A 288358-nucleotide genomic window follows, 5' to 3' on the forward strand; every position below is an offset into this window, starting at 1 on the left:
AGGAAAGGGAAACTGTGATTCCTCACTTTTACATGCCTGGTCCTTAAAGTATTGTGTTAAGTTTCCATGCCTAAATCACAAGGAAACTTAAGTGCTTCAGAATTAGATTCAAAAGAGACAAATTCTGAGCCACAAACAATGCACAGACTGTGGCATTGCCCAAAGGTAACTAACAGGGATGACAATAATGAAGGAAAATGAATTGAAATGCAAACTTTAATCACTTCAAGAACTGTTCTCACGAGTTTTTCTTTTTCTTTTTCTTTTTTTTTTTTTTTTTCCCCTGGAGCTAGAGTTGTTTCTGAATCAGAAGTCTCTGCTCAGCCTGAAACAGAATTGATCCAAATATATATTCTCAGCTACCCCTTCAGAAGAGGAACATAACTAAAAATCTGTAAAGTTCTATATTTAATAATGTCACCCCTAAAAACACTCTGGATGTAAATGGAAATTTCACGATTCTTCTTGGCTCTCTTGGAACATTAGTTTTCCATCCCTCATAAAAGGAATAATTAATCGCTACTTTGCCTTTCATTCCTTGCTCTTTCAGATTCTTAGGATTTACAAGGCAAGAAATTTGGGAAGAAGAATGAAGCAACTGTGTGAAAATGCAAGAAATCGTATGATGGAATACCAAGGAATTCCATAATGGGGGTAGAGATGAATCTTTTCTTCAGATTTTGAAAAGTTTGAAGGTTTTGCTTGACTAATTGTAAGTGGAAGGATCGATTTATTTTCTGTCCTATCAGATTTCTAATCCACTTAAAGCCTCTACTTTTTAAAAGGCATATATATAAATTGCTGGTAAAGTATTATTTAAATTTACACTATTATGTTTATTTAATTTTCTGACATTTAAAGTGATATCTGTAGTGCATATATGAAGTAAACTGAAAATACAGTTTTCCTTGTTTCTATAATATATTATGGCAGCTATGTAATAATTTCTCTAATCTCACTATATAACATTCAAGGAACACTTATGTCAGAAAATTAATTTGCAAAAACTTGTCCGATAGAAAAATAGACATAATGCTATATATTACTGAAAGTCTCTGGAACAAGAGAAATAGTCTTTATCAAAATATCTTAATCTTTCCCTAGTATTTTCTTTAAATGATTTAGTCTATCTACTAATTCTCATAATTTGCACTGATAATTAAGACCAGAATTATACTAAGAAGCAAAACACAAAAGCAAAATTTCTTTCTATTTTTATAACTGGGGTTTAAGTGAAGAAATAACCAGAGTTATTCAGCTGAGAAACTGAGCAACTTCATTCTGTATGAGGCTGATCAGTTTACTTTGAAAACTGAAGGCTGTTTTTCTTGTTTTAGAATGTCTCTATACTTCATTTTTATCCACTTATTAGATAAAAAAAAATGTTTCTCAGAATCATTTTAGTATCCATTAAAAGGAAGCTTATCTTCATTATCTAGTCATTGGTGTTAATTGCACCATTAGTTAAAATATATGTTAGTTGTTTCACTTTTTTACTTTTTCCTTTAAATAAATGATCAGAAGAGTAAGACATTAGAATTTCCATCTAATTCAGCACCTACATTGCATCTGTACCTATTCCAAATTACTTTTCCCTTACTTTAAATAATGTGAAAATGTTGCTCCTGGTTAAAAGAATGATGTTTTTTAAAAAATTATAATATAAAATAACATTCTCGTGTTTTATACGACACCAACAATATAATGAAAAATCTAAGAATATGACTGTAAAGCTTGTAGAATTAATTAAAGAAATTTATTAAATCACTATAGAAGTTGAATAAAAACAATGTAGTTAAAACAAGTAGATAAAATTAATTCAAATAAATAAGAATATAAGGGTTTTGACAAGTTCCTTAAGAATACCAGGCAAAATAGAATTTTTTCAATTATGTTTTAGTAGTCTTTCTGTATATAGGAAAATATCAATTTGTCTTTTTAATTTACTGGTATTTTTGTGTAACATAGAAGAATTCAAGAAATAAATTAACATTCTAAATATTTTCTTAAATAATGTAGTAGTTTCCAAAGTTATTTTGTTATATTCTCCTGTTAAAAGATTTAGAGTCTTTAAGAAATTTTACACATTCAAATCCTAGTCCTGGAACTACTTGCATGTGTACAGCTTTACATATTGTGTGCTTCAACCATAGGCTTTTGAAGCCTATAAAAAGAAGAGATTTGAAGTTATAAGCCCACACTATGCACAGATGACAATAGTTAATTTATTTCATGGTAAGCACATAAAAGACAGAAAAGAAGAATAAGCTTTCAGCTTCAGCTAGGTATTAAATTTTATATTTTAGTTCATTATTGTAGATAAGGAAGTGATGGGGTCACTAGAACTTTGATCTGAATATTAATTTACAAGATAGAAAGCAAACCTTTTATTTGTATTTTTAATATGAACATTACTCAACAACACTTCTGATGAATGATCTAGTCTGAAGTTATGCTTTTAGTAGTACGATTTCATTGAACTTTGAATAAGGTCTCACAGTTTTTGTAGCTAAGTGTTTAATAACACTTAAGAGGTGGCTATGTATCACACTAGGAGCAATAGTACTGGAACTAATAGAATAAATTGATGGAAATTCCATCCAGAAGATATCAGTTTTTAAACATTTTGTGAATCTGAATACTCCTCAGGAAGTATATTGGTCCCAGTGGAATCGGTAAAGATAGATAGAGCTGTGTGTCATCAAAATAATAGTGATGAATTAGCCTATTCCATTGGAAGACTGAAGTCAATGATAGATGGATGATAGGAATCAGTGTTGTGAGCAGACAATCTCTCATGGAAAGCAGATTTCTGAGACAGACTATAATTTTTAGGTAATTTCAGGCCTAAGACTCTCATATATTCATTGATAGGTGAACTAAGGAAGGCTTACATGAATAAACCTGAAGGAAAAAATAGTCTCTGGCCAAAAATACAGTTTTTTAAAGGTTGTGAATATAAGATTGCCTCGAAAATTCACAAAGAAATAATAACATTTACACATTTATAACCCACAATAAAGTATGAGCTATTCCTTATTGACGAATGAAACTCAACCCTTTTGGCTAAAGATGGTACACATATGTAAACCCTATCTTGCACATACAGTGTGCAAGATATCTACCTATGGGTAGATATTTACATGAGAGGAACCTTTCATCTCTTTCTTTTTACAACACGGCATACTGCTAAACATATTTCGATGCTGTCCTGCATATTATTCCAAAGGGTTGTTATTAAAATTCTCTGCAAGATATGATAAAACAAAAAGAAAAAATTGCCTCACACATTGCATGAAAGCACATCTGATTCTAATCATGCATGGAGTCTGTTTGCTATTAGCATTTCACATTCAGTATTATTGAGACATTTTCACCTTTTAAAAATAACTTACATGCTTAGAATATATCTTTATATTCATGATAAAGTAATTAAAACCACTAAAAAAATCGTTCCTAATGCAATTGCAGATTACTTAAGTGTAATGAGAAGATTTCTGTGTTTTATAGCAATATTTATTAAAGTGTATCTAAAGTTGTAAAAATAAGTTTATTCATGAATTGAATTCAACTGTCTATCAATACATAACAGTGATATATTTAACTATTTGCTCTATTATAATTACTGTCAACTATTAATACATGACTAGGGCAGGTCTACATGAATGGATAATGTAGGAACACTGATTTTTTATTTTTTTCCAGTGGTTTGTGATATGAACTAGGACTCAGCTTTTTGCTGCATGACAATACAAATTCAGACTAGATATACTAGCCTTTGGAATAATGACCCTATTTTTTTTTATACTCATTTAGGTATGGACAGGAAGTGAATATGTTGTTCTTATCACCTTTAATGGAAAGTATCTAAGGTACCCGTTGTCATCTACTGATAAGGATAATGGCCAAAACATTGTGGCAAAAACAGTTCATCCAGCCACAGGAGATGATACATTCAGTATAGGGTGAACTGCAATTTACATATCAACGACAAGCTAATGAGCCACAGCCCCTGCCGGCTGGCCGATACCAGAGGTGGGGGATGAGCCACAGGGCACATAGCTCCACCTTCTGATATGCCCAGCTTGGCACACAAGAGAAAAGCTGAGACCCTTCAACATGGCCTGAGACTTGTCGAGACTTGATCTTCTGCAATCACCGCTTCCCCCCAGACTCTCCTTTACAATAACACCTCCACAAAAGAAAACTTACGCAAGCAACTTGTAGAGCTATAAAAAAGCTCACCTAAAACAGCACTGGCTGGGAACTCACCACTCTGAGGACCCCTCCACCCACCAGCCTCGTCGCGGGAACCAGACCAGACACCAGAGGACGCTAACTACAAACCCCAACCTCCTTGCCACGAAACACTGTAGGCCACTCATCATCAGACAAGTCCTGTCATCCACGCTGCAGAGCCGTAAGAGTGGCTGGATCCCTCACCTTTTCTTTTTTCCTTTCTCTCTGCTCTTTCCTTCTCGTTTTTTTTTCTATATCCCTATTTCTTTGTCTCTTCTTCTGTGAGTGGTGATATCTTTCTCTCTCTCATACCTTAGTTTTCCTTCCCTCTCTCTTACTCCCTTTTTCTCTTGAACATATAAAAGTAACACCATTTTAAGTTCTGCTGCTAAGGTCTTGTTAAGTTTTGTATTGCAGTTACTAAGTGTTGCCAATCCACCGTTTGTAGGACTTTTGCTGTTATACTTTTGCCAAAACACTAATCACTTTAACTAGTATTCCACCATGTGCTTTTAGTAAACTCATAATTGAATTGGACCTCTCGAGTGATTGTCTGTCATTCACTTCACATAACCGTGCAGAATTACCCAGAGTTAACTCAAACCTGGTCTCATCTGTTGAGTCAAGGCACATGTTGCGTTCAGAGTTAATTCATCCCTCATCCCATCTGTGGGACGGGACACCCGTCTGGAAAACACTGATGATTAACTGATTCAAAAAGTCTCTATAACAAGAATCTGAAAGCTTTCAGCCATCATTTGAATGCTACAATATATAAAATATATAAAATATATAAGATATATTACATATTATATATCATAGCCCTCTATCTACCCCTTTACAGTTCTTTGTGAGTTTCTGCTAGGATGTTCTGCTAGGATTCTGATACAATGCAGGATTAATTACACTGAATGACCAAAATAATCAAGAAGTGAATCAAGAAATAGATTTCTTTTTAAAATAGTTTAGTGATCTGTTTTCTGCTGTGTGGAGGCTAGAAGAGACAGGTAACACGTTCGCTGCCTGGAGGATGAGCAAGTTTCTGGTGCCATTCACCTGTGACCTTTCTGGCTGAGGGATAATAGAAGATCTCCAGAATTAAAGAGCACCTTTCAGATTAAAAAAAGGTTGGATAATCTTCAGAGTTTAAAATGTTTTACCATTTCTTTTGTTTTATCTTTTCTCTTTACAAATAGCTTGAATAACAAATGGCAGAGTGTTACTGATACTAAAGCCATTTTCTTTGTGTAAAAAAGGGGAAATGAATCTCTAAAGGAATTGAGATGTAATTAAGATAAAACATATTCTTCCAAAATCTTTTCCCCTATAGCTATTGACTGTTCTTGATGTTCTCATGTTGTGCAGTGGCTAAGGATAATACCACTCATTACAGAATTAATGTTCAAGAAATCTATCCAAAAGCCATGCCATTTACTCTACTATGTCCAACATAAACATACACGAGAAATCGTGTCTTATACAAACTCCTATCAGATCATTCGTTTTAATAGTGTCCTGTCATGTGAAAAGGAAGAATTTTGCAGGAGTCATATCTATTTAACAGCTCATCAAAAGCTAGATTCTTTTAAATCCTATTGCTTCAAGATGTATTTTTTACTTCTATGTTTTATTTCACCTTATGGATTTGATATACAACTAGTGTGTATATTTCAGCCTCCCTTTTGTTTGGTTGGTTTTCTCCTTGTTTAGCTGGACTGTTTGACATAGAGGAGGAGTAAAATTCTAATGCAGAAATATATTCCCACTTCAAGATCAGAGGGAATTATATCAGAAAATATTCATAGCAATTTTAAATAACTCTATTTCAAGATGAAAGTATTTGTAAATCAAAATCACCTTAACTTGAAAGTGTAGTATTCTCCATATCTAGTTTTATTGTGAGTGGATATCATTTGGTTAAAATAAATGTGTACAATCTCAGGCTGATATTTGCATGAAGATAAACAGCTTTTTGACTTGTTTTATTTTGTAATTATATGAACTTTTTCTTTATATGTAAGTAACATATATACTTTCATTCAAATAAAGGAGTATACATACTTTAAATAAAACTCAGAATAAGTGTTCCTAATATTTCATTTGTGCTAGGTATTTATTTCAAAAATCCATTAAATCCTTTGTCACAAAGTTCCTTGGGGATGGGAGGGAGCCTGTTTGTATTCTGCATATAGTAGGTAAGACTAATGACTTAAGAGTGGCTTATATAATGGCCTAAAGTCGGAGTAGGGCTGTCACAGAGGCACCCAAAATGACTCCAAGAAAGTAATGAGCTTAAACCAGCTTTAATTTGGAACCAAAACCAAAAATAAAAAGACAGACTGAAACCAAATGACAGAAGACAACAAGAAGTGGGGCAGCAGAGAATCCAAAATCAATTAGCACTCTGAAAACATTTAACAAACTACATGTTCAATATACCAGGCGAGGACATGATTACTATACAACCACGCAAGAATGATGGTCCACAGCATGCAACATACTCATAGAAAGAGGAAGTCTCTCAAGGATATCCAGAAGAATTAATCACTTGCCCAGGGTAGGACAAGGGCTCATTCAAGGATGTAATCAGGAGAAATAATCACTCACCAAGAAGGAGGTGAGGGCCCCCAGTCCCTGGAGGTTTTCTTAAGTGGCGTCCCTTTTTAATGGGAGGGAGTGGATCACAAACCCACTGCTCCCAGAAAACCCCTGAAAAGTGGCCTTTGTCGGGGGACTCATTTTACAGCCTGGTCGGACCTGGCTGTGGTAATTTATGGTCACGATTCAAAAGCTCCTCTGCGCCTGGGGTGCCTGTTGGCAGCAACCAAGGTGAAGGCAGACACAGTGGGGCACAAAAGGTGCTAAAGAGCCGTCAACTGCCCTGTTGAAAACCTTGGACATTATCAGGGTGTGTGCAACTGCCACAGGGGTCTCTGACCAACCTGGCTTTAAGATGTACAGCAGATATACACGATCTTGATGTTACAGACCGGTAGAGTGAAATCACTGCATCTTGTTTGCATGTTCCTTGTTTCCTTTTCAGATTAATCTAGTGAGAAGAATCAGGATTTGTTGATCAGGATAACTAAGCTAGCACTGGACATCCTACACGAAAAAAAGGAAATTACTGGGCATGAGAAGGTAGGACAGGAGTTCTGATTTTCAAAATTATCCTAGCCCTTGAGCTAGGAAAGACCCTGAAAGACCCTTTCATAGTGGTCTTAGGTCAGTGTGAAAACTAAAGTTAAGGTCTAACCAAAATGCTGAATATATCAGGTTATCTAAGTATTAATACAAATGGAAATATTCTAAGAAATCAACTGTGATATGGAAAATAATATTATATTGAGGGAAAAAAGTCAGATCTAGAATAAAATAATACATAAATAATTTTCTTTCCTTGAGCCGAGTAATTTTTAACTGCATACCATCACCATACCTGTTCATATTTGCCTAATTAACTTTTAGTTCATCCGTCAAACACTATTTTGAGAATCATGCAGAATTAAAGAGCTGATACTCATCTTTGTTCAGGTCATTGTGATTTCAGTTAAAAATTTAGTAATTGGAAAATAAACAAAAATGCCACATACATGACCTAATAATCAACAGTTCTTAAGCTAAAATAAATCAGTAATGTGGAAAGAAAGTGCCTTTTAGGTTAATTGCAATGAAATCACTAAGCTCTTGTATTTTCTTATATTTTTCCATTTTGTATGGCTGAGAGAAAAGATTAAAATTAAATTAACATTGTTTCATTATTATTTTATAAAATTAATAATATGTTGCCTCTTAGAATGTGCAATAATTATCAGACTTCATTAACTGTTGTATATAGCTTTGTCTTTTGAGAGGACTTGAGTTCTTGCCATAATGGTCACTATTGCAAGCACCCACATGGACAGAAGGACAAATAGGCATTTGCATCCTAACCAACACTATTTTAAGAGAGACTGGGCAGGGGCTAGGGGTAGGAGTGGTGTGTCTAAATGGAAATTATATGTTTCCAAAGGTATATGGAAGATGTTTAACACTTCCCAGTGAAGACACAGAAATAATATGGTGAGATGTTTTAATATAATGGAACACTGAAACTTTTCCTGGTGTCCTGTCCACAGTATTTTCATGAAGCTTGTGTGAATTATTAGAAGTTTACGAAAACTTATCACTTTGTCTCATCTTTTGCAAGGGTCCAATGCAGCAATGGTCTCTTTTTGTACAGCTTCCTCTGTGTGAACCAGAAGGAAAATCAGGCATGAGATGTTGGTTCTGTAGGTTAATTTCCACCTATGATCTGGGTTTGGCCCTTTGAAGGCAACCACAAGGCTGATGTGGCCCCCAGAGAAAATGAGTTTGACTCCTCTGATCTAGAGCGTCCATTCACAATTCAAACTTCAAGAAGTTCTAATGCTTGGAAAGATTCTCATATCAGTGTTGTGGTCACAATGTTGAAGCCTAGGCTGAATGCCCTCAACAAAGGATCGTGGGACAATCTGTGATGGGCAAAAACCTCATCTGCATCTCTAGTGTAACTTATTTTCATCCTGGCCTAAAACCACGAAAACTTAGAAAGCATTAAAAAACTGCTGGTCAGATCAGAAGGCTGATTCCCCAATAGTTGAAATCAATAATGTGTCTCAAAGAAACAATGGTGTTGAATTTTAACAAAAACTAACTTGACAAAAAGTCTGGGTTTATTTGTTTATTTTTTTGTCGGTAAGAATATATTTTCCAGGTTCATTTTATTGGTAAAACTTTTTGCACAGCCTTAGCATCTTTCCACATACCACAATTTGCTGGAACTAATATTGCATGAGATAATTCATTAGGGACAGATGATGCAAATTCACTAGCTCAGCACATCCCCAGTGAAGATGTTGCACTATTAGATATATACAATTCTTTTGTTCTTCTTTCTCAGCAGTTATCCTTACTGATACAGTCAGTGTTTCATCTCAGCATGAAACAACATTAGATAACATTGCATTCTGAGGAAGTGGAAAAAACAAGGGCTCCACAAATGAGAATGAATTAGAAATGCTCTTGCAGTAGAGGCCCTGGAGTTACAAACGAGAAACTGATGAATGTAGTTAGTAAGAGACTTTACATACAATCTTTCTCCTGCTGTAAATTTCTTATTCTTTTGTATATTCTGCTTCTGATAGGCATTTTTTGACAAGTACTAAAGCAGAATTTCCATACATTATCTGGGCTTTCCTAATCAGTTTATTATTTTGCTTTTATTTTTTTTAGTAAGTGTCTGGCCAGAAGACATTTAATTACTATTGATATTCTGAAAATGGACATGATTTTCTTTGCAGTGTAAGTTTCTCCTGTAGAAATAGGTAAAATGACAAAGTAAATAATGTGATTAAGACTTAAAACAAAACAGACCTAACTAGTAAAGTAACAGCTAGCTAATGAGGAACCTTTTATAATTAATAAAAGTTTCTGGGTTGTGATTCTTTTAACCTATTTTGGATACATACAATACAGTATGCTAATCTGCATCATGACCATAGCCATAGTGCTTTATTATCTTTAAAAGCAACTTGCATAATCAGTTTCTGTCAACCTACATGCCAGGTCAGATGAATTTAACCCATACATTCTGTTAATGCCTGCTGCAAAACTCTAAGGTATTTCTTCAAAACAAGTTTTTTCCAGACACATGTGGTTTCTGACTTCATTTCGTTCGGTCTATGGCCATAGATGTGCTCTGGAATATTTTTTTCCACCTAGGTAAAAATCTTAGTCTTATTAATAATGCACCAAGAGGGACTATAAAGACATCACATATACACACACTTTGTATCTGTGACTAAGCACAGATTAATAGGTACTGGTATCACTTCATCAGTGCCAAGTCAGAATAGTTTTTGTTCTTTTCATCGGGTAATGCTGTTCTGTATAAATATATGTAGCTGTCCCAAGGTTTTGAAATATATGATTTTCTATCTTGGATTTAATTCAAACAGGAACAGAAAATTATTTGAATAATTTTATGAAAGAAGTCCTAAGAGTTTTTTTATAGTGAATATCATTGCAATATTGAAGTTTATTCCTGTAAAAAAAAAAAATAAGTTGCCTTTAACCACTTAGAATTTGTTAAAGATAGTTACAAATTCCTCATGCATAAAAAGAATCGGAAAATCTTGCCAAAATTTTGGACCCCACTGGAGAATACATTAATGAAACTTTTTTTGACATGCAGCCCATTTGTAAGTAATATAGGTCTTAATTTCAAATAAAATCTTTCAAGATTTTTCTAACTGTGCTTTACTTAATTGAACTCCATAGTCATTCATAGGAAGAAAACTAGTTACAATTTTTTAACTTGTAATTTCCTTTACAGCTAAGATTAGATGCATTTGCTAAGGCATATGCTTAATAGACTGCATATCTTTCTCATTTGAATGTTGTTAAAATGATTTAAAACAAATCTATATCTAACTTACACTTGTGCATACATATCTTATGCAATTCCTTGTGAAAATCAGTTTTAAAAAGTACTATTTTATTTCTGTCAGGGAACTTATATTTCTCTTTTGTAGTATTAATAGGTCTCCACTAGAATTATCGCAGACACTCAAACCTGAGCAGCTTTACCTAGCCATTCTACTAACATAAAGAATTTAAAAGAGAAAATAACTTAAGGACTTTTTTTTTTTTTTCTATAAGTATACCGTACTCCTAGGAAAACAAAACAAAAAAACTGCATGCAACAGGAAACAGTTCTGTAGCAATCATAAATAAGCATCATGCCCTAAATGGTATAGAATCGTAGAATATCTTCAGTTGAAAGGGGCACATAAGGATCATTGATTCCAACAACCCGCTCCTTGCAAACCTACCTTAAACTAAACCATATGACTAAAAGCATTGCAGTCTGACACAGTTGGTGCTATGACCACTTCCCTGGGGAGCCTGTTCCAGTGACCAGCCACCCTCCCAATCTCAACTTTCCCTGATGCAGCTTCATTCCATTTCCTTGTGTCCTCTCTGGGTCACCAGAGAGAGATCGGCACTTCTCCCTCCTCTGCTCCCATTGAGGAAGTCGTAAACTGTGATGAGGTCACTGCAGTAGCTCTATATCATTTGTTTGCAAGCATTTATTCCTTCTTAAACTTCCTAGATATCAAATTTTAAATTAATGGCACTTTTCATGCAATTTCAATAAATACAGAAGTAGTCTGTAGCTTGTTTTCAGAGGTTATCTAATAGCCAATTTGTCTTTCACTTTTTGTGAAAAGCAAATGCGAGTCACGCTAATGTTAGTTACTCAGTATTACAGAACTGAATAAAAATTAGTTACTGTATAACTTAATCTACATATATATGCACACATTAATAGATAACATATTGTACACTAAAAAAAAATCACAGAAGAAAAAAACCTGTATAAAATTCTTCTGTCTCACTTGATACACTACTTGTAACTTATAAATTAGTCCTAAGGATTTGATTAATTCTCCATTTGCATGCATGTAATATGCATGTATACACACATGCACATATTCATACAGGATGCATCTTTTTATAAACAGAGTTTATTATATATACTAAAAGACAACATGAATTCTTCAGAGTTATTTGGGCTTACTTTGGGAATCACATTATCTGCTATTCTGTGAACACCTATGAAAAATTTCTCCCACAGTCTTCCCCCATTATTCCTATATAAGCACTCCTCATCCCCTCTAATAATCAGGTAGTGAGACTTTTCTTTTTCCCCTCAACAGTTTCATAAATAAATACATTTACTTCTCCTGTCTTCAACTTGCATAACATTAACATAAGAGTGACAATACATGTATTAACATATTTCTTTACTTTTCAGGAAACACAACAGTTGAAATCCTTACTTTAGTGAAATTCTTACCCTAGTGAATTTTGGCACTGACTTCATCAGAGTAAGGGTTCTGTTACCCAGTATTTTGTTACTGCAGTTTATGGAATATATGCCTGCAGAACACAATGTTCTATTTAGCAACAGTTCATCCTCACTTTTGCTTCCTGATGCTGAATGGGTTGGAGCAAAAGCAAGGAACAAGGCATTTTGCTTTTGCAACAGGTGTATGTGATGAAGCAGCGAGTTGCAATCAGGTTCATAACTACTTTTGAATTGGCAAATCCTTCCCATTAGAACTCCCAAGGATGATTTCAGGGATTGCTGAAGCTTTAAATTGCTACTGAATGACCTGAATATTCTTATTTTTTTCTCCCAGAACAAACAAGAATGTGATTCTTTTGTACAAAGTTGGTATGGTCCCACAATTTTAGTGACATTTTGAAAAGAGGTCTATCTGATGATGGTTTGCAGTTTCAGGATATCTTTTACTAAGTGTCACGTATTTTTACAGTCATCATGGTAATACAAGTTTCAGATTACAGTTAAGCCTTTTATAATTTGAGTTTTTGAACATTGAACTAACTTTTTATAATGCTAAGGATGATATTATATTACGTAATTTGAATTGTTGAACTACCAGATTCAAGCACCAGTATTATTAAAATAACACAGAAGAAACTGCATTAACTGATTCCTTTGTCTCAACATTTGCTCCTAACACAACAAATCTGTTTCAAGAATTTGATTAATTCCTCATGTATATGACTTTTTGTTGCTTAAATACTTCTGTGTTGTTCATAACAGTTTGATGTTGTTCCTGGAGGATAATTAATTGTCCCAAATTATGCTTTTAGCTAATGAGAATGTGACAAAACTTTGAAGAGTGTAATATAGAATAATTACCTTTTTAAGACACTTAATGCTATATAAAAGTGAGATGACTCATTGAGCTTAACCCACATCCTTCACTTATGATAAGGCGGTTTTTTTCAGCAGAAGCTTGCATGAATGCTAGTGTCTGCGATTCAATGACTCTAAGCTTTGGTGAGGCACATTATGAAAGCAAATAAAGATGCTGTAGCTAGAGGACTTTGCGAGGCATTTTCTGCTGGCTCCTTCATGTAAAAGAAATTTCCTCAGCACTGTTTCCAAGAGATGTCTGACTTCTAACTCTATTTTATGGTTTTTAAGATAAGGAGAGCTATGTAGATTGGACATACTTAAACAATGAGTTTCTTCTGCATGCTGACAAAAATCTGCCTGAAATTATTGCAGATCAAGCTTGCCTTGGAATAGCATTAAGTTTGAAACAATGAGTTGTTTTTTTCTGTAGATTTCTGTGACTTTTCACATACACAAAACATTACAGGAACAATAATATCTGGAATTTTGTTCTGCACAGTTTGTCTTGGGTTGATATTTTCCCCCATAAAATTTAACACGCAGCCACTCCTGTGCTCCATATTTCTCTATACATTTATTCATTGGTATAAATAGAAATGAAACTCCCTGAATTCCTCTTCTTTTTGGTTTCTAGAAAAGTCCTAAGCATCTCGAGTATAAGAATATAAATTAATACAGCTTTCTAGCTACCTCCATTCTGTCATTTCAACTTTTAAACTCAGAAAGTTCTTTAATTTTTCACTTGTTCTGCTTACTACAGCACACACACATTCCAGTATTGGAGGTATAATTCCTGATTTCACGATTTTCTCAGAAGTTTGGGCATTTAATCATGATGAGATTTCTTAGGGTTTGACAGGGTTTTTCAGACCTTGGATTAATATTTAGGAGCTGCCTTGGAGACCATTGTGATTAGTGTTAATTCTTAACTAATCTGTGTTTGTCATCTAAATGTATTTCTACAATATAAACACTTACGTGTTACGAAGACTTTTGTGAAGTTTTCTATAAAATAATATGTCTCTGTGTTGAATAGTTATGTTACGCAGTAAGTTTTGGAATTTCACTTGTTTAAATAATCAGTCTATATATTAGGAAAATTATTCAGTTTTTAAACAGAATGGAATGTTTAGCAGAAAGGAGAATTTCCATCCTTGTCAATGGAAGTAACAGCCAAGAAAACAGTATCACAGTATCACAGTATGTTTGGGATTGGAAGGGACCTTAAAAGATAATCTAGTCCAATCTCCCTGCTGGAGCAGGAATGCCAAGGTGAGATCACACAGGGACATGTCCAGGCGGGTCTTGAATGTCTCCAGAGAAGGAGACTCCACAACCTCCCTGGGCAGCCTGTTCCAGTGCTCTGTCACCCTCACTGAGAAGAAGTTTTTTCTCAAATTTAAGTGGAACCTCTTGTGTTCCAGCTTGATCCCATTACCCCTTGTCCTATAATTGTTTGCCACCGAGAAGAGCCTGGCTCCATCCTTGTGGCACTCACCCTTTATATATTTATTAACATTCATGAGGTCACCCCTCAGTCTCCTCTTCTCCAAACTAAAGAGACCCAGCTCCCTCAGCCTTTCTTCATCAGGGAGGTGCTCCACTCCCTTAATCATCTTTGTTGCCCTACACTGGACCCTCTCCAGCAGTTCCCTGTCCTTCTTGAACTGAGGGGCCCAGAACTGGACACAATATTCCAGATGTGGTCTCACCAAGGCAGAGTAGAGGGGAAGGAGGGAAGGAGGACCTCTCTTGATCTACTAACCACCCCCCTTGTAATATACCCCAGGATGCCATTGGCCTTCCTGGCCACAAGGGCACAGTGCTGGCTCATGGTCATCCTGTTGTCCACCAGGACCCCCAGGTCCCTTTCCCCTACACCGCTCTCTAATATGTAATTTTCCAACCTATACTGGAACCTGGGTTTTTTTTCTGATTAAAACAGTCTTGCCAAAGAATTAAGTTCCAGCTACAGAAGCTGTTGAAGTATTCTGACAGCATTTTAGTTGAATGAGAGAGAAAACTTCTTGGGAGTTGAACTTAAGTATCAATAGTAATGAGTGTGTTTTTCATTTAACTCTGTAGAGTTTCTAGACCTCATAATAATATTTGGATTGTGCCACATAAATTAATCTTAGAGTTGTTACATAATTCTCATAGTTACTACAGGATTAAAAAAAAAAAAAAGAAAAAGAAAAATTGTGGGAACACTAGACTCCTCTCAGATTGTGTAAGAGCGCAATTCAGAATTTAATGATGACAGATACTGGAGCATTCATCAACAAACTGGGTTAGTAATTCAGCATAGTGATTTGGGAGAAACAGATTCTACTGATATAACCAGACAAAAGTATACCTGAACCTTGCAGATCTTCAATTCGTAAACTTCCTGATCTGGGTCTTTCACAAAGCAGTTAAACTTTTTGAAAATAAAATGTTCTGTTCAATAAAAAATAAATGTATGTTTCTCCAAGAATACATTTGTGTATGTGAGGTACATTTCCTAATCTAGTCCACTCTGAGAATGTGGGTGATTGCTGCAAATCTTCCAAACAGTTCCAACAATGTGGTACTGGTATTCTGAGCAAATGCCATATGTCTATTCGTGAGGCAGAAAGAAGACCTTCAAGTAGAAAAAGCTTGACCATATGGAGAAAAACATCTAGAATATGCCATTAATGATGAAGGTAGATTTCTGATTCCTTAATCACTCCACAGCTTATTTTTTTAAGTGAAATTATAGAAATTAATACACTACTAATAATCTAGTAGGCTAGACACTTTTCAAGGATTTTTTGAATGAGTTTTGCTGCCTAGAAAACTGAAAAATAACTATCACAACTGGAGTGACTGGGGAATAATTTAGAAATTTAGAAGTCACATTGTATCAAGCCTGGATTTAACATCATAATTGTCTTATTTAGTATTATGGTATCTGTGTGTTGTCATTTTAGTTGTATTAATATTAATTTTTTGCCATAAAGGAAACCAATAGATTTATAACTTATCAATCCAGTTTAAGTGCAGAGATGCTGAAGCTATCAAAAATATGTCTACTAACTCTTATGTTGATTTTTTATCTTTCTGTTCTAATTTCCATGGGACTCAGTTAACTAAATGGTTTTCAAGGTTTGGACCACACATGCTGGTGTGAGAAGGTACAAAGTGAGATTTTCTGTAATGGAGAAGTGCATAAGATCAATATTGTAGCAGGGTCAGGAGGGTATAGGTTATTGGAAGAAGACTGTTTAATGTAGTGTACCAAAATCAATTGACAAAAAAGAAATTAGTACAAGTCGATTTCTTACTCCCTGACTTTTGAGTCTTAAAGGAATTGGATTGTGAAAGTACCATAAATGAAAAGGAAAATAAGAAGCTCTTTGATATAATGCAGAGTAAAACATGTAAGAATCATTTATTGGGAGTTATTTGCAATTTGTTAGGAGTAATTTGCATCAGCTTATTGATCAAACAAGCTGTGGAGAACAGGGGAATTCAGCTTCTATCTAGTGAGTAATATTTGGAATATTTGTTGAAATAGCTTTGAAAATATTAAGGTAGGTTAAAAACTTGAGGAAGGAAGTCACGCATTGGCAACAAACTGGCTTCTTTCATACCTGGGGTATCAAGTCAATTTACCAGTTGACGGACTGATAAAAAACTATGACACTAGATTTTACCTCTACAAATGACATCAGAAAATTATTCACATTTTTTTGACATATTATATTCAGCAATTTAACAAAGCAAGACTTTGTGGAACAACATAGTAACGCAACTGCTTTCCTCCTTTGAAAGCAAATGTTCAAACATTCTGTCAATTCAAGCAAATCATGTGGCTTTATCCTAATTTTTGGTGGACATTTGTCCTTATTACATAATTAATCACAATCTGGCATGATTAGCAGGCTTTGCTTTTAAAAAACTTGGGACCAGAAGAACAGAGGTGTTGAAAGCCAAGCCTGCAGAACACAGAGTGGGAAGCATAGGGAAGCTTGCTGTAGAACACATGTAAGTCAGCTTTATTAAAGCAGAGTACCTCATTTAGAATCCAGACTGGCATATAACCAAAACAAGTCTGAAAATACGTGCCATATGCTTTCTGAGGTCTGGCTTTAGGCAATGGCTGGAACTCCTACTAGCGCTCACATCATTCTATCACCAGAAATGAAATCTGATAGCTGTACTGACCAAAAAAAAAAAAAAAAAAGAAAGAAAAAAAAGGTCTTTTTCATGTAGTTTGAAAAATGCTTTTTCAATATAAAGCCAAAATATAGAGAAACTGCTATTGGCATAAAGAACTCAACTCTGACATAGTTTTTTTTCTAAGCATCAATTAAAAATGAAGATACTGTTCCTGAGTGATAACATACATGTGTTATGCCAAAGAGATGTCAGTAAAGTTTCCACAGTGCATCACACATTACTCTGTTTAGAAACATTAGCTCCACATTATTCCTGATAAATAGCCTTGGTAAAGCTTTAGATTGATTCATGGAGGTGTTAATTAGAATTAGTGTTTTAATTCCTCCCTTGGAAAGTCAGATATAAAGGTTTCTTCAGGATAGTTCAGCTTCTATAGTCATACTTTGCTATATTTTAAAAAGCTTAAGTGGACCATTTTAAAAAAGTTATTTTCTACTGATAAAAATATTTTTGTTGTTCTCACAATGGATTTGTCTCTTACTTTGAAATAAGAACAGAATACTTCTAATAATAAAAACTCAGTCATAAGAACTTTGCAAAAACCTTTTACCTAGATAAGAAAATTGATGTGAAACCACTCAGCAAAGTGTTTCATGGTTAGTGGTTGCTCAGTGAATCTTATAAAAAAATTTCAATGTATTTTTGAATAAAATTTCATTTTAATCCCATCTGGAAAAGATACACAGAGTGATAGTAACAAAGGCTAGTCTAATCTGAAAACTCATAAGAGCAACATGAATACACCATTAATTCAATTACTATTAAAGGTTACTAAGTACTACACAGCAGCTTGTTAACCAGATTTTTAGATGTGGAACTTAATGCTAAGGTGTGAACTGCAATTCAGATTTCAAAATCAGCATTTGATGAACTGTTGCTCATACTGGCACATATTTCCCCTCTCCAGAAAAGTATAAAACATATAGGAAGCCATGGCCAAGTCTGCTTCTTAAATCAGTAATCCTGAACTTTTCAAAAACAAAAATGGAATTTCACAACCTGTTTTGACACTGAGTTATACTTTTAAAATATTTTAGAATGTCTTAATGTTTTACTGAAATACCAGGTAAGGAGGTTAAGGAAAATGCTCATGTCCTAAGCATATGTCTACTAACTAAAATGCCAATAATGGTTAGACATGTTTTTAACTGGAAGCAATGGTCGACATAAAAGTACTTGGTCACATTGCATGGTTCTTGTACATCTGTCTCCCATGGACAGAAGAGGTGAGCATGCCTGCTTCGTCATCTGCCCATGACATTTCAAACTTACACTGAGACATTTCTGAAATTACTTGCATGTTTCAGCAAAGCGTAGCTATTTAAACATTGCTGATCAAGAAAAAAATAAAGGTGTAAAATAAGTGTTTAGAAATTCTTTAGGACGCCTTTTGTATTTATAACATTTAAAGTCCTTTCACTGATACAGGTTATTTGGATAAACAAAGGATAGGTGATGCAGAAATATCAAAAATTGCAATATGACTTCCTCTTAAAAAAGCTACTTTTAAACATGACACATGCAAATGCAATTGTCAATGCAAATCCAATGAAAAACAATTTCATCGTCTCAGTTCCTCACACTTGTTATCTTTTCATTATTTGAGTTTTTACAAATGTGATGTGTATATATGAGCTTAGTGTCACTATATGTTCTCAGAGTAAAACCTTTAAGTAGTTTATTTGCAACTTGATTCAGCTTTCATATCAGGCAGGTACCCAGTGGCCAGAAACAAAAAAAGTAACACACCCTTGGCTGCTCCTTTCTTTGCCCCCCTCCCTCTCCTCTCCCTTTTTTTTTTTTTTTTTTTTTTGTATACTAAGGCACAAGTTCTATGAGTTATAGTTTTGGTGGCTTTTTGTCTTTTTTTTTTTTTCTTCATTAGCACAGAAAAACTCTTGCCCATTCCTGTTACAGTAATTAAAATTACACTTTATTGTGCTGCTATCAGAATCTCTTACACAGTTGCGAATATTTCTGCTCTCTCTCACGAGAAGAGCACCTTGTATATTGTATGTCCCCATTCTGTCACTTAAAAGGATTAAAAGATTCAGATTACAGCTAAATAAGAATATAATACTAATTCACTTCTTATAGTATTTGCTTTGGTATTAGAGTCAGAGTACATTACAAAGACCACTAAAATGAACTGTTTCACATATTACAGTGAAATATTCAGTCTGTAACAGTGGAAGGGGCCACTAAACAGAACTTATGGCCTTGGAGACTTCCTAGATGTCCAGATTTTAAACCCATGATACAAAAGAAAGTCTCTATTTCATTTCCCTTTAATGTTTAGCAGGATTTTTTTTTTTCCCACTTTATGTGGATGTCTGTATTATAAACACACATTTGAAATAATTTTTACATACTTGAAAAGTCTATTTCCATTTTTAGAAAATAGTTCACTTTTTCTTTAATAGGATTAAAGTAGGTAAACCAGAGATATGTTTGAAAGATTTGTATTAGCATAGTTCAAAGTACCATATACTTTCTGCACATGCATATAGTCTCTGGACTGTGAACTAGCCCCACTGAGGGCAATATTTCCCAGTTTCGTTATTTACACAGTGTGTTACAAATTATTGATAAAATAAACATGTGGTGTCAAAATGACTCTATGAAAATCTAACTTGTTAAATATTATGTAAAGCAGTGTGTTTTCTTCACAATGAAACTTGCTTGATGGGAGGCAAAAAAAAAGCAAGTTGATTAGCTACAGCCAGTCTGATCAGTGTAGAATACAGTTCAAGCACTGCATGTTTGACATCTTGCACACTCAGAATCACCTTCTGTACTCAAAAGGTGGTTAAATAAATCATTATGACTTTCTAGGCACCTACAGAAAGCTGAAAATTCTCTGAAACACCTCTTGCTATGCTACCCAAGGGAAGAACACAGCTTTCTGAAACAAACAAACAAATAAACAAAACCCCAAACCATGTTCTTTGCGTTCTAAATAATGAAAATAATCACTTTTACTGATAAAAATGCTACATAAAGATTATTTGTCAAGTAGGATATTGTCAGTACTGTATGTCATCCCATAGCGTTGCTATAGCCACTTCCAAGACTATGATTTTTTCTGCCTAGTAAACCTAGACTCTGTCAATATCACTGAGAACCCATGCATTTAAAATGAAAATGCATTCAGAAATGAATACTTATGTTGAGATTTAATTTTGAAGTTGTTTTTGTAAGATGAGAATATGAGAAATGTGTCAGATCAATGGTCCATCTAACCTATGACTGTACCTCCAGCACCATCAGGAGATATTGTGAAAGGAGAGCATACAAGCTTTGCCAGTCCCCTTCAGGACATTCCCCTTGTTTATTCCCAGTGTCTTCAGCCTCTGGCCTTAGGAATGGTAGGTACCTACTCCCCTTTTTATGTATTCGTGGACTTATTGTCCATGAATCTGTGTAATCAGTTTTTTAAATCCACTGATATCGTCTACCTCGACAACCTTATGGATCCGCAAGATCCAAAAGTTCTAGTACCGAGGGATTTGATTAATAACAGTCTTATTTTCTCCATATGGAAGAACTTACGATGTTTACAGAAATGGAGAAGTAGATGGTTACATACAAAAACCTCCCCATTGTGTCTTACGTTTTTTACTTTTGTGGTGTTATTGAAGATTTCACTGATGATTTCAGAGGAATGTAAAAAGTGCTTTCAGGATCTCTTTCCTGAGATATAAATACCAGTGACATGCACAGCATTGTGTAAGCATGGCTTAGGTTCTATTTTCCTTAATGTATTATTTTACACTTATCCATGCTGAAGCTTATCTGCCAGGTTTTTTTTCACCCAGTTTTGTGAAATCGTTCCTGAATTCTTCATCATCCATATGATATAGAAATGCTCAAAATAATTCAATATTAGCTTAAAAACTTCCAATCTATTTTCTGAAGACCTCCTCCCCCAAAGAAACAAAAACAAAACAAGCAAAACAAACAAAAACGAACAAAAACAAAGAAAACCCCAAAACAAATTACCAAAATGAAACAAAACCAATCAACCAAAAAAAAAAACCCCACACCATCACTTGTTTATTTTAATTACAGAATAACTCCAAACTGCAGATTCAAATCTGCAACCTCTGGGGAAAAAAAATAATAATAAAAAAAAAATAATAATAATTAAAAAAATATATATATATATGTATATATATATATAATTCCTTTAAGGAGAGAGTCACAAAGGAACAAAACTGCACAGCAAGGAATGCACAGAAACAGAATATTAGGAATAAAACTATTGCAGTCCTTACTAGATTAAACAAGACAAAACTGTATTTGCAGACAAGCTATTTTTGTTTATTAAAAAAAACCCAAAACCAACTCTAATGGCATACTTTAAAATCTAATGTTCTCAGGAAGAAAGAAGTATATGATTTGCCCTTTTTCCCAGAAGTGTTTGACTGGTACATTGAAACATTATGGTTAATCCCTTCTAGAAACCTTTAAAATATAGTCTTTGTACATAACTTCTATACTATTTGATTATCGAACTGTCAATCCTTATCTGTGAAGTCTAGAACATCATTATGTGAATGTAGAAACTCAGTCATGACACCGAAGTTTGAAAATCTTGCTGATAATCTAAGTAGGATGAAATATAAGAATTGCAGGTATACCTCTCTTTCAGCTACTGATTTATTTTCCTATTCACCTCTAAAATGGTCCTAAGGATATACTCCTCTTCTGACAGTCATTGTCACACCCATTATACCTACTTTTGAGGCCCTAAACCAGCTTTTAACATGTACCTCTGACAGTTCTTCACCTCTACTGGCACTTCCCCAGTCAAAAGCAAAGTCATATCATCCTCATCCTTTTCTCCTGTCTCCCCTATCTGTTACTGCTATACTGAAATATATAAGTGATGAGGTGAGAAACAGGAATGAAAGAAGGCCTGTCAGTGTGAAACACCATTCTTTTCTTGCCCAACTCTACATAATATAATAATCTGCAAAACAGATATCACTCTCTCAAGGTCTACCATAGTGGGCAGTTGTTCTGTACTACAATTCGATGAAACTCACTGCTCTTCTGTTTCTTTCTGTTTATCTCTATGTCAAAGCTGCAACACACAATTCTCTCTTTTTCTTTTAGAGTGAAAAAAAATGTTTGAAGATTATCCTTTAGTTCATAAAGGCAAACACACCAAAGTGTAGACATACCAGAATCCAAGACTGTATGTATCTGTTTTTGTGAATGCCACACTACATTTTTTAGGTATATAACATGAGGATATACTTTTCTATCCTCCAAATCCCTGCCTTATTCAGTTTAGAGACAGATAGTTCTTATTAATTAGCAGTTTTCCCATTTTTTTGTGTGTTCATCTTGTTTAATAATCTGTATCCAGACTTATTCACTGAAGATTATTCAAATCCTGCCTTGAAGACAGAATTATTTTTTTCTTCATAGATTTTTTTATAGTGATCATTCATATAGTACTGAGTGCTTGACAAACATTACAAAACATGATGATGAAAGTTATGGAATGTGTTCTATTGAGAATGGTCAATAAGCTGGGATTGATGAGCTGTGAAGAGTAAAACCAGGGGAATATGCTAAAAATTTATGAATCATGAGTGGCTTGGGAAACTCAAGGGAGAGACAGTTTACTGTTTCTTCAGGTACATGAACTGAAGGATAGCAAATGAAATGGATAAAAATCAGGTTCAAAAAAACACCCACTTTCTTTGCAATAAAACAAGAGTTTGTATCTGAGGGATATTGCAAATGAGCTATTATATAAATCCATGGAGGAGAAACCCATTGTCAGTTACTAAATCTGTAGTGACCTTGGACAAATTAGGATATTCCTGAGCTGAAACTAGTAAGACTCTAGGAAAATATTAACAAAGTGGGTCATGGGTACTTTCCAAGTTCTTATTTTTTCCTTAAGTATGTGTTTATCGGTTCTGATTTAATTAGGATTTGGGGCTAAATGTACCTCCAGTCTAACCAATTCTAGCCATTCTTATAGCCTTATAAATTAACAATCAGATAAGTGGCTATTGTCATTATTATTTTCTTTTTTAAAATAAGGAAATGAGATACAAAAGAATATAAAACTTTTGTCAAGGAAAGTATATAAAAAAATGATGCTAATTACTTCAGGGTGTTGAACTACATGATCACTTGAGGACCTTTCCAAACTTAAGTTTTATGACTGAGGTATTAAAGTTACAGAGGTTCATTTATTTTTTAAAAGATCCTATGATGCACTGAAGTTGAAGGAAACTGTTCCAACCATACTAACTAGGTCTTAACTGCCTTGCATATTTAAATAAGAAGAGATACTTTAACTATTTAGAATGTGGTATCACTTTATTCAAAAAGTGAATCTGTGTATTATGATTCCTTCTTTTGACCACCTATTTCTCTTCTCCAGTTTCAAAAAGACAAGCTATCTCATTTATGTAATCCTTTGGATTCCAGTCTGAGGTCCAAACTGGTGTACCTTCAAGCCTGTTTTCAAGCAAGAGGAAAATCTTCCCTATTAGAACCAGATTTTTGGTAAATTCTAAATCCACCAGTCTCAACTCACATGTTGTATGCAAGACACAAGCTGAAGGTATGAGGAAGACACTGATATTCCTTCTCTATAAGAAAGAGTCTTTTTTAGAAATCAGGTATTTTTACAAGTAGATTTTCAAGTTCTTTTCTTTATAAATCCAGCATTTGCTAAGCCTCCTAAATCAGACTTCTGTCAATCAGTTCCTAGTACAAAGGGATACACTCCTTACAGAATTTATGAGATTTAATTTTGTATGTTAACTATTAATACCACCTCTCCTTTACTTTCTGGACATTGATTCAGTTCTTTAATTCTCTTATATAGTGTCCTGGTTTTGTTAAAAACAAGTTTCTCTTTCAGTGAATTTGCCTGTCAGCTAAAGCCTTCATATTAGCTGCATTTTCCTGGAGAACCAGATACATGTTTTGGTAAACATAACAATGGAATGCGAAGTTATTGATAAGCATGGATGGACATCTCGCGAGAGGGGCAACGAGAAAACTGGTGACCAAGAAACTGACCAACTGAGTATAACATCCCATTCACGTGAATACTTCATATAAAAGTGGGAGATCACGAGAATCTCGGCCCTTTTTCCTTATGGCCGACATTAGGAGAGGACCTTGCTAGTCGTCCCTGCGAACTGAGGCCTAGTGAGAGACTGAATCCAGCTCTGGTTGGATGCAGAGTCCAATCCAGGACTTCGGGTGCTGGCTCTGCAATTGCTGGGACTTTCAAGATTGGTTTTGTATATTTTGTATTATTTTCTCTATTCTTATTACTAACATTAGTAAAACATTTTTAGTTTTTCCAACTCTCTTCTCTCTGTCCTTCTTTCCCTCCCAATCACCTGTCCTTAGTGGGAAGCGGGGAGAGGGAGGCGCCAAAGGAGGAAGCGTGGGGAGACGAGGTTAACAATACATCTGCCACGATTTTATTGTCACCCCGCAATCAAAACCCTCGACATATAGTCACACATTTCCTCACTCCCTGAGATGCACATACATACAGTGTTGAGCTGTGTGGCAGATGTTAGACCATCAGCTTTTAGAATAAGTTTTTAGAAATAAGACCTTTCTTTTTCAGCCACCTGCAAAAGGTGGAAAAGACCTTGTAATTACCTGATGTTTCATCAGTCACAGAGTAACATGGGTTTGCCATGGTCAAAATCATTGACCTCATTGAACAATACAAGTCAGAGGCCTAAGGGAGTAAAACCAGGATTAATATATTACTTTATGGAGAGGATAAATGGATTAATGTGAGAAAATTTGTGTGTGTCCATTGAAGTTTTCAATGTACCCTTGTGTGAAAAGATTTACAGATCTGCATTTATAATATTAATACAATTCTTTTTTAGACTATAAGACAGAGGGAGATCATCCCTCTACCAGTAGTCTGTTTAGTATTTTGTTCAGTATTTATATCAGTCTTTCATTGTTCAAATTCTGAACATTTCCATTTTATATGCAAAAATGACTAAACCAAGAAACTCAGCAATGTTGCAGTGTAAAAGAAGAAGTCATTTGAAAGAAATATGGATTTTTATTTAGAGCACTGATAAATTTAATTTTCTACAACCGGTGCATAACTATGCATTGTCTGTAAGTTTCTGAGAGGCTTTTTACAACTCATCTTTATTTGTACCCTTTTAATATGACTTGGGCTTTTACAAGTCTATTTCATGAGTAGTAATTTTGTACTTTCTGTTTCACAGATTGTTTAGATTTAACCTTAATTATTTTCCTTTTGTTAGGTGACATTTAGATATTATTTTTCATTTGACAAATATTTTAACAGTTTTTTTCTTCCAGAACTATTATATTTCCAATTGTTTTGTAGAAATAGATCTCAAAGATATAAATATTGTGAGGCTGCAAAATTTGGTCTTACATTTGCCAAGGTTTAAGGCAAGGCGGCAATAAACCATGGCAGGCACTCCCTGTTATCCCCTTTACCTCCCGCCACCCCTTCCTTTAGATCAGAAAGATGATAAGAAAAACAAGGGGAAAGGAAGAGAGACTTAGACTTCAGATTGGAGAGTTTTAAAGGGTTTTACTAATACTACTAATGAATAGAGAATATATACAAAATATACAAAACAAATCTTGAGTGCTCAATGTGGAGTTGGCGTCACTCCAGCAGCAGAGCTGGGTGTGTGGAGCTGGCGGCTCCAGCAGGTGCAGCCCAGGCCCCCGGAAGCCATGGGGAGGACTTCACAGCAAACCAGAACCTGGTTGCAGGATGCAGGGCCTGAAAGCTGTAGAACACAGGCAGACAGACAGGGTCCTCTCTAGATGCCAGCCATGGTAGAAGAGAGAGTGACCCTCGTGATCACCCTCTTATATAGGGGGTATGATGATTATGGGATGGAATACTTGCGTTGGTCAGTTCTAGTCACCTGTTCCATACACCCCTCCTCAAACATGCCCCTCTCACAACAGAAAGTGGGAAAACTTATCAGTCTTTCTTAGCTACCATAGTAATAAATCTAAACACGAGCTTCTTCAGCATTCCGTTGGTCTCTTATCAGCACCGAGTACAGCATCCTAGGAAAAATATGCAGGTTAAAACTCAGAAAAGTACAGCCACCTAGAAGAACTTAGCTGAAAGAAAAATCACTAAAAGAGAACTGGTCTTGTTTTTAACAAAACCAGGACAACATTTTAAATCAAAATGAAACAAAACCAGCCAACCAACCAACCAAAAAAAAAAATCACAAAAAATCCCCACAAACAAACAAACAAGTCCCCAGCCAAACAAAAATATAGAGAGGGAAAAAAAAAAAGAAAAAAAAAAAAAGTCTTTTAAAACAGGATATGCAAAATAATTTAGACAGACCTTATTTAACTTGAAATTTGATAATTCTGGTATCTGTACCAGTCTAGATGGAAAAATAACAAACCCCATTTCTGGTGTGGTTTTGTTTTTTCTACTTTTTACTCCTATATTATTAGATAAGACCCCAGTAAAATAGATGGATTCACAGCATGTTGTGAATACCGTATGACAAATAGCCATGCTTTGACTGCCTTCTCTTCTAGTGTCAGATGCTGGAAATCTAAGCTTGTTTGTGTTTTCCTTCCCTTGAGAGAGGTATCAGAGATGTGTTTGAAACAGTAGATACCTGTATTGGGCTTCTACCAAAACCATTGTATATTGCTACAGTGAATTCCAGCTGTTGGTGCTCTTCTTCCTAAGAATCCCTTCAGTGTCTCTTCCCTGCTTCTTCCTTCTCTCATGCCTTTTGTATGCTCTTGAAGTTTCATCTGCTTCCTCTCTTATGAGATCCTATATTAATTAATATATAATCCAGGAACAGAAATCAATGTATACCTAATTTGCTGATACAAGGAAGATAAACTCATTTCTACACAAAGTAGTGCCCTACCTAACCTCACAGAGTTGCCTTTTACTGGCTGTCCGTTTACATATGGGCTTTACAGGGAAGGTCAGTCCTTGGGGATGAGTTTTCAAATTACAATCCTTTGCACATCTGACAATGAGAGAGATGCTCTATTTTGGCTGCTGATACTTTCAAAGTAAAAGAAGTCCTGAATCAAGATTATTTAGGTGTTATTACACAGAGGAGAGCTATAAAATATGGAGTTGTGGGGATGAGATCCTTCTTCTCACAGTAATCAAATTGCAGACTATAACTTATTCTACAGATAATATATCTTTTATCTCTCATAAATGGTTCTTGTCGTGTGTACATGGTACTCTGTATGCTCAGTTTGGTTTTAGTAAATGTAAGAACAATCTGTGTATACAGAAGGACAAAATATAAAACTGGCTGACAGAAGCATTATGTCAGAGCATCACTGTTTATTAAATAGTAAGATGGTGAGAAACATGTATGAGAAATTGCACTACACAAACAGCACTGATCTATCCATTATAGTTGCTATGGACAGTGACATAAACAGAGAAAAAAATGAAATCAGGTTCCAGAGAAACCAATGACACTAAATCTTAACAGGTGTATTTAGCCATGAACAAGCCTGTGATTGTTTTTGAGCTGTTAAGCACTGTGAAGCAGATATGTTTACTGAAACAGGTCTGTAACAGAGGTGCCAGAATTTGTATCTGCAGCTAGTTGTACACACAGCAAAATATTTTTTAGAATCAGAAATGTGAAAATTAAGTGCATATTCTGTGAGGAAACAAGAAGAGTCCTCTGAGCCGGTGGGTGGGCTCAGCTGTGCCTACAAATACTACAAAACACAATTGCAAAATGTTGTATTGTTATCAATCTTAGTGGAAGTAGAAAATTAATTCAATTGGTTACATCAAAGAAAATTCTTATAACAGTATGATGTGTTTGTTTTATTTCTCTCTTCATCTCTTAACAAAATTTGGCTAATAATCAGTCCACAAATGCAAGCTGGTCTTGCTGTTCTTCAGTCTAAAACTTGTCATCACTTCTTTCAGTTTTCTCATGTGGACAAAAAAAAAAAAACAAAACAAGTAAATATGAAAACTCTTCCTCATAATAAACTAATAGAATGTTATTGTTTCTGCTCTTCCATTTTTTTTTTCTTGTTGGCTTCTTCTGTTTTGTGGTGGCTTGCTTCTTTTTTTTGTACTGAAGTCCACTAGTATTCTGTATGTAAATTAAGATGTGCTTAAAAATTAACTTGAGAAACAGTGCTGTCCTAGACTGCAAAAACAAATTAAGTAAACTTATTACGTTTCATAATGAAAAGGTGCACAACTGGAAAACAAAGTTGATATGTTGACTATGATAAGGAGCCTGGGGAATACTAAAACTAGGTGAGTGGAGGAAAAGGAAGAGAAATCCAGAGAAAAGGAAATAAAGATTTTGTGGTGTTACATGTCTTCCTTCTGAACCCAGACCAGACAAGAGCTGGGAGCCAAGTGGATATCTGTTTATGCAACAGACATAATAAATACTTCTGTTAGTCACATGATTCACTATTACTTCAGGGTTCCCTGGATATTCATACGCAAATGATCTACACATGCCATTTTATGCTAGCATGGGGCACTGCTAATACTATTATAGCTTTAGGAGAACAAATACAATGGACAAAAAAGAATTATCGTACTTTATCACAGTTAGGTTTTGTCACAGAGGCACCCTGAGGTTAGTTAAGGGACAACAGGGTCCAAAACAACTTTTATCAAAACGGTGAGAAACAGGGTTTTAGCAAACCAAAAGTGACTTGAATACAGGTTCAGATATCAGTTGAGGAAAATTATTAAGGGGCAGCAACAGATAATTCAGGAGGTCCACAGTGTCCATACACATGGCTTCACCTAGAACAATACCAGAACCTGGACACATTCCTGTGTAGCCTCATCTAAGTGTTCCTGCTCCAGCAGGTGGATTGGACTAGATGATCTCTTGAGATCCCTTCCAATCCCTGACGTTCTGTGATTCTGTGATTCTGCTATATTAGATGTGTTTAAGAGAAGAACCACGTAAACTAAAAATCTTTTGGAAATAAAGGCTGGATTCTGGACCATGGTTCTGGCAGGAAAAGACCAATGGGAAATTATCTACAGAGTTCCAACACTGGTATGCAGAATATCTTTTTTGCATCTGTGGATTTGTTCATAGATATGACATGAGTATCTATCTAAGGTCAGTTTTATGAATTTTCTGTTTACAAGAAATGTTGAGATTTCTGTTTGCTTTGGCATATTTTGCCACTTTATGGTCCACGGAACATTTCAAATGGGACGAATAAAATACAAATATATCATGCTACTATTCAAACACACCTTTTTGGGTGGTTTTTGTTTGTTTGTTTGTTTTTTTGTACAAAACCATGCTATGTTACTTACTGACAAGTATTCTCTAATCCTCCTCTTATCCGCTACTTCTCATCCAGTTTTGGCTCCCTTCACTCTTTCTGCACAATCTGGTGCAAAAGCCTTCTCTTCTGCTGCTCTTGGCATCTGAAACAACATACCTCTACTTCTCCATTTAATTTCCTTTTAAATCTCAGCTGAAATCTTATATTTCTTCCTATGTTTATGCCTTTCACTCCCCTGCTGCTATAGTTTGATTTGCAGTTTTACAACATACAAACCATAATTGCATACTTCATACTGAAAAAGCTAGAAAGAACAATTTTGAATTTTATTTTTAGAAGAGATTTCCTTTTTTTGATAGTACTCTCTTTTTACAGGGCACCCCACTACCTCATACTGTTGGTTTACTGAAAGTATATGGCACTAAAATTGCAATTATATTTCTTGCAGGCATATAGTAATTATGGTTGAATTAGAGTACTAGAAAATTGACTTATTCTCATGAAAAAAAAAGTTTGCTTTTGTGATTTTATTTTTCAGTCATAATTTTCCTAATTTGTGTTGATTCAAATTGCAGCTATGAATGTGAAAGAGCACAGTGGGTAACATGAGGAGGTGTTCTTTGTCTGAATTCTTTGCTTTTATCTGGAGATTTAAAAGGATAAAGTAATCTCAACCTCATTTTTTCTCATGTCTTTGATGCCTGTGACAGAACTGTAGAGAATGGGAGACAACTGCTTCTGTATGGCATTTAGACCACCAATCTGCTGTAATAAAGTGATGAAATTTATGGATGAGTTCCATCTAAGTGACTGAGGGCTAAATATATGATTTTTTTTTCTTAATGGAAGCTCATAATTGAGTAATAGTATGTGAAACCCACGTGGCACAGTGGGAAGCACAAAAAAAAAATAGAATCTGAAGGACTGTAGTGACTGCAGAACCTGCATGTATTTGAAATCAGGAAGATGTAAGAAAAATTTAAGTCTTGTCAGTCACATAGCATGAAGTAATGAAATTATGCAAAAAATGTGGTTAATAATGGAAATATGCCACAACACAGTGTGAAACATGCTCTAAACTATGATATATTATTATTTAAAATAATCAATAGTAATCTACTTGCAGAACAAAATCACAATATATAGAGTACGTGTTTTACATTACCAAGATGTTGCTTACATTATTTTTCTGATTTTGCTGTATTTGTTCTACTGCAAATAGTTCTGTTTTTCTATAATTAGTAACTAAAATTGTTTCAGAGCTAAAAGCTCTGAAAAGCTATAACAATAATGCCCAAGTGGTGTGTGTTTGTGCATACAAGTATGTACACATGGGAGAAAAGTTACAAGGATATCTCTAGTGCTTCATGCATCCTGGTGTTAAGAGGTAAGCAGATCTACACTTTTCCTGTCTGTTTAGAGAAAGTAGGGATGAATTGGATTATTTTCCTGAGATTACATCACTATATGGTCTATCAAGCAAAGTATGTTCCCTTTGCTTGATCTTGGACTTCTTGTGTGATAATCAGCTTATATTTTTCTATAATACGCTATCAGTTTGATTTAACTGCCTGTTTTCCTTCAGAGTCTCATTCTGCAAATTGCCCACAAGTGTTAATTTGCTCCCAGGCTCGGGTTCAAGAAAGCTGGAAGGGGAGATAGAGTTTTTGCCAGCGCACATAGCCTGCAGACTTTTTGGATATGGGTTTAATCTATTTCTTTTTTTAACTTAAATTCTCTACTTGGAAACTATGACTAGTACTCCACAGGTATAATTTTGAGTTTCCCAGATCCTACAGTTCTGAATACTGTGTGTACAATAATGAATGGCGAGAGTGAAGACTTCCTGTGAAGACTATCCTATCAAGTCATTATTTTATTTTAGATCACTAGCTGCCTTGAAGAACTCACTTAAGCATGCTGTCTTGCAGGTCTATTTCTAAACAAAGATTATTAATGCATGAATCATTTCAGTAGCTGATGGCATATGTAATTTCACCGGATATACACTTTATTAGTTGCTTTTTTCTTAGCTTATTTGTTATATCTACACTTACGCAAACTGAAATTAATTTAAAGGCTAGTCACCATAGACACAGTGGCTCAGCAAAGATAAGAGGAAGAGTGTCAAGCCAAGGACCCTAGGTAACTTAATCAGTGAAAAGGGAGCTCACTGAATTGGTTGCATCTAAGCCATAATTTCGAAATTATTCTCCCAATAAAACAATTTTTCAGTTGCTGCTGGTGTGAAACCCACTGAGCTGAGCCAATCAAAGAAGCTCTTCCAGGAAGATCTTTTAGACTGAGGAGGGGCTAATCTTGTGTCTTGGTTTCAGCTGGCATAGAGTTAATTTTCTTCCTAGCCACTGGTATAGTGCTGTGTTTTGGATTTAGAATGAGAATAATGTTGATAACACGCTGATGTTTTATTTAGAATCATAGAATCATTTCAGTTAGAAGAGACCCTCAGGTCATCGAGTCCAACCATAACCTAACCTAACTCTAGCACTAAACCATGTCCCTAAGAACCTCGTCTAAATGCCTTTTAAGCACTTCAAGGGATGGCTGACTCTACCACTTCCCTGGGCACTCTGTTGCAATGCCTGACAACCCTTTCTGTGAAGAATTTGTTCCTAATATCCAATCTAAACTTCCCTTGGCACAATTTGAGGCCATTTCCTCTTGTCCTATCACTTGATACTTGGGAGAAGAGACCAACACCCTCCACACTACAACCTCCTTTCAGGTAGTTGTAGACAGCAATAAGGTCTCCCCTCAGCCTCCTTTTCTCCAGGCTAAACAGCCTCAGTTCCCTCAACCACTCCTCATAAGACTTGTTCTCCAGGACCCTCACCAGCTTTGTCACCCTCTAGGATTTCAATGTCCTTCTTATGATGAGGGGCCCAAAACTGAACAGACGATTCAAGGTGGGACCTCACCAGCACCGAGTACAGTGATACAATCACTTCTCCCGTTCTGCTGGCCACACTACTCCTGATACAAGCCAGGATGCTGTTGGCCTTTTTGGCCACCTGGGCACGCTGCTGGTTCATATTCAGTCGGCTGTTAATCCACACCCCCAGATCTCTCTTTGCCAGGCAGCTTTCCAGCCACTCTTCCTCAAGCCTTTAGCACTGCCTAGGGTTGTTATGACTCAAGCGCAGGACCTGGCACTTGGCCTTGTTAAACCTCATACAACTGGCCTTGGTCCAATGATCCAGCCAGTCCAGATCCCTCTGTATGGCCTTCCTACTCTCCAGCAGATCAACACTCCCACCCAATTTGGTGTCATCTGCAGACTAAGTAAGGATACACTCAATCCCCTCATCCAGATCATTGATGAAGAGATTAAACAGAACTGGAATACTGAGCCCTGGGGAACACCACTTGTGACCGGCCGCCAGCTGGATTTGGCTCTGTTCACCACAACTCTTTGGGCCCAGACCTCCAGACAGTTCTTTATTCATTGCAGAGTACACCCATCTAGGCCATGAGCTGCTAGCTTCTCCAGGAGAATGCTGTGGGATACGGTGTTAAAGGCCTTACTGAAGTCTAAGTACACAGCATCCACACCCTTTCCCTCATCTACTAGTTGGGTCACCTTGCCGTAGAAGGAGATCAGGTTGGTCAAACAGGACCTGCCTTTCATAAATCCATGTTCACTGGGCCTGATCATATGGATCTCTTGTAAGTGCTGTGTGATGTTACACAAGATCATCTGCTCCATGACCTTGCCCAGCACTGAGGTTAGACTGAGAGGTTAGACTGAGAGGTCAGTAGTTCCCCAGATCATCCTTCCAACCCTTCTTGTAGATGGGCATCACGTTAGCCAATTTCCAGTCAACTGGGACCTTCCCAGATAGCCAAGATTGCTGGTAGATACTGGAAAGTGGCTCAGTGATCACGTTCGCCAGCTCCCTCAGCACCCTTGGGTATATCCCACCTGACCCCATAGACTTTTGGGTGTCCAAGTGGTGTAGCAGGTCGATAACCATTTGCCCTTGGATTATTGGGGCTTCATACTGCTCCCCATCCCTGTCTTCTGGCTCAGAGGGCTGGGTACCTGGAACACAACTGTTCTGACTGTTAAAGACTGAGGCAAATAAGGCATTTAGTACCTCAGCCTTTACCTCCCTTAGTTGTTGGTGAAGTAGTCAAGGTTCCAGGTACAGAAGAAGCTGGAGGTGGGGACAGCCAGGACAGCTGACCCAAACTGGCCAAAGGGATATTTGATACTATTTGATACTATTTGCCATCATGCTAAGTACATATTTTGTGGGAAGATGGTCAGGGGAACTGCTGTTCAGGGATGGGCTAAGCATCGGCCACTGGGTGGTGAGCAATTAATTGCATTGTGAGTAATTTGATATATATATTATTTTTATTATTCTAATAATTATTAATATTGTTTCCCTTTCTGTCCTATTAAACTGTCTTTGTCCTTACCCACAAGGTTTGCCTTTATTTCTCTGATTCTTTCCCACATCTCGCTGCAAGGTGGAGAGGGAGTGAACAATGGTGTGTGTGGTGTTTAGCTGCCTGTCAGGTTAAACCACAACACCCCTACAGGGGTATAGAATTCATTATGAGATGCAAGGGAGGAATTATTTTGGGACCATGTAAAACTTACTACGGGATTTTTAAGGAGTATGTGGCATGTGAGAAATCCATTGTGAGCTGTTTAGAAGAAGGATCAAAGGCAGAGAAAGGAGGAAGTCGGATTAGGAAGAAACTGCAGAGGAAAGAATAAGAAAAAGGGAATGAAGAGCTTGTCAGAAGTAAACAGGTTGCCTGTCTGGCCAACTCCCACTCCTCAACTCCACAGTCTCTCCTGTCTTCATATTAAACTCCATTCCTATCTACTTTTCTTGGTGAGGTTGCTCCTATTCTGCTTGTCTGTGGTACTAGTAAACTTCAAGAGGGAGTCATAGTCAGCAATTAGAACAAGAGGTCTAGGAGCCAGGTACCAGAGAAATTTGAGATCTGAGAGCTGGATCCTGGAAAGAGCAAAGGTCTGAGAATTTGCTGCTGAAGGGTCCAATTGTCCAAAACTGCTACTGAAAAGATGGGGGGGTTCTGGGAAGATCATATGTCTGGACTAGCTACTGGAGTATCTATTTGTATCCATTAGTGGTCTTCAGCCCTGATCAGCTGTAGTGAAGGAACAGGATTAGGCTATCTATGGCCTTCATATTTGTGTAACTGCTGTGTGTTTTCTGTCTATACTGATCAGCATGGCTGGTCATATATGAGTAGTGTGTACATGTGCTTCTATTGGGAATGTCTGTTGGATGAAGACATGGTGCTGCACCAGCTTCATCTACTGGGCTATTGAATTCAGAAACCTCTATGTTATAAATATATCTAAATTATATAAAATTATATATGCAATATATAAATATATAAAGCTTATTTTAATAGAAAGCTAATATTTTGAAAAATATGGAAACAAGACTGGAGGAAAAATGGGGGAGGATGGCACTGAAGCAGTTCTTGAGAAGCACATGCTTCTAAGAGGATCAGTTTATACAGAAAAATGAAGAGGCTAAGGTTATGTAGTTCACAAGATAAGCCACTCAGGTTGAGAAAAGGATAAAAGCTGACATGAAAGCAGAATTCTAAGAAAGTAAAAAGGGATGCTATAACATAGACCGCATTGCAGAAATCTCTGATTTGGCAGTCAAGTCTTGATATAGAGAAAAGGGTGATATAACAAACTGGTACACATTATAGAAGATAAATTTTAACTGGAACATAGCATCTATATATTATCTGGGAAAGTAGTTTAAGTTCTCAGCTTGCTCCTGTCTCTATTAGATTATATTGGTATGGCAGTAGAAATGATTAAACAGGGATAATTTGAAGATATCCTCAACAGAATTATTACATTATTTGTAAACCATTTGGTTGTATTAGAAAACAGATAGAAAGGAAAGGCATTTGTCTCCAAATGTTGATCCTTTCAGTGAACAAACGTTGGGATATTCCATAATTATAGCAGTGCCAGACAACAGGACAGTCAGAGGATGATAAGAAGTAATTTAATCCAGCATAAACTCTCTTTGGTAGTGCTAGACATGGGGGACTAAATGACTTGAAAAAGCCAGAGTCTAAACAGAGATAAATGACCTGTATGTTTTACTGTCTTACTTGCCTATGAAGATACGTTATGTGTGAGATTGTACTCAAGTACAAGAGGAGAAAAAATAAAGAGAGTTTGCTAAAAGTTTTAATTGGTTTTGTAAATCTTTTAGATGAGCTTGGCCTAGCTTCAAATATGGTAATTCAGCAATGTAGTCCCATGTTTACAATGAACTAGAGCTAACTGCAAATTCGGGGCAGTAAGTTTAAGTCTCTAGAAAATACACTTAAAAGTGCAGAAGTATATAATACATAGAAAACAAAACAAAACAAAACAAAAACAAAAACAAAAAACCCTCAAGTTTTAATCAATAGATGCAGAATTTAAGATAATGCAACCAACTACAAAAACTGGTATGAAGTTTTTACACTTATAATTTAATGAAGAGTAAAAATTAGGTTTTTTTTCCTCACAAGTCTCTTCTAAGTTTTCTTGTCCTTGTAATATTTAATTCATATGTTTGTGCTGAAATTTCAGTGGCTTCACCTTCAATTGTTTGTCCTCCTTCTGCCCTTCAGATGAATGCGGTACTTGCAGTTATGAGCTTTCTCCTGAGGCTTATAATAAAAAGACTCCCAAAATGAAAAAGGCATTTCTTGTTTGGTAATTTTATCTGAAAAGTTGTGTAATTGCAAAAATAAAACTTTTCAACAGGGTTAGGCAAACAAATAGGAAGTAAATTTTGCACTGAATGACACCCACTGAAGTTTAAGCCTATTCTCACTTAAAAAATTAGCTGTTATACCAGCTGAATTTTCTGAACTAGAGTCAGGTCACAAAGGAACTATTATTTTTAATATTTTTATTATAAAAATAAAAATTGAAACTTAAGTTTCATTGTGACATTACTTCAAAGGTAAACAGAATCCCCCTCCCAAAAAAAAAAACCCCAAAAAAAACCCCAACAAACAAAACAAACAAAAAAACCCCACAAAAGTTATATTCTGAATCAAAAAAGAGATGGGGGAAAAAAAAACCCTTGATTTACTCATTTTATTAGCAGGAAATTGAGATAAAATTAGGCTAAGTGCATTATGTGGTCCTACAAAACCTTGCTTCAGAACCAGGAGTTAAATTGTGTCAGATCACCAACACTGGGCCTTTGCCTTACACACACACACACACACACACACAAAAGTAAAGTACTGTAAAATAAGATCCGTCTCTTGAAATGATGAAAGATACAGACAACATTAGAAATACAGACACAAAACCTTTCAGTTTCTGTATAAAAAAGAGAGACTGAAACACCTCAGACACAATAAAGATCTTTCAGGTTCTTCAGAATTTATGAGAAACTAAAGTTGCCTCTAGATAGTTTACTTGACTGACTACCTCTAAAATGCTCAATGATTGCTGAAAAAACAGACTATTTACACTGTACACCCACACAGCTGACCAAAGGCTTTCTACAATTCTTTTTGTCTTTTTTGCTTTGTGCTGCACTAAGGTTACATCTCCCCACAAAACATCATTTCTGTTATGTGTATCATTGTCTGTATTTCCCAGGCATGGATATTTCACTTCAAGGAACCATAACAAATGGAGCATTTACATTTATCCTTATTTTATAAATACAATAACACAGTACTCTGTTTCTGATTGTCATGGTGTCGAGGGTTAAGATTGCGGGGTGACAATAAAATCCTGGCAGATTGTCAGGCGCCACTCGAAGAAGCTAGCTCTGGTTTCATCATCACTGTCTTGATCTGAAAGACACTTATTAAACACTGTTAGTACGGCAATTCACATCCTGCAGTTCAGTATTGAATATTTTCACCTAAACTCACACCAAACTTCTCCATCCTTAAGCATTACCCACCAGGTGCTGCCAGGTCCCTGGGCAAAAACAATCCCTCGAATGGGCTTGCCTTTGCCTGAGGCAGGAGTAACCCAGACTGCCTTTCCTAACATATTTTTCATGTGTACTACAGGGACTTTATCTCCTTCTACAGTTCATAGAATTTCTGATTAGGCAGGCCCGGCTCGATTGGTTGATCCCCTGGTGTTGACCAACCAAGTGGCTTTTGTTAAATGTGAATCCCAGTTTTTAAATGTTCCACCACCAAGTGCCTTTAGTGTAGTGTCATGGAGACACACTGAGGTTAATTTAAGGGACAACAGGGTCCAAAAACAACTTTTATTAAACTGGTGAGAAACAGGGTTTTAGCACTCCAAAAGTGACTTAAATAAAGGTTTGGATATCAGTTGAGGAAAATTGTTAAGGGGCAGCAACTAACACAACAGGCGGTCCACAGAGTGCATACACATGGCTTCACCCAAAACAATGCTGGAGCCGGCCCTGAGTCCAAGATGAATATACACTTCCCTAAACACGGTGCAAGATTATTTTTAAAGAGATACACGTACTCGTAGTGAGTACGGGAAGTGTACACTCGCGATTTCACGAGGGTAAATTTATAATACACTCGCAATCCTGCGAGGGTTAATTTACTTACATGTGCAAATGTGCATGGAATATTACACGTGCTTACGTGGAAGCACGGGAGGGAAATACACTCGCGATTGTGCGAGGAAATAATTTATACACATGCTCGTATTAAGCACGGAAAGTTACTCGTGCTTGTATTAAGCACGGAAAGTACGCGTGCCAATGTGCACGGAAAGTTACGCGTGCATATGTGCACAGGAGGAAAATACATCCGCGATTCTGCAAGGATTAATTTTACACACGCTCATATGGAGCACGGAAAGTTATACGTGCATAAGTGCACGAAAAGTATAAATATACTCGCAATCCTGCAAGAAATTTTACTCACATCCGTGGCGGCGAGGCAAGCGAAGTCTCCATCCCGGGGAGTGGGGCTCTTGGAGGCAGTGGCTAAGCTCGTGCTCCAAGAGACCCACACAATGGGCGGAGTCTCGACGAGAGTCCCGTTTTTATAGCTTCTGATCAGATCTGACTGTAGGCATTCTAGAAGCTTCTCTGCACCCCCACACTGGCTGTGGGTGCCCCTGAAGCCTCCAAAAAACATCCCCCACACTGGCCGCAGGCACCTGGCGGCTCCCTGGTGCCTCGGCACTCCATAATGGACCTGGTCAGAGTGCTCTGGGGCCAAACAAAAGAAGCTATTAGCCTTAAGTAGCAGGGAGAGAGGGAGATGTGCCCACTCCTCCATACTGAAGGAGGGAGGGGGAGAGAGGGGGCAGAGAGGGGGAGAGAGGGAGGGTTGCATTCTACCACATGTAGTTTTTAGCAAACCATTGTACCTTTCAATTTTACCAGAGACTGGTGCATGATATGGAGTATGATATACCCACTCAATACCATGTTCTTTGGCCCAATTGTCTGTAAGACTGTTTCTGAAATGAGTATCATTGTCTGATTCAATTCTTTCTGGCGTACCGTGTCGCCAAAGGACTTGCTTTTCAAGACTTAAGATAATATTTCGGACTGTAGCATGAGGTACGGCATATGTTTCCAACCATCCAGTGGTTGCTTCCACCATTGTAAGTACATAACTCTTACCTTCACGTGTTTGTAGAAGTGTAATATAATCAATATGCCAAGCTTCTCCATACCTATGCTTTAACCATCGCCTCCCATACCATACAGGCTTTAATCGTTTCGCTTGTTTGATTTCGGCGCAAGTTTCACATTCATGAATAACCTGTGAAATAGTGTCCATAGTTAAATCCACTCCCTTGATTGCAAGCCCATTTATATGTTGCATCTCTACCTTGATGCCCTGAAGCATCATGGGCCCACTGGGCTAGGAAAAGTTCACCTTTATGCTGCCAGTCCAAGTCCACCTCATCTACTTTAATCTTAGCATCTTGATCTGCTTGTTGGTTGTTTAGATGTTCCTCGGTGGCTTGACTTTTAGGCACATGAACATCTACATGACGAACTTTCACAGGCAGGCTCTCTAGCCGAGCAGCAGTGTCTTGCCACAGTGTGGCAGCCCAAATGGGTTTACCTCTGCGCTGCCAGTTGCTTTTCTTCCATTGCTGTAGCCACCCCCACAAGGCATTTGCTACCATCCATGAGTCAGTATAGAAATAAAGTATTGGCCACTTCTCTCATTCAGCAATGTCCAAAGCCAGTTGGATGGCTTTCACTTCTGCAAATTGACTAGTTTCACCTTGTCCTTCAGTGGCTTCTGTAACTTGTCGTGTGGGATTCCACACAGCAGCTTTCCACCTTCGATGTTTTCCTACAAGACGACAGGATCCATCTGTGAACAGTGCATACTGCTTATCAGTCTCTGAAAGCGTATTATACGGTGGTGCTTCTTCAGCATGTTTTACTTCCTCCTCATCTGGAGACATCCCAAAGTCTTTGCTTTCTGGCCAGTCTGTAATCACTTCTAAGATTCCTGGGCGATTGGGACTTCCAATTTGAGCTCGTTGCGTGATCAGTGCAATCCATTTACTCCATGTAACCTCGGTTGCATGATGTGGAGAGGGAACCGTCCCTTTGAACATCCAGCTCAGCACCAGCGGTCGAGGTGCTAGGAGGAGCTGTGCTTCGGTACCGATCACTTCTGAAGCAGCTCGAACTCCTTCATATGCTGCTAGTATCTCTTTTTCAGTTGGAGTATAGTTGGCCTCAGATCCTTTGTATCCTCGACTCCAAAAACTTAAGGGTCGACCTCGGGTTTCTCCTGGTGCTTTATGCCAGAGGCTCCAGGTAAGTCCATTATCTCCGGCTGCGGTGTAGAGCACATTTTTAACATCTAGTCCAATCCAAACTGGTCCAAGGGCCACCGCATGAGTTATCTCACGCTTAATTTGTTCAAAGGCTTGTCGTTGTTCAGGGCCCACCTATACCCTTTTGGGTCCTCAAAATACCCTCTCCTGATGTAGTCTATGCCAAGGATGCACGGAGCATCTGGGGCAGTCACAGTGGGATGCTTTTGCCAGTTTTTGCCAGTTAGGCTCATTTCAGCCTCTACAACAGTCAGTTCCTGGGATCCCCCAATCACTCCAACAATATTGATGGATTGTATTCCTTTATAATTAGAAGGAATTACTGTGCACTGAGCACCAGTGTCCACAACAGCTTTGTACTCCCAGGGGTGTGTTGTACCAGGCCATCGCATTTGTACAGTCCAATAAACTCTGTTATCCCTTTCCTCCACCTGGTTGGAGGCAGGGCACCTCTAATTTATGTTTTGCACAGTCTCTGGATGTGAACTGGAGGTTTCTTCAAGAGCATCAGAATCTCTTCTGCTCCTTTCGTAAACTGGAGCAGCCACCTTCCTAGGAGTTTTTCCTTTTACTTCACGTACTCATTCCTGAAGTTCTGAGGTAGGTCTTCCATGCCACTTATTCATGTTTTCTCCCTGCTCATGTAGGAAGAACAACAGTGAATCTCTTTTTGTGGGCTGCCTCTGTCCTCTCTCTCGAGATTGGAAATGCCTTTTCCTAATAGCTGAAACATAGGTTCGTGCAGGTTGTGAATGGTATGTGTCTTCTCTGAGTTCTTTGATTTCTTGCAACAGCTTTTCAAAATGGTCATCAGATTTTTCACACAGTTTCTCCACAGCAGAGACACAAGCCCATAGAGAACCAGCAAGGCTGTCCTCAAAGTTCTGGAGCTGCTCAACCATTTCAGTAATATCTTGTACACCTCTAGCTGACCAGACCATTCCTGCCAATGACTTAGCATATGCAGGTGGTGCACTTTGTACAAATCTGTGCCACAGAGGTCGTATACAATTGATTCTATCAAGGTCTGTCCCCTCTTGGCTGTTTGGTCCAAAATAGATGATCTCTCGCACAGCTAATTCTCTCAGGAACTGGATACCTCTCTCCATAGTATTCCATTTCCCTAGCTTGATTATACAATCTTCCTTGTAGGGAAATCTTACTTTCATAGCTGCCGGGAGTCGGGTCCAGAGAGTAGTGGCATTAGACTCTCTTGAAATTGCCCTATCAATGGTGGAATCTTTTGACAGAGATCCCAGCTGCCTGGCTTCACCACCTTCCAATTCAATTGTTTCTGCCCCATTGTCCCAGCATCGGAGCAGCCAGGTTAAAATATTCTCGCCTTCACCATGACTAAAGTCTTTTCACAGATCTCTCAGTTCACCTGGAGAAAAGGACCAAGTGGTGGTCACTTCATCTCCTCCCTGCCCTGATGATGCCCCTTGGGTTGATGTTGGCCCTGTGCCATCATCTGCTGCAAGGGTAGCCTTTCTAGTGACTTTCTTACAACCGGCAACTGATGCTGATATGGGTTCACCATCATTTCATTCATTTCCAGAGTCTGAATGACTGTCACAGTGATTGCTGTGGTTACAGCAGCAACAGTGACCAGTGTGTGAAGAAGGGCGGGCTGCCTTGTTAGCCTTTGAGGCTGGAGAAGTAATGTTATCTGCAGCGACCTTGGCAGTGGAACTCTGCGGAGGAGCTGTAGCTTCAGCCTGCGAAGCCGCGGCTGGGGGGGCAGTGGCTGCAGTGGCAGCTTTTGCTGTTTTGCTCTTTCTTGAGCAGCTCGGAGTGCTTTTTGATAAAGCTTCTGAAGACACACCGCAAATCTCAGGACAAAAAAGAGATGCAAACCTTCTATTGAACCCCATTTCTCTTAACAGAAGCACAAATTGACACACATTCAGCAAAACAGATAACACCATCACTGTTCTATCAAAGCTCCAAGGATATTCAAAGTTCTCTAAAACATTTGCGAACTGTCCTAGCAAAAAAACGAAAGTATCGTTAGTCAGCCTTTCTAAAGATTCACTCGACCAATTAGCAAACACAGAGCCGTACTGCTCCTTAATCTCTCCTGGAGGCTTTTCAAGGTAAAGCAGAAGTGAGTAGAAATTCATTAGCGACTGCAATATAATTAAATAAACCAGTGACAAACCACACAATATCATCATGATCATTGTCCAGTTCCTTGTTGTTATATAATGAATACTTCGATTTAAAAAGAAGGCCCAACACAGATATGGAATCAGTGAGGACAATGTAGAAAATAACTGATACAACTTATGCCATAAGATCTTTAAATCGATGTAATTCACTTTGCCTTAATACCACTAAATAATATCTGAAGCAAACAGACGCACGAGTATCACAACTCTATGAGTTGGCACTGTGCCAAGAAAATTGAAAGATACGTCAGAGCAGTAGAAAAGCCAAAAATCTTCAACTTTACCCCTTTCTCTTGCCCCATGTTGGGCACCAATTATCTGTTGAGGGTTAAGATTGCGGGGTGACAATAAAACCCTGGCAGATGTATTGTTAACCACCTCTTCCCCCCCACTTCCCCCTTTTGCCCCTCCCTCTCCCCCCTTCCCACTAAGGACAGGCGATCGGGAGGGAAAGAAGGACAGAGAGAAGAGAGTTGGAAAAATTAACAATGTTTTACTAATGCTACTAATAAGAATAGAGAAAATAATACAAAATATACAAAACCAATCTTGAAAAGTCTCAGCAACTGCAGAGCCGGCAATCAAAGTCCTGGATTAGACTCTGCAGCCAACCGGATCTGGATTCAGTCTCTCACTAGGCCTCAGTTCGAAGGGACGACTAGCAAGGTCCTCTCCTAATGTCGGCCATAAGCAGAATGGAAAAGCAAAGGCAAAAGGGCAAAAGGGACGAGATCCTCGTGATCTCCCACTTTTATATGAAGTGTTCACGTGAATGGAATGTTATACACAGTTGGTCAGTTTCTTGGTCACCGGTTTCTCGTTGCCCCTCTCGCGAGATGTCCATCCATGCTTATCAATAAGTTTGCATTGCATTGCTAGGTTTACCAAAACATGTATCTGGTTCTCCAGGAAAATGCAGTTAATATGAAGGCTTTAGCTGACAGGCAAATTCACTGAAAGAGAAACTTGTTTTTAACAAAACCAGGACACATGGATAAAATACCATCTTCTGACTTTCAAGGTTTCTAAATCCTTCATCCCATTAAGGGATTATCTGGGAGCGCTACCATTTTTTGGCAATTTTTTAATATATTAGGGAAATAAAAGAGGGGCTCCCTATCTCAGACTCTTCCTATTTCTTACTACTTCCCTCTCCTGTGGGTCCCTTAAATGAAGAAGCGTTGCTGAGTCCACAATACTCTTCCTCTCTCTCCTGTGTACATTTCCATCTGAATAGACTGAGGAGAATCACTATTTTTGAATCTTCTTTGAGTACTGACATAAATGAAAAAGATGACAAAGACAGAGGCAGGAAAAAATGACAAAAAGAGAGAGTGAAAAAGAGACTGGCACATGTAATCAGAATGGAGACACAAAGATACTGAAGGGCACACTGAGAAGAGTGACAGGGCTGGTTATGGTTAAAATTGTTGAGTGGCAACAACAACTTGTAAAAGCAGACATCTCAGACATAACCCCTGAGAAATACACTCTTTATTTCATCCTTCCCACAAGTTTTCTCTTTCATCCTTATGATTCTTTCATGTAGACTATATCCTGTAATGTAGATGTCTGAGTGGATTAGGTTTTTTTAGAGAATATTGAACTCTGAAGAATTCTGTTACTGTAGAGGGTTCTGTCTCACAATTTATGATGACTGTGATTGACAGCTAGTAAAAGATAGTTTCTGAGACTTCTTCCTAATGTGTTTATCCTCCCTTTTCATTCTGCGCTTATTGGTATTCTTCAAGGCTCTCCACAGAAAGTATTTTATGTATCTATATATAGGTGCTGAATATGAAGCATTTCAGTTTTAACGTGTTGATTGACAGCCTAGTTCTACATAGAAATGTTAAACCCACTGTATAAGATCCACCTTTATACTTTGCTTCTTTTCAGACCCTCTTCCTTGATGAGTATCTGTAATTTTCATGTTTAAAGTACAGGAATCACAGTCCCAGCCTTCCAACTAACATAAATAAACCAATGGACACAGGGAGGAATAGGATGGGCCTTAGCAGGCGCTTAGGTCCATTAAAGGGTCCTAAGGATCTCTTCTTTAAATCCATAGTGCCTTCCTTTTGTGTTCAAAGAGAGGTTATTTCCAGATAGAACACATGAGCACAAACTGTTTCTCAGTATTAAATATGTAAGTGGTTTTACTCATGAAACATAGCCACCATACTACAAACTGTTTTGTCTTAATGCCATAGTGTTTATCTGTGATGTGGAATACCAAAATGCAATTGTCTTTGCCTGAACAAATCCACATATTAGATCTCGCCTAACAAAGTAGCTTATTTGATGTCATAAGAGAAATCTTGAATACTGTCAGGCTTGGAGCCATGACTACCTCCCTGGGGAACTCGCTCCACTTCTCCACCATCCTCTGGATGTAAAACCTTTTCCTAACATCTAACCTAAACCTTCCCTGGCATATCAGGAACAGAATAGCAAGTAGAATTGCAACCGTGGACTTTAGCAGGGCTAACTTTGGCCTTTTCAAGCAATTGCTGGGGGAAATCCCATGGGCAAGACTGCTTGAAGGAAAAGGGGCCCAAGAGAGCTGAATTGCATTCAGAGATTGCTTCTTCCACGCTCAGGATCAGAGCATCTCCACACATTGGAAGTCAAGGAAGGGAGCCAGGAGGCCTGCGTGGTTGAATAGGGATCTGATGGGTATGCTTAAGCAGAAGAGGAGAGTTTACAGGTCATGGAAGCAGGGGCTGGCCACTTGGGAGGAATATAAGGCTGCTGTTAGAGGATATAGGGAGGCAGCTAGGATAACCAAGGCCTCCTTAGAATTACAGCTGGCGAGAGGGGTCAAGGACAGCAAAAAGAACTTTTTCAAATACATAGCAGATAAAACTAATACCAGAGGCAATGTAGGCCCACTGATGAATGGGGTGGGTGCCCTGGTGGCAGAAGATACAGAGAAGGTAGAATTACTGAATGCCTTCTTCATCTCTGTCTACTCTGCCAGAGGCTGTCGTGGGGAGCCCTGTACCCCTGAGACCCCGGATGAAGCCAGGTCAATGGAGGAGTTTGCTTTAGTTGATGAGGACTGGGTTAGGGAGCAATTAAATAGTCTGGACATCCATAAATCCATGGGTCCAGATGGGATGCATCCGCGGGTGCTGAGGGAGCTGACTGAAGTCATTGCTGGACCGCTCTCCATCATCTTTGCCAAGTCTTGGGAAACAGGAGAGGTGCCCAAGGATTGGAGGAAAGCAAATGTCACTCCAGTCTTCAAAAAGGGCAAGAAGGAGGACCCGGGTAATTATTGACCGGTCAGCCTCTGTCCCTGGGAAAGTAATGGAACAGCTTGTCCTTGGTGCCATCTTAAGGCATATCAAGGATAAGAGGGTCATTATGGGCAGTCAGCATGGCTTTACCAAGGGTAGGTCATGCTTGACCAACCTCATCGCCTTTTATGAGAATGTAACAAGGTGGATGGATGATGGCAGAGCCGTGGATGTGGTCTACCTTGACTTCAGTAAAGCTTTTGACACAGTCTCCCACAGCATCCTCACAGCTAAGGTGAAGAGGTGTGGTCTAGGCAATAGAGTAGTGAGGTGGGTTGCAAACTGGCTTAAGGAGAGAAGCCAGAGAGTGGTAGTCAATGGTGCGGAGTCTAGTTGGAGGCCTGTATCTAGTGGAGTGCCTCAGGGGTCAGTACTGGGGCCAATATTATTCAATATATTCATTAACGATTTAGACGAGGGAATAGAGTGTACTATCAGCAAGTTTGCTGATGACACTAAGCTGGGAGGAGTGGCTGACATGCCAGAAGGCTGTGCTGCCATCCAGCGAGACCTCGACAGGCTGGAGAGTTGGGAGGGGAACAACCTAATGAAATTTAACAAGGGAAAGTGTAGAGTCCTGCAACTGGGCAGGAACAACCCCAGGTTCCAGTATAGGTTGGGAAATTACATATAGAGAGCAGTGTAGGGGAAAGGGACCTGTGGGTCCTGGTGGACAACAGGATGACCATGAGCCAGCACTGTGCCCTTGTGGCCAGGAAGGCCAATGGCATCCTGGGGTGTATTACAAGGGGGGTGGTTAGTAGATCGAGAGAGGTCCTCCTTCCCCTCTACTCCACCCTGGTGAGACCACATCTGGAATATTGTGTCCAGTTCTGGGCCCCTCAGTTCAAGAAGGACAGGGAACTGCTGGAGAGGGTCCAGCGTAAGGCAATGAAGATGATTAAGGGAGTGGAGCACCTCTCTCATGAAGAAAGGCTGAGGGAGCTGGGTCTCTTTAGTTTGGAGAAGAGGAGACTGAGGGGTGACCTTATTAATGTTTATAAATATGTAAAGGGTGAGTGCCATGAGGATGAAGGCAGGCTCTTCTCGGTGGCAAACAGTGATAGGACAAGGGGTAATGGGATCAAGCTGGAACACAAGAGGTTCCACTTAAATTTGAGAAAAAACAACTTCTCAGTAAGGGTGACAGAGCACTGAAACAGGCTGCCCAGAGAGGTTGTGGAGTCTCCTTCTCTGGAGACATTCAAAACCCACCTGGATATGCCTCTGTGCGACCTCACCTAGGCATTCCTGCTCCAGCAGGGGGATTGGACTAGATGATCTTTTGAAGTCCCATACATACTGTGATACTGTGATACTGTCATCTTCCTACCATTCCCTTGCAATCTATCATTGATTGCTAGGGAAAAGGGTTAGGCGCCTGCCCCTCCTCCTCCCCTTTTGAGGAATCTGTAGATCACGATGAGGTCTCCCTTTAGTCTCCTCCTCTCCAGGCTGAACAAATCAAGTGACTTTAGCCTCTTCTCATACAGCTTTTCCCTCCAAACCCTTCACCAACTTCGTTGCCCTATTCTGGACAGCTCCCCACAACTTTGTGTCGTCAGAGAACTTACTAAGCAATCCCTCAAGTCCAGAGTCACCTATACAGACATTAAAGAGCACTGGCCCTAAGATGGATCCATGTGGAACCCTGCTAGTGACTGATTGCCAGCCTGCCATATTCCCATTTACTAGAACCCTTTGAGCCTGGCCTGTCAGCCAATTGCTCACCCACTGCACTGTGTGTTTACCCAGCCGTATCCTGGCCATCTTGTCCAGGAGGATACTGTGAGAGACAGCATCAAAGGCTTTACTGAAATCCAAAAAAATCACATTGGCAGGCTTCCCTTGGTCAACTAGGTGGGTAACCTTGTCATAGAATGAAATTAATTTGATCAGGCAAGACTTTCCCCTCACGAACCCGTGCTGGCTGGGACCAATGACTGCGTTGTCATTCAGATGTTTTTCAATAACTCCCAGAATAATCTTCTTCATGACTTTTCCAGGAACAGAAGTGAGGCTGACAGGCCTGTAGTTGCTGGGGTCATCCCTGTTGCCCTTCTTGTTGATTGGGACAGTGTTTGCCATCTTCCAGTCTTCCAGGACCTCTCCAGATTCCCAAGAGCATTGAAAAATCATGGAGAGAGGTCTCGCTATGATGTCAGCCAGCTCTTTAAGCACCTTTGGATAAATTCCATCAGGTCCCATCAACTTGTATGGATCTTGCTGGAGTAACAGATCCTGTACAAGCTCCGGATTGATTGGGAGTTTATCATTCTCACAGCCGTGGTTTTCCAGCCCAAGGTTATTGGGGTCCCCCAAGTCCATGTTGTTATGTCCAGAAATTTTTCATTTCATGTTCAGTAATTTCTTATGTTCTGTTCCATCATCTAACCTTCAGGACATGGGCATAACCTGTCTGCATACTTTAACAACACCAAAGCCTCCTCACACAATCTTTCTTCTCTCATATATCTATAATTCCAGACACAATCTGCCTTATAATTTACACAGAATACCATGAGAATAACTGCACTCTCTTTTAAACTTTGAAATTTTTGAAGTGCTCTGTTTCTAACATTTTCTAAGGAAAAAAAAAAAAAAGAAAAAAGACCTCTGTTTCTTACAATTACTGTCATTTTTTAAAAAAAGGTACTTTTCTGCTGTTAAAAAAATAGATCAATAGTTGTCAATCAACTATATCTACCACTAAATCACTATCATCATAAATAATTAACAAAATCTTTGTCAGGTTTTTAAGACTGATGTCTGTCACAGCCAGGCTTCAAGTAGCAGATAAAATTATACTTAATTCTCTAATGTTTTTCTTATTCCATGTCTCATCTTATTACCTCTAATAACAATGTCCTTTTCCCTTGCTGGTGTATGAAACATATCTTATGAGAATGCAGCCAGCTACCCTAGTTGTTTTCTGCATATGCATGGCATATATTAGCATTTCAGTTTTGTGAGTTATGCTGTAACTGTCTTAGAGTGCTGAAAGGAATCTTGTTGGAATTTGAAAATGCAAGACCTACAGGTCCAGATTTGGAGAGTATAACGCAGGTTGTCCAACTGTCACATGGAAAAACTGAGAAGTAAGAACCTTTTAAACTATTACTTTAATGAGGTTAAACTAAGAAACAGCTGAAGTCAATGAAGATTGATGTTCTGACCATATTTTTGCTATTTTCAATGAAGACATGCAAAAGAAAGCTCTAGGCAAAAAGAAGCTGTGGGCAAATGGGACCTGTAGTGAACATCTGTGCTTACTTTTTTTCTGTTACTAAATGAATGTTAAGCTGGTGATTCTAAATGATTTAAGGTTGACAGTGTTAGGTCTAATAATAGCAAACTAAACAACATCTGGTGTGGTGGAAATAAAATGATTTGGTATAACACTTAAAAACCCCCATGAACAAGTAGGCAGCTTTTTTTGATCCTTCTAAAGGACATATTAAGCAATCACTTTTAATGAATAATATGAAAAGATGGAATGTAGATTCTTCATTAACTTTATTGCATAACTGTGTGGGTTTTTTTCATTAGGAACCTTACCAGTAAGACAGTTATTAGTCCTTCCTCGATATTCTTACTCTTTTAAGGAGTTTGCTTGTTTGTTTGTTTGTTTGCTTTATAATGTTATGGTTATTTCTGTTTTACTCCCTTTCCGGCTGCTTTCCTGAATGTTCAATGATATATTCAATGGTATATTAAAAAATGAAGATTATATACCTGGGAGTATCAGAAAAATGGAGTTTTGACTGAAAGTCACAAGTACGCCTTTGGGAAATGCAAAAAAAAAAAATCTAACTGTGTGGGTGAAGTGCTGAAATTAATTGGTAATTATAAGGGCATGTGTCACTGAAATTTGTTTAATATTATCTATCACAGTTTCTTGCTCCAAGACCTGTTTACTACCTCAAATTTTCTACACTAAGTATAATCTGTACATAAAATATTCCTAATATTTTTTTTCTGTATAGAATTTATCATGATAATCGGTCCACATTCTATATATGGTCATGGAATCTCAATAAATCTACAGAAAAGCAAGAGTGGAACAAATATGCATGAACATATAATATTCCAAGCCTCTTCATGTAAAATTATTATCATGCTGAAACTTCCCTACATATTTTATTTTTATCCATAAGTAGCAGCACAATTAATAAAATGGCATTTAAAAGTTACTTTTTTATGATATTTAAACCAGGGCACAAAAAAATGTTTAGGAAATTCACTCATAAATGGGCACTTTATTAATTGCTCAGACAGCTTCTTAAAACAAAGTGCTTTGCAAAAGACAGTTTGGATTTCTTTTCCTAACTCCTCCATTTAATTATATTGAGATGACATTTTTGTTTGTTTGACTCTGGATGTGTGTGTGCGCATTTATGTTTATATTTGCTTTAATTGAGATTGTAAAGACACTAGAGGTGAATACAGAATCTGAGCTTGAAATAACATAGAAATACATTATTGTTTTCATTAAATAAAACATTTTTTTGGTTCATAATATCTCTGACAAATCTTAAAATTTGCTTGAAATAATTTTTGTGTTTTGTACATATTATTTATTACACTTAGCAAGCATGGCTAATTGGCATAACTGAAGTACATGAATAACAATATGGCTCAAAACTACAAAAGAAAAGGAAATTATGTTTATTTCTTATAAATAAATTATCAGCCACTATGCATTATTTATATTACACAAATTTAAACAATGTATAATACATGAAGATAAATTTACTATATATGGAGCAAAATTAACTGGGCTGTCTCTTAGGACCTTCATTAATATTGCAAAACCAGTATTATACTACTGTATAATTAATTTTTGAAGACTACTTTGCATATGTTTTCCTAAATCACATCACTTAAGGTAGAAAATGTTACATATCATGTGCTAGGCTGATAATACCATGACAAAGGTGTGTTGTGAAGCATGAGACAAAGTCCTTTAAAATTCTGGGAAACCATGTTAACTTTGAACAAAATACGAAAATCATTACAAGTAACTTACATTTTCTTAAGACAAAGTATTGTCCCAGCTATCTGTCTTCAAGCTGTAATATGTTCATATGAGCTATGCATTTTATGCTAATTATATTAATAAAATGTCAGGGAAATTATTATACAGCTAAATGAAATCCTTATACTGGAAAAAACCCACAAATTTCCACATATATTTGTCTTATAATAGTCAAAATGGAATTAAAGATCTGTCTGGTTTCTTTAAAGCACCTAATAAAGCTATTCAGAACTCTGAACTGCTTTTTGTCCCAGATTGGGGGTTCACTTCTATTTTAAATATATATTTTCTTGGAAGCATATTTTATGTTTATATTCCCTCAGGACACGTCAGTAGAAATATCATTATATATTGAAAATAGGAGTGTAACTTTGTTTTCTATGCTGTTTTGTAGTAAACAGAATTATATAATACACACACATAATAGAATCAATTTTTATCAAAGCCATGTTTCCTAAAGGAAAAATATTTTGTTCAAAAAGTTCATTACTGCTCCAGCCCAGCTCTCTTGCTTACCTAGAATGTGTAAAATTCAAATTAAGATTATCTTAGATATATAAAACTCTCATCTCCAAAACAGCCTATAAGATGTCCCACACTTGATACCAGCAATAAGGTTCTTAAAGTCACTGCTAACATTTACACTATAAATATTTTAATAGAAAATGGTCATAATGGAAATTGCCTTGTAGATGGCTCAATTTGAAAAGTGAGTTTTAACTAAACTAAGCTACAGCTGAATTTCACTACATACTATGAACTATATACTTCTAAAGTTTTACCATCCTAATTAAATAAATAAAAGAGGTGTGGAAAATACTATGAATGATTTTTTAGTTAGTTAGTCTGTTTTTTTCTTCTGGCATTTTCAGTGCTGTTGTGGTCAGCATACTGTGAAATAAAATTTGACGAACTCAAACATATCTTTAGTAAAAATGTGGATAGTATAGGTGGGTTTATTTACTTTAAAACATTACATGTTTATAACAGTGACAGAAGGATTTGTAATAATCTCTGGACATAAAGTTTTACTTTGGTGCATTTGGTGACATGAATGTTGCTATAAAATTGTCTAGAAGTTATTTGCCATATTAATTTTTTTTTGGGGGGGTCAGTGCATTCAAGATTAATATGACTTAGTAGAATAAAAATTATATATTGTAGGCCTACCTAAGTATTTTTTCCAGTTTTGTTATCATTCTTCAGATTACTGGTTCCTGAATATAATTTTAAATATCAGAGCCTGAAGCAAAGCATCTGAATTTTCAAAGCCTTAAGAGCAGTAGGTGCCAAAAAAATCAGTGTTCATAAACAGTATTTTAGATTTTTGAAAATGCACAAAAAACAGTCTCAAAAACCTCTCTCATAAAATTTTAATCTAAGACATTAAAAAAAAACCTATACAAAATCTATAAAAACAAAACAAAAATATTTCTCTGGAACATTTTCACAAAAATGTGTATTTACTGGAGATCTCTAACTTGAATGAGGATAACTTCTCTATTTCTCCCCAAAGATTTTGTGACAGAAGCTGTGATGAGGTTTAGGCTGCTAGGACAATATTTTCTTAGAAAAGTAATGGTAGATGTTTATATTATGTCTCAGAGAGATTATGAGATCTAAGTGGTTGCATGGGTGCTTCTGTAAAACTAAGGAAGGATGTGAACAGCTTTCTCAGAAAAATTTCTGTAGCAGATGACAATAACCCGTCTTTCTTTTACCCTTCACTTAATATTTAAAAATGAGAAGGATTATTAAAAGTGAGATAATAAGGAAGCTTCCCTCTCGGTATGTGAGGCAAAATACTTTTTATCAGTGTTGAAAACTGCTGATCATTTAAAAAAGCATCCTTCTTCAGTCTAAATACACATCTAAATCTATATAAATAAAGGTTAAGAATACATTTTGGTACCTTTCAATACATTCCAGTTTGAATACCCACTTTTAGATTTACATATGGCCTCCCAGTGTATGAATGGATATTTCAGCTCAGTGAGAGGAATTTGATAGCTCCTGAGTAGTTTTCATGTGAAATATACTTTCACTCTGAGAAAAACAGTTACTTGGGTTTATGTTAGTTTAGACCTAGAGTAACATTTTGAGCAAAGCGTGTCTTCTTTATCACATCAGACCATCCCCTGGAGGTAGTTCAGCCAGGAACTGAGGAAGAACTTCTAATCATCTAATGATGAGAAAAAATGGTACTTTTATTTTCCTCTAATATTCTAGTTCTAATTAAAGACAACTGCATACAACTTCTCATGGCCATTTAGAGGTCTGAACTTAATGAAAAATGAACAGAAAAGATTTCTAGACTATAGTCTCAACCCTTGCATTTTACCTCCCTATATCCCTTTCAATAAGTACTATCAAATGACACATTTTATGTCACAGTTGCTGTTGCAATATTTAGACACCAGAATACGACAGTTATAGAATGTGTAGTCTTAGAGGTTCTCAGCTACCAAAGAGTTAAAGCCTAGTGCCTTTTCTTTAAAAGTAAACTATTAGGGCTTTTTATGGTCAGTATTTTAACCAGCTGAAGATCTTTGGTGAGAGGACATATTAAAACCTCTGCTGGCCACTGGGAAATTATTAAAGCCCTGTGATTTCTGCACTTCCTCTAGTTATCTCAAATGTCACAGTGATTGATGGCCAAACATCTTTTCTTCTGTAATGTTTTGGACTTTGTTGCTTGCCTTGAAGCAGATAATGTAGCCACAGCAAAATGTGAAATGGTAGATAAATAATTTGCCTTGTTTCCTCTGCTAATTTGCACCTAGAATAGACAGGATACACTTGTTCACCTACCTCAAGATTGTTACTTGATAACATCGTGGTGGCTGAAAGTAGACATGTGCAACATACAGTAGGAAAATTGTAGGAAAAGGCTTTATTCCTCCTGGAAATGCAAGGTGTTTTGTGTCTGGATAGTATAGCAGTTACTCAGTTTTCTGTAAACTTCATGAAAAAATAAGTTAAACAAACAAACCAACCAACCAACCAACCAAACCAAACCAACATATCAACAAAAACCCAAACAAACATACTAAAAACCAACCAAATCTTCTCATTCAAGAACACTGATTTATCTGAAACATTCTAGTCTACCAATAATGTGGTGAGGTTCTTTTTTTTTTTTCTTTTTTAGTGTTTTGGGACTTTGTTGGTTTGTTTGTTTGTTTTTAATATGTATATATTTTATGTTTTGTTTTATTTTTTCCATATCTGAGGTAACATTATGAAACTACCTTGCATTATGACAGAGGTGACCAGGTGTCAGCTGTTAAATCTCCAAGTTTGGTATAAACAGACAATTAACAGACCGACAGATACTATGAACTTCTTTATTTTCTCAGTATCTTTGTCAGTTCAGTTCTGATCCCTTAATCTCAGACGGGGAACAGTAAGAACTAGAGAAAATCGTGAGAAGGGTAACAGGTAAGATCAAAGCTTTGATTGACTTCTGTACAGGGAATAATTAAACAGGCAAGAATCTTTTAGATTGAAAAAGACATGACTGTGAAGTCATATATTTAAGTCTATAAAAACATGTGTTGCATGAATAAAGGTGAACACAGAACAATTTTTCATTGTTTCTTCAAATTAAGGAATAAAGTGACAAATATATTCTAGCAGCTGTCATGTTCAAAACATATAAAGAAAGACATGCATTGAACTTTGTAATATGATAGAAAGACTATGAGTTCAAACAAAATAGTCAAAATAGTGCAAAAAGTCCACCAAGCCCTGTTAAAGATATCAGTACAAATTCAGACTCCTACATTTGAATTAGTCAGAATAACTTCACAATCAGAAAGAAGAAACAGATATTTTCAGGATATAAAAGATAGAATTCTAAAATAGTGTCAGGACACTTGAGTGCAACTACCTGCTTCACTGGCCTCAGCCAGCTTCACCTGAAGATAACACCCTCCTACACACAAGCATGCACTCTCTGACCCTCTGCCCAGGAGCATCCAGTCCTTGCGTGGCTTAGCCTTGCATTCTGCCCTGCCCTTTTTACATCCTGACTTGTCTGGATTTTTCTGAACTAATCTCAAACCTGACCTATTACTTCGTATTTTTGTGATGATCACTGAATTGCCAATAGTACCAATGGTTATTGCCGTTCCTGCTCCGCTTAATCTACACAGAGGCTACAGGACTGTGCTCCGCTGGGGAGGTCACTGCCCTGCCTGTGCTGGGTTCACCCTTGATTCCGTTTGTGAACAGCCCTGCTCTTGCTTCTCTGCAACAAAACGCTGTAAGAGATCAGAGGAGTAACTCCTTAAGTGTCTGTTTTTCTAGATTTAGATGATGATAGTGTACATCGGGAAAATACAACTTTTCGTTTAACCTTTTCCTACACCTTTCTCTGGAAATCCAGCCAAATTCCTTGCCAGAAGCAGGCAAGGTATCAGTCTAAACGGACTCTTGGTCTGAACTGGTACATTCTTGTGCTCTAAAGTAACCAGAAACTCCCTGATGGGATTCTTTTGGATGCCTTCTTCAACAGTGCCTATCTGTGGCATCATTTTGTTTTTATTAATAAGAGAACTGACATAAGAGTGTGAAAACTACTTCGAGATAGACACAATTCATTGTCTGTGCATGCTCAACAATAATAGGTTTTGTACACCTGTAAAACCTTTTTGAATCCTGCAATTCCACTGCAAAAAGTACAAGTATACAGTGGTCCCCATTGCATTTGCTCTGTTTTCTACTATGATGAAATAGTAGAGCCCCTGGGTTTTTTTTAAATAACACTGTAGGCTACCAAACAGCCTGTTCACTAAAATTTCTCCTCCTTTTCCTGACCTATCCAGTAACTGTACTTTCTGTATCAATCAACGACATGAGGTTAACTAGCAGGAAAAATTGTCCTTGTACAGATACAACTCTCTGAAACAAAATACTAAGTGATAAGATGCAGGCAACTTCCAGCTGAGTGGAAGAATAAGAAGTGTAGATAGGGTGTCAGTCTTTGTAAAGAAAAGAATAAAAATCCATGTCTTAGATGGATGGCATAAAAGACCTTGTATAACAGTGAAACAAAGTTCTCTGTGTAATACTGAAAGTTACTTATAGACTGTGTGTCAATCAGACCATTTTTCATAGCTGACAGTTCCTAAAGGAATTAGAGAGAGAGAAAAAAAAAATCTAGTGTCACAGACTGAGACTCTAAGAGCAAAGTTTTTCCCTTCAGATTTGTCTATCTCTGCAGACTTCTGATGGGCTTGACTGATCCCTCTGAACACAAGTTTGACTTTGTCACCTAGTAACATGGAAAAATCTTTGATTCATATTATACATGTTTGCTTGCAAAACTCACACTATTGAACAAACACATCTATAGATTCACTATAAGCAATGGCCTGAAGAAAGTACTAACGACATGAATAAAAAAAAAAAAAAAAAGGTTGAAAAAAAAATCCTTGTATGGTTAAGGGACAAAAATGCATTTTGGATAAACTTCTGCTGGTTAGAGAAAAGATGAAATTAGAGCTGAAATCCAGAATTCTGTGGACAGAAAGCTCAAATTCCCAGATTTTTTTTTGTTTTGTTTTTTTAACAGGATTTTATTTACAACTTTTTGAGTATGAAAAGAATGTATCAGGTCCTGAATGAGACACTGAGGTAGCTCAGCAGTTTAGGAAATATCATTGTTTCCTGGATGTTGCTAAAATTATTCCCTGGATTACCCAGGAATGTGGAAAAAATTACATAACTCTAACTAGTTATTTCATTATTGATAGTCTCGGTACGTTTTAAAATAGTATTCAGGTTCCCTTTTCATTAATCACAAGACATTGATATAGTGTAACTCTTCACTGAACAGAAATAATCTTTTATTAATAAATGTGTCCCCATAGCCTAAGAAAGTGTATGGCTGATGTATTTCTCAAATATGTGGGTATTTGCTAGTAGAAAAAAATTAGTTAGCTATTAAGATGAGTACCATAATGGAAATACAATTAACAATGTGTTTGTTTTTTAGGTTTTTGTTTGTTTGTTTGTTTGTTTGTTTTCCTTTAAAATGCATGTATTCTTGGTTTCTATGGGATTTTTTGCATATTTCATTTTGACATCGCCTTCCACATAACAACTCTTCAGGGACAGAAATCCTTTGATTTGTGCCCTTTAAAAGGCAACTTTAAATGGGGGAATGCTCAAAATATCCTGTATCTGTCTTTACACTCGTTAGAGGTCAAAGGGTTTTGCTTTCTCTGGAGAAGCTTTGCAACTTCAGAGCAGCTGAAATTATTTCAGTTGACCCCAGGCTTCTACCACATCAAAAGAACAGATTTTGAAAAGACACAAAATTGTAAGAAAAACAAGTAAACAAATAAAAAAAAAATGAAACACATGACACACAGAATATGTCTCAGTCTTTATTTCTCGTAAGTATTTTGTGCTTATTTAGCTTATTGAATCTGTTCTCTGATGTTATTGTGCAACATTTTTCTTGAAGTGTGTTGTTTTTTTTTTTTAAATATTGTTAACTTTCGTCTTTTGACATAGTAGGATGCCTAAATATAAAATTTAAATAACATCTGAACATTTAAATTTTCACTTAGTTACAATGGAAACCTTTCTTGCTCAGCCCTTCCAGAAAGATAATGTGAAGGCAAATATTCCTTGAAAATATTTTCACTGAAACATTCTGACTGTTGCTAGTTTAGATTGTATGTTATTGAAGCTGAAGTAAACACTTTGCTGAAATAAAATGCCAACCATTTTCTTCTATTCTGAGATCATTCCTCTGTTACACAAAGGTTCCTAAATTTTGTTTCTGTATGTAAAATTATCTCAGAGATAATTAGTTTTCTTTCCCATCCATCCTGAGGTGCAACTAGACTCTGAGGGTCTTGATCATAATTTTTGAAACTGAGGTATGCAAGCCACAATTAATATTAATAGTTTACAGATACCAAGCCCATTGTCACAGAATTAACAACTTTTCAATTCAAAATATTTCTCCCCTTACACCTCCTATACATTCTTGTAGAAATTCTTCAGAAGATTTTCTGCATATCTTCTGTGCCATATAATAGATACGAATTTTGTCATTTGTTTCAACAGAGATAAATGTTCATCCATGTTATTTGCTAATAAGTTCAGGCTTACCAAGAGTTACCAAATACACAGAAAGTCTTCAAGTCTCTGCCTTTCTTCTGTCAGCTGATGTGCTTATTGCAGAACTAAACTGGTTACTCTGCAAGCCATGATTCATAAATGCTTCCTGTAGAATTGTTTAAAATGTCCAAAAGACCAGCTGACCTAGATAAGGTTTGCTGGGGAAATTTTCATGCACAGGAAGAAAGAGTACTTAGAAAAGCAGATAAGAATATTACCTGCAATCCTGTAAGTCATATCTAAATGGTATTTCATCAGTCGGAAAGGGACAGGAAGTAGGCTGGTGATCTGGTTTCTTTATTTTGCATTAGACAAGCAATTGGCATCAACTCTGACTTAGCAGAAGCATTGAATACTTGCTACTTGTGTTTAGAAATAATTACACTCCTATTATTAGTAACTTGATTTTCTGTCCCTGTAAAATAAAACAAAACAAAACAAAACAACAAAATAATTATAAAGTTATTTGCATGGGACAGAATTTTTGTTTTGTGACTAACATTTCATTTTGTCTGTGAGTAAAGAATCAACAGGGAAATAAGCGTGGAGTCACATAATAAACTCTTACACAACACAAATAAACTCTTACAAATAATAAATGTAAAACAATGGCAGAAGAATCACAAAAAAAAAAAAAAAAAAGCAAATTTGAAGATGTCCAAGATGCAGAAAATAATTCTTCTTCAAAAAAAAGTATGGGCCATTTAAAAATATACAGTTGAAATCAGCTCAAGAGAAAACAATAAATACATAAATAAATTGTTAGTAAAATTGATTTCAAATTTTGATACAGATATGTAAATAACTCAGAACCAGTTTTGGAAAGATAAGAGATTATGAACTCCTTCTACAATAAAGAGCTAGGCCCAGCTATCAACAGCATTTCTAAATTCATTCATTTGAGCTAACACTGTGCAAACATTTACCCTTGTCTTGAGCATCTAAGTGAAGAAGACAGAATCCTGAAATTCAGCCAATGGAAAATAGACGTAATCCTGTGGAGGTGTCCATTCCATATTTCTGATCAAGAAAAATACATTAAATTGTCATACGATCCAAAATGTGGGCTCTTGAAAAATCCTGCATAACATTTACTAAAAATAAAACTATCTAATAAAGCTCATTTTATACCAGATTCTGAATCATACTATTTTGATTTGAGAGGTTATACATAAAATAAATTAAATTTATGACAGGTCTTGGAAACTACTATATATTGATAGGGTCAGATTATAGACTATCTAGTCTGTTTGTGAAGATAAATAACAATAGACCAGAAGAAACAGGTATTATAATAACAGAGGTGCTTACTTATCTATAGTGAAAATCTCCACTTTTATTAATCAATATTTACTTCAGTCTGTGTTTTAGTTTCATTGTACCTAACACAAGCTAACATAATCTTGATATAATGGAAATTTCTAATGGAAGAACTGAGCATTTTTGCTTACCTCCAAGTTGTTCTCCAAAAGAAACCCATATACTTTATGTTAACATTGATGCAGAATATTTTTTTGATACAAATCAGGTAAAATCTAGCTAAATAATACACATTGAACCTATATCAAAATAGTGGAAATTTGCACCGAACTTTCTAAATTCATGGATTATGTCAAACAAATGTACTAATGATGTAGTACTGGAACTGTTTGACCTGAAGCTCAGACTGTTTTGTAGTTCAAGGAAATTTATGCTTTCCAAATGAAAGAAAAACAATGAAATATGTTATGGAGAAAATATATTTAAAAATAGACCCCCCCATTTTATTAATAAAACTTAATTTTCCTCAGCAGTAAGTATTTCATAAACCTTTTTCATCCATATGATATAATAAAGACAGAAATAATGACAGATGTGTGGGATGACAATGAAGTATGTCTCAGATGAGAAACCAGTACTAAGACACATTTGAAGAAAGGAACTCTAAACTCAAATACTGGTTAAAGTGACTACATAACAAATTATTCCTTTATCACTCAAGGTTACAGAGTGTACTTGTGTTTGCACAGCAGAAGTCTAATGAGCAGTGAAAATGATAGCATATTGTGAACCCACAGCACTGAAGCATTGATTTATAAAGGCAATAAAGCACACATGAAAAACTATTGTTTACTAATTTTCTTTTTTATCATTACCAACACATTCAGAACTTGGAGCAAGTGAACATGTTATTTCTTCCATTAGAAGAGTAAAGTTCAGCTGGTGCCTCACAGGACTTCCTGATATGAGGGAAGAAGTTGTTATCTCAATTAATTGAATTCTTTGGTGGGAATCCAACTAATTAGTCTTCTATTTCCTCAGCAAAAGGAAAACAGCTCTGCTATCAGTGGGTGAGAAATAGGGGGCAATGGAAGTGAAAGGACAGGGCACATTAAGCAGTAGGACAATCTGGAATTCTTCAACTTTCTCTCTCTCAAAAAAAAAAAACAACAAAAAAAACCAAAAAAACCCCACAACCAAACAAACAAAAAAACAAACAAAACCAACCCTAAACCAATGAACCAACCAAAAAAAAATCACTAAAAAAAACAACCTCCTGAGTAATCTGATTATTCCAAGTTTATTGAACATTGCAGGTTGGTTTAATGATCAAATACAGGTCTGCAAATGATACTATATACAAAACTATAACTTTGTTTCAGATGTCTAATAGAATTGATAACCTAGCAAGGATGTTGCACACAACTGTCAAGTCAGACTCCTGCCTAGGTAATTGGAGAGGCTCTTTGTGCTATCATTTGGTTATACATGAAATGCCATCAATAGAACTGTTTCAAATGAAGATTGATTGTCTTGGAATAGAGTACATTCAAAGAAAGAGGATCCTCTGCAGAAGGATCTGACTATCTGTCCACTTAACAGAAGCTTAGCATGCTGAAGAACATCTTGTATTGTTTGGATTCAATCCATCATTAAACATAAATGAGAGGACGACTGAGATACACAAATGTGCAAATGCCACATGGATAGATATATTAAGGAATCTGTAACCATCTGGACTCAATATGGAACCTAAAATACCCCCATTTATCAAATTATAATTCCTATGCAACATAGCGCATCAGTATTTCAGTGCTGATTAAAAGTAAATTATTTGGAATTCATCAAACTGAGTTCATAAGTAATCATTTATACTTACATACCATATATGCTTCAGATATTAAGTTATTCTTCTCCAGTAGAAATATGCAGCAATGATAGCCCCGTTCCTGCAAAGACTTATACATGTGCTTTAATGGCTTAAGAAATTAGTCTTATTAACTCTAACACAACCATTCAATCAATGAAATTGAACATATGCATGAATCTTTGCAACAAAAAAATTTGAGAAAGAATCATTTTAACACTGAACTCTGTGTGAGAGAGTAACACTCAAGGCCAGTCCAAAAGTTGTCTGTGACTGTCTTAGAATATTAAGAGATGTGACATAATGAGACAGACATTGCCTAACTTCTGAATTGAAGAGACAGGAACTTACTTTACCTATTCCTCTTGTCTGCACCTCCTCATTCTGATTGACTTTACAGCTTTTAATCATTTTAATTTAAACAAATTAAATTAGTTAATTACCTAATTAATTAAATTAAAGTCATAGAACAAAATTCTGTCTATGAAAATAATGTGTACCAAGTAAGACCTGAATAACGGTTTTAGCCTCGTCTATATAAAAGAGTACTAGCAACTCAACATTATATACTCTGTAATGGAAATGCAGGAATCACACTTGCGTATATATGAGTTTTGCTGGACAACTTGAAACTATCAGACAAATTTCTAAATATATACTTTAGATCCTAGAAGGACATATAATGACCACAAAAACTTCTTTATAAGTCATGGCTCATCAAAACCATAACAAAACCATTCCAGAGAATGTGTTAGTGGCAGGGAGTGGTGGAGAACTGTTATTCTGAAGCAAGCTTTTATTCATATGAAAACATAGATATTGCCTTCACTACAGGACTGCAGAGAATGAGAGACACATTAGCTAGATTTTCTTCTGTGGAGATTAATCCTGAAGGAGATTTTCACCACAGTTTTGGATAAGGCTAGATTTTTTATCTAGTAATGGAAATCTTCAGTGTCAATCAAGTACTGTACTTAAAGAGTATCTTCTACTGACTGACAGCTTTTAAACCAATACTAAATTGCCCATGGAACTACTGAGACATCAAACCTCATTGGGAGGCATCAAATCTCATCGTTAAGAATGCCATTTAAGAATTCCAGGGGCTTACTTTGTTCCTAGCAAACAAGAAAGCATTTGCCATAGTACTATCAGAGTACTATCAGACAAAATAATTTTAATTTAATTCACTTTCCTCTTTAGCTTCTTGGCTTCACTGGTTACTTCTCCTTTAAATTGTTTTCCATGCCTTTATTCTCCATAAGCTGTAATAAGAGCTATCATGACAGACGGAGTAGCTGGGCAAGTGATTTGGACTGATGAATATTTTCTCTGCATAATCAAATAGCTGGCAGTAAATAGACTTCATTTTACTCCCAATTACAACAATATAAACAAAAGATAAGTCCTTGGACTTCAATTGCCATTGATCTTCATTGGGGACTGCATCAATGTGTCAATGACTTCACATGAGTATTATAGTATTTGACCCACGGTTTGGCAAAGGGTTATTACATTTCTCAAAGTGCATTGTTGATCTTGACCTTTATTTTGACGTTTAACATTTTCATTGATTTTTCTCCATTTGGCTACTGGCTACTAAGTAGCCATCTGCCTACTTCAATTTTATTTGAAACTTGATTCACTTGCTCTCACTAACTGATATACAGCTTGTTTTGTCAAATAGTGTGGATTTTTTGTCTTGCCTTATTGTGATTGGCTTCCATTCTGTTTTTGCTGTTTTACAGCCAAAAGAAATTAGGCTGATTTTTCAATTTTTTGTGTCTCTTCCTTTATTTTTGTTATCCATGGCAAATTAGTATCAGTATACTAGTTTGGCAGCTCAAATAACTATTAATTTTATTGAAGTCACTATGACAATCACGAAATGAACTAGTAAATAACCCTTCCACACCAACATATCAGATCCAACTGATTAGTCAATAATTATTTTTTCTATAACTGCATGTCTGTACATCTATTTACTATATAAACATTGTTTCAGACCATTCTATAGTATCCAATATCTAGGTTTACTGATCAACATATGTGTTCATGCCTGTGTGTATGATATGCTTAAGAAAAAAGTTAATGTTTTCTTTAATCTCTCTTTGGTCTGTGAAAACCCCCCTTTTTAAAACTCTGCAAAACATCAAACCATATTAAGGCAATAGGAGTGCCCTAAGCCCTGATTTGTGAAGCACACCCGTTATAAGGTATTGTATTACTTCGTGCTCCTGACATAGAATAAATATATCGTAATGTTTTGATATTCACTTGAGAAAGTTCAAGGCCAAAAATTCTGGTGTGAGATTCCATCATGTTATTCAATATTGCTTGATTATTTATTTCATCATGGAAATGACTGCCACATTCTAGCTTGAACATAGTTATAATTACATTTCATATCAAGTTTTGATTTTTCCAAAACCTGTGAATCACAGTAAAAACATTTCTCTTTAATTCTCATTAAATAAAGCATTACATTTATGAAAAAATGAAAACTAAGATGGAGATACTTGACCCACTAGCATTAGTGGAGCATCATATTAAATGGTGCGGTGTGCCATATTGGATTGTGCCTCACTAATCTAAGTATGCAAAATATAAGTGACAGAAAATTCTCCACAGAAAACATCTATGGTTCTACTTCAAAATAAATATCAGAACTGAAACATTTTGAAAACGAAAAAAGACAGTAACAAATAATTCTGATGACGGTACCGTTATTTATATTAAATTAATTGTTATTACTTTTCACTTTTTCAATAGAAACGTAAAAATAATAATTAATACATCAACATATATGTGAGTTTATAAAATATTTTAATGAGATGGTAACACAACATAAATTGAATACAGTGCTTGCACATGAATATTCTTTTCAGCTCTCATAATTACAGCACATATTATATATGTATATGCAAACCATATTGTTTGCTTTAACAAAATACTATGCTTTTGATTTTAAAACCTAGCACAGTTACAAAATTAGTGAAACTGATTGATGAAACTTATTCAAAATTCACTTAAATAGGCAGGACTGCTTGGATCAGGTTCTGCATGGTTAAATTACATTGTAACCAATTAGAAACAGTTAAATACCTTCTTTCACTACCGTAGAAGACAAATACAGTGATTGAATTTGCAATCCAGAGACTACTTCTCTGGGAATACATTAGATATTTAACACAATTCATATTGAAAACAGAATTCACTAGAACACACATTGTAACACATACTCCTGAAAGCAATCAAACAAATAAACAAAACAAAAACAAAAACTAAACAAAACACAAAAAACCTCACCCACACCAAACCAACCAACCAACTAAATGCAACAACAAAAAACAACAACAAAACACATAGGTATTTGAGAAGATCATAGCTGTGATAATGAAAAGTAAATAGTCCATCTATCCTTGAAATTTTACTATTTTTAAGTTCTTGTTTGAGATTATGATGAAAGAAAAACAATATTTTCATAAAATCAGTTGTCAATATTTTTAAAAAAGTTTTTTAAAAAAGGGCTCTCTCTTTTCAGGGGTGAGACTTATTCTGTTAGTCATTATTAGTTGTTGTTATTATTATTATTATTATTATTAGTAGTAGTAGTAGTAGTAGTAGTAGTAGTTAGTTAGTTATTCTGACTTATTCTGTTAGTTACCATAACTGGCATGTTGGCATTCTGCAGGGCAAACAGACTGAAGATCATAAAGCCTTATGTACGATATTCTGAGCTGAACTGTAAAGTCAGATTTATCAGGCTACAAGCAGCAAATAACATATTTTGAGTATTTATTTTATTGAGTCTATCACTAGTAATTCACATTTGTAATGAAAATCAAATTATTCATTTAGGTTCCCTGTAGAGGCACAAAGAAACATACTCAGGTAGGAGTGAGACCCAGTATACTGAGAAAGGAACTGATGGATCTGTTCCTGAGGAAGCACTGAAAACAGTCAGTGTCGGGGAGTGGAATTGGTAATGTACCTCTGAGCTTTAGCTTTTTTATCACTTCAAGACACATGACTTTTTTTCCAGATTTGAGTTAAGTAACATTCTTCTTTCAAATTTATGGTCATAGTCTATATATTCAGTCCAACAGAGGAGGGACCATAAATAATTTCCTTCCTTATCCGCTCATACCTTCTTTCATCAGTTCTTTTATATCTCGGTGGTTACACAGATTGTCTAAAGAGAAAGGTTGAATTACCCTCTTTATCTCAGATGATCTGTATCTGTCTCCTCCGTTATCGTGCTGTGACCATTAAGTTATGGGTATTTTGGAAACCCTTTGAATTTTTTTTTTTTTTTTTAAATCACTTCATTTTTCATGGAATACCTAAATATTAATTGGCCCTCAAAGAAAAAGAGGAAAGAAGATGCCATACCTCAGAGAGGTGCACCCACCAGTGGTCAGAGGTTTGTGTTTGCCCTCATTCCCTTTAGTTCACTGATACATAGTGTTTAATAATCAGTATTAACTCTATTGTCTGCAGTAAATTCAGTTTGTGGGCTCAACCACAAGAACTTCCAAATGTGTGAATAGTGTTCCGCTGACAACAGCACTACTGAGAGTGGTCTCACTCATATCCAGGCCTTATATCCAAACATGTTCAAAAAGATTCAGTCCTCTGCATGCACTTGTGATTAAAATGTGTTTCTTCCCTTTTTTTTTTTCCACTGTAAATATTTTGGGATACAAGTCTAATGACCAAATTACCATATCAAAGAAAACCACAGTGACAAAAGGCACTGATAGGTTATCTTTTTCAACCATCTAGGGAGAAGTCAGACTTTAAAGAATATCCTCATCCTAGATTTTTTTTTCCCTCAGGGCTTAGAAAATTCACATTAAAGGACAATGTAGAAGTTTGCTACAGTTTTTTAAGAAAGAAAAAAAAAATTAATGACCAAACTGTTCTCATATAACACATTTTTTTCTGTTCTTTGTAAACCACTTTTCAAATACTGACATTCTCTGGAACAGAAGTATATCTCAAATTAATTTGGCAAGACTATCTCTTGACATGGAGAAACCAATGGCAGAGGTGCTCTCAAATCCTTGACAAAGAAAGGATAATGATTAAATACTTATGGAGGTATCTATCTGCTCAATGGCTACTTAAAATCTATTTCACTTCTTTGGCTATCACAAATGAGACTGATGTTTTTCTTCTTTCATTATGGCAAAGGATGTGACCTATTCATCAAGTGTTTGAGGCCACTGGGTAATTTTGAGGAATATATTAAACACTCTAAGGGGGTATCATGGCATCTTCCTTTGATTGCTCAGTTTCTTTCTATTCCCTAGTAAGACCTCTTCAAATTTCAGGCATTTTTATATCCTCTTTGCTACCATGTAGACCTGTTACATGCTATTGCCATTGCTAGAAACAGGCCAGAGACATTGAACTGAATTTAAAAGGCCTCAGGACTAAGGCTTGTTTGGCTTGTTTTCTCTTAACTTTTGACCTACCTTGGTCACTTAGTTTAGATGTAACAGCAACTTTTCTAACTGGCTAGATGTTTTTGGCTAATTTGTTTATCTATGTGTGGTACTAGCAAGGCTTTACAAGTTTACAGGGAAAAACAGGCCTGGTGTGACAGCACAGGCCTTGAGAAGTGGAGACAGAGGATGCAGCATAGAGGAGCACAACCCTGGGGTGACAGGGGATGGAGCACAGGCCACAGAACCAGAGACGTCACAGCTATCAGCAACTCACCAGGAGTCAGATAAAGAAATGCAAACCTAGAGCCATACAAAACTGGTTTTAGGCTAAACACAAGTAAAAGCCATCATATAACGTAAAACTGGGTGTAATGTGAAGCTCTAGACCAACAAAGATAACACAAGGTGTCAAAGCACACCAGCAGACTTGCAAAAATGACCCTGAGTAGATTTTAGAGAAAGAAGGAAGAAATTTTCTATACCAGCATAATGTTTTTTTCTAGTGAAGGATGTCAGAGTTTGAGATCTCACCATAACACCATGGGAATGAAACCACCAGTCTAAAGATCCAGAGACACAGGTGAAGAGTGAGAACAACACCAGGAAAAGGAGTAGAAACTAAGAAGTCCTCATATAAAAGTTCTAACTCTGTTATTAGTACTGAAACTTTTTCTACATAAAAATTTTCTTTCTTTTTCTACATTACTTAGATCCAGAATAATGTTGATGAGACTGCTCGGATTTCAATTATACCATCAATAAATTTCTAGCTTTAAATACAAGTTTTGTTTTCTCTTTGCCCATAAACGAGATTGTGAGCATTACATCCTGACAAAGAGAGCAGAGTAGTATCTTTCAATAACACATATGCATGAAAATTATCCTTTGAACTTTGTTCCTTGAAACTGAGTTTAGATGGTTTTGATCTAGACATGAAAATTTATGATGGCCATTGCCACACATGTAGAATGAGTTTGACTCCCTTGCACTGGACGAAGATTTGCAAGAAGAGGCTGCATTGACTTAGACCTGCAGTGAATTTGTCCCACAGGATATATTTAAATTAATTCTGCTGGAATTTGTTTTAATGAACTATTCATAAAATGTTATTAACAGCTTTCATAATTGCCTAGAATTTCTGCTGAAAAAATGTACAACAGTAGATTCAAAGCACTACATGGACTTTCCCAGTCTGTCAATATCTGTCAAAATGATTGCCTAGAGGGATACCTAAAAGGAAGAGGAGTTAGATGGAGAATGTAAAAACCTGTCTACCAGGTGAGGAAGAATTTATATTATTATTCTGTCTTTCTCTTTGTTCTTTTCCTTTCTATATATATTTATCTGCCTATGTTTTTGCAATAATTGCCATAGGAATAAAAAACTGATTATATACATTATGTACATTCTAATGATACTTTGAAGAGATTGTATTCTTGTGCTATTCATTTCTGTTTCCTACTATAAGAAACAAGGTATTAATGTCAAAATAAATGCTATTCCAATTAATAGACTAAAAGTCAAAACACATTCCTACTTTTCAGCAGCTCAGAATACAGTCTGTTAGTACAATATATTAATACAAAAGTAATCAGAATAATTATCAAAATCTTCATCATGTTCCCTGAGGCACTAGTACCCATTAAGTTTTATGTTGCTAAAGTTTCACCCACCTTACTTACCTACCTACTCTATGGCAATGACATACAAATTAGAGCTTGATTGAAACAGCACTGAAACAGTTATTTTAGAAAAAAGTTTCAATCTTTTCAGCATACGGTCTGTTAAAAACTGCACGTGTTTATATCTGCAATAAGACATAAATCATAAATACTGATATTCCTTTCAGACTCCAAAGACAAATAGAATTCCATTATGGATACTTGGAGAAAGAAAGCAGTCACTCCTCTCTGCTCTCTAAACTGATTTATTGATTTGTATTCTTTGGTACCTCCTAGATACTGCAGTACAAGAAAACAGAAGTGTAATACTGCGTAACAAGCTAGCTGATGGTTAATCAGCTGGATTTTCTTTCCATCTGAATATAGATTTTCCAGTAAGTGTTTCTATACTTTATTAAGGACCAAACCTTTGCATCTGAATATTAACATTCATATTTGGAGGTGGAAGATAAATGTGTTTTTTACCAGCAGACTAAGAGGTCCTTAAATGCTATCCTATTGTAATGTCAACTTAAAACTGACCACACAGAACATTAAGTTAAGTTAAACATTGTGGTTGGATAGGCTTAGCCCCATTTGTCATCAGATGAAGAAAACAAATACAAAAGGACTCTTAACCCAAAGAAGTAGAAACTGCATTATCTTTTTTGATTTTGGTGGTTAAAAATAAATCTGATTGCAGTTATTCTCATATCTAACATCAGTCACCAATCTCTGGTTCATACAGCCATGAAAGTCATTGTGGAATTATATTTGAATGGGATGTTAGTAACAAGCTTAAAAAATGTGGTTACATGGGTTTTTCAGTGCTATCAAAAATTTTTAAGAGATTTTTTTTCCATCTAATTCCATTATTCATATTGTAAAAATAATATATTACTGAATAATCTTTGTAGAAGAAATATGCATATTGTTGGCTAAAAAACCAAACCAACCATTTTCACTTAAATATATGTTTCCAAAATAGGTTTCCAAATGCATACTCTCTCATGGGACGTGAACAGTAGTACAGATGATTCTAAAAGGGAACTCTGATGCTCTCCACAGCTTTATCTTTTACTATAAAAAGGAAAGCAAACCCAAAGGATGCTGTGCTTGCAAGGGAAGCCTTCAAAATGCAAGTGATAAAATATTACCTAGAGAGACATTTGCCCAAGGAACTAAGAGCGCCAGATGCCATTAATTCTGAGCTGTGAAATGTCCTGTTTATTTCACATGATGCAGAAACTGAGAAACAGATTTTACAGTTTAGCATTACTAACTACTTCACTCATTCTCAAAGCATGTAATAAAGGAAAAATTCATACTAAAATTATTTCTCACAGTGTTTGTGTTGGGAAGGAGGCATGAAGTAGACAAGGTATGCATGAAAATGTATAAATCAAGATGTATAAGCATTCAACACAGCATGATGGGATTGCAGTGAGGTCTTCATTGGCTCCCCCAACTGTAAAGCAGAGATAACAACACTTCCTTTTCGAAAAACTTTAGGATATGAAGATGGATTTCAATAAGGGTGAGGTATGACATAATAAGAAAAAAGATTACTAAATATCCTTCTATCCCAAAAATGATGGAAAAAAATTTGAAAAAAACTTTTGAAACTCTCTAAATTCAAACAAGAGCAATAAAAAACCCGGTCCTTTCAATTAAAAATATTAACACATTAATGAGCCATTTAAATAACAGCTGAGCGATGTCTTCCAGTGCCAGCATGTCAGCTGTGGGTCATCTGTAAAAAGAGAACTTTCACTGCTGTTGCTATTAAAACCATATACTGAGAAACAGCTGTGTTACTCTGCATCAGTGTAATGTATTACAAAGTGAGAGAACTGAGCTGCCATACGAAAAGCCAAGATTTTTTCATCTACTTACAAATTTTTCATTTACTTACGAATTACATTCAAATGTAATTTAATGTAATCATTTGGTTACTTATATTTATGAACATTATGTCTTCATCCATTGTTATCAAATATTTTGGACCTCAAAAGTGATCATTTTGCCATTTCTGTAGCACTTTTCATCTAGTTAGCTGGATTTCCCTCTGTTTCCTTCAGTCCCACTATTTTCTACTTTATGCCCTGAGAATAAATACTAGGTTGGCAACAAAAAGAATATTGATTCATTGTTTCAAAGAAAACAGAGGGAACTATTTCCAAAGAACTTTATCAAATTTTGCAGACAGGAAACAGTCATTGCCAAATAGACATTGCACCGAAAAAATCTTATTTGTATATAACATTGAAATAAATACAGGTAGAATTTGTATTATTTAGATATCTGTCACATAGTTGCATATATTAAAATCAGTTATAATCTCTGGAGATCTTATCTATAGAGTTTTTGATGCAATATATTTGACTAAATGCAGGTATTTATGATAAAGTGACATGAATGATTTGTATTTTCCACTTATCTTATTGACTAGATTTCCATTGACAGTAGGACAGGAACAGGGTCTAAGGCTCGTGGTATTTGTCTAAAGTCAGACAAAGTTAAGTTCTTCCTGTGTATGTATAGACACATACAATTATGGATGTATGTACAAAAGAAAGTTCAAGAATAGTGTGAGCTGGCATAGCCATCTTAGGCTGGCTTACTCTGAGAAGTAGATATTAAAGACATCATCGTACGCATTTCAGTATAGTGTAGTAAACAGAACACATTCCTAGAATTACCAGCTTGTAGTACAGTGTAAAATTATTAAAGACTATTTACTTTCTTTGATCAGTATGTGAAGGACATCTATCCAAATTACATGTCTTCATCCACTGTTCATTCTCATTTTACCAACCTGTTAGTGATTTGTTTCATGCCTTACTAAGCTATGGAGATATCTATAGAAGCAACAGCCTCACAGATTCAGGGGTCTAGCTTCTTGTCCACAATTTTGGCATGGTGTTTAGTTGCTAAAATGATAGCACAAAAATCAGTGGACCATTAATAGATAAATGTGAGATTTCAGTTGTTTAATTTGACTGGTTTAGTTTTCTCATATGAAAACAGACACAGGCTCTAACCCTGAGTCTTACAGAAACCTATACTGTGCCATGCTAAGCATTTCAGAGAGTAATTTGGTGGTCTCTTCCTGGGACTCACATTCACAATGTTGGACTCTGTAGGCATCTGATGAAGAAAATTTCAAACAAGATAATTGTTCAGAATATTGCCAGGTTCTTTTGGAACAAGACAGTGGAAGTTTTCATATTTAATGTGTATGGTTTAATTTTTAATAACAAATCTAATTATTTCAGGTAATTTGACATTACACAGGATTTTGATTTAGCAGAGTGATATGGCAATGTACTTAAATCACAATACAGCTAAAAATTACACTTAGCCGAGCATACTAGTTGCAATACGAATGCAATTCTCCGTACTGATCTCTATAATATGCTCACTGTCATGATGCCAGGTGTCCCATCTCTGTGGAGGAATATATGGCTTGAAGCCATCTCAAGTCTATTGCTGTCTTCAAGTTACTTTTGTTGATTGTTTGGTTTTTTGTACTTCATGATAAGTTGAGCCACACATACCCTCCACATCCAATCCCAGGCTTGCTAACTCAGGAAGACATTTGCACTCTTTTGACTGACTCAGATTCAAACATCTACACAACTAAATGTTACTATCGACTGATAAAGCTATTTACCTATAATAAAGGACAGCCCCTAGTTCGCTTTCTGCTGAGTCTGTTTTTCATTGCAGTAGGAGTGATCAGTCACTCCACCCATTCTTCCCTGAACTTCATAAGCACACTGCTCTTGCCCATCATATCTGAATTTTCTTCTCTTGTAGGACTGTAATTGATCTGTCACAAATAGCCATAGAATGCAATAGATAACAGAAGAAATTCAGGTCTTCCTCTTTTATGGATAGTGGCACCAGTCTGCACTCTTATATAATGTTATCCTAAACTAGCAACTAATTGTAGTGGTGCTCTAAACACCATTTAATATATTTGGTGAAAGTTATGAGACTTGCAAAAGAGGAGGTGCTTAAGCAGCTAAGTGGTGTTTTTTGGGTGGTTTTTTGTTTTGTTTTGTTTTGGTGGGTGGGTTGTTGGTTTGGTTTGGTTTGGTTTGGTTTGGTTTGGTTTGGTTTGGTTTATCAAGCCATTCTGAGTACAATACTTATGGTCTGTCTAAAGAATGCTTATGTATTATAATTACTTTGTGAATGTCAGTCTTACTGACTTTTCTGAGAGTGTCACAACTTAACAGGGTTCTAAGTCAGCCAGACACATAAAATGAAACGTGTGAGTCTGCAAGTCTTGTACAGTTCTGGAAATGCTGGCGAGCTCTAACAACAGCCTTTCTGGCACACTAGCTTCAAGAAGATAAAGTTTGAAATAGAGTAAACTCAGATTTTCTGAGTAAGGCATATTAATAAAAAACTGTTTGAAAACACTCTTCCCTTTCCCCACTGTTTTATTTCAGGATGAGTAATTTTCTTTGATCCTTCTGTTTTACTCCAGCAAACTTCAGTGATTAGCAATGGGTAGGAATACCAGTTTAGTTCAGAAACTTACTGTATTAAGTGCTGTAAGAAGAACATGAGGATGCCTGGCCTCAGATTTTTCCATCTGTCTCTGAAGTGAAATGAGGAGTTATATTTGTTGAATAGAGAAATTTAATAATATAGGTGATTTGAATGGTAAAATATGGATTATAAATGAATTCAATATCTATGTGTACTTACCATACTTGATGAACTTCTAAGTATGTTGTCATAAAAAAAATCAGAGTTTTTAAAAATATTATATGTAACTGTCATATAAAACACATCTCTGTGAAAGAGGGAGTTACTACTATTCCACTAGAGATCAAAATAGGTTTACCAATTGACTTTTCCACATATGTGTCTACTGGTTTCCACCCCCACCTTGTCTGAGAAATGTCATAGTTTCTCTCCTTATATATGTGTTTAGGAATCATACAATTATACTACTCTGACTAAAAGCTTTATTTCAAACTGACTATCTTAAGTAACTTCATGAATAATAGTCAGTATTCATTTAGTAGGTGTGGAAATACTACTACTACAATATTTTAATGTAAAAATTAGTACTTGTTAAAATAAACCATAAAAAATATACAGGACAGGAAAAAAATAAGTTGCAGATCCTCTTCCTCTTCCTCTCCTCCTCCCCTTCCATGTCTACAGTTTGTTTCTATGTATTGCATAAAAATTTGAAAGCTTAAAATGGGATTCTCTACTCAAGCAGGTACTAAACGAAGTGGACAGTACTGAAAGGAAGTGGAGCAAATGGCCAGCTGACATAAAGACAGGCACTAGTACGTGGCCAGCTGCACCTGTTTATTCATTTGAGATTCCCAGTGTGCTAATTTTCTAATAATTTGCTCAAGATTCAAGAAACTTAGTTCAAAATTATTACTCTGATGCTCTGCAGGATTTGACTTCAGAGCAAGTGCTCTATTTTCTATGCAGAAGACTATCCCTCCCAGAGTATTTTTTTCAGTGTGTCTTTTCTTAACATAAATAATTTAAAAGTTACAGAATGAGAAAAAAAAATGGCTCATCATCTTGCCCTTCAGGGAACCTTAGGAAATGAGAGTTAAAGTCTCTCCTCCAATGTTTTGTAATGTCACAATATCCTAAGTCTAGGCAGTCTTCAGGCACCTTATTTTTAGCATTCATTTTAGTAATATTTTAGGTTCAGGAATAATTTTTCTCTCCCTTTCAGATTAACCTTGTGGAGGAAAGGTATTTTATTTTTTGTTCAGCAGTGGAGTCCAGGATATGGGTTTAAAAAAACCAATATAACAGTTACCCAGTGCAGGTAATAATTTGATAGTATTACTTCTTCTGTGGCAAGGACTAGCTCTGTCACGGTTGTAGTGGGATTCTTGATGTCTGGTGTATAGCGGTGATGTCTGTAGTTTAGGACATGTTAGCTCCTCTTGCAGTTCTGGCCACTTGGCCACTGTTCATGGGGCAGGATGAAATCAGTAACTGCAGAGCAAACATGCTAGCCACAAAGCTGGAGGCATCCCATCTTCCCACAGTACAGGTACTTTACAGAAAATGAGAGAAAACCTGAGGGCAACAGTAGTTGGAGTGGAAAAGGATTGTGGTTTTCCTGTACTTGGGCAAAAATGAAGAGCAAGGAGTTGGTATACTGTATCAAATTGCATTATTAAAAGGCACATATTCTGTTCTGAATAAATCACCACCTGATAAAATGAGAATTTAGTTAACTTATCAGCTATCACTACTATCTTATGTTTCATTTTGTGGTGTTCACAATGATTATGTTGGTAATGCACAAGGAGAAATGGAATCCAACCATACCAGCTTTAGACCTTCTGACTCTGCAGTTCTGACGGAATTAAAGTGGTAAGAGGTTATTTTATAGACAATGAAGCCAGCAGATTTTCTTCATGGTACACTTAAGAGAGAGTTCTGTCAAGTGAGCTGTCATTAAGACACATTTACTCTGAAAGAAACAACCCAATTCATTTTTTATTTCCCTTAATATGCATAGAAAATTGTATGGAGAATCATGAACAACCATACTGAACTATTTCTTACGATCTGTACAAAAATGATTATGTAGAAAATGAAAAATAATAAACTCCATATTTTGCTGTGAAAATGTCTGTAGTTAAAAGCCTTATGCCAAGTTATTTCTTAACAAAGCAGTAAGCTCATACACCTGTAATCTTCACTCCTGAAAACTCTTTATCCAACCAACAGTATAACCGGGAAACAGAATCACAGTATCATTTAATTTAGAAAAGACCTCTAGGATCACCGAGTCCAACCGTTAACTTAACACTGCAAAGTCTACCACTAAATGATGTCTCTAAGTGCCTCATCTAGATGTCTTTTAAATATGTCTAGTGATGGTGACTAAACCACTTCTCTGGGCAGCCTGTTCTAATGTTTGACAACCCTTTCAGTGAAGAAATTTTTCCTTATATCAAATTTGAACCTAGCACAACCGAGGCCATTTCCTCTTGTCCTAGATGCCTTATGCCTCACTGGATCTAACATTCACATTCGTAAACTAGAAGGTGCTGTAAGGCACTTTTTCCCATAAATTTTTGTCACTAATACAATTATCTTGATTTTCAGTTGTGAAAGAAAAAACCTGAAAATTATCAGAGAAAATAAAAAATTAGGAAAAATAAAGTACGCACAGGAGAATGAGATATGACCCCAAAATAATAATCAGCTTTGCACCCAAGAGAAGAAGCTGACTTATTACAGGAAAAACTTAGAGTTGTGAGACTACAATTGTCAGCAGACACATCTTTAGAGGCACCTTTTCAAAGGGCAACCATCTAATAGTATGAATTTTCTGTTCACTTTGATGGGGTCATTAATACACAGACTCAAGTCATTTAACACTAAGTAAAAGAGAGTAGATCATAAAATCTTTAGTAACAAAATCAAAACAATTCAGTGAGAACAAATTTTCCACACATTACAGTGAAATAAAGGCTGAGGAAGAAAAATTTAGAGGCAGAACGAGAACAAAAAGAGATATAAAGCAATCTGAGATTTACAATAGCTCTGTTTCAAGCATGATGTTCTCATGAGAACAGAGATGTTGTTCAACAGTATTGGAAATGAAGAAGCACATTAATGTTGGATGCACTAAAAATCGAAAGTACATTACAAGTTGCATTTCATCTGCACTGCATGAGCAGTGATGTAGAAGACGTGGTTCGCTGACTAACAATAAGAAGTGGCAGAGATGAAGATGTCCTTGAAAATGCCCTTAGTGTTCCAGCTGACCTTTTCTCTCTAGAAAATAACATGATTTATGAAACATTTGTTTTTAGGCAAGGCAGACAAAAGGAGGTGAAACAGTGACCAGCTTTCCTGCCAGGTTGTGCCAATCAGCATGCACATGGGAGTGTATTGAGCTGGATCCTTCAATCAAAATGCAAATCTTGTGTCATTACTTATTATCCAGGCTCTGAGCAGGCTCTCTGCAAGAGAGCTCATGGCTGACAGATTTTTGAACACTAAATCAGTAGTGGTAACAGCAGAGACACAGAGCCAAACCAGGAAAAATGCTGTGCAATTTATTAGCATATCAAAGGGAAACAATACCATATTCCCAGAAACCCAAGCCTCAGGAAATACTATTGATTGTAAGATACTTAGAGAAGCTGAAGCAGATATCCTACCTTGGAAAAGGTATTCCTTTTATACAGCTTTGCTAACAGGTAATACATCAACAAAAAAATACTTTGCTGAGTTCATCCTGTCTCAAATCAAAATCACAGAGGAATATAGAGGAGATACTATGGTGAATATGAAAAAATTCAAGTAATTTAATAAAGGAGTAAGGTAGTAAATGATACAGATTCAGAGGAAACAAAATATATTATGCAAATCTCTCTGAAATTGAAGGGCATTAACTAGTTAAAGATAAAAATAAGGAGAAATACTGAAGAAATACCCATGCTATTTGGAATATGATTTTGCAAGAGAAGAATCCACAAAAATTAACTGGGGAAAAAAAAAAAAAGAAAAAAAAAAAGAAAAAAACTGCAAAAGCTGGAATATGTTTACATGAAAGCAAATCTAAAATTTTGGGAAAGTTGAGACTGAAAATATACAGAATGCACAGAAGGAAATGGAAGAATTTATAAAAAACACAACATAAACCTCTGGCAGGTCAGAGTGTAGAAAAAGATGTATTGTCAAAAATAGATCAGAAAATAAAACAGACCACATAGGACGGGTAGAAATCTGAATGTACATTGATAGTACAAACAAGGAGTTAAATAGAGCCTAGCTTTCTATTCTGAACATTTCAAGGATACCAGAGAAGACAAGGTGATTTGTAAGGAAGAGGGAAAATAGCAAAAGTTTGACAGAATTCAGGAAGGTTCACAAAGAAAAATTAGTTTAACTTTTAGCACTTTACTAGAATTATTAAAATCAAACTGCAGTCTTATTTCAGAGAACAAAGCAAGCTAGATATCTGGGAGAGGATATGGTTCCTTTCTCTGAATAACAACTCAGTGCAGAGTAACAAATATGTCCACGTAATGAGAACATCAAGAGTGACTAGTATAATTTATTTTAATTAATATTCACAGATTTATGACAAAGAACAAGATATGATAACATAATAATACTGTTTGATAAGTCGAGCATTCACATCAGCAAAAAGAAGCTTGTATGTCACCTGTGTCATCTTACTTTCCATTCCAGAGCCCTGAAGGCACCACCAGTTCTGTGATGTAAACTGTGGGGTTGTCTTATGCAGGGACAGAAGTTGGACTCGATGATCCTTGTGAGTCCTTTCTAACTCAGGATATTCTATGACTCTATGAAACCTAACAGAACCCACTCAGCCTCTCTGGAGCCTCCCCCCACCCTGCCCAGGGCTCAGGACACCATTTCAGCCACCCAGGACTGTGAATCTTTACCCCAAAGGTGCTGCAGCAGGGTGAGAGTCCATCTTCCCACAGCCTTCATGGGCTATGGACCCTGCCAAGCCATGCCTACCTGCAGGCCTGCATCCCAGCTCAGTCTCAGCCTGTCCTTAGCCCCAGACAGGTGCCCAATACTGGGGCTGGGGTTGCCATGGCTGCCACTGGCTGGGGCAGTGGGATAGGCTGGCTGCAAAGCCCAGCCTTGCTGGCCCTGGAGAGCCTCTTCTGGTCCTGGTTCCTAGCCTGCAGGTAGCTGCCAGCTGTCAGTGGCCACTGCTGTGGGAGTTAGTTCTTCAGTACAAATTCAATGTGGTACAGTCTGTCATCATGAGCCCTTGCTGATTTTTCCTGAATTACCACCTTATCCCTGAATCACTGAGTCAACAAAATTGATGGTGCAGACTTAAAATGAAACTATTTGTTTTCTGGTCATATGATGCAGGTTTCTTTATTTGCTTACATAAACTATTTCTACTCTGCTGTGAATACCATTTTTTTCTCAATATCTATCACTAGAACAACTTCATTTTTACATTCTTTTTCAAAATAAAATATTCCCATTTTACAGCTTAGGTGTGAGATGCAGCAAAATTATGGTGAAAAGCACACAGTAATTTTGTATGCCTGTGAATTCCTTTCCTAGTCTGCTGCCACTAACTATATGTTTCAAACCTCCCACTGACTCCAATTAGAGGCTGGAAAACTAGAAATTTTGATTGTCAGATCTCAGTGTCTCAAATTCAGCAGTGGAAAATTCACCATTAACATGTTATAAAACTAAGAAAAGTTTCAAGTGATAACATCATATAAGAAAACGGAAGGTAAGAAACCATCATACAAGAAACTAGAATATCAAATCCAAGTCCTCAGACAGATTTCAGCTGCTGAAACCATGACTCAGTCTTGTTGTTATGTATTTAGCTGTCTTATTCTGCATATGACTTCCCACGTCTACAAAAATATGAGATACTCTTCCAAGGAATAATTTCCACCCATAGGCAATGCCATCTTATATTTCTGTAGCTTATAAGTTTCCACGCAGCAAATTCACATGCCAAATAGATCCCTGTATGTCTTCATGAAAAAACAAAAAGTGAAAAGCAACTTTTCTATAAAGAATAAATATCTAGATGTGTATATATTTTTTAAGCTGTGTAATTTTATTGATGAAATAAATTTATGTGAAAATGCTGAGACATTATTTCCAAATGTGAAAAAAGTGGTTTGAAAATATGTAAATCTTACTTTTTACATTTTTAACAGCTTTTACTGGGATAGAAATCTTGCCTTCCTTAGACAAAAAAAATTACATTGCTTCTTTTGTAGTATCCTCCTAGACTAAACTCCTCAAAGTTTATTGCACCTTTCTTTAGAATAATAAAAATCACTATGAAATTCCTTTAGAGTTCCACTGATGACCAAACAGACAAGCTAGACAAAGGTGACATTGTATTTACAGTCTTGCTATGAGTAGAAGGTGCACTATATATATATGGAGCCAAGAATTTGTTGCTGGACTGGTTAAAAACTTAGCAATCTCATCAAAATGCAACAGTTATTCTAGTTACAATAATACTTGTGGTCCAAATCAATACATAAATATTTTATCAATAATACCCTTAAAATGTTTATACAAAGTAATTTACTTTTTTCTTTCCCTCTTCTTTGCTAACCAGGAAACTAATGGTTTTCCTGACTTCCTGAAATGTCCCTGAAGAGTGACTCCAAACATTTGCATCAGATCAACCAAGATGAGACTGTCAGCCAACATGGTAGTTCTACAAAGAGTAGAACTCTTAGCCCACAGAGGTAGTTTTGTGCAAAACCAAAAGACCAGTTTTGTGGTCTTAGACTTGGAGAGGAAGGGATTGCGGCTGGGTATTCCATAAGACCAGTTTACTTTGAAGTGAAAAGCAAGGAGCAGTTAGCCATAGCTGCTTAGCTTTTGAGACAAGGCATTTGCATTCAAATTAAAAAATATGACTATAGCATTATTCTATCTTAAAGGAAACTGGAAGTAGCTGAACAGAATCCACATTGAAAACAGTGACAGAATTTCATCTCCAGACAGAGAAAAAAGCCTTAAAAAAAGATCATTAATGGAATGTGAGTACAGAGAAACACCTGAGCAAGGAACATACATTTTTTTCTTTAATCTTTCTAAAATGCTCTGTGCTTCAACTTTGTCAGTTATGTGACTTGATGTTATGGCTGATTTTTTTTTCATAATTATGTTAGTTCATGTTCAAAAGACTTGTTCTATTTGTGTAGATAATCAAAATGTCTTTTGCTCTAAAAAGGTTATTTGGCTAGACTTAAATCAATAGAAATTAGGCACTTAGTACATTTAAGTAGTTTAGAAAACCCCACTTGTGGTTTCTTCATAGCTTTAGAGACCATCTCCAATAATATGTCTTCTGTTGTGTTATCCTGTTCATCAGAAATATGTCTTAGTATAGCATCCTTAAAAAAGAAATTTGTTGAGTTTTATGAAATTAGTGTGATTTTTGGTTTGAAATAAATGTTCAGACTTGTAGCAAGGATGAATGCCTCTGTGATGTGATGAATAGGAGTAAAACTACCTAATGCTGCTTCGGGCAGGAAATTTTAATACATAATCTCCTCAGGTGTCTTCCAACCTGAATTATACTGTGATCCTGTGACATACAATAAGATATTGGGGCAGAGATTTATGGTGACAGTGAAATGCTGGAGATGAAAAGGATGAAGGCAAGTGTGGCTCAGCCTTCTAAATGTCTTGCCTGAGCTCAGAATCTCCTAACTCATTTAGCAAGGGAAGAGGTATGGGGAACATGCAAAAACTCTTATACTCTGGCTTGTGCGTGTGTGTAATTTTGGGATGCAGCAAACCCTAAGAATAGCATTCAAAACTGACAAGTGTCTGTATGGCTACTTACTATCTTCTTTAAAGTGAGCTGCATAGCATTTTTTTTTTTTTTTTTAATTTCCTATTTAAAGAGGCAGATTCTGAACACTGAAAGTTAGTCTCCAGGCAACCATCCAACTTTTTGGTAGCTGGCTAGACACCACTTGAATCATCCTTATATGTGTAGCAGTTAACAAATGACTGTCTGATGCAAGATTCAGATTGAAATTACAGCAATGAAAGAGGCAGATTTCCTGCTTGAAACTAAGTAGTTCCATCTTGAACTGTGTTAACATTCTCCAGTGCAACATGTGCAGAAGAAAAAAAATTTTGGAAGCCAACTTACATGGTTTTCTATTTACAAATTCACATACAAAAACTTACTGAGTTATAAAAAACAGATACTCTTTAGAATCACACACCTGTACACGTATCTAATCTGCATAGGAGACAAATATACACATATGTGTAAACCTATATGCAAAATTACAGAGATAGTTCTGTAGTTATCTATATCAGAAGAATAGAATATAACCTATGGTAGAAAAATTCCATTGTATAACTTTGGCATTTATTTGTCATAGGATGCATCATAAAGAACGTAAAACTAGTCTAGCAGACAATCAAATCATATTATTCCTTTAAAAAACTACCTGTTATAGACCTTTCAAAACATGCCGTATTTAATGCCCATAATTGCTGCTTATTTGTCTGGTGTTTTCTGTTTTCATGTACAATCTAATACTGATCCACAAGTGTGGAAATACTAATAGAGCAATCCAAGGTTTAAGTCAAAATCTGTCTACACAAGAATGTCTAGGTTTAATTTTGTATATGTCAAAGCTTTATTTTTCAGAGCCTGGGGGAGACTGCCATCTTTGTTCTATTTCAATCTGTTTACTTTTATTAATTTAATCACTTTTATGTAAACAATGTAACTGAGCTTTTTTTAATCTGAATTTAGGGCAAGAATGGTATAAAAACGTCATATTCCCAATATGTGACTTATTTACTGACAAAACAATGAAGTCACACAAAATAATTGTGTTTGATTTCTTAAAAACTGTTTGATTTTCTCTTTCACTTTGACATTTTGTTTCACGTGAAGTAACCTAAGAAAAAAATATAGTTTCCCTTAGTATTATCAGTTTATATCCAGTATGCTACTATTAAGATATCTAAGAATCCTTTTAGACTGTTTCCTATAATGAACAGTAAACATTATAATAGGAATAAATATCTGCAGAATTAGTTATGAGAATAATAATCTACCATTCTACTTGAGAAAAACACATCTGGGAGAACTGATTTACTTGGTCTTTTGCTGTCTGTCCTAAAATATAGTATAGGCGCTTCAATTTTGCTTTCACATCAGAGTTCAGAACAAATGCGTGTTGATGTTATTGAACTACAATTTTGTCAGCTTCTAATGCAAGAGATGGCCTTGGTTCATCCAAATTAATCTATTTATGCTCAACAATAAAAAAGCTAATATTGTTGCTTGATGTATTTTTCTCTGGTGTTTTTCATATAATAATATGCAACATTTTATGTCAGTTCTGACTCCCTGCACAATTATTTCTTTTTTTTTTTTTTTTCCTATGTCTGTAAAATGTACAGGAAAAGTTAGTAATACCTTAAAAATGGCTAAGGATTCAAGAAAAGTTCCAAAAGAAAACAACAAGATTACAGTAATTCTGATGTTCAGACTATCAGCATAACAAGAAACAGGAATGATCTTACTCAAGTATTAAACACTGTGCAACTGACTAAGTCATGGAGAAAAGGTATAATGTGAGATTTTGGATTGCTAGTTAATTTTTTCCTAGTATCTATTATGAAGGAAAAAATCTCCATACAGTTCATTGACAAACTATATCTATCCTGTGAAGACTTTTGCTACATAAAAAATGTTCCAAGCCCTATATCCACTTTATTTTCTGATCTATCAGGATTTGATGTCATGAGGAAGTAGTCTCCCTCCAAAACTATGACTACATGTGTTCCTCTACATTGGAGTAACTTGGCATTAGACTGTAGTTTATGCTGTCAAAACTTGTGTGTGTGAGCAGATGCCAGATTTCCAGAGTTGATGCACAAAGGGAAAGTGCTAGAGCTCAAACTGTCAACACCTCTATTTGTGAGCAGATGCCAGGTCTCGGCAGAGTTACAACACAATGGAAAAATGCTTCAACTGTCAACACTCTATATGGGAGCAGATGCTGTGTTTTGGCAGAGTTAAAAGTAAGAGAGGAACATAGTATTTACACCCAGCTTGCAAAGAAAGTCTGGGCTTTGGCAGAATTTATATCAAGGAGTGATATAGCGTAGGATCTCTCTACTGACCATTGCTTCAGCTCATACGTTGAGAGTAGGTGCTAGGAGTGAATAAGTATTTGGCATCCTGCTCTAAAAAATTAGATCAATATAAATTGGGAGAAAAACAAAACCAAAACAAAACAAAGAGCAAATCTGTTGTCTATTTTCCCACAGTTGAATCTAATTTGCAGTAGCAAGGGGTTGTTGAACAATCAATATTTATCTTTGTGGCTTGTAATGGTAAGAGAGAGAATGTGCTTAAGTAAATGGAGTAAAGGACAAAACCTCTACAGTCACGAATGAGAGTGTCAGGAATAGAGGATATAGACTGCTTGGAGAATCATCACCAAAAGTATCAGCAAAAATAGTTAAATTGAAATATGATTTTATAAAAGTGTGTTTTAACAAAGTTTGATGGCAAAGCTCACTCTATTACTTACTTCACAAAGAATAGAACAAAGATTCAGAACTATCAAGACAGAATCAAAGTTACCACGACAAAATAAAAGTTACCAATATAGAATCTTAGTGCACTAATATGAAATATGATGTAAAATACCAGTCACTTACCAAAGATCTCCAGTTTGTAAAAGGTGTCTCTACCTTCATGAGCAACCTCGAGAGATGTTTCAGCTCAAGGGGAGATCACCACCAAGCAGCCAGCCAATTAACAAGGAGAGCTTAAGTAAAGCCCACTTAAGCTGTCGTATTTATGGAATGAAGTGGTTAGCTTGTAGTTAAGTTAAGGGAAAAGGTATGCATGAGACTCTTTGTACTCACAACTTTTTTCCTACATAAATGAGTCTTGAAAAAGCTACCTTCTGTTCACATGATTAGTGTTCCAAGCTCGTATGCATAAATGCTCACTGTCTCACTCTGTTCCTTTCTGGGTTTTCGGAGAACAGCTTAGAAGCTGATAAGTTCTTGATCCAGGTACAGCTTAGGCCTTTGCCTTCTTTAGAGCCAGTACTGAACTACCACTAGTTTGGTTAAGGAGTTGCGTACAACCATCACAGAGGGACTATGTTTTGTCCTTCAATGATTACTTCTCCAACTACATCTTGTGTGTAGCTGCAACCACATATTTTGGGAATATCAATGCTGTTAAACACTAAAAGGATTTTTGGGAACTTTGATTCAGAAGGAAATAGAAGAGTAATATTTTGAAGAAGTACATTCCAAGTAATAAACTGAAGAGAATTTTGATGTGTTGTTTGAGACCTCCATGTAACTATATCTATACAAAGACTTGCAATAAATCAAAATTGTTAATATTACTTGGTTTTATATATGCCTACAGATTTAAGTTTACTTTTCTAAAACAATGTTATACTTTTGTTTTTTTTTTTTTTTCTTTTTCATCTTGAGAGGTGAAAAGCAGTGCTCAGAGATTCAGACGTGCTGGCATTTAACATCTGATACATGTTTTCCTGTAGGACTGAATTCAGTGCTGTATTAGGAATTTCAGCTACTGGTTAGATCTTTCATTATAATTCATCCTTTTCTGTTATCAAGGTAGGTAAGAAGTTGACTAAGCAATGAAGAATACCGCTTCTATAGATGAATACCCAGGACTGATTCAGGAGAACCACATGCTTCCATTTTTGCCACACAGTAAGTACTGATAGAAATAAGGGTAACTCCTGATGGTGTCTCTGGGACACATTTTGCTGAGTACCTTCCAGTCACTATTATAATGAAGAGTAGCCAATGACTTAGGAAATCGAAGAATGAGTAAACTCTTCTTGTTTACTGTATACAGGAAGCAGGTAAACATGGTGTTACCTAAATGAAAAGTGGGTAAACCTGTGTTTATTCTCAAGTACAGCAGTTATGTCAATATGTCTCATGCCAGGGTCAAGTCAGAGCATAATCAGGAAATTTTAAATGAATACATACTGTATAATTTCTGCTTATTATTTGCTGACCTTAGGCAACTGAAGCCAGCATAGTCTAACTATTCAGTCACTCATAACTTTTTGAAAATGTCACCTGTCAGTCTGAAAACGTCAAAATATATCTCCATTCCTGAGTAAACGAGGAGCTATGTTTCTTATTTTATCGAAGAATAATGAAAAATGAAATGCTTTCTTCTAAAGTAGCAGCTAATTAATATAATCAGGCAATTCAGGATGAGAATGCCAAAGCTAATAGATAAAAAAAATATGTTATAAAAAGATAGAAAACTGTTAGAGCTGTAATAATAGACAAAATATATACATATATATATATTACTTTATTTCTTATATTGTATAATATTCAACCTAGAAGTCTCAAGGACCACCTAGAAAAACTTTAGTGCAATGTATAATCCAAACTTGAACAGAATTATACACTTATTTAAAATAGATAAAACATTTCTAAAGCTTGTCTTTTAGCTAAGAAAAAGTATTTTTCCATAAAGTTATTTACTAATAGAACACCTTGGCCTGGAAAACACAACCATAAGACACAACCATACTCGCTATTCAGAAAAAAAAGATTAAAATACATACTGATAATGATGAGCTTTCCTTCATTCTCAATCTATATTAGAGGGCAATAGTTTCCTTAAGCATGATCTTTCTGTATTGCTAAAAGTGCTATACTTCTTAGTTTCTGATATTCAGTGGTGGACTGAATATCATCAGATGGAGCAGATGGACTCTTCAGTGTTCACTGGCCAAAGTGAATATGTTTTTATTTCAGATACCCAGAGCCAATTACTATGAAGGTGTGCTTCTTGTAAAACACATTGTACAATACAACAAAAAGGACACAATTACAACTTGCTGTAATGGCCAGCTCTTCGAAAAACAGAGACAATATATCAAACAAAACATGGTAAATCATTATATAATTTAAGGCCCAAGGCCTCAGAGCAATGAAATTGTGTATGCTTCTCTTGATGCTAATGCTTTTGGATAGGCTATCAAAAATTATAATTTAATTCATCTCTTCACTAATGATAGATTTCTTATCAAAAATAATTCTGTATATTTTCCTGTGTACTAAGTTTTTAGTAGACCAAACTTTCAGTACAATCCTTCCTTAAATGCAATAAATGGTTTCAAAATAAGTTACATGTGTTTGTGGTTTGGGTAGGACAGTGGAGGGAAGGGAAACAGACCTTATATTTAGATCATAATGCACTTCTTAATAATCTGATACAGATCACAGGAATTTACTTTCTGAAACAATGTATATATCCAGAGAGTCAAAACGTATATTTTATAAATGAAACACCACCACCACTCACCTCCACTGTGTGAGACACAGCAACCTTGAATCTTCCGTACCTAGCTAGAGATTTCCTGAACATTTTGGAACAGCATTGTGGATTTAAAACAGAGAAATGAACTTGTTCCAATCATATGCTACTACAGTACATTATCATACCAGATTGAGTGCTATGAAATGTCATTATCATTCATGTAGAAGAATCAATACGATTTTTCTCTGCAAACTATATAAGAAAAATGGTGGGAATGTCTGTAGCTCACATGTATTAGCTTGCAATCTGTAGATCTACTTGATGAGACATATTAGGTGACAGCATACACGTGTGACAACATTTAGGTTTGGTGGACCAGATGCTCGGCTGTGAATAGGAGTAAGTGGAACTGTTTTGTCTGTTGAACTATTTTATCTCTCCAACTGATGTAAATAAATGCTGTTACCACTAAAGGCCAAGTGTTCTCACTTCTGAAAAAAAATAGGTCCTAAATGCAGAATCTGGTCAGAGATATTCAGCAAATGAATAAACACCTGTTAAAAATTCTGTTACATAGTTTAGCCATGCTATCACAAAAGTGGGGGAACTTGAGCACTTTGTACCTGCTCAGGGCACTGGATGTACTCCAATTAAATGATATACTTTTAGCTGTTCTTTTGTTAAGTTGTCCCCTGCTTCAAATAGATCTTCGCTGGGTGCAGTTCTACTATAAAAAATTAGGATATACCTAAACTATTCCAGGTGTTAAGCCAGTCATACAGAAAAATATTCAGATACTTAACAATGCTTCCCAGTATAATAATTTTCTGTTGCATACAGCAAAGTGTTTGTCCAAACACTCAGCATAATTTGGTAATTAATCATAGCATAAACATCTGAACTTTTCTTATCCCACTCACAAAATTCTGTGAATTAGTCTGTATTGAATCACCTACATGAAATTTCTAAATGTTTAACAGATTACATGCAAAGAGTATCAAGGTACAACATAGCCATGAGGTCAATATCTAATCTAATTGAAAGGTAAAGTTATGCAAAAATACAAGGTTAGCATTAGAAATTGCCTTACTTTACAGTATTTGAGGGAAAGAGAAAAGAAAAAAGGAATTTAAAAAAAACCTATGGAACGTTGTCTACAAAGTTTCAGATCAGATGTTTGCCAGTCACACTTTTGCAGATAATTAAGTCTGTGTTAGAGAAAAAAAAGTATTTCTGTGCTGTATGTAGATGATACTTGGCACTTCAGAAGTACTTGCTTTCTGAGGAATCTAATTAATCTTCACAGCATTCCTGTGAAATAAATCAGCACTATTATCACCATATTATAGATAAAGAAATAGATAGATAACAGGCCAGGTGTCACCAGATGACAGGTGATTTAGCTGACATCATAGAGGAATTTTGCAGTGAACATGTACCTAAAACCACAGGACTGAATTCTGGGCTTTTGAATTCCAAGCTATTGTCTGTGACAAAACTAACTTATTTTCAAAACTGTGGTGGAGACTATTGCTGTTGTATTTCTCAGAATCATATTGTCATCTTTTTTTTTTTTTTTAGTTCTATTTCAAATTACTTCTTTCCTCTCTATTGAATTATACAGGTAAAGTTTAAAAAAAAAAAAAAAAAAAAAAAATTCACCCTGAAAAAAAAAATCACGATGCACACGATGCAGACGGGAAACATATTAAGACAACAGGTATAGTTTCAGCACAACTGTTTTAATGATCCTGACTATTAAGCAGCCAAGTCTGCTGTTCACCTTCAAGATTCTTTACAATTCATTTTTCTAGGATATGTTGATATATGATGCTTCTAAAACCATATACATCTTGAATTTGTAAAGTTAAATTAGTTCAGAGATGGATGTAAGAAGTCCTACTAAAAATACATTTATATAACCAAATCAGACAGGATATGAATTCTTTTTTAAGCTATAGAAGTTAACTTGTTAAAGAAAAAGAACAAAATACAATAGACCCTCTCATTTCCTTTTGATTGGTTCTGTGGTTTATAGCAAAATCTCACCGAGATGAGCACCTTTGCTTCAGTTGCATGTTATGTTACTTCAGAACTTGAGTAGGCTATTTGAAAAGCTGCAGTAATACACTTCCAGTTTTCTCTTTCTTGGCCACACAGACATGTAAAAGACTGCATAAATCAGCCCTAATAGTCAAAGGGGTACACATATGAACCACTGCATGGGGTTTATGTTAAAACTTCTGTATTTCTGTAGTGGTTTTTCTTAGTTTTGTTCCACTGTGCTTCAGATGGTCCCAGACAGAAAACAGCATACACCTAATGAATTTACTTGCTTATTTTTTATTTCCTATCATGACTTTTTAACAGCTAAATAGTGAGACCTGACTCTGGAGTTCTATGTTCTTGAAACACACTGCAAGTGTAAGATAAAAAATTTGCACCAGATTGTACCCTACTAACTTGTGATAGTACTTGTGAAGATCATTCTCCATTTTCTTGCAGTAAATTGCAAAAAAAGTGAATGAAATATTCTGGCCCTAAATCAGTGAAAAAAGTTTGAGACCATATTAAAATGTAAACTTTTTAGTATTGCATGATACTTCCAGCTTTAAAATATTTTCAACTGTTTATCATAATCTATGCTTATGCCACACATCTATCTGTGTCCAGTCAAGCCTTGTAGCATTGCTTGCCCATCAGGAGTGCAGATGATCAGGTTTTAGTCTCAGCTGTAAATAGCTGTCAACACTTTCTCCTTGCTAAAGTTAGAGTCAGATTTAAAAAGACCATTTTTTTTTTCTCCTGTTAGTTCTTAACTGGTATCAAGTTGGAAGTTATTAGTGGCATCTATATTCCTGCAACAGAATGAAGTGACTAGCATTTCTTCCATGAAATGGACTGTCTATTGTTTATATCTGGCTAATTAAGTGCTTTCTTCTGACAAGGACAAGAGTGTTCCTGGCTAAATTACCATACAGAACACTAAAAACAAACATAAGGAGGGTGTCTCTCTTGTTGGTGCTGATGTGTGGTGTGGTTTTTTTTGTTGTTTAGTTGGTTAGGTTTGGGGTTATTTGTGTTTTTGTTTTTGTTTTTTTCCCCAAAATATTGAATTAAGTTTTGGAAATCTTAAGCACAAAGGTATTTCAAAAGCTTTTCAAGAAATTCAGGAAATATAGATCCATCCCTGACTGAAACATCAAAGCCTGAATGCAATTTATGGATCAAGAGGATCTAAAATTAATATTTGCGAGGACATAGTAGAAATGGCTTAGTCTGGAAGACTTATTCTTATACTTTTCCCTCTATGTTCTCTACTAACATGTCTCAGAAAAGGAATATTTGGTTAGATATTCACACTTTGGTGTGACTCAAAAGTTTGAATCTTGCTTCCATTTCACATTCTTAAAGACACTCAAATACTGATGTAATGTTCCCTGCATAGGCCTATAAAGAGAGAATGAGTGGGAGAAGTTGTTGAAGACCTCTTGTTGTATATTAGTGTAGACAAGATATGAACAACATAGTAATGAAATGATAAAATGGATTTGTGCTCAGTTCTTGTATAAGTTGTAGACAAAATCTGCATTCATGCATGTGTCTATGGGATTGTGGAAACAGAGCAAATGCAGCATCCAAAAAATACATCACTTTAATTTCCAAGTTTCTGTATTGGGTATAAAAGGTTGGGTTCGGTAACAGAGACTGCAGAACGTCTGTGTGGAAGGAGGCCATGAACCGCCCTGTGCCAGTTACAGCTGGTTCCAGATGGCTCTGAAAAGGATGGCAACACCCCATTGTGCCTCAAATGTTCAACCAGCCAGAGGAGCATGAGGTGCCTCTGCTCAGGTGTGCTTGAGAAAGGGTGGCAGCTGCTGGGGGCAGGAGACACAAGAATAAGAAATGTGAGAGGAGACACAGGAAGACACTCAAAAAATGAGCCATGAGGAGGTAAATAAAGAGGCAGGTTTGGAGAAAAAGGAGGAGGAATGTGGAAGGGGATATTGTTGGGGACATGACTGAAGATGGTCTCTTGGAAGGAAGGAGGCACTCCTGATGAAGGAGGGATGTTCTAAGGGGCTGCAGGTCATGGAGGACCCATCCAGGAGCAAAGACACCCGCAAAGTCACTTTGGCCTGTGAAGGACCCATGCTGGGTCAAGAGAAGAGGAAGAAGCAAGGAACAACAGAAATAAACTGCTGTGTGTTGACCATTGCATTTCTGAGGGGTAGGAAGGGTCTGAGTGGAATGTGTGGTGAAATCAAGGGGAGTTAAAATGAGTAAGGGGGAACAGAAGTGCTGGATTCAAGCTGAGCCTGAAGACTGGGTAGAAAAGTAATTTTGCTAAGTGTTTAATTAACTCATTTCCCCCATATTAATACCTGAATCAATAATTAAAAGTTCATGTTGATTAAAAATAAAGTTCCGCAAGTCAAGACAGCTTTGATAATGATAGTTTCATATGTGTATATTTCCATTTTCAACGTACCTAATATACAAATAAACAAACACACACTTAACAACTAATGTACACATAGCATAAATGTCCTGCGTCCCCTGTTAATGCATGCTAATTACCTGAGTATTTTCCCTATCACACTCTTTTATCAAAACTCAGAAACAAGCCTCTTGATCCTCCCTTCGCAACATTTTCTGGATGGGCAGAAGGAACACTTAGTCCCTTTACATTTCCAGTTTCACATGTAAGCACTTTCTGGCTGGATGCCTTACTTGTTCCAAATTTTTTTTAAGTTTAAGTTGCAATTAAATAGAAATAACACCCCAAAATGTTTAAATTTTGCAGACTCAGAGTTAGCTGAAAAAAACAGAGAAAAAACAAATCTGAACAGCAGATGTTTCCTACATAAGGCCACCTCATTCCACTCATATGTGAAATAAAAGGTAAAACAATTATCGCACACATAGAATTTACTGTCTCCTCTACTTACATACATTATTCTAAAACAATTATTTTAATGTCATCCTATATAACTTTTAAAAAACTATAATTTAGAAGTAAAAAACTGATTAAGTGTTTTAGGCTTTCTTTTCAGTTGATAGAGATAAATAAGTCTCACTCTTTATTTAGCTTACGCTGAGACAGACTTCTAAAACAACTTAGATGACTGATTTGGGAAGAGTCTGTTTCTTCTCTTTGTGGCTGCAGAGGAAATCTAGACAACTAGTATGAAGAAAATTCATGCATAGCAGCTTGCTTTGCAATATTTGCTTAATAATGATTTCTTTAGAAAACTCAGAAATAGATTTGCTTTCCAGATTTTCTACCAGTTTAGATACCTCCAAATACAGAACATTCAGTAACAAAATTAATTTGAAAATAAGTATTTTCTTGTTCTGCTGACACATCATCCAAGGGCATAAAGTTTTTTTCTTTTATATATATACCAGTTCAAAGGCTGATGAATATAAAGAACCTTCCCATAAATCTTTTATGTTTCAAAGAAAGCTTAATGACAATGTTTTATTACATTTCAGTAAAAAAAAATTTATACCTCTCTTTTTTTCTCATTAATAGGATAGCATTAAGACTATCTTGCAGAATAGTAATGCAAGAATGGGAAACTGACACATCTTCTGAGATGTTGGTCATGCTGAATTACTGTTTACCAGTCTCTTCAAGCCATAAACAGGTGGAAATTATTTCACATGCACATTGAATTTTTTGCTGATTAAAAACTAGTTGTTGGTGTTTTGGAGTACAGTATCAATATTCAACACAGGAATTCCCATCAACAAACAGCCCCAAATAGGCAGCAAACAGTGCAGAACCATGTAACAGAGTCAGCAAGGAGATCCTCATTTCTGCTGTGGGAACGTTATCACCACAAGCCCTCTGCCAACTTTCTCCTGCCTCTATTATATGTACTCATTGGTGGATGTCATAGTAGAGTCTGGAGCCAAAACATCCTTCATTCTTCACCTACTGGTGCATGAAGTAATCTGTGACAGATGCTGCGACATCATGCAGTATTCAAAGACCAATGTATTAATTTAATAACTGTTTTTGCAACCTTATGGCCTTACCAATGATTGCATTCCTGGTTAAATGCAAAGATAAAGATAGCCTTCTACAGGAACTAAAGATGATGTTCAATAGAGTGTTGTCAGATTATTTATAGACGTATATCCAATGAAACAACAAAAAAGAAACAACATAGGTAAGAAATTTACAAGTTTCATGAGACTACTGGTATCAAAGAAAATCATAACAATAATTCTACACAATACCGTAAAAACAGTAGAATAAAAGCTTTCAGGCTCACAGAATGGCATAATTTGATCTATAAGGTGAAATATCATCTGAAACCTGAAACTTTTGAATCAATGACCAACTGAAACTTGTTATGTCACATGAAAATGAGTTATCATTTTGTAAGGCAGAAATAGATATCTGTTGTTAGTAAATTTAAATGTATCTTTTCTGATTTACCTTTGTTCCAAATAAATAACTGTGTTTGGTCAGATTTGATTTACTGGAATTTAATGCCATGATTATTTGGCCAAGATTTGGGTACTCAGACTTGTAGAGATGATCCTTGTGACTGAATGGATAATCATAGCAAAGGAGCAAGGTCTAGAAGAGGAGATGTGGTAGATGTCACTCCTGCACAGAGAGGCAGATAAGCATGTGAGATCCTGAGGCAGGTTAATGAAGAGTACCTTTGAAAAATGTAGCAGTGTACACAAAAACAGGAGGATATTTTCCTAACAACTTAAGTGACTAGAATCTAGTGACAGGAGTTGTGTTTCAGAAACACAAGTAAGAAAATACAATTTCATCAACTATTTTAAGCAACAGTGAAGCTAGATACTTGGGATCCTTTAACATGTGGAATTATTTAAATGCAAATATATGCTAAATACAGTGCTTGGTCAGCTGGGGTCATTTATTAAAAAAGAAAACAAGTTACAAATATGAATCCGCTAACTTGTTCCGAAGAACTCAGAGAACAAGAACTTATTTTTTTAGTCAGAATTGTGGAATTGTACTGAATGCGCTTCAAATTTGGTCTAATGAAGCGATCTTTGCAAATGAAATAATACAGACTGCAAGGACAATATTAAGTTTATGGATAAGTAATCTGAAATTTGGAAATTAAAATTTGTGTATATTTTTTAAAGATTTTAGAAAGTCACAGTATTTAATCTTGAATTAGTTTGTTTATTCAAGTAAAACAAACATTGGTGACCTTATTTATTTTATTTGTGTGCCCTTAGCAAATTGAAGTGATGATAATTCTGAGTTTCCCAAGTGACAAAATTGCATCAGTAATAAATATTTATAAGCTACTGCATAGATGCTATGGATGTTATTCTGCAAATCAAAAATTGAAAAAAAAAAATACTATAACCAAAATGCATTTAAGATTTTTTCCTGATCTACTTATAAATATGTGGGGAAAATCTTCAATAAGAGAATAAGAACAACAATCGGTTCATCTCAGGTCTAAATTATACAGATTAAAATAAGATCTATCCTATTTATGTAAGCTGTCATAAATACAAAATCGAGTGTACTTCTCATCTAGCACAATAAAATTTTTATCCTAATGAATGTAAATTTCTCAGGATATTTCTTTTATTAAATACCTTTTCTAGAAGGTATGCAACAAAATTTTGTAAATTTTTCATGATTTATGTAATGTTCCATCCTTGAAAAATTAACTATAGAGGCCACTTTCCCATTCAATGGTGGGAAAAAATAAAAAAAAGAAAGTATGTAAGGAATCAAATCAACAGTATGAAAACCAAACAAAACCAAGATTCTACACTGGAGTTTTAGATCAAGTACTTATAGAACTCAATCTTCCACTTCATACTGAGTTGCTACCAAAATACAGCACTAACATAACACAACTATGTCCTCTGTACCTACCTGACTTTATTTAGAAGCAGACTGGCTCCATTAACATTTAGTACAGGTTTTGTAACCCTGTACAATCTTTTGTACTTATTCTAGAATTTATGGATGCAGACACCCAAAACAAACAACACTCTAAGACCCCACCTAAATTCATGATAAAGTCAAGAACACAGTAGAGACTCCTGAATTCTTTACCATTGGTCTAATCAATAAACAGATTTTTTTTTTTTGGTCCTACTTTGTAGCTTCTATCAAGTTATATTTTCTGCCTTTTCTTTGAAAGTCTGCATGGAGAAAAAAAAAATAAATAAAGAGGGAGACATGCTCCAATATCCAAACTGTGACTTATTCTTTATGTATCACCAAAAGTAAATACTAGAGTTTTTCTTTTCTTAGGCATACATATTTCCTACTTGAACATTTAACTCTGCTACAAGCAATACTCCATTTAAGAAGAAACACTCAAACCAGTTTATATCAGAATAAATTGTCTGCATTTATATACTTGGTGTCAGTTCAATAACTAATTGTGAATTTAACAGGCTGCAGATATCAGTATCATCTTAATATTCAAGCATCCTTTCTCTACATCTGATTAGTCCATGCCAGGGGGCAAGGAGCAGTCAGTAGGAAAAAATACTGCTCCATTAAACAGTATCTCTGGGCTTCCAAAGACTATTTTTTTTCAACAGGCAATCTTTTTCTCATAATCTGAATAATTTCATTTTTGAGAAAATATGTTTTGATTATTGTAAATGACCAGGTGTTCTCTTCATTTTTTCCCTTCTCACATCAAGGTTTAATGTAGTCCTAAGGCACACTTCTGATACATTGAGTTGGACAACAAAAGGCTGTTTAAAATGGGGAGTATTCAGTACTGAATCACTGCATAAATTGTGTTTCAAATCTGTAAGCCTGATAGTCATACTTTTATGTCTGTTGTTTTCTCTGTCTAACCTCCTAGAAGATGAGATTTTAGAGACTTGAATAGTAATATCAGAAACAGTCTTTGTAAACTGGTGAGATAAAGAGATATTTTAATTATGTTCTTTTTAGATTTTTACTGTATATACTTGACTTGAATGTTTTTTGCTGTTTGTTTGCTTGTTTGTTTGTTTAATTTTTAAAAATGGCTAACACCAAGATTTTATTCATAGTTCAACAACTCTTAACTGTGAAAAGATAAATGGACTTAAGGGGAATCCCTGCTCCTGCACTTGGAGCACCTCCTCCCCTCCTTCTTCACTAGCTTGGGTGTCTACAGAGTTGTTTCCCTCACATATTCTCACTCCTCTGTCTGCTGCTGTTGTTGTGCAGTAGATTTTTTTCCCCTTTCTTAATTATGTGATCGCAGAGGTGCTACCACTGTCACTGAGGGGCTTGGCCTTGGCCAGCAGTGGGTCCATCTTGGAGCCGGCTGGCGCTGGCTCTATCAGACATGAGAGAAGCTTCTAGCAGTTTCTCACAGAAGCTACCCCTGTAGCCCCCCTGCTACTAAAACCTTCCCATGCAAACACAGTACAAATACTTAGTGAAATCTGAATTTATTTCCCTAAATTTGTTGGTAAGCGCTATTAAGAAAACTCAATATGTTGCTAAACCTTAGTAGCATTCCAAAGATTTGATCTTTTTTCCCCATGCCCTCCATTTTATTTATTTATTTTAAAAAATTATTCCTATTTCTTTATTATAACTTCTTTTGCTGGTAGGTGGTGGTGTTTTTTGGGGGTTTTGGTTGTTTGTGGGTTTTTTTTCTTTTTTTTTTTTTTCAGGGAGCATTGTAAATGCTAAATACGTACATTATTTAATAATAATAATAATAATAAAAATAACATCAAAAATAAAAATCATTATCACAATGATTTTATTCGTTTGTTCTTCAAACATTTTTGTTGCTTCTTTTACTGCAGTGGAACATGAGTGATCCCAGGAATATATTGTAAATGACAGAACACATTATATTTTATAGGACCTTCTTTAGCACTTGCTTTTCTTCATGCTTCTTCAACGTTAGGTTTTATTATACTTTCTGACGTTCTGTAAAAATGAATTGGTTTTGTGCATTTGGGTGTGATTTGGTTTATATGATATAAGTCATCAGATATTGAAGGCAGTGGGCAGATAGTGTGATATTATGTGGGCAGTTTAAAAGCTTTTTATCAGTTTGGTTTTTTTTAAGACGTCAATCTTCTCCCTTTGATGACTATCAGGCCTCAAAAATATTATCTCCTTATCTCATGTAATCTATTCATTACTTATTACTGGCTTTTTTTAATGTATAACCGGAGAGTGTTCATAGCTATTCAGGCTGGGAAAATCCAGGTCTTAGATTAAACTATCCACATAGATCAATTTATATGTTTATAATTACTTGGGTAGTGAAGTTTTATTAATTGTGAAGCTTTTTGTGACAGAGACGTTCTGTTGCCTTGTATACGTGTACACCATTTTGTGTAACAGAATCTTCTACTCAGCTTTCAGAGAAAAACATTTTGTACTGTACTTTTAATATATGTCATGTCTAAGTTATATCACCAGTGTGATCTTCTCCTACTTAATCTAAACAAAAGTAATTTTAAAGTGATTGGGTGGGAATGTCAAACAATGTATGAGTTATTATATAAGAAACTATCATAGGAGTCTGTTTATATAAGAATATACATTACTCGTTTTTATTCTGGCTAGTAATAACCAAGATAGAAATATGATATAAAATCATATAATTCTGTTGCTTAGAAGAGGCTGTATAAGAGAGAGACAGATGCAAGAACCGTTCCAAAAATCTTGCTGACAGTTGATGAGTGTATGACAGCCTGCAGACACAAACAAACAAACAAAAATCACTTTCCGGAGGCAGGAATTAGTTAGGTTGATAAAGACTTAAAAATTGTTGTAAAGAAATATGAACATAGAGGTCTGAGGACTCTGCACATATGAGAGCACAATATTTGAATTCTGCTCTTCTTGTAATATATCTTCAAATGAAAGAATAAATACTGCATAGTTATGAAGAAGTCGATCTAGGAGGAAAAGGACAGGTGAAAACAGAATATTATGCCCTTTTTGATATACATCTGAAGGGTTAAAAAGAGGACCTATGTGTTGCCATGTAACTGAAGTATCATAATAACTGATATAATAATAGCAATAATAATATCAATACTAACATTCATTCCTTAAGTTCATCATTAATTAGATAAGGCATTAAAATTTTGGTACTTTTGTTATGTACTTATGTTACTTAAGGACTATTGCCTCTCTTACCCTGACAAAATACTGAACAGCAAAATTATTTGGAATTATATTCCTTATTTTATATAAGGAGTGTGGACTAAAGAGATAAAATTAGCACTTATTTAGTATTTTTTAATAATATTGACTCAGCAAGGGATGCAGTGTGGCAGTAGTAAGTTCCGCGGCTGTGCACAAGATTGAGGTGGACGAGAGGGTTCCTGGAGAGAGGGAAAACCAAAGAAGTGAAGAGAGTCCTGCCAGGAGCCAGCAGCTGATGCACCTTAGGCATTGCCAGGGGTGACCATGGGAGATTTAAACACCCCTGGTGAGTGCGGGCAACCAGGGTGGATAACCAGGGTGTGGCCCATCAGCCAGTGTTTGGCACAGCAGCAGTTCATGCTGCAGTTCATGCTGGAAGGGCATTGCAACCTGTGTGTGGGTCCACAGCCCAAGGAAGTGCTATAGGTCTCTGCCATAATGACAGGCACTTGCTTCAGAGTTAAATCCATCATTCCTGCAGACCAGGAATGGGTACTGGACCAGTACAGGTTATGGATTGACCTGCTGGAAAGCAGCTCCACAGAGAACCTGGGAGTCCTGGTGAACAAGTTAACCACGGGCCAGCAACAAGCCATTGTGGCCAAGAAGGCCAGTGGTATCTTGGGCTGCAGTAGGAGGAGTGTGGCCAGCACATTGCCGGAGGTTATCCTCCCCCTCTACTCTGCCCTGGTGGGGCTGCATCTGGAATATTGTGTCCAGTTCTCTGTACCACAGTTCAGGAAAGGCAAGGAACTACTATAGAGATTCCAGTGGAAGGCTATAAATATTATTAGGGGACAGGAACATCTTTCTTACGAGGAAAGGCTGAGACAGCTGGGTCTGTTTAGCCTGGAGAAGAGAAGTGGGTCTTATCAATGGTTATAAATATCTTAAGGTCAGGTATCAAGAGGATGGGGCCAGACTCGTCAGTGGTTCCCACTAGACAGGATAAGGGGCAATGGGAATAAACTGAAACAGAGGAAGCTCCATCTTCATATGATGGAGTATAAGGAGAAACCTCTCTACTTTGAGGGTGACAGAGCACTGGAACAGCCTGTCCAGAGAGGTTGTGGAGTCTCCTTCTCTGAATATATTAAAAAAACTTCCTGGATGCAATCCTGTGCAACCTGTTCTGGGTATAACTGATTTAGCAGGTGGGTTGGACTAGATGATCTCCAGACATCCCTTCCAACCCCAACCATCCTGTGATTCTGTAATTCTGTGATGTTGTGATTCTGTGATGTTGTATTTCTGTGATTTTCAGGATTCTTTCTGTAAATAATTTCTAAATACTTAAAAGTACATTAATATATTTGGCTTTTGAAATTAAGCTTAAGTAAGAAAAAAATATTCAAACTATCAACTGAACTTAAGAAATGTTTATGTTCTTTAAATACTTAATCTTATTTTGCAGCTTTTTTTTTTAATTTTACATTGTGACAGGAAAAAAATGTAAGTCTATTGCAAAACAATCTTACAGGTCATAAAAATTTTTATAAACCTTAAGACAAATGTGTGTTGTTGTAACTGCAACACAGGATTGCAATTTCTCATCTTGTGCAAATATAAGGATTTCAGAAGAGTTTAGCAACTTAACAGTATATTTAGTGCACTAATCTTGCTTTGAAATATATTGTTTACTTTTGCTTTTTGTTTTCTGATATCTGTACTTCATAACTGTACTCAAAAGGTCAACCTATACCTATCTTCATTGTAAAATAATGATTTCTTTTGTCAGAACTCATGTTTAGTTGCCTGCAATAATTGTTGCTTTTATTTAAAAGATTAAGCTAATTGAAAACTTTCATCTGTGTGTATTTAATACACTTATAAAATATATTAAAATGCATTACTTTTTCATACTGTTTAAACACATGTTTTTGAATACTAGAATACTATTAGTAATTTTTAGCTGGTCAAATCACCTTTTTTTTTTTTTTTCCTCAGTGTTTCCAAACCTGTCATTTCTTTCCTTTCTCTGTTTTCCTTTAAGGGGAGAAACTGCTAGAGCTATTGACTGTGTCTTGGAGGATGATAAATACATAAAAACAATTAAATCCTAGTAAATAACAAAACCAGAAAAAGTCTGTTCTGCAACAAAAAAAAAAAAAAAAAAATTTCACATTTTTCACATTTAAAGAAGATATTTCACATTTTTCACATTTAAAGACCCAACAAAACAAAGCATCAACAAAGATACTAAACCAAAACAGAAAGCACCACCACCACCACCAGAAGAAAATCCATGAATACTCACTCCAACTATTGATGCAATCTACATCGCTTCACCACTCTGCCAGCTACTGAAAGCCAAGGCTACATCTCAGCCTCACTATGAACAATGAAGATAGTTTTCCACTATATATTTTACTTCAGCTATACAAATCCTAGACTACACTTCACTATTTCCTTCTCTTCTGAATTATGAACCCATAACTTCATAACCATATTTTATGCTTCTATTTTCTGGATTTTTAGTGCAATATTTTGTGTTTAAAAACAAAGAGGCGAAAAGAGAAAAAATAATCCCATCATATGAAGCAGGTGTGGTTCAGTGCAGATCTATGCAACTCTAAATGTTGACCTACTGCAAAGGCAGAAAATGAGAAACTTTCTGAAGAGAAAATAAGTCTGACAAAACAACTGTCCTTGGAAAAGGAAAGAAAATAGTAACAAAAATATATTTTGTTCCTCCAAAATTTAGATGGAGACTTTTTTCTTTCCCTCTCACCTCAGTTAACCGTAAAGAAGTAAGATTTTTCAGTCTATTCATCCAAGGGATTACTGAAGTGTATGAAATCTCAAATTATGTTTCTGCCTTTTACAGCTGGATATTTTAACTTCCTATTAAAACTACTGCAAACATTTTTATGACTTGAGAGTCTTCACTGAATTTATCTCTTTGTGCTTTCACTGGTATGTAGAGCAGATGGGAAGAATAGAAATAGATGGACTGTATAATTGACACATAACAACTATTTGAAGGTTATATTCTCATCAGGATGCAATTTACATTGTTGGCCAAAATTGCAAATTCCAAGTTCAAGATGTGGTAGAGAACAAAAATATTTCGGGCACCTAGATTAATTATGTTTCAAATGTGGTAACAACTTGTCTACAATAGAGAGCTTTGTATGGTTAGTCATAAAATGCATCTTAGAGACTCTGACAAATCTCAAACTCTGCATGGGTTATTTTGTTTCCCAGCCATAACTGTCAAGCATTTACAATGTCTTTGATTCTACACATGAAAAGTTTTACAAATGATCCAAGGCTAGCATTCTAGGCTTCTCCTTTGTAAATTTATTTCTACCTTTTGACACTCCTGCCCGCCCCCCCCCCGCCCCCCCAATTTGCTAGAATATTCAGTATCCTCTCACGATTGTTTCAGTGGCATGATTTTGTCTCTCTTAAAGTACACCAAAATATATTTTGTTTGTAGCACAAGCATCAGAATAATCAGATAAAGTTCCACTAAGACATATGAAAGTACAATGCTTAAATAATTTGTCAGATATTAAACACTGATATATGTTTTTAATGTCAAATCAATAAATTATAAGACTGTGAATTTGCTGACAGTTTTTAATTTTAAACCCAGAGAAGAAGAAATATATTTTCCTATGAAATATTAAAAGAAAACAAAGATTATTCTTAATTAAATGCCCTACCAAACAAATTTCACACTCTTTTCCAGGCAAACAAAGATAAACGGTAGTGAAATTACTTGTTACCTCTCTTCCACCTCTGCTTCCCATTTGTGCTTCAAAATATGAACAGATTGCAAATAGATGTCATAAATAAGATCTTTCTTTCATGTTTCAATTACTGATTAAATAAAAAAAACAGTGAAAGTGAAACTTATGCAAACTCCAACCAAGCTGAACTCCTTTTCAGTTGCCTATGCTTCATGGAATCCTTTACCTTAAACTCCTTTGGCCAGTCTCTTGCTGCCTTTGTAAATGTGCAGGCACTAAGGTACATGAACTTGAGACCAATGAGAATCTATTAACCAAATTTCTAGTGCAAGCCATCCAGGTTACTTATGAACGAGCTGATAGGTGTGCACAGAAGAATCAAATGCCATACAGGGACATCAGCTCAATCACAGAAGAGCATGAGATGTCCAACAGCATTGCACTTTGTTTATGCTGTTACAAACCTTCTAGAGATATCTGTAGAAACAATTTTGAGAAGTCTTTGAGGATACTGGTATTGCATTATTAGTGTCTTATGAACTATTTGATTTGAAAAGAGCTTAATTGCCATTGGTTTGTCATCCTACATTCCCTGTTCTGTCCAGGGGTCAAGCTAGGGGCTTGGGCTGGATATGACAGCGAGGAGGAGAAAATGTAGAATCAGAGAATGAGAGAAAATTGGGATTGGAAGGGAATTTTAATTATCATCTAGTCCACCCCCCCTGCAATAAGCAGGGACATCTTCAGTTAGATCAGGTTGCTCAGAGCTCCATCCAACCTGACCTTGAATGTTTCCAGGAATGGGACATCTACAACCTATCTGGAAAACCTGTTCCAGCAATTCACCACCCTCACTGTAAAAATTTCTTCCTTATATCTAGCCTGAATCTCCCCTCTTTTAGTTTAAAACCATTACCCCTTGTCCTATTGCAACAGGCCCTTTTTAAAATGTCTGTCCCCATCTCTCTTATGAGCCCACGTTAAGTACTGAAAAACTGCAATAAGGTCTCCCCAGAGCCTTCCCTACTCCAGGCTGAACAACGCTCTCAGCCTGTCCTTATAAAAGAAGTGTTCCAGCCCTCACAATCGTTCTTGATCATTTTTGTGGCCCTTCTCGGTATACACCCCAACAGGTCCATGTTTTTGCTGGATGCAATACTACAGGTGGGGTATCACCAGAGTGGAGTAGAGGAGCAGAATCACCTCCCTCGAACTGCCAGCCACACTTCTTTTGATGCAGCCCAGGATGTGATTGGCTTTCTCGGCTGTGAGCACACATTGCTGGCTCATGTCCTGTTTTTCATCTAACAATTTAGGTAAGCCAGAACTGTATTTCCTTCTGTCTTCCTCCCCTTTTCCTCCTGAGTCCTTGCAACAGCTATGTTTATCAGACTGAAGCTTCACGTCATTTTCTGTAAACAAAATACAGTAATAAGAGGGAAACAGAGAGAATGCCTGAAATCACAGATGAAATGTCTATTTTAATTTTAAAATCTCATAGGGAGACTCTGATGTTAGGAAGGTATCCAAGTTACAAGACTGGATGTTTTGCTTCCAGGCTCATCATCATAATCAAGATATAAACATGGTATAGAGCAAGATAATAAAAGGAAAATCTTTGTCATTAATATCTCTGTGAATAGTAAAAAGTGTTGCTTCTTGGTTGATAATAACAGACAAAGTTATTTTTCTCCAAAGTTTTTTTTTCTGCAGCTCATTGTCTCACCAGTTTTAAATTAATATTGAATTTATTAATCAAAACCAAACCAAACCCAGACCAACCAACCAACCAAAAAAATCTAACAACCCAATCACAAACCCCCCTAAAACCAATGTAATCATTTGCCCTTAGAGTTAAATAAAATGTAAAATTTGTTCTGAGGCAAAAAAAAAGAAAATAGTTTGAAAACTTTGTCTTTTTTTTTCTTTTTTTTAAAGAAAACATCAACATTTTATATGTATTTGTATTACAAGATATAATTTGGAAAAAAATATTCAAACTAAGATATTTTAGACTTTTTTATATTAAAAAAGTCTATGAAGAATTCTTATTTTTGAAACAAAACAATTTCTTCAGTAAAATATGAAAAAGGTAAATGTTGATCAGGTCTACGTATAATACTAAAAAAGAGTAAAAATTAAACCCATGCTGATAGAAATTGAGCCTGTTGAATTCTTCTATTCATGTCAATATACACCTGACCAGCTGAAATCTGCTTTCTGATCCTGCTAACACAAACAGGAAATATTTTGAAATGAGCTGACAATATGTTGAAAGTCAAAGTTATGTGTGCAGATGGGAAAGGCAAGTTCAAAATTTCTAAGGCAAAATGCAATTGTATTGTGATGATTTAATTTGTTTTATTTTTTCTGTTGTCCCTTTTAACACTTGGTAACCCTAGAAGTTGAATGACTGAGGATTCAGAAATCCATTTCTCCATAAAATTCTCACAGTATAAGATTTTTTTAAAAAAATAATTTAAAACAACTGATTTTTCTTTTTTTTAACTTGGAAATAAAATGCCTACTGGAGATCCGAAGTATCAACTTCCCAACTACTATTGCAAAGCTGAATAAATCTCTGCCCAAAAGGTCTTACTCAAGCAGATGCTGCCAGAACATGAGAAATGTAAAGCTTCTTTCCATCTCAACTGTAGGATTTAGTTGCCCTTAATATCCTGATAAGAAACCTTCTCTCCATGGAGTATCCTGGCTAAAGATTAACCTCCTAGGTGATGAGGTATCCAGTTTTATGGCAGATAGCCGACAATTTCAGATTGCCAAGGACACGCTTGCTGGCAGTAAACCTTATCCTGGGAAATTTACCTGGCTTCTGTCAGAAGATTCAAGAAAATCAACACCTTCCTACAAAATTTAACAATTTTGTCAAGTTGGCACTTTCTGATTAAAAAAAAAAAAAAAAGAAAAAAAAAGGAAAAAAAAAATCATGTTTATTTTAGTCATAAGTGTTCAAAATTTAAAGAGATCTTAAAAAAACCCACAAAGATCTGTTCTTTTAGAAAGCTGCCTGACTCAATGGCAAGGCTGACACTCTGAACCCTGTCCTTAACATTGACTTAATTACATAACTTTGATGATGTTATCTTACTTCATAAGTATATACCCAATTTTGCATTTTCAATATCATTTAACCAACAATGGGGTCTGTGATAATCAGTTATAATATTTGATTTTCAGGAGAGGTTAGCAGTTCAGTTTTTTAGGGTTTTTCCTATTATTTCTTTGGAAGATTATATGGAACTGCTCCAGTATTACAAGTATATAATAAAATCATCAACTTAATAAAACATACTTCTTAAATAAATAAAATTTCCCAGTGCTTTACCCATTGTACTTTCTAGCTGCCATTAATGGCTTTCCTAAGGTGTATCTCAGTCCTTGTAGAAATACATACAGTTCAAATGGATTAATTTGAGCAACATGAATTAGGGAAGCAGGACAAAATAGAATCAAGAGAAAATTCATAGTTGATCTGGAATTATAGAATAACTTTTATTAAAACAATTTAGGCATCACGCTTCTCTCAGGTAAATTAATTCAGTCAAAATAATTCTGCAACACTCTCTAGATTCTTCACATGTGATCAAAATCAAAGCCTAAGTGACCTATTAAATCATTTTATCAGTTCCCATGTTAACAAAACAATGCTTCATGGTTTTATGGCCAATATATTTATATTATATAGAAATGGGTGAACTTTTGACATTAGAGAAGTCTCAAACCAAGAAATGTATAGGTAGACTTCTAAATATGTAAAAAATAGCTTTATTGATAATGGTTATTTCCTCCTCATGTCTGATTTTGTGAGGCTTTAAGACTTGTTCCATTTCCCAGTGCTAGGTGAATTTAATATTATTTTTAAAAGATGTACTGGCCTTTGCGTGTTTCAGGTGTTCCTAGACCATCAGATGTAATGTTTTTCTCATTATTTTATTACCCCAATCCAACCTTTAAGATCAGAGACTGTAAAAAACCTATATAAGCCATATAGCTTGGTCAAAAGAGAAAATAATATGTGGGTCTGTGTCAGATCAGAGGCACCAGATTCTAGATGATTTATGTGTTTCTTATGTTGCAGAAATTGGTTCTAAGGTATGACTTTAGTCTTCATGCTGCATATATGATACAGGAAAGCCCAGTAGAGTGTGGAGTTTTTGTAGTGTGGAAATTCTATGAATTTCATTGAGATCTTTAAATGTATTTATGCATTTATTTTATCTAAAGTTTCATTTTTCTTAGCCATTTATTGAGCATGGACTATACTTTATTGTAAAGTTATAGAGTGAATTTTTCATCTGATGGTCTATCTCCTTTGAAACTCTATGGCCAATTCAGTTTTCAAAATAAGTTGCTGAAATACACTCCACAGTGACTTGTAATGTTACTGCTTGTTCTCTTGACTCCAGCCTTCAGCTTCACAATGCAATCGTTCATATCTATTTTGAACTACTACAGCAGACATATCTAATATTTTTTCTATGAACAATAATATTAATTTGACCTGTTATTCATTGCTTTCTACACAAGTCTTATTTTCTACTTTCCCACTAAAGACTGATTGCCTAAGATACCTGTTGCTAGTAAAACTACATTCAATCCTGTGTTTCACAAGCTAAAGTGTGTGTTCAGACATAGACATAGATCTTTGCTTTTTGAAGAAAGATTTCAAGGACAAGAGTCCTTTGGTATGAGATTGTGTTCATTAAAACTTGAATCTGCTGCAGTTTTCTTCAGAAAACTCAACAAAAACTAACCAACCAACCAAACAAAAAAAAACCCCAAACAAAACAAAACAAAGAAGAATAATACTTCAGATTCAGACCACCTACTAACTACAAAGGTAAAAAGACAAAAATGTAATTTCAAAGTGCTTTCCTTTCTTCAAAGCCTCTAGACAGTTTTAATAAGGCCTAGAAAACTTTTAAAAGTTATTATTTCACTTAGAAAATTTTTCTTTAGTCTTTTCTAAATTCAGTTGTTTCTTCTTGAGAGATAGTAAATTACACAGAAATTCTTTTTTTGACGCCTTTTCTACCTGAACTCTTGGTTACTATATTTTTCCTTGGGGTGTAATGTAAACTTCATTTAAAGTGACTAGCATAATAAAATGATAACAAAGCTTTTCAAAAAGGAAGATTATAATTCTGTGTTTTCACACAGTCAAAAATTTCAGAGAACATAAACATTGCATACTTCTGCATGTATAAAAAAATGACTTCTGATTTTTAAATTGTTGTGGTTTGGAAGGTGATACTTACCAGCTTAAAAAAAAATGAAACAGAAAAGGAAAAGCAAAATAAAGAGTAAGAGGAAAAAGCGAAATCAATGGGTTTGTGTTTGTTATCTATAAGAAACTGAATTCCTTTGGGTATATTAAATTTTATTAGAAACTATTTGCAATTTTGGACAATTCTCATGTAATAACTATCTGGAGCTATAACAATTTAGATTCTGATTTTAAATTTTGAATTCTGAATTTATTCAGAGGTACATTTGGAATTTAAAAGGACTCTGCTGGACCAGAGTGAAGGAAACAGACATCATAGTTAAAAATATTTACTGTCTTTCCTTCCTCAGTTGCACTGGATATGGATTCTGTTATGCTTAGAACCAAGTTTCTGGTTATGGTAACCAAACTAGCTAATGCTATTTTAATATACTGTGAAAATAATCAATTTTTTGGTATCACAGCAGTACCACAGGGATAAGCCACCATTTTCCACATAGGAATTTGTCATGATCAAAAAATGAAGTGCTATCGTTTTATTGTGTTTTAAGATCTTAATCCATTTTTGTAACTGATTATTTTTATAATATGCTGGTGAGACAGGTAGAAAATTTTATTTTATATCTTTAATGATACAAGGTCTCATAATTTTTCTGTGAGTGTCCAAGTACAGGCTGACAGGATTATTTAACAGAAAAACAATTTCTTTAAGGACATATTTGGTCTTGGTAAATTTAACTAGCTTATCAAAAGACTTATTTTAATCAATGTTGATATATCAATTGATATAATTCTGGTGTTGATCTAGGGTCTAATTAAGCAAATAGAAAGCCTTGACTGAAACACTGTAGTGAGCTTGCTTAATATTAAGAATTGTCAGTATGAAGTCTGTGTTGTGTTATTATGTTTCTGCCATTGTGTCCTGGTTGTGTTCTGTGATTTATCTGTGTGAACGGAAATGTGATTTGAAGCTGTTTCTTAAAAATAATTAAAGTTATTAAAATTGATATATATATGTAAACACTTCGATGCATAGAGAATCTATTTTCCTTTAAAGCACCATTTGTTAAAGGAGGAAAAAAAACAAACAAGACTGAACATATTCTTTCTGTCCATCTTCTCAAGAAAATGTAATATTATCTATGTCTCTACACTGCTTCTGCTGGTACCTTTCAGTCCATTTTTTTTAGCTCTCCAGAGTTTTTATCTTCTTTTTTTGAATTTATAAAAAATAAATGCAGCCACTCTCTAAGCCTTCATTTTGTTCAGTCATACAAACCAAGCCAGTCAATCTCCTCTTCATTCTCCTGGTAATCTTCATAACCCTTTTCTGCACTAATTCCTGTAGGGCTCAATATGAATTTCAGTGAATCTTTCAGAAATATGAGTGTCTATATAGTAGATTGTATTTTGGAGGATGTGTTAAGGATATACCTTCATAGTAATGCTCCAGAATACCTCTCCTAATATATTTCAGGGTTTATGTTTGTAGATTTTACAGTTTGTACCTCTACAACATCGCAGTGCAGAGTCATACAATAAGTCGAAACCTGTCCAATGCATCATGCTTATGGCTGGTTTTCCAATCTGCATGACAAAGTACTTGTTAACATTTGAAAAGTCACTGTAAAAGGAGAATGCTGTGAATTTAAAGCTCAGTAGATCTTTGAACATGCTAGTAAAATTCTGAAACTCTCAGAACTGATTTTAAACAGTATTTTCCTCCTAGTAAATAATAATTAAAGACATAGAAAACTTCAAAATACTTACAGAATGAATAAAATACTTTTTAAATTTTAATAGTGAATGGTTACAAAGCAAATGAGATATATGTTAATTTAGCATAATGTAGAAAGATGTTTTAGGGCATCTGACTTGTCAAGAGCTGAGAATAGAGGAGTTGAGAAAGTCAAAATATATAAAAATTGAAGTCAACATACACAAAAACAAAACAAAACAAAACAACAGAGATACAGAGAATGGGCAGTAGATCATTGGCTTCTTTTATACTGTACCTATGTATGCAGCACAGTAATTTGTCTAGATGCGCTTTATAATGCGAGACTAGTTTTTTAAGCAATATGCATTGCAATGAAAAAAAGTTTGAACATGCACGTTAATACCATTTTTACTGCATCATAATAGCACTTAATTATTTGTAATAATGTCAGAAATAGTGCAGAGTTCTTGAAATGGTGTAGGGAGTGTGTGTGTGTGTGTGTGTGTGCCTGTATGTGTGACAACGGGTCCAACTCAATGTTGCCCTAAGTGCAACTGGTCATTCAGTGATTCATAAACTGTGAGAATTTAGGGGCAATTCAAATACATAAGAGACTGTGGACCTTCTTGCGCTACTTACTGTTTCAAAGTTGCAACCGCTCTGATAATGTTTTAAAGAAATATTTCAAGGAAACTTAGAATAGTTGAGAAAATTTTCAAATTTGTCATTACCAAAAAGAAATAAGAAAATTCATTTGTCTAAAAGTTCATATTTAAAAAGTCTCACTTTTTTTAGTAAGTGATTTTTTGAAAACTTAGTTAATTTATTTTCCAAATTTTAAGTTTAATAATCATGCCTAACCGTTAAGTGGAATAGAAAGTTAAAAAGACTCCTTTAGTGGATTTGCATGGATGATTGCAGGTAGTGAGGAAAATAACACAGTGTATTTCTTGTTCTCTATTCTAGAAAAATTTACTCTCCCTTAAGAGCATTCAATGAGCTTCACGTGTGAAATTGTAACAAGCTATTTGGCAGGTCCTTCAAAGTCATCTGTCTAAAAAGCACCTCTCAGTTTTCTGACTGCATTAGATGTTATTCTCACATTTTAAAAAACTAAACCTTTTCATTCTTTGTCATATTATTTTTTTTCTGTTAGTGGTGGCTTTTTGTTTGGCTTTTTTTTTTTTTTAACCAGGAAACTTTATTTTTTTTCACATCTTTGATCACTTTCCAATCCTTACATTATCTTTAATTTATGGTAACTCTGTATACTTTAAGAAGCTGTTCTTTGAAGATGTTAAACAGCTGCAGTTCTCAGTGATTTCTGCTCAAGAAAGAATATTATAGAAGTATATCTAATATATTCTTCCTGTCCTTGTTTTCAGAGGCAGACATACTGTGAAGACAGTTAAATTACTCTTCATATCTAAAAGCTTGATTATAAACGTAATACTAAATGCTTTTAAGGCTTTGTAGTATGGCAGTGAATATGACGACCATGTTTTATGGGTATTTATGATAGTTTTAAATTTCCAAGTCTCATCTATTTTGGAGAAGTGTGCTTGTATACCTAAAGTTTTTAGATTTGAGGTTTCCTGCTCTGTTTTTGACATCTCTTCATTATGGCAAAAAGCAGGCAAGTAGGTGAGCCTTGTCACTGTGATCTGAGCACTTCACACAGTGACTTCTCTCCAGGATTTAACCTTGTAAGAGTTAAATATCTACTCTAAGCCATTCTGATATGCTTCCTCCCTGAAGCTTTTGTCTTCCTAACACTTCTCACATATTGTATGTCTTTAATTCACGCAGATTCAGAGACCTCCAGGTCAAACAGAAACTCGATCTTTGCATGCTCATTTTATTGTCAATCTGTGTCCCAAGCATCTGCAAGGATTATCAAGTTTTACAGTCCTACAAATGAATTGCCTCAATTATTTTTTCCAAATTGTGAATAAAGAAAAAGATTGACATGTAAAACTATTGTTTTGAGTGTGAAAGTATATCGCACTCATCAATGTGTCATCATTTTAGGAGAGGAATACACTGAACGTCATTTCCTTATTATATTAAAACAGTTAGTAACTCAGTTTCTAGACTCTGTATCGTATATTATTTTGTTTTGTCCACATGTACCGAGGCTGCTTATATATGACATTTATACTAAATGTCACAACTAGGTTTTGGGGCTCTTGGTACTAACATATGTCGACACCGAATGAGTAGTTCTGTAAATCCTAGAACATGTGAAACCTAATTCCCTGCAGCTGTTCTCCCCTTCCTTTGTAGTAAGATGTTAAAAATATGACTGACCTCATCTATGATTCTATGATTCTGACCATTTTATGATTCTATGATCTGTGAGTTCATATTGAGGGGGAAAGGAGTGGCAGAGAGGAGAAACAGAGTAGTCTGAGGTTTCTTTCCTGTTCCTAAAACATGCAATGAGATAAAGTATGAAACATTTAGAGATATCTTAGTAGAGAAATGATTGCAGACTATTTAGGAAAACTGGTATAAATGGTAATTCTTCCCCAAGGGCTTACCATATGGGATACAGCACTTAACAGACGAGACAAACAGGTTAGAGTGAGGCAATGTACAGTGTGAGTAGATAATTTTTGTCCAGCAGTAAAAGTCACAATATATTTTTCTTACCATTGTCAGTTTGTAGTTCATTGATAATGTTTCGATTTTTACTTTCTTAAATATTGAATTTCACAGCAATGCACATTTTACAACTTCATTAAACTGGTAGGTGAAGAAACTATAGAAAACATGGAATTTAGTGTAGAAAGACCTATTAAGTAAGGCCACTCTAAATATATTTAAATTATCATGGTCACAAGCTACCCATAGCTCAGGAAAGGCAGTTAAACCATAGAAAATGAATGCCTGAAGCAAACAAAGTTCAGATAAGTTTTTGAAGCAGAAGTGTAAAATAGACTTCAAATTGGGTAACACTATAAATAATTATCTCTAGGAGTATACTTTTTTTTTTTTTTTTCCTAAAATAGTCCTTCACAGATCAAAATTTCTCCCCCCACCATCTCCACCTCCTTTCAAGGGGAAGGTACAAATACTTATCGAGCCCTTAGGGTTCAATTCACCTGAAAAGTAGCTGTGACCTTCTCTGCTGTGCATGTCTATAAAAAAGCGGCAGGTGGTGTCTCTGTGGCAGTTTGACCTCTCCAGCTGCAAGGTTACTTGGCATGCAAAGTACACTTTGTTATACAGTGTGTTTTAAAAAGATGGACACAATTTCAAAGTAATGTGATTTCAAACTGGGTCCAACTTTTTGAAACACCTTGTACTGATAAAGGACAAGGGAGGGGAAAGGGAAAATAGGACTGTTTTGTAGGAACTGGAAGAAAAACAGGTTTCACAGATGCTGTCTAAGGAAGCTTCATTAAATTATTTAACGGAATAAATGGGACCTAGAGCATGTCTTACATCCACAGCAAAAATATATCATCCTGGTTTTTAAAAAGTGATATGTAAATTCATAGGTCTAGACAAATAGCTACTATTATACTAACAGTAAACCACAGAAGGAACAGAGACACAACATCACTTACAACTATGACCTTGATGGGCCTGGGTCAGAGACTGAAAAGGATAATGACTCAAACATTGTGGCAAAAACAGTTCATCCAGCTGCAGGAGATGGGACATTCCAAGAAGCAGGCGATGGGACATTCAGCACAAGGTGAATTGCATTTTACGTATCAATGACAAACTAACCAGCTACAGACAAAAGCCAGCTGGCTGATACGGGAGTGGGTGGATGTGTTGGAGAGCATGTAGTTCTGTCTTCTGACAGGCCCAGCATGGCACTAAGGGAAAAGCCGAGACCCTTCAGGATTTTTCTGTCACCCTCTCAGTGATGCCTGCACAAAAGACCGAAGATCACACAAGTAGGCAATCCAGAGGACTATAAAGGCCCACCTTGGGCAAGTGGTGGCGCCCACCCACCATCCTGGGGACCACTCTGTCCAGCAGTCTCACCGCAGTAACTGAACAAAGCACTGGAGGACTGGATCTGAGACTACAAACCCAATCGTACACAAAGCGGAACCATAAGCATGGTGAAATCTTTCTCTCCCTTGTCTTTCTTTCTTCCTTTCTACCTTTCTTCCTTTCTTCCTTTCTTTCCCTCTTTCCCTCTTTCCCTCTTTCTTTCCTCCTTTCTTTCCCTCTTTCCTTCTTTCCTTCTTTCTTTCCTTTCTTTCCTATACTTTATTCTTTTGCTTTCCTTTTTATAACTAATATAGTAACATACAAACACAGATTTAGAGCCCTGCATGTGCTGCAGCCTTTTTTATGTTTACCAGTTGAACCTAAAATAACATAAATCCTTCTGCCATCAAATCATTTGCCAATTAGGCCAAGCTCCAAGTTAAAAGCCTTTTGTTTAGGGACCTTAAGTATTGTGCATACTGTTTTTCAACCAAGGAGACCCACGAACCTGAGTCACCTGTCCCCCCAGCCATACCACTGGGTAGAACGTGACAGTCTGTTCTAAAATATACCAAAATAATTAGGAATCTCTTTGCTCATATAATGGTCTTTTGCCCTAGTAAACTTGCCTTTTTGAAGTGCAGTGGCAGTGTCAGAATATAACATTAGAGAATTTGGTCCAAAACAACTCTTCTTCACCTGTCTTTGTGGTAGTGTTTTAGCTGTCAAGCAAACAATTAAAAAACCAAAAGGGTCCTGCAGGAATGAAGGTACCAAAGTAATGTTAACTAAATATCTAAATATTCAAATTCTGTTGCTCCATTTAGGTGATTGTTGAACTTTTAGCAAGGAAAGAATTTGTAAATAACACAAAGCAATTTCTTACAGTTACATTTTTTTTTAATTATTTTTTAAATTTTTTTTTTGGTAATACGCAGATTTCTGAAGTCTAGTTCCATTATGAGAAAATGCTTCCTATATAGGGAAGTATTTCAGTGAAAGAAAGTTTCATTACTCAGCAATTCAATATTTCTAGCCATAGATTGGAACTAGTATATAAAGTATATTTAAAAACAATGAAAAAAACCCAAACAAACAAAACAGAAACTTTCAGTTTCTTGCCAGAGGCTGTCCTGAGGAGCCCTGTACCCCTGAGGTTCCAGAGGAAGTCAGGACAATGGAGGAGTCAGCCTTAGTTGATGAGGACTGGGTTAGGGAGCAATTAGGCAATCTGGACATCCATAAATCCATGGGTCCAGATGGGATGCACCCGTGTGTGCTGAGGGACCTGGCTGAGGTCATTGCTAGACCACTCTCCATCATCTTTTGTCAAGTCTTGGGAAATGTGAGAGTTGCCTGAGGACTGGAGGAAAGCAAATGTCACTCTAGTCTTCAAAAAGGGCAAGAAGGAGGACCCAGGTAACTATAGACCGGTCAGCCTCACCTCCATCCCTGGGAAAGTGATGGAACAACTTATCCTTGGTGCCATCTCAAAGCATATCAAGGATAAGAGGGTCATTAAGGGCAGTCAGCATGGCTTCACCAAGGGGAAGTTGTGCTTGACCAACCTCATAGCCTTTTATGAAGACATAACAAGGTGGATAGATGATGGCAAAGTGGTGGATGTGGTCTACCTTGACTTCAGTAAACCATTTGACACAGTCTCCCACAGCATCCTTATAGCTAAACTGAAGAAATGTGGTTTGGATGATCGGGTAGTGAGGTGGACTGTGAACTGGCTGAAGGAAAGAAGCCAGAGAGTCGTGATCAATGGGGCAGAGTCCAGTTGGAGGCCTGGATCTAGTGGAGTGCCTCAAGGGTCAGTACTGGGGCCAGTATTATTCAATATATGCATCAGTGACTTGGATGAGGGAATAGAGTGCACTGCCAGCAAGTTTGCTGATGACACCGAGCTGGAAGGAATGGCTGACACGCCAGAAGGCTGTGCTGTCAAGCAAAGAGACCTGGACAGACTAGAGAGTTGGGCAGGGAAAAAAATTGTGAAACAAAACAAGGGCAAGTGTAGAGTCTTACATGTGGGCAGGAACAACCCCAGGTTCCAGTATGAGCTGGGGAAGGACCTGTTAGAGAGTAGTGTAGGGGAAGGGGACCTATGGGTCCTGGTGGACAGCAGAATGACCATGAGCCAGCACTGTGCCTTTGTGGTGAAGAAGGCCAATGACATCCTGGGGTGTATTAGAAGGGGGGTGGTTAGTAGTTCGAGAGAGGTTCTCCTTCCCCTCTACTCTGCCATGGTGAGACCACATTTGGAATATTGTGTCCAGTTCTGGGCCCCCCAGTTCAAGAATGACAGGGAACTGCTGGAGAGAGTCCAGCACAGGGCAACGAAGATGATTAAGGGAATGAAACATCTCCCTTATGAGGAAAGGCTGAGGGAGCTGGGTCTCTTTAGCTTGGAGGAGACTGAGGGGTGACCTTATTAATGTTTACAAATATATAAAGGGTGAGTGTCACAAGGATGGAGCCAGGCTTTTCTCAATGACAGCCAGTGGTAGGACAAGAGGTCCTACCTTGAAACTGGAACACAAGAGCTTCCACTTAAGTTTGAGAAGAAACAACTTCTCAGTGAGGGTGACAGAACACTGGAAAAGGCTGCCAAGGGGTGTTGTGGAGTCTCCTACTCCGAAGGCATTCTAAACCTTCTAGGACACATTCCTGTGTAGCCTCATCTAGGTGTACCTGCTCCAGCAGGTGAATTGGTCTAGTTGATCTTTTGAGCTCCCTTCCAATCCCTAACATTCTGTGATTCTGTGATTCTTATGGCTGTAAGCTCTGGAACTTCTAAGAAAAACTTTCAGCACCAAGATCACTGCCAAAGCTGATGGGTTCTACATTCCTCTTTGCTAAGATGAGAAGGATCAATACACTCCCAGGTCAGTTCTCCTTCAGTAAAAGGAGAACTGAGAAAGAAGTGAGATGAGAGAGTGGCAGAAGGCATTAATTTTCTGGTCAAATACATAGAAAGCAGGGTTCATTTTTTTTCTTGAAAATGCACGTACTTTTCTTAGTTGAAATTGCATATTTCTAAATATGGCATTTGGTAAAACTTTCTGAGTAAAATATTTAGGATTGTGGCATGCAGTAAGATAAGACTTTCTAATAAAGGATCAAGCTTTCACATTATTTTATTAAATGTTAAGACATTTTAACTAAGAAATACCACTTAAGGTCCTTCAAAAAAAAACAACAGTGAGGTTCCTCTCTCCCAGTAATTAACACCCCAGTGTCAAATGCTTCTCAAACTGGATATTATACTGCCAAAACTTTGACATAGGTCTATTTATGTTAAACCAGACCTGTGCCTTATTGTGAACTAATACATAGACTTCCTTGTCACTCACTCTTATGCAGTGTAAAATCTTAAAACTCATGTTTCCTGAGAGCTTTTTTCTGCTGTTAGATGGGATGTTTAGGGAGGTATTATTAGCTTGTTGAAATGAAATACCATTGCTATGCAAAACTTTTGTACAGACCTAGCACAAGGTAGCTGGTATTAGAGTGGCTTCATTGCCTTGCCAAAGACATGTTTTGATAAGGTTTATTATATTTTGGCCATGTGCACACAGTGACTATTGAATATTAATACTTGGCACAGTGTTAATGTTATAAAAGGTAATCCCCATTTAAGAAGAGAGAATTATATCACTTGAATACTTCTTTAACTCTATTTAAGTGTAAAATATGTTAAATTGCATGTATGTTTGGTAAAAAGGAGGGACAATTAGATAATCTTTTGTCAGCAATAAATGATCTTATAAGCTTTTTAGCTCCAACAGAGATATCAACATCTTTTAGTTTAGTTATCATTTCCTTTAACTTCCTGGGCTTGAAGCCAAAGTTCCCAAAACTGGAAGTTCCTGATGGATGTATCTTGATACACAGACTTGGACACTTTCAGGAGCTTTATAGAGACTGCTTCTCCTTCTGAGTTGGTAGTCTGGTAGACTTTTTTGAAGTCTGTCCAGTAGTTTTGTTTCATGAAAACTGTGCACTTCTGTTTTGATTGTTGATTTGGTTGAGCCATCATCTTCAGAAAGAGAAGGGAAGGCAAACAAAACTTTGCCTCCAGTCTAAGCACACGAGAGAGGTCTGATTCATGGGGGAGGGTATGGTAGAAAAATTCTAGTAGAAGAGGAGGAGGAGGACATCACAGAAAGGAGAATATATTCCATGATTAGGGAGAGAATTCTTAAAGGAGCTTGAGAATAAACTAGTGTTTGGCCTTTGTAGACTGTGGCCATTGCCCTTGTCCTGCCAAAGAAGCAACAGACCTGTGGAAATTTTGGTGTGTGTTTTCATGTTGCAGCTGAAGAGATAATAAAGTTTATAAAACCAAACAAGAACACCTACTGAATCTTTGTGAAAGCTAAGTTATGTATATCCTCTCTCATTTTTTTTTTTTTTTTAATTTATTGGTGAAATAATAAGGAAGCAAAGAAGTCTACATTTTTTCTATTTCCATCACTTATAATTGTTTTGATTGACCATAATAAAGCTTTCCAATTCAATGACCGGCAGTTGTGTGAAGTATAAAGGGTTATTGATCATGGTTCAAGTCAAGATAATTCTAAGAACCCCTTAACAAACAATATATTTCAATATAATCTCTCGGTTGCTCCAGTTCAAAACAAATAATGCTGTTCTTCGATTTAGGCTAAATTTATTTATGACTTTTCTTTTTTTTTTTTTTTTTTTTTTTTTAAACAAGGATTGTGTATTTTATATAATTAAAGAGCTTTACTTACTTTAGAACAAAATATTTCATATACTTCAGAAATTATTTATCCCATTTTTTTAATTACTGGGTATTATTTATTTGGTTTTTTTATGTTCATTCCTGTGAAGAATAAAATAAAAGTATAAAAATATTCCTTTTCACAATGTGAAAATAAAACATACTGGCATTTTCAAATGGAGTAATTTTATTGAGAAAATAGAATAATTTGATATTTTGAAAATATTACCCGTGATCTTTGTAGTGGGTCAGCTGAAACTATTCACTGATTTTAGCTTATTTCTTAGACAAGTCCAATTAACTTATGGCTTAGTAGATTTACTTCTTATAAAACAATATAATTTCAAAGCTACAAATAAGAAATGTAAGTATACATTTATTTAATTGTTAAAGCATAATGACATTTTCATGTTCTTATGTTTACTGCTTCAATAGTATTTGCCAGCTTAACTCGGAAATAAATCTTCTCACTGTTTTGTGCACGCTGAATGTATCATATACATTAATCTCAGTACACAAAAGATTGATATATTATTCTCAATCCTAAATTAACTAAATATTCAAATATCTCATAACCCTAAATTTAGATCACTTTTATGGTACTGTAATTCACCATTAAAATAGTTGCAGGCTCTTAGAAAATATTTTTTTTTCAGGAAAGGAATGGAGAGAATTTTTTAAGAAATGCCATGAACTGTAAAAGAAATTATTAATCTCCTTCTCTGTGTCTGTTCTATAGTCAGTACTGTCTGTGAAACCTCATTGGATTGTACAGAAGGTATTGATTTTGCATCTTTAATGGCATCTTTAATTATTTTAACTAAATCAAGAGCATTAGCCAGATTTAAATCTTTCTCTCTTAACATTTTTCCTCTTTCTCTCTCTAGACTTGAAGTTATTTGTCTTTTCAGCTATTTAAACATGAATCATTCTATGAGCTAGTGCACTAAATGTCTAAATAAAGATAAATTCCTGCAAAGCATTTTTCCCCTTATCATTTGGTTCTCAGGGCTTCTGCTTTCCAAAGGTAATAACAGTTTCTGCCAAAATGTTTGTCCCCAGTCCAAGTTATTTATCAAGTGCGGCAAATGTTTTATCCGAAGCTGTAAAATTAAGAATAACATTTGATATGGCAGGTAAGTTATAAAATATCCTTCCTTAATCCAGCCTCCCAAAGGTGCAGCAGAACTAAAAGTGACAAAAATACCACAGAAAAGATTTTGATTAAGTGAAAAATCAATTAAGACAGTGTGAGGGGCTGTATCACTCATTCATCTGTTGAGTAAGGAAGTTCATAACAATTTAGTGGCACTTTCTTTGTTTATACCTTTCTGTGGTACTACTGCTGCTGCACGTGATCAGGTCAAAGAGACCCTAAAAGGGTAAGATTAAAAAAGCAGAATAACAAATACCATCCCTACTAAGAAATTATATATATATATATATATATATTTATATATATATATATATATTTAAAATCTTATATTCCTATATAATTAAATGAAGATGAAAGTATGACAGCAGCTCTTATTAATACATGTATTTGCACTGTGAGTTGGCTAGACTCAATAAGTGTCAAAGCCCAAACATCTCACGAAATTATGGTCCTGATCCTGAGATATTGTAGACTTCACGGTGCTCTTTGGTTTAAATCAATGGAAGTTACAAGAAAAGGTCTTCTTGAATTGTTGAAAGTGTGATTTTAAGAGAGAGAGCAAAAAGAGCTTTTCATAAAAGATGCAGGGGTTGCCTGATGGAGCCTATAGCACAGTGAAAACAAGTGTGATGTACTTCTACCATTAACAGATAATTAAAACAATTTAATTATTAATGTCATGTGACAATAATGTCTCCCGGATTTATATTTTACAGCTGATTTTATCTTGTTTCAAAATTTCAGAGTTAACAGTGTTTTATTCCCAGATACTATTAATATTCAGCTCAAATAGTAGAGAAAAATTAATGGGAATATTATTAGGATGGCCAACTTATTATTGTTATATACCTCTGAAATATATTTTAATATAATGCTTAATTTTTCAACAAGACTTTAACAAGACTTATTTAATGTAACCTGAATCTTTACCTTACCAGTAAAATCTAGAGTAGGTGCATCATTATGGACCAAAACGTGGAGTATTAGGCTCATCATAAAGCAGTGGAGTAGTAAACACCGCACAGCTCAGGTTGAGCTTGACATGTGAAATGCAAGCTCCTTTTGTAACTTGACATTGTTTCTATTTTAAGTAAACAAGATTTTATCACCTGCTTTGTTTCTTCATAATTTCAACATCTGTGGAAGGATTCTTGTGCTTTTTCATTCAGTAAAAGGTGCTACCAACAGCCTCTGACTGCTTCATTTATCACTGTAATACTTGATACTGCATTTTGAATTGTTTCAAAGATGCAGACTACTCTTAGTTCAGTAGGTAATTTTATGCTTTGTCTGAAGTGTCTTGCTTCATGGTAATAATAATTTTTTTTTTTTCTCAGATCTTTATCAAGGTCTAAGTAATAAAACAGTTTGCAGTAGACTTCAGCCTCTAAATTAAGAAACGTTCTTTTTTTCCACAGAGACTGAAAACTCTGTACAGTGTTCTTCTAAGGAGCATCTCAATTGTTTGAACTGTAGTGTTCAGTTTGTAACAGAAGTCAGGATTTCTAAATTGGAAAGGAGAAACATGCGCTATAGCACTGGCTAATTATAAAATTCCTAATATATTCCCTTTCCATAAAAATAAAGGATTTCTTATAACTTAATTAACTTTGTCATCTTTTTAAGCTTCTCTAGAGGCTGTTTTTTAAACCCTGAAAGTTTGCCTGCAGGCTGCTGCAGAGGACACTGTTCTTTGCATGTTACATACCAGAGAAAAAATATGTTTGGTTTATTTATTTATTTTTTTTAAAATGTATAATGCATATTGTGCTGAGGTGAACATTTAGAAATATCATACCAATCATGTTCCAAAGTGGGAGTATTTTGCTGCCAGGAAGGTTCTGGATATGGGAATTTAAATTCATTAACCTTGAAGAAATCTATTTTAAAGTCTGTCATTAGTTTCATAAGCCAGTCATTATAATTTTCAATGCTATGCAGAGCCTTTTCAGTTGGGAATTAGAAAGGTTTTGTGTGGTTTAGAAAAAGATGTATCCTTCTTATCCACTGCCTTTCCTTGAGTCTTTGTATTGTAAAAACTTGCTTGTTTATGAAGCACTGGGTGTTTGTATGGTCTGAAAGTTAGTTTGCCAGTTTGAACCACAAATATTTTCATTTCTTTGTCTTTATGTTAGCCTAATAATATTTACTATGGAAATGTCGAAGTTGTGTTGATTTTTTTTTCTTTTTTGAATAAGCTTTCTTTCATTAGTAGCTCATTATCATGCTATGGTTGAGATAGTCTTTCTGTGTGCCTTGTGATTCCTAAGAAATTAAAGAAAGAAGTTCCAGTAGCAAGTAACAATAAATTTTCTTCTTAAGTCAGGAAGAGGAAGAGCAGCAGGTTTGAATATATCTTTCCATATACTGTCTTTTTCCTGATGCCAGGGTGGTTAGAATATGGATGAACTAGGTAAAGTTAATTCTGGGATTCACCAGTACACGAACTTCAGAACCAGCCATGTTAGTGGACAAGAGTGAGTTCAAATGAACGGAATTGCTCAGTTTGACATGTAGAAAAGCATTTTACTTCAGAATAAAGGTCAAATTGTAGAAGAACTGTAGTTTTCTTTTATTAATCTTTAATCAAAGCATGAGACATAGTGTTCTGGAAGTAAGAGAAATAGTAAAGTAGCTTTTATATTGGCTGAATGAGGTGTTAAAAATAAAATATTTAAGTACTTTTAGAGAAGTCTGTAGTGTCCTATGAACACTGGAAAAGGATGAATTAAAGTTAAACTAGTGATTTTCTTTTTCTTTTGTTAATGTCTTCGTCCAGACCCTCAGTATGGGACATGACATGGTGTAGTGCACCACTTCCTGCAAAATAATACATAAACCCAGTAATTTTAAAGGAGCTCTACTGAAAAATTTCTTTTGAACATTGCTATTGCAAGAATGAGACTAGCCCCAAATAACAAAAATGTTTTCTGCCTTTGATAACTCTAATTTACCTGGGATATCTGCAAAGAAACATAGCACTTCATTTTCTGGCTATAAGTGAGTTTGAAACCATCTGTGTTGGAGAGCCCAAGATTAGAAAAAAAAATCATCCAGAAAAGAAATCAAAATCAGCTAGTTTTTTCCATCAAAATCTATATATACCTGCACAAAGTTTAATATGCTCCTCCCCCAAAAGCTTTCCTCTGTCAAGAAAAGTATGTTTTCCCTGCCAGCACAAAATTCTCAAGTATAAACTCTGAAGTAATGTGAAAGAAACACCTAAGCTTCCACCCATAATAAATACTTAATATTCAAAAACAAACCTGAAAAAGCAAAACTTGGAAAATAGAATAGTGAAACAAAAATCTCAGTAATTTTGAAATGGGGTTGCTTGAATCATGTTATAATATTTGCAGAAAAATCTCTGAATCCTTTGAATTTCTGCTGTACAGAACACACAGATTTTTGTCTTATTCTGCCTCTAAATTTGTACCATAAACACTTTCATACCTTCTATTTCAGAATTATGACTGAAAATATATATTCCTTCTCTTTTTTTCAGATCTTTTCTCTGGTGTTTTTTCATTCTTTTTGTGTTCAAAGTTTTATTTAGATACATGAATTATCTTTCCTTTTCTTGTTCTTTTCTAGTATCTTGGTTGTCTATGTGAAATCTCTACTGTATACAGATTATTGTAACAATGTACCATCTGATTAGTGTTGTTTATTACAGCACAAACTTCCTAGAGCTTTGTCTTGTTCTGTAAATTTATGTACAACACATGCAGTTCATATACTTGGGTTTTTTTGTTGTCTCTTTTCTGGAAGCTCTGATCAAACAATTTTTTCAATTATAGGTTTATTTGTTCTAATAGTTTTCTTTGCATTTACTGTGGATTTAACAAATGTCTAGAGGAAAAGTATGGTGGGAAACTTAGATGTAAACCACTGTTAAAATTCCCTGATCCTCCCCATATACAAATGCATGCACATTCAGAAAGGCAAATTTGAGAATATGCTATCTCTCTCTATGGAATCCAAGCAGTAACTGTGACATTCTTAAACACGTGGAAACCAAAACAATGTGCTCTCATTTGAGTGTATTACTGTAATAGTCAACAATCTTGTTTTACCCTGTCCTAAATTTCTTATAAGAGAGAAAATCGCAGGCTTGTGAGAGAGCAGTTAGCCTTAACACTATGAGTTAAAACAATTTATCAACCCTTATTTTATATTTCAAAAATAGGTGCAGTCTTCATATATATACACTTCTAAATTTCTTTGTATTTTTTCTATTTTCTGTCATAATGTCATTTCTATTCATTAACATTTCTGGTGGAAAGCTTTAACCTTTTTCTTCTTTTCAGTTGAACTTCGGGTGCTCATCTATTTTACATTTCATTCTAAGGAGGAAAAAGCTAGTCACTTGCCAGCTCTGTAAACTCACCACTCCTTCAGAATGATTCCATATTTTAGCTTGCTCAGTTTAAAGGTAAAATACCCCCAAAACCTACAAGACCTACAAAGCCAGTCAGACAGGTACACTGAAGGAAGAATCACCTACAGTCCCATGAATCGACTGATTTTTCTCAAGAAATCTAGATAAGAAGCATTTTGCAGAATCTTTTTTTTTTTTTTCCCTTCCTGTGCCAAAACAAGCAGAAATGGACAAGGAGGGAATGGATGACACCTCTGTCCTTGAGAAAGAGTGAGAGGAAGGCAGAGATCTGCAGCTTGCCAAAGGCTCAGATACCAGATGATATAGAGAGAATGCTGAGGCTTGTCCAGCCGTTGGATTGTTGTGTGCTGCTGTTCATCCACATGGGCTCAAGTGGTACTATGAGAGGAGATGTCAACCATATCAAGAGTGGCTTCACATCTCTGGATGTGAGGGTGAAGGGCATGAGAGACTACATAGCTTCTCCCTAATTTTGATGGTAAAAGGGAAAGGCTTGGTTAGGAGCAGGTAGGTACTGCAGGTTGATAACTGGTTGCACAGCTGGTGTCAGACAGAGATTTGGCTTTAATATCACATGGCCCTTTTTGAGGACTGAGGATTGCTGGACAGGCCTAGTTTTTAGGGTCTAAAAGTGGAAGGAAGTAGGAGTGGAGGAAAAAGGAAAGAAATTAGTACCTTCATTCATATACTCTGTCATTTAAAAATGAAATGTATTGATAATTTCAAAAATAGCAAATGATTTCTTGTTTCTGCAAAAAAAGTATTTTCCACGACTGTTACACCTTTTGTATACCATTCAATGTACGTCTTTTCTCTTTTCCTCTGTCCCCTTTTTCACATATCTGATATGGAGACCTAGTCTTCCAAAAAATACTTCAACATAAAGTGTGTATTATGTGTCTTATAAAGATTCAAGGGTAGCATCACAGTTTACCCTTGATGAACAATAAGAAAGTCATATGTATTGGTAATTAGTCAAGATTCTTCTTTTATGTTATATGGTAATTATGCCTGCCTAAGGCTGGATGGTGTGTTGATAATGACAGGAATACACTTTATACAAGAAGAGAAGAAAAGCAACACAGAGATGAGAAAGAATGCAGACTTAGAGAACTGTAATGACACGAAAGAAGGTGCATGTATTTATCATTCGACAAGAGAATATATTCTTTTTTTAACCTCATCTAACTCACTTTGCCTGCTAATTTGTCAGGAGAGCTTGCACTCTACTCAAGGCTGCATGGTTCAATTTGTGAGTTTTACTCAGGATATCATTACATTGTCTATTTCATACATATTTAAAACGTAAAGGGCACAGGCCATTTAAAAGGTGATAGATCTCTCCTCCTATTTGCACATATGCTACCCCTCTCAAAGAAAAATCTCTCCACCAGACTTCTTGACATTGAAACCCCTTGTGGGATTTCAATTGCAGAGGCACTAGCAGTGGTGTTTCAACAGAATATTGGTGCCTAGAAGTAACTGAGGACAAGAAAGCAATGGGTGTCAGGAGTTATCACAGAATTGATTTGCTTTAACCCTAAGATCTACATAAGCTTTAATACATATTCATAAAATGAGAGAAATTCATTTAAAAAGTAAAGATAAATGATCATGTAAAAATTGACTGTGCCACCAGAATCAAAGGGTAGTGATCAAATGGCTTGACATCAGCAGTGACCTGTAACAAACAGAATATCTGAAGGGTCATCCTGAGATCAATAATGTTCAATATCTTAATCAATGATCTAGAAGATAACATAGAATTTACCCACAGCAAAGATATTACTATACATATAATTTGAGAGGCTGATATGCCAACTGTCAAAGCTACAGTTCAGAGAGACCTCAGGAAAGCTGACAACTGACCCAATGGAAATCTATTGGATTTCAGCAAGTAGAATGTCAGACTTCTGTACTTTGGACATTTTTGGCAGAGTCTGTTATGACAACAAAAGGGCTAATGATTTTAATCTAAGGGAGGGGAGATTCAGGCTAGACATGAGGAAGAAATTTTTTACAATGAGGGTGGTAAAACACTGGAACAGGTTGCCCAGAGAGGTGGTAGATGTCCCATCTGTGGAGACATTCAAATCCAGACTGGACGGGGCTCTGAGCAACCTGATCTAGTTGTAGATGCCCCTGCTCATTGCAGGGTGGTTGGACTAAATGACCTTTAATGGTCTCTTGTGAGGGAGACATCTCCACGACATCCCTTCCAATGCAAACTTTTCTAAATAATATGCACAAGTTAGAATACCAACTAGCTAAATAACCATATACCATGCATATAGGTATGATTCCTTCTTATCATCTCCCTGTCTTCAGTTCCTTGAAGTTTGGAGAATATGTCAATCAACAATGTAATCTTTGTGTAATCCTTCTGGAAATAGTTGTAGGGAACTTCCAGGAGCAGAACTAGCTCTGGCCAAAATAAGTCAGCAATATCCCGAAGTTTTGTTACTTTCTTTTGTTGTACAGTATTGGAAATATATATGATATCACAACCGATGTGGCACTGGTGTTCAGTTTTGGGCCTCTCACTATTGGAAAGACATTGAGGTGCTGGAAAGAGTTCAGAGAAGGGCAACGAAGCTGATGAGGGTTCTGGAGCACAAGTCTTATGAGGAGAGGCTGAGGGAACTGGGGTTGTTTAGCCTGGAGAAGAGGAGGTTAAGAGGAGACCTTATCGTTCTCTACAACTACCTGAAAGGGGATTGTAATGAGGTGGGTGTCAGTCTCTTCTCCCACGTAACAAGTGATAGAGGAGATTTATACTGGATATTAGGAAAAATTCCTTCACTGAAATGGCTGTCAAGCATCAGAACAGACTGCCCAGAGAAGTGGTTGAGTCACCATCCCTGGAGATATTTAAGATACATGTATATGAGGTGCTTAGGGACTGGTTTAGTGGTGGACTTAGCAGTGCTAGCTTAACGGTTGGACTGAATGATCTTAAAGGTCTTTTCCATTTAAAATGATTCTATGATTCTAAGAAAACCATGACTCATTTTAGCAAATACTTTGACACAAAAGCAGTCTATTGGTAGATTAAAGTTGATGCTGGGGTTCATTTTATTTCAATCATATGCTGTTTGGAAGATTTCTTTTCAGATTAGGCTTAATTTGGTCTCCTGGGTGTAAAGTCCCCACTATAGATGTAGCTCAAAGCTTTCTGAAGAACTACCATCTCACAAACCTTTGCTTCCTTGAGTGTGGACTCTTGGGAACCTCCGTGGATGTATCATACTGTTTTCTCACCTGTCTTATGACAATCATGAAAGCAGATCAACAGACATGTCAGGTGCCCCCCCTACCATTGCCTATATAAACATAAATGTATAGAAACTTTAATTCTGGTCCTGTGCAATTTTCAAGTGACGCCATGTGCCTGCTCCCTCCTCCACCTTCCCACCGAGTTTGACACTGTTCATCATGAGACATCCTAAAGAGGACATGGGAGATTCAATCCTGAATCTCCAGTTAATATATTCACCTGGAAAGTAACAGGCGAAGTGCTGACTCCAAAGTCTCATGATATTGTCTTTCCCAGAACAGAGCACATGGATGATATAAATAAAGCCACTCAGGACTTTGCTTTCCATGGGTTTCTCTGCTGTGGGGATAGGATGGTAGAAAGCTTTAAAGGAATCAGCATTCCCATAAGGTGTTGAAACCAACATATATGTGAATACACAATGTGCATGGGCTATTATTCAATTGTTTTGCAGATCCCTGTGTATGGCCAGTATATCTAAGAAAACATGACAGGTTTCAAAGGAACGACTAATACCTTCCTGAACTAAGACTCAATGGAGAAGCTGGTGCTTTCCTGCTGGGCAGGAGCAACAGTATCTGTGACACTGTGGTGCTGTTTTGCATTGTGGTAGATGCTGCACGCCCCTTTGCCACTGAGTCATGAGACTGTCATCTGACATGGATAAATATATGAATAGTAGAGGAAAAGGCATAACATGGCATAGAAGTACTAAAATCAAGAACAGAGACAGAAAACTGGAAGAAAGTTGTGGCCTTTACATTGCCAAAATATACTTCATCCTAACATTAAAACACCTGGCCAATATGGTCTAAACTAAAGGGATAAACTCAACACTTGCAGCGGTGGCAAGAATGAAAGAATCCCCAGCGACTGCCACATTTTCCAGATCTAGCAGCCTCCCATTTCCTTCCAGGAGATCTGGACATATAAATCACTTGGATATAGCAGCTCTGTAGCTTGGGAATGCATATTAGCTGATCAAGTTGGTTTCTCTTCATCCCATAGCAGGCCCAGTATTGTCACCCACAAGCAGGAAGACCTCCTTCTGGAGCAGCCATAATTGGCACCTATCTGGTGCATCCTGCTCCTGAGTTTCTGACTGGTCTCTCAGTGGACCCAAAAGATTAGATCCTGCTGAATATCCTGGATGGCATTTGTGATGACAGAATCAATGTTCTCTCTCATCTGTTCAAATCACCACCTAGGCACTGGAGCACTGCAACATGTTATTTGGGATGGCTTTTCTGGTGCAAACTGCCTCCTTTCTCCAGTAACATGGGGTCAAATCAGCAGGGAGAACATGGCTGCTGCAAAACCTCTTCCTCAAAGGAGAGCAGAAGAACTAGCCTGTCAGTCCTTAAGTATCTGTGAAGATATAACACATTAGCTTTCTGCCTAATGCCATCCCTCCCACAGATCACAGCTTCTGAAGAACATAGTTTCTGCAGATCCTTGTCCTGGTTTTGTCCTGATCAACTCGTGTGAGGGACGGCTGAAAATAAGCTCTGAACAGAATAGGGAGATAAGAAAGGATTACTGGAACCTCAAAGAGTTGAGGGCTTGCAGTTGACAGCAAATATGAAGGCATTTGGTCTCTATATGTCAAGAAAAGCACTCTGTGGTGTCTCAGAAATTTTTGAAGATTCAAGGTCACTTGCATGATAGGTGTGAAGTCCTTTGACAATTATTGAGTGGAGGCATCTATTGGTTTATTGGTCTGTCGGGATTCCAGAGTGTCTGTTCTGAAGCTGCTTTGTGAACTATCCCAACATGTAATGGGTGGAGGCAATCAAGGGATTTTCTTCAAAACCTTGTTACTGCTCCCACTCAGATTGCAAGTGCAGACAAAACCTTAGACAACTAATTTAATTCTGGAACTCTTAATACTAATCTCCTAGTTCCCAAGTCTCTAGACTGCCTTTGTCTTTCTTTCCCTAGCTTTTCTATCAGCTGTTGTAAAGTCTATGAATGATGTTTAATTTTGTGGGTTTGGTTCCTTGCTTGTTTATTTTAAAGGTTGTTAGACTTCATGCAATCATATTCTAAGATCAGGGCTTTTGGAAATATCTAAAACCTGTGATATTGGCTACCTTTGTAGTGAATAAATAAGTACTTTAGTTCTCTTGGAGAAACATCATACGCTTTGAACTACCTCATACTTCTTGTGTTCTGCTGATTGATAGCTTTATTGATTTACAATAAATATAATTAAGCAACCTGTAGGTATTTGGTTAAGATTTAAAATTATTTCTGAAGACAAAATAAACCACCACCAACAAAATAACAACAACAACACAGAAAAATAAAAAAAAACCCTACATCAACCCATTTTGTTAACTTAAACTCTTTCAGGGGGTTGTTAATTTGCTTGTTTTAATGCTAAGGGTAAGTAAGCTTTTGCTGCAGTGCAGGTATTGCTAGCATATGTACTTGTACTAAATGAAGATGAGGTAAATGAAGTAATCAGAAATTTTCAGGATGTAAGAACACCTCTGGGCATATTTAGATATGCAAATTAAACAATAGAATCTTACAAGGGTTTTTGTTAAGTGTTTTAGAAAATAAAACTTGTTGATCATTTTGTAGAGGTAAGTTCTGAATGAGACATTTGAGCACAGAAGTTTCCAAAATGTTTCCAAAATTCAATGACTCCTTTTTTTTTTTTTTTTTTTCCCCACATTTCCTTCAAAAGAACACATTTCATGACATGCACATACATAAAAATACCTGGAAAGGTTGCACATGTATTGAAAGAGCAAACATGTTTGAAAGAGTGCAGTTTTAACAGTATTTTGGTCCTTCATTTATTTTGCATTTTAGATAGAGTGCTTTAAAGAAAAAAAATCTTGTTTTCTCCCTGCTCCTTACAGTTTGCTATGTACTTACTCCTTACAATCAAATTCATCACACTTTGAGGGGAAGGGGTAAATATGAAAATAAAACAAGACAGTGCAGTATATTGACCAAATGTGAAGAATCACCTCAATTGAAAAAAAAAAAAAAATTAAAAGCTTTAGAGCTTTACAGTGACAGATCTCACAGGCCACACAGCCTGTGTGAAATTGGATTCAGTGTGATTATTTCTGGGCAATAATTCAGAGCAAATAACATCAAGAAAGGCTTGCATAAATCCTGACAGAAAATATGGATTTAAATAAACCCAATAGGTTGCAAAACATATGAAATATGCTTTGTCCTGTGCCTTGGAGACACATGGCCAAATCCATATTCAAAAAGTAAAAACAAACCAGACTGATTTGAAGAATAAATTACTTGTCATCGTGATCTTTAAAAATGCCAGAATTTAATGTAAAAATATAATCCTAACATTTATTGCAGTAAAAATAAATGTCAACATGTTAGACTTAACTGGCTAAGCCTTGTGGTAGCATTTCTACAAAGTGAAAGGAACATGACAAGTTGTATTTCACATTTATTAGAATGAGATTTGGTCTTCTTTATCATAAGCAGTAGATTTAAACACTTTATTTTAATTTACTTCACAGTATTGAGAAAAACATTGACTCAGATAAGAAGTGGAATATCATATACACTTTTCTCTGAAGCAATCAATCAATTTTAGAAGCTAAATATGTAATATGACAACACTAGTGCTTTGCAGTAGAATACAAAATGTAGCATAAAATATTTGTGACATATCACAGACACTATTTAGAATCGTATCTGCTATAACATTGTAGAAGTTATGGTCTGCTATTGGTTATAATAGACATACCTTCATAAACATGTAAGTGCATGTTAATATCCAGAAGGACTATATCTGAGACCATCTTTTGGCTGTCTCTGGTGCATATCTAGAGACAGTCATTGTTCTAATTCCTTCTTAAACTTTGATATTGTGTAACATTTGTGCACTTCCTCACCTTGCATTACTTATGACGTTGTTTATGCCTTGCAAAGTATGTTCTTACATATTATCTTTCCATTACTAACATAATCACACATATGAAACCAGTCATAGAGATCATTTTTCTAAGGCTTGTCTTCACAAGAAGCAATCCAAATCCCTTGGAAATTTGTACAGTTCTTCCTGGTTTAACAGTTAAAGTATAACCTTTAAAGGCTTTTAATTTATCAGTTTTTGCCTTACCAGGTTACAATGTTTAGATGATTTTATTTCAAACAGCAAATAATATTTAAATATCTTTTATCTAGAATAATAAAATAACATAGAAATTAAAACATCCATATCATAACTGCAGTAAATACATATTTGAAATAAAAGTGTTTAAAATAATTTTAATTGATATTTTTAAAAAACACATTAAAAGAATACACTTAATTTTGCAAAATTAAGCACTTTGAAATTAAGAGATGACAGATTTCTACTTCTTCATGCAATATTACTGCAGCCTCTCAGTGTTTTTTACCTGACAATGACAGGGGTACCTATCTATTTAAGACAAAAAGCAAACAAAGAATGGAATATATGGTTATGTAATAGAAGAACAGAAACATTTGGGTTGTCAGAATACAGTGCAGTGATACATGAATTCCTATCTAGCACAAACTGCTCATTTTACCACCTTAAAAGTTATTTATGCAGTGATCACAGAATCACAGAATGTTAGGGGTTGGAAGAGACCTCAAAAGATCATGTAGTCTAATCCCCCAGCCAGAGCAGGAACACTTAGATGAGGTTACACAGGAATGTGTCCAGTCTGGTTTTGAATGTCTCCAGAGTAAGAGACTCCACAAGCCCCCTAAGCAGCGTGTTCTTGTTCCAGACACATAACAGTATTTTGAGATAGTATTTCCAGTTTTGCTTTATGTTTTCTTTTAATGTTAAAATTTCTAATTGTTTTTGAATAGACAATGACAAAACCAAATATTACATCTGATAATCTCCCCATAGTTCAGGGAAGATTATATATATATTACATAAAAGAACCTACTGCAGTTTCCCATCTTTCTTGCTCCAGGAGCAGCAGCAAAACCATTCTGCATGTGCCAGAGCTGCCAGGAGTTGCTGGTATGTCTGACTGATGTTGATGGCTGTGGTCTTGTTGGAGCTCCCTGTGAAACCTAGCCCAAGAATTGGGAAACCTAACTGATTTACCAGAGCAGATGAAAGAGGAAATGCTGAGGAGAGAAATAGGACCAGTTATCATTCTGGACTCCCCTAACTGGCTCATTTACTAAAGCTAATAGGCACAGGTAATAGAAATCAACAAAGGGTCAGTTTTCCAGAGAGTAGGTTAAAAAGATTCTACCTCAGAAAAGAGCAGGATCACAAGAGAAGGTCAGGAAGGATCCAAGATTAATTAGAAATATTTTCCTTTTTTTTCCTCCCTTTTATTAATATCACCCATAAACATCTGCTTCAATCTTTTCTTTGAAATAAGTTAAATATTTTAAATTTTCACTTCGTTTTTTGACATGCACAGGCTTGGCTAGTAAGACGTAGGAGCAGGCTAACTTGAAGGAGTTTTTCAGAGAACTGGATATTTTCATTATTCTGTGCAGGGGCTGAAGCAAGCTGTCTCCTTTCTGGTACTTACAGGCAGAAAAGTCTGGTACAAATCAAGTGAAAGGTCTAGCGGAAAGCTTTACAACCTCTGAAAGTGTTTATTTTTGAGGAAGTTCTCATACAGATCATGTCATAACTCTGCCTTAGCATTTGGCATAGGTCAGCTTTGGCTCTCAGGTGTTTTAATGGATTTCACTCCTAACAAATCTTTCCCTTGGAATGTAACTCCTAAAATGGGCACTATGGCTGACACGTTACAATTTCTTTTTTCTTTGTGGGGGTTTTAACACTCTTATATGTAAATACCTTCCTTCCTCCTCCTATACATTTTTTCATCATTCATACTTCTGACAGATGGTATGTGTGTACCACCACTAAAAGTATGACTCTTAAAGGCCTTACATTACAAACCTAGGAATTTCTGGCACACATTATTTGCGTAATTGACTATATGACAGAAAAGTGTATGCTATATACTCAATATATTAGTAAGCTAAAGAGAGGAGTAATCTTTCCTTTGAAAGACAAAATGTACAATTACACATTTAAATCTGAAATATGTGCTGTGAAAATGAGTTGCAGCATATATGGATAATTGCATTTGAATTTGAAACTGGTTAGCACTTTTGATAATAAATAAGGTTCCCAAATATCTAAGTATTATACTGTTTTGTATAAATACTAAGAATAACAGAAAATGCAACTACATACACTAAACATATGCTGCAATGAAAGAGTGATAAGTTATTATAACGTGTTTTTTCAGAGGAAACCAAACTCCTGTTTTCAGTGGAATCCTTTTTCCATATAGCTTTTATATCATTCAACTTATAGATATATAAGGTTGACTACAGACCTGACACTGATAGACAAAAATGTTTAAAAATTTCTACGTATAAAAACATTTAAAAACGTTTAAAAAGCTTCTGATATACCACAAACTGCATATACCCCTGGTCATATAATTTTGTAGGTTACATGAAAAGTTCTCCTTTCTTTTCCTCTCCAAAAAACCCTCATTATATTTTTATCTGCTCATAAAACATTCACTAAAGCAAACAGCATGTTCAGGGAGTAATATTCTATTTTATGTTTCCTCTGCTTTGTAAAGAAGCTTTTTTATTTTGATTTATGTTTCATTGCCCCCTGCTGTTTGATAAAGTGCTTTTTTTTTTTTTCCTCTCCTTTAAAGAGTCAACATCTCAGTCTGCTTTCTTTATTAGCAAAAAAAGAGTTGGACTTGAAATCATCTCCTCTTGTTATGGTATAAGATTTAATATACCTTTTCTTCACCTGAAAGACCGAAGTTTTCAAATAATGCAGTCAATGCAATTAAACTATTATGGTAACACAGCAAAATGAAAAATGCTTTCAAGTACCGTTTCCTGTCTTACAGATAATATTGAGAAAATTTAATATTATATTCATATGCAATATCTCTTCTATTTTTAGTTACTGTCTTGGGATACAGAATGCCTCATAGCCCATGTGAAAAGACATCATTCCTTACATACGCAGCTCTATTAGTATCTACTCCATGAGGAGGATTCTCAGTTGCTTGATGTTACTGTTCACTTAGTTCTCCTCATCACCTACCTCAACTCAGTCCTTCTGTGTTTTTCAAAATCTTTAACTAAAAAAGCTGAATAAGTTAGTGGTGGTCATTTTTGACTCTGTAACTTATGCAGAAATTTTGCCCAAGCCGTACTTGTTTAGATAGAGGAGAATTCCTACAAGACTTCTCCAGTAGCATAATGATGTTACAAACCTGGATATGGCAGATATTGACTGTATATACCAGCAGAAAATCTGTCTACCCTATGAATTGTTCCATTCTTTAATGAGTTTCTTTCTTGCTAGAGAAGTTTCTGCTGTAACAGAACGAGATATTTTTTTAATGAATGAGGCACATGGGTAATGACAGCCAAAACTGGTGTAAAACCTTCCAGAAGTCACAAAATAACATCAGTGTAATCAGAATTGTGAGATTATATTGAAAGTTGTGGGATTACTTTAAAAAGTGATTTTGGAAATGTTGTTTGACCTTACTTTTTGTGGTTTGGTTTGGTTTGGTTTTTTTTGTTTTGGTTTGGTTTGGTTTGGTTTTCTGTTTTGTTTTGGTTTGGTTTTTTTGGACTTCTGTACTTCAGCTTTTCTCTGCAACAATAATTTCTAGCATCTTAAAAGAAACAAAGGTATTAAAATTATAGTTTTTAGTCTAAATCTACAAACATTTCTTAAGACTACTGGAGCCCATGCAGTGGCATTTGTACCATTGTCACTGCACCCAACAGGTAGGTCTACCTACATGAAGAGTAGCCTGAAGAGTCACGTTAATATCTGGTTTACCTAGGATGCTGATCTAGTCTAAATTGAAAAATCTGGTGACTGGCTGTACCAAACTGAGATAACATGTCTTAACTTTCTTTCATTAAGATGTCATTTCACTTCATGTTTGTCAGAGGCGAACTAAGAACGTAGCCAATTAATTTGTTCAGATGATTTGGATGACATGATAATTTGTCTAAGCCCTCAGGCTGTTTAGTAACAATCCACAGTTTGTAGTGCAGTACAGAGATGGTATACTCAGGCCAGATCAGAAGCTGTGTAGCTGTGATACGTCAGTATAGATGCACAGCTCTATACAAGCTGATTTAGAGTATTCTCTGTTTTAGGAAAGAAGCAGCTATAGATAGAGCCACAAATGAATTTTTCTGCTATTCAGTTAACCAGACTCACAAGTGGGTTTTTTTTGGAACAGATTAACTGGCTCTATCTGCCTACATCACAGAAGAGTGACAAATTAAGATGATAGCACAAATAATTACTTCAAAATTACCAAATGGCATGAAGATTTACTTCAAAAAGTAGGTTTTTTGTGGATTTTAGTAAGTCTTTTGATACTGTTCCTCACAGCATCCTTCTGGACAAGTTGTCCCACTGTAAGATGAACAGGCACATGGTCTGCTGGGTGAAGAACTGGCTGAATGGCAGTGCTCAAAGTGTTGTAATGAATAGGGCTACATCTGGCTAATGACCAGTCACTAGCAGTGTTCCTCTGATCTCAATCCTAGGGCTAGTTTTGTTCAACACTTTTATCAATAATCTGGGTGCAGGACTTGAATGCACCATTAGCAAGTTTGCTGATGATACCAAATTGGGAGGTACTGTTGGCTCTTTCAAGGAACAAGAAGTCTTGCAGTGAGATCTAGATAAATTGGAGCATTGGACAGTCATTAATGGCATGAAATTTAACAAGCCCAAAGGCCATATTCTTTACCTGGGATGGAGTAATGCTGGGCAGAAGTTATAAACTGGGAGAGCAGTGGCTGGAGAGCAGCCCTGCAGAAAGGTATAGGGGATTGCTGGTTGGCAGTAGGCTCGATAAGAGTAAGCGGTGTGCCATGGCAGCCAAGAGGGCAACCTGCATCCTGAGGTACATCAACTGAAGTATGACCTACTGGTCAAAAGAGGTGAATATGCCACTGTGTTTAGCATTGGCTTGGCTTCACCTTGAGTACTGTGTACAGTTCTGAGTTACTCAATTTACGAAGGATGTGAAGGTACTTGAATGTGTCCAGAGGAGGGCGACAAAGCTGGTGAAGGGCTGGAACGTATGTCCTGTGAGGAGCAGCTAAGGACTTTGGGTTTGTCTAGTTTGGAGAAAGAGGCTGAGGGGTGACTTCATTGCCCTCTACAGCTTCCTGAGAAGGGAAAGTGGAGAAGGAGGTGTTGAGCTCTTCTTCCTGGTATCCAGTGATAGGACGCATGGGAATGGCTCAAAGCTGCACCAGTAGAGGTTTGGGTTGGACATTAGGAAGCATTTGCTTACCAAAAGGGTGGTCAAACACTGGAAGAGGTTTCTTAGAGAGGTGGTTGATGCCCTAAGCCTGTCAATGTTTAAGAGGCGTTTGGACAATGCCCTTATTAATTTACTTTAACTTTTGATCAGCCCTGAAGTGGTCAGGCATTTGGACTACATGATCGTTGTAGGTCACTTCCAACTGAACTATCCTATCCTATCCTATCCTATCCTATCCTATCCTATCCTATCCTATCCTATCCTATCCTATCCTATCCTATCCTATCCATTAGTTATCACTGACCAGCACAGCATCTATGTCTGGTCTGCAGGAAATTAAAATGGAGCTCAAGGCAAACAACAGAACACAGAAAGCATCTTGAATGAGACTGAGAGGATGAAATAAGTTTTAAGGAGAAAAATTAGTATTTAGCCTGATGGAAGACTGTAGGAACATGCTTTTAGTGGAGGAAGGTACAAGGAAAATAATAATTGGAGAAGTAGGAAGGAGACAATGAAAATTTGAGAGAGAAAGGAAAAAGATAAATGTGTACAGAACAGAGGCATTTACATCCTTAGAAGCACAGAAATAAATTGTAGCCCAAAGTCTAAAGCTGGAACTCTTGATAATAGTGTGATTATGAAGACATGAGTCCATATCCTGTTCCTTCTGTAACACCCCAATACACACAGTCCTATCTACATGTTTAAGCTTTGTTTGCAAACATGCCCCACTGGATCCAAACTTCATATCCATAAAATAAGAAAATATGTACTTCCTTTCCCAGAAATTCCTCCCATGTTTTTTGGTCCAGTTTAGTGTTGCTTTGATTTTACTGCATAAAACACAATGTGTTATCATTTTGTAATAATGTTTGTTTATCTTGATATTATTACCAACTGAGAGTTTGTTTGCAATCTTGTCAGAAGCTGGAGATTGTTACTTGCAAAGTTTGAAAGGACAAATTATCTTTGTTATTATATAGAAAGCTTTAGCATGTTATTACAAATCAATGGTGTTACTTTTTTCCCTTAACATTCTGGCTGCAGCACTAATTGTTTTGATACTTCTTGACTCATAATTTAGAGTTCTGGAATTCATTTATTCAAGTATTCAGTGGCATAGCTATTGGCACTGGAAACCTAACTCACTTGCATAAAGACTTTCTTTTGGCTCATTCATAATTTTAAAATGAGCATCATGCTACACAGCCTATGCTGGATCCTAAGTGGATATTTCTACATTTGGGATCACTTTGCAGTCAGCTTTGCTCCTCAGAAAATCCATAACACATTAATTTTCCACCCTAATCATTGCCTCTTTCCAAATCAACCTTAACTGAATTGTATTTTTTTTTTTTATTTTTTATTTTGGTCGTAGAAAGATTTAAAACGGCCTCACTTTCTCTGTTGAATATAAAACACAAATTACATAATAGAAAAGAAAAATAAATGTACAATATAAGAAAACATTCTGTCTGTTAATGGAAATTCCTCTTCTGTTTTCAAAAGTGCAATGAACACAGAATTCACTTCTGGGATGCAAAAAAATGGAAATGATAAGAGATTTCTAAGGCATAAACAAAGTTAAAAACCAACATATTCAAGCCTATTTACAAAAAAGCCCCCAAAAAATAGTGAAAAACTCTTGAATCTTGCTTTTCAATTAAACTAAGGAATTGCACATAAAGACTTTGTTTAGAACTTAGAATTTTAGACTACTTCCTTGTGAATAATTCTGATTTGAAACATTCTAATCTGAACCAGGTCCAATTGTTTATGCAGCCTAGATCTTCTCAAGCTTTGTCATGTTATGTTACCACATCTGCTGAAATACAATCTAGCAGTCTAATACAACCCTTGGTAAACTTATCTAGGAATATGAAATTAGTTAAATTTAAGGAAGACCAGGACCACTTGTGTGTTTATTTGTTTGTTTGTGTTTGTTTTTGTTTTGTTTACATGAGGCTTCTGGTAAAAAACAGCAAGAAGTTTGTTTTTTTAAATCTTTCATAAAATTTTAGAAATGTGTGTTCTATCTGGTTTTCTTCCTAGTTATTTGACAGCTTTCCTGAAAAAATGTTTTTTTTTAGGAAATGCCTATTTGTGCTACTTTAAGATCCCAGTCTTTCTCTTCTGTTTCTCTAAAGGCTCTATGACTCTCAAGTGAGTTGTTTATTCATTATATTTCCAAACTAACTTGCTGCTATTGTTTTTACTCATTCTAGCTGATAGTACAAGTGTCAGAGATCGTTCCCTTTGGCTATTACATAGAAATTAAATATTAGATTAAATATGTGTTAAATCTGAGGCTAAACTCTGTGGAGGCTTGATGTCAGCTCTGGATGGATTACAATATCATGAAGGTTATTGTTTAGTTGTGTAAATCTATAGAATTCCAAACAACAGCCTTTTTGTAGTCATAGTTGCAAATCTTCCTGTTCTATAACAAAGCCAGTTGAATGAAATAGAAAAGTTTCCTAGTTTCTATAGAAATAGAAGTAGTAATCAGCATAACTGCTTCTCTATAGGTTCCATTTCTTTCAAGCCACACTCCGCTCTCTTGCAATACACATGAGGTCTGGTAATCTTCTCTGACAATGTCAATTGTTCCAGTTTATTTGGTTGCTTGTAGAAACAAAAACAAAATCTGTTTCTAGGATGTAATTTGGCAGAATATTTAATTATCAAAATAATTGTGCAAGAATGCTCATTATGTACTTATGAGACATAAGGCCATATCTGGAATATTTCTTAGCTTGGATATCTTATTCTTCCCAAAGTAAAAAGTACACACAAACATTTGTATTATATAAATGTGTCAAAAATATTGGTGACATTTAATGATAATATACCAGTCTAGACGTGGTATATCTGTTGTTGCAGGGTGCACTTTAGAGAATTTTTTTTTATTTGTTCCTATTATTTGTAATGGAAAAATCCATCTTTTGAATTAAAACAAACAAAAAAGTTACAATAGAATAGCTCACCATAGTGATAGGTTTGACATGTGTCAAGGCAACAATAAACCACGGCAGATGCTCTCTGTTAATCCCCCCTCCACCCTCTCCTTAGATAGGAAAAAGTAATAACAAGCATAAAGAAGAGAGGATTTGCAAGTTGGAAAAAAGTTTAAAATACTTGACTAATGCTACTAATCACTAAAGAAAATATGCAAAAAGGTACAAAACAAATCTTGACTATCACAGAGTAGCAGCTCTGCCTGATGCAGAGTTGGCATCACTCCAGCTGCTGCAGAGCAGGCACCTGAAAATTCTGGGCAGGATTTCACAGCAAAACCGGAACTGGATTCAGGGATGCAAGGTCTCAGGCCTTGGATTTGCAGTCAGACTGGCAGGGTCCTCTTCAGATGCTGGCCATGGTCAAAAAGAGTGAGACCCTCATGATCTCCCTCTTTTATGAGGTGCATGATGTAGATGAGATGAAATATTCAGTTGGTCAGTTTTAGTCACCTGTTCTGTCTGCCCCTCTTTGGAAATACACCTCTCTCAATTATGGGATTTTATCAGAATTCTTAGTTGTCATAGCAATAAATCTAAACATGAGCCTCTCTTGCATCTTATCAGTCTGAAGCGAACAGCATCTCAAAAAATATGTAGCTAAATTCAGAAAAGTGCAGTTACTTAGAAGAACTTGGCTGAAAGGAAAATTCACTAAAAGAGAACTGACCTTGTTTTTAACAAAACCAGGACAACATACTAGGTTAAGAATACACTTGAGACAGATTGAACTGGTCTGTGTTAATGTCTGTAATCTAGATCTTTATTTGAAAAGTAGATCCTTAATATAATTAGAAATGTGTGAGTGCAAAACTGTTTTCAGATTAAAATTTCGCAATTATTGTTTTCTAAAAGTTCTGATCTAGACCATAACCCTACTATTCTAAGTGAAGTTCAAACAAACATTAAAAAATAGCCTTTGTTTCAACAGGTCATAATGTAATCAACAATATGGGGAAAAAAAAAAAAAACAAACAAACCAAAAAAATAGAGAAAAAGCATTGTTACTCATGAGGTTAAAGAGAATTAATGATTCACATCCCTCAGAAGTCCCACAGAAAGTTAATAGAAATAACATTTTCTTCCTGAAAGGGATTAAAGCTTGTAATCAGCTATAAATTATACCCATGTGGAAGGGGAAAGTAAGAAGCATTCTGTACACACTAAGAGAAAAAATATTGCATGGCATTTTTTTTTTTCCACTCTATTCTCAAAATATTTTAGGTCTCAAACCAAACCTAGTTCCTTTTTTAGAAGTTAAAAAGTATTATTCCAAAACCAATGTTGACTTCCTCATTTATTTCATCTGCATGACAACTGTACGGTTATGAGAAGTAACAAGCTAAAATAAGCCAGGATAGGTAAGCAGTCCTGAGTCACAAGATAAAATATTGACAGAGAGCAGGTTCGCTACTCAAGGAGAGATTCCATCAGATGGCTATAGGTAGATAATCCAGATGTTCAGATATAAATCAGAGAGCTTAATTTTAAAGCATTCAGGCTTAAAGATTAAAAGCCCATTTTACTTGGATTGTTATTTAGAGTAATGCTAGCCACTCTTTGTAATACTTGAAGGACTGGAGAGGACTGCTAGTAAAACTTGGACCAGGATGCTCAGGCAAGTCCAGGTACGAAGTCAAAAGAAGAAAGTCTGCTCAGAAATCTCTGCTTTTCTAAGATTTATGTAAATTTTTCAACAGTTTCAGGCTTTTTGTTTGCTTGTTTATTTGAGATTAGACCTTGGTAGATATTTTCTTATTTTTTTGTTTAGAATTTGAGTTAAAAAGATAATAGATTTTTTTTCTCTGTAAGATATGGTAAAATTGCTGCCATGTTATGTGTGCCAAAGAAAAAGGGAACATTAGTGGACATGTATATATGCTTATATTTATACACATGTACATACACATACATATATATCTGTGTGCATATATATATATAAGATCTGTAGACACTTGTACAGATATTTGTACAGGTATTTGCCAGTGTGTATAGATGCATGTAAAGTGATGGAAATATACTTTCAATGTGAATGTATTAAAGAATGCAATAAATATTAAGAAAACGAGACAGCTGTATATTATTTTTCATTATCTTCACCATTCAGTGTATAATTCTAACATGCATTTCTGCATAGTGTCAAACGTCTACCTTGAATGCAGAATTACATGAGGTTCTCCTTTAGTGTGGTACTATATGAGTCTTCGTCATATTCTCCCTGTGAGATAAAACGGTTCCTGCAGATACAGAAACTGCACAAGCCTTTTGCAAATTCACTATCACAGTGAAGATTAGTCTTCATGATGGTCTCATTCCCATGTCTTTATTTATTCTCCAAACTGCCAGTTGCACAAATCATTGGCTCTACACATCAGATTTGTTTGTGGGAAAATCTCTCAGGTGGGATAAACTATCCATCCAGAAAAAAGATAACACAGTCACAAATCTCAAAAGTTCTATTTTAGGTGACTTGACTAATCAGAATCCTATAACAGATCTTTATCTTTCTATGTGATTTTAACTGGTCTTTTTTGTTCATTGGTTGGGTTTTATATGCTTTCTACATTTTCTATGCAATGTTCTTAGTTCCAAAGCAAAACCTTCAGTACATACAAAGCCATAATGCCCTGTGTACTGAAGTTTCATTGTACTTTCCTCTTGAATTTTCTTAGTGTTATGTCCTGATGCAATTCCAGAGAACAAATTCTGTGATACTTGCATCCTTTCTTTTATAAACATGATGTCTTGATCCTGGCCAGCAACTTGAAGTGGGTTGATCTTGGCTGGCTGACAGGTGCCCACCAACCTGCTTTATCAATCCATTTCTTCAACAGGATAGGAGGAGAAAATACGACTAAAAGCTTGTGGGTTGAGATAACAACAGGGAGATCACTCAGCAATTACCATCATGGGTGAAACAGATTCTGTTTTGGGAAAAATAATTTAATTTATTATCAGTTAATAAGAGAGAAGGATAATGAGAAGTAAGAACAAATCTAAATCCACTTTCCCCTTACCCTTCCCATCTTCCCAGCCTCAGCTTTGGTCTCGACTTCTCTGCCATCTTTCCTCAAGTGATTCGGGGGACAGGGGATGGAAGTTGTGATCTGTTCACAATGCTTTTTATCTACCATTCCTTCCTCCTCATGGTCTTCCCTCCATGGCAGATAGTCCTTCCAGGACTTCTCAAACATGGATCCTTCTCAAATTCTTCAAGAACTGCTCCAGCATGGGTCCTTTCCACAAGATTCAGTCCTTCAGGAACAGATTGCTTCAGCGTGTCCGCCAAGCAGAGTCAAAGTTCTTGGCAGGAGCCTGTTCTAGCATGGGCTTTCCATGGGGTCACAACTACTTTTGCAGCACATCCACCTGCTCCAACATGGGATCCTCTGTTAGCTTCAATGTGGCTATCTGCTCCACTGTTGATCCCCATGAACTGCAGGAGGACAACCGGTGTCACCATGGTATTCAACATGGGCTGCAGGGGAATCTCTGCTCTGGTACCTGGAACACCTCCTTCCTCTCCTTCTTCACTGACATTGGTATCTGCAGGGCTGCTTCTGTCACATATTCTCACTCCTCTCTCCCAGCTGCTGTTGTGCAGCAATTTTACCCTTTCTGAAATATGTTATCTCAGAGGCATTAGCAATGCTGCTGATGGGCTCAGCCTTGGCCAGAAGTGGGTCCGTCTTGGAGCTGTCTGGAAATGGCTCTATCTGACATGGGGGAAGCTTATGGTGTTTTCTAACAGAAGCCAGTCCTGTAGCCCCACCTCTACTAAAACTTTGCCCTATGTAAACCCAGTATACAACCAAACACCTACCTTTGTTTGACCTTGTTGTAAGTGCTTTACTTTTTTTGAGTAATTTAGAATATATGGGAGCATTAACACCTTCAAAAGCCTATGTATGAGTACTGTGCAAGCAATTCCAAGTATTGAGTCAAACTCTGTTGAATATATATGTGTAAACATTTGCAATCTAGTAGTCCTTAAACAGTAATTCTGTAGGTGTTAGGTGTTAAAGAAAATAAAGCTAAGGAATCTCTCTGAACTTGATTTGTAATGATAAGTTAAAGTCAAGTCTTCAATCAATTTGCTTGACCTTACCTTTATTGGTGAGAATAGTAACAGAAGCTGATTTCTCAAATATTCTTTATAAGGTTAGTAATAAAAATCCAAGACACAGTGAGGACAGCATAAAAAAAAATCTGTGGGTTTCCCCTTTTTGTGTTTTTTTATTTTTTTCAACCATGTACATACTCTTCCTTTTATAACATTTCTTTTAGCACTTTTTCATTAGCACATTAGTAAAACTTTATGTCTAAATTAAGTCTGAATTGAATTTTGTCTATCTTCTAAATTCATTAAATGAATTTCCAAATTTTCAAAAATTGTTTTCACAGTTTACAGGAATAAAATGTTGGCTTAAAGTTGTTTGGCTTTTTTTGTTTGTTTGTTTGGGGTTTTTTTGGTTGGTTTGGCTTGGGTTTATTTGTTTTGTTTTGTTTTGTTTTGTTTTGTTTTTTATGAAATGAATTTCCAAAAAGTATTAAGTTTTTTTTCTTCACTACTTTTGAGTGGGTAAAAAAAAAAAATCAAAATTATTTCTGTATTCATGAGAAGAAAGCAACTGTCCCATACAGAAAATTGTATTTACAGTGATATTCCTGTGCTTTACTTGAGGGATACTCCAGATTGCACTGAAGAAGCGATTCTCGAGAGGCTGTTACTAGCTGAATCTAAAGAGAAATCTTCTTATAAGAACTAACTTACAGTTTAAACTAACCTAAAAACCAAACAAACAAAACCAAAACAAACGAATAAACAACAAATAAAAACTCAGACTTTCCATTTTCTTTGTGTAACTCTTTGTTGGGGAAAATTAGTGATGACTCTCATGACTCTCATGAAAATGCATAATTCCATTAAGGTATTGCAGAACCAAGCCACATCTGTTGTTTGTTTTTTTCAGAAAAAGGACAACTCTTGGATTGCTACGATGAGTTACACATTATATAATATATATATAATATATGTAAAATAGATATAATATCTAGAATATATGTATAATGTAATATAGTATAATATAATATAAATTATATATAATATATATATTATTTGAAGACTTTAGATCAGGATATACTGTAGCTGAGACAGATATCAGAAGAGTTTGAGGAAAAAATTACAAGACATTTGTAATATTTCTATTTTTTTTAATGTGATTCTGTATCTGATTTTACACAGCACTACATGGAAAACAGTCAAGAAGTTTTCACCGTTTTTCTTCTTTTTGCAACACCACTCTGTCGTGAAAGCTCAACTAACATTAAAGTATATAATCATAATTCTGTGATAAATCACACCATCCTCAAAGACAGTAGTGAAGAAGGAACTAACAAAGGAACCGAGTATCAAACTCATCTGTCACCCATCAGTCAAATAGAAACAACTCTTGTCCAGGAAGAATGTGATTAAAATAAAGGGGGAAAAAAAGCAAGATTATTTCTATATGAAGGCTAATAGAAACTACAGGAAATTCTTGTGAGAGCAACTTGCAGATGTGAGGGTTGGTTTGGTTTTTCTTTAAAAAAAAAGGAATATAGGGGTTGTATATTCAGGTACAGAGAAGTTCAGGCTCCACTCACTTCCAAAGTGAAAAGCAGGTAAATTAAGTTCTATAATAGTCTCAGAACAGGGAGCTTTGTAGAAGCAGATAGCAAGTCCTCTAGAATTCGTGGCATGCATATGAGCTTCCTACTGTCTGAGAAAGCTTGTCTACATAGATACCTTCAAACAATTGTTTTTCTCCCTGGTATGCTCTTAGGTAGTTATACAAGCCATCTCTCTTCTGGAAGACACCGAGAATGTTTTAATGAAACAGGTAGGTGAGCTGATGTTCAGTTAGGTATTATTTCAAGCTGTTTTTCAGAGTGGTCCTGATTCAGAGCACAGCTGTTTTGGATGTATAATAGTCTATATATCTTTATTATGTTGCTTAGCTAGAGAACTAGTAATATAAAACTGGTTCTTATTTCCCTGAGGTTATTCTATGGTGGCTTTCAGTGTGACAACTAGGAAAAAATTGACCTGTTGTAATAAGCAACTATGGAATTTCAAATTTTAAATAAATTTGTTGTTGCTGGATCTCTCTGACATCCACATCAAAGTAGTGCTTTAGAAATGTCAAGTGGTGTTTTTATTTTCATATGGAAATGCTAAGACTAATTAACAATACTTAAACCACTTAATATGAATGTGTTTTATGGTTAAAGAAAACTTATGTAATTGCTAGATTATCTTTCATCCTGTGTCCCCAGAAATGTCGGCACAGTAATGACCTTCTGGAAAGCATTTATACTGCTAAATCTAGTTAATTAAAAAAAAAAGTGTCTCACACTTTACTGCTATATGACAATGTGGAGAACAATTACAATTTATTCATGGCATTAACAAACACTGTGCTTTTCTATATGGTATTGACAGTCTCTTTTAGACTTTTGCTACAATTATCTTGGCACTTAAGAGAACAATCAGTTTGAGAAACACTTAAGAATCTCATGTCCAGCTTCTTAGCAGATATGTATGTACTTCTGCTTCTAAAAAAAAAAAAAAAAAAAGTTTATGTTCAGGAAATTTATTTTCAGAATTAAATGTTGTCATACACTTTATAAGTAATATACTCTAAGTCTCAAAACATATTAATTTTTGAAATGCTTATAAAATGTGGATTATAATGTACTCCCTGGGAACAAGGAAACAATAATTTATAAAATAGAGATTTTTCTTTTTTTTCTAGAAGTCCATAATTGTGTTAAATACAGTGTGACATCTTACAGGTGGAAGTAGGCGGGGGGAGCACAATGTTGCTCCACCTCTGTTATTGAAATGAAAAATGTGTTAAATCCAGAGTTTTTCTTCAATTGCTGGACTAGAACCTACCCCACGCCTTTTATGAACTCAGAATAAATCTGTGACTTTTTTTTTGCATAGTTTTAACATTTCTTTCTTTGAGCATGGATTAAGGTTGGTCTGATTTGCACTTAAGTCCAAATCTTTTGTTCATTCATGCTGTATGAATATAGAATCATTTGCAAGCAGGTATGTGAGGTTTGTCTTAAGAGCTACCCCAAAGATTTTGCACCCAAAATCTATAGAAAGGTCTAAAAAATTATGGAAAGATCCACTATCCTGTGCCAGTCCACATCTTACCAGGGATCCCATCCTGTCTTTTCAGGAAATTATGTTAATTGGTATAAAAGAGATGAATGGTCTGGGCTTCTCTCTGGAAGTTTCTAAACTTTGTGTGGTGTGAACAAAGTAGAAATTATATGTTAATGTGGATGCATAAGCCAAGGGCAAGAAGTGTGAAGGACTGTAGCTTACTTTCTCATTAAAGAGGTAACATATGGCATAGTTATTGTCTTAGACTTAATGGAGTTTTATGTAGCCTGACTTCCCTTGTGATTCATTGCTCAGCTTACCATCCAGTGATTTACCATGTAAATGCAGAAGACACCTGTAAAGCTGATTTTTGGGGTGTGCAGAGAAAACCTAGTGATTTCCATTGCACATATGAAAGTGAGATTGCAGGACTGAAGGTAAGAAAGCAGAAGTTTAAAGGACACTGAAATATTTAACTTTCAAACAAAATGTGAATTCATACAGTTTATAGGTGTTGCAGCCTTTCAGGTGCACAGTTATAGAATGGCTGAATTATTACAGGATGGCTCTGGATGACTGATTTAGAACCTCTCTTGAGATGGAACTCAGAGTGACCATGATATATAGTTGTTTGGGCTTGAGAGAGGAAGGTGATTTGGAATATGGTACTGTTCATAAAATTGGCATCTATGTCTTAGCTGCATGCCACTTTGATAGTTTAATTATAAATATATCACTTAAATCTCTCTGGAAGACAGGTTGTTTTTCAAGCATATTTCGACTTAATCGAGCAACTCAAGATGAAGTTCTATGGCTTATAAAGACAAAAATACTGGATTGTTACAATGTGTCAAAGATCCTTTACTTTTCCTAGATTAGAAATTTTGATCTCCGATATTCAAGACTATTTAGAATGTTATCCAGCTTAAGAAAAACACCTGTGCTATAGATCAGACTGCTTTCTAAAGTGCAAGTTAAACAATTTTTATATAATTTTTTAAATCCACATTTCCTCAGACTCCCTTCAATATGGCTATGTCTCACAGGCCTTCGAATTCAGGCATAAGTCTAGACCTCATGATCTGGCATAATTTCAGCAAGAATTCTTGAGATTCCATTTTGATAAAATAATTTATTTGGAATCAAGTATTCTAAAGTTTTGCACAACTGGGACTCAGACTGTCTATAACCCTTTCAAAAGAAACTCATCTTCTTAAGGATCTATTTAATCACAAGTAGCTCATACTCTCCTTTAATGGAGTCATTATTTCTTAAGTTGATGAAGTTAAATTAGAACTTCGAAGTGGCCTGAATTAATACAGCAAAATAATGCATGTTGACCTGGATTTGGCTCAAACCTGGTGGGTTTGCAAGTAGTGTGTTGTAAGAACTGAGTTACTGGAGAGGACTTGCTTGGATGATGCATGCTGTGCAGTATATGTGGCAAGTGTCTTCAAGGTTTTGTCTTAAAAGTTGTAAGTCTGGTCAAGGTGACTCAAACAAAAAAAGTACTAGAGAAGTATTTACTGTAACAAGAATATCCTTGTAATGTTATATATGTCTATAAACAATATCTTATATATTTATCTTTATATATATATAATTATATACATATGTATACACATACGTGCACATGCAGTGAATTCTCATTTCGATCCATTTTCTGAAACAAGTCTTCCATAAAACAATATGTTAGAGGTTTGCTAATGGGCAGCTCTGCTACTGTCAGACAGCTAATATAGAGCTCTGCTGTCTAGTCTTACATGTGCCACACATATTTTCTTTGTGCTTGGGAAATGGTGTAATTGCCAGAATTCAGTTGATTGAGAATGTTGATGCAAGCTTTTTGTCAAAACCACTCAGTTTTCCCAGATGTTTTCAAGGCTACAGCTCCAAGTCTTCTAGTATGCTCTGCATTTGTTGGATTTAACAGACAAGCAGGTATATGCACATTGTACTAGGTCTTAAATCCATCCCAAACTGGAACTCCTTAAGGTATTGGATTGTTCTGAGGAACTAGGAGACCAGTTTTAGAATGTCTGAAGTGCCTGTGGCCCAATACCATGTTTTCAGAAACAATCAACAACTCAACAGAAATAGTCTACAACAGATCTTAACACTGATGTCTTCCCATGATTCTTTCCTGGTTTCTAACCACTCAGGCTTTTGGACCAGAATTAACTTCTTTTTTTTTTTTTTTTTTTTTTTTTTTTTGAGGAAGGCCTGGGGTTATTCAGTATTTATTCAGTAGTAGTTAATATTATGAGTTCAATAGCAAAAGGAACGATAAATTTCAGCTTAGGAAAGTTAGAATTCCCAGGACAAACATTGTTTCTGTTAATGCCCATTCATGTGAGATTCTTTTTCTACTAGTAGAAAGGATAAAAATGTTCACTCTGTTTGTTTCATCTATGAAAGCAAAACTAAATAACGAATAATTAATTTGCAATACTTTCTGTGCAGTATTCTTAACACAGATCTTATTTTTCAGCATGGTGATACCTTGGATGAGGATGACATTCTTCATAAAAATAAAAACCTAACTACATTATTTTAAAGAAATGCTGCTAGTATATCATTATTAGCGAGAACGCATTATAAATGTCTATTTTTAATATTTTAAATTGAAAAATTTACTATTTTTCTGACCATGGAGTACAAAAGAACAACTAAAGAATGGCTAAACAAGCGAAAGACTAAAAGACTTCAATTCTGTCTTTTTTACCCTTCCCCTTCTCTTCACAAAGGAAAAAGTGTATTGATCATTGACATTCTTCTCTCAAGAGATGCCTGAAATGACTGTGTCCTTGATAATGGTTGTCCTAATTTGGTGTCTGATTAAAAGCCAGATATCTGTTCTTTACTTGCTCTCCTTTACAAGACTTCTGGTGGTCGAGGCTCAGGATGTTTAAGTTTTCCATGACTTAAAAATATTATATAAAAACAAACAAACAAACAAACAAAACAATGAAACTTTAAAAAAACCAAAACAAAACAAAAAAAAAAACAACACTTGACTTCATAGAAATCACATCAAGAAAACAGGAATGGAAATGTCTGCAAACAGCAGTACTTCAAACTAAATTAATGTGGTTAAATTGCTGTATAGCATGATACTGTCCTCATGATGCTGCATTAACAGAAACTACAAACAAGCACTGCTATTGGAAAGCTGGCTTTTCAGAGTTTTTTTCACATCAAGTATTAGTACATATGGCCATATCCCTTATATTGGTTTTAAGTGACAAAATTTTGATACCAGGCAGGGGGGATGCAGGGGTGGCTTCTGTATGAACAGACCAGGAGCTGTCACTGTCTTGTGCAGAGCCAGTTCTCCAAAATGGACCTACCGCCAGTCAAAGCCAAGCCAATCAGCAAAGCTCATGGTGCATCTGTAAAAATATATTTCAGAAAGGGTAAAACTGCTGCACAACAGCAGCTGGGAGAGAGGAGTGAGAATATGTGACAAACAACCCTGCAGATACCAAGGTCACCGAAGAAGGAGAGGGAGGAGATGTTACAGGTACCAGAGCAGAAATTCCCCTGCAGCACAAGTTGAAGATCAAGGTGACTCAGGTTGTCCTCTTGCAGTCCATGGAGGTTCACAGTGGAGCAGGTAGCCACACTGAAGCCAAAAGAGAACCCTATGCTGGAGCACATGGATATGCACAAGGAAGCTGTGACCTTACGGAGAGCCCTTGCTAGAGCAGGCTCCTGGCAGGACTTGTGACCCCATCAGGGACCCATGATGGAGTAGTCTGTTCCTGAAGAACTGAATCTTGTGAAAAGGATGCACACTGGAGCAGTTCTTGAAGAAATGCACCCCATGAGAAGGACCCATATTTGAAAAGTCCTTGAAGGACAGTCTCCTGTAAGAGAGATTCCATGCTGAATCAGGGGAAGAGTGTGATCAGAGGAGTGGTTTTTATTTTATGAAATATACTGAGTGTAAATGTATGTTCTTAGTATTCCTTCAGAGTCTCAGGATTTGGTATGAAAAAGAGAAAATGGTTGATCTCTGATTTTTTTTCCCCACTTTGATTATACTTTCAGAATTGATATGCAATAGAACAGAAACTGCAATACTAGGCATTTTCAAAATATTAATAAGCACCTACACATTTCTAAATACTTTTTCATAACTAATCCCCCTAATTATATCTGCACACACAGTTCTATGTGTGTACATGTGCATACACACTCTGGCATAAACACACCCTTTCTTGAGACATGTGGGTTATAAGCACACACACCCTCGCGTGATACTGATCAGCCCTCTTCTAAAGAAGATGTAGTGGAATATAAAAGGTTGAAAAATACATGGCAAAAACTACAAAATGGCTGCTACATTAAGACCAAGTAGATGACTGAAAAGATCTGTAGTAATATAAAACAAAATGGTTCGTATACTGTAAGAAGACATGAGTAACATTCTCGTACCACTACTCAGTACAAGAATCATGTGCCATCAGACCAGTGAGTGGGAGAGTCACTGTTGTTAATATCCAAAAGCATGCTATCATAGATAAGCATGTAATCATAGACTGTGCTGTATTACCATTTTTTCACTAAATAGTTATAAGTAGTATATGGGTTGAGAAATAGAGCTGAAAATTCTGGGAGTGCCTCAGTGCTTAATAGCTATAATGACCTCTGTGAGACTTGAAATTTGGGGAATCACTGAATTGCTAAACCACTGACAGTGTAGATTATCCTAACTTCTGACAATCCTTGCCTTCTTTCTTATTTTCTTTCTGTCTGTTGTTAAAAGATGGCAAGTATACTGGTTGGAGGCAGTGGAAAGCAGATGTCTGAGAAGTATTTTGAAAGCTTGCAGGATTCAACAAAAGAACTTCAGGTAAGAGAGGACTCCACAGTTCAATGTGGGACTCGCTTCTTGGAACACGTTCATTTAAATGGGTGATTGAGCTGTGAACTGAGATAGTGTCATGGGATCCATTTTATATCACTAACAATGACGCAGGAGGTTTTCCTGTCGTGTTGACACATATTGATCACATTTTCCAGCACAACAGCAGAAAATTCTGGCTCTTGTGTGCAGAAAGATGGCTGGAGTGTCTTTTCAAGTAAGGATGGGCAAGGTGGAGGGTGGTGTTCCATGCAGCTGTGGTCCCTCAAGTTCCTTGGCTGCTGCTGATCAAAGTAGCAGAGTTATCTAGGCTTGTAGTGGTGGTAGAAATCGTGATTTTGAGTAGCCTCCTCCTGGAGTGATGTGAGAGTCAAAGTGAGAGAAGGGCCATTAAAACAACTCCAAAAGCTGTTTCATCTTACTGGTCAAAGGGAAGTGGACAAAGCCATAATGTCTCCTTTCTTGTTGGAGATGAGGATTGTCCATATGACACAGAGCAGGTCTTATGGTCTTTGATTATCACAGTCATGTCCAGTGATCAACAAAAGTATACAGCTGGATTCATCTCAATTATGTCCAGCAGTAGGACTGATTCTGCAGGTGCTAAAACCAAATGTCTGCACTGGGTATAATTCAGAGGATTTCACTGCAGGATAGTTTAAGTAGCTGAATACCTGTGAACATTAGATGTGCTTCTGGAGCATATCTATCAGCTTAGTTGCATCTGGAAGGTATCTAGTTTGCTTATTCTAAAAATGTAAGCCAAACTTAGTAAGTAGGAATGATGAGAAAACTTGGTTTAAAAAAAACCCAGTAAAATAACCAAACAAAAAAAAAAAACAACCCACATTTCTGGTCTGAATTTAGAAAACTTGTGTATATATGCCTTGACTATGAATCTCAGTATATAGGTTGTTTTCCAACATGTTTTGTATCTCATGTTTCCATGATATGAAGTAAGGTAGTGTTTGTCTTTCCAAGCATACCATAGATTAGCCAGTGATATGATATCAAAACACAACACACTCTAAGAAACATCACAGGGTTTATATGATATTTTCTCAGCTTCATATGAACAATTTTACAAGGAGTTTACCGCTAGAAACTAAGAGCCATATACATGGCATATCTACTTCACAATGTCATGATATTCTTCTGACTTTATCATGTTATACTTACCATTTATTCTGTCTTCAGTCTGATTGCTTTGATTCAAGGAGATTATGTCATCTGTTTGAAGAGATTAATCTTTATAGATGTAAAATGCCAATTACAGAAATAGAAACTCATGACATAGTATAATCATATCACTTTGATAGAACACATAAAGGCCTTCTTTCCTTGATAACACAGAAGTTCAGCTTAGACCAGAAAGACAATTCTGTCTGCATTAGACTTTTCTTGTATTAGTTCTATTTGATTTTAAAGTTGTATAATTTCTTCCTTTTCTTCTCCTAAAAGGACTTCTCAAACACCCAGACTAAAGCTTTATTTTTTTTTTCTTTTTATTTTTTTTCCAACTCCTTCCTTAAAATTTCACTTGCAAGTAAAAATACAGAAACTTAAAATTTGAACTGATGCAGAGGTAACTAACCATCATTCCACACTAAAATCTCACTTTTTTAACCCTTGTATTCCAGCATTTTAAGGAAATCCTTGTATTTTGTAAGCTTTATTGACTAGTATCTTTAATATTAAACAAAACTAATATAACATTTTTGTGCAGCATCTAGCAGTCTGAAGCCAATGACTTCATTCTATTAATGACAGTCAATATATATAACTATGTAACTTTATGTGTTGATCATGAATAGAAGACACTAGGTGAGAAGGATCAAAACATTAAAACATACATAAATACACAGGAACACTTTCTTAATAATGTCTCCATATAATTGCTTCAGTGTTCTTACCTTATAGTTTTGTATAGAAATGTTTTACCCTACTTCTCCTGTCCCATGAGTACCTTTTTCTTATTTCAATTGCATCTGAATGGAGGGATTTACATATTGTTAATTTGTTACTTGACATTTTTTTTTTTCTAAGCTTCTTGGTTCTCCCTGAACAATACTTCTCAAAGTAAAGAATGGCAAGAATACAAATTGGCAGAGGTTTGGGAATCTTCTTCCAAAAATTGGACAATTTTCAAGAAGAGAACATAATCGAATATCACCCTCAGGGCACAATGTTCAAAACTTCATTTACTAGTATTATAAATGAATTCACTCCTTAATTAGCAACTTGGAATGTGAAAAGGAAATTACATGATTGGTAACATATGATGGAAATGAAGTATGAATTTTTTTTTTTTCTGGACCAATACTGCTGATATATGAAAATCTGCTCTCGTAAACTGTTACTTACCCTGGATTCTGCAGCTGCAGGCTGATTAAAACTCAGCAGGAAGAGCTATAATAAACAAATACCACCTGCTGCAAGAACAGGTGCTTGTGTCTTCATTTAGAAACCAAACTAAAACAGAAGATGCCAATGGGCTGAAGTAGATCAGTATTTGGATTGACATAATTTGTTACTACTTGTCCTCAAACTTAAAAGCATATTATTCTGCTTTCAAGACTCCTTGATACGGATTAAAAAATCTTTTCTAGTAATTGAACAGCTCTCTGCCTTCTCTGTGCAGCTGTCCATTCTCCATACTATGAGCATTCACTGAGAGTATTTGTTTCTCCATTCACTGGTGTATAACGTAGTGTTTTTGACTGAGAACACTGTATGCACCAAAAAAAAAAGTAAAAGTAGCATTTGATATTTTATATAATTTCACAAATCTCATTGGTGATTTGTTTAACATTTGTAGTCCAAACAAATAAATATAGTCATGGGAATCTATTGTGTCTTATCTGTTCTTTGAAGGTTTGTATTCATGTTTGCAAAAGAACATATATGTTTTTTTAAAAAAAAGTATAAATCATTCTGCTTCTGATATTTTTCTCAGTGGCACTTCTGATGCAAATGAAGCAAATTAATATCTGTCACAATGAAAGTGAAGGTCAGTTCACTGTGTGTCTTTCATGTTTGCAACTTCTTGATGGTAATTTCCAGTTGCAGAATTCTTTCTTCATAATAGCAGAACTTAAGCAATAGCCATCAGAGTAGCTAATTGTCTAGATAAATGCATAAATGCACAAGTTATATATCCGTTTGTGTAAATAAAAAATGCAGTAGAACGCATATTAATGATTGTAATATGCTTTTAACTAAATCCAGAATCAATTAGTCTAAATAGGTGCAGTCTGTACCAAAGAAACTACCGCAAAGTTACTTTTGTGTTATGACATGTCTCAAGCTACTTGGCAAAAAGATTTCACTCTTTTCAAACTGTAGGTTACAGTGGATGTCTTTAAGATAGTTCATGGTAGCAGATAAAACTTAAAACCAACGGGGGAAGAACTCCAAGGTAACAAAGTTTCTGAGAAGTCTATTATTTTTCTCTTTTGCAAGAGATGTCACATATAAATAAACGCTGAAATCCCATAATACTTAAAGCAGATGTGAAAAGTTATTACTAGGAATACAGACAATATACAAAGTCATTTAAAATCTACACACTGCCAGAAGTATGGATTATGCAAAGGAAAAATTGAGAACTAGAAAGCTTTTGGAAAGATTTAGCATATTTAAGATGTAAAAATTGCTTTCCCATCTTATTTAATGAGCCTGCATGGAATCAACAGGAGATGGACCAGCATCCTGCCAAAGGTAGGATTACCTGGGGATTTTGCTTTTGAATTTCTGGAAGTCTAGATATGTAATAATCTTGGAGGTAAATGATGTTTAAATCATTCTTAGATTGATATACTAAAGGAGACAGTAGAAATCCTGTTGTTTGCTAAAATGGCCATAGAGCATTTTGACAATGAGGTAGCTGGATCTCTTTCATTTTACTTGAGTATTGGAAGTAAAATGTCCCTCTCTCAGAATGAGGAAAAAGGCAGATCTCATTACATCCACTTGTACTAAAGAAGCCTGGAACTTATTAAAAATTACATTTTCAACATTAAATATAATGAGGTATTAAAATGAGATTTAATATAGGTGAAAATGCATTTTATAAGATAAAAAAATATCACTTCTAATTATGCTCATAAAAACATACACTTTGTAATGTTGCATACTTATCATGTTAAGGTAGCAAAAGAGTCCAAAATGAGGGTATATCACAAAGGGTGAATAGACATGAAGTGATGTGGTGAAGGCTTCAACCACAAATGAAAGCACTGATCACAACAAACAAAGGCTATCTTGACCTACTTTGATTTTGATTACACATGTAATTTCTTATTTTACTTCAGAGCTGACAGTTTTGGGTCAAAACAGGGTGAACGCTTCTGCCTGACTTTTTCTCTAATGGTTTAATTGGACTAGGATGTGAAGGTTTCTTATGAAATCAGTTGTGTTAAAATCTTAAACTACCTGCATGTAAAGTGTCCTGATCGTGCAAAAGTACCAATATCTTATTTTATTATGCTTAGTTTTAGAGGATATCAGGAAAGTTGTTCTAATAGTTAGCTGGCTTATTTTCAATTAAATAGGTTGTAGCAAATTTCATTTTAAACATTGTCATAGTGTGAAGCCTACCATAAAGCACTGCACAAATAAATTAGACTTTGGTTAAATTTACCAAGTCTGACTAGATTAGATCAGGATGAGCAAAAAAAAAAGACTCAATAGACAAACTTTGTAAATTTGTGTGACATTTGCTGATTTCACACTTTTTTAACATATTTGAGGCTGGAAACTAGTCTCTGCGAGAAAGCCTGATGAAAACGGTGACAACTGCTAATTGTCATTGAATAAAAAGCAAGTCAAAGATACTAGCCTCAGGCTACCTGATTAGGAGAGCCATTAGCAGCTTGTGTTGATGTTCTAGTTTATAATGCAATAAATAGATGAGACAGTTACCCAGTAGGAGGTGAGATTAGCACATCACATTGACCTCGGACACTATGTCAAAAGCTGAGCCCAAGGTGGAAGGAACTGTTTTGCACAGGAGACAAGCCACCAGCCAGGACTAGGGCACATGCAGTATGAGTGTCCTGTGCCCCTGGGTCTTTGCTGTCAGTCTAATATGGATTTAGAAGGGCAGTAACTGTGATGGTTGTAGTTTGTATTATGTAGGATAAAGCACTTGACTAGGTATTGTTATCCATGACTGCATTCAATATGCTTAGTAAAAAACTAAATTATGTCCAAAAGATGATGCAGTTTTGTTCTTGCAGACACTGTTACAGTTACCTCATCACAAGAATCAGCTGCTTTTTAAATATTGAATGTCATGACAAAGGGGTTTTCTTTTCAAACTCTCTATACCTCATGATTCTCTTCCTGAAGAATAAGTGGACCACGAGAGTTTGGAAATAAAAAAATAAAACCGAACCAAAAAAAAAATCCCTGTTTCTGTAGCAAAAAAGATAAAACTGAAAGTACTGAAAGGTGGGCAAATGAAACAGCAGTTTTCTTCTAGAAAGAAATATGTTTCCTTATTCTTACGACACAGTTTAACTCATCAGCCCACATAAAAAAAAAATAAAAAAATCCTACAATATCTAATCAGTTCTTATTTTCCACAGGACTGTGAAAAACAGGTGTACATGAATATCCAAGATGTTACAAGTCTAGGATTTTATTATTTTTTTCTTTTTAAATTATTTTTATTAAATCATACAAAAGATGGAGGGTGGTACAGGAAATAGTTCTCAGTTTCTTAACCTTGGGGTTTGCTTTGTTTTGTTTCTTGTTTTGTCTTGTTTGTTTGTTTGTGTTTTTGTTTTGTTTTTATATTTTGTAAGCCAAGAGGCTTTCATGCATTATATTTACTTAAAACACTTCTTCACTGCTTTTGAAAGTGTACAATGATATCTGATTATTAGGTAAAGGTTTTCTGAAAGAGTTGTTCGGGTTCTTCAAATGCTCTGTAAAGTATTTCTTCCATTCTTCTTTAACCAAGATTATTAAATTGCTTTCAGCCTCAAGTTGTCACCCATGACTAAGATGTCAGATGCATTGTTTATTCTGGTAGTGCCTGAGGTGCTGCTGGTGTCTCAGTGCTAGTATTTGGTATACATCCACTTGCATGGATAGAAAGGTTAATCATGGTATAGTGATTGTTTCCCCCACCAACAATTTCTGTGTTGAGACAGAGTCAAAAATAGACTATTATTGAAGTGCATGTTATTAGAAATAGAAATTCAAGATGATGAGTGGTTATTTATCTGAATTCTGTTTTCCAGTCTGGTTCTGGGAAAGGTGACATTGCCTGCTCTTATTTTACTGGACTTGGAAGAAGAAAATCAGCGAAGCCGCTAAATATCTGCAGTAACTATGTAGTGAGTACATGGTTCAAATGAAGAAGGCAGGTCAAGGGAAAGGGATCAGTGGAAGAAAGTCCACACTCAGGACGGCAGGAAAACAAACATGACACACCTGTCTCAAAAGGGGAAAAAGATCCTGGGGCAGCAGTTAGCAGGGCTCATTGAGAGGGCTTTAAACTAGACTTGAAGGGGGAAGGGGAGAAAAATAGGTGTGGCAGAGGCAAACCCAAGGGTGAGATGCCAGTATTTGAGGGGAGTGCTAGGGAGGCCCTTTTGTCTACCCTCCCAGGAGAGATAGGGAATGGAGAGCCATGTGGTAGGAGAAACACAAGGGTTATTGATGTGTTAGAAACCGTTGAAGCACTTGAGAATGGACATAAAGGAATTAGAGCTTCTCACCAGAAAAAGGTGGCAGAAATCAACAGCCCAGCTGAAGAGCATCTGTACAAATGCATGCAGCATGGACAACAAACGAGGAGGAGCTGGAAGCCCATGTGAGGCAGAAAAACTATGATATAGTAGCCATCACAGAAACATGGTGGGACAACTCCCATAACTGGAGTGCTGCACTAGGTGGCTATAAGCTCTTCAGAAGGGGCAGGCAAGGAAGAAGAGGAGGTGGGGTAGTCATGTATATTAGGGAGTGTTATGATTGTCTGGAGCTTGATGAGGTTGATGATAGGGTTGAGTGTCTATAGGTGAGAATCAAGGGGAAGGGCAACAAGGCAGACATCCTGGTGGGGGGTCTGTTACAGATCACCCAATCAGGATGAAGAGGCAGATGAAATATTTTGCAGGCAGCCGGGACAAGTCCCTCGATTGCTAGCCCTTGTTCTTATTGGGGACTTAAACCTACCAGATGTCTGCTGGAAGTACAACACAGCTGAGAGGAAAGAGTCTAGGAGGCTCCTGGAGTGCATGGAAGACAACTTCCTGACACAGCTGGTTAGCGAACCTACCAGGGAAGGTGCCCCACTGGACCTGTTGTTTGTAAATAGAGAAGGACTCATGGGCAACATGTTGGTTGGAGGTTACCTTGGGAACACCAAATCAGGTGGGAGTGTTGATCTGCTGGAGGGTATGACGGCCATACAGAGGGACCTGGACTGGCTGGATCATTGGGCTGAGGCCAATTGCATGAGGTTCAACAAGACCAAGTGCCGGGTCCAGCACTTGGATCACAACAACCCCAGGCAGTGCTACAGGCTCGGGGAAGAGTGGCTGGAAAGCTGTCTGGCAGAAAAGGATCTGGGGGTGTTGATTGACAGCCAGCTGAATATGAACCAGTAGTGTGCCTAGGTGGCCAAAAAGGCCAACAGCACCCTGGCTTATATGAGGAATAGTGTTCCCAGCAGAACCAGGGAAGTGATTGTATCACTGTACTCAGCACTGGTGAGGTCCCACCTTGAATTCTGTGTTCAGTTTTGGGCCCTGCATGGTAAGAAAGACATTGAGGTACTAGAGAGAGTGCAGTGGAGGGCGATGAAGCTGGTGAGGGGTCTGGAGAACAATTCTGATGCGAAACAGCTGAGGGAACAGGCGCTGTGTCACGGAGGCACCCCAAGGCTAGTTTAAGGGACAACAGGGTCCAAAACAACTTTTATTAAACAGGTGAGAAACAGGGTATTTAGCACTTCAAAAGTGACTTAAATACAGTTTCGGATATCAGTTGAGGAAAATTATTAAGGGGCAGCAACTAATACAACAGGCGGTCCACAGAGTGCATGCACATGGCTTCACCAAAACAATGCTGGAACCGTCTCTGAGTCCGGGAAGAGTACACAGTTGCCTGAACACGGTGTGGGATTATTTTTAAAGAGATGCACGTACTCGTAGTGAGTACAGAAAGTTAGTACACTTGCGATTCTGCGAGGGTAAATTTATAATACACTCACAATCCTGCGAGGGCTAATTTACTTACACGTGAAAATGTGCACAGAATATTACACGTGCTTATGTGGAGGCACGGGAGGAAAATACACTCACAATTGTGCGAGGAAATAATTTATACACGTGCTCATATTGAGCACAGGAAGTTACACGTGCAAATGTGCATGGAAAGTACACGTGCTTGTATTAACCATGGAAAGTATGCGTGCAAATGTGCACAGAAAGTTACACGTGCTTATGTGGAAGCACGGGAGGAAAATACATCCGTGATTATGCGAGGATTAATTTTACATGTGCTCATATTGAGCACAGAAAGTTATACGTGCACATGTGCACGGAAAGTATAAATACACTCGCAATCCTGCAAGAAGTTTTACTCACACCCGTGGCGGCGAGGCAAGCGGAGTCTCCATCCCACGGACGGGGGCTCTCGGCGGCAGAATCTTGCTGGTGCTCCGAGAGACTCGCAACAATGGGCGGAGTCTCGACGAGAGTCCCGCTTTTAATAGGCTGATCAGATCTGACTGTAGGCATTCCAGAAGCTTCTCTGCACCCCCACACTGGCTGTGGGTGCCCCTGAAGCCTCCAAACATCCCCCACACTGGCCGCAGGTGCCCAGCGGCTCACTGGCCTCGGCACTCCCTTCTCCTAATGGCGCTGATCAGGGTGCTCTGGGGCCAAACAAAAGAAGCTGTTAGCCTCAAACAGCAGAGAGGGAGATGTGCCTACGTCTTCCATACTGAAGGAGGGAGGGGGAGAGAGGGGGGGTTTGCCTCCTGCCACAGGCTGTTTAACCTGGAGAAAAGGAAGCTGTCTACAACTACCTGAATGGAGGTTGTAGCATGGAGGGTATTGGTTTCTTTTCCCAAGTAGCAAGTGATAGGTCAAGAGGAAATGTCCTCAAGTTACTCCAGCAGATGTTCAGACTCGATGTTAGGAAAAAATTCTTCACAGAAAGAGTTTTCAGGCATTGGGACAGGCTGCCCAGGGAAGTGGTGGAGGCACCATCCCTGGAGATATTTAAAAAGTGTTTAGATGAAGTTCGTAGGGACATTGTTTAGTGCTAGAGTTAGGTTAGGTTAAGGCTGGACTCAGTGATTCTGAGGGTCTCTTCCAACAGAAATGATTCTGTGATTCTAAGTCTAGAACCTATTTCTGAATTTTTAATATTTTGTATTTTAGAGCTTGTGTTCCTGTGGATTTTACTCTGTGATCCTTCTTCCTAGAAAGAGTTGCATTTGATTTTAAGTACTCTAAAACAAGTATTCTCATTTTTGCTAATAGGGTGGAAGTCTCAGGAAATATTCCAAATTTTCTGGCATTCCATCAAATATTCTGTGGTATTTGGAATTCTGGCAGGATGTCCAAAACAAGAGAATATTGGACTTATAAGGTCTTTGTAAAAATAATTTCTCTAAGAGATAACTACAGTTGGATGATCTGGTGGACAGTATCATTACAATATCCCATTGCCTTTATTTTACTTTCTTCTAAGAGATTCTATGTGTGTAGACTTTACCATCCCAGACTATTCTCTTTATCAAAAAATATATTTTTTTATTTGCTGGTATTAGTGTAGCATATTTAACTTTTGTCCTTCTTTTCCTTATTTGCCTCAATTATGATGATTTCCCAAGTATTACACCTTTCTATTTAATCTCCAAGTGCTCCAGGTTATAGCATTACATAAATTTTTATTATTACTGTTAAGAATAACAATAAAAGATAGTAAACGTTTCACTAGATTTTTTATAGTGTAAATAAAATGTCACAATGTTAAGTAAAAATATATTTGGTAAGATTAATGAGATTATTGTCCTGGGTTTGTGTTTTCCAAATTTCATGTTGAAGATCTGGTTTAAACTTACAATAACACGCAATACAATCCAATCAAATTACACATGCAGTGTTTTAATTTGGCATGATAATGTAAAGATTATCACTCGCATAAGGATAATAACTTTTGTAGAAGAATACGCTGTAGAGCTAATGCTACTACATAGCTTATCTTGTGCTGTGATGAGAGCTGTTGCAGAAGTTATTGCCCTGTTTGTCTCATGAAAATCATAAGGTTCAGATTTCATAATTCCTTTTCTGATGTGTGTTTTCTAGCTTTTGTCTTCAGACTCTTCAGCCTTAAGCCTAGCCGAGTCATAAGTCCATACAAAGTGTACCTATACTCAAACACATCTCCTTTAAAACCAATGAAGAAATTCTGGATACTTGTACTTATTATTTTGTTTCTAAAGTTTAAACAAATACACACTTTTGCAGCCTACATCTTATGGGTCTCTGAGGCCTTCAACTTCAATTCTAAGCATTCATTTATTAAGAGAAATGTCCACCAAGTTTTCCTCATGATGGAACAAAGTGAATTGATAAACAAACATAAACCCTCAAATCTGTGCTAGGAGATTCTATTGTTTTGGAATATTAGATCAGTAATGTCCACCATGTCCTTATATATGCAGTCTGCCTAGGTCAGTGTTTATTTTCTTCTGATTACTTGCTATGAAGCTGTGCTTTGGATTTGTGTCTCTGTGTAGTATAGCTTTTTAAACCTTCAGAGAGTTGATCCTTTTTCACAAGGGAAATGTAAGAAGTTCTTGGAATTAAAGGGGTTGGGGAAACCACCCCTAAAAAAGGAAATACATAAAAAAGCTAATCTTTTATTGTCTCATTTCTTATGATCAGCTTAGTGCTGATCTCTCACTGGAGGTAGTGATCCTAAAAATATGCTATTTCGTATTCTATATTCACTCATTTCTCATTGTTTACACAAGAGTTTTGCCAGTTCCTTGAGATGCAATTACTCAAATAATTGTTGTATGATACATAATTGTGATGAAACATTCAGTAGAAAACCCATTTCCTCTGTTCTCTGAGACTAAAAGGAAAGCATAAGGTTCTAAAAGCATAACATGACTGACTAGGTCAAACCCTTTACCTGTATATCTGTCTTCTATAACATTTTATAAATGTCAGTTATGGTACTATATGAATGGTAATAGCTTTCAAAGGCTTCATACAAAGCTATGGAATATGATTTTGGATAAATGAATATGCATATATTTTTATTCCAGCTTATTGGATTTCTGAAGCAAAAAGTCATGATCAATCATCCAGAAATACTGCAAATTGCTTATCATATTTAGAGTTCTGCAATCTTTCAGGGGAAAAAAAAAAACATCTTGGATATTACTGGAGTTAGTATTCAAGGTAATGAAGCTGTATCATATTCCCTACTTGTACACTTGTTTTTGAAAGAAATGAGTGAATGTTTCTCAAAGGAAGTTTTTAAGATGAAAAAAGCAGAACTGCAAGATTTATAAGTGGTCATTTGCAACAAAATGGAAAACTATGAGCAGTGTATTAAACTAGCCAAAAATATTAACTTGTTGTTCCCTACTGATTAGGCCTTTGGCCTAATTACTCCCATAAAGTAGAATGGAAGCTCTCAGAGTTTTCTATAAACTTGTCTGTCTGCACACATGTATGCCACTTCATTCAGCTGGCAGGCAGGCTGATCAATACTTGAGTCACAGAGTTTCAGAGATCTGAGCCTTTTCATTGTCCCCTTTCTGTGGCAGTGACAACCCTAGTATAAATGTGTAAAGAAAGACAGGCGGGGGGAAGTGTGGCTCAGGTAGACTTATTACTCCCCATTAACCTTTTCCAAGAGAATTTCAGATCACAGCAAGAGAGCTGGTTCCAGTTTAATGTTGGCCTAGAATACCTGTGGTAATAACACTGAGATGAGGCAGTGGATTGAAAACTACAGGCTGTTTCAAAAAAATGGACGCATTTGGCAGGGCATAGAGTTTCAAATTCCATTCATCTTTTTGAAACACCCTGTATTTCCTACCGATCGTGATACTATTTATAACTGTTAAATGCCTAGTAGTATGTATTTATTTATACAAAGGGATGGATCAAACTCTCATTAAAATCCTCAGAAAGTCTCTTAAACCTTTTAGTGGAAGTTAGTTCAAACCAGTAGTATAAACATCAAACTCCACCAAAAGTAGTCTTCAGTATAGTCGTGGAGTACTAGATCTTTAACAAAAGGAAAATATTGGCACTTAAAAGTAAATGGTTTCTCATCAGAGGGATTCACTTATTAAAAGCAGACGTATACTGTCTTCAGCTTAATGACTGTTCTTATTCTTCTGATATTTAAAAATGTAAATGTTTTGAATGGCACAAAACTTAATACAGCTCCAGATATAGGAAAGTAGAGAAACAATACACAAATCCTGTCCTGTAAATTGATTCTTACCTCTTCATAGGGCTGCTAAATATGAATGTTTGTAAAGAACTCTAAAATAAATATCTCTAACATAAATATATCTAATATAAATAACTCAAATAATTTCAATGCGTAGATAACATGTATCTTAACTGGCATGTGAAATTCTTATCTGAAAAGTCATATCTGACCTGGTGAATATTCACATCATCTTACTTGTTTGCAAACTAGGCATCTAATTTAAATTAATCCTAATTTAAGCTTTGTCAGTAATTAAATTGCAGAGAGATTTTCAGGGGTAGTTCAGCCCACTTTCAAGAGAAAAATAAGAAAGTAGGATGCTCTCTAGAGTTGAGTGACTGACTCTTCTTATCCCTGCATTGATTGTTGAGGGAGAAGGACAACCATCTTTTCTAACATCTTCAGTTTTAGAAACTGGTAAGAAAATTCCAAATTTCCTGTATTCTGGAATACTTGGATATGAAAAATTACTTGGCCCTATATATTTTATGTTGAACAATCAAACCAAAATCTTTATCCCATCAGTAAGTATTATTTTGCCTTATTAATAGATTCCAAGTTGGGCTACTGTGAAGGAGGGGATGAAAACGTAATCTGAGGACAAACTTTGAACTCTAAGTGTTCAAACAAAAGTGCTGGATTCATAATCCAGCCAAATAAGAGAAGAGATTCATAAAAACACAAATTTTGAAGCAGGAAGTACTAACTATAATCTAGAACTTGTAAAAGTATTACTGGGACAGAATTATCAACAAGACAAAATTAATCCTCCAATGAGATGGAACCTAATTCAAAACCACAGGGCCACAGGCTTAGAGATTTGTTTCAGAAAAAGTTTGATTTACATTGGGAATCATCAGCTGGAAATAGAAGAGTCAAAATGCCTAGAAAATTGCATCAAGAGTATGCGGTAGACATGTGATACAGTGAAAGAAAAAAAAAAAAGCTGTTTATTTTATATCAGAATATTTCCAGTAGTCAAAGTAAATCTCTCTTCCTATATGATAAATCTATAAAAGCTTTCAGAGGTTATTTTCAGAAAAGGTTTGCCAATAGTAACTTTTGTTGCAACTACATCTAGATTTTATTTAGTTTAAAAGAACTGACGGGTTTCACCAAGATGAACATTGAGCCAACAATGTGCCCTTGCCTCAAATAAGGCAAACAGTTTCCCAGGCTGTATTAGGAGGATTGTTGCCAGCAAGTCAAGAAAAGTGATCCTTTCCCTCTATGCAGCACTGGTGAGATATGTCTGCAGTGCTGGCTCCAGGTATGGGCTCTCCAGTACAAGAAAGACATGCAGATAGAGTCTAGCACAGGGCCACCAAGATGATGAAAGGACTGGAGCATCTCTCATCTGAGGAAAGGCTGAGAGAGGCAGGACTGTTTAGCCTAGAGAAGACCTGGAGGGATCTCATCTAAGTATATCAATATCTGAAAGGAGGGTGTAAAGAAGTCAGAGCCAGGCTTTTTTCAGGGATGGACCTTGACAAGGCAAGAGGCCATGGACACAAACTGAGGCACAGGAGGTTCTGTCTGAATATGAGAAAACACTTTCATTGTGGGAATGACTGAGTCCTGGCACAGGTTGCTCAGGGAGGTTGTGGAGTCTCCATCCTTGGAGATATTCAAAAGCCATCTGGACATGTTCCTGGGCAACTGGCTCTAAGGCATTCTGCCTAAGTAGAGAGGCAGGGCCACATAATCTCCAGAGATCCCTCCAATGTGACTTCTGCGATCTTAAACTTAGATCCTTGGGCTGGAACCTTCCCTACTCACTTTTGAACAAGTTTTTCTGCCTAGTTTATTCTAAAGTAGGTGTATTTATAGCCTCAGTTTCTTAATTGTTGACTGCATAGCTTGAAAGTAAAACTGTTCCTAAAAGTGTTTGCCATGTTTCAAACTTTCAGCTTCACTGTAGAGCATTGTCCTTCTAATGCACAAAACTTTTTATAAATCTAGTTTCAATAATTCAGCTGCAGGCAGTTTTCTTAATTTTATATTTCTCTGACAAGTATCACCTGATTAAGCAAAACCCATATTTACATTGACTGAAATTCTCAAAATGTTGTACTTGCAACAAGCTTTTTCAGAAACATCTCTTCAGATGGCACTTGCCTTTCTGGTCTGCTATTTTTTGCTTTGCTCTTTAGGGTTGATATGTTATTCATGAGACCTACAAATACACTTTAAAGCAACTTAGCATTTTATTTTGGGCTCTGGTTGTTTAAACTATTATCTCTACCTCTCTCTAGCATTCTTTATTATGCTATCTGAACAGAACTAAAATAATATTAAATCATTCTTTTGTCTGAAATGGACTTCTAGCTTATTTCCTCATGTTTTATTATGAAACAGTGAAAGAAAGATACTCTATAATAGCATATTCTATATTTTCAAGACTTATAGAAACTGTAAATGCTACTTTACACCTAACAATTACCCAATATCTTACATTTTTCCTTATAATGTGTGGCTTGGTTATTCCTTTTGGGAGGCAAATAAAGTCAGTCTAACAACTCATTCACAATATTGAAAAAAAAATGCAACCTCATATGGATAAGTACTTTGAAAACAAGTATGTAAAAAAGATGTTTGTACTAGTTAGTGTTTGATAAAAGAAAGGATGAAGGTGTTTGAGGGTTTAGTTGTAGGGATTTTTGGTGGCTTTATTTTTTTTTTTGTTGTTTTTGTTTTAAAGGTTTCACATTTAGAGAGTTTCCAGGGTATCTGGTAACACTTTCAGCTTCTATTATAATGCCACTGTCAGTGTCTTTTTTTCCTTAAACCTTTGATATAGAGGAAACGCTTGTTCTCTGATACTTTGCAGAGCAAAGCATAGGGGTAGTATGGGAGGGAAGTACTGCGATGTGTAAGTAATAGAGTTTTGAGTAGTTTATCTGTTTAGTCTTCCTTTCATATGATGAAGTTGACATTTCTAGTATGTTGATTACTTTATATTTCAGTTCTAGAAAAATAGAATTTTCTGTAAGTTGTTCCATTAACCTAACTTATTGCTTATTTTTCCCCTTAGAAATAAGATTAATTTTCCAGAGATTCGGGGAAACAGCACCATATGACATAACATTTAGTGATTTTTTCATGGTGGTGAAAATTTGCATTCTATTTACGGAAATGGCAGTGTCCTATTCATTCCTATTGTATCCTAATACTGTCTGTGCATTATATAATACATTATTTCAGTAAGTAAGCATCATAGCCAGAGTAACAGTTAAACACTTTCATTCTCTCTTTTGTTCTATGAATTTGAATTCTTTTCCTTATATAACATTGCAAAGCTTTACAGGAAGAAAATGGCAAATGTTCTTCTCTTACGCTATCTAAAAAATATATATATATATGTTTCTGGCTGTTATTCAGAAAGGTAGAAGTTGTGTGTTGCAATACTCTTCGGAAAATACAAAAGCCTTAATCTACACTTTGTATACTGCAATTATACAAAAAACTGTCACAATGACAGTGTTTTAGAAGTACTCCTGTGCAGAAATGCATCTCCTTAAGATCCGTATTTGGGTCTCTGTTTTCTGCTGTCTTAAACGTCTTATGTTTCTTTTTAGAGAGCTAGGGTGTATATAATGTCTTGGGCTCTACTTCACTCAATTCCAGACTGATTTAGATTTCCTTATTTTTCTCTTCTTTTGAAGATATCAAGACATTTTTTTCTATAGTACTTCCAGCAGTAGTAGCTTTACTAGCACAAGCAATATAAGAACAAAATGATCAGCCTTACAAAACCAGTCCCTATATGCATTAGCAATATTACCTTAATAATGATGTCAAAGTAGTGGTAGTCTCACTTAATTGATGTAGTTTTCACATAGCACTAATTGTAATTTGTTTGTAATCTCAATTAAAGATTGAATACAGACAAGAGTCTTTGAACCCTTCCAGAACAGATATTTAAAACTAAACTTGTTCCTGCATATTTGGGCCTGAACATATAGTTCCTTCCCGTGCTAGATATGTTTGACTGCAGGTTCTTTTGGATGGTTAATCTACCATTCCTGTTTTCAGGGAAGATGTGCATTTACTTTTCTGTAGCACCACTGATATAGGTTACTGCTAAATAAGACTGTAACACTAACATAAAACAGAAGTTGAAATTGTGTGATACATGAAAAAGCCAGGAGCTCAGTCACTGAATTTATGCGATTGTACTAGAAACACATACAAGATTTGAAGGAATTCTTATTATTTGTTTCCTTTAGATTTTATAGAACAAGCATGACCCATGGAACTTTCCTCCAGTAACTGCTCTTAAAATCACTTCATGAAATCACTGTTCTGTTCAACAGTTGTGGGTCAGGATCTAGTTATTTCTACAAGTCTGATAGGCTTTGAAGTTCTGTTCATAGTACGTGAATCCAGCATGAAACGGGAGTGAATTACAAAGTTCTTCCATATCTGAAAGTATTAAGTAAAATCCCTTTTGTGAACATTGCACAATAATTACTCACCTCTAACTACTGAAGTCCTTACTACTGCTTCAGCCTATGAGGAATGCACAATAGTTCTGAGACACAAGGGATGAACCTTCATTTGGAAAACTACTAAGTAACCAACCTGTCCACAAGCCAATGTGGAAAGTGTGTTCTGCAGTCTTGTGGACTAGCAAGAACTCTGTAGTCTACCTTCAAATATTAAGAATAAAATTTTGAACTGGATTCTTGTAGCCTAGCAAATACAAAGTTGCCACTGTTAGCAACAGCTGACAGGCTTTGTATAGCTTTTCAAGGCTTTAGGACTTTTCATGTTTTGACTGGTTTCATCTTGGCCTGTCTGAATAAAATTAACTTGTTTAACCACATGATCACTTTTCTAACGACCAGGTAATTATTACCCTATTTCTTATTTTTAATTTATCTTTATATAGTCATGTGGTATAAATTTTGTCTAGCAGTAGAAAGTAATTATTCTGTATAGAAGGAAATATTTATCACACTAGCAGTAGTAATAGTAAAAAGTAATATAGGTATCATAAAACAGCAAAACCCTTGAAAGGGACACAGTAAAGTGCAGAAGAGCACAGGCATATGACAAGCAAGAGCAAGCAGAGGGTGATATGGGAGATCCCATAGCTATATATAATTCACCAGTGGTAATTTAAGAAAATGTGGACTTGATTGCTTAGCAAAACCAGTCTTAAGGTCAATAAAATAAAATAAGAATAGTTAACCAATGTTATCCAAAGCAATGTGTGAAGCCTTTAATGTTATTATTTATTTTCTTGTTATTCTTTAATAATTCAATCTGGTCCAATAATCACTGTAGTAAAGAAGTAATTTGACTTTGCATATAAAAGCGTGTTTCCTGTGTTCTGTAATAAGGTTTTGGTGTAATGTCCTCAGTCCCTGCCAAACATTTCACTTAAATGAGAGCTGTGTTGATTTGTAGCAATTAGGAGACTGGTTTATGTTGTTAAAACTCTCCCAGAGTTTCCGTGACTTCTACTGTCAACAATTTAAGTGCAGTCTATCTGGATACCAATTAGGCAACTTGGGATCTTCTCTCTGAAAACAGAAAGAACAATTCCCCTCTAATTTTGGTCTATGCTTAAATGAGAAATAGAGATCTTTATCATTGCATGTTCAATTGCACCTTCAATTGCATGTAAAATTAATTGAATGAGTTGCATGTAAAATACATGTTCACTGAATGTTCAATTACAATGTGAAAATATTTTACTCCAGTACATGGTAAGTATCTTATTGTTCTAGTAACAGTCCACAACTTTGAATTAACTCTGCAAAGACTCAGAATTTGAACTGATCAGGCTTACATTGTCTGAAATTGGCCTAACCGAAGTAATTTTGGCAGTCCCTGTTACTGCTAAAAAGCTAACAGTATATTACTTTATTTTGGGTTTAGCATAGCATAATTTTGTAGTCTAACGCTTACTGTTATAGTCACGAATGATCACCAATCAACTACATGAATTTCAACAAGGGCAAGTGCCAGATTTTGCACCAGGGACACAGCAACTCTGGCTGTACAGACAGACTGGGGGACGAGATGCTGAAAAGCAGCTCAAGGGAGAAGGGTTTGGGGTTTCTTATCAATGACAAATTGAACATGGCCCCCCAAGAGGGCCATCCGTATCCTGGGGTATATCAGGCACAGCGTTGCCAGCCAGGTGAGGGAGGTGATTGTCCCACTTTGCTCTGCACTGATGCAGCCTTACCTGGAGCACTATGTGCAGTTCTGGGTGCCACAGTATAAAAAAGATATAAAGCTACTGGAGAGTGTCCAGAAGAGGGCTATAAAGTTGGTGAAGGGTTTGGAGAGGAAGCCATATGTGGAGCAACGAAAGTCACTTGGTTATTTCAGCCTAGAGAAGTTGGGACTGAGGGGAGATCTCATCATGGTCTACAGCTTCCTCACAAGGTGAGTAGGAAGGGCAGGTGCCGATCTCTTCTCTTTGGTGACCAATGACAGAACCCAGGGGAATGACAGGAAGATGTCCCGGGGGAGGTTTAGGTTGGACATTAGGAAAATGTTCTTCACCCAGAGGATGATGGAGCACTGGAACAAGCTCCCCAAGGAGGTAGTTATGGTCCCAAGCCTGACAGTGTTCAAGAAGAGACTGGACAACACCCTCAGACACATGGCGTGAACTGTGGAGTTGTCATATGCAGGGACAGGAGTTGGACTTCATCCTTGTGGGTCCCTTCCAACACAGGACATTCTATGATTCTATTACAATAATTTTAATATGTTCTGTAACTAATGGATGCTCATTTTATTCTACTAATGCTACTGCTAATAGCTAGTAATAACCAGCACTTATTCTATGGAAAGTGGATTATCTATGAGTAATAATTTACAGGATAGCTACCCTAAAAGTCTGGGCAAAGGATAAGAGCAGAGTCCTCAGGGATATAACGAAATCATCAGTGGCATTAAATAAATGCTACCTGAGAAGTCATGTAGAAACAGCTTTAGAGATAACAAAAAGAACAAAGAGCAAATGTCCAATGCACATATAGCATGCAGCATTTACATTAAAATTGTAGATTGTGGACTAATTAAGAAGAAACTGTAGAGTATATATGACCCTAAACAGACAACAGAGTGAGTATGATGTCATTCCCCTCCAGTGAAAAACTTGGGAAAACTAATTACTTGTCATTAGTGTGTGTGTTGCCCTTTTTTGTGTTGGTTTTGTTTGTTTGTTTTGTTGTTGTTTGTTTGTGTTGTTTGGTTTGGTTTGGTTTTGGTTTCTGTTTTTTCTTTTCCTTGTTTTGTTTCATAAAAATTGAAAGGTGAGAATAATACTAAAGAAACAGGCAAAGAGTAGATAGTTTTGACTGTGTCATGAAAGGGAATTAACAATAATTGAATACTCTGGTCTATAATTAATACCATCACTGTAACTGGACTAATAATAATTATTTGATTATATTATTAATACTTTATTTACACAATCAATAAATGCTTGGGTTTGTATACATTTCTCTAGCCCACATAACTGTTATGATGTGGTTGATTTGGTACCAACCCTTCAGATTTGGCTGTGGTTTAGAAACAGCTATATGTGTCACTACCTGCTGATGTTGTCTAAAAACTGAACTGAAGAATGATACGAAGGGGAAAATACAGGTGACAGAACTATTTAGGGGATTTGGGTTATTTCAGACTTCTCTCCTGTAACCAATTCCAGATTTGGTTCTGCTGACACTTGTAACCTTTCCATTATTATCCTGTTTTCATCATAAAGTCTGTACAACATATTGCTATGGTGGAGTGGTAAGTGATTTCTCTGATAGTGATATCTTTAGAGACTCTGCTTTTGATTAACATGGGATATTGGAGATTAAAAAATATCGTAGACAATATGTATTTGCAACTGTAATAGCTGTTTAAAAGGCACACAAATTTAAGCAAATGTTACCATATAGTAGTAACTCCAAGTTACTGTAAGGTGAAGATGGTGCAAGATAAAGCTTTCAACATCTAACATGTTTTTTTTTTTTCTTTTTTTTCCCCAGAGCTATTATTTTTTGAAAACAAAACAAAACAAAACAAAAAGAAGGAAAAAAAAAAAAAAAAGAAGAAATCAATTTCAGGTAAGACCGTTAGCCAGTTAGCACACAAATATATTGTGACAAATTACCATCTATCTTCAAGTCTTTATTTTCGAAAGAAAGGGAAAGCTGTGGAAGAAAAAGTGTATTAACATAGCCAAATGAGTGGTTTCTGAATAATATTCACTCCACAGTAGATTTACATTAAATGCTACGCCTCTGCATTGTATGTCAAAATCTTGGCTTTGTTCAGATTTTTAGATATTTTGAAAAGTTTAGAGGCTTTGTCTAAGCTTTGCCTGACAACTGAGATGAAATAGAAGAGATGAACAGTGTTCATATACAACTGGCAGAACTGCTGAATACTGTTTTCTTTCTGAGCAGAGTGGGTTGAGAGCAGAATGAGAAAGCAATTAGAAGGATCTACACAATAGAGGGAAAGGACTCATAGCTAATGAAAATATAAAGTATCTTTTTTAGGCCTTAAAAAGCATTGCACATATCAAAACACTTTGTAAGTTACAGTATCAGTTTTCTAATCTTTATTCAGAATATTGCTTAATAAATGAATTTGCTTTCTTAAATGGTATGACATCTACTCTCTGCTAAAATCTGTAGATGTAACACCACCTCCTAGAAGCCCTATAGCCATATTACTGAATTGTGCGGTTCAGACTAATTACTGGGAGACACAGTAAATTAATCTAACAAAATGCCTACTCTCTGATTCTTCTATTTTAATATAAACTGTTTTCCCAGAATGGTGCTCCATTGCACAGATGCAGCAGCTCACAAATGTCTAGAAGCACCAGCACTTCTTACTGAATGAGTGTTGAAGTCACACCTTTGTGTTTCTTTTAAATTCTGCATAGTAATTCAGCAACATCCAGCCACCAGAAATACTGAGCTCAAGATAAATATTGACTTAATACTGTATTACAGGAGAAAGAATGTGGGTAGAGGGAGAATAAATTAGTTATTTTCCTACTGAAATGTAAGTTTCTGGACAGCTTCATCCTGTGACTTCTGTAGATGATGTTTCATTAGCATTGTAACTTCACAGTTTTGATTTTTGAAATACACTTCCTCTAAATATCATCTTAGAGCAGAGAATTGTATTGCATTCTCCCTCCAAGACTTTGTCATATATGTATTATATGATGTATAATCAACTGATCTAACAGGCAGATACTGCTCAGAAGGGTGGTCGAGTTCCATCAGCTTCCATTTCACTGGGCTCAGTGATCATATAATGTGGTGAGTCACTTCAAATCTAGAAAGAAACTAACCTAGTTGGAAGGAGATCTTTAGTAATCCAGCCTTATAACTGGTAGCATGAATTGAATATCTATTTTATTAAAGGATATTGTACAAATAAATGTTGATTTATTGATCTGTGAAAGATTTAATTCTTTATCATTTCTTTCTTTCAGATACAGCTTAAGTCTTTAGTAGCCTTGTCAAGTTTGGTAATTTTTGTTCTGCAAAGAAAATATGTGTAAGAACAGTGCTCATCAAATACTGAAATTGACAACGTGTGTTGCAATGCAGTCTCTCACCTGAATGGCTAATAAGCACATCCTAAAAATGTCAAAATCTTACACTGAAGACTGGAATAGCTTCAGGCAATTTGCAGTATTTTGGGTAAAGCCATAGAGAGTTAAATGGAAATAGTTGCATATAATTACAAGTGAAAACAGCTAAATAACAACTTAGTTAAATAATAAATTTAGTTAAGTCTATTATGTATCAAGTGTCACTATTAAAATTTATTTATGTGTTTTATTTGCTATATTTACATAATATAATAAAATTTCTGGAAATCTTCTTCACAGATTTTAAAAAAAGAAAAACACACAACACATAGTTATGTATTTGGTTGTTGATAAAACATACTTACTGAAACCAGACTTTTCAAAGTGTTGTTCTTCCTTTTTTTTTTTTTTTTTTGTCATGAAGATGTGCAAAGGTAGGCTAATTTGTTTTACTTCCTTGTATCTTGCCTTTTCATCTTCCAAAAATATTGAAATAAAAGATCTGTATCTGAGGTATTGAATTAAAAAATAATTGGGGCCTTATAAACTTGTGATAATGACCTAACAGGTATAAAAAAAAGATCAAAAGATGTGAAAATCACTATCAAGCAACAAAAATATCTTTGCACGTTTAGTATTTAACATCAGCAAGCATGTTAATGAGATTATAAATAATTAAATTATCTACTTGTTGGAGAAAATAAAAAACCTGTAACAGAAAAATCCTGGTCTTACCAATAATACTAATACTAATACTACTAATAGGAATAAAGTCATAATGGTGGTGTTAGAGTTCACACATTTTTTTTTTTGTAGTACATACAGGATGAATAGATATTAATTGGAGAAGAAAGCTGAAAGCAAACTGGAGTACACATACTTATTCACATTTAAATTTTGTTTAATTAAAATTACTGTATGGTTGATCAAAAAGAGAATAGTTGACAAAATCATATATTGTTCTTATTTGATAGATAAAAGGTTTTAGTGTTTGATAGCCAGAAATAAAGCAACTATTGGTGTTAAAGATACAAAACAATAACATGTAGTAGTTCTGGGTGGCAGTGATATATTTTCAAATATTTGTTGAATTTTAAGAAAGGCAGTAACTTATAAGTTGGAGATTTTTTGACTACCTAACAATTTAAGAATTAGTCAATTATCTACACATTGCTATCTAAAATTGTAGTTTCAGGTAAGGACATAATGTGGATCCTTTCCCCCCTGAAAGCAGTCTGAAACAAAAAAAAAACCAACTAGTAAACTGTGAATTTAAGAGGCTAATTCAAGAGTACTGAAAATTAACCTGAAATGCTTTCTGGATCAAGGAGAGATTCACACATATGAATGACTATACTTATACACTGACAAAATGCTCTCCTATACAAAGGTATTTTTAAATGACAGTTTGTTAAAGGCACAGATCAGTTAAGACTGAGTTTTGAGAGTAAAATATGCTTTTGTTGTCACTGGGTTTACAATTTTTTTTCAATCTCATTACTTCAAAATGAGTTTTTTGTCAATCCATTAGGAATTTTTGCAAATGTAAATCAAATCAAAACTCACATTTTCACAATATATTTTTTTGTGAAACATCTTTGTAAACAAGCTGCTTAACAGGGAAACTGCAAGTAGGTTCCTTAACAAAGAAACAAAACAAACCCACCTAGTTCTTGTAGCTATGATGTGCTGCCGTTTAGGCTCCCATTTCAACATTGAGCAAGGAAACAGTATTAGAAAAAACTGCTCTCATACTTTTTTCTTTCAAATTTTCAAGATTTCTCAGTTTTTCTTTTTTCCTTTTTTTTTTTTATTTTTTTTTTCCCTTTGGCTTATGCACATTGTCTGTCCTTTGTCCCACTAGGTACAAATAACATGTTTTGAGGTAAAAGCCATTAAGGAGACTGATCCAGATGGCAATGTGAATTGGTTGTGATTTCAGGCTGATTGTAGTGTCAATGGGATACTTCAGAACAGGAAGCCTAGCAATTTAGAAAGAAAAGTCTTTTAATTTTTTTTTTCATTCCCAAGTGTTCTCTAATTTGTTTATTAATATGCATAATCATTAGGAAAAAAACCAAAACAAATAATGAAACAAACAAAAAAAAAAAGCGTTGTTGTTTGTCTGTTGACATATTCAAGTACTTCATAGATTCTCTTTAATCTAGATTAGTTTTAAGACTTTGAAATCAGTCTGTGAATTACTGGAATACATCAAACTCTGGCATGCAACCAGCCCTCTCTAAAACAAGTCTCATTTATACAAAAACAGCTGCAACTGTAATTGTTTCCATGTGGCCAAGTAAGACAGAACAGTTAAAATGTAATGAAGAAGTGATAGAAATTATCTCCATTATAAAATAATCACCAAAGAGGAGGAGTAGTCTTCTACTCCTTCAGTGGCATTCACTGCAAGATCTGTATCTGAAAGCAATAGAATTTCAGAATGAAATTCAGGTTATGTGATGTCTTCACGACTGTTTGATGTTTTCTAAGGACAAAATGAAGAGACAGTAGCCCCAACTTCAAAAGCTTTGGTATTTTTGGGCATCATCAGATCTTTCTCTGGTCAAACATGAGGCAACTCTTTCGAGCTACACAAATATTTAACACAAATATAGTAATGAATCCTCAAAAAACTGAAGTTACAGTTTTAAAAGTAGTTAATTACTTGCAGTGACCTATGTCAAATAACTTTGCCTGTTCCCAGCAGTCTGCAATGATGTTATTCAAAATTGGAATTTTTCTATGACCTTATTATGTTATCATAAATTCTGCCAAACAATATTTTTTTGCTACAACTTCAGTATGTTGGGCATATATATTCAGCAAACCAAAATGTTAGAATAGCTGAATATCATACACTCCAGATGGATCCTCCTACATAGATACTGTGGAAATTCCAAAACATACACTGTAGATGAGTCACAATGAAGGATTTCAGTGAAAGACTCTTAGTCATTGTATCAAGTTGCAATTAGTAGGACCTCTTTTAAAGTTTTCCTGTTTTCTCTGCTTGTTTACGGTCACTTAAATGGTCAAAGCATAAATATATAAAGATTTAGAGGAAACTATATAACATATATATGAGTGAGAAGATTTGTATGCAAAGTGGATAAACTGAAAATATAGGTCTTTTTTGAAGCATTTTTTTCAAAGATGTCTTTTTTCATTATGTTAAGGAATCTGTGAAAGTTTTTGAAAAGTATTTCCTAGTATGCTTGCTTATTACTTTTTCCTCTGTTTTTAATAATAATGTTAGCTCACATATGGTATGGTTTCTTTTGAACATAAGTACAGAATTCCAGCAATGAAATTTTCATAATTATTCATAGGAGGTACCTAATAGTAGAATCATTTTACTTTCAACATATATCAATTCAGTATAATTAGTAAGAAAGGACTTCTGCTTTCATTAGGGGAAATCCTATATAAGCAAGCTGTAAACATCTGATGTGTGCATCACTGTGAGATGACAATTCCATTCCATCTCTTCATACAGTCCTTGTATATATTTCCATGTGAGCTGTTACTGGTTGTAGAAATCCTTCATGAAAAAATAAAGAAGTTTAGTTTGTCATTTTGACCTTGACATTCAACTAAAAGCACAGAACTTCTTTTTTATTTCATTCAACACATCTATGAAATACCTGTTTGTCTCATTATTAATGACAGATTAATTGGTCATTGTAATTCTTTGGCCTCTACCTTTTCTCTCAAAGATAAAGGAGCAAAAATCAATGGTATAGTATAGGCAATATCAATTCTACTTCATATTCAAAATACATTAATGAAACATCTACTAAAAGTTGCCTTCATGTATTATTACAGAATCAGAGAATGGCTGGGATTGGAAAGGACACCTACAGGTCTTGTTCAACTCCCCTGTTCAGGCAGGGCTACCTAGAGCAGATTTGCCAGGAACATGTCTAAATAGCTTGAATCTCTCCAAGAATATCTATATGGACAACCTGGTTTTTTTGCTTAGTTGCCCTCATATTAAAAAAGTATTTACTTATGTTCAGATGGAACCTCTGGTGTTTCATTTTTTGTCCATTGCCTCTTGTCCTGTGACTGGATACCAGTGAAAACAACCTGTTTCTGTCTTCTTATGGTAGATCTGGTGGGGATAGAGTCAACTTTCTTCATAGAAGCCCCTATGGTGCTGTCCTTGCATTTGTGACTAAAACAGTGTTGATACGCCAACGTTTTGTCTGTTGCTGAACACTGTTTGCACACCATCAAGACTTTCTCTCCAGCTCCTCCCTCACCTCTCCTTTCCCCAAAGGCTAGTAGACTGGGTGAGAGACTGGGAGTGAACACAGTTGGGGCATCTGACCTAAGCTGACCAAAGGGATCTTCCACACCATATGACAGAGCACTTAACCATAAATGCTGAGGGAAAGGAGGAGGATGCAGAGACTTTAATGGTTATTGTGTTTGTCTTCCCAAGAAACCATAACCCATGCTGACTCCTTGCTTTCCTAGGAAGTGGCTGGACATCTGTGTGCAAATGGGAAATAATGAATAAATTCCTTTTTTTTTTTTCTTCAATTCAATATGCAGCTTTTGTTTTTCTTTTTAAACTTTCTTTATTTCAATCAATGAGCTTTTTAATCATATTTCTTCCCTCTGTCGTGTTAAAGAGAGGGAGTGAGAGAGCAGCTGTTTGAGGGCCTGGTAGCCAGCCACTCACCACACTTCTTTACATCCTATCTTCAGACATTTGTATACACTGGTTAGATCCCCTGACCCTTCTCTTCTCCAGGCTGAAAAATCCCAGAACTCTCACCGTTTTTTGATTGGCCTGTATTTCTCTGGTCCTACTTCATGCTCTTCTTGAAGATAGGAGTGGCATTTACATCCCTGCAGTTCTCAGGCAGTTCTCCCTGTTGCCATGATTGTACATCTATTGAAAGTGGTATCATAATGAGATGCTGCTGAAGACCTAATTATAGACATTATATTGGTAGATTATTCATTACAAACAGCAATATGACTTTAAAAATGTGATAATGATAGAAGACATACCAGTTTGTTGGGTTTTTTTTTTATCTTCATAAACACTGAATATTCTTATTTATTACTTTCTATCCTTTCATTAGCTCTCCTCCAAGGTAGTGTTTCCAATTAAGGGTTTTTCAAAATTTGCTTCATTAGTATTTTTTAAAAATTCTGAGTGTAATTTATCCAGATACATGACACAAGAATATATATCACAGATAGGAAGTACAATGCCTCAATCATAGTACATTTATTATGAGCTTAAAACATATATTAAGATCAAGCATACTAATCTTGCTGAAGAGAACACGTACAAATTCTTAAGAGGGAAAGTATAAAGGAAATACATTAAGACAAGAAGGGATGGGAGGAAAAAGGCACTGTCTAAAACTGCTGACTAAAAGTACTTCTTGAGGGAAAGGGCCAGAAATATGTTCCAAAACAAACAAAGAGAAAATACAGCAGAACAGTTCAAAGAAAAATGCTCTGAAAGAATTTACTGCCTTGTGGCTAGAGATGACATTGAAAGTAGCACAGACACAAGTTGATTAAGCTGCTGTCAACATATTTGGCCCCAGGAATCAGTTACTATTGATTTACAGCTTACAGTAAAGAAAAAAAAGCAGCAACTTATGAAAAGAGCTGTATTCAGTAAATTCTATTAGCATACTCTCTGCAAAGAATGAAAAAAACAAGGTGGAATTAATCTAAGGAAAAATTCACATCAAAAGACTGTGTTAGAACCAAAAGTGCCCTTTGTGTTGCAAACCCATGAGAAAAATGAAAACATAACTGATTTTTTTTTTTTTTAACTTTCTTCATCCCTAAAATAGTGGCATATTATAGGTAAGCTTTTAAAAAATAGTATTTACTATATAAAATGAGTTGCTAAAAATAAAACATGATTGCTTCATTCATAGGACATTCACATGTTTATTTAGACATTTTGAAACATAAAACACAAGTCCTCTTCTCTGAATGACTGGCTTTTCAAAGGTTTAGACCCAAATGCGAATATGTCAATCAGACCTTCAGAACATGTCCCTGTCATATAGGGAGCTATAGCTGCCAAAAGTCTTGTCAAAGACTATCACAAAGTATCTTGCAGAAAAAGATATAGAAAGTGTGACTGTAGAAATACAAATAGAAATACCGGAGCTGTCAGCAGCTATAGATCAAATAAATAGGGTATCAGCTAAAATGAAATTTAAGTATCGACAGCAAAATTTATAATACCAAGACTTGGTCAATTGATGCTTTAGTAAAATTTAATTAGGTACATTCTGTACACAACTCTAAAATAGTATCATAAAACCAGTTGCTCCTTTATTAGATGATAATATGTGGGAAAACATACTTTTATTCTTTAAGTATGTGTATAAAGGTAGCATTTACCTACCTAAGCCCACTCTTTCATAGAGATGCACCCCTACCTGTAGTTCACATTTGTCCATTTTATTCTTTTAACAGCTACAGAGGCATAGATAGCACTGCATTTTATTGTTTTCTTACAATTTTTGCTGGTTGGATGTTTGTCCTGCAAACTACATATTTTATTGCCAGCCCAGGACATGCAGGAGAAAGAAGGAAAACATGCAGTTCACTCTTCTTGCTTTGAAAACCAACAAATACTTGAAGCAGCTGGAACTGCTCAGATGAGAAGTTATAATGAGCAGGGGTTTGGAACATTGGACAGAAGTCTGCTTTTACATGTTTAAGACAGATAAACTCAAACTAGATACAGTGTGCAGCAAAAAGTAATGAGGTGATCAGGAGAACAGAGAGTCTATCATGCAAAAGAAGAACAAAAATACTCATTTTGTGAATCAAATAATTTGTGAAAGAGGATATGGTACCAGCTCTGGGATAAGAGAGCAATAAGGATTTATAAAGCTTCAGCATAGTACCATGGCAGTGCTGTCTTATAAGATAAATAGTCCTTCCTAAAGTTTATCAGTCCACCCTTCACCCAGTATGGCATGTTGGATAAGAACAAGCCAGTATCTCTGAGGAGAGGTAGTGGGTGTATGAGATAGTAAGGTGGTTCCAAATATCAGGATTATAGTGACACTATCATAGACAACACTGCTTTCTCAGTTAATAGAGCTGAACAACTTTGACAAATACAGAATCAAAAAGGAGTGAAAGTGCTAGATGACTCAATCATATTATTATATTCAGAAGCAGATTTTAGGTAGTGTGAATCATATGTAATCCCATCATCGTATGCAACCTTACTCCACACAACCAGCTGTCTGAAGTAACAAGTTACTTTAACAGGTTTAATAAATGACATGTTTACCAGTTTAGGAGCTTGGCTGTTTGTTCCTGCAGGCTTGTTTCTGTATATTTACTGGGAAATTTCTACTTCAGAAAGTTGTTTCTGCCGGAATGTTTTCTCTCTTTCTGCAAACTCAGGGAATAGTTTCTGCTGAGCTTTGTAGTTCTACAGAAACTTAACAGACCTTTCATCCAACATACAAGTTTCCTTTTTATGTGCAGTAACTTTATTTTGGGGAATGCTAAAGTAACTAGATCTTGTTTGTGTTAGCTGAAAATAATTAACTGAATAAAACACAACCATATAAGCAATTGTAGTCTCTGGCAAGGACATCTCTCATTTTTCAAATACCTTGTAGGTAGTAATATAATCTAGAATAATCTTGTATTAATAATATTATTGCAGAATCCATAGTTTCAATTGCAATGCAAGCTAAAGTTCAAATTCATATTTCAGGAAAAAAATTTATACTTGCACATGGTATTTTTTGCACCCCAGTCATGATGCAAATAACCTCTACTATCATAATCCTCCTCTGCAAGTGGCAACAGGACATGAAAAAGTAACATTTTGTTAATTCACATGATAATTTGTTTTTTCATGGATAAGATATGTGGGTGAATATATCATAGAAAATGGAAATATTGCTGCTTTATGACAAGTGATTTATTAAGCTTCGAAAGCAGTGTGGAAGTAGTAATACTATAGACAGAAAAAAAGAAGCGAAGCCATTTAAACAGGATTAGAATGGTACCTCCATGTGTTAAAATTACTATGCAGTTTTTCTAAAGGTTTGGGGATTTCCAAAGATTTGTAGTATTTTAGGCTTTAGTTATGCTAAGCGAAACAGAATTTAATTTTTATGATCCAAAAAGAGTATTTATGATCACAAGAACAAAACTAGCAAATACCTGTTTCAGAAAGTAAAAAGAGATGCTAATAATTTTTTTACAATCTTATGGAGTTTCTAAGAAAGTATTATCATACTATGCCACTGTGAAGAAAGATACTTGTGACTCCAGTAGTTTTCCAAACAATCATTGCCACAAGCAAAACAGTCTCAACTTGGGGAATTTTCCTCAATTTGTACCAATTGTCAAACTTTCAATTACAAACTCAAGTATTGAGGAAAAGGTTTATAAGCAATTAAATACTTCAGAAAAACAATTTCTCCCCCTTCCACAGGGTCAGCTTCCCATTTCATTGCCTCGATTTCCCCTTGTTTTCTGTACACATTTCATTTGAGACAACAGAAGACGCAGGAGGTAAGAGTCAGTGTGCGGTGATTTCTTACTGCTGTCCCTTGCTTCTTACTGCTTCCCTGCTCCATCATGGGTTGTCTGTGGGATGAAGTCCCTCTGGGAGTGTCCTTGCTCCAGTGTGGGTCCTCCATGGCCCACAGAACCTCAGCAGCATCCCTGCTATATCAGAATTGCCTCCTTTCATGATAACATCTCCAGCCATGTCTTCAACAATGTCCTCTTCCACGTTTCCCTTTACTGTTTTTCTTTTTCCAAAGAAACCTTTTCACATACTTGCTCAGAGATCACTTTTTGTGTGTCCTACTGTGTTTTCTCTCACTATCTCCCTTTTGCACCTCCTGCCCCCAGCTACTGCCACTCTTCCTCAGACACGCCTGGTCAGAGGCATGGTCTGCTCCTCTGGCTGACTTGAAGGTTTGAGGCAGATTTGTAACAGAACTTATTACAATAAGGAAGAGGTTTCGGTTGTTTTATTTGGTTTCAGTGAAAAAAAAAAAAAACCAAATCCGAAAAAGGAAAGGGAGACATTTTTTTAATTAAATAACAAAGGCTAATTTTTGATGCTTCATCTTAAAGTAAAAACAAACAAACAAACAAACCAACCAACCAAACAAACCTCTCAAAAACCCAGACATGGAAACCTCCTGTGCTCCAAAAGAAATATGATCTGAGTTCTTCAAAAGAGTGAAAAATTCTTATTGAAGAGTGTGCATGTATTATGGCTTACTCAGTCCTGTCTTCAAAATCTGTTAATTAGATCGTAGAAGTGCAAATGAGGTTTAACACATCGTTATCTTGGAAAAAAGTTGAAGGGGTTTTCAATTTCATTGCCTTACCTGTATCCTTTTATTGCTTTATAAAAACAGAAATAAAAACTGTGAATGAGTTAAAAGGCCATTCTTGTTAAGATTTTAGAAAAAATTAAGATTATAGGACAGAGTTTTGTTCACATAAAAACATTTTATTAAATTAGAAATATTCACCAAAGCTTGACTTTTTTTTTTTTTTTTAATGAGTGCTGTTTATAGATGATATAGACAAAATACTGTATTTTAGGATAAAAAGCTTTTAATGGCAGCATTTAATTAATATATATAATATAATTTGTGTCACACATTGTTAGAGAATTCGCATGTCAAAAAATGCAAGTGTTTTCTGCATACATGGGAGGAGATTTATAACTAAAGAGAATATTATGGAAAGCATATATGTATTTGCATCTTGACTAAATCAGAGTTAAAAGAATACAGAAAGGATCAACATGCCATGTGGCTGCATATTATATATGAATTTCATTTAGTTATTGATGTCTAGATACCTATCTCATTTGTAGTTCATGTACATTTTCAAGAAAAGTTTGCAGTTTTAATTAGCTGAAAATTGAGCACAATATCAAACTATCTGACACCTTTAACATAGAAAATTTTTTCTGACTTTTTGTTTCATCTGGCTTCCACCTCATGTGGTTCCTTATTATGTCTAGATTAGAGCCTTCTAGTATTCCCTTCCGATTAAGAACTTGATTTTGTACTTATATACAACAGATGACTTGTTCACTGTGAAACAAAAGAAAACAAATTGACACAGAATCTTCAAGAAGATTGAAATGCAGTCTTTACTTTCCTTAAATATGTAATGCCAGCCCACATCTATTTAAATCTGGACTTCTGTGTTCTTCAGCCATGTGATCCTGTTCTTCCCTCAGCTAGTACCTGCTGCAAGGAGCCAGATCAAGGAGGTGATCTGAAAAATAACCCAGCATAAGAAAGTGATTGCTTTCAATCTGAGCAGTTCACTGAGTCACAATAGTGCACACTCACATGAATGTTGCTGCTGGCAGAAAATGAAGGGTAGTAATAGGAGCAGAAGCAAATGGAAATGCAGAACTGCAGCAACTCAGATTGGCAGAAAGTGTACTAGAACTATACCCTACATCTTCACTGCATGACACTTTATTTGGTCTTCTGTTATTTCTCTCATTCTTTCCTGTTCAAATTTTTCTCACCTCTTGAAAATGTCAGCATTAGAACTCTGTCTACTCAGTCTCACGGGGCCATACACAAAGCTGTATCCCCTCATTGAATTTGCCGTTTTCCTATCTATGTATCGAATCATCCTTTCTTTTCATTGAGCAGTGCAAAAGGGAGTTATATATTAGTTTTTCTATTATCATCCCCAGATTGTTTGTAGGCATCCATTCTGAAAATACAGCCTGTCTTCTTTGCTTTTGGACATACAACTACATTTGCTTTAGCAGACCTAGCTTATCAAAGAAACAGTCTTGTTTCATCTGACTATTGTAGCTATCGTTTTCTCAAAGTTACCAATGTGTTTCGCTGTAGATAAGTTTTTGCTTATCCAGGCTGCTGCTGAAAATTTTGAAACGTGTAAAGCTTAGTGTCTCTCCTTTTAAAATGCTACTAGAAACATCTTTTGCCTCAGTCGTCACCAGCAAATGCTCTAACCACACTACTCAAGTTGCAGAAGGCAAAGGCAGGGACTGGGAGAATGAGGAATTGCCCACTGAAAGAGGTCATGTTTGAGACCGTCTGAGGAACATAAAGGTGAACAGGTTCATGGAGTCTGATGAGATGCATCTGCAGATCCTGAAAGAACTGACAGATGAAGTCGCTAAGCCACTACCCATCATATTTGAGAAGTCATGGCATTTTGGAAGTTCCTACTGACTGGAAAAGGGGAAGGATAACTTTCACAGTTGAAAAGGAAAAAAAAGGAAGACCCAGGGAACTACAGGTCAGCCAGTCTCGCCTCTGTGTCTGGCAAGATGGTGGAGCAGATCGTCCTGGAAACTCTGCTAAGGTACATGGAAAAAAGGAGGTGATTGGTGACAGCCAGCATGGCTTCATTAAGGGAAAATCATACCTGGCAAATCTGGTGGCCTTCTACAATAGATTCACAGTATTGCTAGATAAATGAAGAGCAACTGATCTCATCTACCTGGACTTGCGCAAAGCATTTGCCGCTGCCACACACAACATCCTTATCTCTAAATGGGAGAGAAATGGATTTGATGGATAGACCACTCAGGAGACAAGGAATTGGCTGGATGGTCACACTCAGAGAGTTGCAGTCAACACCTTGATATTCAAGTGGAGACCAGTGATGAGTGGCATTCCTCAGTGGTCAGTATTGAGATCAGCACTGTTTAACATCTTTGTCAGTGACCTGGACAGCAGGACTGAGTGCACCCTCAGCAAGTTTGCCAAAGGCACCAAGCTGTGTGGTATGGTTGACATGCTGGAGGGAAGGGATACCATCCAGAGGGACCTTGACAGTCTTGAGAGGTGGGCCTGTGCAAACCTCATGAAATTCAACAAGACCAAGTGCAAGTTCCTGCACATGGGTTGGGGCAATCCCAAGAACCAATAGAGGCTGGGAGGAGAATGGATAGAAAACAGCCCTGAGGAGGATTTCACAGTGTTGGTTGATGAGAATCGTAGAATCGCTTAGGTTGGAAAAGACCTTTAGGATCATCAGTTCTAACCCTTAACCTAGCACTGCCAAGTCCACCACTAAAACATGTCCGTAAGCTATTTTAAAGAAAACACCCATTTGTGTGGCATGGTTTTCTTGGTGAATTTATGCAATAAAGCTTTAAATGCCTTTGTCCTTGAAAAGACCTGACTCAGGAACAGTCTCCTGTACTCCAGTGTTTATATTTAAAGATATAAGCAGAACTTATGTGCTTAATAAAAGATCATAGCGACATTTTACTTAGAATGTGGTGCAGTCAGCAGTATCAACATTTGGCTTGGTGTCTACTATTCAACATGAAGAGAAGTATTGATGTTTCCACCTGATATCAGGTATATCAGGTGTAAGTTATGATACTAGATGCACTAGTGAATAAGTGGAGCACAGCTCTAAATTTGGAGCAGTTAGACTTTTTTTTTGTTCCTAAGAATTTTAAAAGGCACTGATTCAAGAAAATGATGCACAACTTGCAGAGATTCATATATGTATGTGTGGTAGTTCTGATAAATCAAGACATTTCAGAATCAAAACCAGGCAGTCTATCTTGACATCTTAAGAATCCAGAAACATGAAACTTGGTGGTTCATTTATGAACTGACCAGATCATGACACTGCTTGTTTCTGCTATGTGTGCTAATTTTATTTTTCTATTTATATTTGATTATAAACTGTAGTAGACCTGAGAAAAGAGGTTCCAGCTGAAGTGTTCTGCTATTCAGTCAGTTAATCCTAATGCTCTAAGACTTTCCATGCACTATTAACATACGTCCCCCATTTATGCAACTGTAGACAGTAAAAAAACCCCAAAATATTAATATATATCTTTCACATTCATTTCGTACAACTGCAATGATGTAGATAGAAATTACTTCGGATAATTCTTAGGCTCATGATAGTATTTTCTACACAGTTTCAACATTCTCTAAAGATATACCAAAGATGGGCAAAAATGAAACAACAAAAAATTATTCAGCTCCATTGTGCTTAGTATTTCTTGGCTGGTATAGATATTTGTTGGTTTTCTTTTAAAACTTATTCATTACTCCCCAGTTATGATCCTAGATGTGTTGATTATCTATTGTAAATTGAAAGGTTCCAAACTATTATTTTACCATAGGAAAAACAATACATAGATATTTTAGAAATAATGAACAAAAATAAGAGTAATTTTTAAATTTTTAATTCATTTTTTTAAAGCTACCATTATATCTCTGTCCTGATCCCTTGACAGGACAGAAATAAAAGAGCCCCAGGTATGCCACACTTGTGTGGGATAGCGATTGCCTATGTGACAGTCATACTTATTTGTGTCAACTAATCATGAGAGATATCCTTGCACTCAAAAAAGAAATTAGCCTAAAATGATTCTTGGCTGAAACTGTATATTAGGGTTTGAATTTTTGTGTTCATTTACATGGAATATGTAATTAAAACATTTTCTAAACATTGGACAAAATTCTAGTTTATAGTCCATAACTGTTCCGTGGAAGACCATAAGAGGAATTAAAAATGAGGATGAAATCACAATCCTGTTTAAACTAAAGGAACAGATTATTATCAAAAGTCTGACAAGTTGGAAGAAACACTCTACATAGTTCATACATGATGTTTTTAGCTACAGCATTTCTTAAGATTATGTATCATACTATCAAGAGCAATATTTACATGGAAGTTACTATGTTTTTGAACAACGTGTTTCGGCATAAGAAGAATCTATCAGATTCTGTCCATTGTCCCATCTAGGAAAACTGCTTCTCCCACAAAAGTAGTTACTTCAGAAATGGAATCATAGAACAAGTGATAGTACTTTTCTCAGAATTTGTTGTTGAAGGTTAGTTCAACTGAAATGGCAGGGTAATACTAATACCAATAAGGAAAGTGAAGTACAATGTACACAGCACAATTGGATTAAGCAATTTTTGTGTGAGTATAGGGAATGACCCACTTATATTTTTTCAGTGGATGCTGAAGAATGCTTTTATCCTCCTACCATTCCCTTGCAAGAGAAACTATTTAATATTTACTTTAGACAACTTCCCTCTATTTCATGTGTTCTCCTGCAGTCACTACAATAAAAAATGTAGTTTATAATCTGATGGAAAAGTAAAGCAATTTTTAACTTGTAGATCCTCCAAAAATTTTCCTTTCAAGTAAGTTATTATTTTCGCTTGTGGAAAATGTAATTTCATCTGTCTAGAGCTTTTATTTTTCTAGAAGTTTGTGTTAAATATTAACCTAATACAGCCGTATCACAATGGTAAATGATTAAACCTACTATAGTATTTCCAGCTGAGTAAAATCCTAATTCTAAAGACTGCCGTAATGAAGTGTGATATATTTGCATTTCAAAACAACAATAATGATGGCAGTGAAAAATATTTCACAATGCACTCTTTTTGTAAAACTAGATAAGGCTTTAATCTTTATTATAATGTCACCTGCTGCTGCCAATATGCTTAAATATCTTTCGTAGTTTTCCTCAAAAAATTGTTTTTCTTATGCATATCACCTATAAAAATCATTCTCAGCTTCACAGAGATGTGACATCCTGTGCAAAGCTGAACGCGTTTTCCCAGCCTGTTTACTAAAGAAAAGTATTTTATTCAATCTATCTGGCTGTCTGTTTCTAATAACTTTCTGAACCCATTGGTTAATTTCAACTAACTCTAAACAAAATTACAAGAGAAGCTGCAAGAAAATTACTACTTACATATCGAGCAGAGACCCAAGTTAGGCATACTTCTGTTTGCATACTTCTTTTAGTATCAGTTGTCCATCCAAAAGCACACAATTTCTCATCATTTGATTAGCTATATTTGTCTGCAGACTAGTATTGATGTTGTTGTTTCTTGACTAGTATGAATACTGCAGAAATACGGGAAGACTTGAAAAAGGAGAAGGAAGAGGACTTGACAGAAGAGCTGGCTAGGTGACAAAATATTTTAAGTCTTAGTCTTTATTGCTTTCAACATTCAAAACCAGCTTGTTCTTCTTTTCTGCTTTATTTTCCTTGTTTTAATTTATGGGAAGATTAATTTTTAAAAATCGATTTGCTTAAATGCCTTTTATGCTTGAAATGCAAAAAAAAAAAAAAAAAAACAAAACCAAAAAACCCACAACAAACAAACAAACAAAACACGAAAAACCAAACAAACTTGAAAAAAATGTGTAGTTTGTAACTACAGGAAAAAGAAAGCACATAGAAAGTTCAATCATCAAATGTGAAATTGCCACTTTTGAAAGAGATGCAGGGATTAACCTCCTCACATTTTGAGGTTTGGAAAACATACTGGCAAGTTTGGTAGTATTAAATTATTATTCTTTTATCGAGAACGTGTAGATTTTAGCGAGAATTTATTGCCAGTGATCAGCTAAGTTACTATTCTGAAAGTGCAGAACAGTGTCGTACAGCTCTGATTCCTCTTCTTTGTTTCGGTCAGGGTAGATCATGTTTGTACATAGATATTATGATCCCAAACAGACATGAATATATCTTATAACTCACCAGGATATACAAATATAGTCTATGGGTTATGTCAATTCAGCCACAGGGTTTCTACCAGAGCTGACTAATACCTGGCCTGCTGATATGTCAGGTAGGTACAGCCGACTCTAGTTGAATATTTAGACCTACCGGCTCTGTGTGGAGGCAGTTATAGTGACAATCACTATGGCTTACAAAAACTTCTAGTTGTGAAAAATAATTTTATTTTAAAAGTCAATACCAGTAAGATTCTTTTTGAAATGATAGTGCTGTTGGTTTTCTTAGTTTAGCCAGGATATGCTCAGATTGAGCAGTAATTGAAACCTCATCTATGGAGTTGGCATAAAATAGGTGGCAGTTTGTGAACCCAAAGCATAGGTGTGAATCAGTAGATTAATTTCAGAATCGTTGTATGGTGTCTTGCGAGTAACAAGGTACATGGTATGTAGAATTAAATCCTAGTATAAATTTGTGACAAAATAAAGCCCAAATACAAACTATGTAAAAATGCTTTATTATATACTTGTATCTTGGCCATTAAGTCAATGAAGGCACAGAATTATTTTACTAGTGATTTATGTGATGAAAACATGAAGCTGGGCAGCTACTGGTAGTTTCACATAGTCCTGTTTGCTAGTGAAATTAATTGCCTAATCATTATGCAACAAACCTCATTTGTATTTTGGGGAACTTAATCATGTTTGATAAAGAATCAAAGAAGCTTTTTGTCTTGAAAATACCTTTAAGATCATTGTGTTCAACTGTTAACCTACCACTGTGAAGACCACCTCTAAACCATGTCCCTAAGAACCTCATCTACAGGTCTGTTAAACACCCCTAGGGATGGTGACTCCGCTACTACCCTGGGCAGCCTGCTCCAGTGCTTGACACCCCTTTCTGTGAAGAATTTTTTTTCCTAATACCCAAACTAAACCTCCCTTGGTGCAATTTGAAGCCATTTCTTCTTATCCTATTGCTTGTTACTTGGGAGAAGAGACCAACACACTCCATGCTACAACGTCCTTTCAGGTAATTGTAGACAGCAATAAGGTCTCCCCTCAGCCTCCTTTTCTCCAGGCTAAACAGCCCCAGTTCCCTCAGCTGCTCCTCATAAGACTTGTGCTCCAGACCCTTCATCAGCTTCGTTGCCCTTCTCTGAACTCTCTCCAGAACCTCAATGTCTTTCTTGCAGTGAGAGGCCCAAAACTGACCATAGTGTTCAAGGTGCGGTCTCACCAGTGCCAGCTACAGGGGGATGATCACATGTAAACATAAACGGAAGTTCAATTACCTTTCCAGCTCTGCCAAATGATGGAAATTCATTGTACCTAATAACTTGTTTGGATTTATTTAGCAAGAAGGAAAATTACTTAAAATACTCCTAAATTCCAAGTATAACCCTAAATGTGAACTTAACTAGGTTTTAAGGAGATGAAAAATAACAACCCAGGAATTAATTGGACATATAAACCCAGAATTAAAACACCATGGATTCAGAGAAGCAAGTGTACCACAAGAGTTTTGTCTGATCATCAGTTCTTAGTGATCTTGTAGTACAAAAAGGCAAAGATTGTACTATTTGCTGGTTTTATATTTGTGAAATACAACCTTGTACCACTTAAGGAGTTCCGATATGTGCTGAAGTGAGTTTTCAAGTTGTTCTTTTTTTTAAAAAAAATGTGTTAATCATAGTAATGTAAGAGTCAGTGATACCAGGAACAAACACACTGCTTAAAGGAACTAATTAATTAAACAAGGTTGAATACAACAGCATGGAACAGAAGATGTTTAAAGTACCCTTTTTCCTCCTTATTTCTGCACCACAGTGACTAATGTTTATTAAGTTCCCATGGTGAGATACTGAGAGATTTTTCTCAAGATCTCGTGCTGTTTTAAAAGGAAACAATGGCTTGTGGTAAAGTCAACTCATGCTGAGATACATTAACTGCACCATGTTATCAGCTGATAATGGTGCTATTACCACATTACCTACTGTGTATATTTGTGAATTTAGATATTTCCTTTTTAATGGACTTGAGCCATTTTCTTTGAAATGGCAAGTATTGGGCATTATGATACCATTTTGGAGGTGGGGTGGGGAATACAGACTTTTTTTTTTCTTTTTTTTTTTTTTTGTATGGTGGATATTCCCTCTTTAAAGTACATTTATTTTTATTCTGTTTTCTTCCTTTGAGATTTCATTGAGACTATTCTTACAATTAAAGAAAAGCATAGAAATACACCATGCTGGAGACCAATTGCCACATTATAATTTCTGAACATTCCAAAAGGGAAATAATGTAACACAACAGTAAATAATGACTCCTATGTTGCATAATTGACAAGCAGTTGCTTATGTATAACATTTTTTTTGTCCTAGTCAGGTGGCACTGGACAGACTCTGGAGTGTAGTAAAAAGTCCAGTTTCCTGTTCATTAGAGGAGAGTTGGAGATGAATACACATCTTCTAAATTCAGCATAATCAGTATGCCTATCCAACCACACACTTGTTACACATGAATCATAGAATTATAGAATGGTTTGGGTTGGAAGGAACCTTAAGGATCATCTAGTTCCCTTCCATGGGAAGGGACACCTTCCACTAGACCAGGTTGCTCAAGGCTCCATCCATCCTATCCTTGAATATTTCCACAGATGGGGCATCTACTAATACCCTGGGCAACCTGTTCGGGTGCCTCACCACCATCATGGTAAAGAATGTCTTATTATCTAACCTCAGCCTTCCCTCTTCCAGTTCAAAGCCATTACCCCTTGTCCTATCACTACATGACCATGTAATAAGTTCCTCTCCAACTTTCTTCTAGGCCCCCTTTAGGTACTGGAAGGCTGCTATAAGGTCTCTCTGGACCATTCTCCAGGCTGAACAAACCCAACTATCTCAGCTTGTCTTCATAGGAGAGGTGCTCCAACCCTCTGATCATTTTCGCGGCCCTCCACTGATCTCATTGCAGAAGATCCAATGTCCTTCTTATTTGGGGGACCCAAGGGCTGAACACAGTACTCCAGCTGGGGCCCTCACCAGAGAAGAATAGAGGGGCAGAATCACCTCACTAAACCATGCTTCTTTACATGCAGCCCAAGAAATGGTTGGCTTTCTGGGCTACAATACCAACACCTCCAACGTCTTCTCCTGTAAGTATTCTCCACCCAACCTGTATTTGTGCTTGGGATTGCCTCGACCCATGTGCAGGAATTTGTACTTGGTCTTGTTGAATTTCATGAGGTTTGCACAGGCCCACCTCTCAAGCCTGTCAAGGTCCATCTGGATGGCATCCCTTCACTCCAGCATGTCAACCATACCAAACAGCTTGGTGTCTTTGGCAAACTTGCTGAGGGTGCACTCAGTCCTACTGCCCATGTCATTGATAGAGATGTTAAACTGTGCTGGTCTCAAATACTGACTCCTGGGGGTTGTATTTGTATAGTGACAATATTACAGTGTGGCTCATCTCTACACAAGACTCAAAATGCTTCTGCAATGAAAATAATTCATGAGGGAGTATAACTTTCAGGGCAGGTGGTGATATCTGAAGATCTTAAGTTTACCTGGGAGTTCTAAAGTCTCTGGATGTCCTGGACAGCTGAAATGGAGATATGAAAACTGTCATTATGCAATTTGAGAAACTTCAGCTGAAGACTTCTTGTTTCCTTTTTCCTATCCAAAGGGGGCAAGAGTTTAACTGTTTTTTATTTTTTCCAGGTTATAAGAGTGCAAGACAAGACCATGGTTCTTTCATATGCCTTTTTTTTCTTTTTAATTTTATCCTGATGAGCTCCACTGCAGTTGACACAGTTCAGCCAATGCTTCACGCTATTAATAAATGCAAACAAGATATTATAGGAAATTCAGAATTGGGAGTAAAGTTCTGTGTAGCTTTATTGCCCTTTTCTAACATATAGCCCTTAAAGTATCAAGCTCTTTGTATTTTTCAGTTCTCTATAGTGAAATAGTCCCACTCAAATTCCACTCTTAAGTCTGAGAATACATTTAGTGAACAACTCATAATGACTTTTAAATATGTAAATAGATAGATGTCCATTGTATAATTACATATATATATATAATGTATATTAAAAGTAGATCCAGAACTTCAAGGGATTCTCAGTTTCTATAGCTTATATTTACTTCTTATGTAAGACACAATGTTTCTAGTCCTTTTACTGATATTGCTGGAGTATACATTGGAGTATACATGTCAAAAAGTGCTTTCAGAGATAGAATGCCCTTGTGCAATACTGGTGCTAAGTCTGACCAAGAGAGAAAAATCATACTTTAAAATAGAACCTTTTTTTTTTTTTTTTTTTTGACTTCTTTGAATCCAGAATAACCAAGGGACATTTTATAAAATAACAACCCAGCAACTATTTCAGAGTGAGCTAGTGACACCCATTTTAGAAGTCCATTAATTTAGATGTCCATCTGTTTAAACTCTTGGAGAAGGTGTTACCTTTTCTTTTTGCTTTGTACCACCTTGCCATATGGATTTTAAATAGCATCTTTAGATGCTGCTCTTGGAACTATTCTTATGACCATTTTTAGAGCTTAAAGACATAGAATGCTATACAAAGTGATCTTTTAGTAAAAGTTAAAAGTTGGGTAGGTAACTCAGAACTAGAAGTAGAATAGAAAAATGGCCCAAAATCATATACTATCACAAGTGGTGTAGGCAACAAACATATATAATTAAACTCTTGTAGCAGTAATTCCAGTAAATAGATATTACTTCACAAAATACTTTTGATTTTTCATATCTGATCTGGAAAAAAATTTTCATGTTAATAAATAAATGAAAGCCAAAGTATCATAACTGGGAATCTTGCTGAAGATATCTTAATCTGTATAATTTCTTCTTGGGATGCTTCATATGAAAATCTATTACCCACTCAGAAAAAGTAAAACAGGAGTTACAGAAAGTTTTTTATTACTATCCCTGTTTTCTTTAACGTTTTCCTCTTCCTGTTTTCCCCACTCATATCTGGCAGTGAAATTAAATTATAAGACAGTGTTTAATATAAAACTATGCAATCATATTTTTAATAAGTGGACTGAAAATTCTTTTGTTAGAAAAGCCTTATTTTTAAATACATTTATTTACAATAAAGCGAAGAACAGGAAAACACCTATATAGTTTGAAATTGAAACAATATGATATTGTCTTCTAAATATATGATGATTGTTAATTTCACTGTCACATTTCCTTTTTAATTTATGCAGTTTATTAAGTTTAACCTGCATCTACAGATGAACTGAAAAACAACAACCAATATGCAACAGGTGAATTGAATGTATGCACTTTAAGTACAGACTTCTATAGATGAAAATTGTAATTTAATCTGATTTTCTTTCTTAAGACATGATATTTTTTGGAATCACCCCAAAATTTAAAGGTAAGGGTTAGCTGTGTCTGTGCTTCAGTATGACACTAACAGCAAGACTACGAGGGTGAAGTGTGACATGCAGTCATAAATAATATAATTATTTTTAAGTTTATTATGGATGGTTAAATGTGTCTTTGTTTTGCGAAAGCTTTGATAAGTATATAACCTATGTAACAGCAGTTCAGTTAAGCACTATGTGCGGTAATAGATCAAATCTGGCAAAAGGTACATTGTTTACAGATTTAGAAACCATGGTAACTAATTTTTGTATAATAGTGTTTCTAGAAGTATTGTAAAAGCATCTTTCTTATGAGGAGAGGCTGAGAGTGCGGGGTTTCCTCATCCTGGAGAAGGATGAGATGAGATCTCAACAATTTTTACAAATATCTCAGGGGTAGATGCCAAGTGGATGGAACCATACTCTTTTCGGTAGTGCCCAATGATTGATAGGATGAGGGGCAATGGGCACAGGCTGAAGCATAGGAGGTTCCATCTGAATCTGAGGAAAAACTTTACTTTGAGAGTGACAGAACATTGAAACAGACTGCCCAGAGAGGCTGTGGAGTCTCCTTCTCTGGAGTCATTGAAAACTCACCTGTATGCATTCCTGTGCAATCTAGTCTAGGTGTATCTGCTTTACTGGATGGATTGGCCTAGGTGATCTCCAGAGGTCCCTTCCAACCCTACCATTTTGTGACCCTGTAAAAGAAACACTTATACTGTTGAAAATTGTAAGCATTGGCAAAACTAATATGCAGCCTCTAAAACATGATGGGTTTTTTGTAGTTAAAGGGAACAACAAAACAAGCAAATACTTAGGATATGTGTGTTGTTTTTTTTTTTTGTTTGTTTTGGTTTGGTTTTTTTAATGAATACTCAAGTAGTTTACCTTAGACATGAAATCAGAAATAAGACAGAAGAAAAAAAATAAGTTTCAGGTGAGTCAGGTGGAACTAGATTTACTTAAAAGCCTGAAACCAGCAAGTATTATTAGTGTAAATAGACTTAGTCACTATTAAAGACAACTATTGAGAAGCAGTCTTATGCCCATGAGTGTTACCCTTGAAAACCTCCTGATGAACAATGCCAGATGTACTTGAAGGAACTTGTAGTTTGGCAGTTTTAGGACAATCTTTGTTTTGCTCAAAGTCTAGTTAGAGATAAAATGTCCTTCAAACGAAAGAAAAAAATAATGGCCAACTCTAAGTGTGAACAAAATAAAAACGGCTATAACTATTAATTTATTTACGGTGATACAAATACTCACAGTCCATTTTTTTAATTAGTACAAAAGAAAACTAATTAGCAAAGCTACAGTTAGAGGTTGTTATATGCAAAACAAGCAAACAAACAAAAACAAAAACAAAAAACCCCCAAACAAACAAAAAACCCAAACAACTTACAGAAGTTGAAACTTTTTCTCACATGCCAGGTTCAGAGACAATGACTAGGGTCAGATAGAGCCCGGTAATCACACAGGATTGTTGGTGCCAGGGCATTGCAGAAGTTAGCCCATAGGTCAGGGGAGCTGTTCAGATAAATAAGTGGCTCAGAAAGGCACCACTGTGACCTAGCTGCAGTGTAGCTGAGATCTGTTTGGGGTTCGTCTCAGATGAAAGCAGTTTGCATGGGCCGGAGATCAGCCACAGCATCCCTGCTGGGTACCTGGAAACCTCTGCTGAGGACTCTGCTATAGTGTTATTTCAAAGACACCATTGCACCATCTCTGAATTGGTCCTGTGCCCCAGCAGCCAAATCTCCCAGAGGAGGGAATGTACTCTGAGTCATTACGATTATTCTCAGAGACATCAAGACAATGCTTTCAGCATGGGACTTAGGGGCATCATGTTGGCATTCTCTCAACACTCCAGGTGTGGGGTGTTAATTAACGGGGCTTCTTCCTCCTCTTTCCTGGGAAAAACATTCTTGAAAATTATAGTTTTCCTCTTTGTTCTAGGGTTTACTTGGGACCATTTTGTATGTTTTCTAACAGACTTTATACTTTGCTTCCTCTTTTCTGCTCTGTAACTCTGTGTTACATTTGACTTTACCATAAATGATGTGCTGTCCATACATTAGATATTGCTTCTTAGTTCTTTCCATTACTCCAAAAATCAGTTTTGACAAGCTTCTAAGTTTGAATTATCAGTAATGTCCACAGAGGAGGTGTTCATATACTTGGTAAGTCCACTATGACTCAATTTCCACGCCCTCAAGTCCCCTGCTATCACCCTAGTCCTGTACTCCTACAATAGATGCTTGATAATTATTGTAGGGCCATGGATCACACATTCTTCACAGAATAACTAACTGTTGTTCCTACCTATGTAAAAATCATTAACAATGTTATAACACAGAATCATGCAAAGCCAAACAAACCAAACACAAATTAATAGCCACTTGGTCATTGCCTAATCGTTCTTTCAGTTTAACATATTAAAGCAAAGCTCCAAGCAAATCAAGATTGAGTCCAGAAAAGGCCAGACTTACAGCCCAGCCTGAGGCTTTGTGAAGTTAGTAAAATGTCTGTGGCACTTATTACCAATAGTAATATTGTGTTTACAGTGCTCTAGTCATTTTTTAACTAAAAAGACACATTAAAAAAAATTAACAGTCTACTTCATAATTTCCAAGTTTATATGGAACCATGTAATCTGTCATTTACATTCCAGGAAGTAGGTGTCACAGTATTAGTTTTCATATAGCTCATTTTCTAGGACATTTCTTAGTACAATGACATCACCTAAACTCAGAACCTGTAAATGTGAATGTAACAATTTAAACAGTAAATAAGGTATCTTGACTGTGTTCCTTTTATTGAAGTGTTTGTTCTTGTGTGTTGAAAACAGGACCAGTATGGAAGAAGATAAATGATTTATTAATTTTGTTTAATAAAGATTAATTATGCAATAATATGTCTATCAGATATCGGTAATAGGGAAATTCCACTTTTCTTGAAGTATTTCTGTGCTATATCTAGAACTTTTATGAATCATTAATATTGTTTACAATTTATACCATCTCTGAAGGGCACTTTTCTGATCTCTCTTATTTTTCTATGTAATAAATATCACACTACACTGACCCATAAAAGATCTATGGACCCATAAAACCTTTGTTTACATTGGTGATTCTATTTGGGATCTATTGTTCACCATGCTGAAACAATGATGGCAAATATTTTAAAGCCAGTGGTTGAATCCATCCTACCTAAAAACATGAGGTTATTCATTTCTGTAGGCAACACTGTAAGATTCATTCCATGTGGTACTGAGATCAGTGTATTTCTCTTTGCAGTTCACAAGCACATGAAAAGAAATAAAAGGCAATAGTTCTTCACAGAACATGTTGAATAATAGAACTTGGTATTGTGTGTGGATTCGAAAGTTTTAACTTCAGAAGGGGATGGACAAGAGAGAGTTATTAAATATGTATAGAGCATTTATAGCTCAGAAGACTGTGATGCAGTAAGACTAAAAAAGTCATTTTTTTTAATATAGCCCAAAGTATAAATTTATTTATATTTTTTCTGTTTGTAATTGTTCCTTAGTGTACCTAGGGGGGTATTGTTTTCCAGAACAGGATTATTTCTGAGCTGCAGTGTTGCAAATTGTGTACGATCTATGAATTTCTACCATCCGTATGTAATTTGTGTCAGCCACTTTTTGCTGACGTACCTACTCAGAGCTTAAAAAGTGCACCAGTGTAATAGAGCAGTACAACACACTAGTACAAATAACAAAGAAATGTGACAAGTTGACACATATTTTAAGGATGATTTCTTTCTGATAACATCATATTATGATAGAATGGATTTCTGCAGGGGTTTCAATATGGTTTCCCATTGCCACTTCCTAGGGAAACTGACACATGATGGTCTAGACTAGAGGTCTGCATGGTGGGTGGGGAATTAGGTGATGGGTAGTAAATGGCTCTTTTTCACACTGTCAACCTGTCACATGTGAGGTCCCCCAGGGATCGATATTGGGCCCAACACTAACATCTTCATGAGTGATCTGGAGGATGGGATCAAGTGTACCCTGATAAAGTCTGCTGATGATACCAAACTGAGTGAGGAAGTGGACACTTTGGAAGGGAGAGCCACTCTGTAGAAAGACCTAGATAGACTGGAAGAGTGGACTAACAAGAACCTTATGAAGTTCAATGAGGACAAGTGCAAGGCCTTGCACCCGGGAAAACACAATCCAGGAGCGCAACACTGGTTGGGATCTACTTGACTGGGGAGCAGGTCTGTGAAAAGGGACTTGATGGTCCTGGTAAACAACAAGATCAATATGAGTGAACAGTGTGGTGCTGTGGCAAGGAAAGCCAATGGGATGCTGTGTTGCATCAACAAGGGCACCACCAGTAGAGATAAAGAAGTCATTATGCCACCTTACTCAGCATTTGTCAGGCCTCACCTAGAATACTGTGTTCAGTTTTGGTCCCCGCTATACAAAAAAATATGTGGAAAGGTTGGAAAGGGTCCAGAGAAGGACTACAAAGATGATCAAAGGACTGGGAAGATGCCATATGAGGAAAGGCTGAGAGAACTAGGTTTGTTAGCCCTTGGGAAAAAAAGTTTATCACTGTGTTCCAGTATTTCAACGGTGGCTACAAAGAAGATGTAGACGCTCTTTTTTAGAAGGAGTCACATGGAAAAGATGAAGGGTAATGAGTACAAGATACTCCTGGGGAGATTCTGATTGGATACAAGAGGGAAATTTTTCACAATGAGAACAATCAGCCACTGGAATAATCTCTGTAGGGAAGTGGTGGATTTCCCAACATTGGAGGCTTTAAGATTCAGGTGGACAGGGTGCTGGGCCATTTTATCTTTGCTTTTGCAAAGAAAGGTTGGACCACATGATCCTTGTAGTCCCTTCCAACCAGGTATTCTATGATCAAATGATTTAACATTTTGGGTTATTTTATTTATGAACAAAAAACAACTCTATGTGCAGGGGCAATGGAGGGCAAATCTGAAATGACATATAAAATCAATAATATTCTTTCCCAGGAAACCTGGTCCTGCTATTAGAGCTCAAAAAAAGAAGCTTTCAAGCAAGAATTTGGCTAAAAATGAAAATGTTATAGCCCTTCCTTACATCATCCGGTATTTGTGAGTCATCTGAAATTCCCTTCAGATGAAAGATTCCAATAGAACGTTCATGAGAGTCTACAAATGGTGAAATGTGTCCTTAAGAAATAAAATCAATCCCAAGAATTTCATGGTTCCACTCGTTCCCCCATTTTTTTTTTTTTTCTGCTGGGAAAGAAGACAGTATCAAACAAGATGAGACGAGACAGAGATGCTAACTTAAGAGAGAAATGGCAGCAATGGGGACAGCACACAAATGAAAACAAATAAACAACCACTCACAAACAAACCAACAAACCTAACAAAAAAGTTATGAAAATCAAGAAGCTGTCACACTAGGATTCATGAGATAACATCACTGATAGAATAGGATGAAGAGGGGTAACACGGACCTTAGACATTCAAACAGCAAAGAGAATGAAGAATTAATACTAGGCTGGCATGGGTACATAAAAAATTAAAGAAAAAAACTGCAAAACAGCAAGATATTAATGTAATTTTAGAATGGAAAGAATGAGGCCAAGTACTGTGGTGGTGGTCCTGTAGAGCTGCACCACTGAAAATTATCATTTAATCCAAACTGATTACTAAAAATCAATTTAAAAAATCATAAATGATCCAAGTGTTACATTAAAGATTGGAAGATACAGTACAAATCAAGTTTAAGCACTTCAGAGGTGCTATTTTAGTTTAACTGTTGAATATTATAGAAACTGGATTTTTTTATTTTTGTTGTTGTTGTTGTTGTGAGGAAATGTGAATGTAAAGAAATTAAGGAATATATGAATATCATAACATTCATAGAGATTACATTACAATGTGGTGGATCTTGAGATGCATAACTTCTTTGTTGTGCCTCATTGTGTATCACATTAAGGAAGTGATGGCTGGAATTCATTTTCTAAATGGATAGGTAGCAATGGTCAATAAATTCCTTGCACTGCTTGTGTATGTGCATCTATGACATCATTCATGTATAATTTTACTAGCAAATGATGCCAAACTCCAGAGGTTGTTAATTTGTTCTTTTGTTTTCTTTTTTTTTGCCTTTCTTTTCAAAAGAGAACAATTTTCAAAAACTAAATTATTATGTTCCACATTTATTCGAACATTCAAGATAAAAGGATAGAAGGAAAACAATCATATAACAGCCAAAACCACTGAGTAACTTTCAGGAGGGGACCACTGGCAGTGTCCACCCATCACAGTGTAATGTTATTAGCTTGAACATGTACCTTGCAAGTAGCTTCCTTAAAGGTACTGCACTATATTACTGTACTACACTATGTGACTCTTTTGTAGGGCACCCTGAAAATCTTATATTGCTTGATAATTTCAATTATATTCCTTCTTTACTCGATGAAAATGTGTTTAACCAAACAGCACTAATTTGACTTATCTATGAATGATAAAATTATTTTCTGACAATTCATGTCACATATCTGGCAATTTGCCTATCCAAAAAATGGGATCTATATATAATTTCAAGAAATAGAAATCTAGCTGCACTGCATTCACATTTAAATTCTAGATCTGTCAAGTTCTTTTTCATGTTGATGCTAGCGTGTGGATCATATTTCTGTTTATTTCTGCAATGTGGTCTAAAATTGAGTAGTTTTACAAGCCCATGTCAGAACTTCTCTGTTTCAAGGTAAAAATACAATGTATTTCTGGAATTGTTTCTTCTACTTTATAGTTTTTCAATGAGCTGTGGTTTTTTTGGTTTTGTGGGGGTTTTTTTGTTTGTTTGTTTCTTTATGCTTCTTCATTTGATTTCATGCAATAATTTAAAGCCCAAATATATAGAATACTCACTAAAATTTGAGTCCTGATAAGACAATAAAATGCTCGCCCATTTCTCCTGTGCTCTTAAGACAAGATAACTGATGCCCATCCCTCATTCTCAGAGATCCTTCAAGACATCTTTGCCACTTACTCTCCATGGGCTTGAAAAGCCTTATCCATGGTAGGAATACAAACTATAGTTTTAGGATTTTTTTTTTCCATTTTGCGCCCTTCTTATCCCACTATTATTATAACTCTACTAAGGGCCATATATTTGTTATTGTGTAAGGCAGAAAACAGTGTTCAGAGTTGCCTTGCAGCAGGTTTGTGGTATTCCCAGTAATTAGGTCGTGGGAATTGTTAGACAGAATAGATGGATCTTTGCGGCCTAGAGGGAACTTTGCTACCACCTGATTGATTCCAAGATTTTTGCATGGAAAACTTGTCCTTTGATGATTAGTTTCCAAACCTGTCTTATGGCAAATAGTGTTGTTTGTTCATAAAACATGCTACAACTATCTCTCCCCAAGGCTCAGTACAACAAACTATGTGACAATAGAAAGTTGGCTAGAGTATCAATACTTGTCATCAGTATGAGTTAACAGGAAACGCAATTTAGAAATGCTATACCTAACAAAGAAAGAGACACAATTTTAAGTTTCGTTTGTTCTAGGCATGGAAGTAGAGCAGAAGGGCTCTAGCCATATGTATATGTATCTGTATAGACACATTATGTACATTAGTGTTGGGAGATCTATTTGAAATATAGATCTGTAAGCTGTACATATGTATTTTATAAATTTATATATGGATGTAATCTTAGTGATGTTACAGGCTGAGAAAGTCACAATATTACAAACTTCAGCAAGACAGAAATAACTGAAAAAATATTTCAAATTATTACTTGGATATAAATTGATAACTTGAATAAGTCACCATTCAATACTTTCTTTCAGTGTTCTGCACACCACTACATAAAAATAGGATCTTATATAGTAAAATAACAACAAAAAATGACAATATTTTCAGTGATGGTATATATTCTACCCTAGAGCATTTTAAAGTCATTCAAAATATCTTTAGTCTTACAAATTGATCCACATAAATTTAGGAACAAAGTTAACTATGCTGAAAATTCATTTGTATAATTTGCTTTTTTCAAATTCATTAGAAACCTTCAAAAATTCCACTTGTACATACAGTTAGGTTTCATTGCAGTTAGCGCTAACATGTAGCAAAGATTTATGAGAGTATGAGCATAGAATGATAGCAAAATCTGTGAAAATGCAGTGACAGGATGATAACAGGCCCAGGAATACAAACACATATGACAAATGGTCACTGAAAGAATGCAGCCTTGAGAGCTCTATAGAAGTCATTTTATTTCATAGCAAAGAGCAGAAAAAAATCATCCTATATATGGTGAAACTTCAGAGGATAAAAGACAGCTACAACCCCATCATGAGCAAAAGAAGAACATAAAAAATTATGCCAGCATTCTGCCCTCTGCACAGGGATGCTGAACCTGATCAAAGCTACCCTTTCTCCTCTTTCTCCTTCAGTGGAGAGAGAGGTTGGTTTACTATGTTTTGCAACTGTAACTCAGCAGTCAAATTTAAAATTACTTTAAATTTAACTGAGTTAAGTAAACTACAATTTTGAAGAGCTGTATTTGCTTATGTGTGATTTTTGCTTCAGTCTTCCAGCATAACAAGTTAGTTGACTATGAAGACTGAATAAACTTGGATGCAACAAGTGTGAACATGAAATCATTACTTTAGTGTAACAATATACACTGGACTTTTATTAGGCAATTCTGATATTAGAATCTGAACTCAGGTTGCTCTTTTACTCTCATGACAAGAGATCAAGGTCTGAAACATTATCTTCTTGCATTAAGAACGTGAAAGATTATTATAAAAGATGATGAAAAATTTCAATATGTGCCAAAATTAAAATAACAATGTCATCCAGAGATCAAGAATTTGGTTTAAGGGGTTAGGAAACCAAATAGAGAACAAAGTAGGAACAAACTGTAGGATTAGTACATATTCTATCACAGATCACTCAGAAACAGGGGCAACAGGGACACATGCAGATTTTTTTCTTTTAACGTTCCCAGTAATAGAAACAATACTTGCTAAGAACTTAATTCTGTGGAGCTATATGGATCACAAATAATAATAAAATATGCTAATAATGATAATAGGATGAAAATTTTCATAAATGATAAGCCAAGAAAGAATATGGCAGGCTCATAATATGCATCAGCAGATTGCTCAGGAGTATTAAGGAAAGTAATAATTCCAGTAATGAGACTATAGTAACAACTGTCTTTAGCTTGCTGAAACAGGAAGGAATTATCTCAATAGTTTTAAATTATCATAACTCTGTTGAAGTCATTGAGAGAATATTAGTTTATGTCACTCTATTCTGTAACAGTTCAAGACTTACTAGCATAACTGACACCACAAATGAAACAGTGGTAGCAAAAAGTGTTAGTATTATAGTTTTGATCTGCTATCTTGATATTATCAGATTGAATTGCAGGAGAAGGAGAGATCAAGGAAAATAATGCCTTTGAGACATCAGTTTTGGGTGTTGTCAGACTGATGAATGATCCCATACTAATCCATTAAGTTGTTACAGAGCTAAACAACTCTAGGGAACAGTAAACCTCCTTGCACACTTAGAAAATTTCAGTGTCATTGTCATCATCTTGAATTATGGATCTTGATGTTTAGGATACCGAAGTTTGGATTGTCTGAAAATGAATTTAAAACACGGGACAACATGGCCAAGCAAATGTCCTGTTTGGCAAGGAGGGCATAACAGAAATTGTGCTTGTGACACCATGTAGACTATACAGTGAGACTGTAGATACACTTTTGTTTTACTACAGATAGGTACCAAAGATTAAAGACATAATACTGTCATGCTGCTGATTAGGGTAGTCTCAGTGGATAGAGATTTATTTACAAATCTTCAATATTTCTAATACATTAAGCATTAATATTAATAGTTTCAAACCTTCAATGTCAAATCATAGATAACATTTAAAATTATATCAAAATTGTTTTCAGATTTGCAGATGACTTTCGAAACAGTAGATAAAATAGACAATAGTTTTAGAAAATGCTGGAGGAAATAGTAAAATTTGTCTGTAATATTTTAGGAGGCACTTGAATCCCACCCCAACTGGGCAGGCAAATGAGTTCAGATTATTTTACTTTAATACTGAACTTAAAAATGGTAATGTTTGGTGGGATCAGGAAACAATTATATTATTTATCTGGTGACAGTCATCTTGTGCACTAAGAAAATGGTCTGTTGGATAAATAAGATTATTAGGTTTGTTGTGTAATGAACTATATTTTAACATTCTAGTACATGCTAAATATTAAATAATGCAAACATGCTTTTAGCATCATCTTCATTAATATCTGGGTCAACACTGTTCATATTCAAATGGATTTTTTTATTGGTTCACTTCTGGCTGAAGATTGATGCTAGAAAGTTTGGGATTTCTATAAGAGATTTTACTGGTCAGCCAGGCTAAGGTAAGTTGTTGTGTTAGACTACTAGTGATCCATGTTATCAGCAATCTAGTGCAAGTAAAGATTGCAGAAAAAAAACCCTTACAAAGTTATATTCTTTTATAGCAGAGGTACAAATTGGAAAGTATCTTATTTAAAACTTTTACAGATCTGTGACACTGTCTGTGAAGTCTCCAGTTATTTCAACTGCAGTTCCGGCTCTGAGCTGTACCACTAGCACACATCTCTTGAAGGAGTTGAAAAAGTTCTAGTTTCACATCTTTTAGTGAAATTTGATATAACTAGCTACATATATGGCTAATATTAACTTGCTTCTCTAATTGTTTTTTAAAAGTCCCTTCCCCATTACATATCTCCCAAAACATTAACCTTTAAATTTAAAAAGAACAACAACAACAAATCAGCAAGATAATGTCAGAATACTAATCAGGGTAAGACTCCATCAGGAGCAGAATTTCCCCCAGAAGTCTTTTTTTACATCACAGCTAGTTTACTATTGTTTATTTTGCTACCTAACACATATTGTAATGATTTTACTTTAGTTTCTTGCATGCTTCCAAGAACTCTGGATAAGAATGTCATAAGGAAAAAAAAAAAAAGTAGTTATAAGAAAGTAAAAAACAGAAGAGCAAAATAACTAGTGGATAAAATTTCTGCTGAATAACTTTGAAATGGTGATGTTTGCAATGCTGTTATGTTTTACAGAATCATCCTACAATTCACATGGATTATTTTCTCCTGGATCATCATTTCCAGAGTTATAGTCACTTCTAGACTTATGATAGAAGAACAAAAGGTTATTTTTAATGATGTTCTCACAAAATTGATCCATTTTTTTCCTCTGCTAAAAGCTTTATATTTTCCCTGTTGGGTGGAAAAAAGGTTTAGTGAGCAGCTCTTCTGTGCATATCATCTTGTTATTAAACTGATAATCCATGTCAGATGTATAGGAAGGAAATCAAAAGCAGGAGGCTGTATGTAATGGGGTTTTGCAGATTATAGTGAATGACAGACATAAAGACTCCCAGCACATGTAGTAAGTAATTCATAGAAGAACATCCAAAACCTTGTTTTTTCCAGTTTTGCTACTTTGGGTAATTTAGGACTCAGTTGTTCATGCAAAACTGTTATGAAAGACCTGTCAGAAGTAGTTCTGTCCTCCGTATCAGTTTTACCAGGAAAAAAACATAGGGCCTGATTCCAGCTTACTCTAATTGCTTTAAATTTACATGTGTCTACTGATTCAGTATTCTGGAATTGTATTACTGTACCACAATTATGTATGATAGAATAAGTTTGTGTGTTACTAACTAGTGAGGAGGAAGAAAATAATTTGCACATTACACAAAATCTACTGAATATGCTTACCCTATCAGTTCTGTATCCGTGCTTCAGAAATGCATATATTTCTTATATGTTTATACACACCAATAGAAAAAAAAATAAAGATTCTTGTGAATTAAATACTTTTTTTTTTTTTTTGTGACTTTAATTATCAAAAGGTATTGACAAAAATGCTAAGCAAATAGCCATGTCTATGTTGCCTAGCTGGCATATTTTTCTCACTTTATTAACAGCATTTTATCTGTGTTACAAACATAACAGTCATTATACTCACACCTTTAAAGTAAGAAAACCTTGAAAACATATTTTTTTCAGAGTTCAAAACTTATATGCAGTATCCCATAATGTTTCTTTATTGTTCTTGAAAGTATTCAGTGAGAAAACATCATTTTCTGTATTCCTTCTACATGCAAGATATTTTAAAATTATTTTTAAGAGACATATAATTGTTTCAACACAATTTTTTTCTGTTTCTGTTTCATTGTTCATTACATCTGCTGTATGTTCTCTATACCTGAACAAATAGCTTTATGGATTCCAAAGAAGTAATGACGCAATATTAACATTACGAGTATAAATTAAAGATTAATAATAATATAGTCTATGTACTCATCCCTTCAGACCATCACCCACTATGTTGAGAGACACACTTGTTTTTAAATAGAATAAAAAATATCCAATAATTCCATTTTTGTTCTGATATCCTTTCTCATTAAGTGCAGGACCTCCTTTCTTTTCTTCATTTTTCCTTTCCCCTAAGCATATATTTTAATTTCGCTACCTCGTAGGAAAAGACAATTTTTAATAAATTTGTCCCAGTGTTTTTCATGAGAATAGAGGTATAAAGAAAACCATTAGAACATACTATTTACCAGTTATTACCTCCTTTAGTTTTGATACTCATGTCAAAATAATGAACTTGTTTTAATAGTTTTCCATTAGAAACTATTGGTACTGTGAGGTTTTCACAAATGGTACAAGGGATTTTTCCCTACTGACTACTCTGTTAGATTAAGTTTATAATACATCTTCTTCCTCATATTCCAAGCTGTCTTGGCTCTGACAGCTGACTTCACTCTGTGGTCTTGTATATTTCATTCATTCTAGTGTCTAAATCAAGATAATTGTCTTTTCTATACAAATTTATGCTGTTCCTTCTTTTTCCCCACATATTTCCAGTTTTGTGACTATCAATCAAGTGCACAACAAACATTCTTAGCATTCCTTTAAGAGTTGTTGCCATTGACTTATTTCTTTCCTGGATGTTAGCAGAATTTTTTCTATTTAAGAACAGAATAGTTAAAGCAAGACAATGCTCACGTTTATCTGCCTTGTCTGCTCACTAACCTTGTGATAGGTCAAGAAAAAATATTTGCACTGGTGCACTTCCCAGTGGTGAGTGAAAATTAAATCTCCAGGCTACCAGCAGGATCAGTGTGTTCATCCCCACATACAGGTAGCATGCTCAGCAAATTGCCACATAATGGACCATGAAGTGATTTGTGGATCAGACCAGACTCTATCCAGTGTGTCCAGTTTCTTCAGTTCCAAGAAAATATACTTTCCTAGGCTCAGGAAAAACTAAACCTGCTTTTAAGAATACTGACTTAAAATTAATCAATTCTGAAATGTTTTGAGGCATATGTATCATTAAAATTAGAAAAAAAAAAAAAAAAAAACAAAAAAAAACCAACTCTGGAAAATTTCTAACCAGATTTATTCTTGCATGCCAAATAGAGTTATTTATTTTACCAACAAGACTGTGTAGCCATGCAGATTTTGCTGTTAATGGGAGAGAAAAGACACAGTCGATAATCCCCTAAGATAATTGTTTCTTTCATGGTTAGTTACAGCCCAAATATGTACAACCAGAGTGAACAACCTGACTATATACACTCCTGAATATCCCAGGAATACTTGCAGCACTTGTGAAACAGGTTACAGGCATTAAAAATGCTTCCTGTCTTCTTTTTGTTCTACAATGACAAAAAGCTGTGTGTGACATGTGTGGCTCTGAAATCCAGGAATCATATGCTGCTTTAGGGGAAAACAAAAACAAAACAAAAACAAAACAAACAAAAAACCAAAACCAAACCAACCAAATAAACAAAACCTCCACACCGATTCATCATTAATATTTATACTTGCTTGTCTGCTTAGGGCTGAAGTTCAGGAATGATGCTAAAATTCTATATCTAATCCATTTTTCTTAGTATGTGCCTTCTGAAAAGAGACCTTTGGTATGAACACCTAATGGAAAATCTTGTTGTGGCACTGACCCACGCTTCTTCCTTGATAATACTAATCTGGAGAAGCAATTGTCATCTTTTCTAACCAGATGATTTCTTCTAAATTTTATCTTTAACTGCCCATCTGATGTGAATTCATCTTCAACATACTCCATAGCAGTTGTTCAGCCTTCATAAACAAAGCTTTTTTATCACTCCATAATGCGTTAATGAGAGCATTAGTCATCTTTTCTTGATGTTTTCTCACAAAATATATCAACATGCCAGTTTAAATCTGTTATGCTTTGAGAATGAAGGACAGAACTCCTATGAAGATTTTATCGTAGTTATTGAACCTCATTAACTACAGGCTAGGAAAAATAGGTGTAGTCTTTGTACAAATGTAGAAACATTCAATCTGAATAAATATTTTCACTACCTGAATGTTTGTGTTAACCTTTCCAGCCGAGGTATGAAGAAGCATGCAAATATGCTATTTTGACTTTGTACAGCACAATATATTCCTGCTGTTTTATTTTCTTGATACATTAATATTATTTACTAGTGTTGGCTGGGTTTTTTTTCTGCATCTGTAGCTATGTTATCATGATTCCATGTACCACCCTGGATCCCAAGAGATATGACAGTTTAGAACTGTTAATGATCTGTTTCATAATTATCCAGAACTGAATACTGTGTATGTTGGCATCTTGCAATAAATGTACACACCTAGCAGCTAGGAGGCCATTTCTTTGGGTTTTCTATATAGAGATGTATCCTGGTGGAATTTCTTATATTTGCTCATTTATTGCAGAGTTCTGATTTTATAGGTAGGTTACATGCAGTGTGTTTAGTCTTGCCTCAGTGTCTGCTCATTTCAGTCTGGTCTCCACACTGTGACTGCTTTCCCCCTCTTGAGTTTGCAACATGGATGGTTCCCTGAGTGTAGAAAGATATGTAGCACAGCTTTAGCGTATGTAGAGGTTTAATATATGAGTTTTGGTGGAGCCTGGGCACTGAGCACATGCAAGCAACTATGAGTTCACAGGAATGAATTGTACATAAATCAAGTCAGAAGCAGATGCTCAAATTACATTGCAAATCTGATGTTAAAAAACTCAACACAGAAAACACTGGAGACCATATTTGGTGGTTTGGCAAGAGTTTGGAACTTTTGAAACAGGAACAGTTAGGAAAGATGAATAGGAGTCTAAATTATCTCAAACAGCAGAGTTTTGTTGTCATCATGAATTTTTCTCTGCCTGAATACTTCTAATTTGGTCTTTTGGGGAACACGCAAAGCATAATGTCTGTTCCCAGGTCTCTTCTGTCTCCACAAAACCTCTGCCACAAATATCCTTCCCAAGTATTTGTTTGATTATTATTTTATTTTTTTTTAACCTCAGAAGTGTACTAGTGTCATAAATATGCTAGCTGTAGTAACTGCATACCAAGGACAAAATTGTGTAAGTTTGCTAATTAGAAATTCAAGACATTCTGAGTGCTTAACATATGAAGTAAGACTTTGTCCCTACAGAATTAGCACTATTATTCAGTTAAGTAGAACACAGATTTATTTGGACCCTAGTAGACTGAACAGCCTTCAACTTTCAATGTCTTCATCACAAAGGTACTGAAAGTGGTTTTAATGTAGTGCATGAATCGCATACTGAGTTTAAGAAGAAATAGTCAGTTTTTGATGGAAGCAGCAAAGAAATAAAAGAACAAAGAAATTGTTTAGAAGTTCAATGAATATCCCCTCATATCAATACCTCTACCATGATTTACATTGTGTTACAGAAAGCAAAGAATGCAGATTTTAAAATACAAGTCTCTGAATAGTTCATACCATTAAATTTCATAAATATAAGTGGAGACTTTCTAAGGAAAGAAATTTAAAAAAAAAGAGTTATACAAATTCTAAGAAATGCTTTGTTTCTTGGAGATATTTTTTGTCTATTATTTCCTCATTCTATCATTTTGAAGGATGAAGTATACTAATATTAACTTTTTTCTTGTTTGACATGTGTTTGTTAGATTTATAAGTAGGTTTTTTGCTATCAAAATTATGTCACAGTAGACTAACTAAAATACACTTCCATTTTTATTCCTTGCTAGTCCATACTTTAGAGAAAAGCCCATGCTCAATCTGATGAAAGTAAATAAAAACAAAATAAATAAGTGTAAAAATGTTTAACCTATGATCCTAGAGTACAGCCTCTCTATAGTTTCAATTTAACCAGTATCTGAGTTCATTGCTACAGTATTTCACATTCACTGTATGTTTTATATGTGCTATCACTTTATTTCTCCTAGTCATTTTTTATTGATAATATTAAAGTCATGGGGTCAGCTCTGTAAAGATATGTGGAAATTAAAGGGCATGTGAATCCCTGGAATGTAAAGATATCTTGTTTGTGAGAGTATTTGATGAGTAGTTTACTGAATAGAAAACAGAAAAAAGGGAGAGTAAAATTAGTAAGTAAATACACAAACCCTAACAATCAGGAGATAACAGGAACAACAAGGAAGATGAGAACTCACAGGCTCCTGATAGATGGGCCACTGACAGATTCACTGAAGAGTCACCTTGAAGAAGCTCAACCATAACTTTGTAAGTGGTAGGAAGGGAGAAACAAGATTACCATGGGACTCATGGGAATGAATACTATTTTTTGTGGGATATATGAAGACCCTGGTGGGATTATTGAAAACTTGGTAGGGGATGTTTTAACAGGATTGTGAAAATGTGTAAAACTACTGTGGGGTGTTTAGGGGAAGGGCCAAAGAGGGGAAAATGGAGGGAGAAATTGGGAGGAACTGGGGGAATGGGGAGAGCAGGAATAAAACATCACATTTAAGCAGGATGCTGATGATCAGTACGTTTGTGTTGTCAAACCCCATGACTTGTCAACACAGTGATAGTAAACTTTAAAGTTTTGTAAAACTTATTTTCCGTGTGACTTAGCTCTCCATTCTGTATGTGGGTATATAGGTGAACCGGTGGTAAACTTTGAGGTGTACTAGCTGATATGCAGGAGACCAGAAGAGAAAGAATCTGGAATTTCCTTTTTTTTTTTTTTTTAATTAATAAATGATTAATATTTTAAACTGTGAAGAAGAAATGTTTCTGTATGTTTTGTACTTTACATGGTTGCATCCACTCAACTGAAGGCTAGGATCTTATCCTTCTGTTTACCTGTAAAGTGGGGTTCCCACTTGATACACTTCATAAATAAATGATTATTTTTATGTTAAATATTGATATTTTCAGTTACTTGTTCAAAACCATGATTAGTACATGTGACAGGAGGTTTCACTGTCCTTAGGAGACTGCACTGCAGGGATGCATTACCCTTGACATTCACCTGTCTAACTATCTGCTGGAAATGTACACAAGCAGTCCAAATATTTTGGTGTTGATTTTTAATCAGTAATATTTTTAAACATTTCAACCTAAACTTTACAAGTGTTAATATCTTAGCTGACATGTTTGATGCAGTGTGTCACCCTAGATTGCAATAATGTGACACAGTATGCAAAGTAATAAGGTAAGAGATAGTTTGTATTTCTTTCCATCCCAAACAATAGTATGATCTTGGGTGATACTGAAGGTTAGACTTGCAAATCTACAAAATATGTTTGAAGTTCCTTTTGACAGTGAAATTGAACACAAAATGTCAAATACAGACACTTTAAAATTGTGCAGAAAATATGTAAAATCTGTTGTCTAAATACAGTCTTTCAAAGGCGAGTAAACAAAACTAGTCACATTTATTGCAACATACTTGTATAATACCCTTTTCAGTCTAAATATTTCACAGATACATACATTCAACACTAAGGAAACTTATGTGTAAGAGCAAAACAGTTAAAAAAAGAATAAGCAAAGAGAAGAGCATAAAATGCCTACTACTTGAATGAAAGATAGCTTGATATCTTTACAGCTAAGGTAAATTTTAACATCTGTCATAGAAATGGTATTTTTTTCCTTTTTCTGATTCCACTAGGAAAATAAATTATAATGATAAGAATTATGTTAAATATAGCATGCATAATAAAAGATAGGAAAAAATCTATTAAAAGAAAGGAAAAATCCATGGTAAATCCTAAAAGAATCAAGTTCAATTTTTTGATTGTTGTTTTTTAGTGGCTGGCATTAGTTACACTGGAGGGTCACCTGCTTTATTTTAAAATACTACTGCAAATCTGTAGTTATTGAGCCCTTTTGTTTGTTGTTCTGTATTTATCATGTCCTATGTATTTTTCTCTACGTTTGTATTTTAAGTTTGAGAGCATTTAGGAATGATGTATGCTCTTTCAAGATATGTACTGGCTTAGGCTAAAGCTCCACCTTGACACAAAGCCACATCCAATGCAGAAGTTCCCAGAAACACACTGAATTTATTGCATACATACATTATCCAATGTGTTGTTAAACTAACACATGACACTTGCTGTATAAAACTGTTTAAATTGTGCTCCCGTCCCACAGAAGTCACTGCAGTTATTGACTTCAGTAGGTGATTACACAGGACCCTTTTAAACTGTAAGATAAATGCAATGTATATATCTTTCAAAAATTATGTTAAACAGCGTGAATAATAATTTATCTAAATTAATTTCATTTTAAGTAAAAAATATATTTAAAAGAGAGTCATAAAGACAGATTTGCCAGATATTAATTTCAACTGAAGTTGAAAAATCTTGAAGGAGTATCCACCTGGCAGCACTACAGTATACTATACATCTCACAGTCAGGCAAACTTTTATCTACAAATAGAAGTTCTCAGGAGAAAAGCTGGTAAGTGACAGTTTTCAGTGTTTAACCCCATTTCAACACAAGTTTTCCTTTCCCTTCCCCTTCCATTCTCCATAAGCTGATTTTAATATAAACCATTCACTTTTAAAGATTATGAACAAATGGGCCTCCTTTCATATTGCAGTTTAGTTATAGCATAACTGCAATGTTCAGATGGCACAAGGAAGTAATACCTAGCTGAAAAACTAGGTAGCTAAATTGGAGATAACAAGTTGATATCTGTAATAGGACAAAAATCTGAATGTATAAGCTTTATAAATTGGTCATTTTTCAAAGATGGATCCACCATAGGTTAAGTACAGTATTCATTTTCTCTTTGTAGTATTACTTTGTGTATTGCCACCTTTTAATGAGAATATAAATTGTAAATTCTTTCATTATTCTGTGATTCTATGATTCCGGTACTACCATGATATTTTATTGTTACACTTATTTTTTCATGAGTAATGGCCCTAATCAGTCAAATAGTATACCTGTAGACCAACTGTGTATTTCTAAGGTTCAATCTATTATTTAATCTAGTATGTAATATTTATTTATTTAATTAATTGTATATAATTATTCTGTAACTAATATATAATTATAATAAATGATAAAAGTAGAACAAATTTTTAAGTCATTTATTTATTAAACCTAGTGAGTCAATAACCTTGGGTAGTGTAAAGCATAAATCTTGTAGAAAAGTAGGATAATAACAGTTTTGCTTACATTAAAGAGCTATCCATTTTTAAAGGATTTAGATGTTTCATGATGTTTTACGCAGAGTGTATATTCTTTAATACTACTATTTGTGCAAAACAGTAACCAGCTCTGAATTTCAGTTTCATATTCTAACTTTGAAAAATCACTGAGGTCTTCAGCATCTACTTACCTGCAGTTCTGAAATAATCTGGAGTCAATCTTGCTGCCAAGGCTGTTCATGCATTTCATATTAACAGTCATTGAACAAAACCAGAGATGACCCTGGGACTTCCCAAGCTAATGAATATTTAACTATTTTAAATAAAAAGTGAAACAGCTTCAGCAAGACAGATTTTCTTTTACTTACAGAAAAGAAAATGAATAACAAAAAAAATAAAGTTTTAATTTTAATGGCAGTTGCAGTAAGATAATGACATAAAAAACTATGTCAATTCAAGCTAGGAGACAGACTACTGGGAGAAGAACAACTCATGAAAGCATGTGTTAAATTGCCAGTCTGCAGTACAACAAAATGGAGGAAGTGGAAGTAATCAGTAATGGTAGGACTAACAAAAACATGAACGACACAGTTAGCAAAGCATCATACCTCAAAAAAAAAAAAAAAAATTAAAGTGTATGTTATGTCCAGAAATAAAAGACATAAGTAAGCATAATAGTGTGTTATAATCTGTAATGAAATATGAATGAATAACATAATTAAACAGAATACATTTGAATAAGGGTTGGTCTAAGTCAGTGTGGTAGGTTGATCTTGACTGGACACCAAACTCCTCTATCACTCCCCTTCCTCAGTAGGACAAGGAGAAAGAAAATAACAGGAAAAAAACCAAAATAAAACAAAACAAAAACAATACCTCATGGGCTCTTCACTAAACAGAGGCTGCATGCAGGTGAGTAGATTGTATCTTCTTGTGATTCTGTTCCACATATTCAGCACAGACTTGGAATCATACCGCATCTAATCTTCACAAGAAAAAAAAAAACTACCCAAAACCCCAGTGCCAGGTAAAAATGAGACTTGTTGTCACATTTTGTTCTGCTGCTTGATTCGAAATATTGTGTTCACTGATCGCTGTTATATTTCTCTAAAATAAGCCTCATTCTTCCCTTCCATTTATACATCCTTGGAAGAACATAAATGGAAAAGTATGCTTTGTCCTCTGCAGACAACAAATCTCCTGGTAGTGTCCCTAAGAAATCTCTGTTTCAGTTTCTATTTTAGAAAACCCTACCAAAAAAATGAGTTCAAGATAAACCTGATTTTTTAACGTTATTTATTATGTCCCTTTGGGAAGTAACTTCATGGTAACAATTTTCTCTGTATGTAACATAACAACCATCTTTTTAAAATGCTCTGAAATCTAGAGCAGAAAGTGTCCTGATTTTGTTAAAAACAAGACCAGTTTTTCTTTTAGTGAATTTGTTCCTTTCAGCTAAGTTCTTCTAAGTAATTGCACTTCCCTTAAGTTAGCTACACATTTTTTCTCAGACACTGTGCTTGGTGCTGATAAGATCACCAATGGAATGTTGAGGAAGTTCATGTTTAGATTATTGCTATACCATTGCTGATAACATCCCATAATTGAGGGGGCACTTCTTGCAAGGATGAGCGGACAGGGCAGGTGACTAAAACTGACCAAGTATTCCATCCGATCCATGACATATATAAATGTAGGAGATCATGAAGGTCTTGCTCTCTTCAACCATGGCCAGCATCTAGAGAGGACCCCGCCTGCCTGCCTGTGAGCTGAGGCCCGAGGCCCTGCATCCCTGAATGCAGTTTCTGGTTTGATGTAAAGTTCTGCCCATGACTTCCAGGTGCCTGCCCTGCAGCCGCTGGAGCCATGTCAGTTCCGCACACCACAGGATGGGTTAAACACTGCTCTACCCCAGGGCATTCAAGATTGGTTTTGCGTATTTTGTATCATTTTCTCTATTTATTAGTAGCATTAGTAAAGCCTTTAAAACTTTTTCCAACCCAGCAAGTCTAAGCCTTTCTTCCTTCCCCCTTATCATACTTCCTATCAAAAAGGGTGGGGGGGGGGGGGAATGAGGGGGTAACAGAGACCATCTGTCATGGTTTATTGTCACTTTGCTTTAAATCTTGACAAATTTAATTGTTGGCCCATACAGGGAAAGAGAAGACCAGGACTGAAAGAGATCATGTCAAACCATTTAAATAAAAAAATTTACTCTAAATAGCACATAGTTTTGTTTTTTGCTGTGCTACTACTGGCTCCTGGGCTATTTTTGTGTTCTTCTACGAAGTCTTTTCTTTAAAAAAATGCCTCTGAGAAAGTATTACCAATTATTGAAGTTTATATCTTTTATATGATACATCCTTGGATAGCTCCAGCTACAGAAATATTGTTATTATGTTTGATACGTATAAGACTGTTTCTTTCCTTAAGCATCACTATTTTATATGTTCATCTCCTTCTTTCCTATCATTTCTCGTCATGTGTATCAGCAGATAATTTTAAGAAAACAACTTTACCTTTTTCCTAAAAAGGCTATACAAACCTATGAATGAACATTTAAACCTCATATTGTAAAAAATATATGATTTTTCAAATTTTCTGTCTATGATAGTTTATCTACATCCATCTATGAAAATAGAATATCTGTTCAAAATGTGTACTATCAGCAAGTCTGCTGATGACACCAAGCTGGGACGAGTGGCTGACACACCAGAAGGCTGTGATGCCATCCAGTGAGACCCGGACAGGCTGGAGAGTTGGGCAGGGAAAAATTTAATGAAATATAACAAGGAAAAGTGTAGAGTCTTGCACCTGGGTAGGAACAACCCCATCTCCCAGTATAAATTGGGGAGTGACCTATTAGAGAGCAGCATAGGGAAAAGGGACCTGGGGGTCCTGGTGGACAGCAGGATGACCACGAGCCAGCACTGTGCCCTTGTGGCCAAGAAGGCCAATGGCATCCTGGGGTGTATTAGAAGGGGGGTGGTTAGTAGGTCGAGAGAGGTTCTCCTTCCCCTCTACTCAAAGTGTCCTCAGATTATTTTTCAAGACTTGTTCTTTTGCTAGAAAATAATTTAACATATTCATTAGGACAACTGAATTGGAAAAACTATAGGTGAAAAGCTTACTCAAGATAAATAATTTAAAAGTTACAATGAATAATTTGGTACAAGTTTACAACAGCAGACAAGTGATTCATAGCTTTTTTCATTCTAGATGCAACATTCACCAGACTCTGGTTTCATATAAACAGAACAACTTCATTATAAAAGTACAGTATAAATGCAGTGCTAGTTTTTGTTGAGAATAACCTCATATTTAATGAAGTGGGGTTTTTTTTCCTATTTCCAAGTATTTGAATTATTTAAAAATAAATAACAATTTAATAACATTTCTATTCTTAAAGCAACAGGAGAATATAATAAAAAAGTTTAATTGGCCAGACATTGTGATTGGTTGAATATTTGTAGGTGTTACAGCTTTATACTATATGATTAGAAAAACAACATAAGTTAACTTGGAGAGAAGATTAAAGCCATAGTAAAACAAACAAACAAACCCAAAAGAACAAACAAACAAACAACAAACAAACAAAGTGATTTGGTGGGCGTTTTTTGTTTGGTTTGGGGTTTTAGGCTTGGTTTTGTTTAACTATAATAAAAAAATATATGCATTGGGATAAAACAAATTAATCTTCTTCCTATGTTTTTCCGAAGCTATGCTGAGTAAACTCTAATGTAAAGAATCTGTATGTTCTTTCATTCCTCTTAATTCCTTTTTGCAATGAATTCACCTTTCACTGAAACTGAAACTTGCGCAAAGCCATAGTAACTCTGAACAATCAGAATTGCCTAACTCCTTTATGCTTGCTTAGTATCAGGGAAGGAAAATACATTCTGTATTGCACACCATCATTAAATGACTGTGCTCATAATAATAGCAGACAACATCAATGGTTGTAAATAGCAATATGAGGGAAAGCAATGACAAGAGCAGTTGATAATTGAAGTAGTTTTCTCAGAGAACGCCATATAGTCAAACAATTCCAGATTTTATGTTTCAGCAAAGGTGATTAAGGGAAAAGATATTAAGTGTACTTTTTACTCTGTGATGAATGCTGTTCTGTAAAATCAAAGTCTTATTTCTGTCTATCTTATATTTGAAATCTGCATTCATACATCTGCCTGACTTTGAACGGAATAATAATTTTTAGTTTTCTTACTGAAATATACACTTAGCTGTAAAATTTTAAAATGGTGTATATGTGTATATATATATTTTATAGGTTTTTTTTCTTCCCTAGGAAATTACTGAAGAACTATATCCATAAAGTCAGGTAACATACAAAGTATTAGAGAGGAAAATGTTTTTGGATCACTGAAACCTTAAAATATCCTGAATTGGAGGATTGTTCAGCTGCTAAGATGCACTGATTCTTCTTTGAGAAGGGCAGTGTTCTAAAGTTATTTAGACTGAGATTCACAGGAGACAGAAAATGGCATATGGGTATTTCTTTATAAATTGCAGCATGAACAGAGAATATTTCTCTCGTGTTTGTCCCTCAATAAGACATAAAATAGATCTCAGCAGATGCAGGTAGATTATAATATAATGAGTTCAGTTTCGTAAATTCTAAGATGAACTGAGCTGACAGTTATTTTTTTCCATGAGAAATTGCAGTCCACTCAATGGGAAGGATTAATTTTCAGGCCAGATATTTTCCATTAGTGAGAATAACCATACTTCTATTATATATCTAGAATCTCCATATGTAAAGCATACATTAAATTAGTAAGTGGAATTAGGTGCAAACTCAAATAAAAATATAGTATTCCTGAGTACAGATTATGCTGGCTATTTATCTGATCTTGATCAATCAAAGCATGTTCTCTACAGAAAACATTAACACAGTCATCTCAATAGCATCTGAGATTTTATTTTCAAATTTGATAATGTATGCATGAAGCTATTAGTAATTGAAAAAGTATATGAAAAGTCACAATAAAAACAGACTTCTTAACTGTTTTAAGTATGTCTGCATCTTTACATAACTGTGTGGGTTCCATGTCTGTTTACTCTCCAAGAACAATGAACAGAGTTAAAGCATTGGGGAGAAGTATATGCAACCTTATATATGCAACCTTAGCACTTTTTGCTAACATAGAGGTTAGTGATAAGTGTTGTGTTGACAAGGTTTCACATGTATTTGGAGCATGGGCTGTGGAAGACCACGTCTGTCTATGAAATTTAACATAGTTACCACTGCTAAATGTTATTACTAAATTTGGAAGCTTTTGATCCACCATAGAGACATCTGTTCCTTAAAAGAATGTGGTAGTAGTGTATAAGTTACATGGAGCAGAAGAAGAGAGAACTTGATGATATTTGCTCATAGATTTCACAGATTCTTGCTCACAGCAGAGGAGTAATAAGATTTCAAAATCCTGCTTGCCATGGTAGATAGAGATTTTCTTGAATATGGGCTCTTCTGCAATTTTATTTTTTCTTTTCTTTCCATTCTCTTTGAGTCTATTCTTTGTTCTCACAGACACATCTTCCATCATCCTACTCAAATGGAAAGTCCAGTTAAATTGTTTAGCTTTCATTACATTTACAATATGTGACTCTTCATAACTCATTGTTCCTTAGTGGATAGTGTTCATTATGTAATTTGCCTCTACAAAAATGGGATAAAATTAGAAAGACAAACAGACAAAATGAGTTATTTGTAATGGAAAGAAAAGATAAAAAGAAATTTTTATGGATGTATTATAGAATAAAGTAAAATATATAGGTTAATTACTCATGAGAAAGAGAACAAATTATGATTTAAACAAAGGAGGCTTAAGTAGAAATTGCTTCAGTCTTTGCAAAATTAATTGTGTCCAAACACATAAAACTAATCTAAGCACAGAAATATGACTGTAGACTGCAATATGGAAAGAAATCATGGAGGAATACTTAGAATTCAAGCCTTTGGTGCTTGAGGAACTGAGGAACTAAATAAACCAACACTCCATTAAAAATGTTGAAATAATCTCAACCTGTGGTCATGCTTGAACACTTCTGAAAGAAAAGACACTTAAAATTGGAGAGGAAGGGAAATAAAAAGAGAGAATACAATTAAAGCCAAAATAGAATAGTAACACAACTGTTTTCCTCACAAGGTCTGTAGAGAAGTATTATCAAACAACTAGAAGCTATGCGTGTTAAAAAAGCACCTAATATTGGTCAAGAACATCTGATGTCATAGTAATTCAGTTTCCTTTCTGTTATGCTAACAGGATGATGACTGAGGGGGAAGAAAATACTACGATATTTACTAAGGTCAGAATAAGGATTTGGGGACTCTCCTTTATAACATGCTCTCCCAAGAAACATCAAGGAGCATTGTTCATATTTTATCCATGTAAAATTAGTGTACAGTTGTATGAAAACCTACACTCAGTATTTATTATTGATTCACTGTCTATTGGAAAGATTGCAAGTAACGTCTTTCCAGGGTTTGTTCTACAACTGGTTCCATTTAATATTTTCATTCATGAATTAGATGTTGATATACAGTAATGTGTACAGATGGTGTCAAGATAGGAACTGTTTTAAGTGTTTTAGAATATCAGAATTCAGTGTGATCTTGAGAACATGGAAAATGGATCTGAAATCATCAATAAAAACAAAGTATGAAATGTTGCGATTAAGAGGCATAAATAAAATATGTACAAAAATGTGTGCCAAAAAAGAATGTAAAACTGTAGTGAGGCCACAAATGAAACAAGATTTTATCTGTTGCTGTGTATGTGTTACTGCGCAAAAAAAGGCATGTACATTCTAAGATTCACTTGCATTTGAGAAGCATTTTGTATTATGTGGAGGACAACATTACTATGTAAATGTGGAGGACAAAATTTCTATTTTAATTTGGTCACCGTTGCTGTCTAAATAGGAATTTGTTATTTTTGTTGGACATATCACATCTGTTCTGAACAAGCAACTGCGACATGCACCCTTAAGTCTGGGACTGTCTGACATTAAAGAGTGCCATTGGACATATTGGTGTGATTAAGGTCCTGCATGATTTGGAAATCCCAGCCAGACAGGTTATAGTACTAACGAGAAAAATCAAAGGTGCTTTATTTTCCCTTTTTTCCCCCTAAAATGTAATCAACGAAGAGAGGTTGAAGGAACTGTATGTTAACACTGGAAAAAGGGTGATGAGCAGAAATAGTAATAACCTTCCGAAATGTAAGTTGTCCTTAGCAGAAAAAGATACCAGTTCACTGAATGACAATGAATATTTTGATTTGATAGTAAGAAAACATTATCTAATTGTAATTTTGCTGCAATATAGAATAGACTACGTGACAGCACAGAGAAATAACCCTAAATAGAAAGGCTTTAAAGGAAAATTAATTTGATACTCTTGAGTTTGATTCTGAGTATAAGTAATATTACTTTAGTGAAGAGGGATTGACTGCATGGTCTTTTGAGGTCCTCCCTCGAGGCCTCTTTTTCTAATTCTCTAATAAACATACATTTATTATTTGTTATTTTATGACACCTAGGAGGCTAACTGATAGAACAGGATCCCTGTTGTGAGTGAGTTAGCTTTTATTAATGGAATTTACAACTGTATCTACCTGTAGAATTATTATCCAATGTGAAAAATATAAATTGTTACCATATTTTAATTGTTAACTGTATTTTGCTCCCCCAAATGTTCTTTTATTTTTTTGTAATGGGCAGCTCTATTCCTTTTGTAGTTCTATATGTTTTGTAAAATTATGTTAGTGTCAAAAGGTATTACTTGACTTAAAGATAATAGGAAAGCAAACAAATACAATTTTTAACCTGTAATTTAATTCAAACATTCATCATTTTGAAAAACAAAGTTTCAGTTTAGATCAGTTATTTCCTATTTTAATTTTGGATTGTGCTTTTAAATTAATCTCAATGAAATGAATTCATAGTTCATTACATGGAATCTAATTACTTATTACATATATTATAGATAATTACATTTTCTTTCACAACAGTTTTATTATGTCCTACTGGAAATTACACAAAAATAGTTGTAATTTGTTCATTATTTATGCATTACTGATGCATAGGTAAAGTACTTAAAAAATAATACCATCATACTTCAATTTACCAGTAAACCTGTCGCGGTTGAGACGGACAAACGACATGGACCAAGTTCTTTCAAGATGAAAGTAATAGATACCATTTATTGCTACAAGTGCATTTTTATACAATTCTACCAGTTCATGTGTCTTTTCACTATCGGTTACAAGTTACAGCACTAACATCTCATTGGTTAATTTATCTATCATCCATGTTATTCTTCTATCCCCTTCTCTCTCACGGGTACATCTCTCCTCTCTCCAGATACTCCTTTACTCCCATCCTTCTCAAGAGTAAATCTTAATATCTCAAGGCTGATCTCTACTCCCATATTTTCTGTCAAGGATTCCGCAGACCCGCTGCAGTTTCCCACAATTCCCCCTGTTTTTCATTTGTGCTAAAAATGCTGCCCTCATTGTCCGCTGTAGGGCCCTTTGCAGCAGAGAAATCATGCATGGCAACATTAGTAACACAACCACAACAATCATCAAAATGATCAGTCCTGTTTTCACTACTGATAACAACCATCCTAAAAACCCTCAACCACTAAGCAATTTATTTAACAAATCCCATCAAAATCTTCAGACCCATCTCCTTGAGCTAATAACAAAAAATCTATCGTGGCCCTACTCTACCATGTGGCATGTCTTACAGAATCTACATCTAAAAGCAGCAGCAGCAGTTTCCCACATAAACCCTACTAGAAATCATTAATAGACTAGAACAAAATATATTCTTTAAAATATATGTATTTTCTGAAAAAAAAAAAAGAATATTCTAGAAGAGTACTGCGAAAACACCAGTCTGAATTTAAAGTGTATTAAGTTGCCCATTGTAAATAAACATAAAAGAACACAACATTAAGTAAGGTCCATTTAGTGTTTTATTAGACTGTCGAAAACAGACCACTGGCAGAGGCAGGAGGTACCTTGTTACAGGTGAGAGAACAAACTCCCTGATAGCGCAGCTTTGTCACCATTACCCATCACAGTCAGTAAATGACTGACTAAAATGTACCCATGGGAACACTCTGAACATTGCAAGCTTCCTTGGCAACCAAAAGTGCCTACAGACAGCCCTGCCTATCACATTTTATAGTCTTTCTCTTTTCATATCATCTTGTCGCTTTGAAGTCCCAGTGCACTGTTTTTCCTGGAGGGACATTTTGCAGTTCACAGATAATACACGGTATTTTGCAATTCACTGCTGTCTTCTACCTCCCATTCCTGTCTTATGGACTATTGCCACTCACAGACTTTATACTAAATCATCCTACCAATGTGACAAATATTACTAGCAATGGAAAGGAGGAATTTTGTCCTTGTTGTTTGGTTTTGATATTGATGGGAAAGGCTAAGGATTCATTTTGCACAGGTGTCTAACTGCCATTTCATTCTTTTAACACTTTCAAAACAATTCACCATTTTAATGTTTGACCTGGTGGATGGCCTCATAATCCAGAACCTCAAAGATATTAATTTTATTGAGAGTGAAATTAGCTTGCATGCAAAAGAAATTGGAATGATATTTTAGTAGAGGTAGAGCTAACTATGTTAAATCCAGCAGCAACAGCAATGTTCCCTGGGAATTAAAAATAACTAGATATACCTCTCATAAGCAGTGACAGCAGCATTTATTGTCAGGCATGTGCATTATCTTTTTTAGTCTCCCCTGTGAAGTCATTCCTTTTTTTTTTTTTTAATAAATATTCATGATGATGCATTCTTTATCTTTGAAGAAATGAAAGAGCTTGGGAGAGTTTATGTTGGACTTTTTCATGGGACATAAAACCTGGATTGCACATTCAGCTTTGCAAGTTGAGGTTCTTTGTGAGAATCCACTCTGGTGAGGGTGACTCAGGTGGCTCTGAACATTATGGAAGCTCTGGAAAGTCCCTTTCTTGGATATCTAGCTTGCTTTGCTCCATCTCTGATTCAGAACTTTTGTTGCCACTTAGTGTGGCAACTCAATGTTATTAAATCTGTTAATGTACGCATATCATCCTATTTTTATATACATCTTATGTCATTGTTTGTGTCCACTTATATGAGCTTAAATAAATGACAATGATCATCATCTGGACTTTGGATTCTAAGAGGATTTCTACTGTTCCTAAGTAAAAAAACTTTTACAAAGCTTTACTGTTTTCTAGGCATTTCACAAGGGGGATTGTAAAAGAAATTACTGGGATCATTAGATAATGCGTAACTTTGAAAATAATATTTTGATTTCCAAAGAGTTTTCAGTTCTGCAATCCTATTTTCTGGAAGGTATACAGAGGTATTATAGTGTGATGAAATCGCATTAAGTCACTTGTCCTTTAGAAGTGAAATGACTAAATACATCATCACTCTCTGGATAATATGAAGTTTCTTTATTTTAATTCAGAAATGACTGATGTACAAACATTATTTCACTGTGCTCTTTTCTTTGTATTTGTGTTGAATGCAGTATCAATCTACAGGAAATTCAATTTCCTTTTTGTCTGGTAAGAAAGTTAACACAAAACCAAACCAAAACAAAAACAAAAACAAACAAACATAAAAAGTCAAAACAAATGTAGAATCACATACTTCCACAATACAAAATAATTTAATATGATGTCAACAGGTTTATCTTTAAAGTTGTTAAAATAATATTTAATATATTTACTATTATTTTTGCAAGATGTATTTAAAGAATTGCAGCTTACATATATATATTTAAGTTGCAGACAGTAAGAATGGACTTCAAACATTGTAAAGAATTTTGTAGACATAGGTCTACAGAAGTAGAATATATCTTGGGTCCTGGGTAAATTGCTTTGACATATTTGTAATTTTATTCTACTACTATGTAACATTTTTTCGCAATGTGCTCAAACTAAAGATGAACTAGTTTTATTTATGTATTTTATATATTCATTTACTAATGCATCCTTATACAGGAAACTTTTTTTTTCAGAATGTCTTAGAATTTTTCATGATTTCTTGTCACTGTTCTTAAAAACTTCATTTTCCTAGAAAACTAAATAAGAATTGTACAGATTTGTACCAAAAAAGGATACCAGAAAAACACCTCAAAAACACTTTGAAAAAATATTTTCCTGTCTATCTTGGAGATAATTCAGTGCTATTCTGGATAAAATTTGTCTCCTACATCACATAATTGCATTTTCCTGCCAAACAGGTGCATCCCACAAGAGCTACAAAGTGAAAATTAATAATACCACATTGGCATTAACAGCTTTCATTGTTGTACTCAAACTTTTGTATGTAAATATAGCTGATGAATTTGTTAACCAAGACTGGTCCTAAGACCGATCTTGAAGAAGTTCAACAGTAACCTCATCTAAACCTGAAAGCTCCTCTTTCCACACTACTTCTTTTTCCTTCTCTTTTATCTAGTTTCCACATTAAAGATGTTTGGCCAGTCTCTGTTACTTTTATATTTTCTTGAGTAGTAACTTTTCCAATACTGAATTAAAAACTTGATATCTATTGTACTCCAATGCTTTAAAATAAGTTAAGAAAACAAGCTTATATGTCAGATTGCATTAATCTGAGAATAATAGTTATGTCATTGTCACGTCAATAGCAAATATTTGTTTTGCACTATTACTGGGGAACCAGTGTAAATACTGTAATGTGATGAAAACTCCAGGAAACTCCTTTTATACATGAAATATAAATTTCAGATTTTTATTTTGATTCTTCAGACTGAATCATTATTAAAAAACAAACAAACAAACAAACCAAAACCAAAACCAAAACAAACAAAAAAAAAACCAAAACCACACATACATGCATACAAAAAAACAAACAAACAAACAAACAAAAAAACCCACCACCACAACAACAACAGCAACAACAAACAAACAAACAAACACACACAAAAAACCCCCACCAAAAACAACCAGCCAACCAACAAAACCCACCTTTCCTGTATTGGTCTTTAAACAATCTCCTTATATTTATTTTCTCTATATACATGTTCTTGATGGTGTAGAAGCTAAATCAGATCACATGTTTGTGCTTTAAGCTTTCCAGTCTAGTTTTTTGAAGCTTGCAAACTGGGACAAGTAGATGTGTAACAGAAGTTCCTTTTCTACAAATATGGTAGAATGTCAGGAGATAAATAAATATGAATATCCATGGTTCAGAATATTTTTGCTCATATGTGATTAGTGGTAGCTCTAGAACACCAAAAGCTGAAATAACTCACCTGTGACGTTTCCATCCAGGCTTTTCTACTTTACTGTTTATCTGCCACTTTCTACAAACTATAACAGAAACGAATGCATGTAACTTTAGCATATTAAAATAATAAATTTACTTGTTTGTTTGTTTGTTTTGTGTAGAATCTTCTGCAAATTTTGTGTTCAATTTGTGTAGGACTAGGAAAGAAATAAAGTTTGACTACATATGTGAGGAAATTAAGAAAGACAGGAAGTTTTACAAACATTCAAACAGGGTGCAAGAACAAATGTGTGTGTCAGGATGAAGAATCAAAGTAAGGATTACTTTGGGAATGAAGTAGTGAATAATATCCCAAGACAAATAAGCAATAAAAATCACTCTAATATGCCCATTTCAGAAATTTTACCATCGAGTATGACAGTTCAGTCTTCTTGAAAAAAATACGTTTTGATTTCACTTTACCAACACAGAAGCAGAATGAGGATTTCACTAGACTTTGGTTTCAGGTGAGTCATGCACTGAAGAATCCAGAATCTAGAATTTTTATAAATTATAAATTCTATTATATTAAGTATCTAGTATATTAAGTATTAAGGCCAGCATTTTTTTTTTGTAAATCCTTCCTTGCAGAGGTAACAAAATAAAAACCTCATGAAACTCTTGAGGATGAATCACTACTGGTAAGTAAAGTGACTTCTATTGAAGAGACTTCCTTGGGCATTTTCTTTTCATGACATATTAGTCAGTATTTCTCAGTTCACATATGGTGTTAAATTAACATTAACTGTTTGTGTCTGCCTGGTCTGACTTTTTGACTCCCTTCTTTTTCCATCAGATACAGTGTTTTTGCCCTAAAGTGCTTAGATATTTCCATAATATATGCAGTGACAGCTACAGTAGTTTCTTAACATTCTAGTTTAAAAATCACTTCCCCCTTTGGCTTGATAGGCTGTACTGAACTTATTAAACTTGGTACGAAAAGTAAAGTGTAAAACAGGAAGATTATAGTATATTGCTCTTAAGTTAGGACTATCAACTTAATCCTGAGTTAACTAGAAAAAGTCAGTTATTGAATAATCTACCTATTACTTGGATAAATGGACATTATTCACCCATTTATTTATAACTTCCAGCAATCTAGAATTTAAACTATAAAACACTTTACGATATATTATGGAGATTTTTTTTTTTTAATTTAATAACATATTATATTATATTCAAAGCATCTTCTTATTTTCTCATTAAAATTTTCACCCTTAGATCTGTAATTGTAATTATTAATAAAAAATATTACTTTTAATTTCAGAGAGTGAATGATAATTGTAAAAGCTGCATGCTACAGAAGTTAGTTGGATTTTGATTTTGTATAAATAATCACAACACAAATAATTCTTTAAAAACACAGCTATTGTTTAATTTTGGGATGTCAATGGTAGCACTGTGGCTCTGAAATAACTCAGCATATTTGTTAACTCTACTGAAAATATGTTTTACAAAGCCAGAAAAAATACCAATGTATTGTCACATAAGATCCCTTTTCACAAGATTTCCACGAGATTTATTACCAAGTAAGAATGTATAGGGTCTCCACACATCTAAGATCAACTACTTACCATGGCAACAGTGTGTTGAGAGAATGGTAGCTATGAAATGAATTGGCAAGATAGAAACTGATCCAAAACATTAAGAGAATATTCACTGGTTGCTTTTTTGTTGCTGGTGGCATTAAGCTGTTGCACCAATAAAACTTACAGAGGGGGAGGTTGGCTGGTGGTCACTTGCATGTTACTTGCTCAGTGTGAGGGATGTTCCCTCAGTAGGCATTATGTCTGACAGCACTGCAAGGATCATAGTGTTCTTACTAGTGGGATCCTCCCTTAGGATTTAGGAAGTCCTGTCTAACCAAAATGATAATTAGGCATATGCCTGTCGAGGACTTCAATGGTTATTATAGAGGGTGCAATTGCAGTGTTAGGAATGTACCCAAAGTTGATCTAGCTATAAGGGATGGTCTTATTCTTTACAACTTAAAAATATAGAGAATTGTACCCCACATATATGTTCTTTTCTCTCTGACTGAGCACTTGATTCATGAGACAGAATGTATATTTAGCGTGCTTGCATGTGACACCTAATTGAGGTGAGCCATTGATATATGGGAGGGCAAAATTGCCATGTAGAAGGAACTCAACAAGATGTAAGAATAAGCCAACAGGATCTTCATGAAATTCAGCAGATATGTGAAAGCCTCGTATCTGGGACAGAACATCTCTATACATTGATGCAGGTTCTAGGCTGGCTAGAAAGCAGCTTTTCAGAAAAGGATCTGAGTCCTGGTAGAGAAGAAACAGAACAAGTCAGCAATGCATGTTGAAGATAGTTGCCTACTGAGCTGTGTTAACAAAAGCATAAGCAGCAGTTGAAGGGAAATGCTTATTTCCTTCTACTCAGCATTCAGGAGCCCAAATCTGAAACACTGTCCAGATTTAGGGGTCCCAGTAGGAGACACATAAAAAACTCCAGTCCAGTGGAATGCCACTAAAATTGTAAGGAGTCTGGATCACACGTAATATGGGAAGAAGCTGAAGGAGTTGCATTATTTATCCTACAGGGCTTACTAAGGGAGGGCAAACTAACTACAGTGGTCCAAAAAAAGAGACAGGACAATCATATTAAAAAGCTGAAACCAGACACTGAAGTATATGGCAAAAGGACAAGCAAGGGTAACCAGATGCAGCAAGGGAAAGTGTGACTGAAGAACAAAAGCACTTTATAATGATGATGATGAAGTACTGGAGCAGGTTATCCAAAGAGGGTACGGAATCTCCATCTTCAGAGATTTTCAAAAGTCAACTGGATATGGCCCTGAGAAACCTGATCTAACTTTGAAATTAGTGCTTCTTTGAGCAGAAGGTTGGACTAGATGATCTCCAGAGAGCTCTCCCAACATAAACACAATTCTGTAATTAACATCAAAAGTGTCATATCCACCGGCTTCCTTACAAGCTCCTCAGAAACTTTCAGCGAGATACAATCATGAAAGTATATGTGAAAAACGATCACTCATATACTTTGTTCTGGACATTGTTCTTGGTCAATTTAGCATTAAACATCACAGTGGGATGCTGAAGAACTGAGCTAAGGAACAAGTCTTTTTAATTCCTTTGAGAAATAAATAAATACGAATCTAAAATAATGGATAAAAATAAAACTTTCAAGATCCTCTATTAATGAGAGTAATATTTGCATGCATTTAGATATGCCTTAGGAAGGTGGCTGGTACTGCCCTGTATAACTCAGAATAATCAAAATGGACATAGAAGCAAACTGCAATGAGTACTTAGTTATGATATCAATCAAACAGAACATATGTGTAATTCTGTTTTCTACCTCCTTAATTTGATTTTACCAGTTATTACACAAATAGATTTCTCCCTTAACAAGCAGCAGGAAGATCTTGAACATGCTGAACTGTAAGGAAAAAATCATTAAGAACATTTGCAGTAATAGAAAGTAGAGGTATGCTTTAGAAAAGAATTAAGTTGATGGACCCTCACTGCTTAAGGGCAGGGACTACATGATGGAAGAAGAGGGAGAAAAGAATCCTTCAGAAAATTGTATTGAAGTACAAGCAAAGTAAAGAAGTAAAGAAATCTGCATTTCAGGCACTGTATCTCATTTGTCTTGAGGAATGCAAAGCATTTCAGAATTGCAGATTCTAATTGAATAGCACTAGGAAACAAACCATCTGTAATGAATGACTACAGGTTTGAAGGAATCAGGCAGATTGCCAGGTGCCGCATACTGCAAATGAGTTTTCAAACAAATGAAATCAGACAAATTCTAGCTATTAATTTAATTTTGGTGTGCCTGTAGGGCAGATAACATTAGCTCCATATAGGAAATATTTTATTTCTTTTAACTTCAGTATATTCATCTGCATCTATGATCTATAGAAAAGAAACACAATCAAATTCTGTATGCAATTCAATACTGGTATCATAGGAATGTCTTCTATAGACTTTCGCCTGTGTGGCCTTCTACTCTCTTATCAACACATATCTTAAAATGTCTGTGTCACATATAATTCTCAAAAGATTTAAATTAATTCTAATGGAGATTATTCTGACCTGGAAATGATGATACTTCATTTGTCTTTAGCAATAGACTGGTTAACCGGATTAGAAGTAGGAAAAGCCCCCAAACAGTAGGGATACCAGTACAAGAGAAGGAAATAAGATACCACTTTTCTGAAAGATTCCATTACTAGCAGCCTGAGACATTTTTTCTGATATTTTCGTATGTTATATTTCTAAGTATCAGTGCATAGCTTCAGCATCAAAGCTGAGCATGCCAATATAACTCCAATGAAAGTGTACATGTTACTGAAATAATGAATGCATTTCATAATATATTTAAGCACCAAAACAGACAGGAATTTGAAGGGAAATCCACAGAGGTACAGAACAATGTAAAATGTTAACAGGCCTAAAGTATATTTGATGCATGATGCTCAGGACAAGTTGTGCATTTGCATGTACTTTAGTAAATATTCAAAATAAATAGGATATTTAAAATATCTTGAAATTTAAGACTTTTTATAGTTCAAAATGTTAAGTATATTAAAATAAGATGCAATCTTTCCACAAAGTTTAACCCAGATATTAAGGTCTATTAAAAGAATAGGAATGAGAAATAATAGAAAGAAACTGGAATTTCCTGCTAAAGTTCTGCCACTGACTTTTTTGATGCTATTACTTGCTTTTTTGTGACTGTATGGATATCATTTATTGTTAAATTGATAAACTGTCTATTTGTCTATTACCTGTGCAAAGACATTTAGCTAGATTCCAGTCACTATTTATACGATACTGATAGAAAATTTAACAATTACACAAAAAAAAAATCCTAAATTAAATTAGATTTCTGTTGGTGTGGTTTTGTTTGTGGGTTTTGTGGGATTTTTTTTGTGATTTGGGTTTTTTGTTTGGTTGTTTGGTTGTTTTTTTCCTTCAAACATTTGCTGACTGAGTAAAAGTACTATCTAGGCTGTGTTTTGCTTTGCCTATAGACGTGTTTTTTCATCTGTTAATGGAATATTTCTTACTATTTAAGAGATATTGCCGGGTTGAGAACCTTGCTCAATGTGAACAATTTGGAAAGACAGATAAACAGATTTGTTACTTTAGGGGTAGATTATCACACATTTCACATCGTGGCATTTTTCATCTAAAAGGCAGCAGCTTAAATCTTTGTCATAGCCATCCATTTAACCGTAACTCTTTAGTTGTAAAATATAAAAGTTTATTTACAATAATTTATTTTTAATATAAGGCTGATTTATAATTACCTGTTGCCTCTCCACTGCAATTGCTTCTTTTAATATTTTAGTGATATCAAAATTAGGATGACATTAAATATTTTCTGCCTATGCTCTCATGGAAGTTGTGGAATTGCTTTTTAGAAGCTGTCATAACTTTCTGCCTGATCATGATTTAAAATGCCATCAAAGAGATCGAGGATTACCACAGCTTGTAACTGATACAAGCATTGCAGAGTTTATTAGTAGCATTTGTTACAAGAACTTCTGTATCTTTTGGGAAAGACTGAGATAAAAATGTATTTAGGGATATTATCATTTGGGGATTGTGACGTCCCTCCTTTGGAGCTATCAACTGTGAAAGAAGTAGTACATATTCAGGAGTACCTTTGAGATGTTGCATAGAATGGTAATATGATAAGAATTCTTCAGTCTTGTTATTGTTTTATGTAGGTTTCAAAATGCAGGAAGGGACTTTGAATTCCTAAGATCAGTTGAAGTTATGGAGCAAATCCATCACACTTTTTAAATGACAGTTTAACAAATACAGAAATAATATTTAAAAATTCATGAACTTTTAATAGTCTTCTCTGAATTTTAGCAAGACCATATATGCTCTATGGTATATTAAATTTGCATTATTTAGTACTTGCATTCTCTCTATGTCTTTCCAAGGAATGCAATAAAATGCTAATTAAACCCCATATTTGCCACTGAGGAAACTCAGGATTTGTCTAGTTTCAATGACTAAATAACTTCTATATATCCTTAGGTAAGCTGTGCCTCTAGACATACTAATCATCAATATAGATATGAATTTTCAGTGATGTGTCCCATTAGTAGGAATGTGCAGAAGACACCTCAAAAAAGAAGCAACTACCTTTTCTATTATTGAAGTAATATTTCTTAAAATAATGCTTTGAGGATAAATATTTCTATAAGCCAACTAGAGGAACATTTGAGGTTGAATGACCCTTTATATCTGACTGTAAAACACAAGCACTACTCAAATCAGTCTCTGTATGCATTTTGAGTTTGAACTTGTTCCTATGGGGACAGGGACATAGAGTGGGACAGGGTTATGATATTTAACTGAGATTTTCACTGATTCTGTACTTCTTTTCTTTCTCCTAAGCCTCTTTTTGGCACATGTCCAAGTTTATCACCTGTTGTTGTTCACTAGTATTTATGTTAGGAAAAGAAAATATTGTGCACTAACTAAACAGAAATATAATACAACTACAGTGAGAGCAAGCTAAACCCTATAAAAAGAATAGCTCTCAAAGGGGATATTAAGGCCAGGGTAGAGATTGGTTTATATTTCTTCAGAATCTGTTTTGCTCTCTACTGCTCCATTTGGAAATTTATGTTTTCTCTGGGGAAGTCATAACACTTGCAGTTAAGTACATATGTTTTCTATAAAATAATCTTCAAACTAGATCGCAATCAATCAGTCAGTTTGTATTGAAGTAAGTTACTTCAGGAAAAAAAATGAATAAGGAAAATCTTTACTGTACAAAATTGCCAGTATTTTGCAATATTAATGAGTTGGAAATTCTGTTGATGTAGTTTTAAAGTTCTTTTATATAAAACAAACAAAACAGTAATAACAGTTATTGTTCTATAACAAGTTGGAACCTAACTGTGTGTATTTTATTATAAAATTCATTTGGCATTGTGTTTTTAATTAGAGATAGAAAGATTCATGTGTTTGTTCATTTACTTCTTTGTGCTGGGAGAATGGGAGGGAAGATGGTCAGCAAGAAATAAAGGAATTGAAGAAAAGCAAAAAAACCCACACCAAACCAAATCAAACCTGTAAACATTTCCGTGTAAGCTTCTACACTCACTTACAGGCCCTACCAACTAATACCTTTTGTTTAGGTATTAATTCCAGTTAAAACTGATGAAAATAAAGCATTAAGGTCTTATATTTTAATTTGAAAATAAGTTATTTTTTGTTAGTTTAAGTTTTATTTTTGTCACATTAGCATTTTCTAACAAATCCAAAATCATTGGTATTTCTCCAGTCAGGCTTAGTAGCCACCCAGAAAAATACCATAATCAGAAATAGCCGAAGAAGGAACCATGATATGGACTGTATGAATTACTGATAGTAGAACCCACATGAAGGAATAAATCTCTGGATTACTTAGATCACATTGCAAGAATTCTGTATTTTTTCTGATATGTCCAGCATAATGTTTGCATAGTGAATTTATACTGTGTGCTAGTCTTCATCCATTCTCTTTCATCTCAGAATATGTTGAATTCCATCATTTTGGCTATATAGTCTAATTCTGAAATTTAATAATATATAAGAAAGTTCTATCTTGTTAAAGACTTGCTGAGAAACAGAGAGAATAATTGTATTAAATATATTATTAATTTTTTCCTTTTTCTACTGCAGAAATCACAAAGAATTTACTAATATGATAAGAGTTCACACCTTTGTAACATGAAATTCAACAAAATTACTCTTTAATGGTAAGGAACTGAAAAAGTATATTTTAAAATCCCTTTTGAAATAACAAAGATGGTAATTTTTCAACTGCTTAATTATCAATACAAGGGAAAGACTGTTTTCAGGCTCCATGTCCTTCATGGAAAACTCAGCAGAGAAGGCACAAAAATACAATCTTAGGTTTAGAATGCTATGTAAATCAACAAAGGTTCAGCTCTTCACCAGGAGAGCTAAGAACACAATTTTTCTGAATTTCTGAAATGGAGAATTAAAATCTTAGCTACAACGGTGGCTTGGTTCCTGAAGAACAGATCTGATTTGAAGATGACACTGAGATCAGGAACATAAATTCCCATAAATTTGTACTGCCAATAAATGGCACCATAAATGAAATGGGAAAAATCAGCAGGTGATGGATAGAAACAGAATAAATCAATTTTTTTTCCTAAACTTTATATATTAATTACCAGTCTTTTTGCCTTTTGCCAGTGCCATCATCACACTTCTTTTATGATGTCCTTGTTGACTTAAAATTGGCATGAATATTAAACAACTAGGGGACTTAGCTATTCCTTGAAAAAGAATTCCTATTTTTCCGATGCAACATTTTGTACAGAAAGTACTGCTGAATTTCTGTGATCTATATATAGTTTCGGAAATATATCTTTTGATTTTCGGAATATTAAACATTGGCTTATGACATTGCATGCAGGAGATTTTTTTTTCTTTTGATATTTCTAAGGACTGTGGAAAAAGAGTGAAAGAGAAAAGAAAAGATCGTTTTAGAATATCCAAGTGTATCAGAAATATTTTCTGGGCATTTTTGACCTATAAAAAGCAAAAGCTTGCAAGTAGCTATTTAATTGTTTTGATCTCACCAAAAAAAAAAAAAAAAAAAAAAAAAAAAGGAGAAAGTTATACTATGTTATAATTGTCCTGATGATGAATGGTGAAATATTTAAATAAAATATTGGCTTTATTTCAAAAACTATACTCAAGATTCAACATAAGATATGGTTTTGATATTGAAGCCACTAGGTTTTGGCAGTCTGATTGCATATTAGTTGGGATTCTAACATTTAAGACTGAAATTATTTCTAACAAACAAATTATTTTACTAACAAATTAGTTTTTAAGATTTAAGACAACAGCTAAGATAATTCACATTACTTTTCCTGTAACAGTTAATAAGATTTTATTTCCTTTCAAAAAATATGCAGAAGTGAACACTCTTGTCAGTATTTTCAAACTTCATTTCTGGAAGGTAGTATTTTATTTTCTACTATTCACTTGAGTTTATATATATTTTCCATACAAAGGTTAATGTACACAACTTACGTAAGTATATATTAACTAATTTACTTATTTATGCAAATTTTAATAATTTTTGGAGGCTTTTCAATTGTGAAGTTATGGATTCCATTGAGCAGAATGCCAGAAGTTTGGCCTTTTGATACCAGACAGTGCTGCCAGTTGTTGCTATTGAAGTATCATCTCTATATTGTTACCATAACTCCTTATTTGCATTATGGCAGTGTCTAATACTCCAGAAACTGTGTTCTCTTGTGGAAAAATTACTGAAAGGGCAAATTATTGAAATTAATTATCAAGAACACACTTATTGGTAATAAAGCTGTCTCCACATCTTCAGCATGTAAGGCAACTGCACAGTGGGGAAGAAATCTGCTCTGTATGATTTCACCCCCACACACCTGGCCTGCATTCTTAATTGGTAGTGCCTGAGGAAGCTCAGTGTACTATGAATGAAAAGATACAGAGAGCAGCATGATATGAAGGTATCATGGCCGGGCACTGCTGTAACAAGGCACAGGTATAATATGGTGTATCTGCTGTCAGTTTTGAAGATAAGGTATAGCTGCTGTCAATCAAAAAGGATAAATGTTAATTTCTGTCCAAAATGCTAGTTACTGAGCCAGAAACTTGTCCAATGGATGAATTTTGCTCATTACAGTCTCATTATAATACCAAAACACACCTCCATCTCAAAGGATACACACCTCTGGCCTGCCTTCAAGCATGTGTAGTGAGATTTTTACCTTAAAAATTGAAGCAAGGATTTCTAAACCAATCAATCACAAATGTATGTATGACTAGAGTCACTCAAGCTCCACCTAAACATAGAAAATAGTATAAAATACCTGAACAATAGAGGAAGGGTGGGGGGAAGACACCATCACTCAGAAATCAAGTGAACAGCATACTGAGACTTCTGGAACCAGTCAACGAGCTGAGCCAACCTTCCTTGCCCTCAAGATTATGCCCTTGGGTAAGATTTGTGCACTTAGTTATATCAAGTTTTCCCTGGAACACTTAGACTTCAAGCTTGTAGTTGTAATTATATTAATAGTGCTATATAGTCATCTTAGAATTTATATATATGTGGTACCAATACTTACTTCTTGCAACTATCATCTTATTTTAACTAAAGTGTGTTTTTGCAGACAGTGCATTTATCAACAGCTTTTAAAAGAACTTGGACCTATTGCTTTAATAAATGTCATTATTTGTGGATCTAGTTGTAAGAGTTTCTCAATGAATACGCCCAGACCGATAGTATAATTTGCCCAGGCTTATAGCATGTATTTTTCTATTTGTGCATCCATGTAACATGTATATTATGCTAGTTCTGCATCTGTGCAGCATGAAGATTCAGTGATCACGACTGGCCTACATTATCTGTGAATCTAATTGTGTGAATTCAACATTAATGCTCCCGGACCTATAGTATACATTATACTATTTGTGCATCTGTGTGCCAGACTGGCCATTGAACACCATTCTACTTGTAGTGCTGACTTGAGGTTATATGCATCACTCAGGAGTTCAACTTAGCCATCTTGCATGCGGCTTATCTTCTGCTAAATTAATTATCTTCATGGAACACACCTGCTTCACAATCCTCAAAAGCTACCATTTATACTATCTTGTTACTAACCTATTTCCACACTTCAGATTTACTGAAACCTTGTGAAGTGTCCAAAATGTTTTATGATTGTACATTTTGCCCTTTAGGATAGTAATAAACCAAATTTAATGAATTTATCAAAAAACAGAGTAAGTGCTAGAGTCTCTATTTAGCAAAAAAGATGTGATGTTAATAGCTAATCCAGAAACTATATGTAAACAGTGGTTTTTACTTTTATGATATTTAATGATAAAATAGGAAATATTTAAATCAAGTTTGAGAATTTTTTAGAGGCAAGACCAACCTTAAGCACACAACGTAGTCTTGATTCAAGAACCAATGAGTATAGAATGCTTTCTTATCCTCCATTCCTGAAAAGCCAGAGCTATTTCTTTAGAAATAAATTGTGTATGTTTTATTTTCTTTGTGTCTTGGACAGAATACTTTATTGTTTATAGCTAAGTACTTACTATTGATTTATTGGTAATGCCACTGATGTAACCACCTCTTCCTATTATGTACTTTCATGAGTGGAGACTAGCCTTTGTTTAAGCCACAGCACGATGTGACGAGAAGAATGTGATGATCAGAAGACAGGCTTTTCCATATAGACAAAACACACCCCTAGCTATTATTACTTAACCGTATTAATGGGGGTGGGAGGGAGATGGTAGCAGGGAGGAGGGAATGTATTTGGATTCTTTTGTTTATTTTAGATTTCATAGTGCTTTAGAAAATAATTTATTTTACAGTGAACAAAATAATTTGTATCATGTCAAGATCAAAGTCGTTTACAGAGAATTAGGCTCCATTTGAATCAAAACATAATGTTTTTTGACATGAATAAAGATTATATTTGTAATCCTGCACTCAATTCATTTGAGTAAATCCACCGTGGACAAAAGACTTTACTCAGCTTTCAACTAATAACAACACAGCTATTGTGAAAGTGATTATAGGCATCTCTGGCCCACTTCTAGAAAGCAGTTAATGTCTGAATATGAAAAGAGATGCCATAAAACCCTTTACATTCAAAGCTACCTTGGTCTTTCAAAACTGGTTTGATTTCATCCTAACTGTAATGCAAAAACAAAAACAAACAAAACCAACCAAACAAAAACACCCACAAACCAAAACATAAATCCCAAACAAACAAACAAACACCCAAAACCCAACCCAGGTAACATTGGCAAAAACAGTAGGCAACCTGATAAACAATTTATCAGGCAATAGTAGCAAGATACAGTCTATTCTGGGTCAATATTAAGCACTAGGGCTTATATCTGTAATGAAATAACAGTTTTCTTTTAATTCTCAACACTATAGTAAAGTTAGTTAAACGGGCAAGGTCAACCACAAAACCAGATTTTGGCGTGTTTTTGTGGTTTACTACTAAGGGTAATAATCAACTACTTGAAACTTTAGATTTCTGAAAGTTTAGTCTAAGCTATGTAGACTCTTTCAACATTAATGGAGAGAGATAGGTATTTCTGGGAGACAAATGTATATCCATCTCAGATACATATGCTGAATGTACGACTCCTACACTGATACTGATAATAGGATTCATCTTACTTAAAGGTGGCCATCAAGAAGTTAGGTAACTAGTGCAAGCTAATCTTTGAGGTTGTCTCAACAGACAGTGGAGACACACACTTAGCACTTAGTTCTCTATGGAGACCGAAGTTTAATGTAGGTGGAATGACGCATCTTCAGAAGTGCCACTCTGTCTTTACTGTCAAGAGAGAGATCCCAGATGTGTAGTTCAGCCTAGACACTCAACACACAAAGTTATGTGAGAGAAAGTTCTCACTGGCCATTCCTTTAAAGGAAACTGTCAGAATTTGACAGCAGCTGATGGTTCTGCATATACATATGTATAAGCAATATAGACCCCTCCATGTTTTGATACCTATATGTATGTGAGAAATATATTGAATTCAGATAATCTATAAAATACTAAGAAGTGTTTAGATTTTTTATGATTTTAACCTCTTTCTCAGCTGCCTCTCTACATCAACAAGTCAATGAATTAAATCAATGACAAGCTCAATGACAAATCTCATTGTCCATCTTCTTCCCAGCAAGAGAGGTCTTCAATCCATTGACTTGCTGACAGCTTTTAGAGAAAATGTAGACCTTTTTGTCTAGGAAAAAAATTTCCATTCCCTTCAAAAGTCCTGTCAAAGTTTCTCTTCCTGCAGGTGAGCTTCAGACACTTTCTAAAGCAATCTATAAAAACAGAAACAAGGAATTTTCCTAAGGAAGGTTGATTTTGGATTTGTTCTTCATTATTTTTGACACTGAAGAATTGATGAGCGACTGAATAGGAGTTAGGGTCAGATCTAGGCAAAAGACCATCCACAGGAGATGTTTCTTCCAGGAAGTGCTGAATTCAATTGCAGCAAGACAAATTAATGGCTATATCAGATATAGAAGTACGAAATTAAAAGGTGGCCACTTCTTAGCATTCAGTTGTACTACAAAAACAGATTCGGACATTAATCAGAACTGTGTTCAGCAATATATAAATAATGTAAAAACACACATATCTTTTACTGAAAAATTACTAATTTTCTGTCCTGGGGAATTCATGTTAGTTTTGGTACAAAGAATAGAAACTGAGAGACTGAGATGATCGACAGAGAATTCAAACTTGAGTAAAATTGCAGTTTTCATTAACGAAGGACACACCTACTTTGCAAATTATTTATTTGCAATCAGTTAGCAGTCAGCATTAAAGTAGTTCCCTAGAAAGAATTTATGAAAGGACCAAACTAATGGATTTACTGATGTAAATGAAAGAAAAATCTCACCAACACAGGACGAGTTCAGTCCCTCTCATAGGTACTATCTCATGGTTTCATTACTGGACTTTAAGTGCTGAACCCCTCTTTAAGGGAAATTCTTCTAACTGATTTTTGATTAGCTAAATTGGTACAGAAAACTCTCTCCTTTCTGCCATTGCTTGGAATTTTTTGTCTACATATTTTCAAAAGTTACTGGGTGCTACTGCTGAGAACTACCAGAATATAAGAAAAGAGCAATGAAAGGACATGCAAAGTTACTGCTGGCAGCGCTCACCATGCTGATATTATACAGTCCCCAGTGATTCTTTCTCCTATCAAAAATTGCATGGAGAGTCACTTTGTGAGAAAATCACATGAAAGGCATTTTTTTCATTGAGATTTTCACTGTGATAGCTGATTGGAGAGGCAGCAGCAGTAGGTAGGAGTTTATAGCAGGAGCAAAAGAGCAACAGCCGCTTTAAAAGCTGCTGCTTTGATCCATGAAAAAATAAAGAGTATGGCTGCAGGACCATTAGACCCTAATGATGTTCAGGTGCTCTCTATCACCATTATGATTACCCTGAGAATATATCCTTATTTTTTTCTTGTATTCTTACATGTCCAGAAGAAGAGTAATATGATAATATCCCTACAATGACTGCCTACATTAACTCAAATTGGAGGTCTCAAAGCAGATGAACAATTCTGAAGTAGCTGAACTAAACTTCAAAATTTTAAAATTTCTCCTCAGATGAAGGTTAGTCAGATTTTTACAGACAGATATAACAACACAGAAAAGTTTAAAGCCCTATCTAAGAATACAACGGACAATATTAGACCTCAGGAGTTGTCTTGTCAATCCAAGAGTCAACAATAGCCTTCAGGAATGTCTCTGTGAAACCCTACTATCTCTTTAGAATTATTACATTGCCTGAAGGTCTCCTGACACCATTCAAAAAATTAAAAATTAAAAACAAGTTGTGCCATGTGTCCAAGTATAATCAGCAATATTAACATTTTCTTGTAGACTTCGAAAATGTTGTTTATGAAGATTTGACCATGGATGGGAAATGCCATTTCTGTAGATTGGATAAGCCACAGCATAACAAAGAAACAAAAACACAGGGCAATGTAGTCAACAGAATAGTCAGTGTCTTGAGCTAAAAATCAGGAAATCCAAGTTTTGACTAATCATAACTCATACCTCCTGACATATAATTGTATTGTTCACATTGAATATTGTAATAAAATGGTTTAAAAAAGAATATTTCAATATTTCCCATCCTTTCCCCTAATTTTTATCTGGACTCACATAGAGCACAAACACACAAACATAAAACAACAGTTTTTACTAAGAATAAACAAAATAATAGATAAGAAGTCACACAAAACCATGATGTTAATCTGTCATGGGATCTGTTGACATAAATCATTAACACTTTGTTTTGTAAGCTTGGCTTATTTATTTATTTCTTTAATATTTTAAATTTCAAAAGTCTGCATATAACTTTCAAATAACTCCAAAATAAAGATCAGCTTCCCTCTCTTTTATCCCTAGTGATTTTCAGCCACCTTACTTTCTCCTAATATTCTGTCCCATCTTGCTTTTGAGAACAATATATTTTTGCTAAAGATTTTACTGTGATGGTAGTCTAAGAGACCAAATGTTTCTGAAGATAACAATGGATGCTGAACTTTTTTTCATTTCTCCACTCCAAGGCAAATGTTACTTCTCCTTTGTTTCCCCACTTGTGTTTTCCATCATCTACTTAACAAATAATTTGGGAGAGTGTTGTAACTACCTGTTCTAAGCCTTCCATTTCTCTGTGTTTTAGTGGCTGATGATCCTAGACTCCAAGGATCAACTCTGATAAGACACAGCTGCTCAACCTTTATTCTTAACACTGCTAAGAAAGAACGGTGAAAAAGTCTGTGGAGAGACAAGAAAGGCAAAATTACAGAGCTGGGGTTGTTAAGATGGAATTCTTTGGTACAGAAGAATTTAGTAGGGAAAATAACAGCACAGAAAGGTATAAAATCCTAAAGCAAAATAAGAAGGACAAATAGTCATGCTAGTGAGGAATTCTTGGGCCAAGTTATCTGTGCCAGCTCAGCAACACAGATGATTCATTCCATGGGGCTGCAAAGGCTGATCCTTCTCCACCCAGCTGGTGCCAATCAGGGCAGCAGTGACTGCTTGGCTGCCTTATCAGGATGAAAAGTGCATTAATCCTAAACCTAATAGCTCCCTAAAGACATAAATACATTTTTGGAAAAGGAATGCACATTTGTGTTTTTCCATTCTTCACATTTACTTTTTTTTCTCCAAGTTTTCAAAAGTGATAAATGTGGAGTGCAACAGCTGGCAGTGAGTACAACATTATGTGTAACTATCTGACTATGAATATTGTTTAGCTGAAATTAAACTTAAGGATCTAAAAAAATATAGGGACCTTATTAAAAATTAAGGAAACAGAAAAATGTCCCATTAACATGCTTAGAAAACTGCTTAGAAATCTGCTAGTTCTTCCAAGTCTTTCCTGTTATATTTGTTTGTGTTCATTTGATTTACCGATCCACCATAGTCTTTCATTTAACTAGATATCCTTCCTCCTCTAATCACTAGGTTTTTCTCTCACATCTCTCTCTTTATTAATTACTAGACATATAGGCAGTTTTACAGGGTGTCAGAACGGTCTGACAGTCATAGGCATCCCTTTACAGGATCAGGTCAGATCTGTTCCTGAAACCATATATAGAAACTATAACAGAGTCAGCCTTCAAAACCTGAAATTCTTCAGCTGTTCCTATGGTAACAAGCTGGATCATTGAATTGAGAGGTACAGCAAATTCTGGAAAAAAAAAAAATAAAAAAATTTAAAAACAGGGACTCTATACTCATTTAAATACTGAAATAGGCTACTATCACTAACAGTAGACAAGTATCCCCCTCTTTGTTGTTTTCTGCTTTTTTCTGCTTCTACTTTTGGGTTTCTTTTTTTCCCTTCAGAGTTGTTATGGCTTTGTGTGATTTGACCAAATTGCCACGTGTGAGACTTTAAGGTACACATGTGATACAGCAGTGTTACATCACATCTCCACTGTTATATCCTCACAAATGGCAAATGTATGCTTATTGTAGTGCAAGAAATTAAAACCATAGCTATTCTGTCATGAAAAAAAAAAAAAAGTAGTGGGACAATTCATTACCACATAATTCACTATTACTATTATTGTTGTTAACAACTACAGAAGACCCATTATGTATCTGGCCTAGGATATACAGGTTCTATACAAAGCCAGAACACAAGGATGATAGATATTAGGTTAAACTCTGAAGAATATGTAGATGCAGACAAATATATATATATATTTAAAACCGTTGTGTGTTTAAGAATGGGCCTCATTCAGATATGATCATTATTTTAGAAACTAATGCATCATGTTTATGTTACTCGGGAATGTTAATGAACTGATAGGCTGAAGTCTCTGCAATTGGAGGGTGAAAGGACTTAAGGTTGCCCTGTCAAATTACAGATTTGGGATATGGTAACAGACACCAGGCCAATAGCTTTAAAGATAAACAGTTTATCACCAAATAACAGTACAATAGCAAATACAAAGTAGCATTATAATTATCTGGGTTGTTTCAGTAGTAGAATTATCCTGGTTGAAATGAGAACAAATCCTGTACTTCACTAACACTGGGTTCAGCTTAATATCTGAACATGCAAAGACTTATATGGCCAAGATTATCAGGGAAGCTATCAGGAAACAGGTCTTCTTTGGAAGAGTGACTCAGACCAGACCACAGGCTCAGGGAATTCCAGCTTCCCTGATCAGGTTGTCCTCTTTTACTGTTGAACAATGAAGGCACTATCTGGACTTACTAACCTATACCAACTCTGTTCCACTTTTGCTCCAGTGCTGTCCTTGCTGCATGGAAATATTAATTAAGGCAACACTAACCCCACATTCTTTTGTGTGCATGGTGCCTAGAAATATCACAGAAAGCAATACTAGCCCCACACACAGCTATGATCTTATTGGTATCATGGACATGTGGTAAGATAGCTCACATGACTGGATTGCTGTATTGGAGAGATACAGGCTTTTCAGGAAGGACAGCTAGGAAGGCAAGGACATTGAGTTGCTCTTTATGTAAGAGCTGCTGGAATGCATTGAGCTCAGTAGCCAGATGAGAACTTTGAGCCAACCAGAAGCAGCTTCATGGCCACAGACCTTGGTCCTCATAGGAGACTTTAACTACCCTTATATCTCCTGGAAAGACAACACAGCAGGGAACAAACAAATCAGGAAATTCATGGAGGTCATTGGTGACAACTTCCTGACACAGCTGATACAGGATCCAACAAGAAAAGGTATTTTGCTACATCTTATACTCACAAACAAGTAAGAAATGGTAAAAGATATGATTGTCAGGGACAGTCTTGGCTGCAGTTACCATGAAATGGTGGAGATGAGAATCCCAAAGGAAGAGAACAAAATAAAAAGCAAGTCCACAACTCTAGATTTCAGGATCCCACTTCAGAAATCTACTAGGAAGATTATCATGGGATATGACCTTGGAGAGTTCAGGAGACATGGTTGATATTCAAGGATTACCTCCTCTAGACTCAATAAATGTCCATACTAATGTTCAGAAAACTAAAGAAAGATGTCAGGAGGCTGCCATCTATAAGCAAGAAGTTCATAACTGAACTACAATGTAAAAAGGAAACGTACAAGAAAGGAAAACAGAGTTAAGTGGGACTATTTATGAAGATTTACAAAGGAGAATATTTAGCACAGATTTACAAAGAGGAAATCACTCTTGACTTCAGTAAAGCTTTTGGCAGTCTCCCTTGATATCATAGACAATCTCATAAAGCATGGTTTAGATAATCCACAAGTAAGGTTAATTGAAAACTGGCTGAATGATGTTACCCAGGTTAGAGGTCAGTTGTGTACCTCAGGGATTGAACACAGGACAATTCTGTTCAACTTCTTCATTAACTACATGGCCAATGGGACAGAGGACACCTTCAGCAAGTTTGCAGATGATACAGAAGTGACAGGAGAGGGTGATATACTAAATGACTGTACTGTCATTCAGATCGCCCTTGACAGACTGGAGAACTGGTACACAGCAAGCTGATCATAACCCAGCAATGTCCCCCTGTGGCAAAGGCCAACAGCATCCACCATCTTGGGCTGCATTAAGCAGAGCACTGGCGGATGATTCTTCCCCTCTCACCTCCCACTGGTGAGCCCCACCTGGAGTGCTGTACCCAGTTCTGGGTTCTCCAGTACAACAGACATACTGGAGTGAGTCCAGAAAAAGGCCATGAAGATGATTAAGATTCTGGAGTATGTGTTGCATGAGAAGACAAAGGTTTAAGAGATCGAGCCTTCTCAGTAGTACCCACTGACAGAACAAGAGGCAATGGACACAAGTGGACACATGAAATTCCATCTGAACAAAAGACAGTGGTCAAGCACTGTAACAAGTTGCATAAAGATGTGAGAAAGAGATACTTAACCCCCAACTTTATGCAGTCCTTCACAATCTGCTCTAGCTGACCCTGCTTGAGCAGGGTTCTTGAACAAGATGATACCTAAAGCTGCCTTCTTGCCTCAGCCATTGTGGTATAATGACCTAAATTACTGTGATATAGTAATTCACCAGAGGCCTTCAGAATCGATCTTCTGCATTTAGAACACCTGCATTTTTAATAAGTCTCTCTTTCTATTTCAATTCTGATTCTAAATTTCTATTTTGCGCTGGATTTGTACAGATGTTAGTCTGCCTGTATAACACTCCACAGATCTATCGTATGAATTGTCCTGGGTAACTCTTTCAACACTTCTAAATCTGAAGGAAACAGTTTCAATAGGATGTATGGTTGCATTCAGAGATAGCTGTAATTTACTAAATATAGTCTTATGTTATTTAGCTATACTATTGTAGCTTTTGCCTCCACCATTGATTAATGAACTACTGTAAAATATTTCTCTACTGCAAACTTATGCAAATCCACCATTAAATGTAAGAAGGTTATTTTTGTCAAATCAGTCAGATATTATATCCATTTAAAACTGGAAAAGCATAATTTATAATACATAATTTATGATTAACAAAGACTATTAATAATTAAATGATAAAACGATATTATAGAAAGATCTGAAGAGTAATTTGTATTTTAAATAGTTTCTTTCTATATGTCCCCAATTAAATAGTCAGGCCATGAAATAAAATTATTTTAATTCTGTTCACTGTATGTGTCTGCGAGAGAGGTGACATTCTCATGTCTATTGTACCATATGGTACAATCTTAAATGGTCCATATTTATAAAGTTAACAGAACTGCTGAATCACACAGTACAATAGCAAAGCACAAGAATAAGTCAATTATACTGAACCGTGTTTTCGAAGCTTGTTACTTCTAGTGTACTGTGGTAATGTACAAGATTGTTTCTCTGTTCTGGTATAACAATCGAAGGTGAGTGTTCCCGTTAAGACCACATAATTACTTACTCAACCTTTTTTCCTGCTGAGTGGCCTCATCAGCTGTACCTGTGACTAGAAATATTATGGGAAATCCAAAGGCAGATTTTGAAGAGCACACAGAATTGCCCTACATGCCTCTATTGAAATGTCTGATAATCTCGCGTGGCTAGCAGGCAAGTACAGTCAACCCAATTGTGGAAAATCAGTTGTCAGAGACATAATGCTCCTACTCTTGGGAGATATTCAGTTCAGTTAAGAATTAAGAGGAAATAAATAGATATGGTAAATAAAATCAGATTTTAAGAATATTGTCCATGTAATCACTTCTATCACTTCATTGGTTTTACTTGTCTCACTGTGACATGGTTCTAAACTAAGATAACCTTTAATGAAATGAGCAGAGATACATCGATGTGAAACAGGAGTGAGATAATAGAATCACTTGCCTGTTTTTATGATTTCTTAAAAGATAGGACAGAAAAAATACATGGGATAAATACATGCTATTTCTAAACAGTGACCTTGTAAACAGCTTCAGCACTTCTGTAAGAAATTATGCTTAATGATTTTATATATTTTTTATTTCATAATTAGAGTTTTTTAAATCCCTAAGCCTTGTATACCTGCTAACTCAATCTAAAAAAAAAGGAAACAGAGATGGGAAATTACAAAGAGGACTTATAAGGAGTTTGGTAAGTCATAAAAGCATATGAATGTGAATACAGGAAAAAAAAAAAAAAAAAGAAACACTAATGAATATACAGATTTCTTGTTGATAAGTTTTTCGATTCCTTAGATGGCAGAAAAGCAGAGGCGTAGGCAATCTTCTTATTTTGGAAATTATTTAGCGCAAAAAAAGATCTACTGGGTACTGGAGTGCTCATAACATAAGCAACCCTTTTTGTGACTTTCTTTTGCTGTAGGTTTGTAATGGTCCAAGGCACTTTAATAATTAGTCTACAGGGAGCCTTAATAGACTAGGGCAACTCTTAATTAACTTAATCCTCAATACATGAGTTGACCATGAGACATCAAACCACATTTTAGCTTGAAGGGTATGTGAACTCAGAGGAAATCTCATTTTTAAAACTAGAGTGGTGTTGCATTCTTTCCTTCCAGCAGTGTGGTTGCAGCTAAACACATTGTGTCTTTCTGTCCTATGGTAATCAGAAACCTTTATTTTCAGTAGAATTAATAATAACTGAAGATGGAATTTTCAGCATAATTATTTCAAGATGCCAAAATTACCATAGGGTGACATTCATATCTCAGTTAAAACATGTAATTAAGGAGCAATTCTACTTAGGTTTTCATGTATCTCTGTTATATGTTATTGATGCTTTAAAAAAGAATTGGACCTGTTTAAAATATATTAAAACATGCTGTTAATATTTTTAACTACAGTGGGTTTTGATTAGAAATGTTCTATACTGCTATGATTTGGTACTGAGGGAAGGATTCTAGTATATTATTATGCTGCAAGCATGTTTTATATTTATAAGGATTTAGTTTGTACTTTATATTATATTTCTTCTTATCAAGATTTGTTATAAATTCTAATAGCAGGAAAAAAAAAGATAAAATTCTTGAAGTTAACCAGCCAGCAGCCTTTCTGTTTTGATTTCTACATTACTATGCACATATTCAGTAATATTTTTCAAAAAGTGAGTATTGCTTTAGGAGTATTTTCTTGAGGCTGTATAAAAATAGCATTGTATGGAGTGTCACTGTGGGCAGTCTACTACTGATGAAAGAAAAAATGTCAGTACAATCATAAATACCCACATGAAAGACACAGCAACACTATAAGTTACATATGTTTTTAAATGAACATTGGTAGCAACAGGATGTATTAAACACACTTCTTTTTTTTTTTGGCTTGGGCATTGTTAGAACTAGCTGTTGATTTGCAACCAAGCAAATGAGAGATCTGTATTTAAGTGAACTGAGTTAACAGAAAAATCACTGAGCAAAGGATTATAATACAAACCTTGGTTTTAAGCTACTGTTTAGCTCTTGGGAGAAGAAGAAGAAAAAAAATCATTTTACTTACCTCTCTTTTCTCCTGCTATAATTTTTTTGTCCCAGTTACTGAATGTTTTGAGGAGCACACCTTTCCTTAAGATGCATTCCATTAGTATCTTAGCCAACGTCTCTGACACTACAAATATGTTCAAAAGTAGTCATACTCAGGTAAACCAAGCCTTCAGCTGGACAATTACATATCTCACTGTCAGGGGGGAAAGCATACTAATTTAACAATTACACACGACCTGAATCAATGACAGAACCAAGAATATAAATGTGTTTGTGATGTATAAGGATGACAGGATATTTCCTGACAAGTGATTCTTTTTTAACATTATGGAAAGAATTAATCGTATTTGTGTGTATTGTATAGTGAACCATATTAAGTACTCAAAACCAGTATAGTTAGGAAAAAAGTACACACATTTATTCCTGTTATGCAATCAAGTTTAATTCATCTCAGCAAAACATTTCCCATTTATTTCAATACTGTTGCACGTATTCAAAAGCATTGCATTTTATAGCTAATTCAGTTTCTGATATTATTAATCCCTTTATAAAAAGGAAAACTCAATCTCTTCAAAAATCTTGACTAGTCAGTTTAATTTCCATAACTATAAATCTTTTATAGCAAATGAGTTTTAATCAGTTGCTGTCCTTGTCCATGTACGAGAGGAAGGAACCATCTTTCAATTCATCTATTGTTAGATTATACTGTATTAAAGAGTCCCATATGTTTAAGATGTTCTAACTACTATCCTTCCAATTTAATAGACATTGACTCATAAATTTCTAAGTAGTTTTCAAGTGTTTCTCTTTGTTTCTGTTTTAAAAGAAAAATATTTATTTTTTTTTTACTTGATGGGCTGAAAAAAACAAAACTAAGTAATAATTAGAAAAAAAAAATCCAAATATATTCACAGCTATAAACTGAATCAAAATCTCCAGATAAATATTCCCAAACTTCAACTACTTTAAGCTTTTCAATTTTCTGACCTATTTTCATTTGGAGTATAAAAGATGAGTGTTGACTTGATATATGGTCAACTCAATTCAGGAGTCAAGGAATAGATTTGATTAATCCCTGTTGTTACCTTTTTTTTTTTTTTTTCTTTTAATATATATTTAGCATTCCCAGTTTGCTTGTAGTCTTATAGAGTAATGCAGATTGGAGGATACATCAGGAGGTCATCCAATCAAGCCTGAGGCTCAAAAGAGGGTCAGACCATGTTGCTCAGGTCTTTGTGCAGTCACTCTTGACAACCTCTCTGGGCAGCCTGTTCCACTGCCTGATTGTCCCCCTGAGGAAGAAATTTCTCCTTTCTCACAAAAATTTATTTCAGAGTTTACATTTGGTTTTGTTGAGAGCACCAGGTAGAAGAGGGACAGTAAGGATACTATGTGTAATTTGTTCATATGACATTGAAAGAAGAATGAAGTTTTTATATTGAAATTTCAAGAAAGAGGTGTTTCAAGCCACCTGGAAAGAAAATTATTAAATATTGTCTAAAATACTTAATTAACAGTTAGATTCATTCTTTTAGTGGAGAAACCAAAGACCATGTTTGCTTTCTTGTATAATTACATTGACCTAACTAAGCAATGACACACCAGGGATTAAAATTTGGGTTGGTAGTTGTTCGGCATTTTTCTTCATAGAACTTGCAGCAAGTTATTTCAATTATATAAGCCATCTGTGAGCTAGAAAATGTCACATTATGTACTACAACTGCAACTTTTGTCAGGTTAGCAAGTGAGATACTGCATAATTAAGAATGGAGCACAATTGTCGCCCTTCCCTTCAAACAAAAAGCAATAAACTTTGTCTATGCAGTGTCAATGAGCCACATGTAAATGTTTTGTTCACAGCCACATCATTACCAGAAAGATGCGTCTGAAGTGAGATCTAAAAGAAGACAAACAATGTTACAGGATTTCTTCATATGTGAAAAAAAATGAGATAGGATTAGTTACATAATATATAAAAATAATTACTCAGAAACTGAGACTGACTTACCCTAGATTACTTCATTAGTTACCTTACCTCCTCTGTCGTGATCTTGACACACATTTAGCATCAAGAAACCTAGTTGGGCTACGCATTTTGATAACTAAAGTTGCGTAGACATCTAAACTACCTCTTGGACAGAAAGAGTCACTTAAAAAAACAGGACTCTCACCTAGTCCCAGTTAGTATTGGAATGTGGTGCTTACTTTCAAGAGGTTTCAAGTTAGAAGTGCAACAGTGTGGCAGTGAAGCCTGACCCCATATGGGCTCTATTAGCAAGAGCGTGGCCAGCTCATGAAGGAAAGTGGTTATTCCTCTCTATTGTGCTGCTTGGCACGCCACCCCTGGAGCACCATCTTTTGAACGACAGATATTTTGTATGGCAGAGTTTAAGCATTTCTCATGCACTTTTGTGCTAAGATTATGTGATTTTAAGGTCATTTCAAATCAGCTGACTTAGCACTAGAATATGTAAGATGTACTACATACTTGTTCCCAATAAGACTTATAGCTATTACAGAAGATAAAAATTCTTCTTGCACTAGGAAGTTAAAGGTGTTATTACTCCATTTCTCTTGAACTTTTCTTGAGGCAGTGATATCCTCAGAAGTAGAGTTTTACATATGTAAATGTTTGAAAGGTCTAAACTATCAAAAGTATTAAGTATGATTTCTATGTGCTTGCTATTGCCTAACAAATGAGTCTCTGTATTTCTCCACAGTCTCTCTTGAACTCTACTCATTATTTCTTAAATTTATGTTTAGTGTGTACTAAATATGAAAGTGAAACTTAATTCTGTGAAGAAATCTGTGTTCATGGAGAAGATAATTTTCTGTATTTTATAAGCAGGTATACTCCTAAGATAAAATCAGAAAAGTGAATTTTCGATAACATTATCTCACCTGTTTGGTTGTTTACTTGGACAAACAACAACAAAACACTGGTTTCCTGGAACCCAGTGATTTGTAATTGCTTTTGTCTGATTGTGTATCTCGTTTACGCTCTAATTTTAGCTAAATTTTCCCATGTTTTCCCTTAATATGGAGCCTGACCTAGATTTCTGATATTGGAATAGAAGTCTTTCACAGTAAATGTTGCAGTTTGGGGCTTACTGAGCAAACGGTATGGCTGAAAGAGTCAGAACACTAGTTTTAAGGATACTTTATAATAGTAAATTTGTGTTAGCCAATCATAAATGTATCTATGGATCTCATGGTTCTCTGTAAAGTAAATTTTGATTAGCTGACTGCTCACAGTTAATGGTTTAGATGCTTGGAGGCATTAGCAATTAAACACTAGTTATTTTGCCCCATAATTCAAAGTATAGATATGAAAATAAGGAAAAAATCAATTTATTCAGTTATTATTGGCATTGATGCTTTTATTAATACATTTCAAACAGAACAAGAAAAAGCTACAACTAAGTCTTAGCAGTCTATAAATCCATATGCAAAATTTCTTTTTTCATTAGACTTAGGAAAACACCTGTTAGGAAATGGCAGTTTTCATTACTACTCCAAGAGTTGTTCAGGCATTAAAATATATGAGGTTTGGCACTGCTGGTTCATCAGGTAAGAAATCTGTTTCCTGCATTAAAATAGAGGCACAGGAACAGAGGACTGCAGTAAATGAAGACAAGTACAAATGAAAACATGGAAGAAAATTCAGTTTCTCTGACTTAACGTGCATGAATGTATTTCTGTGCTATCATCTGTTCATAGTACTGTCTATTATGAGGTGAAAAAGCGTGGAATAGATTGACTTAAAAAATATATAGACCAAATAAAGAAGAAAAAGATGTAAGACTAAAACAAATATTTTCTGATTAAACAGGTCTTTTGCTAAAACTAGAATAGTTACATCATTGTGACTTAAGCATATGCTTCAGCTAGAATCAATGATTAACTACATTTTTATTTGTTTATTGGCAAGAACATACTAATAATTAAGTTATTGTCAGAGCTTAACTGCATGAAATAAAAATAAATGTCCTTATTATTTTTAGTCATTATGAAAAGTAATTATTATGTTTTACCAATTTCTGTGCTTAGCAGTGCACATATTAGACCAAACACCATCAATAATCACCTACAACATTGTATTAATTCCTTTACTGTAATCTTTTCTTTGTCCTGTAATTAAAGGTTATTGTACTTGTATAGTTAGTAGGGGAATTGTGTAATGATAGTGTTTTATTTTGCAGTATGCTATTTGTCTTTACTCTGGAGGAACCATTATAGACAAATATTTATATAACTAAAAGCATTACCTGGTGAATTTTGGACATTTCAGCAAAATTCATCAGCAGATTTTTCAGTTAACAATTCAACAATATTCATCCTGATCTAATTGTGAGGCATATGTCTGCATTTTACTATTAGTGATAAGATTTACATTGCTTTTATTTCTATCATAACTATAGAAGTAATAAAGTTGTATGAAAAGGAAAGTAGATTGTCTTCTCTTCTCTTACTCAATCAATGAAGTGATTTAATTAAAATGTCTTAAGTCAAAATCTCAGCCTATTCAGAGATGAACAGCTTCACACCTGTTATACACAAGGTTAGTTATACTGGTGATGGTAATTCAACTGTATACAATGGAATTTGTTTTTCAGATTCAAAGAGATAAGAAATACTTTGACTTATGAGAAGCATTAACTTAGATCACAAATCCATCAAGTTGGTTCAGTTTTGCTAATGCATGAAGCCTATACAGATTGGATCAAGACCAAGGTTTTACTTGTGAGAACTAGATTGTGGAATAATGATCTTATTCCAAAAAATCTTGAAGCAATAAAAATAAACACTGTTAAACCTTCTTTTTAGAGTAGACCCTGATTTTAAATGGAAGTAAAATGCCTTTTAGGAATTCAAATGTCTGATTCATAAGAGAAGATTCCCATATTCCTACAATCCTAATGGTAATCTACTAATTCAAAGACCTCAGATCTCTGATCCACTCTGAGCCATTAACATGAAGATATCAGGAGAAATTTTTAGTGGGAAATAACATTTCTATAGCTCCACTATATCTTTCCTACACTTGACAGCCTTTTTTCAGATTATAGCATTCATCATTTCCATAAAATTGTGATGTCTATTATCAGCGAAGTTATTTGAATAGCTGAAGAAAAGCTGACTGAGCTTAATACATATTCTTAAAGAAAAGAAAAAACTACTATTTCTGGAACAAAGTTTATGTTCTTTATACATTTGAGTGCATTGTGAAAAAATATATTTAAGTAGTTTCTATTTTTAAAAGCAGTACTGAAAAGAAGACTTTTATTTTCGTTTTTTGTGAAAAGCATTTTTAATTTTTTAAGCACTTTCTATTGCACAACTGTTAGTATTTTAAGATTTGTTTGTGGTTTTTTTTTTTCCTGCAATTTAATCAAAACCCCTGTATATTAGTTAATACATCTACTTGGAATGTATTTGGAATCCACAGGAACTGACTTATACATAATAATGTATTGGTTGGCACAGCTCAGATGAATACTTCCATAAGCCATGCTCCATCTGACAAAGCACCATGCTGGCAATAGAGATCGCTAAGCAGAATATGTATTCACTCTTGTGCCATTACAGTTTGCAAATAAAACATTGGAGTTGGTCCTCCTTAGTTTACCAGCAGATTTGCGTCAGCTTCCTAAATTTCTTTAAGCAGTTTATATTAATATTCTAAGCTGTAAACATGTCAGGAGTGAACAAGTATCTCATTCAGGACATAAGTAACTCATTCAGAGTAGATTAATGATAGCCATATGTTTGGAAAAATAAATTTTGTCAGACAGTCAAGGTAAGGAGCTTGGATTGCTTGCCATCGCAGCCCTCGCAGGTATATCTGGCTGTGAATTAGCACCTCTGCCATTCCCCATCAATCTCTTTTCATACAGGACAAGACACCATCAAATTCTATATTGCATATTCAAAGGGAACTCAATAACCAGAACTCTCTTGATCTCAAAACCACAGAATATTAGACCTAACAATTAAATTTAAAGAACATAAGTATATGTCATACAGTTTAATTTTGCACTTAGACCAAACCGAACGATATGTCCCAAAGAAGTAAAGTGAAGTACAAGTAAACTCAAAACAGCCAGCATCAAGATGTCAGTGAGGAGGAGAATACTCACAGATGAGGCTGATCACACTGTTTTGTCTCTGTGCTTCAAGCATATTTTTTTGTCCATGAAACTTGCCATTTCATTCCTTCACACTTTCTCTCATTGTCCTTTTCTGGAAGTGACAGAATAAGAACTTTTTACCTCAAGAAGAATATTTGTTTGCTCTTTTGTTTGTGGGGGGAGCTGGAGGAGAGGAAGAGGAAGAAAGAGGAAAAGTTAATGAGAGTGCAAGTGCCTTCTCATGAGTTTGTGTGCATACACAGTAGACAAACTCACAATATTCTGATTACTGGGGAATAAATTCAATAAAAATTCTTAAGATAAAAAAAAAAAGCACACTAGGTAAAATTTGCTTGATTAGTGACTTGATTTTCAGAGGTACTGAGCCTCAATTTGTGTTCTGAAGTCAGTGGGAGCTGCAGGTGATCCACTTGATGTGAGTAATGCATAAGTGCACAAACTAGAAAGTAAGTTTTTATTGCATAAAGACATCATCTGCACCTGAGGTTTCTATTGAAATTAACAAACAGCTTTATTAGGATTTGAGAGACTACTGTAGGTAGTCAGATAAGAAACATACAGCCTAAACACTGCTAGCTTCACTCATGTTTTTAGCAAAGGATTGCTCTCCTAGTTGAAGAAAATATAAGGTTGTTATATTTATTTTAGGAATATTTATTTCTGTGGACTATTACTGCAGTTCCAGAGAGTTTAGGTGTTCAGACTTTCTGAACACCATCTGTTTAGCTACCTAAAAATACCGAAGAATTTCACCTTTACCTGCTGCTACTTTATCATTTGTTGCTTGACATTGTTGGCAGAGTTCCTTCTAATATTATTTGTCCCTAGCTTCTTACTGACTCCCCTTCTATTTCTAGTCTAGAATATTTTAAACAAGTCTCTGAAAATTTGTATTAGTAGGGAAGATGTATATTTCTACTGTGCTGCTAAAGAATAACACCTGAAATGTGCCTCATTTTGCAAAGCACCTCATTTCTGAACAGGATGCTAATTTAGGCAACTAAAAATGGATACATCAATAGTCCTTAATGCTTCGAGAAATCATAAAGGATAATGTTAATGAGTTAATTATCCTGTTTCTATTCAATTTTTCCCACCAAAATAGCAAAATGGTGCCCATGCCATGCAAGGCCATTTTATTCTATACTTTAAGTCAAGGATGTCAAGACAGTAAGTGGTAGTGGGACACCAGGGGAAGAGATATGACTAAAGGCCTTCTTCTTACTCCATAACCTCTCATCTTCAGGTGACATCATAAATCGTTGTCACTGTCAGAAGACTACAGGGAACGGCGGCATTATTTCCCCAGATACTGCAAAATATCACCTGGTATTTTGCATAAACTACATGGTAAATCATAGTAACACTGCAGTGATATTTTACAATAACATTGTAAATAACCTGTGTCTTGACCATAAATCTGTATCACCAGCAACAGCCTCATCAACAATAGCAACTCTGAAACTAAAAAAAAATCTTCTTTACCTATAAAAATGTTCTTGGTATTTTGTCTTTGCCTAGTCTCTAGCAATTATACGCTCACCTGTTCTGTGAATATGAGCTCTGAATAAATACTTGAGAAGGGCAGTTTAAATACTTGACAACATTTGCACTCAAGAGTCACTATATTTTCTGATTCAAAAATGAATGCATGCGGGGTCATCTTCCCATACTGTTCTTTTATTATAATCTAGCTGACTTCCAACAATATAAAAGCAACCAACTCCTGAGTTTTGATACAAAAGCAAAATACATATATTTCCCAGGTCTGGGCTACAATTTATTCCCGGACCTCCTCAGAGAATTTGAGGAATAACAAGAAGAGGCAGAAAACAAATGGATGGTCCTGGACACAACACTTTTCTAAACATTGCATTATGACCTACTAGGCCACTAGCAGTTGTATTGAGTATCTTTATATTCCTGTCTAGATTGCCAGTACTGGAAAAATCATTAACTTTACACCAGATATAGTAACCAGGGTATATGACTTTTTCATGTTTGGTACTTTGCTGTGTTCATTAAAATCAGTATATAAAATAACTGCTTGTTTTTCAGCAGAAGGAGTTTTAACAGCCCTGTTCAAAATTTAATGTGTTTTTCAATGTGCTCCTCAGAAAGCTGTTAAGGGAGTTATTAGAGCAATATCTGCCACTTTCTTACTGTCATTTTATTCAGTATCCCCTAAATACTATAAAAAGTATCTACTAAAAATTCAAAACTGTCCTAAAATTAACATATCACCTTCTGCTTTACCCATTCTGCCATTGTGTATTTTATTCACATTTAGCTTTTGCTTCATCACTAACCATTCCAGAAAAAGTTTAAAAAAAAAAAAAAGCTTTCAACTATTTCATGTTTCAATTTGCACATAAGGAGATTTTTTTTTGTGCTGACTTTAAAGATTCATGCATGTTTTTACTGAGTGGTTAGATTTTTTTTTTTTTTTTCCAGATTTAGCAAAGTCCTGCCAGAAGACATTTAATGCTGTCATTGATATTCTCTCTACTGTCAGGGATATTAAACTGAGAAGAAAGACCTGGCACACTGGCTTTCTCTTGAAGCTTTGATGGTATGTTGGCTGCAGTTTAGCAGTGTGAAAATAGTGTTGCACTGCAAACTAAACCAGGGAATTTTCTTCTTGTCAATTTAGAAAAGTTGTGAGGGAAAAAGTCAGCTTCAGACCACATAGGCTTTACAGATTAAAAATATTGCAATTTTTGTTTCATTTTGTAAGTAAAAATCTACTGCTGTTCTTTTGACAAAATTAACTGTAGTGTTACAGAGGACATTAAGAGGCTATTTTATTTTTCAGAATCCCAAGGGCTTTCACCCAATTTCATTCCTTTACCTATTCAGTAGCATTAACCCATTAAAATGTGTGAAACATTTAATTTAATATATTTAGTAGATAGCAATGAAACTGAAAGAAGGACTGTTTTACAAGGTATGTATGTGTGAAAGATCTAAGTACCAGCTACTGGAAATACCCAGCTCTGTTCCTGTTTCCAATGTCTGTACACGTGTGTATGCATGTGTGCACATGTAATTCACTACAGAACTTCAATCTGAACTAGCAGGGGTATTGCAGGAGACCCACATATGGAAAAATTGTGTGTCTGAGCCAGTCTCTGAGTAGAGAACCCAGAGTCTGAAAATGGTGTTACATGTACATAGAGGTCATGCTGATATGCAAAGAAGCTGTGAGTAAGAATGTACTTGTAAATTCAGTGAGTAAAGACGTGTGCTTTCATTAGTGAGTTTCAGTCCCGGTCAACTAGAAAGAAGGAACGGGACTTGACTGTCAGTACTTTTTATGTGGGCTTTGGTAGCAATATATGTGGGTACTGCTAAAAGCAGTGGCCTGCCTGTGACAATCTGAGTGGCAGGAAGATGAGTAAGGGACTGCAGCATGTGTCAAGTGGGGAGAGTTTGAGAGAGTTGAGACTGCTCAACCTGGAAAAGATAAGGCTCAAGGAGAGATCTTGTCAGTGTGTATAAATACCTGATGAGAGGGAGTAAAGCAGACAGGACAAAACTCTTCTTAGTCATGCCCAGTGAAGGAATAAACAGCAATGGGAACAAACTGAAATACAGGGAGTCTGTTTAAATGTACAAAAAAAAATACTAAAACTTACTGTGAGAGCGACTTAGCACTGAGGTTGCCTAGAGAGGTTGTGAAGCATCCATCCTCAGAGATATTCAAACCTGACAGGACACGGCCCTAATCAGTCTGATCTAGCAGGCACTCCTTTGTGCAGGGGTGTTGAGGCAGATGATGTAGGTCCTTTTCCATCTCTGCCCTTCTGTGATTTTGTGATTCTTTGAAAGAGGGACATGCTTGGGACATTCTGTGTGACAGCTTTAACACATTATTAATGTGACTTTTCTACATACAGGAATGAGTGAGTTTAAATCTGCAAGTCAGCAGAAAGAAGTGTACCTTGACTTAAAGGCTACAGGGTAGAAAAATCTCATTGAACAATTTGACACATTTCCGTGACAATGTGAAATAGAAGATTCTAATATTCTAACTAAATTCAAATGAAAAATATGCTGGCTGTATCACCTACCTAACCACTCAAAAATAGTTGAGAGTCACATTTCACCAGAAGCTGAAAGTCATTCAGGCTGTAACAACCAACCAAGGAGATAAGTAACCTCCAGTAGTCATCTTTCCTTAACTTACTTGCAAGCTCTAGATACATCTGAGGCATTCACACACCGTATTCTACTTCCTCACTGCCTCTCCTAACTTCAAATCTCTGCTAGACACTGGCAATTTCACCCCTGACAATAATTCTTATGGTATCAGTCAGAAGGTTTCTCAATGCAATGGCCATATTTCTATTTACTTCTTGGAATATGTGAGAGAAGTCTTTAGGACACACTAATTGTGCTGACTGGTGACCATGAAGATGCTTCTTTTCATGCTGCACTGGGGAGCAGAGCTGGTCTTGATTCTCATCTGCTTTGTTCCTTTCTGTTGACTCATTTATACCATTTACTGTTCTGAAGCAGAAAAATTTTGCAAGCTTTATATTTTGTTTAAATAAGGGCTGTGCACTGCACCTGGAAAACTTGTTGGTCTCCAAAGGCATTCTGAGTTTCAACAGAAAACTCAAACGCATTGCTGTGTCTCAGGTTTTATGCTGTTATTTTCTATGATGCTATATGTCTCAGTAATAGCATCTTAATGTTAATAATGTCACATGTGGAAGACTTCATAAACTGAAAATAAATATAGGTATTAGTCCTTCTTAGCAATTAATTGTATAGTTAAAAAAGGTATCTAATTAAAATAATTAAAAATAAATCAATTATCTAATTGAGTTAATATTTAAATGGAAGCTATTGAAGTGTTTAGAAAGAACAGCAGGGTTGTAATATCAAAATCACACCAAACTACAGAGGATTTCCACCATTTTTAATTTTACCAAAAATAGATTAATGTGACATATCAGGTTTCATTTTTATTATCCAGAAAAAGACAGCACTATCTACTGCCTGCCATTTCTTATGTTTCCCTGTGTAATTTAGTTTGTTGTTGCTGTTGTTATTATTATTATGCTTCTCTTAACTGGCCATTCCATTTTTATGCTTCACAATTAACTGAAACCTTAAAAAAATAACAACAACCATGGAAATGAGATAGTAAAATAACGAGCTACATTACAACAATATATTAGTATAACTTATAAGGTATATTAAACATAAAAATTTTAATATATTATATTGGTGACAAATATGAAGGAGACCAATTTAATAAAACAGATCTAATGTTCTGACAAACATTAAGAATCGAGTCTGTATCTCAAGACCTTCTACTTCTATTCTGGCCTTGCTATTATGAACTACATTTTCTTTATGGTAATCCATAATAAATAATCAAATAAAAGATATTAAGCACTTTCAGTATTTTTGCATTAATTGAGCTTTACTATTACTCCTATTTTTGAAACAGGTCAGATACAATGTACTTATTATTTTTTTTTACAGAACGTTATGTCATTGTGGACATGAGTTGTTAACAGTATATGGGTGTTTTTGTTATTGCTGAGCAGTGCTTACACAGAGTCAAGGCTTTTTCTGCTTCTCATACCACACCACCAGTGAGTAGGCTGGTTGTGCACATGAACTTGGGAGGGCACGCAGCTGGGACAGCTGACCCCAACTGACCAAAGGGATATTCCATAGCATATGACATCATGCTCAGTATATAAAGCAGAGAGAAGAAAAAGAAAGGGAAGGATGTTCAGAGTGATGGTGTTTGTGTTCCCAAGTAACCATTATGTGTGATGGGGCCCTGCTGTCCTGGAGATGACTGAACTCCTGCCTGCTGATGAGAAGTAGTGAATGAATTCCTTGTTTTGCTTTGCTTTTATGTTCAGCTCTTGCTTTGCTTGTGTTCTCAGCTTTTGCTTTACTTATTAAACTGTCTCTGCCTAAACACATGAGTTTCCTCTACTTTTACCCTTCTGATTCTCTCTCTCATCCCACTAGGGGGATGAGTGAGAAGCTGTGTGGTGCTTAGTTGTGGGGTGGAATAAAACCAGAAGTAGAAAGCATTATAACAAGTTTCAGGCAAGTTCAGAAGGAGTATAAAATTTCCTCTACTGTACCTTCTCTGCTTTATGTCAGCCACTGAAGTGAACAAGCATTGCTTGGTGACAATGAGTCATGTTTATAAATTTTTCCCTTCCTGGGAGCCAAATAAATTGATTTTGTGACACAGCCTCACCTCCTGCTCCAGGTCCTGACTGCCAAGCTACAGCAGCAGGGACAAACTGCTTCACAGAGATAGCTGCAGGTGAGGATCTCATGTCCCACTTGACAAAGTAATGCAGAGTAAGGCAATTTCCCAGGAACACAAAAGGTGTGTCCCTAATCCACAGACTGATATCCTCAACTGGCCTTGTTCCATCTCCAACCCCATTCCCATCACCATACTGATCTTTCCCATGGCTATGTCTGACCCAGTTCCCTTTGCTTGATCTGATGCTGACCTTCCCACTTATGATCTGATGTCCCAGCCTGGCACACCCCATGCCCATCCCCAAGGGGGTGTCCAATGTTTTGTCCTGGAGCTGCCCCGGCCTTCGCACTGCTCCCTGTCTGAGTCAGTGGGACAGACAGCTTGCCACAGTCTCATTTCTCTACACAATCTTGTGCAGCATGAGGAACAAAAAGGAAGAACAGGAAGTCCATGAGGATCTGCAGAGGTACAGTTTTGCTGGGATTGTTGGGATTTGGCAACTGATTTCTCCAGTGTCTTTGGGGCAATTTTTTGACACGGGTTCTGATGAGTATACTAGTGGTGTGACAGCTAATGACAGCCTTGACTGCAGTCATTATGAGCCAGAATAGCTTAAGATCCTGAGGGAAGTGGTATATGAATAAACCCCTTGGACGTCAGGAGAGTATATTTAGTATATTTAGGCTTGTTTTGATAGGCTCAACCCTGAAGGGTCTGTCCTGAAGGGCAAAAGACCCCAAATTACAAGATTTTTCTTTAAAGACAGCCTCTTCAAAACCCAAGGCTCTAGCCTTATGTACAAGAAAATCAGTGGGTAAGGCATGAGCCTCCTTGGCTGCACACAGTACTCTTCACGAGCTTGAACACTAAGAAAGGAGATGAAAGGCTGTGCTACCAAGGAGGGAAAGAGAAGCATTGTTCAGGCATACAAGAACAGAATTAGAGAAACCAAAACCTTTCTGAACAACTCCATACAATTCCACAGGCTGGTCGATAGCTGAGGTTTCTCTTGGATGAAAGAAAAAATGAATCAGCTTGTGCTCTTGTGGTCCTGATGGCTGTGTATCGGGCTACAACAGAAAAAGCATAGCTTTCAGGTTTACAGAGACAATCATTCACTATACTTAGCAGTTATTGAGACACACTTGGAATGTTGTGTCTGGATTTCAGGTCATCAGTTCTAGAGCTGAAGAAATTAGAGAAAATCCAGTGGAGAAGCATTAAGAATGTTGCTAGAATGACTAGAGCACATGTTGCACAAGAAGAGGCTGAGAGACCTGATTTGTTCAGTCTGAAAAAGAGAAAGATAAGGGGAGATTTATTAATAGCTGAGAATTTTAACCACATGAAGAGGACTTACTAAGAAGATGTACTCTGACTCTTCACAGTGACGTGCCTGAGATGATAGGCACAAGCCAAGACAAGGGAAATTTTCACCAAGAAAAAAAAGTCCCAATGAAGGTGCTTAAACATCAGAACAGATTTTTCAGAGAGGTTTTGAATTATCAGTTGTTGGAAATATTTTGACTTGTCAAGGTCCTAAATAAGCCAAATCACATTTTGGGATTTGAGCAGATGATTTCCAGAGAGGTCCCTTCCAGCAGCCTTATTGACTCTGATTACTCTATGATTAATGTAGTTTGAGTTAGTACTGAACATAAAAGTTGACGGAGCAAAGAACTGACAAACCATGGAACACATTCCTTGCACACACCTTTTATATAGTCACTTGTGGGAAGTTACTAATTAATACTTCCTCGACTTTCCCTTCCCTTCCCTTCCCTTCCCTTCCCTTCCCTTCCCTTCCCTTCCCTTCCCTTCCCTTCCCTTCCCTTCCCTTCCCTTCCCTTCCCTTCCCTTCCCTTCCCTTCCCTTCCCTTCCCTTCCCTTCCCTTCCCTTCCCTTCCCTTCCCTTCCCTTCCCTTCCCTTCCCTTCTTTCCTTTTCTTCCCCCAGTATATAAATAAATCCTCTTACAGGGTGGGGCTTCTTGGAGCCAAATCCAGTATGGCAGAATTATTTTGGGAGATATTTGCATTCTAAAGGGACTGTTTCCTGGAGAACAGTATTAGGAGTTCATGCATATGCAACAAAAGCTGTAGGCTCAAGAAAGAGATGGAAGCAGAAGTTATTTCCTTCTAGCTAGACAGAATGAACCTCTATCTAATAAGGCCACTTTATGCTGCAGCTAAGAAGGTATTGTGAGAATGGTAGGATTTACTTAGGTCTAGTTCTACTGCACTGAGCTGAAACAGTCGTAACTTGAAAGTGTTTTGGATTTCTATGAGTCTGCATCTTATAGATAATATTTGCAGCAGAAAATGTGTACCATTTCTTAAATCTCTTGAAAAATTGATTTAGTTTGTGTCAGAGAACAGAAAAATATTAGGTAGGTTTATCATTAGAAAAATCTATTTCTTCTGTATCTTTATGGAATCATTTCAGTTGCATACAGATACCACCACAACTGAGAGATCACTAACTGACATATACAGCCTGGAAACATAGCAAGAATTATGCTGAAAATCTACCTACCTTCTAGGTCTCAGAAAACAATAAGGAACCTGAAAACACAGAAGCTTAGAACCTGGCCAAATTGATTCAAATCATACTGTGAATGTTTAAATGTTTTCTCAGTTGATATGTGCCTATCAGTTGATATCCACTCAGTTGATACCCACTCAGCTGTAGATATCAAAACATGCTGACACAGGCACCTATACAAGCTGATGTTAGGCTGTACAGTGAAAAGACAGTTCCCTTCCAGCCACTTTGTTCAGGCACAGGATTTCTCTCTGTTGTAGCTGGTCAAAGGGAGAACAATAGTGAAGGAACGAGGAAGCCAGCATTCCCTGTAAAGGAGGCTGACCTATGGGAGAGAGATATTAAGAAATGGAAAGTATAGGATGTTTATTTAGAGAGCGTCCGCATGATAAAGAATCAGTAAAATATAATCACAAGCATTCAGACAGAACTCTTTTCCTGCTGTCCATTTAGAAAGATGTCAAACAGTGCACCATAGAAGGAGAGGGAAAGCAAAGTAAATAGAAATTATAATCCAAATGTTATGGTCAGGGTTATGTCAGCCCAAGCCATGTTCAGTTATCAAATTTGTAAAAGATCTTCACCAGCACTGAATGTGAGTATGGCATCATATCAGCCCTTCTTCAGAGTGTTGGGCTACTGAGGCCACTGTCAAAGTCACAGTGCCAGTAATAAAGATGCTTTTTAAAATACCCCTCTTAGATCCCGTATGGCAGAACAACTGCACACCTGGCTGCAGATACACTGCTTTAACTGTAAAAGGCATGCCGACGATATGTCAGTCTCAGACACTACGAGCCTTGTACCATCCACTGGCTAGAAATTGTGCCAGGAAAGCAAGTGATAGACATTGTCCAATTGATACAGGTGAATATTTTTCCATACTAGATAGGAAAAAGGATGTTACTAAAAATTTCCTGGGCATACAAGATTCATGCCCATGACCAGAGAGTCTGACATTTGTGCACGGGCAAATATTCCTCCTTATTTGCAGTGATAATCTTTTCCATTCAAATAATTAGATGCATAAGACAGGAGTGCACTGAATGAGAGTATGTCACATTTATATCTCCAATAAGTCATGAAAATAGCTTCAGTTCAACTTTGTAATGGTTGTGTAAAAATATAGTCTGTGGACAGGCCATGTTGAATGACCTTGTGGATTTCCATAATGCTTGGGGTGACATATATTTTCAACACACTGAACTAATTGAGTGCTGAATGAGAAAAGTCTAACTCAGAGATTGCAGATTGAGATCTAGAAAAGAGGTTAGTTCTTTACATATGTACTTGAATTTTCCTTACGTACAGTGAAGCCGAAAGTCCTTTTCTTGTCACACACCATCTCAAGTCTCACTATGTTTCATTGATGCATACTATCTACTGTCATCCACAACTAGACTTAGTGAATCTGTTCTTATAGCAAGCTATGCTCAACATTTAATGATCCATAGCTGACAGTGACTGAGGGCCACTGAAAACAAAATGACTGTAGTGTGTGTGCACAGAATACTCCAGAGATAGTTACTGTAGGACACTGCTAGGATTTCAATACCAGGTCATGCATAAAATGCATAATTCTAACACAATTGTATTTAAATGCAGAGAGAACAGTTGCTTAGCCTTTAATTCTGGTGAGCATTAATTCTTCAAGCATATCTGAACACTTATTTTAAATAAGTGGCAATACCACTTGTTTTTGAGGTAATCTGATTATTTTCACTATAAAATCATGCTTTGATTTGCTCAGAACATTGAAAAACTTCATCTATTTGGGTATACAATTTCCATTCTCAATGATTGATTTAGATTAATTTTCTTTGTGCTTTTATTTTCCTTTTTTTTTTTTTTTAAATTTTAATGCCAGATAAACCAGTTCATTTATCTCTAATAATGACAGTAGAAAAGAATATATTGTTTGCCATTGTTAAGTTATTGCCAACCTTTTTTAAGAAGACATAGAATAGCATCACACTTTGGAGCAGTTAGAAATTGGTATGGAGTGGCCTTTGTTTGAAAGATATTCATTTAGTCTTCTATATGAAAATCTAGTCTAATCTGTTAGAAGCTTTTCAAAAATGAAAGTTAATATACAATATCAAGATAATTAGCAACTATTGTCTCAGACATCTTTGCTTATGTAGAACATTCTCTATTCAAGGGACGACTTTCCAATTTGCAGCTTCAGGACATTGTTACCCAACTATTGTAGATTTTCGATGCTATGCTTCTACGGATTCTAATACTGAGCACTGGCAGAAAGAAACTGTCTAGTTCAAGAGAAATCCAGTCCAGACCAGAGAGAGTAAACGGGACAATAGAATGGAAATAAACTTGTGGATTTAGCATTGAAACAGGCGAAGTGAAAAGAAAATGAAATTTGAGCCTTGATTTTCAACAACTAATTGGTCATGGAGACAAAGAATAGCAGTTGGAAAATTGTGAAAAGCCGGAGAGATTTCTTTTTCCCAGGTAGCTCTCCATGTCATATAAAACATACTGCACAGCTTCAACAACAGAAATGCCCAGTGTTCTGACAATAAAGCTATGCATAAGTGTCCATCCTCATTTTATCCCTAGGCCATGAAGAAAAAGTGACATGATGAAATCTCTTTTAAAGTATAAACTAAGGCAGACCAAAATAAGATTAAATCTGTAACTATCTAAAACTGCCTGGATGTTGGAGAGAGAGATGAGCATGATAAAAAACACAAAAAAATCTTTTCCAGGGCACCTCGAATGTGAAACCTCTAGGCACTAAGAGAGCAGAAAAATATTTTCTATTTTCCAAGATAGCAGACTATTGCTGATCTCCACAGTCCTTGTCCCTAGTAGACTTTAACAGTACTGTTTCTATGTATGACTGAGGGAAACTGTGGAGAGAAATAACGATTAAGCAAGGGTCAGTAATGAACTGAAAAGTTTAACATACCTAGCATGCAATAACTAATTGTATTAGCAGCACAGGTTAATAGGATAATTAAGTGTGGAAGGAACCTGAGGAATTTTCTAGCCCAATTTCCTGCTCAAACCAGAATTAACTGACAGATCAGATCAGGTTGCCCAGTCCTGTACCAGGCTGCATCTGGAAAACTCTAAGGCTGGAGATTTCACAACCTGTCTGGGCAGTTAGCTCCAATGCTTGACTCTTCTAATAGTAGCTAGTGATTTGAAACAAAATGGGACTATTTGTGTGATAAGACGTGCAGGGGAAAAAAACCATTATAGTTTATATAACTTTTTAAAACCAGGAAAACATTTCATCAAGTATTAATAATGGTGATAGAGCACCTGGACAGATTCTAATTCCTCTGTGTGTTGAACAGCAACCTACCATGTGAGAAAAACATATTGCACAACTTGAGGAAAATCCTTTTTCCTCAGGGAGATGTGAAAGTGTTCTGAGAAGACCTGCATCATCAGCTCCAGTGGAACAAGACTCAGTTCTTCATGGACAAGGACATCTGTGTTTTGCCCTGAAGATGCCCTGAAAATTATTTTCAATGACGAATGGTGTGTTTAGTAGATCTTGGTAACACTGACACTGACCTACAGACTATATGATTTTCTTTTTCTTACTATTGCAAATGTCTGGGGAAAAAAAATAAATAAAGTATGCTCTGCCCTCTCCAAAGTGTGCTGCTAAACTGCAATCAGTCTCATACTTTAGCATAATTAAAAGAAAGCAGAGAAGTCCCTCAGGTTTCTGAAAATTGCTATCAGTAGAATAGGTTTACACTCCAGTTCAATGAAGTAAAACAGAAATTCACAAAAAGGAAATTATTTGTGGATTCAATATTACCATCACATTGCTAATGGTTTAAATAAATTATTGGTACAGAGATTCCCCTGGCTGTTTAAAAATAGCAAGAGTTTCTTCACTTATTCATGTTTAATGTTGTACAGTGAATTAGGGTGAATCTTTGACCCTGTTAATGCCCTTTTAGAAATGAGATAGATGTCTAGAATTTTAGGGATCACACAGTTCTATTATAGCAGCTATATAAAAATACTCAGGTGAAAAGACTTACAAAATAATTAGAACCTCTTAGGGCTAGGGCTTTTTAGCTGGTAGGGTTCTAAACAGAAAGTTTTGAAACAGTGTTTGTATGTATATATATGTGAATGCACATGTATATCAGTATATATAATACAACAGAGGTGTACAGAACACCACCATACAAAACAAGATCACTACAGGTTATTCATTGACAAGAAAATACTAGGAGAGTCTATTATTTTTTATGTGTTGGAAAATAAATAATTGTCTCCTTTCTGAAGAGTCTTGTAACTTGTTTCCTATTGTCTCTTTTTCCACTCTGCCTGAATTACCAAATGCCCAACTCTGTGAGCTTGGGAATGACCAACAAAATCTCAGGTCAAGCCTATGACACAAGCAAGTTTTCTCATATTTCCTGTGCATTGCAGTAGACAGATTGTTACAAAAGCATCTGTACAACAGACCTCAACAGTAGGAAGAGAACCAGGGAAAAAAAAAATTCTTATTTCTTGTATTTGATTCTCTTAATCTCTCTGAAGGAGAAGGTTCTGGGTTGGACAGGGGGTAAGCAAAGCAAATTGATTACCCAAATAAATCGACAACATACATTTTCTGGGAGAAGAAGAAAATAATTTTATCAGACTTTCTCTGAGCTATATCTTTTGAATGAAGTGCAGCTCATTAAGTGGCTTGATATGGAGAGTTGTATCAAGCTGTGGAAGAAGTCAGATATCTTCTGTAGCTGCCACTGTAGACTTTGAACTATAACTGTACCCTTGGTGCTGCTTTGCATTTCAGATTCAGGGTTACAATTCCTCATGTCCTCATGCTTTTATGTCCTTTCTGTCCTGCCAGGGGATTCTTCCACGATTTTACATTCAGATCTGACACATAAATATTTGAATTGTCATATGAAATTGCATTATAAGATCATGATACATGTTTACGCTACTGAAAATAATCACTAAATTTACTGACAGGAGATAAAAACAATTAACTTGCATTGTTATTTTGTCTTTTTCATTTTAAAAAGTCTTTTACAGTCCCTGGTTATGCTGATTGAATTCAGAGATGAAAATATTCTGTCCCTGCTTTGTATAACTGACAACTTAACTGTAGGAAAATCAAAGGGAAAAATCTTGCAGAGTATTTCTGGACCCACCAGGAACATAAGCATATGTGACTTGCAGAGTGGTAAAAGTTTTCAAACACCACTTTCTGTATGTCTTCTCACCAGTCCTCCCCCAGTTCTTATTACGCGTAGGACTCCCATAATGTACCTACATCATGTACTGACACAGAAATCCCTGAGCAAGCAGAAACTTTCTCTGCTGTAAAACTAAGTTTAAGCAATAGAATTATTCTGACTCCCAATTCAGAGAGTGCTTCTTATTTTACTAATTGTGGAGTGTGCTGTAAGTGTAGATGCCCACCTTAATCAGAGAGGGTAAAAGCATGTTCTTAGATTTTAAGAAATGAAGGGAAATGTTAGTTTTATATTTTGTCCTGTTCCCTAGGCATTATAATGATGACCATGAACAATAGAAACCATTAATGAACTATTTTCCTGTTAGCTATGCTACAATTTCTGTGGAATTACTTACGAAACAAAGTAAGAATATCCCCAAACAAAATGCTAACAAGCTTTATAATTATCAACATTTTCAAACTGGGAGCAGGTGTTTAGAAGGTATTTCCTGGAATTTGTGTGGGCATCTGTGTGTTTGTCAACGTAAAATATGAAGCATGATAACTTATCTGGAATAACGTAGCATTAATTTAGCTTTTAGAGAGGTATAAAAAATACATCAAAAAGTTATGTGCAAAGGCTTGCAATGTTTCTGTGCATCTGAATAGTTGTCCAGTATTGTGATTCAACAAGTAATTAATACTGTTGGTTGAGTAACTGTTTGGAGGGTAAAAATTTTAAGACTTTTATTACTGAGACAATATGTAACATGGCTTTTAAACCACAAATAAAGAAACATGGTCAGCTACCCCAAATTGCAATGGCCAATATTTTTCATATTTTTCATTACATTTTATGTACTTTCATCCATTATACAGTGATAAGAGTTTTTTTCTTACGATATTAATATTTATGTGCTTTTATTATTGCCAGAAAGCCACCGTCTTCTCAGCGGTCAGATGAGGTTGTCTGCAAATTGTAGAGCTACAACATTAGTTCATTTATTATTAATAGAGCTCATAAATACTCACACCATCCAAAATAGCCTTAAACAATTGCACTTGAACTTGATCTGAATTCTTTTCTTCCCCAGGGAGTTCTATTTTCTGGTATATAATTAGGTGTCATCAGCTGTGACGGGAAGAACTCTACTCCACCCCATTTCTTACAATAAATGACAGATTTTATAGCCTACAGCTACTAAAATATTTGACTAACTAGAAAACAAAATCAAGTATCACAGAGAGGTTATAATTTTTGACAAAAAATATAATTAGATTAGTTACTAATAAACTTTTTTTTAAGTCTGCTTTCTACAAAATTTGAAAGACTATTCTTGAAAGAGATAAAGTCCAGCAAAACCCTGCAGCAAATTTAAAGTCAGTGCAGTGAAGAATGTTGTAAGTGACCTTGAAAAACATTTGATCTGTGAATTATACTAGCCCTTGTACATATTGTCTTGGTTTAACTCCAGTCTGCAACTAAGCACCATGACAGCTGCTTTCTTCCTCCCCACAGTGGGATGGGGAAAGAATTGGAAGAGTAAAAGTGAGAAAACTCTTGGGTTGAGATCAAGGCAGTTTAATAGGTAAAGCAAAAGCCACGCATGTAAGCAAGGGAAAACAAAGAATTCATTCACTACTTACCACCACAAGGCAGGTGTTCAGCCAGCTCCAGGACAGCAGGGCTCCATCACATGTAACAATTACTTGGGAGGACAAACACCATCACTCTGAACATACCTCCTTCCTCCTTCTTCCCTCAGATTTATATGCTGAGGATGATGCCATATGGTGTGGAATATCCCTTCAGCCAGGTTGGGCCAGCTGTCCCAGCTGTGTCTCATCCCAGCTTCTTGTGTAGTTGGCATGGCACAAGAAACTGAGAAGTACTTGACAGCTTAGCCACAACTAAAACATCAATGTATTATTAACATTATTCTCATTTCCTTCTAAATCCGGCCACTAGAAAGAAAATTAACTCTATCCCAGCCAAAACCAGGACAATATCCGAACAAAGAGATTAATAAATAAATAGCTGGAGAAAACATCATTCACAGCTGTATGCTCTGCTCGTAATTTGGAGGTTTGCACTCCTTTGCACTGAGAGCACACTACAGACTCATATAAATAAAGAGATTTTCACTGGGGATATTTTTCCTTAAGATAACAAGCTCTGAACTGAAGATATTTCATCATTTTGTTGGCTGACCTGTTTATGCATAAAGGAGGCAGGGAAAGACAGGTAACACAGTGTGGTCAATACTTCCTGCAGCAACTCAAGGAAGCCATCATACTTGTGAATCAGCCTCCTGAGCTGTGATCCATCATAGAAACCTTAGTTTAAGTCTAAGCCCAGAATCATTATTCTTGCCTTCTAAACACTTCCTTGTTTCTTAAAAGTGACTCTTTCAACTTATGAGCTAAGAATTTAAGTACATTAGATTTTCAGCATGGAGTATTAGCTAAGTATTTCTTAATTTGATATTTAAAAGCACACAGTCACACTGTAGTTAAGACAGAAACAAGTGTTTGTTATACACAGAAAAATTGAGTCAGACAGAATAAAAATAAAAATGGCTAAGATTAAAAGTGAGGGGACAAATCTGTTTTGACCAGGTGCCGAAAGGAACAGGCCATGTGAAATTTTGTCTCTTCAAAACAATATTTAAATTCAAATAGATTCCTGGAAGGAAAAGAGGTAACAAACTTTGCAGTGGAATAATGACTTATAACCCTGGCATTGGAATAAGAGTATGAGTAGCTTTATTCCAAAGTCATCATGAAACCTTTTTTTTTAAATAGTTGAGATGAATATACATAGCCTCTTGACGGGGTAATTAAAATAATACAGAGAAGAATAAATGTCCTTTTACAAGGAAATTTGGCTTAGTTCTGCTCATATAACAATGAAATTGACATTTATTGAACCTAAAAGTTTTTATTTCAATAGGACCCTGTGAATATACTTCTTAAGTGGTTTGAAGACTGAGGATTAAAATTGAATATGTTTGTTTTCTGGTATTTTAATATAAAATTAATCTTACATTAAAAGCAATCCTTCAGAAGGAATGGCAAACAACCAATAAGGCATTCTCTCGGCACACTTAGGTTTGGTCTAATCATATTGGCAAAAAATCGAGATGAAACATAGATGAAGGAAAGGGAACCTACTGGGGAAAAAATAACTGAAAAAGAGATGCATCTGACGTTGATCAGAACTGCGGAAGAACCTCTTAAAGAAAAATAAATTTATTGCTTCTCTTACTGAGATTTAAAAAAGAAGATATTTGAAACACTACCTTCACAGTCTGTGGACTCCTTTGTGCACAACTATAGTTGTTATTATATTTCTCTTGCAAAGAAGTATTCAGTGGCAGAAACTTTAATTAAGAGAATCAATGACATTGTTATCTGGTTTTCCTTGAAAATAATAACATCTTAAAACCAAGATCTTAGAAGAACTTGAATTAGACTTTAATGTAAACACAGAACTGTATCATCTATTTTGCCCATATTGCTACATTCGTTTAACATAACTCATTAGAAGTAAAATTAGGCAGTATAATGTAACACATAGTAGAGAACTGATTTCTGGAAGCTGCTGGGCATACCCGTTTGTAGCAGTTGCACATCTCCCTGACATCCGAAGCCTTCAACAGGGCAGTTGATGGCTCCTTAGCACCTTTTTTGTCTCATTGTGCCTGTCCCCAAGTACACATCTAGGCTGGTGCCAAGCTGGTGACAGTCACATCCTCCCTTGCCCCAGGGCAGGGTGACTTCACCTCCATCCAGCTGGGAAGGCAGGAGGGGTGGGACCCTCCGTCTGTTGACAGGATCCTCAACAAAGGAGGTGCCCAGAGAATTTGAGAAGCTTCTGGACTATGTTGTAATGCCCACAGCCAGATCTGACCAGGCTATAAAACGGGGTCCCTGCCAAAGACCACCTTGGAGTGGTCTTCTTGGAGCAGTGAGTCTGTGAACTGGAGTCCTCCCCTTAGACTGGGACACAGTCTAAGGAGACTTCCTGGAACTGAGAGCGCCTCACCTCCTCCGGTGGTGAGTGGTTTTTTGCTGGATATATCCTTGAGTGAGTCCTTGTCTAACCCAGGCAAGTGTGAGCCCTCGCCTAACCCAGGTGAGTGATTATTTCTTGTGGGTACTCTGGAGTGAGTGGCCTCTAGTTTTGTTTCTTTTGAGTGAAGGAGTGCATGTTGTGAATCCCCATTATTCTTATGTTGTCATACCCCAATAATCTCCTGAACTGGTATCTGGACGTGTATTTTATGTTGTTGGAGTGCTAAATAATTGTATAAACCCTGGTTTTAGTTGATTTATTTGCTACACTTTCCTGGCTAGAATAATGTCTATTTTGGAACTTGTTGTCCACCTAAAGTTGACTTTTGGGGTGCTCCTGTGACACTTTTAGTAAAAAGAATTCTTCAGGTCATATTTTTCTGTGAGAACGGAGGCTCTTGATATGTCTGTTATTCAGTATTTTCACACATGCACACACAGCCAATTCAACAAACTGAAGCATAGAAAAGATTATGTAATAAAGTCTGGGGTTTTTTGGATAGGAAGTAGTTGGGTTTAAAATAGAATTTCATTTATTAACTGCTTGGGGGTTTGCACTTAAAGAAAAAAATCTGATTCAATTATTGATGAAAAAAATAAAGCTAAATACTACAGGTATCAGGATTGTAAAAAAATTATTTGTGCACGATTGAAAGATCGATGTATAGTTGGCTCCAAACAGATCTTCCCTTTTTCTTATTCACATTTGCACACAACAGAAAAAGGAATTTCATTTAATGTATGTTTTTACAGTATATTTTGAAGAACATTTGTTAAGGAATTCTCATCATTCATTGTAGCTTTTATGCCATCTCCTCAGTTAAGCTATCACAACTGTTCTGAAGGTCTGTGTCATGGGACTGAAAAATTGATCCAGAGTAAAAAGAAGCCATTTTCCCTATTTATTTTTAACCAAGGGAAAGGAGCATAAGGCAGCTATGTAGGGACTGCCTGAATCACCATAGGCCCTGAAAGAAGTGTTTATCAAACCATAGCCTTTCATGTCTTATTCTGTTACATATGTGCAAAAACTTGAATTTAGAGTTAATTCAATGGTGATTGCTCCCTAACTGCAGCAAGACTAAATGAAGACTACATACGCACAAAAAAAAGTAATTCCTTCATCATATCCTTTTTCTTATCTCCAGCTACTATCAAAGCCTGGAGTAGGCCTTAAAATAATGTTAGGAGGAACCTAAATTTAAAATACATTTAATAAAAATTTTACTTGGGCTTCAAAGCATTGTAAGACATGGAACATTATGAACACTTGTCTAAGCAGAAAGCAGACACAATAAAAACCCTGAGAAACTATAGATACTATGATAAAAACAACTCTACCAGTGTAGTGCACAGCCAACAGACCCATACTGTATTTTCAATGTATCTCTTTATTGTTCCAGAGCTACAAACAGGTCTTGAAATGTTATCTTATACATCCTGGAGATTTTGACAAAACATCCTCCTACTCTCAAGAAGTGTAATTATAACTCATACGGTATGATAATGAGCCTCACAAATCCCTGAAACAGAACCCTGTGTCAGCCTTTCCTGGTGCTAAATATATTCAGAGCTCTGTTGATCTGACAAAACTAGCTCTAATAAAAGAAGTGTAGACTGTAACATGCAATAGTCTTTCGACATGAGTGCTTTAAAAAAGTCATCATAGCATTTATGAATGGAGATTTTATGTGTTTTCTACTACATGGACACAATTCTTGTAGTTACACTAATAACAATCAGGAAGGGCATTAAGATAAATTTTTGCTATTTCATACAATGTGAATTGTGGTGATTAGAAGTGAAAAACACCTATTGCTTGAATTCTAAGATATCACGATAACACATGCTGTTCTCATTGCATATTTTTGGCATGGAACTCCAAACAAACAGATTGCAATAGTTTGCCTGAAACTATAAAAAGACATCTCTCAGACAGCATGAATAACGGGTTACCCGTACGTAGAGATCAACAAATGATGATTGGCAAACACAATCAGAGAATCAAAAATTCAGCAGAAATATATATTTAAGTGTCTTATAGTTTCAAATTTATCAGAAATTTGGGTTCATAACACTTTGTGGAGGTTTTAGTGATTACCAGGCTTTGCCATAAACAAAGTCAATAGCAATTTTTACTTTGCTGACCGGTCAACACAATTGTTTCAGGAAATCTCATATGATTATATTAAATTACACTGTATCAAGGCAAAACCTCAACATATTTTTTTCTGAGTAAAATGTATAATGAAGTTCAAAAATTAAAATAATTCAAAGAATTTAGAGAATCTAGCAAAAAATATTTCTTATTTAGGTAATATGCATAAAATACTTTCTTCTTATTTCCCCAATTTTTAAAATTTATTTTCACTATTTTGGTTAAAAAGTCTAGTCATATATGTCCTGATAACTGTTTTATTTTGGTATTTCTAGTAATCTTTGTCCCAATAACTTGAGTTTTAAAGTTGAAAGTTATGAAAACACTTGACACTCTTGTAGATTCAAAAGAAGTTCCAATTGAACAAATATTCTGTGCTCAGAGTATCTCATGACACAGCCGATCATCAAAGCTTGGCAGAGATAGTAGCACCAGTACCAAAAGCCATGTAAGTGCCTCATTGAGGCATTGCCTATGTCAATTCACATTGCTAATTCATCTGCGCTGATTGCAGTGTCTGAATTAGTATTCCTATACAGTGCTTTTCTGTGCCAGGTGTCTCTCCTAACTGACTTGACAGGAGCCTGAACATCTCCATGCTATTCTTCATGACAGAGTGCAGGCTCACCTGCTAGCACTAGAACACTTGCTGGAAAAATCTGAGATCCCTGTGGAACTGCCCTCCCTTAAAGCCACTTCTCCTGTGCCCTCATGAAGAGTCTGAGTCACTGTATGAACCATCTGCATCACTGCTGGAATTAGAATAACACTATGTATTGTACCCCCTTACACATTGGTTTAATTAAACTTTTTTAAATCAGTCAGTGCAACCCTCCCAGAGACTGACACAATTGCTGTTTTTTTAGTGATTTTATGCTTTTGCTTATCTTTATATGATGTATACACTCCTATTTCATCCTCTAGAAGAAAACTATCATTCACCACTTAATAATTAAATCAGGTTTTACAAATATAAATATTTTCACTTTAAACTTAACCTGTTAATAAATATGAATACTCCAGCTTTTTTTTGGCCTTTACATTTTGTACCATAAGGTATATTTCTGTACTGCTTTGTGTCTTGTTACTTTTCAAATGCCTACATAATTGTAGTATTCAAGGTACCATTGAATATCCTTGAAAAATATATCTGTGTATATGAAACAGAAATGCATACTGTGAAGTCTGATGTGTCATTTCTGTTCTAAAATTTTCTTCAAAGGAAACATGATACTAACCAAAGTCCATGGTGCCCAGGAACCAGCTGCAAATAATTCCAAACCTTATGATTCTACTGTGTCTTACCACTGATTTTCATCTAAAATCAATTTGGGATCATGAATAGAAAGCTACATATGGTCTTTCAAAAATTCTAACTATTAAAATTTACTATTTTTCAGCATCTATAATTGTGCCAAGTGCTATCCACATCTTTAGAAATTAGTTTTTAAAGTATAAGAAAGTTGGTCAGGCAATGACATATCTTCATTTATTCCATTGAATGGCTACAAATAGATTACACAGAATGTACTAATAACCCAAAACATTTAATGACATTTTCAATAATTTTAAAAGTTATTATTATTTCAATGGTTTGGGTGTACAAAGTAGAATTCAATAACCTGGTTTTGATAATATTATTACTAAAAATTCAAGATTAAATTTATTAATAATGATTGGTCCAAAAGTATATTGTATTCTGGTCTTTGTTAACTGTCTTTAAAAAAAAATCAATGTTTACCCGTTTACACACTGTGGATGAACATGAGAAGGTAATTTTTAAAAAATTCAAATATGTTCACTATTTTAATGTTACATCCCACAGGCTTGGAGCAGTTTATTACAAGATACACTGGCCAGGATCAACACTTAAGTTTAATTGCTCTTGCCAGTTTTCTAAAAAGTAATTAATTTCATTTGGATATATAGTCTTAGCAGTGAGCTATGCAGTCAGATCTCTTATCTGACTCATTTACTTGCCTCACTAAGATGACAGTTAGAAGGTTTTGAAAGTCCTGTTCTCCAGTAGTGTTGTAAAGTAATATTTCACCTTCAATAAATATGATTTCTTTTCTGAATAATCACTCAGATAAAAAATATTAAATTATATAATATAAAAGAAACAAACACACAGTTAAGATTATTTAGATTTTTTTTCCCAAATCTGTTAGATTATTATTCCTGGTTCCAATATGAAACAAAATTAAAAACTCATAGATGGTACATTAATACAACTTGAGACCAGAAATACCAAGTACCTTATGGACTAATAATTATTAATAGATTGTTTTGGTATTTTTCAGTACAAAAAATGGTTGAAGGAGCATATACTTTCTTCTCCTTTTTCTGTCCAGATTTTGTTCCAGTTAAATACCTTCAAGATAAATTAGAAAACTTTTAACATTCTTTTAAGGAACATTCTTAGCAACAATGTGAGCTTGAAAACAGACTTTCCAGGCAAATTCCTTTAGTACTTTTCAGACATTTTTATACATTCTCTAGCTAAAGTATACTAACAAAAACGTTCATTGTTTCTATAACTACTTCAGTTGTATACTTTTTATCATGGTTGGGCTTAATGCAAGATCTAACAAAAGAATGAAGTGAAGGTGACTAAAACAGGGTTCTACATAAAAAAACTCCATTCAGCTGGTGCCTGATCAGGAATGTTAAAATTCCACAGGCCATGTAAATTGGATTTAAAAAGGCAAACATGAAAGCTGGATACAGTAATTGAGGATTCATTTGTTTTGCACAAAAGTAGTATTTGCTTCAACATATGCGGTTGCAACCATAAGTACGGAGGTCTTATTGAAATTATTCTCTCCAAGTTCTTTATTATGTATATCCGTGAATAGGGACCAAATAATGTCTTTACTTGGATCCTAGTCCATAAGCCAAGTCACACTAAGTGAAAAGTAAGCCCACCTATCTCACTTTTTACATAAAAAGCAATAAATTGCAACTTCTATTCCTCTCATAATCTGTTCTCAGAGGGCAAACATTTAGAGGTAAACACTAAAAATATTATTGCAAAATGTATTTAAAGCATAATTTTGGAGTTATCATCTTTTTTGCTACATTTGTGTTTAATCTTAGCTTTATAGTTACAGCAAAAGAGGCGAGTTCTGTTATGACATTTCATTTATTTCCGTGATATCTTTGGAAAAAAAAAAAAGTTGGTGAAATTCAGGGGTTGTAGTTGAAAGTATTTTATATCTGTCGGGTATGTGCTGTCCAGATTGAGTTCAAGTAACAGTCGTAAAAAGCAAATCCAAAAATAAGCCATTCTTAAGTGTTTGATTAATGATGGAACCTATTAAGATGACAGATATTTTCAAGGGACTACCCAAAGAGTGAGGTAGTTGATCCATTAGCTTTCCCTTTTGTTTTAACTCAGAAACAAGTTGTGAGTATATCAAGTGTATGGTAGACATAAAATTATGTCTACATAATTATGTAGACATAAACTATGTCTGACTCTAAACATCCCACAAATACCAGGGGTGGAATAAAAAGCATAGCTAACTGCAACTTAATGTAAAGAACATTCCAGTATCATTAATGGGAATGATTTGACATGAACCATTATCATATTTTCTATATAAAGAAAGAAACGTATTTTTTTTAAATGCTACCTGATCCATGTTCAAGCTGTAACAGTAAGTTCTTTTTTTTGTCCTGGACCATCTCACATATCAGAGCTCTCCTGTTTATGATTAAGTCATCAACACAAAAGGTGGTTCATTTTACTTTTTCACATTTAAGTTCATTCTCTTATTGAAACAGATACACCTATAAAGGCATGGATGAATCTATTCAACAAAATCAGGGTTGTACCGATCTTCAGGGAACTTTTGCCAAGATTTTACCCATTATGGTAATCCTTATTTTTTTATTGACTACAGGTCTTGGTAAAAGATTTGTTTCTCATTTGCACACAAGTTAGTAAAAGTCAGTTCCTGTCTCAGTGACCTTTACTTTGTATGGAGACATGAGAGAAGTTATAAATACATAGTGTGGAATTTTAGCAAGAAACTTCATGATCCAGGTCACTCAGAAAAAAAAAAATGGTGAAATACAAACATGTATTAAAGAAGATAAACCAAAGTAACAGTTACTTCTGCAATTTTTATGCTCTAAGATTGCTCCTTTCATTCAGCAGGGTGAGCTAGAACAAGGTTTACTAAACGTTTTTACTGAAACTTGTTTTTATTTCTAGTATATGGAAAATATTATTCTCTCACTTGTATACTATGTTGCACTACATAAACAAGCATGTAGACAAACTCCTAAGTCTTCCCATTTCAAGGCTGTATAATATTTTTAATGTTCAGGTTTGTTGTTTGTTTTTTTGTTTTTTTTTTCTGGTGGACTAAAAATATCCTTAGCATTTTGTTAAATATGCAAAAGACATTTTGAGAGCAATCACAATTTAAAAGCTTAAATTAAAAAGCTTGTAAAAGACATGTAGAATCTTACAAATGTGGAGCTGCAAAGGAACTCAGAATATCACATCATCTTACTTGGAGGCTGGAACAAGTGTATTTACACCAATCTTAACATTAATGTATCAAAACTACTCTTTAAAATCTCTAATGAGTGATACTCTATGAGCAATGTATGCAACTCATTCTTAACTGTAACAAAAATGTATTCTTGATATATAACACAAATCTTTCCTACTGCAACCTATTATTTTTGTTTTGCTTTTGGTGGCAGCATTGACAAAAAAATGGTTGTTCTCTGTACAACTATTTGTATATTGGAAGACTGTTACCATGTCACCCCAAGGTTCTCTTTTCAAGACTAAATAAGAAAGGCTCTTCTTTTTTTTTTTTTTTTTTTTTTTTTTTTTTCATTCAGGCTTTTCTTGGTGGTCATATTTTCAACATCTATTAACATTTTGTTGCTTGTATTCTCATCCCCTTCATTCCTTCATGCTTAAAACTGCATTCAGTAATCCTGTCAAGGATTCATAAATGCTGAGTAGAGTGAAATAGTTATTCTGTATGTCTCAGGACTCACATACTTTAAATCATCCTTTTTCTGCTGGTTTTGCAACACAGACTAATGCTCCATTTGCAACCCATTGTAATCCTTAGACCCTTTTCTGCCGTATATCCGCCTAGTGAGCCATTCTGTATTACACATTTTCTTTCACTTCCTAGGCAGTTGCATCTGTCTTTGTTATGTTCTATTTTACTGCTTTGTATCATTTCTCCAGTTTATCAAAATAATGTTGAGTATAATTCTACCTTCCAGAATGTCTACAACCTTCCTGGTTAACCTTATCCACAAATACTAGTCCTTCAATTGTAAATGCAAGTATTGCATAATGCTGCACTCAAGTATTTATTTCAGTCTAACAGTGAACAGATGCCAATATGTCTCTGCTAAGTGATTCAACTGATTTCACAGTAATTTCCAGTGAGAATATATTCCCGTATTTCTGACAGTGTCATGTGGAATCGCCACATGTCAACAAAGTATGTAAATACTTCCCTATTACTCACTTGTTTGTGCTGTCATGGGAAGATATCAGATTGGCTTATTGTGATTTGTATCTCTGTTGTGATTTCAGCAACTCTATTGTGGTTGCTTTTAATTAACTTTAGATTTTCTAGGTATTCAGAGAGAAAATCACTGTTTAAATATTTATTGTAGTATCCTTCCATGTATAAGCTAGGTAGATGATACATAATAATCTTTTCCTTTTTAGATTATTAGTTGTGTTTTTCCATTAGATGCCTCCTTAGTCTTTATCTGTTCTGAAAAATTTTCAAAGGTGATTGCTAATGGTTCAGAGAGGATTTTAGCTCCTAAATACTTTAGGGAAAAATATTGTTAATTCATCGTGATTTGAACAGATCTGTCTCATCTAAGGATTTTTCTGTCTGTTAACCATCTCTGGCTTATAGCTCTAGCACTTAGTTGCTAATATTAATCATGCTAAGCTTCTGGTCACAATTAACCGTTTTGGTGAAGAATGAAGAAAAAATATAGTGAAGATTTTGCACTTTATTATGTCATCTATTTTTTGGTCCTTTTTTTCTGTAAAGTAATAGACATTTACTTTCTTTTATCTTTATGAATTTGTGGAACTTTTTCATATTTCTTTCTATGTAAGTTTCTTGTGGTGTCTTTTTGTTCCTTGACCTTTCTAAGTTTGTTCATGCACGTTTTCATCTTTATCGTTAAGAGTACCAGAGTACCTACACATTTAATGGAGTGAATTCTAAAACAGATAAGAAGACTGAATCTTTTCAATGGCAATAGGAATCTCACCATTGACTTGAATGGATTTCATCCTAAAAAGCAAAGGTTTTTATGGGGCCCTCCAGGCAGAGCAGTGTCATGCACAGAATCCCAAACCGCCTCTGCAATGAAGGACAGCATAGTCATGTTTGTGCCGCACTCCACCTGTCTAATTAGGCCTGCCTCTCAGTGGGAAACTGATTCATAGTTTGTCAGTGTCTCTGCATGGAGCTACTCTGTCCCACAAGTTTTCTTTTATTTGTTCAGATAAATTTATTCATAACTAATCTCTGAAAGCAGTACCACTGAGGAAGATATCCTCAATATATTGTAAATAGTTATTTGTAACCTTAAAAAATAATGCACATGATAAATACACTCTTATTAATTACAGTCATATTTTGCTGTACATTATTTTCAGTTGATCCTTGCTTTTTTCTCATACTGGACAATACAAACATTAAAACCAGTACTTATGAACCACAAAGCTACCAAGCTCTAGAAACATTTTTATTTAATATTTTCTGCCAGAAGGCTAGTATGTTTAAATCATTACATTTTACTTTCTTTTTATGCAATTGCTCACGTGGCAGTAGTTACCCAGAGGACAATGCACATACTTTATTGGAGATTTCTGTAGAGCTTCCATGAAGTCTTTGTTAATATAATCTGTCTCCTGAAAATAAGATAAAAGCTTTTGCTTTTCAGTTTGCCCATAGTGAACCGACAAAACATAAATATTATAGGCCTGTAGATGTTTGTAAATCTTGTATACTTTTTTTAAAAAAGAAAACTTTCAGACAAATGGAGGTAATTGAAAGAGACCATCCTTTCACTGCACTTCAGAAATTTATAGTCAGCTCTGCTTTAATTTATGTGTTCAGACCAGTTTCTTTCCTGCCTTAATTATTTTAGGTTTTAGTTTTTTTCTCTTCCTTTTTGAGAAGAATCAGATTGGCATACATTAAAGAAATGGAGTTCAGGCCAGCCACATGCTGCCTTAAGAAGACACATTGTACAGGTCCAGCTTTCTGGAAGAGTCGCTGAGAAGGATCACACCTCTTGACCATCTAACTTGCAATAAATCCTTTTGAGATGGTAATATTTTAATACAACTCATTATTTCTTTACCCTGATGTTACTGGGAAGTATACAGATAAAGTCCAGTTCCACAGCTGTTATGAATTTGGAATGCTCCAGTGGCTCCAAGGGAGCTAAATGTATTTATGACAGTTCTGGAATTGCTTTAATAAGAACAAAAGACAGTTGGAATTTGTATTAGTTAACCATTTCCTATGAAGAAACACAGACAGTTAACATTTACCACTACAGTACTGTACTGCAGTATAAAATGTGGTACCAAAGAGTTAATATAAATACGAAAGAATAAAGCTTCTCCTCCTAAATTCTAATAAGCCCATGGTTTTCATGCAACCACCGTCTATTTATCTTTTCATTGTATCTTTATCCTTATGAACCTGCAAACAGTATCAGAATGCTATACATATACATGATGGATTATTGCTATTATGCTCATGAGAACAGCAGGCATGAAGTATGAGAACAGAGTTCAGCCAGCAAGTTTTATATAAATTATGTATAAGCAGCTTTTAGTGTTGAGCAGTTTGAAAAGTTCAGTAAGTGCATGCAACTGAAGGAAATAAGCTAACCCTATGTCACCACAGGAGTATTTCCTTTAAGAGTGTACATAAGACTTTTTTCAACATGCTTAAAAAGTGTATTGAAGTAACTAATTTTAATTATGTAAGCAAGACACTGCTCTGGACATAAAAGCATAAAGTTTGCAGGACAATTCTAAGGCTTGAGGACCTAATTACCACTCAAGTCTCTAATCTGAGATTTTATGGCTTGAAATACTGGGTTCTGTCTGTTTGAGAGTCCAAACTAATATGTTTCTGCACTGTTACTGATTGCACAGAGATGCTTAGCATGATTCCCATCAGCTTGAATTTTGAGGGTATACAACCTGTGAGGGGTCACAGATCTAGGATTTTGTTTTTCCTCCTTCAATGACTGTATTTGTGCACACTCACATTGCATTTTTACATGTTTCATATTCTGTAGACTACTGTGAAGGTAGGATGTGAAAGGCTGGGGACTGTTAAGAGAATGAGAGCTGGGAGCTCCCTTTTTTAGTAGTACCAACTCCTTTAACGTATGGTAGCCATTATACATTAAATAGTAATCACATGTGGTTTTCTCAAGGTATTTAAAAACAGGTGAGATTTTGCAAAATGATAAGAGTTTGGGTATATTAATTGTTGAAAAATGAACAGAATTTCATTACTCTTTTTGTGGCATAGGTTTAATGGTACAGCTTTTCATAATTTTATTTTAATATAATAAATGATAACATTTTACTCTTCTTGATTTTTGACTAGATAAGCAGGCAGACTAGCTGAAGCATGTAACTAAAATATCCTTTCCTACAATCTTCATAGTATTTGAAGTGAAAGGGTTATCTTTTCCTCTAACATTTACATGGACATGGCCACACTGGCACACACACACGTGCACACAGAGCCTGGTGAGATTAAAGCACTGTATGTGGCTCAACATCTTGTGGAAGATCAGGAAACTATAGAGGAAAGTATTTTCCTGTTTGAAGATTTGAAAGAACCATTCTTAGAGAAAAGGGAGGAGGCTTCTGATGTTAGTGATCTTGCCTCTTTCATGTTTTAAAAAGACTAAAGGAAAGTTCCTCTTTCATCGGCCTGAGGTAGAAAAGAAGTGGCTTTCCCAACTCTAAATATTTAAAGAAGCCCTCATAAAACTTGAAAAAGGTTTGAGCTGTTTCTTTGTGGGACTAAATTCTTCAGGGTATAGGAAGACAGACATTGATATTTACCTTTTATAACATTTTACTTCTTCTAGAATAGATGTGTCATGGTAGTATTGGTATAATTTTGCAGATTTCACAGCATCTTGCGTTTATATATTTACGAATATTCTATACCGTGTAAGTTCTAAATAGAAAGCTTTTCAGTACTCCTTCCTGTGTGAGTCTGCATATGTAAAAATCAAAGGTGAAAGGCTACTGAGATAGATCCATGACTGTCCCATCCCAACAGATGGGATGAGGGTTGAGTTAACTCTGAATGCGACACGCACCCTGACTCAACAGATGAGATCAGGTGTGAGTTAACTCTGGATTAATTCTGTGCAGTTATGTGAAGTGAACAACAGACAGTCACTCCAGGGGTCCAATTCAATTATGAGTTTTACTAAAAGCACGTATTGGAATGCTAACAACGAGTAGTGACTTGGCAAAAGTATTTTATGATATCACAGAACTTATCAATACATTAACAGCAAAAGTCCTACTACGAGCGATGTATTGGCAGCCATTAGTAGCTATAATACAAGACTTAACAAGAATCCAACAGCAGAGCTCAAGATAATGTTACTCTTAAATGTTCAAAAGGAAGAGAAAGAGAGTGGTAGAGAGGGAAGGAAAACTAAGGTATAAGAGAGAGAGAAAGAGAGTAATAAATCATGGAAGGAGAAACAAAGAAATAAGGATATAGAAAAAAGGAGAGAAGGAAAGAGCAGAGAGAAAGGAACGAAGGAAAGGGTGAGGGATCCAGGCACTCTTATGGCTCCACAGCATGGATGATGGCACTTGTATGATGATGTTCTGCCTCGGTGTCCCGCGGCGAGGATGCTGGGGTTTGTAGTTCAGGAGCGCAGCATCCTCTGGTGTCTGGTCTAGTTCCTGCAGCAAGGCGGTTGGGCTGAAGGTCCTCAGGGTGGTGGGTTCCCTACTAGTGCTGTTTTTGGTGAGCTTTTTTATAGCTCTCCGAGTAAAGGAAAGGGCTGTTTGCAAAAGATCGACAAGTCTGGACAAGTCCTAGACCATGCTGAAGGGTCTCAGCTTTTCTCCTTTGTGTGCCAAGCTGGGCATATCAGAAGGTGGAGCTATGTGCCTTGTGGCTCATCCCTCACCTCTGGTATCGCCCAGCCAACATGGGCTGTGGCTCATTAGCTTGTCGTTGATATGTAAATCACAGTTCCCCCTATACTGAATGTGTCATCTCCTGTGGCTGGATGAACTAGTTTCGACACAATGTTTTCAGCCGTGATCCTTATCAATACACAACAATGATACATATTTATTGATAGATTTCACTGTTGACCAGAGTTATAGAAAGTAAGGCTCATCTTGTAACAGAGCTCACATAGCGTGCTGAATCGTGCAAGGGATTCTACTACTGATTTTGAATGCTTAGAGAAATGGAGTGGAGACAGCTGACTTTGTGGGATAGATCATGTCTGAGCTGAAATCCATCAAAGTGCACATCCTGGACTTTAAAGAAGTCTTTTTTTAATTGAAATTAAATCACTGGAAAAGAAATCAGTTTGCAGATCTTAAAAAGCAATTTAAAACATTATCATATAATCATTTTAAAGTTCTCTTCTTATAAAAAAAAATGTATTTTCAGAATATTTTTAAATGCTCATGTTCTAGATTTTTAAGCAGATTTTCTGTCTTGAGTTACATACATGTCAAAGTTTTTTTTAATTTTCAGAATAATCAATGTTTGCCAAACAAGATGGTTTATTGGATGAATACTGAGGAATATTCTCTCTTGCTCACACATACATAGAATAGCATTGTTTATTTGCAGTACAAGAGTACCTAAAGGCACCAGAAAGCATTAAGCATCCATTGTACAAAGCACTGCACAAATACATGGAAGGACACAAGTGAATGTGCCGGTTCACAGGCTAGCTGATAGCCTTCAGTTCTTCAGGCAGACATGACTATCAGCTCTGTCTGTGGCACCCTTGTATGCCTTTAGCAAGAAGTGAACTTTTAAGGCTGACTCTTCAGCTAGCACAGCTGAGAAAATGGAAACAAAGCCATATATTTATTCCCCTGACTTTAGAATCAGCCAGGGGCAATCTAATCCATACTGCAATTTACAGCAGCCTGGCTGCCCAAGAAGCTATTCTGGCAGCTGAGAAGCACAAGAGCCTAAGGTCATTCTCCACTTCTCCCAAAGAGCCTGTATGCAAGGGTTAGAAAGTGAACGATATTAAGCTTTGCTTTTTCTTTTTCAGCTGGAATGTCTCAAAGCGGCTGAAACAGAATTGATGACTGTCCTATTTATGTTGTGACTCCACCTAGTTTCATTATTGCAAGGGAGTAGCCTTTGAGAAATAAAAGCAAGCTTTATTTTAGTGATTCATTTATTTTTTCTTAAATGTGCAATGGATATTTGATTATTAGTGAAATGCAAAGATTTTCACTGGTTGTTAAAAATCATATACTGACTGGGTAAAGTATTTTATCTCATATTTACCAAACATTTTATTGCTTGCTCCTCTGTGACAATTTGCGAAGTCTGTCTCAAAACAGCTGATGATTTCTGGTTGATGACTGTGAACTCCTTATGAGTGCTTTCATCAGTATGCAGTTTCTATTTTGAGTATATGAATTTCTTTTTCTGCTCTTTCAAATTACAATTATATCAATTCCACAGAAACTTAGAGCATAAATTATTTCAGCTCCAAAAATATCACTTCTGTACTCAAAAAATGTTCTGAGATAAAACAAGCTACCTTCTCAAAAGTCTAATTAACTCCCCATAATCCCTTATAGAAGGAAGAATACATTTTGAACCAAGATGATGCAAGATGAGTAGTGAGTCACATGTTTCAGGCGGCTGAAGAAAAGTTCTCTCACCAGATATGTTAGAATGAAGAGCCTGAGGCCAAGCCCAGACCAAAAGGCAGATAGTGGAAATACTGGAGGAGATTATATCACTTGTTCAGATGATGAGTATACTCTCCAGAGGAGCACTATGGTACATGAGAGAATCTAAGCTGAAAAGAGTGGAGAAGCTTGTGAGACAAAAGTTTAATGAACTTGCTTAAGTCTTCAGATTTGATTTGCCAACAGAAGTTAAGAGCTACCAGCTCATCAACTTGTATGGCATCAGCTATCGTGGGCACACATTAACATACCTGTGTACTGGTTTTGGTTGGGATAGAGTTAAATTTCATCATAGTATCTTGTATGAGGCTATGTTTTGGATTTGTGATGAAGTGGTGTTGATAACACGGGAATATTTTAGTTATTGCTGAGGAGTGCTTACACAGAGTCAAGGCCTTTTCTCTTTGTCACATTGACCTGCCAGCGCGTAGGCTGGAGGTGCACAAGAAGTGCACAAGAAGAGTACACAACCAGGGCAGCTGACTTCGACTGACCAAAGGCATAGCCCATACGTACCACATGACATCATACTCAGCAAAAAAACCTGGGGGAAGAATGAGAAATGGGGGACATTCAAAGTAAAGGCATTTCCTAAGTAACCCTTACACGTGCTTTCCTGGAGATGGCTGGAAGTAGTGAATGAAGTCCTTATTTTGCCTTGCTTGCAGTTCAGATTTTGCTTTACCTTTTAAACAGTCTTTTCCTCAACCCCCAAGCTTTCTCGCTTTTACTCTTCTGATTGTCTCCTACATCCCACTGGAGAAGAGTAAGCGAGAGCCTCTGTGGTGCTTAGCTGCCTGCCGGGTTAAATCTCAACAACCTGCAAATGCAAAATTCTGGAAGAGACTTGAAATGAGCTACTGAAATATAATTGAAGTACATGCCCCTCAGAGCTAGATGGAAACTCAGCAGAGTTCTTGAAGATACAACTTAGACTTCAACACCTAAATCTAGAGGCAGGCTTCCAAAGACAGAGTTTTTAGAGCATCTGAAGATCAATTCCAGTGAAAGATTGCTGAAAAGCCTCAGCTGGGTGACTGAAAATGTCACATACTGAAGCCACTTGGAAATCTTAAAGATACAACTGCGGATACTCACTTGAAGTTATGGAGTGGAATATAGTGCAAAAGGCCTCTGACCACAAATTTTATTTATTTACTGCACCTGTGCTTCACTTTTGAAGTTAAATATCATGGTCTTTCTAATTTGCAGACAGAGGAATTATTTTTTGCAAAACTCTGTTAAGGAAACTCTCCTGGAATTTCATTAGTGCTTCCTCTGAAAACTGGAGTTGATGTAGATTCTGTGCTTAGAGCAATTCTGCAAAAGTGAATCTCTAAAGACTGTAGTAATGAAGATCGTGGGAGAAGGATATGTGAGGAGCCCCCGCTGCTTTACTGAGCAAAAAGTAAAACACTTAGGGAAGGTGCACTGTTATGAGGCAAGGCAGAATGTTGTCAGTGCAAATCCAGAAACAAAGATGCCTGATGTCACCACCACAAATGTCACCACCACTGCAAGACTAACCTTATGCCCTGAGAAACAATATGTCAGTGCTACTTTGCCCCTGTTTTTACAATGCAAGAATATGTATCACTCATACTGGGGCTATGCAAGAGTTCAAAGATAATGCAAGTCTGAAGAGTGATGCTTTTATGTGAACAATAGAACTAATTGTCATTACTAAACAGTATTCTGCTTTCATGTGTCAGACTCTTTGTCCCTCTGATTTATAAGAGTCATAAATGTTAAAGTATCTTTTTTATTTCAGTACTCAGAGACAGACTCTAACAGTGCTCTTTTACTGTGGTTACCTGGTTATTATAATCATCTCACTTCAGCATTGTTTTAAAACAGAAATAGTTTCAAAAAAATATTTTAAATTGCATGCATAAACATAAATTCAGAAATATTTTAATATAATACCTTTCCCGACAGAATTTTTTTTTCCACCACCTACCCTAAAAATTACTAGCAGAAAAAAACAGATGAGATTACTCAAAAACTGCAAAGTAAAGAGAAAGTGTAGAGCTCTCAACAAAGAATGGAGGCCTGGCTTTCCTGAATCTCACAAGTATTGGAATGTCTTTTAATGAATGCCAGGGTATTTGACACGGATTCTGCCAGAGACTCTATTAATGCTGGGTGATTTGCAATATTGCTGATTTAAACACTTTCTATTCTGCAAGGAAAATACTACTAAATAATTCTAAATAAAAAATGAATCTGCTCTAAAACTTCTCCTTTTCCTATATCAGGAAAAGAATTCTAATATTCCCAGACTGCATACGTTGTTGAAAAAAGACTTAGTTGATATCACTGGGGACAAATGTGGTAAATGATTCTAAATCTATGAAGGATATGTATCCACCTATGTGAGTATGGAAAAAGAAGTGGTACAGAAGTGTTCTTGCTATAATGAACCAAAAGGGATTTTTTCACTTGCTTTCTTCTCAGAGAAAAATGGTGGAAGTGCTAGAAGGCATATCAGAATATCAATGTATTCAGATTCCTGTTGTTGCCCATACAAAGTTATTATCCAAACAGAAAGTCTCTGTATTCATAGTTTAAAACACACATTTTATTTCTGTTCAGTTCTTGGCAGATCTGAGTAGGTTCTTGCATAAATTTCCAGGATGAATAAAACCCTGTGTTTACAGTTCTGGCTGCTGTCTATTGTGTTGTAAGATAGAAAACCTCCATGCTATGCTAAATGACATTCATTAAAATGAAAACCCAAGCAAGCAGCCTCCACTAGCTGATGAAACGGTACCCTATGCTCTTAGAGAGTTTCGTTCAAATTGATGATGGTAGTGATTTACCTGTTGTGAAATTATTCTTCCCTAAAATGTCTGATGATATCTAATACTAATCTAATACAGTTTTCTTATCATAGCAAATCAAATACATTGTTGATATTTCTGCTTTGGTGACATGGTTACAGTATCCTTTACTGTACATTTTAAAACTAGAGATGATAACAGTTTTGTAGGGAGCAGAACATGAACGAAGTCTAGACTGCATTAAATACTTGGGGACCTCATAGCAATGACAGGAGCCTCCAGAACTGTTTGGTGCCTGTCTCTCAAAGGTTTGCTGTAAATGTCTTACACAATGTGCTCTGCCTTTACTATTTCTGCATATGGCTTCTGGGACTACAGTAATGCTGGATGGAACTGAGATACCCTTCTGGTGGCTGAATGATCATGAAAGAATATTGTACCAGTTTCTCCAAGCTTGTAAAGGCCAGATCTCAGATCTTCTCAGGATTTTGGTGTCTTGGATCTTGACGGTGTTTCCTGCAGTGTTTTTT

This window comes from Nesoenas mayeri, assembly GCF_963082525.1.
Source record: "Nesoenas mayeri genome assembly, chromosome: 4".
Lineage (NCBI taxonomy): Eukaryota > Metazoa > Chordata > Aves > Columbiformes > Columbidae > Nesoenas > Nesoenas mayeri.